Source organism: Ambystoma mexicanum, chromosome 2p (genome assembly GCF_040938575.1).
Source record: "Ambystoma mexicanum isolate Mex_15411 chromosome 2p, UKY_AmexF1_1, whole genome shotgun sequence".
NCBI lineage: Eukaryota > Metazoa > Chordata > Amphibia > Caudata > Ambystomatidae > Ambystoma > Ambystoma mexicanum.
The window spans coordinates 1,255,220,695-1,255,469,727 of NC_090923.1; the positions used below are offsets into that span (position 1 = coordinate 1,255,220,695).

Here is a 249,033-nt window from a genome sequence, read left to right on the forward strand (position 1 = left end):
AGTATTGGAATCATTTTGGTGTGTGACTGGGTGTGGGAAGGGGCGGGGTGTGCTCCTTTTGTGCTGGCCCAGTCTATATTGCCTCCAACTGTGCTGATTGTGTGCACCTGTGGCAGTTGGGAACACTGCACATGGCCGTTTACGGGTGGTCCGCGATGCCGGTATTTGCTCCATGCCGGTAAGGTACTTTTCGGGCTTCAGTAGGGTTTTATTTGCATGTCCGCCTAACTTGTGATGTTCCCCTGTTTACGCCATGCTGGTATTGCCGGCATGAAGGGTCGCGTGCCCGCGCTCCTGCCGCTATTAGCGGCACCGCTAATTACGGTGCCGCTAATAGCGGGTTGGCATGTCATAATCGTGCAGAGCGGTAAGCGATGCCGGTAATCCATTACTGGCATTGTTTTTCACTTACCGCCCGGGTAGTATTGAAGCCCATACACCATTTGGAGGCGGTCCCAGCCACTAAGTGAAGCAATCTCCTAAGATTTCTAAGGTTGCTCCTTAGGGTTTTACCCGGGCTTGCAATAGTTTTATTGTCCCGATTGACACTTGTCGCTTCTGTTTTTGCAGAGTAGCGGATGTCTGCCTCTGGTTATCAACTGCCAAGCAGTAATTTCCTAGGACCACTGAATCTAATTGACGAGGTGTCTCAACTGTCCATAAGGGACTCAGTGCTCGTCGCCTGCATTTGGCTGGAGTGCAGCCATCGGGAACCGCACGCGGCTGAAACCCCAGTGTCAAACTCCTCCCCGGCTAGGATCGCCCTGTAACTCTGCCACACTTTGGGGGTGGCCCTCCATTGCCACTAAAGCCCCCAAAAATATACACGCCTTATCTAACTGCATCTACACTCCCCGTCTCTCGTTAGCACATTCTGCCCATTTTAGAGATGTGAAAACAACCACAAGGAAACATTCGTCATATGCTGTCTGACTGTCAGGTCAGTCATTCCCATAACCTTTGTATGGCTCACTCATCGTTCTTGTGAGAACGGCCCACCTCTGTTGTCTGCTCACCAGGTCAGTGCTCCCTCAACACTGGCCCCACTGTTTTGGGCCAATATACTCACCATCCCTTCTTTGGGTTGTCACTTCCACATGGTGCAAAGCACCTGAAAACGATTATTTGGTCATAACATGTTTCTGCTTTTGGTCTATGTACCTTCCAGGCTTTTGTTTTGTTATTTTAATATCCTTATGACTGTATGCGAAGTACTTCACCAAGGCTTCACTCGGTCTAATTGTAATTCATACTTCTAGTTGTAAGCTTTCTCTGCAATATTTGGATTACTCTCCAACCTTACCGCCGAGCCTGTAAACCTGTGGGAGTATCCCACACCAAACATCTGGGCCCTTCTGCAGTGCCCATGGCCATACTCTAGATTCAAACCTGAGGCAGTCCTTGTCGTCCTCAGATATCTCCCTTCCTATAACAGCACATAAATATAAACCATTCGTATTCCGATTGCAAGTATCAAGTATGCAGAACAATAAAAACCCTTACATATTAACTCACACTCTTTGTCCTTTGGATAATATTTTTTCAAATTCTTGCCACACTATTTTTCCCACCGGGGAGGGTCCTTTTCGTACCTTGATCTATTGAGTACCTCTGTGTTACCCTCTGCCCCTCCTCTCCCTCTCGGAATTGAAGCATCTTGCAACTGGGTGATTCCTCCCACACTTTGAGCAATGGTGTGCAAATCGGCTCGTTGCGCCCCAACTGTTCGACCCCTTGTTAAATGATCTGCAGATCTGTCCAGAACCAAAACCCTGTGTGCCTAATCATTTTACCTCAGTGCTGAGGGGCCTTGATGAAAGGGCTACCCGTTAGTATTATGTTTGAGCTTATCCTTACCGTACCACGGCTTCTGGTTCCCCTTTGACACCTCTACAGTTGCCTGTCTGGCCCTGTCCTTACCACCCAGAATTGAAACCCAGCCCTCCATGTCCTTCTGGTCCCATGTCAGATCTGGCACCATCGATATCTTGGATCTAAAATCCCTGTCGTAATCTTTTCACCCTGTGGAGCCATACTTCCTTTGCTCATTCACAATAGTGTCTCTGTACTTCCATAAAGCTGGCCCCTGCTCTGGGTACTTCTCCATGAATACTGCTGCTAACAAAGAGAATGCCTTGTTCCAGTTTACTATGTTCTCCTCAGGCCCATTTCTTTTTGGCCTCTTCTTGCCCTCATCTTTGCTAACCGTAATATCCGGCCGTGCTGTCTCCACCGATAATAATGACAATATGGCGAAATATTCCCTTTCCCAAATCCGCTCTTTCACTTGTCTAGGAATATGCCATGCCAAGGTGGATCTGCCAGACAGTAAAGGTGCAATACTTACTAAGTGGGTACCCCGCACCTCCTCTAAAGCCAATGATAGGGCTGCTACCCCTCCTTCACCTTATCCCTGTGCAATCAAGTCATCCAGACCTGTGGCCTTTTGCTGCTGCTGAAACCCCCGGTGTGACAGCCGCCCTCTCCGCATCAAGAGAGGTCCAGGCCCTCATAACCCCATAATCGCAGCAGGCCCTGAGGGGCCCTCCCAAACTCTTCTTGGGGTCTCACTTCTGGCCCCTTCCCTAGGCAGCTGCACCACTCCTTGAATGATCTCAGCATTTCTGCTAAAGCCTTCCTAATTTTATCATTCTCTGAATCATTACCTGTCTGCAGCTTACCTACTGCCCCACTATCCAAGTGATTCCCTACTTGTGGGATCCCAGCCCCACCTATCTTTTCTGCCCCGACAACTGCTGGCAGAACTGCCTGCTGCACTTCGACAGAGTGCCCCGCGGGATTAACTGCCACCTGTAACAACAAAGGTTCCTGTGACGTGACCGTTGCAAACTTACCCCTCGGTTTACGCCCTGCTCGTTTCTTTTTGGGTGGTGCCTCGGGATGGACATCCCCCTATAACAACAAAAGTACTTGTGACATGACATTTGCAACCTTACCCTCCGTTCACACACAGGCTGCTTCCTTTTTGGTGATGGTTTGGTAGGCAATTCGCTTGCCAGGGGGGTGTCCAGTGCTGCGGGTGGGAAAATCTGGGCCTGAACACCCTGCTGGTGTGTAGGCACCTCTTGCTCGTCCTCCAACATCTTTTTTGCCCAGTCTCTCCCTTTCCTGCACCATTTTTTCTTGGAAAATGCAACCATTTTGGCATACTCCTCAAACTCGTCACCACTGGGACTGTTGAAGCTAACGTCGATGTTGCCCACAATGTCTTGTTACCCTGTTCCCGTCATTGCTAAGCGTACTAATTTGATGGGAACAAAATCTACTTGTTATTCTGCGTATCCTCTGTATTCCCCTGCAGTCCCCTCAGTGAAGCTAAGATGCGATCTGTTTATACAGCGCCTGTACCTAGGTGTTTCTGGGCGCGACAAAACAAAGGGGGAAGTGGATAGGGCGAGAAGAAAACAGAGGACAAGAAAAAGGATCACACTAGACCTTGTGTGTCCAGCAAAGCCTCTCTTAACCTGCTTTATGCACGGCCAACCTTACCAATAATTTCTAGCTCCTCACTTGTACCGTGACCGACCTGCAAATAATCCTTTATCCTCTTAAGATATCCTTGACCTGTGTTTGGCACATAAAACCATCCGTTATCCAACAAAGTCACATAATAAAGCATTCTCATCATCCCCACTTTGGACTCCTAAACCTTGTCTAGCACCCTTTTGTACAGGTGGCTTACCCCATCGTAAGTTATCATGTACATTTTATATATAGCGCTAGAGTACGGTGCTTTACATATGACATATGTATCTGCATTACTATTACTACCCAATTGAAATTGGTACTTTAATTATCGACCCCAGGAAACAGGCCTTTGCCGGGATTCGTACCTGTGACCTGCAGTTCAAGCACAGATCACTGCAATTGCTCCTGCCTTGGAGCACTTTAATGTTTAGCAGTTGACAAGACAAGCTCCATGGATGTATCCAAAGTCAGTGCAGTTTTTTTTTTCCTGCGCTTAGCCCAAAAACATTTGCAGCGATCCTACTGCCACCTAGCCACTCAATGCACATTTAATTCCTGTCTAAACCTCATAGTGCTAGTTAAATCTCGTGGGATACTTAATCCACTGTGTTGCTTAAGCGCTGCATTTTACTTTCCCCACAATGCAAAGTTATTGCCCAATAATATTGAAGAGATCAAGGACACTGCAGCGCCTCACGGGGGGCGGTTTAAACAAAACACGTGAAAAACAAAAGAGGGTGTGGGATGCTGGTCAAAACAAAACCATGTTACCCCACATGCTTTCATTATATTTCACAGTATCCACTCAAATAAATCTTCCCTGTGTGTTGTGCTTGGGCAACAACATTGTACATGCTTTTACAATACCCCTTCAAGTATGCCCAATGCGTTGTGGTTGCCCAACAACATTGCAGTATGCTAGCTGCCTTGCACCTGCATCTAGCAATATGCTTGCGAAAATCAGGGGAAGGCTGCAACCAAGTGAATGAGTACAGCAGCCCCCTCCCCCCTTATATCTGCTCCACCAAGCACAAAGCTGGATGTGGCAGGGACTGCAGAAGCACCCTTCCACCTCCGGAGGAGGGAAGGTGGTAGATACCCCTGGGGGGTGGCCAGAGGAGAAACACGATATGCAGGCTGTCCCTCTAGCGCCCCCTCCTGGGGCTGGCCAGCCCCTTATCAGGTGTATTTGTAAAGCGCAAGTTCACCCCCAGAGGGGCATCTTGGCTGTTACTGACAGATTACAGATGTTTAATGGTACTCATTTTATCGATTTTGGAAGGCTAAAGGGCTGAGCAGACCTGCTGAGATTCGCACCTGTGTCCACGAGGTCAAACACAGGCCCCTGCAGTGGGTGCATTAATCCACTGAGCCACAGGCCAGGCCTCTCCACAGTAAGTGCTTAACATGCTGAATTCTGTTCACGGCTGTGTCCCGAATGTGAAACCCACCCATTAAGTGCCCGTGTATGCATCCCTGTCTCTCCTGGGCTCCTTCCCACCCCCTGCGGATCCCCCATGACACAGCAGTGCAGTGGGCAGAGATGCGACGTGTGACAGGATCATAGCGTACTGTAATTTGTAATCAAAAATACCTGCTGTAATGCGGCCCTCCCCAACGCTGACCCTAATGCCACAAAAATACCTGCCTTATTGATTTATACCGCACACCACTACCACCCAAGGGCAGTGCCAACTATCCTTATCTCTGTCTTATTGTTGCCTAGCCCACTTGTTTCCTGCCGCATTCTCACAGCTCTTGTGGGACCCCCTCACCCCCCGCCGCCCTCCGGGTACACCACAGAATCATATTTTCCTCCAGAAAAGCGGTATAATTTAGGCGAGAGAATCTAAAATTAATGTCAGAAAGGTCTCATTTTTTTAAAGAAAAATACGTGCTTCTTTTTTCCGCATTGTGGATGCCTGCACCCGGTGGGCGCTTTCTCTGGTATTCACTTCTAGCAGCGTGACTTTGGTGACTACGGACGACTGTCTCAACCTTGTCTTATTCCATTGACTTTAACGACTTCGCACACCTGGACATTTCAAAACGTTTTCGTTAAACATTAACCTTTGGCCAAATCAATGAATTACCTCTTTCCGGTCTGCGCCTTCCCCCTAGACTGTCGGATCAAGTGTAAGAATCTATTTTATTTATTTTTTCATTTCCGGGTGGACCATTTTAACAATGCCAGATTGATGGGTGGGTGAGATGACCTGTGCAGCGGAGACCCCCGGGTGTTCAGGAAGAACTCCCACCACCCCCGGGGTTCGAGGCGCCTCGGGGAAGGTTGGGCCCCGGGGACGCGCAGGGCGGCCCTTGTGTCAGTGGGCCGTCTGCAGGCCCCGCCGCCCACACAAGGAAGTGGTTATGCTTCTCAGGGAGGAAAGGGGAAGTGCCGGAGAGAAGCGAACTTGCGCGGGCGCCGGGCTGAGTTCGTGTCGACTGCTCAGAGTCCATGAACTGAAGCTTCTCCCGGAATCCCCCCACCCCCCGGGCCAGGTAAGTGCGCCACTCCTGCCCCTAGGTGCAGTCCCTCGCCCCGCAGACCAAGCATTTCCTCATTTCATAGGAGCGGGGAGGTGTCCGCGGCACCTTTCTGAGGCGGGCAGGTTTATATGGGGCTTTCTGTCCCGAGAACGCAAGGGCTGCCGGTTTGGGGCGAGCAAGTGACTGATGGCGAGTGGCACCTGGCTGCCACTGACTGACTGTTGCAGAGAATTACTGAGGGGCTGTTAGGGCAGAGTCCGTGAATGACTGTTCGGGCGGAGTCGTCCACTAGTTTTTCGGGCCAAACACTGATGGTTGCCGGACAGCAGTAGCCGGGGTCGCTCGCACTTCCGCAAAGCTTCTGAGTCCAGGGCGGGAGCTTGTACAGGGGGTTAGGGGGTGGTGGGAGACACAGAGAAGGCTTTTCACCAACAGAGAGCTGGGTTGCCGCCAGGCGGTAAAATCCTCCGCCGGTGACGCAGGGGCGACTTTAGTTGACAAGAGGCTGCACTCACGGGGGGGAAGCCGCCGCGCCAGGCAGTCTGGGCACTTCCTCATTTCAGCGTGATGCCCGCTGCCTCGTGTTAAACTACGTCCACACCCACGAAGCAAAGGGGGGAAGGGGGGGCGCGCTCGCTCAGCCTGTGGTGCGGGCGCTGGAGGTAATGCCTCCTTTACTGGACAAATGCGGCTTTAACAAACAGAGTGTTGGTGTCGGGCGCCCAGTCAAATTGATGTCCTTCGAACCGGGTGATGTTTCAGAGCAGGGCCGCTTAAGGGTGTGTCGGTGGACTGGGGGGGGGGGGGGGCATTTCAACGTGATGTTTGAGCCCCCCTGCCTTACAGCTGGGGAAAAGCAATACCCGGCACCGGTGCTTAAATTATAATAAAATCAAAAGAATGCAGTGAGGTGGTTAATAGCTGCAGAAGTGGAAATGGAAAAAATGTACAGAAGGGCTAGGCTGGAGTTTGGAGTTAGGGGTGGGGTGCCCAGGAGGCTGAGCTGGCAGTTGGACTCCACTCAACAGAAATGTTAAAAATAATGTTTTAAAAATTGTGCAATTTCTTTCAGGCTGCTTCTTTCCAAACTCCACACTGTACATCAATTCCACTTTAAATCACTTCCACGGCAGTGATGCACTCAAAATACTGTTGGTAATGGAGTGCTTTTTAGTACATTAAGGAATCCATAGACGCGCTCTACAGTAGAAGGCTCCCAGGGTAGCTCAGCAGGTTGAGAGACCGTTGCTGAGATGTTATATATTCAAAACTGGTCTTAATCATATGACTTTTTGCAAGTCCAAAGTGCTATAAAATGTGTCTGGCAAGGGGGTGGGTGGGGCTGGTCGCGTACTTATATTCAGGGCGGAGGTATTTTAGCCCCTGTAGTGAAAATCAAAAGTTGGCACACATGAACCCACAGTTTAACTTCCTAAAAACTGCTGTCAGCGCAACAGAAGCATGTATTTGTGATTAATCCACTAACAATTCCACCCCTCTGCATACACCTCTCAAACACAACCACAAGCCTACAACACAACAATCTGCACAAACTTCACTACACTGCAACAACAAAACAAACCACACATAGACTTGCACAACAGCACACAAGGACTACCGATCGTAAAACACCCAAAGCCCAGCCAATGGACTACCGGGCGGAGGCTGCCAACAGCACATCACTGCTCTCTTGCACTTTTCCAGCTTATTCCCACTAACTCACCCCCACCCCTCCCTTTTCAGAGCACCAGGGGACCACTCCGGTGGTGATAGTGCACGGTACAAATATCCTTTAACATTAACCAGTTTGACAAGCATATGACATCTTTATAAATATAACCTGTGATAAAACGCAAAGGAGCACACAAATTATAGAGTATGTGTGGTAGGTGGACAAAAAAAATGTCAAAGAAAAGTAGTGAATGCAAGCAGCATTTTTCAGTTTGGAAATTACTTTTGTTTTTCTATGGAAGTGTGAAACGCACATTTGGAAAGCAATAGTGTGCCCAGCATGTAGAAAGCCAGCTTTCAACAGTGATGCCCCACCCAGTTATATTCACGTCCCATTGATTCCCGGGAGGATAGCTCAGAGACAATGTGCTCGCCTTCGAAACAAGACGACACAAAGCAACATCCCTGGGTCCACGCTTAAAAAAAAAAGTAAAAAAAACTCTGGGTATTAAGTGCGTTATAAATACGCAACTAAGAGACATATTCCTGTACAGCACCTCGATGCCCCCGGGCTGTGTGAGTGCTTTAAAAATGCAAATTAAATAAATAAATTAAAAGAAAATTCCTGTGGTGTCCCTTTCAGGCCGGTAGAAAGAAAACAGGCTGAGCTAATAGAGCCCGCAGACGTGGGAATTACGTCCAGTGAAAGGAGCCCAGCACAAATTAGATCACCGAGCTCCCTGCTTCCCTCAGCGAAGCTGGCGGCTCGGTATAGCCTGAGCAGGGCTGAGGTTGGCTGGGTCGGGAGATCTGGGCAGACATTTGATGCCGGATCTCCGACCTGGCAAGAGCCGGCCCATTGACCAGCACTGAATAGCTGCAGATTACTGCAGACAGGCAATCTGCAAGGAGCTGTAACACCAAATACCTGTTAAAAAGCCATACCACGCTCTTTGAAAGTAGGGTGCTCATGCCAGGAAACCAAAATAAAAGGCAGCCAGGTATGAGCATGTTACTGGATTCTGCATGGGCGAGGTGACAGACCTGAGGGCGCCAGCCAAGGCAGCCTGTAACGTGTGCGCAGCACGCCTTCAATGGCCGAATTAAAGAAGTACGTTTCTGTGTCCTAAGTCTGCGAACGTGGAGCAGCTGTTGGGGCCCACTGAGTCCCGTGCGCCATTTTAACTGATAAAGTGGAAATGCCCTTACACCAGGCCCGGGGAGCAGTACATAAGGGGTACTAAAGAATAGGGGAGAGCACCGGGAACATCGGGATACCGGGCTGAACTTGTCCAAGTGGTAAGGATACGTTAGGCTGCCAGTTGCTAGAATCAGTTGGGGCAGTGCTCATATGCCCCAAGTGAGGGAGCAAAGAACTGTTTCTGGATTCCAGCGATATCAGCGCTGCATACACGGTTTGTCACAATTTCTATTGTTTACGAACAAAGCTTGATTTCAAGATGTAAGTAAAGAGCACTCTTGCTCTAAAGTTATGACATTGGGTCTTTTATTATGACACATGTTTCGACCACACAAAGGTCTTTATCAAGGCAAATTCTAGTATTTGAGAAAGAAATGAATGGTGAAAGGTGCACTGATAAGTGCTTCTCCTGAAGCCGGAGCCTCGGCTGCAAAAAGTCTCCTCCGGTTGGTGATCCTCCACCATTTTTTCCTGCTCAGTTACTGCCACTGTTGTTTCAGGTGATGCAGTCCAACACTGGTAGAAAGGGAGAATATGTGATCCCGTGCTTAATCGCCTCCTTGCATTTGAAGAAGGGATTACAGACTTGTTTAGCACTCTTGTGTTCAAGTCATCTTTTCTAAAAAACAAATTCAGCTCAAACCACAAACCCATATCTTGATAAAGCACGGGTGTGGCTCTATTACTGAACGAAACTAGGAACATATCCTGACATAGCGTGGCATAACATACCTTGACGTGGCATGAGATGGCATATGCCTGCAAAACATTTATATATCGTTAAACCAATATGCGACAACATGCCCTAACATAGCATTCCATATCGTAACCTAACTCGACATCGCCTGTCCTAGCAGCACATGCCATAGAATAACCCGGCATAGTATGACATAACACGTGATATTGTATCATCACAAAGCTCATGCTGAGGCTTGCATGTCACATGGTATCACCACCGTGATATTTACATATTGTGACCCAACATGACATAACATATCCTGAGATAGCAATACATATCCCAAATAACCAAACACCTATAGGCTGTGTGTCCCTCCTCATTTGCCATTACTCCCTAACTGCACTCTAATGCAATAGTTATGGCTTGTAGGTGTTGCAAGTGCCACCTAATAGCCCAAAACTAAATAAAGGTCACTCTCCCCTTCCCTTTCAGCAGGGGGTAGGGAGTTCTGGGCCGTTACCCCCAGTTCGAGCCCTTGGAACCGGGGCTTAACGCCATTAGCACCCCAGGTTCCCAAAGCAGTAACCTGAGGTGCTGGTATTTTCAGTCATTGAACAGGAAGCCTCGTTCAATGACTGAAAATACTCTGCTAAAATGGCCACCATGGAAAGGGAAGGTGGGGCTCCTCTTCCTTTACCATAGCCACTGGAGAAGCTGGGAAGCTGCGGCAGCGCAGGCCGCCGCAGCAAAGAGGTAAGTGGGGTTGGGATCAGTAAAAAAAAAAAATAAGGGGACGGAGGGTGGGGGGAAGATGGTGGATGGGGGAACCAGCCGTCAGGCATCTTGGAACAGGGGCTGAGATTTAGGGGAGCCAGGGATTTCATGGGTAGGGCTGAGCCTGGGGGTCCTGGCTCTAGGAGCCCACCACGGGCCAAGCCCATGAAATCCTTGGCTCCCCAGAAAAAGGGAAAACTTTAACACAGCCCTGGCGAGCCATCGTCATATTTGGGCATTTCTTCCCATTTTGCCCGTGCCGCGCAGGCAAAATGGAAAGAAATGCCAATTTTGTTTTCACTGTGCACTGGGCAACCATGGTGGGGCCCCGTCACCGGCCTGTGGCCTCCGGTTGTACTGGCCCGAAAGGAGGGTCGGGCTGGAGCCCCCATTGGAGCCCGGGCCTCACCAGGCTCGCCCACCTCTACTGAGATTGTAGGTTTCGGCCTGTGTTTCTAGCCACCGGATTGGCTGGTTCCCCTGTGCCAGGTGCTAATATTTGTTAAGAGTGAGGAATAAAATACCAGAAGCTGTGGAGAAGGGGTTGGGGTGCATAGGAGAGAGAGAGGGTAAGAGGAGCAGAAAACCAGGAGCACAAAATAGGTCCATGGTGTAGAGGCGCACTGTCAAATCTCCAGAGTTCCCTGTAGGCCAGGCCACCAATGCCCTTCAGCGCTTTGAAGCAGCGTTTGTAAGATGTTGGGTGCTGCACATGAAGCTTACATAATAAAACCCAGCTGCTTGCAAAGGGTCACTCTTATCTGGAGACGGTGCCTCTTTCCCTGTGCCGCTTGACTACTGACTCAATGCCAGGCACTGTTTCCTTTCACCATCGCCGCCAACCCATCACCACCAATCCTGGCTCTCTTCTCCTTCAGCGCTTTTGTGAGGTTTTCATAAAAAATGTATACATTTTTACTCGGAGACACAAAATATATTCTCTGTATATAATGGTTATCACAGCCTTGTATACAAGAAAATTATTTCAACAAATATAACTATTATTTATGGAAGCATATTAGTAACAATTAGCACATTTTAATTTCTGCCAGCTCAAACCTTGCATCTTGTCTCACCTTCAACTCCTGGCAAATACGCTGCAGGATGTTGCCGTCCATATCATAATAGTAAAACAATTTTACAACTCATCAATTATTTTTGTGGTTTTGTCATGACAGGGTTTTTTTGGTTGGGGGTGTTTGATCGTCAGAGAATTTATTGCGGCAAACTGTTCGAAAAAAAAACCAGCCTGCATGCGATCAATTATCAAAGGCGCTCACACCAACCAACCCCCCACCACACCCCTTCCCTACATACCTCTTTGCTCACCGCTTGGTCCGCTTCAGCCCTGCGGCGTCAGATCCGGTTCTCCAACGCAGGTCAGATCCGACGCTGCCGGGTCCCTTTTTTCTTTTTTTTCCGGTCCGCCGCCTCCAATATTGAGGAAGCAGAGGACACCCCGCACTCCCCAAGCCTAATACATACCGAACGTAGGGAGCGGGGGACACCCCACAACCCCCGCTCCACATGTTCTATATGTATTAGCCTAATTGTTCGTTTTTATTTGATCGAATGTTACTGGCCAAACATTTGGTCAAATAAAAATGAACAAATATGGTAATACTGTTTTTTTTTCGTTGCAGAGTTCTATGTCGCTGATTTTTAATTTGGACGGGTTCCTCCCATCCCTTCTTCCCAGTTTACTACCTATTGCCCACACCCCCACCCCTTATATACCTTTACCCCCAACCCCAATATTTTTCTATGTGTTTTTTCAGCTGAAAATCGACAGCAAAAAAACTCCTTTTTACCATTTTTCCCATGATGCACCACATCATAAAAGATGTGTGACTGCCCCCTAAGTCCGTGTGAAAAGAGCCTGGGTGGGGTTCAGTGCTCACTGCAGAGACGCATGCTCAACCTGCAGGTCACAGGGGCCGCTCGCGAGGGGCCTTGCATTGAGAGAGAGGTGGGTTCCATTGAGTTAGCTGAGAATAGTATTATACGAATATCACATATTTATATAGAGCTTCAAGCCAACATTCCCGCTCTACTAGGCACTGTTCTACTAGGCATGATTACCCAATGTAATGGTCGGCCATCCCAAATTTGAACCCCGATATTCAGGCCGAACACTGAGTGTGGAGTGACAACTTAACTCCCAGAACTATCCTGGGTCACATGCAGACCCCAAGGAATAGTTTGTAGTATACGCTGGCATAATGGCTCAGCGGGTTGAGCGCTCGCTGCTGTGATCTGTGTTTGATCTGCAGGTTCAAATCCCAGGCTAGACCAACTCAGCCTTTCATCTTCCGAGGTCAATGAATGAGTACCAATTTCGATTGGGTAAATATGTTAATTTATATATACAAAAAAATATTATTTTGAGTTGCTTTACAATGCTTTTGTTTAAAGGCCTTTTTGTGGCCCAGCACGGTGTTAAGCGTTCTCGCAAGATTTCGTCTTGTGCAGGTGATCATCTGAATTGCTATAGTTCAAAATTGTCCAGTACTGCAGAGGAGTGTATATGATTGTCGTCCTATCTTAATAACCCTGACAAGATCACTGATGCCCGGATGTAATGGCAGCTCACAAAGTTTGGCTGGCGTTGCACATCACAAGAGGTGGTGGGAAAGTTGTGGGATACAGTACAGTCCCAAGGATGCGGTCACTTTGCCCTGGGCAGGAGAATAAATGCTGCTCGTTGCACTCCAGACCCTATGAAGCTAGCCCTACTGTGACAAGTCCACACAGACCAACAAGAATCCTAACCCACGACTACACACTCAACCCGAGAAGATGGAGTAATGAGGCTCAAGCCTCGGTATCCAAAAATCACTGCTGATGGATAAAATCTATCAGCAAGAAGAAGACAGACAGCTAGCGGACTAGGCGGCGGGTTTCCTCTGCTCTATAGCCACACCCGGTAGCGCACACTTCCTGGATCCTGCCAAGAGCCAGCAGTGACTTAGCTTCTGTGCCCAGCAACACAAGCCACCAAGTAGGCAAGAGAAAGCCAGAAGAGAGATAAAGGATACAAAGGCAGGAAATACACGCTGCGGGACGGGTGTTCTCGTGAGCACTTACGCGTTCTCATGGTTGCAGTAGGAACCTTTGTTTGATGCTACATTTCCTAGCTAGGCCTCAATGTTTCCAAGAATTTCAGGTTGTACTACAAATGGGTGCCCCTGATCACTTATAAACCCAGTGCTTTAACTTCAGCAAAGAGTACTTCCTAAGCCACCCCTAGCAGCCTACAGTCCTGGGGGATCCCTCACAAGGAACGCTCACGGACACCTTAGGGCCCTCTGCAGGGGTGGACTGGCCTATTGGGAACTCTGGAGATTTCCTGGTAGGCCTCTGCAGCCTGGACCTCTTTTGTGTGGTATTTCCAATTGTTCCCATAGGAATTATTTTTTATCTCTGCTCGCTGCCAGTACCAAACGCAGAGAAGTGTCTCTGCTCCCATGGCATTGATGGTATCAAGATACTAGTCTCATGATCCTGATTTGTCTAAGCTTCACTGCACCCAGGATCTTCACCAATATAAAGCTTAATTGGAAATGTGGAATGTTGCCAGTTGCAGTGACAGGGGCACTAGAATGGCTGGTATAACATATTCTGTCCCAACATTGCAAAGTCTCTCCTTTGTCCTTCCTTGTTTCAAACAGAACATTCTACCCTCATTGGCTGGAATGCTCTAACACCAATAATGCCCTCTTACTACTGCCGTTAGCATGTTGTAAAGTAGGCCCATGTTAAAGGCTGTTGCTTCGCTTCAGCTATTTACTGGCTCATCGCCTGGTAATGCCCCAGGAATAGGGCATTATTGCTTAAATCTGTTTTATGTTTCGATGCAAGGTTTGTGCAGTATTACTTATGAAAATACATGCAACAAAGGCAAGGAAGTGTTTAGGTCGATTTCCATGTAGGGCTTAATACTGCTGTTTGCTTGTTTCTAAGCAATTGTCAGGTAGGGGCAGTCTCTCATTTCCAGCGCAGGAAATGGGCCAGAGCAAGACGTAGCGGTGCACCAGCAAATCTCGTCTTGCCAGAGCGCTGCCCTGTCCCCACAGGACAGCGTAGGACACTCGCTGATGAGTTCTGAAGCCGAGTTATCACGTGGTGCAACCTAGTCTTCTGAAAGTGGTCTGCTCGTTGAAACGGGTTGGGCAGATCTGTCCCCAGGCACAGGACACTCCCAGCGAGATCTATTCTGAAGCCGAGACTGAATACATAATCGGCCAAAGCAGCACATATGTGTTGCAGTTGTATGAACTGGTATATATATCCTGCAATTTATATTTTTATTTTGTTAGGGTGAGTTGTGTGACCAATCACAACCGCAGAGCCCAACTGTTCAGTTATTAGCTCAAAAGGGTTTCTTACTGAATCACTGTAAGACATGTTTAAAATTGTGGGCATTCTTATGTTCCCATTATGCTCTTTGCGTTTATACAAATTGCCCATAATGGGTTCTATGAAGAGATACTGTGTTGTGTGACCTGGCCTGGATCCACACCCCTCCAGAGAGGAGAGGGTTCTCCCAGTAAATGTTTTCCATTTCCAGCACTGACTATTTCCAAGCCAGCGAGTAAACCTCTGGATCACGTGTCATGGAAACAGAGCTCATCCTGAAGTCACCATGGACGGGTGGGCCTCGCCCTCCGCTGGCTCTGTGCAGGCCCTCGGGAGATCCTGCAACATTGTTGTTTCTTTTGTTTTGGTGTCCGAGCTAACGTTAACACGCTGTCTCGCGGCTGCTCTCCAAGCACTTTGAGACACTGGCGCATGCTGCAAAGGCAAAAATAAATGGCTCAGTTCAAGCAACGGTAACGAGCAGTATTCAGTGCATCATTGGGGTCCTGGTCAGGGGTGTTGCTAGGTCTGGAAAAGATCCGGGGCTACGCTAATGTCGGCACTGTCGGGACTCTGGGCTAGCTAGCCTTTTGGTTGTAGCCCCTGAGCTTCTATCTGGAGGAGCTACAACCAAACGATCTGGGGCTTTAGACCCCTGAGCATCCCTCCCCACTGCCCCCCCAGCAACGCTTCTGCCCCTGGGCCTTAGAACCCAAAGAGGGCTATAGGCTCTTAATCTAGTGTGACCAGATAAACCGTGAAAGACTGCCAACATAAAAAGCAGGACCAAGGCTCAAGTCGAGGGTATATACGGGGGGACTGAGTCCCCCCACTTAATTCAGAGGGTGGACTCAGTCTCCCCCCCCCCCACCCCCCCAGCTAAAAGAGAAACATTGGATGCCCTCTTTGAATTTATGAATTAAAGCAGACCTCTGGGATCAAACTGCAGTCATCAGGTTTGCAGGCCGGATATTTCACCTGACCAGATCAAAAATAACAAACAACTAAAGGTGAAATGTCCCATTTCAGTACTGCATGCCCCAGGGAAACATTTGTATTGGTTCTTGGAGTTTAAAACATGCACACATTTTAATGTTTTCAAAAACAATATTAGAAGAAAATATCCTGTCTTGGTTTTGTGTGTGTGTTGATTTTATGAAAGGCAAATAAATGCCATTCGTCCTGTTCATTATGGGTGGTTATGCAAAGGCAACTTAATGAAATGTGCACATTTCGCATCGATGTGCTAATTCCTGGCAACGTCATACCCCATTGCGTTTGTTGATGAGTCCCCCCTCCTTAAATCTTTAGGACTTGACCCCTGAGCAGGACAGTGGCTACCATGACTACACTTCAGTAGGGGGAAAAGATGAGAAGGGGGTTGGGTGGTTGCAGACACTCCACTGGTTATAAACTGTGCAGATTTGGCTGTCACTTGTGATTGTTATTCCAGACATTACTACGACACATTTTCCAAGCAGCCTCTGTGGCACAGCCTGTGGCCGGTAAGAGAAAGGTTGGGGCTCGTGCCCTCCAAAGTGTTAGTTTAAAATTGCTAAAGTATTATGTCTGTTTGGTTTATAACACTGATGTTCATTTTTTTGTAGACCAGCGTTGTACGTGACACTGCATGGTCCTACAGGCCTGGGATTCTGCTAGTGGCAACTCGCCCGCACCCAGAACCCACAGCAGAATTTTAAATTAAAAAGACCTCTCTATACAGCAGGCAGAGGGACTAATTTTGGGACATCTGATCATCGTAGCTCAGTCCCCCTATTGTTTAGCGGGCTGGTAGCCCCGAGCACACTCTGGAGTGATTTGGATTCAATTTGTAAATTCCCAACTGAGTTCTATGCCCTGCTGCAGGTCTGACTTCAGATCCAGATAAAAGGGGAATACATTTATGGAGGTGGGGCACACCTCTTGCAACCTGCACACCCTTGTAGCTTCGGAATGCATGCAAGTGTCAGCCCGCTCATCTACCAGGCAAGCCTGTTCCAGCAAGGGCCTTGGCCCCCGGAAGCCTCTGCACCGGGTCATCTGTGGTTGGGTGTCATTGTTGGGGAGGTACTTGCACACACGATGAAGCGTTCTGAGAATGTTTGATTAGAGCGCAGTTAAGAGGTGCTTGTCTTGATGCAGTGTGTGTGGGCTTCTGCCCACCCTCTCAGATAAGATGGAGTAGCGGGCCCCCTATAGCGGCCTCGGGCCTCACTATTGAGGGCACGTTTTTCTTTATCTGCAACCCATGACCTCAACACAGTAGAGACAGTTGCACTTTTAATTCGTTCTTGGCTCGTTCAACCAACGAACAGTTACATCCAGTCAGATGGTCGTTGGGCTTCCCCCAAGGTTGGCTTTACTATGCGGCCGGACGACTAGTCTCTCTCTCACGCACTCGCACTCACACTCTCTCTCTCACTCTCTCTCACTCTCTCTCACTCTCTCTCTCTCTCTCTCTCACTCTCTCTCACTCTCTCTCACTCACTCTCTCTCTCTCTCTCTCTCTCTCTCTCTTGTTAAGCTGTTTTTTTGCTGGTCGCTATCATATAACCTGTACAACTCTCCCACTGTGACTCGGAGGACAAGGACTTGGTGGAATGAAGTTCACCATTAAGTAATCGGGCCTTCATTCATTTGGTGATTAGGGTAAAAGTAGGCGGTATTTTAAATCGTGGCCGTTTTCTGAGTATATTTGTTTACAGGATGGGATGTTGAGGTTTGTCGGGTTGTTGGTGGTAGGTGTGTGTGGTTTTGTGTACTGTCTTTCGGGGGTTGCATACTTTTTGAGATTTGCTTTGTTTATATGTTTGCTTTTGATGTATAAATGATTCAAGCTTTATGTAATTGCTTGTTCTGTTTACGGAAAAAATGTGAAATGAACATGACGAGAAAAGAACCACTGCCGTTTTCACTCTCCACTGTCATAACAAGTTGGGATTGTGTAGGATAGGTTCCACAAGAAGTCATTTGAAAACCCTGCCTTTGGTAACCAGCCCATTTTTACAAGTTGGAATACCTGGACATCTGTGGATTTGCTTCATTATTATACATCTACCCTAATGGTAGAGGTACAATTATTTGTTTAATTTGAAACTGTTAGGTGGTTCTCAAATTTTTTTTAACGCAGGTGATGGGATGCTCAAGTAAATTCCCATCACTTTTGTGAAAATATGTTGCAGCCTAGTCCTTGTTTCACGCTTGCGTGCAATTGTGCAAATGCTCATGAGGGTGGGGAATTTCCAGGCTTCATCACGCACACCATGCATTTACTAGCATCACCTGCATCGCAATGCCTGCAAAAAGCTGAGCATTTCCCTGTGGCTTTTTAGAACAGGCGCAGGGGAACGCGCAATGGACAGAAGAGCATCACTGGCTGTATCTGGGGAAAAGTAGCGCTGTTATCCGCGGCCGTACCACACACACAATTATATTTGTTCAGTAGGGATGTGAATGCAGTTTTAAATTGAACTCTGATGCCTTATGAAAGATTGCACAGGGAAGCACACTCTTCAAAGGGACATGGGGAGTCGCTCATCAGTGCGCTTTTCCTTTTATTATATATTTATTACAAATCGGGGTTCATCCCTGGAATCCACTTCCTCCTCTAAATCCTCCTTTAGCTTTTCTCCAAAGCTTTTAAACATACACAACAGGTATATTTTGGACTGCTTTGTCTCAGGCTGCTTCTCTGGACCTTTTGAGGGACACCGTCTAGCCAAGCATAGACTCGGTCAATCGTGCTTTTCATTATACTTAGGATAGCCCAGGCCTCATGAATACATACAATACATCCACATGTCGTTATTGACATAATTCCCATCCACGTGTTCACAGATTTCAAACTTCCTTCAATATTTCTCTCTTCCTGTCCTTTCTCTCCCATCGTCCTTTCCTTATTCTCATTTCCCTCCAGCAGACTAAGGTCTGGTGATCCTGGGGAGGCGGAACAATACACGCTAACGCTTGGGCAAGGACGTGTGCTTTTCGATCACTACCATGGTGATTCAGCGTAATATACATTATTTAATCCTACTCCACGCACGTACGGCTAATGCCAGTTATCTAGCGTTTGAATGTCATAAAGGTCTGGTTGTTCTCAAATACAGCCCAACAAGTGGACATGCACTGACTGCATCTTTGGCACATGTGCATGCAATTCATTCTTCAAGTGTTCTGCATGTAGCAGAGCCCTCGACTGTAGGCAGTTGCCATAGGGGTTGCTAGACTGATTTATACTAACCATTGTCACGCTTATTAGTGATGTGCCCTGTGGTATACGGCGTAGTCCATGAAAGATTCTGCCCAGCTGCCACGCAGTCACTGACGGCTGCGTCTCAACACTCTTCATACTGCAGCTATCACAATGTCACTACACTAGTCCTCTCTGCTAATAATTGAGCAGTCTCTTGAAATTACAAATGCTACATGAAATGGATACATCTTTGATTTCATGTCTGTTTAGACTAGGACCTGCCAAAGGGCCATTCACCCCAAAGCGACCATTTGCAAAGTCAATGGCAATAGGTTTTAAGGATAACTCAGCTAGATGAGCAATGAGCCATGCTCTCTTTTGCGGGAGTGCTACAGTGCATTGTCATAATCCAAGGGTTGATTGATACTATGGGCCCGATTCATGGAATAATTTGCGTTAAAACTGGGATTTGGGTGCTGTTCTGCCTGCAAATCCCTGTTTGACGAATGAGGATTTGCGCAAATCCCCGTTTTAAATGCAAATAATTCCATGAATCAGGGCCTATATGTATGCCCTGGGCCCTGCACTTGAAAAGGAAATGACTCATAAAGAGTTGAGTGTGTTGCATGGCAATCAATGGCACCGGAAACCATTGTACATGGAATTCGGCATTGCGACTTTTGAATTCATGTGCTAAATTAAAGTAAAAACATATAAAGCCAAGTTAAGAAACGTAGAGACCCAGAAGCATGTATCCTTCATATGTTTTTGGAAAAGGGGTTTGGGAAAAGAGGAAGGAAGAAAAGGAAAATTGAGGAATCCAGTTGTCGTGCTAATGAACGCGTTATACTTAGCACAAAAATGGATTCCATACGTCATCAAAAAACAACCTTTGTTTCTCTGAAGGTGTAAGTGATATGTTGCATGGTAGCAAGATAAACCTTATCCTGAGGCCCTTGAGTTATATGCAGAGCCGGAGCATGGATTTATGTTGCCTTAAGCAAAGTTTCATCTCAGCCCTTGGTGATGTCATGGTTTTTAAGGACAATAGGGGGCTCCCTGCTATTAGTACTCCATACCTTTCCCAGAGGTGCCTCAATGTGGAACCAGCTCTGTGTAGGCGACTTTTTTAATCTATATAGCAATCCTTTACTTCATAACCCACATGTTCCATGTGCTAAGTCGCCCACTGACTCAACTGTGCTCCACCTAGCCTTTTCCTCTCTGGCAGCCATCTTCTTCCCCCCTCCCTTGGTCATCACATGTCTGTCTCATTTTGTACACATAGTCAGGATGTACCTCTTTTCAGACCTACCTCTTTTCAGACCTACCCCAGAGGTGTCGCCTTGCATGGAAGGAAGTCCGTTATCTCCCTGCTCTTAGAGGCCAGCACCATCTTCCGCTGCACCGTAACGCTACAGCAGTAAACTGGGAAGGAACTAGGCCCGGCTCTCTCATCTGCTGGGCTTTGTGCCCATGGCGTGTTGCCATCTGAGTTCCACAGACCATCTTCCGCTGCACCGTAAGTCTACTGCAGTAAACGGGGAAGGAACTAGGCCCGGTTCTCTCATCTGCTGGGCTTCGTGCCCGTGGTGTGTTGCCATCTGAGCTCCACAGACCATCTTCCGCTGCACCGTAACGCTACAGCAGTAAACGGGGAAGGAACTAGGCCCGGTTCTTGCATCTGTTTGGCATCGTGCCCGTGGTGTGTTGCCATCTGAGCACTTCTTCCCTTTACGAGCTTGCTATAGGCTATATAGCGTAGGGCCTCATTTAAAGGAAATAACAGCCAAACTCAAATGCCGCAACTGGAAGGGTCTGCATGATTTAGCCATGTGGACCCCTCAGTTATTCTCTATTGTGGATGTAGCCCCACTGGACTCCAATGAGATGGCATGGTACTACTGCATGTGGTATTTGCCGTTGGTGGCAATAGGTTTGTGTGGGGAAAATGTCCTTAACGCAAAACCAGGTGGTTCTTACCGAGTTTCAATGGGAAACTCGAAATTTGGCAGTGCAGTAAAAGTGGTGGCAGTCCTGCTGGCACCACCTTTTTACCACACTGCTAAATTTACACTGCAAAAGTACTGTTTGCACCATGAATTAGCGTGCTCCAAAGAGTACTTTTGCACTGCAATAATACCCTGTGCACTGCTCTGTGAATCAGGGCCAATCCAAGGTGTTTATTGGCAGTGCAAAGTCACTTTACACCGTGCTAAAATTTCCATGAACTATGCCCTTAATGTATTTTTTTTTTTTTTTAATTTGGTGCGGTTGAAACGTTACCTCCTGTGAAACCATCTTTTTTTCCTTGCTTATGAGTATAATTCCAGCTTAAGCATTCTCAAAATGTACGGTCTTGAGAAGGAAGGCCCACTGTGGTGACAGGTGGGACATCCCAGTGCTTTACGCTAGAAGGTTCTATGCAGGGAATTTCTTCTTCCCTATGCAAAGGCATATCTCGCTCGTTCCTAGGGTAACTCGGTGCTCCCGTCCTTACTGGCCACCACATTGGCTGCCTAGTTTTGCATTACCCTTGAATACACCCTGTCTGCAACATAACTTCTGGAAGGACGGCCTGCAAAGAGAGCAAGCGCATGGGCCACCATTTTGTATAGGCTTTGCTGCAGCAGACGGAAACAACTGAAGTTGGGGTCTTCCTCCAAGTACCAGGCTGGAGACCCCAGGTACGTTACTTGTATGTTTACACGGTCCTGATGTACACTGGTATCTTCAATGTAAAACCTACAGACACTGGGCAATCCACACACCAAGCCAGCTTCCACCAACTGTCCCACACAGAACACTCACTCAACCAGCACATAGCAATCCATAGCACATGCACACTCCAGCGACAACATGACCTAGCTTGCAGCGAGCACATTACTACACAGACCTAACACCGACTTGATGGCGAGGACCTCACAGTCGGCTCTCCCTTATATCTCTAGAATGGCTCTGCCACTGATTGGCTAATCTGGTTGGGTGAGTTTAAGTTGTATTCATTTGGCTGGTTGATCAAACACTTCTACCAGAGTTGCCTCGCAAAGAGCAACAGTCCAGATGGAGGAGGCAATCCCTTTTCAGGGTGCCTTTGCAAAATGTCAATGCTTATCTTCGTGCAGGTGGACCGGGTAGTGTAGGGGCCGGGGGAAGTGTTGGTTCATAAGAAAGTGGACAGTGGGCCTCATTACACGGATGGCGGAGAACCATGGCACTGTTAGAATACCGGCATCGCCTTGGCGGAAAGGGGAATTACCGCCCCATTCCAAGGTTGGCGGGGCGGTAATTTCCCCCTTCCCCCATTGCCCTTCCCCATTCCCATTTTTGCCCCAGAGGGCTTAATGGGAATGGGGAAGGCGCTAATTACGGTACCGCAAATTGCGGTACCGTAATTAGCTCCCTGGGTCCCTTTTGCGGGTTGGTTTTTAACGCCTGCAAAAATCAGGCGTTAACTCCGTCAACCCGCAAAGGGACCTCGTAGTAAAGCGGTAAGGATTTACCAGTACCGGTATTTTACCGGTACCAGTAAATCCTTACCGCCATCCGTGTAATGAGGCCCAATGTATGTCAGTTTGACTTACTTAAGATATAGGCTGTGGGCCAATATCTTCAATAAAAACAATGTCCACATATACTCGAGCATCTTTACTGTTTCCAGGGAGTTTTGCTGCATTTTCTTTTTTCGGTGGCATCCCATGGTCCTGCCCCTGGAGATTTCGCCTATTGCTTTCCCATGTGGCCGTTGCTGTCTCCCCTTTTTTCTCTGCCCCTGCTCTTGCTATGGATTGGATGCCAGAGACCTACAGATGTATTGTTTTATTTAGACTTCAGAGTGGGGGACAGAACAAGGAAGTGAAATGAGGGAGCCTCAAGAAGGCGACATTCTCCGCTTCCCCTTCGCAGACTTCTGCATGATCCACCTACAATGAGTTCCCTGTGCTCGAGGAGAAGCGGTGAACCGACCGGTTACCGCTCCACCCAGTCACACGTTCCGTCTCAAAGCAAGAAGGGGCCCGAGCCAATAGGCTTCGGGGTGTCATGGATCCAGTGGAGCCTTATGCCCCGATGCATGTCAAGCTCTGGCTCTGACTAAAGGCCAGCAATAAAGTTCACGCCACCCAAAGGGATAACAACTATTAAAGTAATTCAAACAAAACGGGCACACATTTCAAACGAAACAAATGGAGCAAAACAAGCACTGTTCTGTCAAGTTGCAGACATCCGGGACTCATTGCATTAACTTGTAAACAGAAGCAGCTAATTGCAATAAAAATATGCACCAAACGTTCACCTTTCACAAAATCGCAATGTCAGAAACATACAAAAGGAGGGTAAAATGACACATCGCTATGGAAGATGTTAATTCATAAACATGTGTTTCTGCCACTTTCCTGCCAATAGTTTTGCTCCACTAAGTTTTGCTAAAGTTTTTTTCGGAAAAAGCTCAAAACAACGCTCTTTAACACATCTTCCCTCACTCTTCTTGTAACTAAGTATGTACTGTGCCTTCTTCTGTAACTCAGTGATTTTCCACGTTTAATGTAAGATGTCTGTAACAGGGCCACGATGCCCCGGGCTGCTGTGCGCTTTAAAAATGTTCATAAATAAATAACATCTATGGCACAAAACCGAAAAAGGGAAACATCTTCTACAGCACATCATATGTACAAATTCAGAATTCAAAGACTATCAACGTTATGATTGCTTCTGGGGCAGGATCTTTCTGACATGGTTGCAATTGTTGTTGCTCTAATGTGTAAAACAAAATGGTAGGATTCTCCCAGGGTAGTGTGCAATGGAGAAAAACATGCTTCCCACAATGCACTGCATCCCCTGTCCACTGCAGACAGCAAGGCCTTATTGGGAGACTTCACGGTAGAATCATATCGGCGGGTACTGGCGTGCATGCATCATTCCACTGAGGAGCGCTGCATGGCTTAGCTTCAAATTGTGTCTAGAAAAATACATGAATAATTTAATAACCTAATAGCAGTGGGTTCAAAGGGGTCCAACTTGCGCTGTTGCAAACAGCCTCACAGCCTCACTTTGACCCAGTGTTGCTGCTCGTGGTCTACCTCTAGGCTCAAATTGCATGTGTCACTTCCGCCAGCCTGTTAATTTTTCCAAAACAGAGCCTCTGTTGAAAACATTTGAACATTGGTGTTGAGGGGTGTTGTGGTGCAATTCAACGTACTGTAACTGCTATTTTGGTGTCCTCGTGGTCCCTGCTTCAGGAATAAAGAGGGGAGGGGAGAGAGGATTAGTAGCGATAGAGGGAAAGGCAGGCGCGAAACCGGAGGTGTTGATAGATGCAGGCCAGAAATAGCCGAGCTTTGTGTGCGGCATGATTCTACGTGTTTTGTGGGTGGTGACCAGAGCGGAGAACCCAAGGTCTATTAGCTGCCAGCGCTGGGACATAGGGAGAGTCAGTCGCTGGTCTGAGGGGAAAGTGGGGATTGTGAGGCGGCTAAAGATGTTGTGGGGCGTGGGTGGAGCTCTAAGTGATGGCCATGGTGCCAGTAGGCATACGGCTTCAGTGTGTTTGAGGTGTGTTTAAGTAGGGTACCAGTGATGGCAGATTGAAAGGCAACCAGGTTAGTTGTGGTAAAGTAGGCTCTTGAGAAGTCCTATTGTTTGAAACGTAAGGCTAGGCCAAGGCAGTTGGATTCTAGCTTGCCACTGGTTTGAGAGGGAAAAGTCCTTTAGTGTTGGGATCTGTCAGGATGGCAGGTTCTTGCACATCCTTGTTCCGTTAAAATTGTTTTTTGGAGAGGTGTTGCGGTGCTTTGTCAAATGAGGAGAAGTTGGAGAGACTGACCAGATTGAGTCAAAACGAGTGTTCTTGATTTAAATGTTGTGCAACGGTCTATTTGCACGCGTGGACGAGACTGGCCTACTAGTGTGCAGTCTCAAGTGCGTTCATGTTTGTGAGGTCAGTGCTACAGTGGGGGTCTTTTAATCCAAGTCTGTGATGAAGAGTAAGTTGCAGTGATCCGATTTGGTCTGGTCTTTAGAAGTTGTGTATCTGAATTAATGTGTCTCTGGTGTACCAGTGGGTATTTGGCTCCGGATCCGAGATGGCTAGTCCATTGTAAAATGGTTTGTAAATCATTGTGGGCAATGACCCATTTCTACTGTACATCGCTACACCTTCCCATATCCACCAAAATGTGTCTCTCTTAAAATGGAAATCAGTGTTCGCGTTTGTTGAGTTTCCCAATTGTTTCTTGCTACTCATTGTATGAATTAACCACTTAGATTAAAAGAAAATAGCCAACTGGCAACCGCTATTGGTTATATATAACAAGTCAATTTTCTGGAACAAAGAGCCTAAATTTGGGCTAATTCTGTACCCACAATGCCTTGCTGATGTGGCTCTGAACTGGAGTGAACGTCCAGAGATAGTTGTCAGGTGGCGTTGTGCCATGTGTGACTTGGCACAAATGAATTATTCTTCTTTCACATTTCAGGAGAAAGTGCTTTTTCCAAGCCTTTTTAAATCGACCATAACTCTGCAAGCAAATATTCAAGTAGACAACAAGCCCAGAGTATTTTGGAGCTATCTAAATGTTTTTCTAGTACCCACAGAATCAAACTCATGCCGACCGCCAATGGTATACATGAAAGCAATGAAGCTTTTATCAATTCTTTGAAATAATCACTGCTAGTACCCTTTGATTCCTGTCAAAAGTTGGTATTTTTCCTATTGAAAACCTTATATGTATCCCTCAAGTGTCCATCAGTGATGAGTTGGAGACTCTCACATGCACATTTTCATGTCTTAGTGCATAAAGGGTGCCAGTGAATTAAAATGAAAGTTTACACGTTGGGCTTCTGCTCCCCAGTTGTGCCACCCGCCCACCTGCTCTGAAATCAGATCTAAGCCTGCACGACCCCTAGGAGAAGAAAAACCTGCGTTGTCCCATAGTCCTAGACAGTGCTCTGAGGTTAGTACCTCTTTCCTGCAGGACCTGACCATTCTCACTGGAACTCCACAAACAAGAACAGCCTTCCAGCAGATCCTTGACATCCATGGTGTGAACACCAAACGTTCCCAACATCTAAGCACTCTCATTGACACTTGGTACACCAACGTCTGGGCTCCTACAGTAAGAGTTATTGCCCGATAGCTAGACTATCCCCCACAAAACTGGGAACTCTCATAGGAGAAGTGGTGTGACTCTAATCTTCTCAGATTCCATGGCTTGTAAAGAACTGGCATGCCCTGCTTCAAATCCTTTTATGCCTTCTAGTATTGTCCAACTCCAGCTTGACTTTATCTGTGGTACACAGTGGAATGTATTTCCCCTGGCACCAACCTCAGGAAGATCCTTGCTTTCTTCACTGCAGACTTCTGTGACCTGTTGCAAGATGGTTACAGTCGTAAACCTACCACTTTTGCTTGGAGAAATGAACATTTAGGCCTTCAAGCCCATCTCCTACACCCAACGATCCATTCAAGATGTGGACATCATTAGCTTTTCTGCCCACCCACTTGGCAACAAATGTACCAATAAGGCTACCCACACATTGATGTCCAGTGAAGCACCTCGGACTTTCATTCCTTCTACACTAGGAACTAGGTCCTCCTCTTCAGCGTCCTAATAGAAAAGTGTTGTCCACAGCCATCTTCGCTGTCAGGTAGTGTCCTTGAACATTTCAGAAATGTGTAATGAGCCTCCAAGGGCAACTTCCTCTCAACTCACCCCGGGACTGAATCCTCAACAGACATTTTACCACTATTATAGGAAGATCTTGCTGGAGCGCTTAGCAGTGTAGCCCCTTTTGTAATCTGGAGCCTCAAAATAGGGCAAACCTGTCCCATGTGACAGTGGAAACACTATAGCAGAGGATTGAAAACACCTCAGTGAGGACTTCACTACTGTCAAAGCTCTTTAGTTGCTGTGGAAACGATTGCATATTGGGACGCATATGCCATTATGCTAGACCGGTATCTTCAGCGCCCGTCTCTCCCGATTCCTTTTATTCATCAGAGAATGCCGGCACACTGTGTTGCAATGCTTTTGCTCTCTTTGGGTAAGACTCAAGTTGCTCTCTTTCTTGCCCTCCTTTGCCCATTTGTCCTCTGCTGCAGAACCACCCTTTGCCTTTTGTTTGGACCTCCCTCTTTACTTGCTACATTCCTCTTCTGTTGTTTACACTCTTGCCTCTTGTTTTGCTGCTGCCAATTCCAGTCCTCGCCTTCCAGTTCTCCTTTGTATTTTGCCTTTGGGGATCGGCTACCTTTTTGGAACTCTTCTGACCAGACTCCACCATCCATCTCTTCTGCTCTTCTGAGGGTTTTTTTTGCCAATCTGGCCTTTTTCTCTTTGCGGCCTGTTCCTCGTGGCCACCTCAGTTGTCCTTTCCCTAATGTGATGCTGGAAATGCCTTTTTGAGGGACAGGGCTTCATAGTACTTTTTGTACCACTTCTCTCTATGTATTTTCTGCCTGTGAGGTCCAGTCTGAACCACTGGCAATACAGCTCTTCCTTTTTCCTTTTGGTGAACAACACCCATGGGATACCCATATGGCACCCATGGGTGGAGGTACATTCTTGTACTCCTTATTTGTGTTTATGGGCACCTGTGTGTTGCCCACAGAGCAGGGTATGGGCTGGTGGCAGCTATATGCTGACTTGACAGTGGCTCTGAGTGCCTTCCATTTTTGGGACACCCAGGCCCTGCCATAGTAGTCAGTGGATTCCTGAACAAAGGCAAGATGGCCACTGGAGCCTCTTGGTTTCTATTGCCTTTACACCTTGTTTCCCAAAGTCCTGGGAAGCCCTGACCCTGTCCCTTCTGCCTGACTGGCTGCTGGGTGGAAGAAACTATATGGCTCTGGGGCTGCCTCCTGTCAGACTAACTGGAGCCTTCCCAGGGACTGTGTATTTATTTATATTACATTTGTATAGCGCACAAACAGCCCTAGGGCATCGAGGTGCTGTTACATGTGGGGAGCTAAGTTACAGGGGAGGTGCAGGTGGGTAATGCATTTGCATGTTGTACATTAATACATTTGAGTACATGTTATAAATACATCTTGCAGTTTAACGGGGGATGCTTTCAGCAATCACAGGCGGTGGGTGTGGCGTACATCAAGCAAAAAGTGTACCTTGCCTCGAAGAGTAGGAGGTACGGCATTCCAGTGAGAAGATCCAAGGTAGGGGAAGCTGGTGCCACCTCCTCTTACTCTTTTTACCATGGGCACGCTGAGCATGTTGATGTAAGGTGTTCTAGTTGTCCTTGTGGTGGTAGAGGGTGGATTCTTTGCGATAGGTAGTCAGGTGCGGAGTGGTTGATGCACTTATGGGTCAGTGTCAGTGCTTTGAATATGATCCTTTCTTTTATTGGGAGCCAGTGGGCTGATTTTCTGGCAGCCGTGATATGTTCTCTTTTGGCGATACCTTGGGCTGCATGAAGCGCGTTGTTTTGGATAACTTGCAGTCGATCCAGGTTTTTAGTGGAGGTCCCCAAGAAAAGTACATTACAGTAGTCTATCCGTGAACCTGTGATGGCTCTTGCTATGTTAGTACAGTTCTCCTTGGAGAGAAAGGGCCTAGCTGCGTTAATGAGTTTAGCATGGTACGCAGCTGAGGAAGCGATTGCTTTGACTTGTCTATTCATGGAAAGGTTAGAATCCAGATAGACTCTAAGGGTTTTCACTGTGTTGGATACTGGGATTTTGATAGTCAATGGTGAAGTGGCTATGCTGGGTGTCAGGGTTTTTAAGTGTGTCAGAGGATCCTACTTGTAGGAGTTCTGTCTTGTCAGAGTTGAGGCATAGTCCGTTCGCTGCCATCTATGTCTGGATGGTGTTGTAGATGTTGTTAAGTGTCGTGGAGTCTGTGTCGTAGTTGCCAGAGAGAGTGAGGAGGATCTGGATATCGTCCGCGTAGTTAGTGTAAGAGATACCCAGTGCGTCAAGGATAAGGAAGATAAGGAAGAGACCGCGTGTAAAGATATTGTAGAGAGTGGGAGAGAGGCAGGATCCTTGTGGCACCCCACATAGCATGATGCGGAGGCTGAGTCAGAGAATACTTGCATGGTCCTGCCTTGCAAGAAGGTGGTGATCCAGGCAGTGGCATCAGGGGAGAATTTAGCTGTGGAGGTGAGATGGTGGCATAGGATGTTGTGGTCTATGAGGTCGAATGCTGCAGAGGTCGAGAAGTAGGAGTAGGGCTGGTTTGCCTAGGTCTCTAGCATCGTCCATCTGTTTTTTTAGGTCCAGTAGGGTGGTTTCTGTCCCATGCCTTGGGGGCAAGCCGGATTTACATAACCCTAGGAGCTTGTTTTCTTCGATGAAGTGTTGCACCTGCAGGTAGCCTGCTTTTTCCAATATCTTGAGTAAGAATGGGATGGTGGTGATGGGCCTGTAGTTGTTTGGGGAGGTTGGGTCAAGCATTGTTTTTTTTTTTTTTTTAACACGGAGCGGGTCCAGGCTTCCTTGAGGCAGGAGGGGACTTTCGCTGTGGCAAAGGAGGTGTTGACGAAAGCTGTCAGGAAGGGTGCAAGGGTATAAGCACAGTCCTTGATAATTGTGGCAGGGCAGGAGTCACCCTTACAGTTGGGTGGGTTTATGGTTCTCATAATGTTGATCATATCCTGCTCCTGTATGGCCTTTGTGTGTTGTAGGTACACCCTTCGGGTGGGACCTGTATGAATGGAGTCTGAGGTCAACTCACATTCTGTGTTTTGGGTGTCTGGTTTTGGTATGTGTGACACAATGCCTAGGACAGCCCTGAATGAAACTGGATTGAATGCAGTGTAGTGTTCTGAAAGGCTGGGTGCTTACTGCAATACACATTTCGTTTTATGGGTGTCTTGTTTGGGTGAAGGGCCTGAATGCTTGTGAGCCTGAGTGGCTGGCTACATGAATGCACCAGTGAATGACTGGCTCTCTGAGCATGACTCAGCCTGAGTGAATGGGGAAACAATGTGTATATCTAGGGACCCCTCATTCACCAAATTGTTCTGAAGCTAAATCTTGAAACTGAAGGTGAAGCTGAAACCTGAAGCTTGAATCCTGGGTCCAGTCGGAGGAAGGAGTCTGCAGCTGCATTTCTTCAAGGAACACTGCTGAACTGACCCAAGGACAGATCCAAGGAAGGACATGGATAGGAGACCTCTTCCCGAGCTACGAGGGACTATCGTGCACCTACTACTCTTCATCAGAAGTATCCTGGAAGCCAGTCCTCTGTGCCTGCCGTCCGTAGAAGGGGTCTTCGTGAGTCCAGAAGAGGAGTGCTTGGACATCTTGAGTCGAAGAAGTCCAGTTGTGTTGCCCAGGGTCCGGAAGAGTGTTCATGAGCACTGGAAGCCAGATTGCTGTCTACTGCCCAGAAAAGGGGGTACCCTGGCATAGTGGTGCTTGACACCCAGAGCTGCGAAAGTTCCACCAGATCTAAGAATCCTTCAAGGAACATCCCTGACATGACATCTGACCACTTTTTCCCACCAAAGAAGATTCCAGTTCGCTGTATGCAGAGGGGTGTCCACCGTTGGGAGTCCCACCACCAGAATCCCACAAAGATGTCCCAAGGGTCCAGACTTCATAAGGACCCATGGTCCAGTGTAGTGGCCGAGTCCAGGTTGCTATAAGCCATCAAGAGGTCTGTGCTACGGCTGCAGTACCGAAGATCCAAAAGACGGTGAACCACGAAATCCTGAAACCTACTTCAGGCACGGCACTCATCACCACTGAAAGTCATCCATGGTCCCCAATGGTCTTATCTTCATCAACCAGTCATTTTCGGAGTCCACAGCCAGTTTCACCTTCCTAGGATTTCCACGGCCAGAGTAACAACCGTCCAACTGAGACCACTGCGAAGACCGAACCTGCTGCCTTTCCAAAGGCACTTGGTTCCTTCTTTTCTCTTGGATTCGACATCCCTGTGACTCCTTCCTGCAAAAGGGGTCCATCCTTCAGGGGTCCAGGCGAGTAAAGCCAAGAATCTCTGCCACTTCGCCTGCCAAGTCCCAAAGGTACTGTGACGAGGAAGAGTGTCTTCCAGCCTCAAGAGTCGTCCAAGGGTCCCAGAGAATCATCTTGGATCCGGTTCTACTGCGGCATCTCAGGTACATTTGGGTGAAAGAACCTGCTGAACAAAAGTAGAGCATTATTGAACATTTTTGGGCTGGGCTGTAAAAGAGAAGATGAGGTACTCCCTAACTTTTCCATTACAGGTTGCCCAGGTGGAGGGATCCTCACACAGTATTACTATTTGAGTTTCACTAAAGTACTCTACACATGTTCTGAAACCAACCTGCCTTTCTTCCTTGATCTATGAAAGTACACCTTACTTAAGAATGCAGCTGCCTTTTTTAAACTGGTCTCTGTTGATTCATTATTGCTGAATTTATGTCTAATGTGGTAACACACAGAGTGTATATATTGTGGCCATTTTTGAATAGTGTTGCCAAAGTAAAAAGTGTGTTATTTATCTGTTTATGCTTGTTAGCAACCTTATTTATTATAAAGAAGATGTGTTATCACCTAAAATAATGTGTGGCTATTTCTTTTGGGGGCTTGGGAAAACACTGTACTTAAGAACCAGCCTGCATCACCGCCTGAAAGCTTATGCCTGGCTGCTTGTCCGTTAACAAATTGAGAGCCTTGGCTGGCGTGCTATGTGCCTTTGTCACAACCATATTGAGGACAGAAGTACGGATACCCCCCCCTGCAGACTTTACACCTGTCTTTTCAGGCGACACTCTGGTGGCAGGTGTGGAAAGGGCTTATATATACAACGAACGCTTTGGAAAAAGGCTTAAAGACACCAAGAAGAAATAAAGGGAACACTCGACAGACAACGTCTCCAATACACAATGTTAGCACTCTGAGAACTACTTTATTCAATGATAAGACCACCATCCTCCAATGCAACATCACCCCAGTGTCTAACTACAGGGGTCGTCCCCGCCACACCTCTTAAAACTTTGCTCACCACTGCTTCCAATACCTAGATAATCGAGGTACATGCATCTGTGAAACGATCCTGTCTGACAATGTACATTTGTAATGCTGACAGTATAAACTTAGAAAGGCCTTCTTTCACTCTCCTAGTCGCACGGTTCAAAAATGCCTCCCTCAAGGAAGAGTGATCCACAGTGCCTAAAACATGGCACCATATCAAGTGGCACAGCGAGTAGAGCGCTCGCTTTGACATCAGTGCAGAGCCTGCGAATGCAGGTTCGAATCCCGGCAGCGCCAAACTCAGCGTTTCATCCTTCCGAGGTCGATAAATGAGCACCACACACCGTGGGTGGTAATAAGCAGCGCTCAGATACCTGAGGGTTCGTAGCGCTATATAGATCCCAAATTATTATTATTATTATTATTATAGCCCTCCTCCAGACAAAAGAAAATGCTCCTCCAAGAATTCTAGGCCTTTGTGGCAAAGCAAAAACACTTCAATCCGTCCCTGTCCAACTCAGGCCCTACGTGAAACATTATGCTCTTCTCCACGAGCACCAGTTCAGCTTACCCACATGGAACAGGACCCGCCCCTTGATCATAGAGACTCATGGTTTGACACTAGGGGCCAAAGCCAAGAGAGGGCCCTGGTCCTCCTCGACCTCTCTGCAACCTTCGATACTGTCAACCCCAAATTCTCTTTCCCTGCATGCAAGCAGGAATGACAGACAAGGCCCAATTCTAAATGGGATCAAACCATTCTCCTCATCCCATGCCCGTCAGGCCAACTCTCCAACTTTCTCCCAACTGTCACTGTGGTTGTATTGGACCATATGGAGTGGCTTAGGAAAAAATAAGTAGACCATGCCACCATTCTTTCCTTATGGCGAGTTACTGCGTCATACATTTGAAGGATTACATTGTGTACTGTAGGCCGCATTGGTTAGTCGCTGCATGTGTATATCCTATCTACGTGTCTATGATACATTTAGACACCATTCCTCTGACTGTGCTAGCCCTGTGTGCACATTTCAATGCTCCCTGGAAGGGCGCTGGCCAATCACAATGCTCAGAAAGCGGGCTGTATTGTGTGGTACAAGCCTGCTCTCCGAGCAGCCTGGGTAGCCAGTGCCCCCTTCCTTTCCCTGCTTCCCCTTCACCTCTTAGCACCCGTTTAATTCACAGATATATTATTTAATGTAAAAAAGAAGCGTACCTTTGTTGCCTGGCGCTGCACTGTGCTGTCCCTGAACTCCATTTTCACTCGCCAACATTGAAAACAGACTTCATGGTACAGCACCGCGTGGTGCTGGGCTGCGCAGCAAAGGTACTTTTCTTTTTTTTTTTTTTAACACCATTAACACCCATGTAGGGAACTACACATGTGCTAACAGAAAAATACCCTGAGGTGGTGGGCCGACCCTGTCAGTGACAGCACTGCACCCTCATGAAGGGACCATCGCTTTGCTCGGGCCCTTAAATTGGACGGCTGGCTGTTACCGACAGAGCATATCGCCTCATTGTAACATTGGAACGGTACTGTGGCCATTGTAAGCAATTAGTCAGCAGAGGGTCTTAACCTCTGCTACAAAGTTTGAGGTTTCTCTCCCAGCGTTCCGCCTCAATGATCACGTCCCACTTGGACAACATTCAACCTGGACAATGCTCGCTGCAAGGTTCTGAGCACCTTTGCTAACTGTTTCAAACCTTGTGATTTTGACATATTATAATGGCTATAGCAGCCCTGTTGGCGAGAGCTATAACGGGTGTTATCGCCCCTTACCATCATTATGCACCACGTGTCTTGGCTTGATCCCACAACTTGAGCCAATAACACCTTCTGCAGCACCCTCCATCAGGGCTGCAAGGCCTCAGTAGTAGATATGATCTGATAGTTTATTTATATAGCGCCTATACACAGGGTGTTTCCAAGGGCTTCAATATAACCTTCAAATGACCTAATTGGAACCCCCAGCATACAGTGACAATGATTTCACTTTGTGGCACAAAAGGGAAATATTTTGGTACACATATATGCATTTTTAGTCATTTATACCTGATTAAAATAGTAGTAGGTGGCTACTAAAATTACTGGCTGATCACGTGTGCCTGCTGTCTGATGTACCAGAATTCTTACATAAGGGAGTGCCTTCATTTAAATGATGTTTGGCTTGGGAACTCCAGCCCTGTGGGCATCGGATGCCACAAACCGACCTTCCTTTCACCTTCAAATTAATTTAATGGAGCAGCGGATCGGTAAACCCGAAAGGTGTGGGCGTATTTCTTTAAAGAGACGATTCAGAAAACGTTGCTGCACTCTATAAAATGGTAAATGTTTGCTTTTTAAAAAATGCATTTTTGTTGAGAGCGCAGATGGATGAACGCTATAGCTGGGGCCCAGTGGTGCTCAGCCCCACATGCAAGTGCTCCCACTAGCGCATGCCGAGTTTAATATCCCAACGAGGCTTCTTTAGAACCTCGCTTTGCGTGCATTGAATGCAATGACGAAGAGCAATGGAGGAGGCGCCCCGATAATATGGGCAGGGTCCTCCTCCTCCCTCCCCCCGGCTAAGGGGGAGGGTTGATGCAAGCGCGACAAAGCGCGAGGAAAGCCTGCGAAGGGCAACAAAGGATGGGGGCGTGACACGCCCCACATAAGCCGGCAGGCGTCCTGCTGCAGGGGCATCTAGCCCCAAGCAGAGACGCCTGCCGCACATAAGAACAAAATCTTTGTTTTCCACCCACCCACCCTGCATAAGGAATAGCGGTACGGCAAGGGCTGGCCGTTGACATCACGGGAGGGCGAGGCAGTGTTTTGGCGACCAGTGACAAGAGACAGACTCCGAATGAGCCATGGGAAAGCCAGAAGGGTCTTTGCTCTTCTCGGGACCAGCCCCTCTTGGGAGCCTAAGCGGCAGGGGCATCTGGTGGTAGCAATGAGGGCTCAGCTTCCCCCGAATAAACGGCGCTCTCCCAGCCCAGGAACACCTGCAGGGGCAGGCGGGGCTCAGGCACAAGGGGTTGGGGGAGTTGTGCCTACTGTGGACGTTGCTGGGTGTGGAGGGGAAGGAGGAAGCAGGTTTTGGACACGGAGCAGTCGCTGCACCTTCGGAACTATTTTCACAAAATTGTGTGTAGTGTTTTGGATTTATCATGTTGTGAAAATAAATCTGCAGGCTTTTTATGCCAAAAAGTGTCTCATTCTGCACCATTCTGCGTGGGAGAGGAAGGGGCAAAGAGGAATGAGCAAGTATGATGTATGATGGTACAAAGATGGACAAATGCCCAGGTTATGACTTTGCTCGCTTTGCCACTGCAACTGAGAGAAAAACGAAAGGTTGCCTCTTTGGGTTTCATAAACTCTAGAATTAGCCAGAAGTGAGCTAAGCGGACGGAAGGCATTAGTCATTGTTTGTGCTGGATTTAGAAACAGGCTGCTTTTCTTATAAATGCACGCTGCCCGCTGCTGTGCACGCAGCTGAGGAAACCGCTAGACCACAAGAGACAGGACATTTTGAAATCGGTTCAACGTGCTCGATTTTCAACTGCAATTTAGCAGCAAAAATTTCACAAGCAACCAGAAAAAGCTTTTACATTTACTGAACAGCTTCTCCTTAGATGTACAGGAAATAGTGCTATTCAACCGTTGTTATACTGTGCCCCCCTTCAGTAAAAGAAATAGTTTCTACCCTCCCACCCCCACAAGCTATAACTGCTTATCATGGCTGGCCTAGAGGCAGCAGCACCCTGGGCGAATTGGCGCCCCCTCCCTGCGCAGGGGGATAATCGCTGTAATAGGACACTCATGCATGCTAATGCATCATGAGCGTCCTATTCCAATAAAAATCTCCTCGCTCCCGCGTCGGAGCAGGGAGGTAATCCGCATCAGCACCCTATTGTTATTAAATGTGCCCCACTGCCGCGGGGGCATTTAATAACAAAAGGGTGCCTGCCGCACCTTTTCTTACTACGCCAGCTTGGGGGAGCACTTAATAGACTCCCCCGACCTGGCGTGGTGGGCTGTTGGTGTCCTGGGGCGGGGGCATGGCCCCCCGGGCGGTCGCCCGGCCCGGGCCCCCCTAAGGCCGGCTCTGCTGCTTATATTTGATATTTAAAGCATTCATTGTAACCCCTCTTGAAAAGACCTGAAAGATTCTTGCGTCCTCAGTGGGCATCCTTCGCCCCCTGCCCCCCACAGTTTGAAGGCCTTAAAGAAACTCCTGCCTCTGAGAGATAACATTAATGAAAAGCTGAGGGAAGATCAGTCTGTATTGCTAGTGAGCAGGCAGGTACATCTGTGGGGTGCAGGGCTCTGTCGTGCAGCCTGGCGGGCTCCCTTGCGAAGGTCCAAGCAGGCGGATGGCATCTGGTCCAGTGTTTTCTTTTGCTGTGCTTCGTGGCAGATTCCTCTCTCATCTTAGCGCTATCATAGCAGGCGCTGGTCTTGCTCAGTGTTACCCCGTTGTTGGTACCCAACGTAAAGGTTTATCGACCTCGAAAGCATAGCGGGCTGAGTCGGCCCTGCCATGGGATTCAAACAGGTGAAGTGCAGGCCGGCCCCACTAGTGAACTATATACACCCAAAAGATAGGACGCCCAATGATGATGGGCAGCTCATTAACCAACCCCACCCTCTATTAAGCCATGGCCAAAGCCAATAATGGTAATCTTGACCTCAATATGAAAAGAAACACTATCTCTGGCATCAAACCTTCATCTTTTTTATGCGAAACCCATAAATGCCTTTTCCGGTGATAGAGTTTGGTAAACGATGCATTGAAATCACCAGATTGGTTCACTATTGAATGTACTTGAGTTCTATATAGGTCCACACACCACTTCCAGACACTAGAAACTTAACATTGCTGTAATTTGGAATAAAGCCCATTTTAGTGTTGGCATGGAGAGCGCCCTTTCCGATTCACGTGGGCGTGCCCTTGCTAAAGTGGATGGTGGTCAGCATTCTGTGCCAATCAAGGATTCTCGGCTGAGGGGTCTGTGGAGCTGAAGAATCCTGTTGACTCCAGCTAGCCTGGAGATATTTATATTTTTTTTTTGGTGTACTTCATTTAGAGCACAACCCCATCTTCTGGGAGCTGTGGAGCGCTGCACCCCAGTAGGGATGACAGGGGAGAACAGTCCATTCAACATAGCATGTATTACCGGTCAAACATTTTGGTTTGAAAGTTAACATGTACAGTAAGGTGGGAACATGTAACAGTGCTGGGAGGAGGGGCGAGGGGTGGAGCTGGGAGGTGGGCTGTAGAAGATGTCCACCAAGAGGCACACTGGATGGGTAGGTTCAGTGTAGAGCATCATGGTGGGTATGAAGAAGGTATTCCCTCAAGAGGAGGGTCTTGGTGTCTTTTCTGAATTGCCTCGGGGGTGAGGGCGGGTCCGATGCTGATGGAGATGAGGCTTCTCAGTCGAGAGGCGGTGGGCAAGACCAAGAACGCCCGTTCCCTGGTGCAGTCTTTTCTGCATTTCTTCTGATGCTCTTGTCTGGCCATGCTGTGCCTTCCGGTGATTTGACGACCATTGTAGAGGTCAACTTTTCTTTCAAGTTGGTGGATGTTTGCGAATGGAGATCGCTTTGTACTGTACTGCGAGGCGTTTGTGCACCAAAACAAGTTTATGCAGCGCAAAGTACTGCAGAGAAAATGTTTGGGAACAAGTCCAGAGCAAAAATGGGGCTACTTAACTGAATGGCGAGCTTTGATTTCAGAGAATTGTTGCAGGGATCAGCATAGACTGAGGGAGGGATTATGGTGCTTTGCATGGACTAGGCCGGCATCAACTTTTCTCCACTTCACCAAGATCATCTGCCATGTTGTTCCCCCAGGCTGGCCAGACTGAATGTGCATCTTCCCTTCCAGGGTCCAGTAATTCGTGAATCGTGGTCTGTGATGGGTTCATGTTTTAATACTTTCATACTCTGCTGGAATCAAAGGCAGTGTGCACTACTTGGCTCCCTGATGAATGTACTACATTGATGAAGCCAGAAACATGTTGTCAGTGGAGTGCCAGAGTCGTATGCACCCAAGACCGTGCATAGGATGGATGTCTTAACCAAAAATGGTTCACTCACTTTGCATACCCTTTGCCTTACACCAATGTAATCCATCTTTAAAGTGTCCAAGAGATATCAGATAATGGATTCCCTCGTGAAAGGCACTGTACTCACTCTCGTCCACAGGGGGGGTTCCATCATCAAATATGCCAAACTCTACCGGTTTAAGGCAGTCCACGTGGCAAGCCCGAGTGAGGCTGATGTGGGCACTGGTGTCCTTGTATATGCTAGTGCATTGATAGTGATGTTCGTACCTAAGGGCTCCCACATTCCAAGCCTAAGAGCCCAGTTCTGTTCCCCCCTATTTTTATTGTATAGGTACAGTATAGTACACGGAAGTCTCCGCTTTAATGTCTGTCGAGAATACAGGCACAGCCTTTTTGTTATTTCTGAATGATCCCTCTTCTTTATGTGTTACCAACCTGCACGATGGACCACTTTTCACTCTGAGATGCTGTTAAGATGACTATGGGCACAGATCAGATTCACTACCTGTTAAACGCGCATCGACTACCTTACTAAAGCTTTATTGGGCAAACGTGCCTTGCTTCTAGCAAAAACTCCTTCCGCCCTCCTTCATCTAGAAATAGCATGTGTAAGAGGCCTCAAAATGGCCGCCATGTCTTGGAAACGCCCGCCTTCTCATTCAGTTGCCCACGGTTTTCTGATGTTGCTTTTTCTCTGCAGGAAAAAAGTTTAACCTGATCAGGTCCTAGTCCACTAAGGGACGCCATTTCAGGCATCGTGCACGAAACTGGACAGTAGACCCCTTTACAAACGTAGCCCCCCATTATATCATCCCCAGTTCATCCCCTATATTATCATGTTCGGAAGGCTAGGCTTCCTAGAGCCCGTGTGTGTTTGTTCAAGCCTCTTCTTTTTTTGTCACTCCCTTGCCCCCGCTTTATCTCCTCTTGCTCACTTCCCTCACCCCTGCAGCAGGTTGGCCGCGTCACCTCCGGGTTATGACGTCTCCACTCTCTCCAACCATCTACGCATCAGCCACTGTTTGGGGATTGGCCTATTTGCTAGAAAGGTATTGAATGTAGGCTGTTCTCACTGTCTTCCCAGGACCTGCCGAGGTATAAGCACTTCCCAAATTACGAGGCACGGGGCCCCTTTCATTTGCAACACAAATAAAGCAAATTCTGACTGAAAAACCAGCTAGACAAATACGCATAGAATGTAGTAAATTGGTTCCCATAGATTTCAGGCGTTTCCCAAACTCGGCGACGAGGAACATGCGATGAACAGTCGTTCCCGCCAAAGCCCAACCCATCTGAAGGGCGCCCTTGCCTCTCCCTGGGGGGCTGATTGAGACATGCTGCGACACGCATCCTCCATCCGTCAAGTACATGTTGGTGCAACCCGTCCAGCCTCATCCCATGAGTCACTCGCCTAGAATGTCTTCCTTGTACAAAGGCTGCATGCATGCCTCGTGTGATCCATACATGTCGTATGCATGTCAAATGTGCTGTCAAGTTTCTCCTCTTATAGGATATGAATGAATGAAATCCGCGAGAATGGGTGTCTTGCGCTTTTCGAACAAACTCCGATAGCTATTATGCATAGGATTGTAGATTGGCAGCTATGTTGCATGGATAGGTTCCCAGTGACATCTGATTGACAACCAGTGTACACATCAAGTTCTTTCTTATGCCACTCGGAACCCCAACGCAAAAAGAACCCCATTATTGATGGGGGAGGGGGGTGGGAGGGCAATCACCAGTCTCCCACCTTGCTATGCCAGCTCCCTCAAGTGCCACCCTGCTTCACTCCTCACACAACCGGAGACCTTCTGAAATGAAAGAACATGTCTCCATATTCCACTGGCCTGATGCCCTAGTAGGAGTTTCCATCCCTTATTTTGCACCCTGGAGAGATGTGCCCGCCAATCACGAGGTCGGAACGCAGGCAGAATCAGCCAATCACCACCCGCGTCCTCAGGCGCCTACAAGCCACTCCCCCACACTGTCCATTTTTTTAAGGCAGTACCACAGGACAGGACCCTGCCCACTTTGCTCTGCCCCCGTGCACTCGCCACAGGTGTGTGCCTCTGGACAATACCCGGGTTTGCAAAAGGCGATCACCCCTGCGTCCGGGGGCAGACAGGGGTGGTGAACGTACATTATTACATTGTCTTTCTGTTGCAGTGCCGCAGCTCTGTTTTCCGATTTTGCCACTTATATTTTAAAGGCGCACTGAGAAATGCCAATTAAATAATCAGCTGGGATTGTCTTGGACTCTGGTTTGTGTTGCCCACTTCGTCGCTTCCCCACTGATATGATGGCTGCTAGTCACGCGCTGGCCGATCAAGAAAACTGAGAGCTAAGCAACCCCAATGATACCGCCCCTTGCGCTCCCTCAGAATCCAGGCTACAGCCACGAGGCGGCAACGGCAAACCTTGACTCCTAGCTTTCCTGAGTTCACCCTTCGTGTCAGAAGGTGGGCAAGAAGGCCTAGCTCTGGGAGGGGCTGGGAAAATATGAGATCCGGCCAGTGTAATATGACATTAAGGTGGTCCAGTCAGAAAGATTTACTTTGGAAAGTGCAAACAAGAGGTTTGGCACTGTGTTCCCCCTAATTTTAAAATCCCACAAGAGAAAGGTTTTGACATCTTTTACATTATGTGGAAATGGTGGAACGACGCATTAGCTTTCAAAATCCTATAGAGTTCTTTGTCAAATGGCGAAGAGTAAAAAGAAACTTGTCTACTTATCCATATTGTGCACTGTGACTATTTCATCTATGTACCGTAACCAGCGCCCAGATACCGTTCGGTGCACTCTACGAATGGCAATAAATAAATAAACATGGTGCACAAAGAAGAAATCCCTCCTTAGAAAAATGCATAGACAAATACTGGTCAAAAGGTCAACATTGGGTCCCTCTAGTACTAACGGCTTACAACATACAGGAACGAATAATCAAAGACCTCTTTCTTCAGCCCTGTAATGTGTTCTTCAAGAGGTTGAAACTTCAATGAAGGTAGTTGTTTACGTTTCAAAACCATGGGGTTCTGCTTGCGGCCTAAAACATCTCTCCAAAGTTTCAATTTGTTCTGGATCTACGGTTGCCGAAGCGTTTCACAGCTGCCTCTTAGTCTAGTGCTGTGAGGCTCTTTGGCTCCGGAAATAGCATCTAGTGGGCCCTGGATGTAGCAAACACTCCAGGTGTGGCTCCCATGCTTTCCAGTAGCCGTTTCAGAGGCAGAGCCGGCCTTAGCGGTGGCAACGCCCCGGACAGCAAAACAGAAATGTGCCCCCCATGCACCCTTGTCATGCGGGGGCGCCACATTTTTCAATAAGCGCCTATACGAAAGCATAGGGCGCATATCATTTCAATCGGGTGCCTGCTGCGCCTTCTCCTACCACACCAGCTCAGGGGAGGCCTTGAAAGGCTCCCCCGAGCTGGTGTGGCGGAGAGTGAATGGACGCCGGGCAGTCGCCCGATCGGCCCTGCCCTAAGGCCGGCCCTGTTCAGAGGAACTCTAATGAATGCCAGTTAACAGTAGTCTTCAGGCACAGGATCCAGACAAGAGATCCTCTGAACAGCAGCCCAAAGATTGGATGCTCCATAGTGGGCTTCCTTGTGCTCCAACAATGGTGGCTTAATCTCCCACAAGGCACAGTAGAGTGAATCAAATTGCACCTTTCCGCCTTCATACATATTCTGCGGCCTCTTAGCAGGCACGGGCAAAAGACGGCTGCGGAATAAAGGGGCACTGGGTGGGTGATGAAGAAGCGATGACGAAATGTCCATGCCGCGCTTGCCACTGCCTTGGACATCAACTGCAGATAGAGATGGCCACAGCATTCAAGGATTTCGAAGCCGACCAGCCCTGCTGCCTAGTACGGGAAGCTGAATCACTATAGTCCAACCCACAAATTAAGGCCGCAGCTGCTGCTGAGTAGAAGTGTGGGTGCAAGAGAATTCATGGGGTAGAGCCGGGCAAAAGCAGAACCATTTGGTCTGACTTGGCACTTAGAGCCAAATACGAGCCAAGCCGGAACAATAATGACGGTGTAAATACTGGAATGGAAAAAGCATAGGCTTAGCAAGCTTTTGGTACTCTTTCGCTACAGTACTTCCGACTAGACCCTTGCCTGGTGTAGGGCCTACTCAACCCTACTGCCTGGTCTCCCACTTTGCATCTCCTCTACACAAGAGGCCTACCTATTACCCTGCCTCCCCAAAACACGAGCCCTCTGCTTGGTGTCCTCTCTGTCCATCCCCACAGTGAAAGACCGCCTATCTGACATCCTGCCGCCCCACAATAAAAGACTCCCACCTGTCCCCCAACAGCATAGACTGTCTACCTGCCATCCTCCATTCCACCCCAATGACCCCACCTGGCATCCAGTCCCCCGAACAAAAAGACCATTATTCGGCAACTGCTTCCCCCCCCCTCAACACCCCCCAACCCGGTTTCCTGATTCACCCCAGCAAAAATAAAATCCCTGCTTGGCATGCTCCGCCCCTGCCACGTGTCCTGCCTCCACACGTAATGACAGTGACAAAGGAGATGGGGATATCAGCCGTGCTGCCAAAGTTGCAGCGCAGTGTGATTTTCTTTTTTACGTAGTATGCAGAGATTAAGGGGCGATGGGGTGAATGGTAGGGATATAGGGGGGTGTGGGGGGGGAGAAATATGAGGGCTATGAAAATACCAACCATAGCAGTGTCGTTTTTTTCTTGAAGGGGAGGTGGCAATGTAGATGCTCACTGCAATGGCATTGCTACAAACAGGGAGTGTTTGGGGTTCCTCCGATTCAGGTACCAGCAGTCCTCAGTCGCCACCCATCAAAGTAAAGCGCAATCAGTAGTTGTCTCGCTGCCGCCCCAAAGCCAAGCTGGAGTGAGGGGAAAGACTGGACATCTGTTAGGGTAACACAACCGACCCACAGCCAGGCAACATGTTTTGGTTCTTCTCACAAACACCCCTAAGTCCCTACAAAAGTGTATTCTTGTGAGCAGGCAAGCCAGGCACTTACTCAAAACTCAAGTCGAGCTCCAGCCAGCCATGTGGCTCGGCCAGACCAGAGCCTCGACGGGCTCATCACGCTCTACTGCTCAGGATGTAGAATGATGCTGGCTCCAGAGCACTGGCCCTCACCCTGCGTAATATATGAATGCAAGGGCACTTGAAGCATCACTAGTTCACTAATCAAGACAGTTAATCTTGCAGTCAAACTTCCTGATGTCTGGAGACTTCCCAAGAGGCAGTGTATATGTTCTCTTTATTCTATATTTACATTCAATTTTAAAACAAGTTAAAACCTTACACAAATTCATCAAATACAACATTTCACAAAATTCATCAAGATTCATAGAAATGAACAAGAAACATAACAATTTAACCACATTCTAAAAGCATCTAATTTCAGAATAATAGGAAAGGAAAGTAAGCACCATGTATCAATTAAAACCAAGGCTTTGTTAACCTAAGTACTTAAAATCCGCTTTGTTTCCTTTAAATTCATTTCGACTTTACTCCACCAATTTAATCAATGATAAAAATTGGTACAAAGGTTTAACGAAATAACAAGGGAGCTTAGACCAACACAAGTTCCATAAAACCATTCTTGTATTGCATCCACAGACTTTTATGATTTTTTTTAAAGCAAGTTGCTCGTTGTGTGGTCAATGCTTCACCATATAGGAGTAGGTGTTGAATAGTTTCCCTAGTAGCGAAGCAGTATCTACAACTGGTGGACAGGCATCCTTCTTTTTTCCATTTAACATTATTTGCCAAAGTGGGCAAAATATCCAGCCTGAATTTAAACAGTATATAACCAATATTCCATGAGGTGTCTTTACAAAGATATGGTGCACAAGCTCCTAACTTTTTATGGCCTAGGCTTACATTTTGATATCGTTCGGTTCTACACCCATCCGCGTGCCACACTGTGTTTATTCATTTCCAGTGGGGCGTTGAGAAGATCTCCATCCAAACTCCACTCTTGCAGTTTACATGCTGTGCTTTCCAGTAGGCTATGATTGAATGACGCCACCACATTGTTAAAATCAGTAAACAGCGTAGCTCTTGAGGGTTTTGAAATGTGTATCATAGTAAGATTATTTTCCAAACTATGTGTGCTTCTAATGATAGAAGACCTAATTCGTGTCTGATAATGCTGATTGGTATTGCCTGTGGTAGCCTAAGGACCTTCTTCCATAGAAGGCCCTCTAGATGACAAAAATCCTCATGTAACAAGCTGTGATGTATTTCCGCCCCATAGGTTAACATTGGAACAATTTTCACTGTATAGAATTTCACGAGAAAGATAATTGAGAATTGCCTGAACTTAAAATTGAAATTTCTCATCCATGCGACTGCCACCACTGCTTTATTATGAAAACCTTCCATTAACAATTCTTTTTAGGGGTACCCAAGATGTCCTATCCCAAATATTGCAGGCGGTTTACTTCGACTATCTTTTCTCCTCCCAACCACAGGGATTTATTCTTTGCTTGTTTCCCCTCTGTAAATGTAATTAATTGTGTTTTCTGAGTATTTATAATTACATTGTTTTCTGTACAATACATTTCTAATTTAGTCAAGAGTCTTTGGATACCCACCTTCGTGCAATTTAGGAGAATAATGTCCTGTGCATAGGTTACCCAATGGATACTAGTACCCAGAACCTTGTGGGCAATAAAAGATGCTGGCTTAAGGTATGCTCCGAAATCTGCTAAATAAACATTAAATAAAAAGGGCACCAAGATACATACCTGTCTTGCGCAACTGTTGGTCTTAATTTCAGATGACAACAAACCCTCCCCATTCAACCCCACTCTATGTTTGGATTGCTCATGTTGGTGGATGAGGGGTGCCGATAGTCCCTTTGAGATCCCCCAATTCAAGAGCTTCCTCCATAATTTGGTCACGTTTACCCTATCGAAAGCTAGGGATAGGTCCACTGATACTACAAATACTTCCTTAGAAACCCTCTCCCAGGCTAGACGTTGACTTGAGCATAGTTTAGGAACTAGCCCACAAAGTTAGTACCCACATACGCCCTGAAGACCAATTGATTTGGTTTAAGAATGTCATAACTGCTAGCCCATTCTTCAAGAGAGGAAAACAAGACCGACCCAAAAATCTTAGCATCGGCATCAAGTAATGCAATTGGTCTACAGTGTTCAGGGGCGTCTCTTGCTTCTTTTTTGAATATAGGGACAATTTGAGCCTCCTTTCAAGATGACAAGGTTTCCTTCGATGTCATAATCAACAGAAAATATTTTTACAAAATACCAGCCCATAGTTCTGCATATTCTTTAATGAGCTTATTGTAAAGTCCATTTGTACTTGGAACCCTTGAATTACTTGGACTACCTATAATATTTTCTATTTATTTGCTTTACAGAGAGTGGAATTTTCTATTTTTCAAGTTTCAAACTACCCCAATTGGCTAGCGGGTCCTCTGGCTGATCATACAGTTGGGTAAAGTATAACATATGTTTGTTCTAATGTTGGATTAGATTGCACTATACTTTCATAGTTTTTATTTTGTTTAATTCATTTCCATCATTTATGTCCTTCTCCCAGATGAGCGAGATCATTTTTTCACTTGCCTTTTGAGGAGCCAGTGCTTTAATCAATTTAGTTCTGTTTTCATTTTTTCAGATCTCCGTCTCGCTGAGGAAGAGGCACTCCGAATCTGGTGAGCTTTTTGACAACTTTTCTGTACTCTGTTTTGATTTACTGCATGAGTGGGTTATAGTCTGGCCTGTTGTTCTAGGCTATAAAATCCCTCGGATTTAAGGAATTTTCTACAAAAATTGAAAAGAAGACGTCTGTCCCAAACATGCATTGATTTCTCCCTGGTCGCTTAGGAATTCCGTCTCTAATTTTCCATTAAATTCCCTTATGTACACCTCTGCCTAAATTAGTGTTTATTTTCCAGTAGAGACAGATGCCACCCATTTGCTTTTCTGGAGGGCCAGCTTGGTTTAAGGCGGAGAAGAGCACTATAAGTCTGGAATGGTCACTTGGGACGCCATTGCTGACATTGTATATATAGTCTATTATATCTAAGGCCTCACATACAAATATAAAGTCAATCATCGATGATGTAGTATAATTTCTCCAAGTGCCCGGAGAGCCTTGATCCTGCATCTGCTTAGAAGTCAGAACTGCTAGGTTCCAACCGTCGGAGAACTCCCACCATTTCTTTCCCTTTAGTATCCTGCAGAATTGCCTCTATAAAATGTACCTAGGATTGGGAATATGTTGTTGGGTCTGAGCAATTTACATTGAAATCACCAGCAATTATTATCTGTCCTAGAGGATGATCTTTCCGCCATCCCGACAAGATCCCATAGATGTATTAAATCATTACCTTTTGAGATATTTCCACATAGCTACAATATATATTTATCACTGACATATGGACCAATCCACCCTTCATGATAGCATGAGCCGCCAAAACACCATACATTTAATCGTCAATAATTACCAAGCTCGAGATGAGGTCATTTTCAAAGCCAATAAAAAGACCTCAATTAGGGTGCCTTGCCTTCCCTTTAACTGCCCTTTGTTGGCAAAATGAGTATCCATCCATAATTACTTTCTTGGACAGAAAGGTTTCTTGCAAATTCACCAAGGTGTATTTACTTAGAAAATTACAGGATTCACTGGAATTGAACAGATTTTGGAAGCGACGTGTGTTCCAAGAGCAGATGGTATAAAATCCTCCCCGGACTCTTTCACACACCTCAAACAAGAAACCTGAGGATGAAGGAGCCAAAACCAATCGCTTTGCCTTTTGTTCTTATCCTTCTCTTACCGTCCCTTCTCGGCCACCGCAGTCTATCACTATTTATTGTACATTGGATAATAGGGGGCTGAGAGACATGCTGCCCCCTTTCTCCAAGATAGCTATCACAGGGAAGAGAGGGAGGCTGATCCTCTTTGTCGGATTTCATCGATGGAAGATGAAATTCCCTCTCTGATTAGCTGTGAGTTAACTGTTAACCTCACCACATCCCATTGTTCCCAGTCAAAATATTCAGTACGGTCAATATCTCTGGACTCAATCTTCTTTAAACCAGGGGTGTCGTGAAGGATTGCCATGACCCTGCCTCTATTTAAATGCTTTAGGTCTGAATAAAAAATGCTTCCAAGATAAAACTCTCTGAAAGATCATTCACAGCCGTTCTACCTTTAGATGGCAGACTACTGCCATTTTCTATGTATTTTCTTTTTGATGAAATTGATTTCCTGGCGTGAAGGCTTTTTAGGGGGGAGGCATTCCTCAATCCCATAGTTAAGTCAATTTCAGCCACAGGCTCAAGTTCAAGTGGAAGGGCAGCTAATAATTCAGCCAAACTAATCCCAGTTCTCTTTTGTAGACAGCGGGTTTCCAGCATACTTCTGATTCCTTCTATGTTACGACTGGCTGTTTTGCAATCCTTAATGTATGTGAAGCCCTGAGCCATCCAGTTGCTATCAGACCATTCAGTTGTTTGAATATCCTGCATAGACTTCTGGTTTGGCAGATCCCCATTGCCTTGTAACAAGGAAGGGTCTACATAGCCCAACCTGGTGCTCCTATCTGCTGGCTCAGTGAGTGCCTTTTTTTTAACATGGAAGACATATCTTTACTTTCACAGTATTTGTGAAGGACATTCCCTAATTGTTCTTGCACCCCAGAACACGTAAAGAAAGGTTGTGATGTGTGAAGTTCATAGACTGTTAGGTTACTTGTAGAGGGCACTTATTTGTCTTCATACGAAGAAATGCCTTTTCCTTAAATATCGTTCAAGGAATATTGTGATACACTTTAGTTCCAGCAATTAGACTTCTTTTGGACACCTTGTTTCAAAATTATTGGGCTAACATCACCCCTTTTTTGTCTTTGGACTATTCTTAGAATGATTTGGTTGAGTCTGTACATTAAGTGATTTTACAAAGCCCCTACATGAACTGCTCTTTATTTTCTTTGCTTTTTGGTTTTTAGTTTCCTTTTCCGAGGGGACAGCCATCTTCTTAACATTTTTTTTCCTTACTTTTTTGGGCCTCTTGGCTCTTTCTACCCCCTTGGGTAGGGATATTTGTGGTGGGAGGGATCCATCATAATTCTCGATTGATCAAGAGCATCCTCCATTTCTCCCAGTCGCAAGAATTCTTCAATCACAGCCGCATCAGGACATCCAGGAATGCTGAAATATCAATCCCCGCCTCCTCTGCAGGGAAATTTCCACCGTTACCAATGTACACAAAATTAGACTGAGTTGGATTTTTCACTCCGATCTGTTCCCACTCTGGAGAAAGAGCTTCATTAGGATGTTTAAAATCTAAAATCATCCTGGTCGTTCCCGTGGATCTTAAATGGTTTTTAACTTAGCTAAATTCTGTCGCAGTCTCGGGTATATTTTTTTTTCATGAAAAGGCAATGAGGTAGTACCAGTAAATTATGAAGTCGGGTTAAAAGGACGGTTTGACGCCAAGATGAAACACTCAAGGAAACGCCTGTAATAATTCATGACCCCTATCCATCGACGTGAGTAGACAGGTCACTACCGGAAATCAGAACACATCCAAAACTTCCTCTTTAGGAGAACATTACATTTTTGTCTTCTGTAGGAAATTATGCAGCACCGTTTGATCCGAATGGTGTTGTTTTCATGTGGACATCCGTATACATTGGGGGTAGTTATGTACCCCCTCTCTGAGTTGGAGAAATGGTTTCTCTTGCACGCAGTGGGAGCCACTTGAATAGGAGTTCCAAAAAGTTACACCCTTTCCCTATTGTTCCCCACCATAGAATCCACTTACTCAGGGTCCAAAGATAAGCGTACTCTTTTTGCTAATTCGAGGGCAATAGTTGGGAGCAAGCACAGATACATCCGTAAATAGGTCTTCGTGAGGGCAATTGATCAAGTCTTTAACTTCAAGATGTCCCAAGGAGCAGGACGGGTCACTGGGCAGCTCCGCCACCAAAAACCCATTTCTATGATCTGTGGTTGGCAACTTGGGGTCGATTGACGGGGTCCGAAAATAGTGAGGAGTACAGAGGCCCTTCAATCACTGTCCCCTTAATATGTGTAACATCCACAGTCGATGCCCCATTTGGAACCTTATCGCATGTTTTAATAGTGAGAAAGTGATGACCCCTAGATTTGTCACACCATCATCAAGGTTCAGAGTCGGAGGTTTGGATACGGAGTCCAAAACTGAGTTGACGTCAGTGACTCAGAGGGGCATTTGGGGGGCATACCCGACTTTAGCGTATAGGCCATAGTAAAAACTTTATATAATAATAAGGGTTGGGGTGGGGTATGGAGTTTGCCTTTCCACCATGCCATATAATTGGCACTGGGAACTGTGAAATTTCAAGAGAATGAAAACATTGATGCATGAAAAAAAACGTCTGGTGACTGTCGGCAAGTCAGCTAATTGGTTATGCAGGGAGTCCTGCAACACTAAAGGCTATTGTGAAGACATCAGGGGAGCGTTCCCCGAAAGCCAAACTCAGCCCATCGCCCATAGTGGCAAATTACCTATTCGTTCCGTTTCTGGCCGATCGTCAGTTTTAGCATGAAAACAAATCTCTATTTTTTTCTTACAAGGGGACACAAGCATTGACGCAGTCAATCCACTTTCTTTTTCGGTCGGCATTTCCTGCCACGTTTCTCTGGCAACATCTGCTGTGCACTAATTCTCTGACCGATTTTGTAAATTTGACCTTGTGGCAGCTTCCCTGATGCCATCTAGGAGAACACGAATCAGAGGCGTAGCCAGGATTGTTTAACACGGGGGGCCTGAAGCTCATGTATTTGGGTCCACGCTAAGGGGAGCCTACAGAGGGAAGGGGTCTTGTTCTCAGCTGAATATGTGGGAGCGGCCAAGGTTAGTGAGAGAGCACAAACCAAACACGGTGAGTTTGGGTGGTTCTCCTCTCAAGATAATTGTTTAAATAATGGGCTAAAATATTGCATTTTACAGCAGAGTTTATGTGAAACATTGAGTAAAAAGCCACACAGTTTTGTAGGCTAAGACACGAAAAAATGAATTCAAATACAAGTCACCAACAGTGCGCAGGGGCTTTTTCGCGATTTTTTGCCCACTATATGCCACAGGAGTGGGTCATTTTCTAAAAATCTTCTTGTCCATGAGGCAATATGTTCAAGAGACCTACTTGTCCTGTAAACACATCTACTTGTCCCTACGAGCTTCCATAATCCTTGAAACATAGCACACATACACATGAAACGCATGTTTTGATCAAGCTACATAACTAGCCAACATGATTTGAACATAGATTCTCAACTGTGATAGAACTTGTTTTTTTTCCTGAACCATGTGGCTTTATCATTTATTTCTTTAAAAAAAATGAAGGCAAAAAGCGTGGTTTAAATTGTCACGAATGTGTCCAAAGACAAAGCTGAATGTATGCCCCAGTGCAGCGACACACTAAAGTGCAAGGGGGGGGGGGTGGGTGGGGAATTCTATCGCAACATGCAGCCAAAGAGGGCAGCAAATGGCTGATGGCTGGTATAAGTCTACCCTCCCAACGTTCCATTGTTTCTTTATCTTTTGTTGTTTTGAAAAGAGCATTCTACCCCCACTGTGTAAAATTATGCAATAATTCCCCACTCCTTGGGCCATTATAAGCAATTAAACATTGGTGACATCCCATGGCCCAGGTTTGCTTGGGCCTATTGCCATGGGTGAGAGCCATCTAGTTATTAAGCAAATGTTTAATTCTTGATATTGACAAATATGAGATTGGGCCAAATGTCCCTCCTATCAGGTAGCAGCACCCAGTGAGCCCAGTGACCTCTGGGCAAGGACACCGCATGCTGCAAACCTAACTTCAGTCTCAGACTGTGGAAGTGCCCCAGCCACATTGCACCAAATTCATTTTAGCGCAGTGTCACTAGCCCGCAGTCAATGGCTGGGCCTGCTAGGCGACCGCGTGCTCTTCGGCGAGGTGAACGTAGAGAAAGCCAGCACAGCTCGTTAGTATGCACAACCTGGGCAGGGATAAAATTTACTGTTTTTTAAATTTGCATATTGGAATTTTACAAACATTTTAGAAATCATGAACAAAACCTACATTTTTCATTTTATAAAAACTCTAAAGCAAATATATCATTATCACATACAAATTATTTGTGTGTTTTGCCGGCGTCAGCGCCTCCTGTGCGCCCTGTCTTTCCAGCACGGCTACTGCCTGTCCCTAATTCGGTGGGCTATAGTGTTTGGAGAGTGAAGGAAGAACGCTCCCATGCTGCACACAGGCTGCAAGACTTCCACACTGCCTCGCTGTCAGTGCCCCAGAATCCGCATCTTTGCTGTTTTCCAACCCTGAGCTGCTGCTGTCTGATTAGCCTATTGCCTTTAGCAATGCATTTCAAGTGGCAGGGGAAGGCTATAGTGAGGTTTTCTGTGCCACGTGTCCCCCTGCATCCCAAATAGTACAAGACAATCCTGGCTTTAGGGTGTATTTTCCTCATGCTAAGAGGAACTTGAGCATGATGTTTGCAGCCTCTTCCGCTTCTTTGAGGTGCAGTTTGGGGCTAGGGCGCAGTTCAGATCCGCTGTCCAAGCCTTGGTCCTCTCTCGGACCTGGATGGTGGCAATGCATTTTTGGAAGGCCTTCTGGCGACTACCCTGGCACCTCTGAAAATTCTACCACATCACCTCAACCCTCATCGAACTGCACTGGCTCCCACTGCAAGCCTGTATTCTCTTGAAATCCTGTTGCATCGTCTACAAGTCTGTCCTCCTGAAGTCCCCAGGCTACCTCACTGAGATACTCGGCATCTCCGGAGGCCTGCGATCCACCAGAAGTAAGGAAGTGTGCAGACAAGAATTACCAGAAGACAAGCCTTCTCTGTCTACATTCCAAGACTCTGGAGCCTCCTCCCCATCAACATCAGACTTGCCCCATCACTTCTACAGTTCAGGAAAGATCTCAAGGTCTTCCTCTTCAAGGAATGGCTCTTCCTTAACACCTAGGTCCACACACCCTGCACTCTCCTTTGTACTTGAGACTGGGTGATCGGCTCCCCACTCTCCCCCCCCCCATGCTGCCAATTGCCCACCCTCCCCTGTTGGCTCCTTTTCCCTCTGCTTCCCTCACTGTGTTCTTCCCCCTATGATTCTAGAGCACTCCGTTGCTTCCCAAAAACCAGGCCTACCATACCGGGCATGCTGGCTTAGGAAGCTGAAATCCAGCAAAACCCAGCACTAAATTGCAAGTAAATGTATTTTTTAAGGGTCAAAGGACAGCTGGTTTTACAGAAAAAGAACATACTAATTGCACTTTGTACGTGTTTCATCATATTTCTATGAGGTGTCACATGTGTGCAGTGAAAAGCTGTACAGGATGTTATTGCATTCAAATATATATATATATATAGGCCTATATAATTCCATTTTCAGAGTTTGCTGAGTCGTTTGGTGTGCACTTAACAAAGTTAGGATTGTGCTGTTTTGCTAAAGACAAAGGCGTCCTTCGGGCCTCTATTTCCATGCTATTGGCATTACTTTAAAGAAACTGCATAAATACAAGCTTTGTACATTTCTTTAACTTTCTTTCTAACAGACACTTGGAGTCTGCTGCAGAAAGAGACCTGGAGGTTTTGATTGTATAATATTAACTTACTTCTCAGTTGCATGTGCGTATCTCACTCACCTCGCAGGTGGGACAAATAAAAACACCTCATTAGGAGCCCGTATTTATGATGCACTCTGCAGAGGGAAACATTTCGGCCTTGCTGCTGAAGCGGATTCATAGTTTGATCATCAATGTTGATGTATACAAATATCTTGCTGCAGTGACTTCAACGGGAAGACACACGAATGTGTATGTATGTATGTATGTATTTATTTTTTGTGTAGCGCCGATAGCCCGTGGGCATCAGGGAGCTTAGGCAAACAACGAAAAACAAAACGATACAATAGGAACGTCTGCGCTAAGCCATGAGGTGGTCATAATCCCCCGTATCCCAGTTCATCATCTGAAAAGATGAGTCTTCAACCCTTTCCTAAAAACAGTAAGGTTGGTAACGGTTCTGAGTGTTTCTGGAACACTGTTCCACAAGCTGGGGGCCTGCATCAAAAAGGAACTGCCCAGACCAGATTTCAATTTAAACTTGGGGACGATCAACAGACATTTACCCTTTGAACGAAGATTCCTACTGGGGGTATGAAGCACTAAGCCCTTTTTCAGATACTCGGGAGCAGAGCCGTACAGGCATTTATGCACCAGGCAGAGAGCTTTGAATTTAATACGCTCCTCCACTCTGAGCCAATGCAAGGCTATTCTCTCTGCAGTAACATGATCTCTTTTCTTCAGATTTTTTACCAGCCTAACCGCGTTGTTCTGAAGCACCTGACAACTAGAAACATCCTTAGAGGAGGCCCCTAATAACATGGCATTGCCATAGTCAAGCCTTGATAGTATAATGGCCCTGGCTACGGTGGCCATATTACCCTCATTAAAAAACGGCCTAATGGCTTTCATGAGCCTTAAGTAATATGCCGTATTTTTTTGTAGGTAGCTAGTCTGGGCATGAGAATCCACCTGTGAGTTGACCATTATTCCCAGGGTCTTCACTTTCTGGACCACCTGGATAGTGGCATTCTTGATTTTAAACGATTTATACTCAGCCCCCAAGTTCGCTAGCTGATTACTTGATCCAAACAGCATCAGCTCGGTTTTAGAGTCGTTCAGACACATCCAGTTTGTCTGCATCCAATCGTCAATTATCTTATAAACCCTGGCTATTATTTCACTGTCTGAATCATAGTGGCTGCCACCAGTTCCAGAATGAGTTTGGATTTGTCTGCGTAATTAGTAAACGACACCCCCGCATTCACCAGTAGACTGAACAATGTGCGCATTTATATGTTAAACAACATGGGGGACAGACTGGCCCCTTGTGGGACTCCGAATAAGATGTCATGCGGATCGGAAAAACTACTGCCCCAATGTACTCTTGCTTTGCGATCCGAGAGGAAAGACAAGAGCCAATCAATGGCTCCTTCCGAGCAACCCACATTCTCTCTAAGCGCCTTGATAAGAAGGCGATGATCCACCAGATCGAATGCGGCACTTAGATCCAAAAGCATAAGTACTCCCAACTTGCTTTTATCCATTAAGCTGAGCATCTGGTTCTGCAGGTCCAGCATGGCAGTTTCCGTACTATGGGATGCTCTAAATCCAGATTGTTGTTGATGCAGGATCTCCTCATTCTCAACAAACTGCTGCAGTTGTTGTGTAGCTACCTTGTCCAATAACTTAAGAACAAAGTTCGAATTAGTTATTGGACGGAGATTCCCAGGGTCTTTGGGATCCAGACCTGCTTTTTTAACTAGAGGGGTAATAGTAACTTTCTTAAGATCTGTAATCTTGTGCCTGTCCTCTTGGCTTCGAACTGTTACTGGGCAGTGCCTGAACTTGAAGATATGGTTAGATATGCTGGTCACAGCGGAAATTCAGCTTGGGTTGTCCCACAACCTTTCCTAAAGATTTCTTGTGAAAGATTCGCCAATCCCACCATATAGTTCTGAAGTGTGCCATGTGCACACATGCTTTACAATGTAAAATTGTAACTGGTGTGCACAAGATGCATCTGCAGCCAACCAAAAGTGTTGCAGTGCACAAATGTTGGACACTTTCTTTGGTGCACAAGCCTATTGTTTGGTCCCAATCCGACCCTGGCATTATGTAAAATAACTAAGAAGTGTTGCAAAACCCAAAGGAAGTTTAAGATGATAGTGCTTTTTATGCTGGTACTTGTAGGTTTGAATTTAGAATGGGGGGAAAACATATCATGCTCGTTTTGTTGAACATGAGGACTCTTTATTTATCAGGTCGATTTATAATGTGATTTGTGTACTTTTCACGAAATCTCTTATGCCATATACTAACACCACATATTTGTTACCTTGACGGGGTGGGGGGGTATGTGTTCAACTGTCTAAAGTAGAAACTGGGATCAAATACCAGCTTAACGTCTTAACTAAATGGTGTGATTCTGGGCAAATTAATATTACTTGGATTTATCTCCCAAACTGTGAGGCAAGGTATGGGCTCAATGTTGTGGAATTATGTGGAGGCGAGACGCAAGGCACGGGTTTTCTGTTGTGGAATGGGGGTAGTAGGCGGGATGCAGGTATTGAAAATGTACTTTCAATGTCCACTTTTTCTAAGATTTTCTGGGGAGAACGCTCTCCTTCTGGCTTTAGAGAGGTAAGGCTAGTTCACTATGCACCCTTGGTACGATGTGGAGCCACTTAGAAAAAATGACAGCGGTGTGCTAATCCCACAAAGCATGTACATGACAACAGTTGGCAATTTTAGTGGCCGTGCCACCAATCAGACAAATGTAAATCTGGATTCTGGACAAAATGTGACTGCATTTATACTTAAAATGCTGCTAAAATATGCTCCCTCTAGAGTACAGTTAGAATGGTTATCTCTACCGGACAATAAAAGAGTAATCGGACACTAGACGCTGTACTTCCCATTAAAAGTACTAAACTCTGCTTGAACGACTCCGTATTGATCATGATCGGGCTCGCAGCAACTTCCGTGAGAACATCGATGCTCCACATAAACATAATTGACCAGAATACACATTTCTCATCCGTGTGCAGAAGTATAAATCTAGAAATGGTCACTGCAAAGTTCAAAATGAATGGTATAGTATATACAAACAGTTCAAATGTGCGTGTTCAATGAGAAAAACCTTTAGAAATTCAAACCTTATAAACCTTTCAGATCCATTTCTAAACTTTTTGATAATAATATGCTTGGTTTGTAGCCTCTAACATGTCTGATGAAGGTCTACCGGCCGAAACACGTCAAGTGATGAGGATCCACATTTGTTTACCTCAGAAGGCTACTGATTTGTTTTCGGAATTGCATTTTAACTAAACCAAAGTCTGATTAGCTCTGACTTTGTTGGTTAATTTTGTAAATGTGTGCTCATTGACCAAGTACATTGGCACCATTTGAATGTACTATAATTTTTCTTTTGAAACTTGCAGTGACTTTTTCTCGATTTTATATTATCTGCATTCATGAGAAATTAGTATACTGCTCAATTATAGTTATGTTGAGCATCGATGGTCTCACGGAAGTTACTGCAAGCCCGATCCTGATAATTTGATGCATGCAGCCCTTGACAATCTGTTTTCACATCGATGGTTCCTACTGAATATTTCAATACCTATTGACCATCTACTCTTTATATTTACGAGATCCACGTGTGCAGTCCATTCCCGACTCATTAGCACCGGGCACGGGGTACCAGCTAATCGGGTGGATACAAACGCAGGCTGAAACCTACAATCTCAGCCCTCGTTCGAAGCGGCCTGACGTCTGGTTCCCCCGGCCACCATCTTCCTCCCAGCCTCTGTCCCCTCTACTGCTTTTGGTAACCCGGGTTGTTAAAGGCCTTAATCCCCTGTTCCAAGGGCTGGAATGGGGGGTGACTGCCCGGCAGCCCAAGTTAACGGCCCAAGGGAAAGAGATGATGAAATCATCATAGGAACTCTCTGTAGCGCTGGACTCCTATCAATATGCACAATCACTTTACAAAAGAGTATTGAACAGAGAGGAAAGGGGGCTGGAAAGAGTTGAAAGGCATATAGTCCTTGGCGGATCCTTGTTCCTCTTTGTTTGCTTGTTTCCATTGAGACTTTGTGAGCCTAGAGGAGTCTGATTTCTCCAAGGCACTATATATTTATTTGTTCAAACTCCCTGAATGCATCCATATGCCTGATCTCTGCAGTCATGCTTGGAGATTGCTTCTTCGGGCTCCTCGCATCTTTGGGTTGAAGGGCTGTTTGCATGAATTGCCGCAGTTTTGATGATTCAGCTGCATGATGGAAACCAGATGTATGGGGTTCTCTAGGTGATGAGGGTCCTTCGCTGGGCAGGTACCTTAACCCTACTGCAAATTCGGGTATCATTTTGATACCTCTTAGTAATGTGTTCTGCCCTAAGAGGTCGGGCATCATATCATGGGCTGTATTCAGGGTCGGACTGGGCCATAAAATTGTCACGGGCACCAATGAAAAAGTGACCCACAGTTGCAAATGGCTATTCATCCCTTTTGTGGCACTGTTCGAATAGTAGCCAAGGGGACGTTTTTTGATAAAGTGTGATGCAAACTGTGCATTTTAAAGAATATTTATTCACCAACACTGATCAAAACTACTAGCCACAGAGTGAATTAACTCATCAAACTGGCCAAAATTGGCAAATAAAGTGGCCCACTTTGACCCAAAAAACTGGCCCACACCAGCATTTTGTGTTTTTGGTTCGGCCCTGTGCCTATTGCCCTATAGGCCAGCCCGAGCCTGCTTGCATTTTTGTCAGCCTGATACCTTGATGAGCCTCCATGTTGTTCTGGTCCTTGTTGGCCTGGAGGCCGGGTAAAGTAGTATTAGGAGGATGAGAGGGTGTGCTGGTGGCTTCATCGCTTTGGTACAAAATCTTGCCTGATTTCACTTTCTGGGAGGTGAGTTACAAGGCTGTACTGCTAAAATGAAGTGGCAATAACTCCTACATTTCAAAGGGCAATTGACTGAAAACCCTGACTAGACTACACAGTAATGATAGGACATGTTTTCCTTATCCAGTGTAACTTAACTGGGACTGCAAAGCTGCACTTTCCTGAATTCGAAACACAGCACTGCCTTGTGGTGGGGGTGAGGGCTGGGGGGGTCTCCTGTTTTATAGAATCCTGGGATGTATGGAGTCCACAGTGGGAGATTTGAGGCTGAGAAACGATGCCTGAATCTCGTGCTGACATGCGTTAGGATTAAAGAAAACAGCATGTTTAGAGGGAGGCAGCAGGGTCAGCATCTGCGGCTCCAAGTGCCGAGCCACAGGTCTGATTCATCCTGTAAGACCCTTGTGAGAAATGCCCGGCCAGCTCCCACCGCACGCAACCGCTGAGAGGAAAGAAATGGGCCCGGACGTGCTTTTTCCTAACTCTCTCAGTTGTTTGTGGTAAGCAAAAATAAATTATAATAAAGCGCCACCGCAGCAAAACTTGACCAAAAAGAGACACACATTTGCGCCTTTTTGATGAAGTAGGCAAACATATTGGAGAGCGCCATAACTGCCTTGCATAGTGGTCGAAGTGTACGAAAAGAAGAAGTGGAGCTATGTCCCCCCCCCCTGGCCTGCCCCACTCTCCACAAACCCCATCCCAGCGCCCCCTCGGACGCACAATCCAAACTCCCAAACAAACACACCTGCTGTTTAAGGGAACGTTCAGTGCACTGAAGTGAAAGATTCCACTTCTTCCTACACTTTTATTTTAAAACTAAATCATTCCGGTCCAGAACTTTTAAAATAAAAGTATAGGAACAGTAAAACTTAAAAACAAAAAGTAGAGGAGCACGCTCCCGCCCACTTCGACAACTGGCCTTGAGCTGTAGAGGCAGGCTGAAAGCTGATTGCTCATTGGCACAGAGTTGTTTGTGCAGGAAATGGTCCTTTCCAGGTTTACGTCATAGGTAATTCAGTTATTTCTTTGTGCGCGCGCGCCCATAGAATGGACAAGTTGGCTACTCCAAAAGTCGGGAGGAAAATCTAGAAAGCTCAAATTGTCGCACTTGAAAATCGCGAACAAAGTGGATCCACCTTGTAAGTAAACTGGAGTAGGGTGCCAGAAGAGGGTGCAGTGCTGAGGCTGCCATGAGAAGTGTGCCTGACTAAAAGGTTTGAAGGCAAGGAGTCGGGATGGGCGTTTAAGATCCTCTGTTTTTGCCCTTAGTTTAAAAAGCGTATTTATAGAATAAAATTATAAAAAACAGTCATAAGTAAAGTCAAAGTTGGTGTACCAATTTGTGTTTATAAAACCAATTGCGTGCCAGTCTATTTTCCGTTTGCTAAACCATTAGTTTTAACATTTTCGATTTTATTGTACTTAGAATTCCTATGTATTACATTATATCATTTGAAATACGATGTTTCCCCCAATTCAGATTGTCACTATATTACGTCTGTAACACTGAAGATGTTCACATAGAACTCTAAGTATTGTTTGTTGCGTTCTATTCACTGTGTCAAAATATTTCAATCGCAGCAACCAGTCCAACGATGGCTGCGTTGCTTTGTACACCTGAGTGGATACTTTGCACTCCTTTTGGCTAGATTCTCAAAAACTAGCGTAAATAAAAATGCGCAGAGGAGGCACATCAGCCAACTGGTGCTAGTTTGAGAAACGTGCTGGTCACCTTCTTCACAAAGATGAGCTGCATGTATCAAGAGGGCTGTACGGCAGCGCGACAAATGCGCTGGCCAGCTCTCTTGCATTCATTAGTGTTAGGAGTGTGCTTCCAAAACTAGCGTATGGCTGGCTCTCAGCAGCCACGTGGGTGCTGGGAGTGCATTTCACAGTGAGCGGCCCGAAAATGCAAGGCAAAAAAGCATTTCTATCCCTGTTAGAGGGATAGAAATAGAGTTTGTACTTTAGTGCTTCACACCATTGCTAATGTTTGGGAGGGTTAGCAATTACATTCAAAATGCAGTAACCCGCACACCATTTTAAACGGGTACAGGTGAGAGCATTTTGAAAATCATCCCATTTGTGAAAACAAGATTCACTGTAAAGATGTGCAGGAACACCCTTCATTTGCGCTAAAGGGGCAAAGGGGTATTTGAGCGCATATCCAAATGCCATGTGTGCATTGGGCGCATCATTTCTGTCGCAAATTATGAGTTGCACTGGTGCAGCTCATCACTTTTGCCAAAACAAGGTTTGAGAATCTGGCCCCTTGAGTCCATGGCATTGCGAATCACAGGATTGCAGTAACTTGCAGAAAGCAGGAAAGGACTTCTCAGCAGCCGAGCTACTGTGTTCTGCAACTGGAGCTTCAGCACTTCTCCCAAGTATAATATAATTGTCTGGGGTTTATTAGAATCCAGATACAGCTGCCGGGTTCGACATTGAGGGGAGCTAGGGCTATTTAATTCCTGCATAGGGCCCAGAAGTGCTTGGTTGCCTGATATCAACAGCTTCCAGGAGCTACTTCTAGCTTCTCAGGCCAACTGATACCAAACAGAAAATCCAGGTGAATTTAACTATGTCCATTTTGGACAAACTATAAATAAACATTCAAAAACATCTGTAAGAAATTTAAAGAATAAGGGATCATGAATAATGGACAAAAGGATATGTTTGCATCTTATGTGGAAGTTAGGTTTGTGGAAGTCTATGTACTAGTTCCTTGCTCCCCAGTGGTAGCCCCTGGCCACGGGTTACTGCTGGATACCCAGGAGCTGCTTCTAGTTCCTGCTTATCCAATCTTAATTTCGATCCCTGCTGTTATCAACAGGTAATTCCAGGTCAAGAGTGAGAAGAGAGGAGGTTAAAACAAACAATGACTCAAGCGTAAGTGCCATCTGAGGACAACACATTCAAGCTCTGCTTGAAAGTATGCATCAGTCTGTGCACTTCAGCACTTAAAAAAACATAATTGTTCTCAACAATTTCTAGGTCAACAAGACCAACTAGTCCTGTAAACAGAAAGATCCCTTCCAATCTTTGGCTACGCAGTAATATTGTTCTTCAGAAAAGCCTGATGGAGGAGCTTCCATTTTGTTTCTCTTGCTGTTGGAGGTCAAATGAAGGTCGACCTCTTCTCTAATGGCACATTCAAGCTTTCAAACAATGGCAAATCCTAACCTGACGGATTCCCAGAGGTTAAGAAGCATTCGCTCAAGAGTTTCAAATACATCTGCTCCTCTCATTAGTTGCAGCGGCACAGTCCTGGGCACGTTTTCTTTTGTTGCGCATTGTAAAATTGGCAGTGCTCACCTAAACTGAGTGCTCTGATTGCGTTGTTTGTCAAGGCTGCAAGAAGCCGTACATCCCCTGCTCGTCACTTTTGCTGTGCAATTAATCCTTCTTTGAAACACATAGAATGGGCGTGCTGATGGAGATCTGCAAATAGCCTTTCAAAAATGAAACTCCCAGCTCCAGAATTAGTGGAAACTAAAAACAAGAATGGAAAAAACCAAGTTTTGTCTTTTGTGTAGGTTTTTAATGATGGTACTTTAAGACCATATTCTAGCTTCTTCCGGTCCTTATGTAGATGACATCATCATCCACAGTAAGACCTGGGTCGAACGCATGCACCATTTATTTATTTATTTATTTATTTATTTATTCACATTTGTTGAGCGTGCAGCAGACCGGAGGCATCGTGGCGCTTGTTACAGTGATTCTTAGACTTAGTTACATACAGATTGGTGCCCGTGGTTACATTGGCCATACATTGTACTTTAATGACTTGCATGTTTTGATCATCTAGATCAGAATGGTAAGTTAGTTGAAGAGGGCAGTTTTGAGTTGTTTGCGGAAGGAGAGGAGAGATGTTCGGCTCTGAGGTGGGTGGGCAGCGCGTTCCAGAGCTTAGGTGCGAGGTGTGGGAAGCCTATACCTCCAGCCTTGGTTCTATTGATGCGTGGAATGGTAAGTAGGTTGGTGTAGATAGATCTGATAGGCCTGGTGGATTGAGATCTGTGCAGTGTGTCGGATAGGTAGGAAGGTGCTGTATGGTTGATGCATTTATGGGTGGTTGTGAGAATTTTGAAGGCGATCCGTTCCTTGACTGGGAGCCAGTGGACTGCCTTTCTCGCTTGGGTGATGTGATCTCTTTTAGGTATGCTGAGGGCTGCTCCAAGCGCGTTGTTTTGAGTGGTTTAGAGCCTGGATAGGTTGTTCTTAGAGGTGCCGGCTAGGAGAGCATTACAGTAGTCCAGTTTGGCTCCTATAGTGGCTCTGGCGATGGATAGACAGTTATCTTTAGTTAGGAAGGGTTTTATTGCGTTAATGAGTTTGGTACTCAGTGCAGGCGCCGATACTATGGAGCTAACTTGTTTGTCCATGGATAGGGTGGCATCTAAGTGCACTCCTAGCGTTTTGACTGAGGATAAGACTGGGATGATGCAGTTGTCTATGTTGAAGTTGATGTATAGCGGGTTTAGGTTGGACAGGGTGGGTTTCTGACCTAGGATGAGGATTTCGGTCTTGTCCCCATTCAAACAAAGGCCGTTGGTAGCCATCCAAGCTTGTATGGTGGAGTATATTAGTTGTAGGGTGGTGCAGTCTTGGTGATAGTTCCCTGTCAGAGGAAGGAGAATCTGCGTGCCGTCGGCGTAGTTGGTGTAGGTGATCCCCCATAGCGTCTAGTTTGTCAAATAGGGGCTTGGTGAAAAGGTTATATAGAGTGGGGGCTGTACAAGAACCTTGTGGGACCCCACAGTGTATGATGGTGGGTGTTGCGTGAGCTGTGTTGAAGAACACTTTCATAGCTCTGCCTTGTAGGAAGGGGGTTACCCAAGAAGCTGCGTCCTTGGAGAGGTGTGCTGCATGAGTTAGGTGACTGGTGAGAGTGGTGTGATCTACCAAGATGCAAGAGCCCTCCGGAGAGCGGGCTTAACAGCCAACTCAAAGAAATGCCACCTGGACAAATAAGCAATAAAGTACCTGGATTATTTTGTGGGAAACGGACTGGTTAAACCCCAGACAGAAAAAGGCAAAGCAGGGCAAGCAACACCTGGACCCAAAACCAAAAGAGACCTTCGTGCTTCCCTTGGATTGACAGGCTATTACAGAAGATGTATACCAAATTATTCAACCATGGCCGTCAATCTGACTGACAAGCTTAAAAATTCCCATCCTTTAAAACTTGTCTGGGAAAGTAAAGACTGAAGAAGCTTTGAAGGCCTCAAAAAAATCATATGCTAAGGATGCCTGATTTCAATCGAGAATTAATTCTTGAGACAGATGCTTCTAAGGTCGGACTGGGTGCTGTGTTGTCACAAGGGCATGGTGGCTTGGAACACCCAGTCTTATATTTGGCCATAAAGTGCTGCAGGACTAGTTATTTGGTTCACCCCCCAAAAAAAGGACTCGCCCCAAGGATCTCTACACTGTCCAGCCCTCTGTCTGCACCACCCTGCAATCTCCACGCAATGCAAAGAAGAGCTACTCCCACGTGAAAAGATTTGTCTTTGTAGTTGAGGAGAATTCTCAAGAATGGCTAATTTCCCTTACCTAATGAGTCCCTCAGCAGCTTTGCTGGATATCTAGGATTTTTTTATCACCTGGTAAGAGTGTGAGCCCTTTTTCCCACTCTTACATGTATTTTGCTGTGTGGGTTTAACATTTTTTGTGTTCATAGACTGTGGAGCCTCACCTACTCCACAGGCATCATCTTTTTACTGTGTGTTACACAGCATCTTCAGTGCAGTGACACAGGGTTGTCTTTTAGACTTCCCAACTCTGACTCAATTTTTTGGTACTGACTACTGTCTCCCAGAACATGTAAAGTTGCCATTGACTTTATTAGTCTTTAAATCCACAGACTCAGTACAAACCATCTTACATGGCTTACTGGAAAGGGTTAATACTTATCCCTTTTTGTCTGTTTCTCTTGGAGCATTGGTTTGCTCCCTTTTCATCAAGAGTTGGCTGGTGGCAGTGGTAACTACCCTATTTTTCCTACTGCGGTTATCTTGAATAACCTTGTTATTGTTTTAGGCTATCTTGGTGGCCTCGAAATAAACCTGCTAGACCATACGGTTCCGGCTGGGTTTATTCGCCATTTGTTTTTGAAAATGTCTTTCTCGTGTTTTTCTCTGCTTGCCAAACCAGGTTTGGTTCCTTTGTTCACTGTCTCTTCGCAGACTTCTACACAGAAGCCCTCCTTGGGTGCCTGAAAGTATGGGTAGGCAGGATCTGAGGGAGGAGTTTTAGGACCCCTACCATGGGTTCCCTTGGTAACCCAAGTAGCACTCCTGTTTGATTGGCTAGGTGACTGTCCGGCCAGGACAGCCACCCTGCTGTGTGATTGACAGCCAGGCTGTGTGAATGGGGGAAAACTGCATAAAAAGCAGGTCTCTGGGTCTGGAAAGTCAGAGTTGCCACTGGAACGAAAGAACCGACGAGGAGCTGATGGAAGAGGACCCCTAGCACGACTGAACAGCCCGTTAAAGCCCTGCTGCAGGTCCGAATCCTCGAACTCCAACGACAGAGAAGATCCTCCCGGAATCTTCTTCCCCTGAGCTTGTGGGACCAACCAGTTCGCCCAAACTACAAGCTAGGACTCCCTCCTCTGGTCGAATTTGCTGTACAGAGCTACAGTGGGCCGGATAGCCAGGAAGGTCAGACCCTGCTTGGGTTTTAAGGAGCACACCTTTTATTTCGTTGCTTTGCTCTGCTGCTGGTTTCTTCCCTGGGCAGTGCAGGACCCTTTAGTCTTCCTACTTCATGTCAGTCCGACAGTCGCTTACCGTGAGCCTGCAGGAACTGCCAGGAACGTCCGCCTCAGCTACAGCTTCTCCATTTAAAGACACTGTACAAATCCGTTTGTTCGTTTTGTTCAGCCGCGGTGAAAGTGTGTGAAAAATTTCTCCAATGTGAGGGCTTGTCCTTCTCTACTCTTTAAACTAACATTTATGCTGACCAACTTCGTCCAGAACTCTTGGCAATGACTTAACCGTGAACTACCCTGAACTGTGTGATCTTGAGCAAAAGACTTTTGTCCTATTGACTTTGGCCCTAAGCCTTTTTGATTTGGTTCCATCACTGTAGTTCCTCTTTCTAGATGGCCTTGCTTACTTACCTGTTGGTGCTGCTCAATTTCTGCCTAACTTTGTCTTTCCCTCCCTTTTTAAATTACTAGAGTGCTATTTTGCTCCCACTTCATTTTGTGATCTTAACTTGTCTGGAAACTATTGGGAGTGGTGTGGTGTATTAAGAGTGTGATTTTTAAACTGCTTTACTTTAGTGAAATGTTATACAACTGATGTGTAAATAAATGTATATTCTTTTACTCAGAAACCTTGAGTCAATTTTTGTTTGAATCATAGTAATTGCTGTCCTTTGTGTAACTATTGGTACTGCTCACTTGCTCTTGAGATAAGCCTGGCTGCTCAGTCATCGCTACCAATTTTACTTTGTAGTACAGGTTTGTACCAAAGGTGAATTTGTACTGTCACTTGTAGTCTTAATTGTGTGTGGTGTTACCAAAGGGTACTGCATATAATTCTGCCTAACAATTGTAAGCCAACCTATTTTTTTTTCACTCTTCAAAATCCTGTGTTTTGTTAAATTCCAGTGGTGCATCATTACATGGCTCCGCAGGAATTAGTTCGGAGCACCGGCACTTATTGTCTCAGACTCAGTTCAGTTCTGACATGGTGTTTTGGCAACTTTATTTTTTTAATTGTCAATCAGTCTTAGTCACATAACAAGCCACAACAGAGTGAGCCAAACCTGGACTCCTGTGCTAGTTCTACAGTTTCATGAGGAACAGTGCGCCAGAAGATCATAGCGCTGGCAGCACATGCTGTACATGCCAGTGCATTTCCTTAGTAGGCTCACTACTGTAATTGCTAGCAACACTGCCACAGCAGGTTGTGTGGTGCAGGCAGAAGCTATGCAGTCACGGGACGTGAGCATCTCGCTAGTTTGGTTCGCACGCACAAGCGTATGTTCCGATTACGGTTTGGGGTCGGATTTGCTGCAGGTGGGGAGCACTCAGTGGGCACATGCAGTGCCTCGTTAAGTTGGGTACTTCCCCTTTTCCTTCTGGAATGCAGTCGGCTTGAGAGGTAAAATATGCAATAGCATGCCAACCTGCTAACTTAGTAAGTCTTAAACACACACAGGAACATGACTGTGATCAGTGCCATACAATCGCCAGTGCCGTTAGTTAGGTAGAGGGGGCCCCCCCAGCACAAAGAGCACAACAGAACAGCCAGCAGCACCACCACAGTGGCAAGTCCTCGGAAAAGGGCACTGCCAAGGAGGAGTCCCTGTGCGTAGTGCCGACCTATAGAAAAAGATCTTGCTGCTGTGTTTGACAGGCAAGTTGATCAGTTTAGTAATAATTTTGTCTGCATTTGTTCATCACTTTATTATAAGAAGGAATGAAACATTTTGTGCCTCATTTTAGGACCCCAATGCTATGCTTTGCTATGTTAACTTGATTAATATTTGTAAATCGCACAACTGCCATCGCTCATTGCTGCCAGTGAGCCTGTGGGAGTTGCAGCTCCATCGGCAATTATGTTGACATTGGGCTTCATGACGAGTTGGGCGGTAGCCTTTAAATCCGGCGGTAACGGTATTAGTGCCGCTAATACCGCTCCGCCGGATCACGACTGCCATCCAGCCGGCGCTATTCCAGCCAGGCACTATTACAGCAAGCTGTAATAGAGCCGGCTGTAATCACGCCAACGACGCAACGCGCTATCACAGACCTATCACAAGTAGAGTATCGGCACTATTAGCGCCAGAAAACCGGAGCTAATAGTGCTGAAAATACCCCTGGCCAAATGCTGCCGGTAAAAGAACACAGGTGAGAGTAACAAAGCCACTGGTGGAAACAATGCACACAAGAGGCCTACAAAAGACCCACCTAGGACCGAAACAAACTACCCAACGCCATGTTGCCATTAGGAGCAGGGAGGTGAGAGTAATAAAGCCACAGGTGCAAACAATGCACACAGACCCACCCAGGCCCCAAACACACTTCCCAACACCATGTTGACATTTGGAGCCAGGATCCTTGACATGGACCTCTACAGGCTGCAACAGGAGCTACAGAGGCCTGACAACCAGCAGAGGGCAGAGGGAGCGGTTCCATGTAATAATGTCGCCACAAAAATCTCGCCATGCAAAAATATCGCCGTAAAATTGCCGTTTTTTGTGGCGACATTATTGCATGGAACATGCGGGGGCCCCTGTCCCCATATATATGGTCACCCATATAATATCGCCACAACCTTTTGTTTGTTTTATTCACTTTTTATGCGCGCCAGACCCAGGGGTAACAGGGCGCAGTGGCAAGGAAATACGAAACTTACAGGTTACATCATGGCAAAAAGTACATTAAAATTACATTGGGTTAGACAGATCAGGCATACAGTAATTACAGCAAGTATACAAGTTCAAGGGGGTCAAGATGTTCGTAGGAAGTAGGAGCCCCCGGTCAGCAAAGGTCAGTCGAGGTGAGGAGTTGAATAACTTTTTTCCTGAAGCAACGGTAGGGCATGTCTGCTCTCAGGTCTTGTGGTAGAGAATTCCAAGTTTTAGCCGCCTTTACTGGGAAACTGTTTCCTCCGATAGTGTTCAGTCTAAAGTTCGGTATTGTCAAACAGTTGAAGTTACCAGCTCTGATGGGTCTCGAAGATGTTCTCCTATGGAGTTTGTCAGACAAGTAACTAGGGGCAGAGTTATTGAGGGCTTTGTGGGTCAAGGATAGCATCTTGAGTTTTATTTTGTTCTCTGTAGACAGCCAGTTGTGATGTCGTCTGGTGGACGAGATATGGGACTGTTTGTTAATGCCTAGTGCCGCTCTCAAGGCATTATTTTGTAATGTTTGTAGTCTCTGGGTTATTTTTTTATTAGCTCCAGAGTATAGGGCATTACAATAATCTACTCTGGAAAGAATTAAGGCTCTGGCCAGGATTAGACAACTCTTGTTGGAGAGGAAAGGTTTACTGGCTCTAATCAGTTTGCACGTGTAGGCCGTGGAGGAGGCAAGGGATTTTAGCTGTTTGTCAAAAGATAGGGTAGAATCAAGATAGAATCCCAGGGTTTTAACATCCTTGGATACTTGGATGATGTTCCCGTCTATGTTGAAGGAGGCAAATTCCTGTCCTAGTTTTTTGATATTGGCTCGGGTACCTAAGATGATCAACTCTGTCTTATCATCGTTTAGACAAAGGCCGTGAGTGGCCATCCATGCCTGGATGATAAGGTATACCTTGTTCACCAATTCCGTGTCCTTCGCATGATCCCCAGAAAGCGGGAGGAGGATCTGTGTATCATCTGCGTAGTTAGTATAGGTGATACCAAGATGATCCAGATCGTCGAACAATGGCTTGGTGAAAATGTTGTATAGAGTTGGGGATACGCAGGAGCCCTGAGGGACACCACACGAGATCGGGGTGGGATCTGCCTCCGCGGAGGGAGAGAAGACTCGCATCGTTCTCTCGCTCAGGAAGGACTTGATCCATCCAATAGCTTCTGCCGAGAAATGAGCGGCGGAGTCCAGGTGGCTACAGAGGACTCTGTGATCCACCAAATCAAAGGCCGCTGAGAGGTCCAGGAGTAGTAGGAGTACTGTTCTCCCTTTGTCTCTTAGCTCATCGATTTGGGACTTCAAGTCTATAAGGGCAGTTTCTGTTCCGTGTAGGGGTCGGAAGCCCGATTGTCTTTCTCCTAATAGGTTGTGTAGTTCCAGGTGCCTTTGAATTTGGATATAGGCAGCTTTATCCAGAATCTTAAGGAGAAACGGTACCGTCGTGATAGGGCGGTAGTTAGTAGGGATGAGAGGGTCTAATTTTCCCAGCGATATTATTTACGGCGACCATATATATGGGGATAATATTACCTGATACCGAGGGAGCACAGTGGGGGCAGGGTGGGGGGTGATGATGAGGAGACCAGCACCAGCAAGGTGGGCAGCCATCCCCACGGCCAGGCCAGCACCCTGAGCCCTGACTGATGGTCAGTTGGTAGCCTATTGCAGGCTGGAGAGGGCTGCCATTACCCATTTGCTGGACACTTCAAGGTGACATTGGTAGCAGGATTGCCATCAGCACCGCTGTGCCGCCTCTCGTGAAGCTGGTGTCAGTCCTGCAATACCTTGGGACGGCCAGCTTCCAGCACACAGTTGCCATGATGCATGGCATGGCCCAGTCCACATTCAGTGCAGTCCTGGGCCAGGTGCTGGATGACCTGCTGCGCCATGTGAACGAACACATTGCATTGCCCACCACCCAGGCACAGGTGAATGAACTCAAGGCACAGTTCTATGTGATTTCCCAGGTGCCCAACGTCATTATAGCCCTAGACTGCACACATGTTGCACTGGTTGCACCCCAGGACCATGAGGCAGCCTATGGAATCAGAAGCATTTCCATTCCTTGAATGTGCAGATGACCTGTAACCCAGACCTGACCATCAGCCACTGCTGCGCTTCCTACCCTGGATCCACCCACGACTCCATGGTGCTTCGCAACAGCACACTGCCAGCCTACATGGAGAGGCACAGAGGCCAACGCACATGGATAGTGGGTGAGTACAAACCCTGCCTGAAATTCATGCCAAAGTACAACAAATGTAGGGGGGAAAAGCCACAGGAAGCCTTGCATGCCACCAGGAGCCACAGCCAGCACCATCACAGCACCAGTACCATAAACGTGTGGCACACAAGGTCACCTGCACACGGCACCACACCTGGACCCACCCAAGGTGATGGCCACACACTTCTCAAAACACCATAACACGTGACCACAACAACCAGAATGCACCCTGTCTGTGTTGCAGTGCTGCTTTACACCCTGACACACAAGAGTAACCTCACCCAGTGCATCACACAGGAATGCAAAGTGAGAGGAATGCAATAACCATCTTCTAAACCACTGTAGATGATTGGATCAAACCTGAACATGAACATCCCTCAGAGAGTGACCCATGAATGCACATTTATATGCACGTGAAACAAAACAAAAACTAAAGCTCCACCATCCACTGAGACAGCCACAACCAAATACAAATCACCACTGGCCCTGAACAGCCAGTCATGATGAGAGCCTTATCCTGACAGTATGGATGCCCCAAGTGCCAATCAAACCCAGGGAGTGGTGCATGTAGAAACTGGACTACAAGGGACATGGCGCACATTGCAGAGCAAACCCGTAGAACATGAATATACCATATTCAAAGGACAAGTGGTTACATGGCGGTACTTGTTGAGCATGAGTGTCGCACGCAATCCCATACACATAGGTCATCATCCACCGAACCCAGTAATCCCATGTGCAGGCAAATGTAATCTGCCACAGGACAGCCCACTCAATCTCACAGGGTGCATGTACGTGTCAGATGATGCATGGCCTGAAAGATGATGGATGCATAGCAATCAGCAAATCACCCTGTTGCACACAAAGATGACCACAGTGCATAGTGTATTGGTGCTTAGTCCTTGCACACTCATTGAACGGTCCTAGGCCTCATGTACACGTTTCATCCCATGCAGGTTATTCAGGATACCCACAGCTCAGCTGGCTGATGACACGTGTGTGGAATCCACAAACTCCGGGCAGAGCTGGCATACAACAATGCCCACAGTAGGACCTGCATATGTGTAGAAAGGACATTTGGTTTGTTGAAGGCACAGTTCCAGTGCCTGGACCGTACTGGAGGGACACAGATGTATGTGCCAGAAAAAGTTGGAAAGATTGTACTCACTTGGGTCATGCTGCATAACATCTGCTTCCGTAGCAATGTGCCACTACCCCCCTGATGCAGACGGGCAACACCCAGGGGATGGGAGTGGCGAGGACCATGTGCCCGTTGCAGGGGCTATTGCACACACACGGATCAGGTGAGGGAGGGGAGGTTGGCCAGACAGGCGGTGATTGAGAATTGTTTCTAAAATGGTGGATGGGCACATGTCACGAAGAGCCCTTGTAAAATAAATAACACCTGTACACAATCATGAATGTCCTTGCTTTATGTCATGTTTGAACAGATTTAATAGAGTGGAACTGACCCCCTCTCCCCACCAAATCTCCAGCACCCATACCTCTCTCCCCCCACAAACTCCCCAGCACCCATCTCCCCATCCACCAACTCCCCTGCACCCATACCCCCTTTACTTCACAAACTCCCCAGCACACATACCCCTCTCCCCCAACCCAGTGCATATAGGTCCATGTGCCCGGCTCTCAGGCCAACAGTGCATTGTCCATCTAACATGGACGTAGTCGCTTCCCACGTGCACCGCCTTCAGGTGAGCGGCTTTGCAAATGACGCAGTGACCTATGCCTGGGTGACCCATCTAGGGAGCCCTCTGTGGGGGTGGTTGAGGTGGATGGCACCGATGCAGCCAACTGCAGATGCTGGCGGAGGGGACTGATTGCCTAACGCATCTGTTCTGCATGCGCAGAATGCCCCTCGCATAATTCATGTACTCACTGGCCAAACCCTGTGAGGGACGCAGTGCATGCCTCTACAACCTTATGTGGGCGTGTATTGTCACGCGCCATGGTTTTGGCTGCCCCCTAATTGCACTGATGATGGCCTTTATGTGGCGGTTGTGTTTGCTGCCCATGCCCTCGATCCTCATCTGGCGTGCCTCCATCACATCCAGGCATGCCATGACAGCATTGACGGAAACTGTTCCTGTGTCCCGTGCAGAGCTGCTATACGGGGAAGGTCTACGCGGTGTTGTAGGGCTGCTGTGCCTGGCAGGTCTATGCATTGTTCTAGGGTTGTTGTGCCTGGCAGGGCTGCGCAGTGTTGTGGGGCTGCTGTCGCTTGAGGTGCTGGGCTGTCTGGTGGGGCTGTCATGGATGGAGGTGCTGCCAGCAGATGACCCGTATGAGATTTGTCCTCATCCGCCACTGGTGTGTGTGAGCGGCGGTGGCAGGCACCGACATGTGGACTGTGGATGGGAGTCTCCACATGCTCAGGGGTGCCTTCAGGTGTGCCCATTTGCTGCAATGAACTATGTGTGACAGGTACAGCATGCTGCCCTTCACCAGATAAGGTACCGTCCTCTGGGGTGGTTGCACACGTGGCAACTTCAACATCCTGTGAACCACTGGTGGCTTGGGACGGGCTTGGTGAGGCGACCCTCGTGGCTTTTGTGCGCTGAGGTGGTGAGCCCTTGCTGCCTTATGTGCACTGAGATGGTGAGCCCCTGGTGGCTTGTGTGCGCCGAGACGGTGTGTCACTTCTGCGGTGGGGTGGGTCCTCCGCCTTGGTGTGTCCTACCACGCCCTTCGCGGGGTGGTGGTGCTGGTGGAGGCGTATCTGGGCAGACGTTGGGATGGTCCTGCTTCCTCGTTATTTACGTTGCACTTGGGGGATGCTTGTGTGCCTGTAGGGGACATAGGGTATGGCATGAGGACAAGGCACCTCAAACTATTTTCAATCATTTCAGTGCTTATAGGGGGTGGAGGGTTGTACAGGACAGTTTCAATCATGCTTGGGCCTGACCTGTTTTGTATTCACGGTGTTGGTATTCCTGGGGCATACCACATGAGGGGGCGGGGACACAGTTTGGATTTGTTGGCATAGCCTTTTCCTGCATATGATGCACATGCACAGCTGGCATTCCACAGTCAGTGATGGGGTTTGGTACTACACACGCCCACCTGATGTTGCTGTGCCCCCACCATGGATGTGTTTGCGCCATGGTGCTTGCATGTGTCCATTGGCTGCCCTACTCACGTCTCTGATCGCAGGGGTCGACTAGGTGCACTGGTACAAGGGTGCTGTCGTCGCTCACACGCACTGCCCCCACTCACAGTGCCCGGCTGTCGGGCATTCACATGGGGGATGAAGTGGTAGCCTATTTAAGTAAGAAAAGGATTGGGAACAGGTTACTCAAATGCACCAACCTAATTCCTATAATGTTCAAAGGTGAGCCATCCAGTTAGTACTGTATAGTTGAAATGAAGTCCAATTTCAGATTTTGAACATAAATGACCAATTCAATGTTGATGATGTTCTTGAAATCCTCTTTTATTCTTGTAATATAATAAGAACGTAACAAAAAACTGATTTACTATTTGAACAAAAAGGACCTTAATAAGAAAAGAACAAAAAACGGATTTACTGTCCGGTGTTGGTTTCACACCTTATAACTTGCAAGTCTGTTTAATATACACAAATCCTTATTGTCACCCAGTGTTAGATTCACACCTTAATCTATTGTATATCTGTGTAGCAGCCAGACAGCCCTTGGGAAGTACTCGTGCTGACAACCTTATGTGTTTTTCAGAAAACTACCTAAAATTTTGTTCGTTCTTAAACTAGTAATAGCAGTCGCCAAGGGAGTGCTTTGTTGGCCGCAACCTTTTTCATATTTCATTTTGGTAGCCTATTTACAATGCAATTTGCAAGGGCATGCCTCTGCTCCTCCCACTCTCTCAATGGATGCCATGTCAATGAGGGTGGTGCACTGCTCCTCCCATGGTGCCAGCTCTGATGGTGGTAGTGGTGGCCCTCCAGTAGTCGGCATGGTCTGACTCCTGTGCTGTACCAGGAGGCCCCGGACACAGGCCCTGCAGGTCATTAAATCGCTTGCGGCAGTCCTCTCCATCCCTGTGGACACGGCTCGCTGCAGTGACCTTCTGGCTGATGTCTGACCAGATGTGATTACGCCACTGTGAGTCTGTCTTTTTCTGTTGGGGACCATACAGTTCATCCTGGTGGGAAAAAACCTCCTCCACCAGTATTGTGAGTTTTGTGTCTGAGAACCTAGGTTTGCGCACCCTGTCCAGGGCAGATTTGCGCCTCACACGCTCTTGGGATATTTTCTGAGATTTGTTGGAGTGGATGGCTTCCAGGGGCTCCAATTTTAGGTGGATTGTGATTTCCAAAATGGCTGCCACTTCGTTTCCCGTTCTGGCGGTGACGCATTTCCTGCGGCGCTATAATAACACCAGACGCCGGTAGTAACGCAATGTTCGCAGAGTTTTCTGGTTTTCAGCCACTATTAGTGCCGAACGCTATTTGCGTTAATGCCAGGGCCATGTGCGCGTGTCCACCAACTCGTGATTGGGGCGTTGTTTGTGCCACAACTCATGGCTATTACAGGAGGAGTACCGGGAGCTGCTCTTGTTCTGTCGCTCTGGTGCATCAATTTCACGGCTCCCACTTCCGGTGGGCTCCACACTTCACATTGTCCAATTCTTGCGAGATCTCAGCATTCCGAGTCTCGTGAGTGGCTCTACATACCGCCCCTAATAACCACAACAAATGTTTTACCCCATCATATAGTCATTATACGTCACTGGTTTTGTACGCTCTCTCTTCAGCCGGTCTTCCTTCTTACCCTCACCAGCCGGCATGTTGGTTGCTTATATTCCGCAGCTCGGTCCCGGTCTTGCTTTCTCTCAGGGGTGTCATCTGTAAACCCAACTCTGGTTCCCCTGCTGCCTCATGGTCATAGTCTTCTTGGGTGCTTGTCTACTCTCGTACTTTCTTTGTTGACTGATGCCTCTCAAACATTGCCACTCGTTCCATGTGCGGCCATCTTGGGTGTGTACGTGGTTGGTTCCTCTGTGTACCACCTTGATAGGCCTGCTGATTTTGGATCCGTCAATTGATCTTTCAGCAGCAACCAGATTTTGATCCAATCACCCTATCTGACTCTTCGACTTTGGGTTGCAATTAGCTGATTGCTCCATTTCTTCATCTGTACCTTGCTGTTAGTTATCCTCCATATTGCTCAGCTCCTCAGACTGTGGCTCAACTCTCGCCCCATTTTTGACAGCTTTTATTAATGCCTCTTTCCAGTCTGGCCTGGTCCCTACTGACCTTAAAGAGGCCTGGGTACGACCACTCCTCAAAAAACCTTCTCTTGACCCATCAGCACCAGGGAACTACAGACCCATCACTACCGTCCCCTTCTTGCTTAAAATTCTGGACAAAGCAGCTTACCTGCAGGTCCAAAAATTCATAGAGGACCACCACCTTCTTGGCCTTCGGCAGTCTGGCTTCAGACCATGAAACGGGACCGAAACTGCCCTTCTCGACCTAAAAAATCAGATGGATAACATTAGAGATGCCGGCAAACCAGCGCTCCTGCTGCTCCTAGATTTATCGGCCGCCTTTGACCTTGTGGACCATAATACCCTATGCAACCACCTTTCCATTGCAGCCAATTTCTCTCCCAAAGCTTGTGAATGGATTACCTCCTTTCTGCAGGAAAGGGCCATGAAAGTATTCTCCGACTCAGCTTGTGCCTCACCAAGTCATATCACTTGCGGAGTGCCGCAGGGATCCTGCATCGCCCCCACACTCTATAACCTCTTCATGAGACCCCTCTTCATCCTTCTTGACTCACTGGTCATCTCATACACCAATTATGCTGATGACACCCAGGGGCTCATTCCACTCGCGGGCGACTACGAAGCAGACAAGACCACACTTAATTCCATCTATAGCACCATCCAAGCTTGGATGGCAGAAAACTGGCTCTGTCTCAACAGCAATAAAACTGAGCTTCTGCTGTTCGGTTCACCCGCCATCCTGGGTAACCTTGACAATAAATACTGCTCATTCATCATCGACAATATACCCATAGCGGTGTCCCACACAGCTAAAACCCTGCGAGTCTACTTAGACTCTAATCTCAACCTGAACAGGCAGGTCAACACCATTGCTTCATCATCCACCTATTACGCTAAACTGCTCAATGCAGCAAGACCGTACTGAACTACACAGAACTGCCTCACCATTGCCAGGGCTATTATCGGCTCGAGGATTGACTACTCCAATGCTCTCCTTGGAGGGACTTCAGGTAAAAACATTGCTAAACTACAACTTGTTCAGAACAATGCCCTTAGGGCCGCTACAGGATTCCCCAGAAGGGATCACATTTCAGACCTGAGGAGACAAGTCCACTGGCTTCCCGTAAAACAAAGAATCATATTCAAAATCTTTTCCCTCACACACAAATGCCTCCATGATCTGGCCCCCACATACTTGGCTCAGCGGGTTACCATGCCCACCTCCGCAAGGCCATCCAGACTTGCCTATACCAACATGATCACCAAACCCATAACACGCAGAGTACGCGCAGGCGGCTCTAGCTTCCCCGGTATTGCAGCTACCCACTGGAATGCCCTACCAATGCACATCAGGGGAATTGACTCCCACTTATCGTTCTGCAAAGCCATCAAAACAACGCTATTTGTCTAAACTGTTACTTGTCTGTAACCTGCCAATATGCTGTAACTAAGTAACCACTGCCTCCTATGCAATCTTGTTTACGTACACCTTCTTGTAATAAGCGCCTCAATGCCTTTGGGCTGCAGTGCGCTATACAAATGTAAAAATAAAATAAAAAATAAAATATTACTACTTTCATATTCACCTCTTCATCCCCAATTACGCTGGCAAACCAAGGAGTTACCAGCGTGGACGCCGCTGTTCTACCCCTCAGCGTGTGGAAGGGTGACACTTGGGTGACACCATTGGGGGGTCAAGCGGTGAGCCGCTACGGCTTCTTTGACTGTCTTAAATGGATCCATTCCGTATGCCGTGGCCAGCTATATTGCCCCTTTGCTAAACCAGTTTGCTCATTCCACCAGCCCATTGGCCCGGGGGTGGTACAGCGGAGCATTATTCTGTCATATGTTGGTCTTTTCCATGAATGTCTCAATTTCTTGCGATGCTAATTGGACTACATTGTCAGTAACAATGTTGTAGGGTAACCCTTCCCTCTGAAACACGGATGTTAATACCTCAATGACGATCGAGGTGGTGATATTTGGCACAAATTCGGCTTTCACCCACTGTGATAAACAGTCAATCGTGACCACTCCATATTGATGTTTGGGAGACAGAACTTCAGTAGGTATGGGGGGCACCAGTCTTGTCTTTAACCTCTTATGACTGTTCAGACACTCATGACATCTGTCAATCATCGTGCAAATGTCCTGATCCATGGCTGACCTCCGGTAGGCCTCTCTCACGCGACGTCGCATCATGTTATCTCCTAAATGTCCTGAGTGGGCCCTACAAAGGATGACCTATGTCGTAAACAGGGTCTCCCATTGAGGACATGGAATCGTGGGCCTCTCTGGAGTTTGTAGGAATGGTGGGGGTAGTGTTGCACCTTGCATAATGGGTCGCAGGGCTTCCATTGATCCTCGTCGCCAATTAAACCGGTCAATCTACTGTGACAATACAAATGTCTTAACGATTCCTAGAGAGAGAGAAAGCTGCCTGCTCTAAGAGGCATATGCTGTACAAACGGTGTGTAGTTTTACATGAAAACCGTTGATACAGTTTCTTTAAAATATGTGGCGTTCCTCTTTTTACTATAGATATATATACATATATATATATACAATATAATCATTTAAGCATGACTCTTTTCGGAGGCATTCTCCCCTTGCGTGCGATTGACCCATAGTCTGTGTGTATCTTGTCACACTTTTCTCGCTCAGAATGACGCAGCATGTAATTTCTTGGGGGCCAAGTCTAGGCCAGTGGTCTTCAAACTTTTTTGGCCTGCGCCCCCCGTGAGCAAAATTTGGGCAGGCCGCCCCCTCCCCCCCCAAAAATGCCAAAAGGACACTATGTAAAAATCGCTATGAACTATTGCACGCCGTTACTGCACCCTACTCCCAGTGTAGTCCCTGGGCTGCCCCACCTGCTCCCATTACAGTCGCTGGGCTCCCTCATCCCACTTCTACTCAGTACCTGGGCTCTCCCCATCCCATCCCATCACAGACCTTGGGCTCTCCCCACCCTGCTCCCACCACTATCCCATTGCTCCCGCCCATCCTGCTCCCACCACAGTCCCTGTGCTCCTCACACCCCATTCCCAACACAGTCCGAGGGCCAGCAGCGGCTGGCAAATTTATTAAGTGGAGGGGCATAAATATTTCCCCCAAAAATGCCATGACGACCGGGGGGGGAGGGGGATTCCTCCCGTGATATTTTTTAAAATAATGGGTTAAAATGTTGCATTGTAGCGCATCCCTGTCCCCTGGGCCCCGCTGGGCCTAAGACAATTAACATGATGGTCTGTGTATGCAAGGCACTGGGGTACCAAGTGGGAAAGCATGGTATTTTTAACTGGACATCTATGATAGATATCCAGTAAGAAAATGCCATCCCTGTCCCCTGGGCTCCACAGCGCCTCAGAAGGAGAGCTGATTTTGGCAGGTAGGTGGGTAGGGGGATTGTGCAACAAAGGCATTTTTAGAATGCCTTTGTTGTACAACCCTCCTTGCCCTCACCTACCTCCCACTCACTAAAATCAGCTCAACGGATCAAAATAAGCACACACATTCACACAGCAATCATTCTGTCATTCACACGAGCACCCATCACCATACACTCACTCATAACACAAGCATACACGCATCCATACACATATTTAAATAAAAAATAAATTAACATAAACGTACCTTCTGCAGGGGCCTGCGTGTGGGTGCTGAAACTCCCCGCTCCAGGCTGCTCTGTCTGTATGTGCTAGGAGGCGCATGAACTCCCCCTCACACATACAGACATGTAGTGCCCCAGCCAGCATTTCCAATGAGCTATACAATGCTGGCGAAGCAAAACTGGCTCAGTGAGCATGTGCGGTTGAGGAACTGAACTGTCAAAGGTTTCCCTTTGACAGGACAGTTCAGCCAGCCCAGGAGCACTCCCTCAGCTGGAAAAAGCAGCTGAGGGAGTACTCAGTGTTTCACAGGGTTGGCTCCCTAGCTCCTCCATAATGGGTGAGGGGGCCACTGGGTGAACGCCCCATCGCCATTATGGATAACCCGCCAGGCTCGGACTGGGCTATAGGGCAATAGGGCAATGCCAATACCAAAAATGCTAGTATGGACCAGTCGAAATGGGCCACTTTTTTGGCCAATGTGGGCCAGTTTGATGAGTTACTTCACTATGCAGCTAGTAATGTTGGCCATTGTTGCTGAATACAGATTCTTTAAATATCACAATTTGCTTACATTTTAACAAAAAACACCCCCTTGGGTACTATTAAAACAGTCAGTGACTAAAGGAATAAATATCCATTTGCAACTGCGGGCCACTTTTTCATTAGTGCCTGAGACAGTTTCATGCTTCAGCCCGACCATGTGAGCTGCCACTGCCCATTTCCTCCAATCTAAAAAAATAATGTTTTTTTACATTTCATGCTGGACTCTCGCGCCCCACAGTTTGAAGACCACTGGTCTAGACTAACGAAAGCATTAGGTTAAAAAGTAGGTCGTGAAGAATATAGCACCATTCCTTGGAAAACATGTGCAGCTTGATTTCGATTGACAGATAATTTGAGGGTGACCGTTAATTTAGTGCTGTATTTGAAGGCAGTGGAACATTTTCGGAAAAATGTTCACATACCGCACGACTCCCTATTTAGAAGCCTCGAAATAGCTCAGAGGAGCGGAAACCGACGAAGAAAACACGTTTTGGGTGAGGGGAGGGAGCGTGTTTTACATCTGGAACCATTTTCCGAAGAATGAGTGAGTCCGTGAAGTAGCCTGAGATACAGGTCTTTCTGGCTGGTTCCAGCATGTGCGCATGCACGTTCCTCGTGCTCCCAGTGTAGAGACCCTGGATTTTTCCTGGGGGCCTGTACTCCCCACACGGCTGCGGAATGTTACACTGCTGATCACGTTGCCTTGGCAGCTAATATTTGAAAATCAATCCACGCAGTGCTAAAGCAACATGGATTCCTGCAATCTGTGCACACGTTGCCTTAAACTGCTGCGCTCACTTTTTGGTCATGTCTGGCTGTTCTTTCATAACGGTCAGTAGGGCGTACAAACTTAGACGACAATAGGACATAACATAAAAAGAAATTCCACATATTAAAATAATTATGTCGAATGTTTTATAATTGCATTCTTGCCTCATGATGTTTTTTTTTTTTAATATGTATTTCTGTTAAGGCTTATTGTAAGTTGTTTAGAAAGTGATTGGCTATTCCTCTTTTTTATCAATGCAATTATGCATTTTTAAGAGGGTAAAATGCGTAAATGCATTGGACTGGAGCAACTTTTCACATTCTGACAGCAAGACATTATCTCGTATCTTTGGTTGATAAGAGGCTCTATCAATCGGCCTTTTTTTTTTTTAGAAGCCCCGAATAAAACTCCTTAACATGACCAGGGGAGTTGCTAGGTTTGGAAAAGACCCGGGGCTAAGCTGATGTCAGAACTGTTGGGACTGGGGGCTAGCTAGTCTTTTGGCTGTAGCTCCTGAGATTCTATCCGGGGCTAGAACCAAAAGATCAGGGGTTATAGCCACCTTAGCCCCCCCCCAGCAACACCCCTGAACATGACTTTACAAAGAACAACATCACGCAGCATAGCATAGCATGGTTGTGTAAAGATTTCAAGTTGCAAGCTAATAGCCAGTCTTAAAAATGCACTCGTGCCCCTCGGGTCTCGACATGTAAATTCTTACTCGCCGGGAACTATCACTTGCCAATGGCTTGGTTTGAGTGCAAATTTTGTGCCCCATAGAAAAGCATAAGGCAACACAACTTAGGGTATACTAGAAAAGCACACTAGAGTACAGGAAAGCACAAACAGCAAATTAGAACATAGCACAGAATAGCATACCACAACAAAGCACAACATAATACAGCACATGCAAAACAGGATAGCATAGCAAGACATGGCACAGGATGCGATCTGAGGTTAAAGCAAAACATATCACAGTGTACCATACCATAGCACAACAAAACAGCAGGTAGGAAAACTGAGCTTTTATACTCTTTAGGCCAGGCATTTGTAAACTTTGGCTGTTAGAGTATTTTAGACTACAACTCCCATCAGCCCTGGCCAATATTCAATGATGGAGCAAGGGAGTCGGAACTCCTGCATTAGGCCCTTCCATTACTCACCAGAGTAAGTAGCGTTGGTAGCCTATGTGATGAGCCGGCATCTTTACAGGATCTGGACTCTCAGAACCACCTCGTCCACCTATTTTAGCATGCTATGTAGTGACTAAAAAAGGAAACACCATTTTCAGAAATCCCCACAACTCATTACACAGGAGGACACACGAGTTTCATAGAAATGCAAAGAAAATTGAAGATGACTAGCGTGCATGCACTTCAGAATGAGTAGTCAAAAAGAGCAATATTTAAATCCCCTTTAAAAAGCTAAATCATTTCCATATCCAGGCTGGGAAGTGAGATCCTGCAAGAGAAATGACTTGTGGCACATCTTGGTCCATGTTGTTTCCCGGATTCGTATATGACCTGAGGCGATGTACCATTCATGAACTTATAAGCCTTCCTAATTACAGGAAAGCTATCGTTGTATCTCTTCCAAGTTTCTAAAGTTCAAAGAGCAGTATTCCACAAGGAATGTTCCTAGGTATGGTCTTTGGCCCTGCCCCAGACGCAGTGACTCTTATCTCTAGTGTCCACCTGACATAGCCATCACCCATGCCAAAGGCTCTTCACACTTCACATCTATGCACAATGTTTTGCTTAAACCCACAGCGTGTGAACGAGCAGTGCAGGTTTGTGTGGTGAGAAACCGTGCCGCACAAACCCCGCCCCCCGCTCGACGCCATCACCACTTTATGCATCTTTAAAGGTGCCAGACAGGAAAGCCGGGGAAGTGTTACAATTTATCACGTGCAAATTAATTAACAAGTGGGACGAATTAAGGGGCTTGCTGGCTTTTCCTGAACTCTAAACATGGACTAAACGGGCAGGATTGCATTGCTGTGGCACCCCTGCACGCAAACACACCTGCCTGGGGCCACTTTGACTTGACTTACCTTACTTAGTTGGCTGAGTAAGTGTGAGGCCTCTCCTCAGGACTCCAGTCTCCAGGAGGTCGGCAGAGTCACACTTCTCTCACGCTAGTCAGGAGCATGTGTCGCTGCCTGGCTAGTGACTTCTGAAGCTGAGGCTGCGCTTTTGCAGGGGCACGTGCAGTATGCCGGCCTGGGCATGTGATGCTCCAAATGCGCAGGCGCGGGGGGAGGGGAAGGGGGAACGCACCAGCGAGCTGCACAGCAGAGTTAAGAATCTTGTTTACCATTACCAATACCCAGGCCGTGGCGCTGCTGCTGACTGTCTGAACTGCGTGAAAACTTCAGAGTCTGACGTTTGCACGCATCACTGCACAGGGACATGCTACAGACACACAAACTGGTGCAGCAGAGAGACAAACAAACTGGGGGAAACTGGGGGGATAAATGCCATTGTATCCCCCCACTTAAAATTGTGGAGGGATTTGTCCTCCCTATGCCCCCCATGTCCTACGCCCATGCTTCTGCTGCCATAGGCAAGCAAGGATCTTCTTTCTCCCACTGCCGACCGTCTTCCTTTGACATGGGAAATTGGAGCAAACACCCTCTGGGCAAAACAATATTGCCATGGTAGAGGCTTCCTGTCATCTTCTCTTTCCATTGCATCATCGAAAGAGAAGAAATATTTCATTGAATTGCAACACTAAGACTGATTAGCAGTCCAGTGTTTGTGATGCTAAAACCGTGGATGTAACATACCACAAATGGGCACAAAAGATAACCATGTGTGCACTGTCAATACATGCCACAGCCCACATAGTCTACATAGCAACGGCTTCACCTTCTTATGGGCGCTGCATATGACACCATCAAGAGTAACTGCCTCTTTTTTAAATGTTAAATGTTGCACTTTGATTCCCTGACACCTGGAACCTTATTCCAGTCCTCGGTTTGGCTTTTATTTTATTTTTAATTTAGCTCATTTTATTTGAAAGAAGTTACCCAACATTAGTACTCCAAGAACGCACTGGAGGAGAAAAGAAAGCCCAGAACTGGGATCTGGTGTCGTTAGATAATATAGGAGCTCGTTTTCAAAGAGCTTGTAATTTGGCGTCTGGAAGCCATTACCTGTAGAGATACGCGTAGGCGCCACCGCGCCACCACATTTTTGTCATTTGCATGGCAGAGGGCAAATGTGTAGGGCAAAAGTCAGCGTACACCGCTGTGCAAATGAGTAAACGCTGCCTATCATGCTCGCATTGCAGGTAGAGTTTATTGTGAATTGTGCCTGCTTTATGCTGGAGAAAAAAGCCAGCAGACACCACAGGGATCCCTAGAATTCACGCTGGCATGAAAATGTTTGCTGGCGCAAATGCTGGGGCATTTGTATGGAGGAGTGGAAGGGAGGAAGCGGAAACCCAAGTTGCGTTCTGCCCCTCCTCTCTGCCATACAAATGAATGACAATGTGGCGTGGTGTGAATGGTAGGCGTAAAAGCCGTACTCGTGGCTTCAACACCTTCCATTCACCTTTCGCCCTGAGAAACTTTCGCTCCATCAGCTAACTGCTCTATGAAGCGGCAAGAGAGACGGGCTGGACAATGTGTTGAATGGCCCTCATATGCAGTTGTGTCATACACAATGTAAGAGATTTCGATCAAATCAAATTTCAGTCTTCATAATTTTTATTCTGTATTGATATATTTGACAACAAAAGAACCAGATAAAAGTTACCATCCAAGAATGACCTTGTGATGCACCCTTTAAAATACACTTCATATTTCTAAATAGATCCACCTGCAATGCTAATTTCTAGCTAATCGTGTGTGCGGGTTTCATGGGCAAGAGCTCGCCCCGGGAGTTAGTTAAATTCGGGGTGCAGTAGAAAGTCCGAGCAAATTAGTGGTAGGGCTTGAGGCCTGCCAGTTATTCCATGTATAAGACAGTCAGATGTTTTCCAGTAAATGGTGGTTTTAAGTCCTCATCTGAGTGTGCAGACTTACTTTCCCCAAGAGTCCTGAACCCCATGCATGTCCACTGATGGCCTGGCCGCCGTCTTTTGCAGCATTTGTGTATGGCAAGGCGCATTTGGCAATTTGTTTGCAAGCTTGTTATTTCTTCTGCGCGCAAGTGAATCAAATAAATAAGACGGATTTAGTGTCCTTATTCTTTTTCCTTTTTGCTGTGACCTTCTTACGAGCTACAATAGTAATTCTCAATAGTTGCCATAAAAGAGCTTCATTCGATAAATCACATTTTTTTGCTAAAATAATATTTCCCTTAAGTACAACAGTAAATCTACTTGGCTAATTTTACATATCACTGGGCAAACATTATCCCAAAATGAACAGTATATAGTCACTAGTGCGTTGAAGGCCATGCTTGATATTTTACTTTTGGCTTTTTGGTTGTACTTTAGCACCACCTATAAACCATTGCATTTCAGTCCAGATAAGAGGGGGTGGGATAGGAGGAGGGGGCATACAGCTTGAACATATTGTTTGGTTATTTACCCAGCCATTTTCTTGTCATGGCCATGCTAATCTATATATCCGTATACCACCCACTTCTTGCCCCTACCCGCCCCAAAATACATCTCATGGGATCTCTTTGAGCTAGCTCTAACAAACAGTAACATCAAATGTTGTGCTGTTTAGGGCCTGTTATTGTTATTTTTAAGCATTCTTATGGGAGTTAGTAGGTTCATTACTGTTCCAAAGGTGCTCCAGGTGTAATAAAAATATTTTAACCAACTGTGTCTCAGCCACTTGATTCATACACAATATGCATGTCCTCACATCTGTTCCTTGCACTGAAGCCCTGATAAAAACAAGCATTATCAAAGCCAACAATTTTAGCTTGTACATAGGTAAAGGATAGGCATTTGCCAGGCACTGACATTGTATACTGAGGTACTCGTCGTATGGCAAGGAAGTACCGTTATGGCAGTACCTGGCAAGCACCTTCCTCATGCCTGCACAAAAGCCAGAAGTGGTGGCCATGTCAGTGCTTGTTTTGATTGGTGTAAGCCAGACATATTCATTTGTTCCAGGTAGCACATCATCACCGATCTGTAAAGTGGAGGCTTTCAACTACATTTAAGAATATACTGCGGCTTGGCAGGGGTGATGTTGTTTTCCTGATTCACTCTGTAAGGAGTGTGTTTTATGGCGTCTGCGTAGGAGTTGCATGCATCAGGTAAATGCTTGGTACTTTGTGATACATTTGGGGCTGTTTCCGTTCACACATTCATCCATTGCAGCATGCGAATAAAGGTCCGGATGTGAGTTATAGTTTGGGTGTTGGAACAGTGGTCAGGGTGCCTGAGCTTCAATTCAGGTTTCATCTGTGTTATCTTGGACTATGCCAAGTTCCCTGAACACTTACCACAAGGTCTTCTATTAGTACAGTGATCTTGGCCTGAAGTGCTGTCTTGTTTTAGGAATTTTAATTGAAAAGGCCCTTTTAATCACCTTCCCGCTTGTCATTGTGCACTTTGATAGCCAGACGGATCAAGTTCCGGCCAGCAAATGCCTGCTATCCAGGTCCTAGTGCAGGATTTCTTGCAGGGCCTGGGATAATATGAACCTGCACTTTTTATGACGACATCCCCACGTTGCCGGAAGTACTTGCAAAAATTGATGAGCAATGAATGTCCCTAATTCATTTGAATCGTGCCCTTTTCGAATGGTCATCTCGTGCTGTACGCCTGTTTCTTTGCCGGTGGTGACTACGGCACCTCCACCTCCGAGCGCTGCTAATTCCTGGAAGAATTCAAGCATAACTACAATCTCATATTGGAGATACTGGATTTTTGACGGGGATTGCAAGCCTCCTTTTGACTGTTGGGGGTGTAGGGGTGCATGGGTAATAGGAAAGAATGGCGCCAGAAACTCCTTAGAACCCCCATTAAAAGGCCCACATTGTTTCTCTCTTTTTGATCTTGCCAATAGCGACACGCTTTTGGAAAGAGAGCAAAGACCTGAGAATCCAGGCCCATCTACCTTTGTTTACCTGAAGCATCCCTGAGAGAGATCGAACGTGATTGTTCACACCTTTGTTCTTTTCCTGGAGTAGGGGCACGCGGTAGGTTCGATTTATCCAGGCCAGGCCCCGATAAATGAGTCCCGCCGCATATAGGTTTGCTTCAAAAGAAAGCATCCTTTGAAATAGCTCTCGATGGGGAACATCTGCTGTGTATCTGTTCACAGGGCAGGCGTGCAAGACTCCTTGCCAAAAGGGCAAGAAGAAGGAAAATCCGCCTGGTTTACAATTGAAGCCTGGGTACAGCTCCCAGAAGATCCATGCTCACCAGAGGAAACTATGTTTCAGTCCATTGGCATGTAGTGTTCAAGCCCAGTTAGAGCCGCTTCCTTCTCTTTAGATAATCCGAAAGTGCAGAATCCAATTCTATCGACCTTTGCTGCAAATGTTTTTGCCTAATGTATTTTTGCCGAACTGTGCACTTTTTTGCGGCAAAATGCAGGCGGAGGGTTGACCCCCGCACCCTCCCTTACTATCCCCACCCCCATATACAACTTATCCCCACTTACCAAATGCATTTTGCTGCAAAACTGCGTGCAAAAACCTGGCCAAAATGCATTTGGCGAAAAGTGGGCTAGACCCAGAATCCAGGCTGTAAACACAGTAGAAGCCAACATTCTCCTCTTGGCCTTTGTTCTTCTCCCAGCTTGCACATCTCTAGCCAATCAGCAAGCTCGGAACGGAGGCTCTAGCCACCTGTAATGGCTGCATTCCAAGCTTCCCTTTGTGATGTGTACACACACTGGGCACTGGTCAAGGAGACGCAGACAAGCTGTGTTACTGGAAGCACCAGGTGAGGCTGCACTTTTCTTACCATGCACAAGCTCTCGTCACATTCGAGCTCTTTCCATCCGGCAGTATTGTGTATTAGATGCCCTATGGCTCAGGACCAGCAGGTAAAGTCGTGGCCACACAGGCCCTCTGAGCCTAAGCCCTCATGTAGGAGCCAGTAATTCATTAGAGTATGGGCACCAGAGCGCTTTCCCTAACTGTGCCAAGAGCCCAATGGTAGACAGAGCTCTGACTATGCTGCGTGCACACAAGTGTGGTGGCGCCCTTGTATCCCCACAAACATTTCCGAGAAAGCACAACAAATGTGTGTGCCTATCGCGCAGTCTCACTATAATAGAAATTAGGTACACCAAATAAGTAGGATGCTATCTACCCATGAATAGTTCACATCTACCAAGGATTTGAATCATCGTAGCAATTGAGTGACTATCCGTGAGGAGGAGTGCCACACAAGCATCCTCCAGCATCCAACTTTTAAGGACATTTGTCATGGGTCAAAATACTTCAAAGCAAAGTTCTAACCCACCCCCTGAAGTTTCTGAAAAAGACATGAGGAGAAAAACCTCTTCTTCTACAATATAACTGCAGTGGTTCAAGTCGGCGGCATCGGTGCTCCTCTACATTTCTTTTTTTTAAGTGTTACTGTTCCTATACTTTTATTTTATACAGAAACCGGAATGGTTTCGTTGTAGGGAGCAGTTGAAACCTGCACTTCCGTGCAGTGCACTGAACACTCCCTTAAATAGCAGGTGTGTTTCAGGGTTTGGATTGCACGTGGGATGGGGTTTGTGGGGAGTGGGTGCAGGCCAGCAGGGAGCATGGTTCCACTACTTCTTTTCATGCACGGTCTTCGACCACTATGTATCTGGAGGCAACCTTTTATTTTGAACTGACCAAAGTAAACAATAAAATATATGCAAAGAAGGCCACATGTTTTCTGATGCACAGAGTAAGCACCAACTCACTGACATAGGATATAATGTTTCTGTTGTTATAGCAGTGTTTCAGGTAATCCTCACTTTTGCCTAATTATCATTTTGCAGAATGACACTGCCACATGTTTTACCACAAAAAGATGGGGGTGGGCTTGGGTTAGGAATATAGAAAGGGGGAATGGAAGAGATGAGGGGGTTCTGCAGGAGGTCTCCCATGCTTTTTGCAATTTAAAAAAAAAGCAAACAGAGTAAGCAATTCTGCTAAAAGTGATTTGAGGCTAAAATATTAGAAGAAACCTTCTTAATTGATGTGTGATGCTAACCAATCGCCAACAGCTGGGTGGCTGCTGCAAGATCATAACCCACTGTTTGACTGGAACAGTAATACTGGAACAAGCGCTGCTCGCCCTTGCTTTTTATTTTACTGGTAGAGGTTGAGCTAAACATTAATGTTGTTTTGCTAGTAGAAAACTGGGGACTATTTTTCAGTCAGTAATCTGTCAGTTTAAACAAGCTGGTTTTCTGGGGTGTTTCTCTGGGAACCTGAGAGGGTTGCACTCTGATTGCAGGCAAGGCAAGCCTAAAATAGCTTCTGCACATAAATACGATGGGACCCGTGTGGAAACAACCCCCCTCCGCGTGATATTGCGGGCAGTCGTGCAGCGGTGGTGCTTTTACATGCATTTCCTTTGTCACGGTGGGAACATGTATGCGCTGCCCGATTAAGCTGCTTATCTCTCGTGCTTCTTCTCTTTCAGAGCCATGAGCTATTACAGCTTCCAGTTGGAGCCTATCAGCTGCCACGCCTGGAACAAGGACAGAACACGTGAGTCTGGGAGGGGCGGGGGGGAGTCAAAGTGCAGGGCAAGAGGAGGGGGGAGGAGGTGATGCTGAATCAGTTGAGGATGGGTCATGTGGGGCTGAATGACTGTCTGCATCGAGTGGGGAAGCATGAGTCGAGGGACTGTGCAGTGTTTGGGGTGCCTGAGACTGTGGGACATTTTTTGCTTAGGTGTGAGAGATGTTGTGGAGAGAGAATTGATGAGCGTTCGGTTGTCTGCGCTGGATGTGGCTGAGATGAGTGGGAAGGCTTTGCTGGGAGGTGACTTGTTGGATTTTGTGAGACAGACGGGGCGCGATGGGAGGAGTTGTGATTTTATGTGGGCTATGTGTTGATTGGTGGGTTGGTGCACATCATCCTATTGAATGGGGAAGTGCCTGTGTGGGTCCGCCCACGCATTCGGTAATTAAGAAGAAGAAGAAAGTTCAGATTGATATGGGAGCCAGAAGGGTAAGGCGATTTGAGTAGCTATAGCATTCTTTCTGCGCCAGGTCAACTTTCAGAGCGTGGCCTCACTTTCTGCACAAGGTCATCCCTGTGGGAGTGGCTTATGTCAGCGGTTATTGTAAGTCATTGCTACCTTGCCCACAAGAACATGCATCATAAGTTGCGTAGTCTCAGGCTGTTTCCCTTGGAGCGGGTGCCCTACCCCTTTGCTCAGCGAGCGAGGTGCCCTGCTGCTTCAAGATTCAACAAGAACAGATTACTCAGCATGAACCATTATATGAAGATCATGTCTGTTACTATAGAACAACATTTAAAGGCGAAAAAGCTTGAGTGGATATAAAATTTGGAAATTCTTTCCAAACCAGAAAACGCATAAACAAGGCCAAGAAGTCAAAGAAATACGGATACAGTCCCTGAAGGAGGTCTGGAATAGACCAAAATGCATTGGACAACATAATCTTTGCAACAGGCCTACTAGGAAGTGAAATTGAATAATAAATATAAACTTCATTTGAACCAATCATGTTTTCGAAGAATCTTTAATGAATATACAATGAAATGAACTGAAGAAATAATTAGTGGCGTTTTCCATGCAGGTCCTTCCAGCGGACTGGAATAACCAATCCAGTCATTTGTTTACCATTAATTCATACCACCCCTCGCAAACAGGGAGGCAACTGGCGACAGGACCAAATAACTTCTCTTTCTAACTTTCACAATACATATTAAAGTAAGAAAAACAGCTGTGCCCATTCATTCCTTCCTCTACCCCTTTGCTCACACAAGATCTTTCATCATAACTTGCCACTAGTGAGCCCAGTGCGTGACCACGCAGAGCAATCAGACACCACATTTTTGCATAGGCAGATGGATTAAAAAGAGGGTGGAAATGCCCACACTACCAATTGCTCACTGAAAGGTTTCCGAGCCTGTGTCTGTATCTCACTCCCAGAGGGCTGAGTGTTTGGCCTAGTGTTCTAGTTTAAGGGTACGATCACCTCGTTAAACAGGAATGGCTCCCATCTTTCCTGGTTTGATCCTGACACGTTGGTTTTCAGTTCTGTGCTCGGGTCAAAGGAAACACCATCCACATTGTGACCTGTGTTATTTCATAATATTTTTGCATCAGTGGAACTGCCTTTTTCTCTTCCTGCGATTTTGATGTTACTGTAATGTAACTGGGCCTTGCAACGCCTGCCATTTTGGTGGGCTTTTGCCACTTGAGTGTTGGAGCCGAGGGAAAGACAAGATGAGAAACAAGGGGTTGAGGCATGCAGATCCTAGGTACGCTTTCTGTTTGCCCGTAAGATTCTAGTTGAGTTGGGCATAGTCAATGGTTAGGGAAGATTCTAGGTGGGTTGGACATAGTCAATGGTTGGGGAAGAATCTAGGTGAGTTGGGCAAAGTCAATGGTTGGGGAAGATTCTAGGTGGGTTGGACATAGTCAATGGTTGGGGAAGAATCTAGGTGAGTTGGGCAAAGTCAATGGTTGGGGAAGAATCTAGGTGAGTTGGGCAAAGTCAATGGTTGGGGAAGATTCTAGGTGAGTTGGGCAAAGTCAATGGTTGGGGAAGATTCTAGGTGGGTTGGGCATAGTGAATGGTTAAGGAAGATTCTAGGTGAGTTGGGCAAAGTCAATGGTTGGGGAAGATTCTAGGTGAGTTGGGCATAGTCAATGGTTAGGGATCATAGTCGCCGCCCCAAACAGCTGGAGGGCTACAGCTTGCATACCCCTGGGTTTGAGCATGTGTTTGTATTGGCATAGTCATGCCCTATGTGTCCTCATGTCCTGATGAGTACACGCGAGATTCACCCTGTGGATTGTGCAGTTTGGGGTAGTGAGCAAAAAAGAAGAGTGGTGGGTGTGTGAAAGGGCATAGCTTGGGTGGGAGAGAGAGAGAGAGAGAGAGAGAGAGAGAGAGGGAGGCGGAGAGGGAGGGAGAGGGAGGCAGGGAGCGTTAGAGGGAGGGAGGGGGAGAGGGAGAGAGAGGGAGAGAGATGTTGATTGTGATTGTCATTGTCCATGTCCATCAGCATTGTGCAGGTATCACATGAGTCGTATTCTAGAATGTTTGGTAATGCAGAGGGATCTGTCTAACTGCGCATAAGCTGTCACCGAGAAGGGTCTCTTACATGTTCTCTGTGATTTCAGAGAGGATCCGGAGCATGACCGGTTTCAGCTGTGGATGTGTTTAGGGATGATATCCTGGTGCAAGGAGATGTGTGTTGTGGCTGGTCCGGTTCAAATTGGCAGACCCAACAGGCCATTTTTCTATGTTTTAAGTGACTGAGACTTAAAAGAATTTAGTGAGATCAGGCGAGCAACTGGCGTGTGTCCTGTTGCAGAATTGTCCTAGTTGAAGGATGTTTATCTAGGCACGAATGTGATTTTTTTTTTATTATTTTTTTTTTTTGCAGCGCCAGATGAGTAAGCAATATAACAAGGAATTCTCGCTTGTTTTTAGTTTATTGTGTGTCTGAGGTCTCTGATTTCACTGGGACGGAATGGGACGTCCAGGGTATGTCCTGTAGTTGGGCCGTCCATTAATGAGGTGTGTTATTCGTTCTACGTAGTGATGTTCGTCGTCAACAGATTTGTTGTTGCAGGGTTGGGCTGTTTCAGAAGTTTGAGTTAGTTCCGGGACTCGCATGAATTAACTATAATGGAATGATTTTTTTCCTATAGCCTGCTAAAGAAAATGTTTTCATTTCTGAAAGGTCAGCTGGTACTTCTCTATGCTAAGCGGTGTGGCAGGGGCTTTCCAGACCACTAGTGTCCACACCGGAAAATAAGGCCTCTCCTGGGTGTTTGTTTTCGCACTGGGTGACTGAGACACGCGCTGCTTTGGTGGAATGCCCAGGACACACACAGTGAATGTCTTCAGTGTCACCAATGCAGTGGAAGACTGTGTGGGGGCAATGAAGAGTGTTTTAATTGTCTCCTGAATTTGACTGAAAGCCAGTGAAGGTCCATAATGCTGGGGTGATGTGTTCCCACCTTTTCGGTCTCAGCCGAGGCCTAGCTGCAGTATTTTGTACTTTCTTCAGGTGGTTCAAAAGGTAGTCCTGGAAGCCCTTGCAGAGTATAAGAGTGATGACCTCAAGGCTTCTGGGTGGGAAAAACTACAAATATGGCATTATCCATTGGATAAACCTTAGTGGAGAATCCAATTTCTGATCACTGCTTTGGGTTGTGGTATCAGAGACTTACAACATGTCTGCCTTAATACCTTTCGTGTCTGTGGAGACTGATGCCAGATCCTCCCTAAACCTACTCCACTCAGCTCCAGAAAAGTCTAGATTCCAGTAAATACCATAGGAAATTAAGGGGAAGAGGGGCACATGTAAGCCTTCGCGCCATGTTTAGATTTCTGTATTTACTTATATACAGGAAGGACAATGCTCATTTGATCACAAAAGAACATACAAGCGATAAGAAATCCGATTTGACGGGAAAGAGTGAGCTTCATACAATGGGGTGAGTTTGAGGGACATTCTGACCAGGTTGTGGAGGGGGGTAAATGGAACAGTCACCGGGGACACTACATAAGTGAACATACCTAGATTAAGGACAACCAACATTGGACATTTAAGTGCAGGTATGTGGTATGGCCAGCTCTACTCAGGATGTGACCATGATGGGTGAAGTGCTGTAGTGGAGGCAGAGGAAGTGAGAGACCTAGGCAGGTTAGACACAAGGAACATTTTTTAGCTATCAGGCAGATGAGAGGTAAGTTAAGATGGCAAGATGCAAGCGAGAATGTATGCTTTTAGTTTGGTTTTGAACAAATCAATGTGGTCTGTTTCTCGGTTGCCTGGGGAAGATAATTGCATGCAAGTGGAACAAAAAGAGACAAAGGGCATAGCGAGAGGAAGCACAGGGAGGTTGAGAACCCACAAGGGTAGTTGAGGAGGCAGAGCACAGATTACGAGAAGACTTGTAGAGTTGGATAGAGGAGGATAGATACAGTGGGGCCTGTAAGTAAACTGAGGGCGTGCTCACTTCTTTTCCTCCTATATTTTCCACTCGGGTGACCAGGGAAAGGCCATTGCTCTTTGATCCTGACCCTGGGGGCGGATATGCGAGGGAGGATCACTTGGGTGGAGGAGACTTGGGGAGAGGACGTCCTTAGGTGAGACATGGTATCCCCCATTGCCTTTTCATAACAAACTCTCTATCCCTCAAGCCTTTGTAAGCTATTGCCGACCCTTTCCTTGTTCTTCCCTTACAACATTCACCAAGAGTTTATGCAGCAGGAAGCAGAGCTGAAGGACTCTGGAAGCTGGTGACAGACTGCAAGATGGAGACTGGTGTGGCCGAGTGCAGCGGTCGTAAGAGTCCTGCACTGCAGGAGGAGCATCGCTGAGTGAGCGGAGCCATGGAGAGCCGCTAGGAGAAAGAGTGAGGTGCTGCACGGGAAGAAGAGAACTCATGGTGGCTGAGGCCCTCGCAAAGAAGCCCTAAGCTCACACCGGTGATTGTACCAAGAAGGGGGGACACTGGCTTGGCAGGCGAATGTGCAACGCAGGCAATGAACATTGATTTGAATACCAAACGAAATTAAAGCAAGTATAAGTACTTTTGAAAACCGAATAAAGTGAAAGCAAATATAAGCACTTTTGAATACTGAATGAAGGGAACGTAAAAACAGGTGCTTTTGAATACTGAACGGAATGAGAGCACGTTTTGAGCACTCATGAATATTGAGCAGAGTGAAAGAAAGTTTTGAATCTGTCAAATACAAAGAACTGCATTATATGAGAAATCAAACTTTGGCAAAGCCAAGAGAATTCAAGGAACTGTATCTCATGAGGAAACATGCATTGGCAAGAGCCAGAAGAGTGCAAGCAAGTGTAATACATGCATAGTTGCCAAACAAGCCATGGTACAGTGTCAGCAGAGTGTGACACAGGTGAATATATCAAGCATCACTGTCAAGCAGAAACAGTGGTACAGTGCTGATGGAAAGTAGCCAAGATGGGGTATCGGTTAAGTGACCTGTAATGGGAGGACCATATGGCTGAAAACTGCGCCTAGACTGAGTGCACCCCTGTATGGAAAAAACACTGAAAGCACCCATCAAGAAGCTTGTGTTTTACAAGAACCTACATATGGTTTTGAAGTCAAGAGACTGAACTGCCTATGTGAACTAGTGGAAAGTAATTATATTATAAGAGCTGGGAAGTGTCCCAAGGAATTGTTGTTTTGAAAAGCTAGAAGATTTGAACTTGTGGGGAAGGAAACCCCTATGCCTTCTAAACTATTTTGAACTTGGAGAAGCGGAATCTGATTACGAGCCAAGAGCTGGAAGAAGCTCTCAACTTTACTTTGAACACTATTTGTTTTGATGCTGACATCCCTACACATTGTATACAGTTAGACGTGAGGACCAGTATAGGTTTTGGAAACAGACAGACCTTTGCTTTAGTTTTCGTTAGGTAGGGAAATCCCACCTTAGCATAGGGCAAGTTAGGCCTTACTACATTCTGATTTTAAAGTTAAAACGTTTTGGACCAAACCTTGAACCTGTTGTCTGTGTCTGCTTCATGATGCCTTCACAGGCCTTACCGTGGATAGATTTGTGAACCAGTAAAAGAAATGTAAATCTGACCCTGTATTGAATCATCAGCCATCCAGCCTGGTGATGATGCAGGGAAGTAGGTGTGAAGTGAGGGAGTTCAAAGAGTCCTAGTAGCAAAGTTAATGATCATCTTGTTGAAGGGACAGAAAGCATTGCTGGGGAGACCAGAGGATGCTGGCACAGGCACCCAGTTAGAGAACTCCAGAGTGGTTAAGAGATGCTTGGTGGTGTTGAAAGGAAGGAGGTGCCTGTTTTCCTTATATTTAGGAGGTTGAGGCGAGCCGCTGTTCCAATTTTGGAGATGAAAGTAGAGAAGGTGTGAGAAGGGTCATAGATGATGCCAAGGTTTCTAGCTGAAGTAGGGGAGAGTCTCAGGTGGGAACTGGATAAGTGGATGAACAGATGGGAGAGAGATTCTGGCAGGGAACAAGATCACCTCTGTTTTGGTATAGTCTAACATCAGAGAGTGAAAAGCCATCCAATATTTAAAGGAAGAGAGGCAGTTAAAAATGTGTTAGCACGATCAGATGAGAGTTCAGGAAAGGAGAAGATGTGAGTTCAGAAAATGAGAAGATGTGGTGTCGTCCGCGAAGAGTTGGTACAAGAACCCAAAGGAGGAGATTAGTGCTCCAAGAGCAGAGGTGTAGAGTGTAAAGAGGAGCAGACCCAAGACAGAGCATTGTTGATCACCAACAGTTAGAGGAGTGAGTGGAGAGGTATTGTTGCTCCAGGAGACAGAGAATTGGTGAGATAGGATTCAATCCAGGCAGGGGCTCGATCGCGAATCCCAAGAAGATTGGGAGTATTAATGAGATCAAAGCGATAAACAGTGTCAAAGACAGCAGACAGGTCAAGGAGAATTAGGATAGAGGATACGTTGGAGTGCTTGGCATAGGCAATGAAGTTGAACACATTCATGAGAGCAGTTTCCTTCGAGTGACAGGAGAGGAAACATGCTTGTAGGGGGTCACAAAGGTTGTGGATGGCTAAGAAATTGGTAAGACAGTTGAACCAACCCTTTAAAGCACTTCAGCGTAGTGCAGAAAGGAGAGAGACAGGGAGAAAGTTAGCTGGTAGGTTCAAGTCAGCCCCATGCTTTTTTAGGAGAGGGATGACTGTGGCTGTCTTGAAAACAGAGGGAAAGCAAGCAGAGTGGAAGGACAGGTTAAAGAGTTCAGCGCGCGGAGAGGCTACTAAAGGGGAAATAGGCGTGACTAGCTGAGGAGCAAGAGGGTTTGATTGGGCACAAGAGGGCTTAGCCCTCATCAGTAGACCTAGGACTTTTCTCAGGATTAGTGTGACTAAAGTGGGAGATGGAGGCAGAGGGTGATAGTAGAGTGTTAAATGTAGGAGGAAGGAGTGTGAGGAAGGTCAGGCTAGAGTCTCTAATTCTGGAAATGTTTGCAGCAAAGTATTCAGCTAGGCCATTAGCTGTGAGATTGGCGTTGATCGTCATGGACTTAGAAGGAGGGAGTTTAGGGTGCCCTGCAGCTGGTGAAGATGGTTGGAATGAGAGTCAATGAGGGTTCGGTAGAATTCCCTTATCGCTCTATCAAGAGTGTACTTGAAAGAGTTCACGGCAGAGAGGTAGAGTTGCAGGTCCTCATGCGAGTGGGTACAACTCCACTTGCGCAGGAGCCGAAGCATGTCTGGGCACAAATGCATATGAATGGGGTGACCCATGGCTGAGGATGCTGAGACTTGAGGGTGAAAGTTAGCAATGGGAAGTGAGAGGAGACTGAGTCATATAGTAAGGATTGGAAGCTGGAGAAGGCAGTGTTGGCAGAAGAGGCATTGGGTGTGAAGGAAAGTGAGAACTGTAGGTCAGAGAGATAGGGAGTAATGGGGGAATATTTACATTTCCTTTTAGTATTGGGTGAAGCAAGTGGTGAGGAAAGGTCAGAGGGTAGAAAGGAGACAGTGGTGGAAACAATTGAGCGATCAGATATGGATGGTGTGACTGTAGTATTAGTTGCTGTGAGAGAGGTGGAGATGAATAGGAGGTCCAAAGAGTTACCCCCTGTGTGAGTAGGTAGGTTATGGATAGAGTGGAAATTGTGGTCCCTAAGAAAGGATTGAGTGGCTCACTTCACAAATCTCTACAAAAAGGAGAGAAATAAAGACATTTTGCATCCGTCTTGACAGTCAAATGATTGAGAGGTCCAGATGTGTCCAGTGAACCTAGGACAGTACGCAACACCTCGTCCCAGGTTTTATCACAAGCAAGTGCACATAAGAACTGTTGCTGAAATGTAGAATTAGAAAGCTGAGAGTGAGTTCAAATATTCGTTTTGTTTTAAAAAAAAAAAAGCAATTCTCTTCGAACATTTGTACTGTTGAGAACTCATCCTGTAGACTGTCCGGTCAGTACAATTGTAGCTGCTAACAAAAAACTTGTTTGTTCTACAGAAATTGCCTTCTGCCCGAACACCCATGATGTCCACATCTACAAGAAGGACGGTGCCAAGTGGACCAAGGTTCATGAACTGAAGGAGCATAATGGGGAGGTGACAGGTGAGAGCACTCGAGGGAAACACTGATCATCTCTGCGTTTCAGTTAAGGAACAGAAAGAAACAGGGCTGTTCAGCAGGTCTGTTCCCACGATAAACCCATGTAGCTGTCCATGACCTTTAAAGGCTGCCAGGGTAGTGTCACTGGAGCAGGCAAGTCAGCAGGACGCAGACACGTCCTGTTGAAGACCAATGCATGCAATTGTGCAGCTATGGTAAGCGGCCATTTTTCCAAGGGCGTGGCCTTAGCCCTCCTGTCCTCCACCCCCGAAATTCCCTCTGAAATCACCATAGCTGGTACTGGCCAAACTCGGTGTACAACACCTTCAGGCTTGCCAACCGCACCACATCTTGATGGGTAGGAACTGCAATGTCAATCAACCATGTCAATCATGAAATTACTGCATCAATAACATATGCCAGCAATAGTGCAACTATTAGTTCTAATTAAAAATATTAGGATTTGGGACCTTTTACATTGATTTGTTGGACACTCTTTTAAATATGTTTGCAGAATGCAACACACTATCTCAAATAACACATGATTGTGAAACATCTGGTGGAAAAGGTGTAGGGGGTCGGTGAGGATGCAGTATTGCTATGCCTAACCTCATACATGCTCACGATGACAGGGGTCTTAAAACTACATCCAGCAGCTCCTACCAACCCCAAGAAATGTGCATCTAATGCAGTGCTCAGGTCTTAATCAGGACACAGATAAAGTCTCTCAGTTTATTCAATTCATTCTGTAATCTTAGAATGTGTGACTCGGGGATCTGGTATGTTTGGCAAGAAGAGGACCATCCAAGGAATAGATTCAGCTACATTGTGAGCTAGTCTTCCAGTTCTCATTTAAACACCAACACTTGTGAAATGGTGACATATTAAGAGTCATGGGGCATAGATTAGTAATCCCTGATGATTCTCTGTGTTTGAGCAGGCGCCGGGATTCTTTGATAGAAAGGTGTTGTCACTCACAGGGTTTTGGTGCAGAATCCGTTGCCAGTTGCCTGAAGGCCATTCCCTGGGCCTCTCGAAGCCACCTTAAGCAGCCACTGACTGTGGTCTGTGTCCAGTTTGCAGCCCAATGCGGCCAATGGCTCTGGTCATTGGCCACTTTACCCGGGGCATGGTATTCAGTAATGCCCCAGACACTGGCAAACCGAAGAAAGTGGCTTCTGGGCCTGTCCCACTTTGACCCTATTGGCGATCTGCAGGAGACCAGGTGGGTTTTGGCAGACCACTGGGGATAAGAGTGGATGTAGCCCGCTGGCGCTGAGGCCAATGCAACCATTTTATGCAGTTGTGGGGGGCATATACCTCTTTATGGCCTGGGACAGACAACTCGAGCGGCACAATAGGCCAATTTGTCTGCCTTTTTATGCACAGGGTCTGGCCAGACCCTGCTGAAAAATCCATAGGCTGTAATGGTCTCCCTCTAAAAAATGGTCCCCCCTGAAAGCCAACCAGAACAGCTCTTTCAGTAGCCAGCCTATTGCTCCCTGCTTGGTCTACTATCCGGGTGTACACTTGCAGGTGAGTCTGGGTCCGCTGAACCAGGTAGCCAATGAAATGGTTACAAATTGGCAAGTGGATCCACAGAGTGTTCCAATTGAACCCAGATATCACTGACTGGTAATTGGCAAGTTTTGGAACATTTAAAATAAACCACTACGTGAATTTGTGCAAAATTTCAAAAGCATGTTTTTTTGGACCAGACCCCTGGGTTTCACAAAGGCTTGGTTAGAATCTGTCCATCGGTTTGAGCTGTAGTGAGAGCAAACTATCTTCTATGAGAAATAAATGGGAAAATGCACGACCCTGTTAATAACGTTGCAGCCCCATGAAACTTTCAAAAAAATGTCGAGTTGGGCGTATACTTTTGGGAATGTTTGTAAAGACTGCTCGAATTGCACCAACGTTATAAGCCTCTGAAAAAAGCTCTGCCTATAAGGAGTCCACCATAGCCAAAACTATGGGGTCGCTAAAGTCGACTGCATGATATATATCTACTAGCTGTTCCCGACGTGACATACGCCGTTCTAGCATATCTTAAGGGTCAATATTGGTCAGTAATCCATATGGTCACTTCAGTCCCCCTTCTTAAATATCGGAATTATCACTGATAGGTTCCAGGAAGGGGGGCGTAGCCCCAGTGACTTATTAATGGTAATTGAAAATGCTAAACCTATAGGAAACTGTCTTCGTTTGAATTTGAAAGGCATATTTGTATCAGATGGAATGGGAGGTATGTGCGTTGTAAGAACAGTATCTAAGTTCAATCCATCGATTACACGGGCCACTATGATGTGTCTTTGTAGATGCGTAATTCTCAACCTTGTTTCATTGCAGAATCCCTGTGATGGCTTAAGATTGTGGAGTAGCATAATTGAAGCACCTACTTTCAGTTTTAGCTCATGAGGAGGTGTTCGTCCTACAGTGTTTTGCTCTTTAGATGCTGAAACGTTGAGCCGGTAATTAACATTAGAACCACTGTGCCCTGTGTGAAGAGAAGTGGGGGAGGACAGAAGTAACTTGAAATTATATTTGCGATAGTGGAAAGTGAACGAGATCTCATAGAACCGTGCTCATCCTGTTTATTAATATGATAGTTGAAGTGGAAGGGCACACAGAGGTGCACTTTGCCATTTGGACTGCAGGGGGCAACATAACACTGATAAATTGCATCAGTTGAGTACGAAACATACCTAAGTGTATGATGTTTATATTTAAATAGGTATTATAGGATGGCTGTTATTGTACTAGTTAAAGTGAAACCAATGAACCAATAACTTTTGCAAACTTTCTATTCAGACATATGTGGTTGAAATGTGTCCAACAATTTGCTCGCCTTTGGCACCCCAGATTGCAAAATGTAGAGCAAATTCTTCCAACAGTTGAAAAGTTATAAATATGGGGAAAATGCTGTTTCAGGACTGAGCCCATTCCTTTTTCCTTGCAGGGGTGGCGGGGGGACGTTTATCCTGTAAGCATGCGCACATTTAAAACCGCCAGGACACATTTGTGCCAAACAACCTACAAGTTGGACACAAAGTCGTGCAGACATTCCTTTTGCTGGTTTAGTGTATATCCATCCAGAAATGGTGTGAAAAATTTGACAAAGGAGTGTCCCCGGTTCAAAGAACATTTATATATTTTTCTTGATGCATAGCAGTCCCGAGGCTGTTTAGAAAATTAGTTAAGGTGGTCGTCACTTCTGTTACCTGCCGAATTTCATGAGTTGTGTTGTGATACAATGTTTTGCCTTAACTGTTATACAAAATGTATCCAGGATCCTGTTCATCTCATTCCCCCTGCATATATGGAGAGTGCATTCCGCCATAAGTCGCTTGTGTCGAAGTGCTCATGGGTGTACCTTGACGGGAAGCATACAGACCACACGTGCAGGCCACCAGGCATGATTTGCCCTCTGTAAACTGTTCGAGAAATGGCGGTTTGCTCTGTTCCACAGAGGAAATGACTCGCTCGCGCATGGCTCGTTTCTTTGTCAGGAAGAAGACTACGTTTGCCCTAGAGCGCGGGCCAAGGAAGTACAGTCATTACAAAGGCATTTCAAACTTTAAGTTTCAGACCACTTTTCCTTCAGAAAATGTCCAAACTTCTTCAATGTTTTATTTTTCAGCACATTAATTCCCTATTGGATGAAACAAGCAAATACCGAACATTCTGACATTTTGTGTTCGTATAACGGCCAGCTGTTAGGAAATAAGTCGGTGATATTTTTCTCGCTGAGCGCACCCTTCAGCCATGTTGAGCAAACGGCTAAAAATGTGGAATTTGTCATCTGGAAATGTGCTACAAAATGTCAGATATATTACAATGTAAAAAAACTCCTGAGCATTTCACCATCATCAACGTGGTACTGGTACTCCTTTGGATTCAGCAAAAGATTAAAATCGTGACAACTTTGGATGTCTCGGCCGACAGCACTAGTTAGTGTCTCTTGGACACTCTCCTAATCCGATGCAGTACGTACGTCACGTTGTTGGCACCACCTTCCAGTGCTCAAAATGTGAAATACACGTTGTTCATACATTTACCACAAATAGTGCTTAGAACTGCTAGAAAATGAACACAACTCAAATATGCCATAGCTCTGCTCGCGTACCAGCCTGAAGATTTAAACATTGCCATGCTAACTTCCACATCGGCAATCCATGATCAAATTGTCCCTGTTACTCACACATTCCCATGCTAGTTCTCCCAGTCCCATCCTAGGTTTCCACCAGTTAAGCAGATGTCATGGTTCTATAATGTGCCCATAGAATTGCTGTATCCACTTCAAGAGTCACGTGCCAGTGTTGCTGAGTGGCACATTGTCATGCCACTTTCCACACTGCAATTATAAAAATGTAAATGCCAAATTCACACAGCCACAGTTACTTCCGTAAACAATGGCATCAGTTTTGCCCCAACTGAGCACATGTTCACGCTGGTGTTTAAAATTGCCATCCTAGTTTTTCCCCTGTCAAGCACATGGTCGTGCTTGTTTTTACATTAACCCCCAGAAAATGGTCGTGCCTCTTTAAAGATGCATTGGAATATTATCAGCTGCCATTTTGACATTGCCACATGCTACTTTGCCCCAATGCCATTTTCATATTGGCGGCTTTGGAGAAATGCTCCATATCAGGGTCACATTGCTGCCAGAAAATCATCATGCCAGTTTTGGGTTTCCGGGTACCATCTTCAAGACAAAAATCCACTCCATGTTTTCAGGATACACACTAAATACATTTGAACATGGTGAAACAAAATTGGGCTTATTTAAATAGTCACGGGTTATCCTAAAAATCCGTGGTGGATGTGGTGCCTCTGGACTGAACTTGACCTTTCTAGGTCAATCTGCCAGACCAGTCTGCAGTAGTACTTCCCATGCCATGACCTAGTGAGTACTACTGTCGCCTGGCACGGGGGTTGGGCCTAGTCTAATTTCACTACACCCCTGTAATACTACCCCATGCCACACTTGCGTCATACTATCATTGTCACGCAGGAAGATATCGGTTAGGCCAGAGGCTCAATCCACCAGGCCAGCACAGGGAAGGGGTTGGCCCTACACTCAAACCCTAATCTGCCAGACAATTCCAGTACAGCCTGCGGGTAGGCAGGGGGAATGGGCTTAGGTCTCCAGCCTACATTACCAGACAGCCCTATATGTGGCCTAACTGACATGTGTGCACCAATTGTTTGTTGGGGCTGTGTAGAGTAGGGATTCAAGGTTTAACGGTGGCCAGGATTAGGCAAGTCACACTTTTCCCTGGGTCTGGCCTGCATCTGCCTCTGTTCCTTCTGTTTTGGGAGTTGAACTCGAGCTGGGTAGGTAGCAGGGTAAATGCCAGGCAGATGGGTCATGGGTGGGGTACGGCTGCTCTGGCGCAATGCATTGTTGCCTGCAGGCAGCCAGCTACAGCTGCACTCTGGCTCCAGTCCCAGCCTATACCCCACCTTACCCTGTGATCCGGCTAAGGCATTGCTTGACCCCCGACACTCTGCAGACCAAAGAGTGGGGTCAGCAAACCACTGACTCCAAAACAACATTTAAGATGCAAGGATAACGGGTGGGTAACGGATCCTTCTCAGTGTTCCCCCACTCTCTGTGACCCAGGCATCCGTCGGGTGCTTGCCTTGGAGCACCTGAAAACGACCTTCACCCTGCAATACCTGCCCATCTGTGGTGGAAGGTGCTGGAAAGAGTGCTCGGCTCAATCCACGAGGAGTGCAAAGCAACCATATTCCCAGCAGGTCCTGCGAGACCCGTCCACAATTCCCCGTCAGGTCTGTGAACGATTGAGGGAAGCTTACCCAGATACCAGCCATGGGACCCACCCCAATCGATCACCCAACCTTGGTTATTTATACCAGTGGGCAGTGCAATATGTGCCTGTTCTCGGTTTATGATTCTGCGGAGGCGTGAGTGGCGGGCACATCAAAGGGATGCCACTTAAGATCGCATTCCGTCTTCTCTAAGAAATAAGCTAACTTTTTGCTACTGTGTATAAAATCAGGAAAAGATTGCCCATGCACCCACCGAATAGATGTATTTCACCATTTTCTCTCAAACAATGGTTGGGGGGTGGGGGGCATCAGCACCATTTTGGCTACTGAAAGTCTGACAATGCTTATTTGAATTACCTTGGAAAATGCATGACTGTACCGTACAAGGCCCTCCATATACTGGGGCCTGGCCCTTCAAGGATCAGCTCCATTTTGTACGAGGCCCAGGCTGCTACATAGTCTTTGCAACTTCAAGTGGCGTAGCCTGAAAGCCATGGCTGCAGTGGTATCCTTAACTATTTCAGAGGCATCATTAACCCTTGTTTTTAAGGCTTCCTGCTGCCTCAGCATCTCATCTAGAGCAACGCTGGTTAGCGGCTGCAGTTATGATAGCATTTTGAGACTTGTGACAAACACCTCAGGTGGGGTTTATCCTTCTCCGCACCTTGCTGTTGCGGTTTTCTTACGAGGATGTCTTTGAACGCCCAAGTGCTGAAGGCATGGAAAGTCCTGTCCCTTTGTTCTCCTTCCAGACTTTCTGCAGAAGCTTTAAAGGTTCACACAGTTTCCCTATATAACAACTCCTGCGGTCTTGAGTGGAGGGTCTCGGTGAACCCACCTGAGGGCAATGCAACTTCCGAGCCATGACCCTCTACTCGTCTAACAATGCAAGTGATTTGGATCCAACAGTGAGTGGTGCATATGCCTTTTGAACGTGCAATATGTCATGTATTGCCACTGAGTGAATCCCAAGGTACAAAGCAGATAAATGATGGACAGCTGTATTATTAGATGCTTCATTTTCTGTTGGTTCTCTCTTGTCGTGCCCCGTGTGGTGACTCTCCACTGAAAATGCTGCACTCTCGTAACACAGGGGTCTGTAACCCATGATTTTCAGATGTTTTGGACTTTGACTGCCATGATCCCTTATCATTGCCGGCGAGACCTGATGGGAGTTGTAGTCCTAGACATCTGAAGAGCCAAAGGTTGCAGACCCATGCCACAACCGCACATTGCCTCAAAGTCTGGCGAGTGTATGCTAATAGACTGTGGCTCCTTTGCTTCTAATCCAGGCATTGACTGGGCTCCCGACAGCAACCGCATTGTGACCTGCGGTACTGACCGCAACGCCTACGTCTGGACTCTAAAGGGGAACGCCTGGAAACCCACCCTGGTCATTCTGAGGATCAACCGTGCAGCCCGCTGTGTGAAGTGGTCGCCGAAGGAGAACAAATTTGCTGTGGGCAGTGGGTCGAGGGTCATCTCTATCTGCTACTTCGAACAGGAGAATGACTGGTGAGCCTCCCCAGGGGTTTTCTGCTTAAAATGCTGGTGAAGTAGCACCACAGATTGCATGCATGTTGGGAATGTTTGTATCCGATTAAGATTAGTGTGGTGCTAAAATCGTATCCCGAAAAATGTGTTGGGGGAAATCACAGAACAAAAACGGAGTACCCAAGCGTGGTTTGCGAGATCCAATCAACGGGGGGGGGGGGGGAATCTACAACGTGAACATCAATTACGTGTTAGCTGTTAAGTAAACGTGAAGCTGTTTGGTTTCCCTGTGTAAATTGTTAACCCTATGACTCGGTGCTTAAAACTGCACCGTTGAGGATTTCTAAGCCCTATACATTTTTGGTATGGAAAGGATCTGGATCCTGCAAAGACGGTGATTTCCCTAAAATGGTGTGACTCTGTCCAGTGTAGCAATTGAGATTAGAATTTGGGCGCCAAAGGAGAAAGTGGAGTCTTGAGTCAAAGAGTTTCTCTGAAGCAAATTGACAGTTGCACAGAGAAACTCGGGTGTTCACCTGCAATCTTATACCAAGTTCACCAAGGCTTTGATCAGCATAGCTCTGAAGACTGTAAGTAAAAAGGAGGAGGACAACTGTTTTGAAAAAAGTAGGAAATAGGTTTTTATTTATTTATTTATTTATTGGTATTTATAATGCGCCTATACAGCAAATGGTGTTTCAAGGTGCAACAAGACAAAGAGGGGGGTGTGATGGATGTGGATGAAGAATAACAAAAACGGTCCTACTCGGCCTTGTGTCATTCGGATCGTGCCGGTGCAGTAACATGAAGTGCAAGGGAGTGGGGGGGTGGAGGGGGGAGTGCCGGTCAGAGCGGAACATGCTAATGCTAAGGAAGGAAAGGAAGTGCAGGTCGGAGTGCAGAGCATGCAGATGCTGAGGGGGATGAGGAGAGGAGAGACCCTGGGCTAGGCCAGTGCTTAGGTGGGCCAGGTGGACAAGTGCCATGGTAATGGAGGGAATGCAGGGAATGAAGGTCCATATGCTAAGTGTGAGGGCAGGGCTGGATGGTCTCAGTAGGGGTGCAGGCCCCGCTAGTGGATCAAAGGGAGGAGGGAGCCCAGTAGGGCAAGTGCTGATTTGGGGGTCAGGGTAGACCGAGGTACTGGGGTAGACTGGGCGAGCAGGGCCTGGTGCCCTATAGGAATCAGAAGGAACCAGGCAGCCAGTCAAATGAGGCAGAGAGGGACATTAGCAGGGGGGGGATGAGGAAGGATGAAGAGAAAAGAAATGTCTTGAGAAGCTTCTAGAATTTAAGAAGATCCAGCTCAGGCCTGATGGGGGCAGGGAGGCCATTCCAGAGGGAAGCACCTGCGTAAGAGAGAGATCTACCCCCACTCTCTGCTTGGAAAAGCGCCTGATCTGCAGAGAGCTTGAGCAAGAAAACCAAAAGGCTCTAGCAAGGGCGAGAGAGTTGGATGTTGCAGGGTCCCAATCCCCAGAAAGCCTTGTGGATGATGCAGAGGCTCTTGAACTTGATTCTCGCAGCAACCGGGAGCCAGTGGAGAGATTTTAATGCTAGAGAGATACAGTCCCTGGGCTTCAGGTCAAGGATAAGTCTTGCAGTTCTATTCTGGATTAGTTGAAGGGGGCAAAGGGAGGATTTAGGCAGCTTGAGGAAGAGGCTGTTGCAATAGTCCAGCCTAGAGAGGACCAGAGCTCTGGAGACCTTGAGTTTCTGTGGGACGGTGAGGAAAGGGAGAATGCCTCGGAGGAGATGCAGCTGAAAGTGGACCTTCTTGGCAAGGTCCACAATGTGAGGAGAGGAAGAGAGAGAGAGAGGAGTCAAAGATGACACCAATGCGTTTTGCCTCACAACAGGGTTAGCGAAGGCGGCATATGGGGGTAGCCAGAGAGTAGGAGGGAAGGAGGCAGCAGGGGTCCCAATGAGGAGGACCTGAGTCTTACTGGCATTAAGGCAGAGATTGTTAGCTGCACACCATGCCTGAATAGCAGTCAGACAGTCAGGGATTAGAGAGGAAGAAGAGGAGGCAGGGGTGGGAAGATTGAAGGTGAGCTACATGCCTTCCGCATTACACTGGAAGTGAGGGTAGAAGGCGGTGATCAAATGGGCTAGAGGGGCAAGGTAGATATTGAAGAGCCACAGGGAGAGGATAGAGCCCTGAGGGACACCACAGGTGGAGAGTTTGATGGGGGGAAAGAAAAGGGCCCAGTTGAACCTTGGATGGTCAATCAGAGAGGAAGGAGGTCAACCAGTCCAGTGCCAGGTCCGTGATGCCAAGAGTATCATGGAGCTGATTTACAAGGGTGGCATGATTGACCGTATCAAAGCAGAGAAAATTCAAAAAGGATGAGAACGGAAGGAGAGTTGGAATCAAGATTTTAGTGCAAGTCTTCAAGGGTGTTCAGGAGTGCAGTTTCTGTGCCGATGGCTGCTCTGAAGCGAGACTGGTCGTCATTGAGACAACCAACAGATTCAGTGTGGTGGATCAGCTGGGAAATGACCAGCTTCTCCAAGAGTTTACCCAGGAAGGGGGTGATGGAGATAGAGCAGTAGTGAGCCCGGCAGGAGGGGTCGGCAGAAGGCTTTTTGAGGATAGGATGCACAAGGGAGTGCTTGAGGGGGAGCAGGAAGGTGCCAGTGGCAACAGAGTGATTGCAGAAATCAGCCAAGGCTAGAGCCAGGGAGGAAAGGTGGTCCTTGATAGTTCTGGAGGGGCAGGGGAGCACCTGTTTGGAGGAGACTTTCATAGAGAGGGCTTGTCTAGAGACATCATCCGGTGGTATGGGGGAGAAAGTGGAGAGTAGGAGGAGAAGGGGGGCCAAGGTAGGCCTGAGAGCGGGTGATGGAGGAGAAAGGGGTGTAGAGGAGAGTGAGGACAGAATGTCCTGAGTTTTGGTTATGAATTGAGAGGCAAGTGCAGTGCAGAGGGTCTGAGATGGCAGAGGAGAAGTGGAGACTACAGTAGGATTGGCGAGTTCCTTGCAGATTTTGAACAGTTCAGCCGTGGTGTTAGTGGCCCCAGAGATGCAGGTGTGGATATAGGCCTTCTTCTTCGAGAGGATGGAGTCTATATTGCCTTTGGAGCAGGGGGCAGGCCAATCTGTCAGAGGATGTGCTCAAAGCCTGCAACTTCCTTTCAGCAACTCTGCACTTGTAGTTCAGAGAGGCTAGGTTGGAATTATACCCAGTGTTGCGCTTGGAGGCAGGCTTCATGCGGATCCTCATGACAGGGACGAAGATGTCCAGAGTGTTGGAGATGGGGAGTTGAAGGTTAGCAAGGGCTGTGTCAGTGCGAGAGTCAGTGGACGGAGTGCAAGGGAGAATGAAAGTGGCAGCAAAAGCAGCAACCGACACTCGATTCATTGGTCGAATGATGGAGAAGGAGACTGGCAGTGCGGGCAGAGGCTTAGCTGCGGGACCCAAGAGATCCAGGTGAGAGGACAGGAGAGTATGGTCAGACCAGGAGACGGGTGTAGTGAGAGAGTTGGAGATGGGGATGTCTGCTGAGATGAGAGCATCCAAGGTGTGTCCGGCTGGGTGCGTCGGACCGGAGGGAAGAATGGTGAGGGAGAGTCTCAGGGGCTGCAGAAGAGTCCAGAGGCCGCATCAGCAGAGTCAATGTGAATATTGAAGTCTCTGAGGTCAAACTCCTCCGAAAGGAAGAGGAAGACCGGACCGGGGTGCTGTAGATGGTGGCAAGAGTCAGCGAGAGGATTGAAGAGACCCCAACCCCGCAGACGAGGCATTTGAAGGAAGAGTAGGTCTGAATGGGCATTATAGTAGCAGGGACCCATTCAGGGAAGAGCAGGGCCACTCTGCCCCCAGACTAGTTAGGCCTGGGCTTAGAGAGGAGGAGCCCTCTGGGAGGACTGTGTCAAAAATAGTGACAGAGCTGGCAGTGAATCACGTCTCGGTGAGAGGGAGGATGTAAAGGTCAAAGTCTTCAAGTAGGTGGCAGATGTCAGAGGAGTGTTAAACGGCAGAGTGTGAGTTAAGGTTAGCTAAGTGGAGCTGGTTGCCACCTTTTGAAGGTCTTCCAAGGAGGGGTACAGGAATGTGGGATGCCCGGCGGTGGTGGCAAAGGAGCCAGAGGGGTGACAGATGGAGGAGTGGCAGGAGAAGGCAGGAAGTTGATGAGAGATGGAAGCCACCTATCAAGGAGGAGGAGGTTGGGCTGAGACCTGGAACATGACAGTGCCATTCTGGTAGTTATTAATGATACCCCTAGAGGATGGGAAGAATGCCATGAGTACTTCCCATCGGGTTCCACCATTAATGAGTGAAGAAGAGAAAGGGGAGAGGACTGAGATCATATGGGGAATCCAAAGGTCCAGAGAGGGAATGACAAAGAGGATGTTAGTGACAGTCTGCCTGGAAGAAGCGCTGATGTAGGTGTCAGCGATGGGCAGGCCGGAGACCAGGAGATCCCTCTTGAACTTTTTCCTTCCAGGCTTTAGGATAGGTGATAGAGTAGCAGTTAAAGTAGATAGGGGGGCAATGGAAAGCAGAATGGAGGGAGAGAGCAGAGAGATGGAAGGGGGAGAAAGAGAGGGACAGAGAAACTGCACAATGCACAACAAACTCAACAGGCGGCCTACCAGCAACATAGCCACAGACGAATCGGGTACACGAGAATGAAAATCCAGACCATTGAAGAGTGTCCTGCGGCAGGTAGAGGGCAAGCTCGACAAAGAGGCTAAGAGATTTTGCTCACTTGATCAACTTGATGAACACTTTATCGATCTGCCTCTCAATCTTCTTCCATGTGTTGAACGGTGTCTGTATCACTCACTACTTTCCAGATTGGTACTGCAGTCTCGCTCCTGCTCCCTCAAACGTTCACCACACTTTCTGCACTGAAGGTCGAACAGCTCTTTATTCCATTACTTCAACAAGGAGCTCGGATATAGAGTCTGATGAAGGGCACAATTCCAACTCTACAACCTCATTCAATATTTTGGAGGGAACTCGACCCCAAGGGAGTTATTATTTTTAGATCTTTTTTTTAGATCAAATTCGCAGGTATCAGAAGGGTACTTCACAAAATGTAAAACCGTAAAGGTTTCAGGACCCATTACCATGAAATACTTTAACAAAGAATGCCACACCAGGGGCAGGAGGGGGGACATCGGGGTGGCATCGGGAGGAGGTGCAGGAGGAAGCTTTGCAGAGCTGAGCGGGTGTGAGCGGTCGCCGCTAGCCCAGATTGCCGTCTACAGCCCAGCACGGTCCCCGGGCCTCCAGTGAGTGATTGTGACTTATTATTTTTTTTTCAAACTCCGGGCTCTGAGAGTGTTGTGCCTCCCCCCTCCACCCTCTCCCTGCAGCCACTTCCTGGTCCTCCACTCCCTCCCGCCTACCCCCCCCTCTGATTGGTGGCTTCTGGTGTCCCTCCTGGACTAGTCGACGGCTGCTCTCCCCGCTCGCTTCTTTGCAGAGCTGAGCGGGTTTGAGCGGTCGCTGCTAGCCCAGATTGCTGTCTACAGCCCAGCACGGTCCCCAGGCCTCCAGTGAGTGATTGTGACTTATTTTTATTTTTTTTCAAACTCTACGCTCTGAGCGCGTTGTTTCTCCCCCTCCCACCTACCTGCCTGCCCACCCCCATCCCCTTCCTCCCCTCCTATTTGGTGCTTTTTCTGGTTTAAACTGACCCTCCTGGGCAGACCCCCTGCCTGGCAGCCCCCTCGGCTAAGGGCCCCTAGGCTAAGAGCGGCTCCCTAACAGGCGGCTCCTGGTGGTGTCTGCAGGTGTCCGCAGGGGACGCCTGTTGCCAGTTGCCACCCTGCTCAATGGTCTGTTCCCCCTGTCCACTCTGTCCACCTGGTTTGACCCACTAACTCAGCTGTGATCTCACTTGTTTCAACTATGCACTGTCACCGTATTTAAAGTTGCTGTGTGAAACCTAGGCCTTTTTCTCCCTCTTTAGGATTCTCAAATTTAGATTTGTCTTCTTTCCTGTCTTAGAATGTGCTGTCCCTGTCTTGCACTCGCCTCCTAAGTGCCATCATCCTGTGCCACTCTCCTGCGCACTTGCCTCTCGCTGTCTTGTCTGTCTACACCTTGAACCCCCTCCTCTCCCACCTACTCTATAGTGCTCTCTGTCTCCCCTATCTTTTCAAACTGTTTCACTATTGACAATCCTGCTCTCCTCACTAAGGGCCTCATCACGAGTTGGGCGGTAACGCCGGCACTATTGGCGCCAGCGTTAATAGCCCTACCGCCAAACCCCCCGGGGCTAATAGCGCCGGATCACGGGTTTGGCGGAAAGGGTATTGCCCATTCCCCACTGAGCCCATTCGGGAATTCCCCATTGGGCTCAATGGGGAATTTTCATGCTCTTACCGCCAGCGGATTTCCCGCCGGCGGAAAGAGCGCGAAATTTAAGCAGATTTGCCCCCAGCTCAGAGCTGGGGGGAAATCTGCCAAACCCGTGATTTGGCGGACCCTTAAATGCGGCGGTTATTGCGCTACCGCCGCATTTAAGTGTTAGTGCCAAACTCGTGATGAGGCCCTAAATCTGGTAGGAAAAAGTTTAAAAGGACATCCTGGTCTCCAACCCAGGCCTCCCTATCACAGACACCTACATCCGTGCCTCCTCCATGGAAACTCTCACCGACATCCTCTTTGTCGTTCCTTCTCCAGATCTATAGACCCCGCATATGGTCTCTGTTCTCTCTCCTTTCTCCTCTTCTCCCATTAATGGTGGTACCCGTTGGGAAGCCCTCCTGTCCTCCTTCCTATCCTCTAAGGTCATCATTAATGTCTACTCTAATGGGACCATCTTGTTCCAAGGCCCTCAGGCCAACCTTCATCTCTTTGATAGACGCTTTCCACGCCTCATCAACTTCTTTTCTTCTCCTGTTGTCCCCTCCCCCTTTCCTTGGCTACCTTGCCTTCCCCCTCCCACTCTGCCCCCTCTCAAGCGCTTTCTACACTTCCGCAGGGTGTACCTCTGATCTGTACCCCTCCCCGGAAGTCCTTCAAGGAGGGCAACCTTCTCCACATTGCCACTCTTAACTCCCGCTGTCAAACACTCCTCTGATATCTTCCGCCTTCTTGAAGAACTTGACCTCAATATCCTCTGTCTCACTGAGACATGGTTTACGGCCAGCTCTGTCACCAGCTTTGACATGCTCCTACCTGATGGCTACAAGATCCTCTCTGCGCCCAGGCCCAACCGATCTGGTGGGGGCGTAGCCCTTATCTTCCCTCAGTGGATTCCTGCCTCTGTCATTCCTACGCAGGCCTACTCCTCTTTTGAATGCCTCATCTGCAGGCTCTCTCTCTTGCCTAGCCATTCCCTTACTGTGGCTACTATCTATCGGCCACCTGGTCAGGTTTCTTCCTTCCTCTCAGAGTGGGCCGACCTCTCCTCACTCCTGGCCTCAACCACTCAACTCCTCCTTCATGGAGACTTCAACATCCACCTGGATGCCTCCTATCCCCCCTCTGAACTCTTTCACGACCTCTGCGACTCTCTCACTCACAATTCTCCCCTCTGACCCGACTCACTCTGCAGGGCACACTCTCGATGTTCTGATCTCTTCAGACCTCCCCCTCTCTGTCCCTCTCTCCACTCCTCTCTCCTGGAGTGACCACTTTCTCCTATCCTCCCACCTCACCCTCCCTACCCCGCAGGCCAATCCACCTCTGTCACTGCCACCAACCTTCTCGGTCACCTGACCCATGAAGTGCGTGTCAGTTGAGGCTTTCGCTGCCACCTTCTCACCCCTTTCTCCCCCTCTGGCTGACTCTCTCACCCTGACACAGCCCTCTCCACGCTCCACTCTGCTATATCTGATACTCTTGATATCCTTGCCCCTGTCATGAGAATCTGCCTGAAGCCCAAAGCCAAGTGCAACTCCTGGTATGACTCAGACCTCGTCACCCTAAAACGCAAGTGTAGGGTTGCCGAGAGGAAATGGCGTGCTTCAGGTTCATCCTCTGACAAACTGGCCTGCCGCCTGCTGCAAAGGCAATACCGGCTCTCCGTCCTCACCAAGAAGAGAGCTCATATCCAAGCCCGCATCTCTGCGGCATCTAACAACTCGGCTGAACTCTTTAAAATCTGCAAGGAACTGGCCAATCCTGCCGCAGTCTCTACCTCTCCTGTCCCTTCCCAGGTTCTCTGCACGGCACTGGCTTCTCACTTCATTTCTAAAACTCAGGACATCCTGTCCTCAATCTCCTCCTCTCATCCCCCTCCCGCTATTCCCTGCTCTTCCTCTGGCCCTTCGGAAGCCACCCCTCCTTCTCTACCTTTCTCCTTTTCTCTCCAGACGAGGTTTCTAGACAAGTCCGATCTATGAAAGTCTGGTCGAAACAGGTTCACCCCTGTTCCTCCAAAACTATCAAGGATCATATCGACTCCCTGGCTCCTGCCCTGGCGGATTTCTGCAATCACTCCTTCGCCACCGGAGTCTTCCCTTCCCCCCTGAAGCACTCCCTTGTAGACCCTCTTCTTGCGAAACCCTCTGCCAACCCCTCCTGCCCGGCTAACTGTCCCCAATCTCCATAACTCCCTTCCTGGGCAAGCTCCTGGAGAAACTGGCCATCTCCCAGCTAAATCTCCACACTGAATCTTTTGGTTGTCTTCATGACCATCAGTCTGGCTTCAGAGCTGCCAGAAGCACGGCAACTGCTCTCCTGAACATCCGCGAAGACCTGCTCTCCAACCTCGACTCAAACACCCCTTGCATTCTTATGCTGCTTGATCTCTCTTCTGCCTTTGACACTGTCAACCATGCCATCCTGCTCAACCGTCTCCGTGATAACCTGAGTATCACTGGTCAGGCTCTGGCGTGGCTGACTTCTTTCCTCTCCGACCGACCCTCCCAGGTCCAACTTGTGTCCTTCCTCTGCAACATCTTTTTCTCTACCTGTGGTGTCCCCCAGGGATCTAACCTCTCTCCCTGGCTGTTCAACCAATACCTGGCACTCCTTGCCCACCGCATCACTGCTCTCTGTCCCAACTTTCAGCGCTATGCGGACGATACCCAGGTCATTGTCAGGCTACCCTACCCTCGGCCTCCTCCTCCTCCTCCTCTCCTTCATCTCTGACTGTCTGTCTGCCATCCAGGAATGGTGTGCCGCCAACGACCACTGCCTTAATGCCAGTAAGACTGAGATTCTACTCATCGGCACACCCACTCCCTCCTTCCCTGCAGCTCTCTGTCCGGCCTCTCTTGGCCCTCCTCCCACTCCCACCTGCAAGGCTAAAAACCTCAGAGTCATCTTCGACTCTGCACTCTTCTCCCCTCACATCTCTGACGTCTCTAAGAAGTCACACTATCAGCTGCACCTCCTTAGAGGTATTCTTCCTTTCCTCTCCTTCCCCCAGAAGCTGACTGTCTCCAGAGCCCTGGTCTTCTCCAAGCTGGACTACTGTAACAGCCTCTATCTAAATCTTCCTGCCTCCACTCTCCGCCCTCTGCAAATTATCCAGAACAGGACTGCAAGACTTGTCCTTGGCCTCAAGACCAGGGATCGTATCTCTCCAAGACTGAAATCTCTGCACTGGCTCCAAGTGGCTGTGAGGATTACATTCAAAACACTCTGCATTGTACACAAGGCCTTCTGGGGTTTCGGGCCGCAATACCTTCAACTCTCTCTTCCTAAATATCTTCCTTCCCGAGCTCCTCGCTCATCTGCCCCCAACTCCCTCAGGGTCAGTCGCTTCTCGAAGCAACGAGTTGGTGGCAGATCACTCTCTTCGGCAGAGGCCTCTCTCTGGAACAGCCTTCCTGCCTCCCTGAAACTCGAGGAGAACCATCTCTGGTTCCGGAAACCTCAAAACCTTCCTCTTTGCTTCTGCTTTCTCTCCTCCCCTCCCTTGCTGAATTCCTAACTGAAATTGCACTGGTTACCTGGCCACCCTTTTCTGATCTCTGGCCCAGGCCCGTCGACTGCCTCCCTGGCGACCCCTGCACTTGGGGACTGTTTTTTCTGTATCCCTACAGTCCCCCTTCCAGCACTTATGTCTGCACTTGCTTGCACTTGCCACCAGCTGGCTGTTTTATGTGTTTTATTTATCTTATTTATTCCACATTCCCATGTACTGCACTTTCCCCTCTCCCTTCCCCCCGTGCACTTTTCCTTTCCCCCCTTCCAATGCACACGCACGATCTGAATGACACCTGGCCTAATAGGATCGTTGTCTGTCCTCCCTTTGTCCCCCCCCTTGCCTTGTCGCGCCTTGAAACACTTGTGTATAGGCGCGTTATAAATGCCATATCATATCATATATATCAAGGACATGGGGCCATCAGGAATTTTTCGCCAAGGGCAGGGTCCAGGAAGCACCTTGGGAAATGAGTATTAGCTTGGTGATCAATTTATCCAATGACACACTTAATGAATCCGAGGTGGCAGTTCTGACCAAAGGGTTATCATTTGCTCCCACAATTGGTACTTATTCTTTTGTGTATTTCTGCCTATGCCCCTCTCAATGGCATGATCCTGGTATGTGACAAACCTAGTATTATTTATTTGATTTTACAATATTGTTTAGGATTTTGATACCAATGTTGTAGTTTCATGGGAGATGCTATCTAAATAATTTTGTCTTCACAACTTGTAAATATGAATTCAATGTTATGTTATTACTTTTACATTGACTCAGCCTTGAGAAGGTTGAAACGCGTGTCCCGCACTGTCTATCTGACGTTTCATCTGTATTGGATTGTATTGGTCAGCACGCAGACCTGCAGTACTTGCCATTCTTACAGTTACTTGGTGGCAGTTCGGGTTCTACCACCTACTGCTCTGCAGCCAGCCTCTGGAGGAGATTTAAAGGCACCAGCGCCCCCAAACATATGGCCTCATCACGCCCGGTTTCGAGCCCTTGTTTTTTTTTTTAAGGAAGCCATGTTGTCCTACGGCGTTCAGCAACACAGCTGGCTATTTCCCTGTGCTGGTAGCTCCCCGGGGCCGCATAACAGCAACTTTATGGGCCGGTGGTAAGAGCGGGACAGTGTCGCGCATCCTACTGCTTCGCCAACCCGAGGCTTGTCTTCTAAGAAGGAAATTGAGATCACATACTTGTAATACATAATGGGAACCCAATTGGATATTGTTATAGACCATATTTGTAGCACGCCTTGCAAATTCTTTAAAATCCCATGAGATCTGCAGGTCGAGTAACTTAGTTTACCTACTCGACCTAAGAGAAATGCACTTGACGCATGGCAACAGATGACACAGAATTTACCAGCGCTTTCTTTAAGATGGAGCAAGGTGTGCACTTCATGTTTGGCACATTTCTGCCACCCAGAGGCATCAGTGCACCAAACAAAGTTTGTTTTCAGTAAATATCAAATAAAAGTTCCAAACCTTCATTGTACTCTCCAGCAAGATTGAGTACCATGGAAATGGTATGTGACCATCATAAAAACTCCTCGAGTATGCTTGCATGTTTGAGTAGGTTTTGTGATCCCTGAGGTCATTCCTAAATCAAATGTTTGACTTTTTATCTTTTAGTAGGATGTTTCTTATGTTTTTCAAGTTTAGCTTTTTTCCTAATGCATTATTGGCACCAGAAACCACTATTTGTAAAACATGTATGCTTATTTAGCACCCAAGACCATACAAAAGTGAATGAGTCACAGACGCACAATGGGATATCCTTATCAAAGCAATACATTTCATTAGTGTGCTGTGGGATGTATTCTAGCCTAAGACAAACACAAATTGTGCATGTACTGCAGCACATTCAGGTATTGGGGTTTCAGATGATTTATTGTGTACTGTACTGTACATGCGCGGTGTTCTCCCATCTATATTTTGCTATCCTAGTCACTGCTCCCACACTGTGGAACTCCCTCCCTCCAACATCCAAGATGAACCCTCTTACACTCTCTTCAGGAAACGTCTGAAAACCTGGATGTTCAATAAATATGACTAAGACTATGATCAGTACTCTTATTACCACCGCACTGTCTGCACTTGACTATGACTTAATAGTTTACTATATTACCCACTCTGCACTAGCTCCCAGTGGCTGCGAGGATTAAGTTCAAATCCCTCTGCATTGTCCACAAGGCCTTCTGGGGCCTGGGGCCATAATACCATCAACTCTCTCATCCTAAATATCTTCCTTCTCGAGCTCCTCGTTCATCTGCCTCCAACTCCATCAGGGTCAGTCGCTTCTCCAAGCAAGGAGTTGGTGGTAGATCTTTCTTCGGCTGGGGCCTCCCTTTGGAACAGCCTCCCTGATTTCTTGAAACTTGAGGAGAGCCATCTCCGGTTCCGAAAGCACCTCAAAACCTTCCTCTTTGCTTCTGCTTTCTCTCCTCCTCCTCCCCTGCTGAACCTCTGGCTGAAACTGCACGTAACTGCACTGGTTACCTGGCCACCATCTGATCTTGGGCTCAGGTCCCCCCCCCCCACCAGTTGCACACCAGCACTGCCTCTCTGGCAACCCCCGGACTCAGTGACTGTTTTCTGTATCCATACAGTTCCCTACCAGCACTTGACACCTGATCTCTGCACTTACCCTGGGACTTGCCACCAGCTTGCCGTACTTTTACTTATTGCTTTATTCTATTTATTATTTTTTATTTATTCTATTTATCCCATGTACTGCACTGTCCCCTCCGATTGTACAATGTTCGTATTGTGTACCAGAAATCCCTCCCGATTTTGTGGCACCTGTGCAACCTGAGTCGCTTGCTGGATTGGTTGTGCCCTTTCCTCGCATCAGAGGAAAGCCCAGAAGGAATTCATGAAACACGTGTTTTTTCTCTTCTTTACTTGTGTAGTCCCTGTTCACAAGTATTGTGTCTCCCCTTAGAGGCATTGCCCTCTTTCATTTGTTAACTATAGGCTATATACTGTTATTGAAGTCTCTGAATGTTGTGTAGCTGAGTGGCCGCTTTTTATTCTGGCGTTTAAGTTCCTATTTTCTTGTTTCACTTTGAATGATGCTATGTTAGACAAAGAGTATTCCAAAATAGAAATATGCATAGGGGCTAACTTGATTTGGAAGCATAATGCTGGGTTCCGCCCAATATACCTCATGGATAGTTATAGGACAGCTATGATATATAGAAACTGATTTAAAATAAATGACTTTGCATGTTATTTGACATAAAGATGAGTTCTCTTAAAGATCACCTATTTTTACCCAATTCTCTTTTGCTTATTGCCGATAGCAACATATTGAAAAAGCTTGTACTTTTTGCGACCTACTGTTCAATTTTACTGAATCATTTAACCCTGTAATATGGCTCTGTTCTCTTAATATCTCATAGTCTAGTTTTCATACGGGTACTGGATCATTTGGTGTACTGTACATGAGATGTGCTTTTATTTGTGTGATGAAATACTCAGTAATGCCTTACCATGGAAGCTGCAAGAAGACAACTTGAGCCCACTGTTCAATGGTTCTAGTTTTAATTGCCATTTTGACTTTCCCAATGTACACTTTATGATGGGTACATTGTGTTGAAAATATCATCATTGCTGTGTTGAAATTCAAAAAGAGAATTTTTCCACCTATGACTGAGCCCAATATCGATTTCTACATGAATGGTCACACATAGACGTTTCAACTAGAAGGAATCTCATGATTGTTCGCATCCCCCACAGTTGTGTTATCCTATTTTCCATACTGGGAATATTATGTTTTTAAAATCCACTCCAGAAAATATTGTTCTTAATATTTCTGTTTCTTTTGAAGATACAAAGTGATTATTCAAGTTTAGTATCTTCACAGTTAAGCATGTGCCAGTGCTTTGTTATGATCAGTTAGATTTTGTAGGATTTCTCTATAAGCGTAGGACTTTTGCCAATTTTTCAGTCTTCTTTTGTGTTTGCCCTCTAGTATGGCACCCCTATTATTGTTTCATGCCCTGGTCTTCACTTTTTGAATGAGTTATTAGGGGCATCCTTTCTCTCTGATACTCCTAGGTCCAGTCCCCTTTCTTCCATTCTCATTGGATGTCCCTCAGAGTGATGGAAGGGTCTGGAGCATGTTACTAAGTAGTCTTGTGGAATCTTTGCATGTGGCGCGCCCTGACACGCCCTGCACCGTACCTCATTGGCACACCGCTCCCAACCGTTAGTCCCTTTCTCCGCATTGGGCGGGAGGGAGCATTGCATTTGCAGCTGCACCACATTGCCCATAAATCTATGAAGACCTCCTTAATACTGTGAGAAACCAGAAGGTGTCTCACCCACTGGTCCCCGGGGATCTGTCATCCAGGTGGCCAGGACAAAGCCATTGCTTTTGGATCCAGTTACTGGGGGTGGACCAGTGCGGGAGGATCACCTGGGTGAAGGGTGTTCGGGGAGGGGGAGTGGAACACTGGATAGAGAGACGCGGTATCCCCTTCCCTGTAACACCTTTACCCCATCCTAATCTGTAGGATATTTAAGATCTCTAACCCCACCCCACCCTTTTACAACATGAACACTTTCACATGGACATCCCGCGACGAGGGAAAACAGACTAACACCCGAGCTGTATACCTGATATGTCCCAATACGAGGCGAGGTCAGGCAATTCCTGACCATCACACACACCCGATTTCCATTAAGCTTCCCCATATGGCTAAAAGGTAGAGCACGAGAGCAAACTCTGAGTGATGCACAGCACACGTGGAAACAGCAGTTCTGAAATGGCAGTTTAATGATAGAAAATAGACCGTAAAGCAGAAGGTAATCACAAGCAGGGAAGTTCCCTTGACCTTTTTGACAAGGAACCATTACTTTCTTGAAACCTTGAGAATAGAAAGTGTAAGACCAGGAAAAAAGGCTGAAGAATTCTGCATTGTGTCTCAATAATCAAGGCGGGGATAAGGGGCAGCCGCCATGATACTGTCCTTGGTTCCAAAAACAAAGCAGCGTCAGTGAAATCAACACAGCCTGTGAGCTGGGGAGACCGATACAGAGTGGTCTGTGTTGAAGCCAAGATTGCAAGCAGCAACATTGTATGGCGAGTGCTGGAACGAACATTGTTAAAACAAGTGTGATTGTGCCTAGAAACACTTGTGTACAGGCACGTTATACATGCCATGCCATATCATATCAAAGGATGCAAGTAAAGTTGAACTGCTGATGAGTGATTGAACTTTTAAAACAAGATACAATACCCTTGACAGAGTGGTCCGGGCATCGCTTGGGTGCTCAGTAGAAAGTCTCTGTAGGGTATCCAGCGGAGAATTGGCAAAGTGAAAGTGAGAAAGAGAGCATATCAAGAAGAGAGCGAATAATTGTGAATCGAAGTGGTCCTGCAAGGAGTTGAGCAAAATCCCACGCACAATGGAAAGTCTTCGATTTCTGCAGTAAAAAAAGCGTAGAAAAGTACAGAAAAGTTGGTCCGAGCCAGATGGAGGAAGATCAATTGAAAGATTTGTGTTAAAGTTGGTCTGAGCCCACCAGAGGGGGGTCTGGGGTGAACAGTGAATCACCCAAGAAGGTTTTGTGTTAAAGTGGTTCTGAGCCCAGCAGAGGGGGACCTGGGGTGAACAGTAAAGCACCCGAGAAATTGTGCATGTGAAATCCTGAGACGAAAGGAACTTTGAATGTTTCTTTGTCGCATCAGGCCCTCTAGAAAAAGAGACTTTGAATGGCAAAGAGACTTTGGCACAGGAGGCCCTGATACTGAGGTTTTGAACTGCATCCTTGTGCTAGAGAAGCCACAGTGTGTGATAAGCTTGAGTGTGCTAATCTCGCGTGTGCCACTTTGTCCCGTTCCAAAAACCGAGAAGCCAATGGCTTGATTATCCTGACCTATCATTTCTTGAACACTTTTCTTTTGCATAACATTGTTTGCCACACTATTTGTATTTAGAAGTAAGGTTTGGCAAGAGGTTTATTAGTATAGGCCCTTTTATTTTGACAGACAACGATGGTCGTAGCTTGCTCCCAACTTTAGATTTAGGATTAGATAGGTGTTTTTCAAATCCAATTGAAGTTCAATAAACACCCTTGAACTGTGATCACTTTTGTCTGCATTACTGTTTGATACCATGCATTCCTTGCAGTACATACCCACAGGCTCTGCCGTTGCAGCGGGTGCCAGAGAAGCTTCTCCTCCACAAACCCACGTGTTTTTTGTTTAAATTGTTTGGGGGGCACATGTGACACTCTTGCAACGTGTCTCTCGCGCGCGGCGGGCCCTTAAAAACAGTCATACCCTGTGAGAAGCAGCTTTTGGACAACTGTGCGTCGTATGCCGAGGATTTCGTCGAACGAAGTGAACGAAGACTACAGGCAAGTAAATCCTGGCAGTTGGCCAGGGGGCGCGCAAAGGAGGTACTATGCAGATCGTGGCAGGGTGTGCCGTGTGCAAAGATTCCACAAGACTGCTTTGAAGCATGTAGTGTTAACCTGGCATTCTATTCCTATGGTTTTATTTGATGTGACATATGGAAAATTATTGCATAAGTATTTGTGATAAAACAAATTATATTGTAATAAGGAGTTTCTATTTGCAAAATTGCCCATTGCCATTCAATATGGTAAGATCTTATTTTTTGTGGAGAAGATGAGGTATGGATTGGCTTCCAATTCCCTGCAATTGGGTAGATTATGGTTTCCCTAAAAATGTTCTACGCAGTGGTTTTTGCTTTGGGGACAAACATAGCCTCCATTGCAGTACCTTCTGTCTCAGGTTGGCCCCTGCACTCTTATATCATGACTTAAACAAGTATAAACATAGTGATGCCTGTACAATGATGAGCTGAACTCCTACAAATAGTGTTCAAAGACTGTTGCCAAAGTGCTTGTAAAGTATGCTCCAGGCATCTCTAGATTTGGTTGAGTTTAAATCTTTGTAATGATGGTGTACAGGGACAGCTGCACGTTTGAGGTGCTCTGGGCATTCCCTGATTTGCCCCAATGTAAACCTTTGTGAATCTGGATCTTTTGCTACTAAACCCCATCTCGTGAATGGTATGCTCTGTGCAGTAACCGTCTGATACCCCATAAGTGTGTAGATGAGCTGTTCCTAGAATGCTCACATTGAGAAAGTGTTGTTTGTATGGTTGTATACGAATTGTTTGTTTTACAACTGTTCGAATGACAATTGACCTTTTCACAATTGACCGAATTGTGAAGGTCAATTGTACCATAGATGTGGGGGGGAAACCCCCCGCAACCCCCTGCCCAACGCCAACCCCCCAACACATATATATATATATATATATATATATATATATATATATATATATATATATAATATATTCGGTCAATTGTGACCCTTTAAATTCGGTCAATTGTTCATTCGAACAATTGTAAACGAAGAATTTGGGTAATACCGTTTGTATGCTGCTTAAGTGAATGGCCCTCTTGGAAGCTAGGTTCAATTTCTACATGTCTATTTCACACCTCTTCTCTGTATCCTTGTGCAGGTGGGTATGCAAGCACATCAAGAAGCCAATCCGGTCCACTGTGCTGAGTCTGGACTGGCACCCCAACAATATCCTGCTGGCGGCTGGGTCCTGCGACTTCAAGAGCAGGTGATTGTACAAACAGAGGGGGTGATGTTATTCAGACAAGTCTAATTTGTTTCAGGAATTTGTAGTTCCAATTTCGATGAATCCTGTGGGGGAGTTTTTATCATGCCTCTCTCTGGTGCTCCATTCCTCTGGGGAACCAGTGAGGGGGTGTATAGACCCATACACTGGAAGGTGGGGTTTTTGCTCTGAGGGCAACAAGTCAGATGTTGGAATCCTAATGGACCAGCTGAGCCGGGCAACCTTTCGAGGTCAGATGCACAAGTGCAATGTATGCACTGAGTAATAGAAACACATTTTATCTTTAGTGTTGTGAAGACATAGGACTGTTGCAGTAAGCACTATATAAAAACAAATGATAATATTACATTTGTGAAAGCACTTGAATGGGAGGCAGTTGGGTTAGAGAATTTGATTTGAATAGTTTGCAAGCATTTCAGCTACTGATCACCTATCAGACTCGGTGGTAGCAAGGGTTAATTGTAGCAAAGGAAAGTGGAGCAAGGATGCTGGTGAAGGGAAAGAGGGACAGAGGGGTAGACTGCATTCATGCTGGGATTCTCGGGAGGATCAGTGAGTCAGGCAAAGGGTGAAAAATGGTTCCCCCCCTGGGACAGCGAGGCGCACAACCACCCGTACTGTGATGAAGGAGCACAATGTGCCTGTTACTGGCAGCAGGGATATCTAAGCTCATGCAGGGGCATTCTGATGGCAGCAGCAGCGGGGATGTCCTGTAGTACTCTACTGCACTCTACTGTACTCCCACAAAGACCAGTGAGAGCCAGAGCGGTTGATGCTGGGAGGAGAAGGAAGTCGTGACATTTGGAGAGAATTATATGACACTGGGTCGCGGCACCCTCAACAATAAGCTTGCAACCCCAGACTGAGACCTGCCAAGCACTGTTTAACTCACAGAGAACAATTTATCACCATGATTAACTGTGGTCCTGAGATCCCGAGGACCCTGGGTGCTAGGTTCTGGAAACCAGGTACTTGGCAACAGGCATGGAGAATGTGAAGAGGGGGCTAAGAACGGAGGAAAAGGCAAACTGTTGAGGTGGAAGAGGGTAGCAGAAACTAGCGTGAAAGCCTGAAGGTTCCCATGCATAGGAGCTGGTGCCCCAGTCTGTGGTTTCCGACTAGGTCACCCTTGTCTGTAGTCTCCCCAACTCATCTGTCGGCTGTTTGTCTTGTACTATCCCCTAGGCCTGAGATTCCCTTTCCGCCCCACCGATACCCCACCTCCACTTCACTGAGAAACCATATCATAGGTGCCTGCATTCCTAAACCCTGCTTAGGTGCGAGGATAGAGGTATTACCCAAATTGACCTTTCACAATTGACCTTTTGTCCTAATTGACCTAATAATAGTGGTCCTAATTGAACTTCTGCACAATTGACCTTTACCTTTATTTTTGTTTTTTTATATATGTTGGGGTGGGTTTGGGATAATAAATAATAAGGGGATTGGGTAGGGGGTTTGCAGGTTTTTTTGCATTGGGTGGGGGGTTGCCACAGGGTTTCCCCGATGCATATATATACTAATTGACCTTTTAAATTCGGTCAATTCTCCCACGATCAATTATGCAAAGGGCAATAGGATAGACAAATGGGAGCCCTGTGAATGAAGGGTTTTAAAGCTCAGATTCTGTTAAGAGGCAGTTAATGGACCTACAGTTATTGACACTACCTACCTGGTTATCAAACCACTTTCCAAAAGCAAACCTACCCTCCCAAATTGACATCTGAAATGTGGTTTTAAGCCCATGGATCATGCCTCTAAGCCCTAATGGTAAAGTCCAGAAGATCTTCAGTGACCTACAGAAATTCTGAAGACCATAACAGTCCCAACAATGTTGAAGGAGTATCCGTCTATATCCTCAGGAGACATCCATTGCCCTTGAAAGATTCCTCCTTCTTTGTCCACCATACCGCATTTCCCTGCTGTGCAGCATTACCCTCCCAGCCCATACGACCAGTTACCCATTCTGCCACTTATTTCCGCCCCATGACTAAGCTTCATCACACATCCCCTGAAATTGCACCGTAATCTTGTATCCTGATATCCTATCCCTCTTGCTCGCCTTAACCCCACATCTTTGGGACGTCCTGCCATTGCGTTTCATGCAATCGCATCAGTGATGCTTACTCATGCTGGTATATCTCCTTTAACATTATGCTGTCATCCTATGCTTACCAGCTATACTCAAACCCACCCACTGCATCTCCACTGAATGCATGCAAATTAAAGAGGAATGGAAAAGGGGAGCCCCTGCTTAGTGTTGAACGAGAAATTGGGCGATCGCTCTCCCGCTGAGACAACTTTGAGAAGACAGCATAACCCTACATCGACCCAATGGAATGCAACTCCTACACACATGGAATACTGCACTGAAGGTCTCCACCCAAGCTTCTGCAAGGCTTGGCCAATCAACCCTAATTCCTAATACCGAACCAGCCAAAAAGGGGAGTTAAGTGGTGTTCTACTACCCAACACTCACAGCAGCCCTAACTAAATCTGTTGTGTCTAAGTATGCTTCATTATTGTGCATGTCCCTTTCCTTGAATTGTCAGTGTGATGTCCTACCCCTTTCTAATATTGTCACACCTTCCATTTACCCGCGCTCGCAAAAGCCATTGGCCTAATGGAAATACAAAGACTGAAAGCCCTGTCTACAGTCATATTGTAATTGCATCAAAGTTTTTAATAGTTCTGTAAATTGATAAGACCATCCCGTTTTATAGCCCTCTTCAATGACGAATACCTCATGCTTCTAACCGCTGTAATAATGCGTGTTATTATTGCCAAATAAATGGATCGACCTCAGGAGGATGAAGGTTTCAGTGACCCCTCCTTGATATCTTTTGGGAATCTGGAGGCTGCACACAGATGTCGGATGCATGCACTTGAGCTGTCTTTGCTCAGCACTTTCCACTTCCCCCCTTCCCTCTACCCTTGCACTTGTGCGTTCTCAATGTCACTGGGCCTAGTAAGATCGTTGTTTTTGTCCTCCCTTGATCCCCCTCCCTTGCCTCGTCGCACTCTGAAACACTTGTGTATGAGCGCGAGATACAAATAAATTATCATATCATTAATGGTCAAACACACAAACAAAACTATCCCTTCCAATAAGTCATGCTCCGTCCAAAGCCTTCTAGAGCCAACCCAAATGGAAATGAGTTACATGAACATCTGGGGTAGCCCTATACATTCAGAAGTGATTCTATGGAAATAATGTGATCGAGGTAGCCAAAGGGGCATGGCTACACATGCCCCTATGGACGTTCAGTTTGATGTGCGTTCCCTGAGGGCTAGGTTCTGGGATCACTGGTACCTATAGTACCTTGTGCATCCCCAGCAGGTTCTGGCCACAGAGCGCTCTGTACAGCGTCTACATCATTAGCCCTCATAGCCACCTTATCGGTTTGTGTGGCTCACTGACAACATGACACATTGAACCTTAAGTTTATTTTGCACAGCTATTTTCTTTTGATGATATCTCTACAATAAATCACAAATTAATTTCGCCTGTGCTTTACAATCAAACACTTTTTACAGTTTGCGACACTTCTCTCTTGTCAATAGTGAAACTAAGGTATTCAGAGGGCACACTCTAGCCAGATTGCCTGGACATTCAACCTTACTGTGCACGTGGCACTGTCACCCCCAGAGTATTTTTATGGTGATTGCGCTGCTGGTTTGGTGAAGTAATTGATTGTCGAAATTCTTGTTATCCACAGTAAATAATTAAAACATTGCCCTGTTAACTTGACATATACAGCTTATGATTGTTTCAGACATAAACCCATAACTCTTTATTGAGACAGTGCATTTCTGAATCCTAAGCAGTAATATTGTCCTCCTGGAATGCACATCAAAATGGAAGACACATTATTTGTTAGCATGATTTTCTAAATATTCTGACAGCATTAGCTGCTGGAGAGGAGTCGGGAGCTATGATATGATAGGTTATTTGTAACACGCTTAATACCCAGAGGTTTCTAAGCACGGACCCAGGGCTCGAACCTGTGCTGCTCCGTGTCGTCTTGCTTCCAAGGCGAGCACGTTGCCCTTGAACTATTCTCCCGAGACTATCACCCAATCGTTGTTGGGACTAGGATCCTCCCAACGACTGTGACAGCAAACCAGAAATCGTATCATAGTAACTCCTATTAGCAAATGGAATATACTGTAAATGGGATCAAGGAGATGTCTGGGACCTGGGTCCGGCCAATTGCCAGCTGTCAGGATGCAAAGTTATATAGATAGTAAACGCAAAAGAGTCTTCTTCCAGACGAGGTGCCTGCCAATTCAGGAAGCAGCAGAGTGCTCAGCTAGGTGCCACCTAAAACAATGGAGTAGCTCCACTGTAGCCAGTGAACAAACTGAGCTTAGAGTATGCCCAAACATGTTTAGTATTTTGGGCATATTCCACTCAGCATACTTCATTCAGCAACAGCACGCCAGTACCCCAACCACTGCGCTTTTCTTGGTTACAGAGTGCCCATCAAAGCATATCTACAACTGGTGTCCAGGATCTCGGACGCCTTCCTCAACACGTAGCCATTAGTTGGGCAAGAATGTCATCTCATTTACCTTAACTCAAGACTTCTATTGCTCGACTGTACCTATAACATCTTGTGTGTCAGCCTGAATGCTACCATTACCTAACACTCCTGCCTCCCCGCCCCTACACCCTCTGGAAGCTCCACTCGCAACACAAACGTTTGGAGAGGCAACAGATATCACTCTTCCACCACTCACACATAAAAAAAGCAGGGACTCTCAAGCAGATCAAGTAGGTGCAATACTGGAGACCACTTGCACAGGCCACAACCTCCAGCCTTTTTCCTACTCTGGATTTATTTATTTATTAGTGAATTGAATGGTGCAGAATGTGGACACAGGGAAAGGGATGGTTTCTGTCTCATCCCTTCCAGCATCCCATAGCACAGTGATCCCCCCAAGGATTTGCTTGCAGCACCCTAAAAGGTTGCCATCAGTTGCTCTGGGCTATTGCGTGGAGGCCAAGAAGAAGGAGGTGCTGAAGAGATGCAAGAAGAATGGTAGTGTAGGATGAGCCAAGAAAGTGAGGAAAATCTAGTTGACCAGCCTGCTCTGGCAGATAGACCTTACATATTACTTGTTGTGGATGCATCATTGCAGTAGGCGGAAGGGCTGGGGTTGAGTGGCCACATGCATCTGCGCAGCAGAGGGAGCCTGGTAAGGCAGCTAATTACGTGAATATTGAGGCTGTAGATTAGGGAGGTCTCATGAAGATCTAACTATTTAAATCAGAAGAAGTAACCACGCCCTGCTGCACCCACACTGCTTGGGCCGTGTGGGAGTGCATTCTACATTGACCCAATGAGGTTGCCATTCAGGAGGACCTTGGGTCTAAAAACTAGACCAACCTGGCAAGCACAGGGAATAACCATGTTACTGCTGCTGTAATCCTCAGTAAAACAGTCCTTCGGACCCACATTTGCAAGGCCAGCCTACCTTAGCAACACTCCAGAATCACTACACCACTTGAGCAGGAGCACTGGCTTGAGCAGGTACTTGATTTGTCCAGAAAGCACTGTAACTAACTGGACCTTACCTTTCTCTAACCCGGTGGGGTGAAATAGGGATGCTAGCAGAAGCTTGGCAGCTACATAATGGACATATGAGTAATATGATATAATATGGCATTTATAACGCGCCTATACACAATTGTTTCAAGGCGCGACGAGGCAAGGGAGGGGGAACAAAAGGAAGACAGGCAACGATCCTACTAGGCCAGCTGTCATTCAGATCGCTCAAGTGCATGAGAAGGTTGAAAGGGAAAAGTGCAAGGGGGAAGGGCGAGGGGAAAGTGAAGTACATGGGATAGTAGAATAAATAAGATAAATAAAACGGGCAGCTGGTGGCAAGTGCAAGGTAAGTGCAGACATAAGTGCTGGTAGGGGGAGTGTAGGGATACAAAACCAGTCCCCAGGTGCAGGGGTTGCCAGGGAGCTAGTGCAGGTGAGCAGCTGGCGGGGCCTGGGCACAAGATCAGAAAGGGTGGCCAGGTAACCAGTGCAGTTTCAGCAAGGAATTCAGCAGGGGAGAGGGGGAGAGAAAGCAGAAGCAACGAGGAAGGTTTTGAGGTGCTTCCGGAACCGGAGATGGTTCTTCTCAAGTTTCAGGGAGGCAGGAAGGCTGTTCCAGAGGGAGACCCCTGCCGAAGAGAGAGTTCTACCACCAACTGTTGCTTGGAGAAGTGACTGACCCTGAGGGAGTTGGAGGCGGATGAGCAAAGAGCTAGAGAAGGAAGATATTTAGGAAGAGAGAGTTGAAGGCATTGCGGCCCCAGGCCCCAGAAGGCCTTGTGGACAATGCAGAAGGTTTTGAACTTAATCCTCGCAGCCACTGGGAGCCAGTGCAGAGATTTCAGTCCTGGAGAGATACGATCCCTGGGTTTGAGGCCAAGGACAAGTATTGCAGTCCTGTTCTGGATAAGTTGCAGAGGGCGGAGAGTAGAGGCAGGCAGATTTAGATAGAGGCTGTTACAATAGTCCAGCCTAGAGAGAACCAGGGCTCTGGAGACTGTGAGCTTCTGGGGGAAGGAGAGGAAAGGAAGAATACCTCCGAGGAGGTGCAACTTCTTAGAGATGTCAGATGTGAGGAGAGAAGGAGAGTGTGGAGTCGAAGATGACCCTGAGGTTTTTAACCTTGCAGGTGGGAGCAGGAAGAGAGCCAAGAGAGGCCGGCCAAAGAGCTGCAGGGAAGGAGGGAGTGGGTGTGCCGATGAGTAGAATCTTAGTCTTACTGGCATTAAGGCAGAGGTCATTGGTGGCACACCGCTCCTGGATAGCAGACAGACAGTCGGAGATGAGGGAAGGAGAGGAGGAGGCCGAGGGTAGCCTGAAAATGAGCTTGATATTGTCCGTATAGCACTGAAAATTGTGGCAGAGAGCAGCGATGCGGTGGGCAAGGAGTGCCAGGTATTGGTTGAAAAGCATGGGAGAGAGGTTAGATCCCTGGGGGACACTACAGGTAGAGAAAAAGATATCGGAGAGGAAGGACCCAAGTTGGACCTGGGAGGGTCGATCAGAAAGGAAAGAAGTCTGCCACGCCAGACCCTGACCGGTGATACCGAGGTTATCACAGAGACAGTTGAGCAGGATGGCAAGGTTGACAGTGTCCAAGGCAGAAGACCCAACTGTCCTCAATTACACAAGTTCCTGTTGGTATTTCTGAACATGCAAGATTTGTTTGTATCCACCATTCAGATCATTTGTTAGAAAGATTCCATAATCAAATGGTATGATCTTGTGGTTGGATGATATTTGTTTTTTATACAGCGCAGTGTGCACTTTGCAAAGGTATCTTGGTGCTGTAAAATAAACTCAAGTTAGATACATGTACAAATCAAATTACCATAGAAATAGAAGTGTTTTGATATTATGAGGAAAGTCTGGTTAGAGATATGGAAGATGTGAGTGGGTAGATGTTTCAACATATTGTCTGCTTATACTGAAAAGGACCGGCCACCCCATTTTACATTTCTGGCATTTGGTACAGTCGGCAAACCACCTGCTGCTGAATGGAGTGCTCTGGTTGGGCAAAATAAGTGGCCCACATCTCCATGTTTGTGCCCATAGGAGAAATGGTCTTGTTCTGTTCCTAGGAATAGTTAAACATTTGGATCATTGACCAGCGTACCAGGAGGCTAAGCCCCAGACATGTGGTGGGACATGCTCCGAGCACAGCAAATCGACCAAATGGCTTGAATCACAACTCATCTGCAAAGAGAGGGCCTGCAAACAGTCCTTCTCTTGTCACCCACCCATCCTGTGGAGCACGATTCCAGTACCAGCTCTGAATGCCCCCATAATTCTCCAGTTTTCATAATCTCTCAAAGCAAGGCTTTTTCAACACCTGACCATAGAGTAATCCCAATGGACGCACATACTGATGCACAGACTTCAACTCAAAGATCTGCACTATTGTTAAAAGATGCCATCCCAAACGCTGACTACCCACAATCAGATAATCTGTCCAGCACTTCGCTGCTCTCGGGCTAGGTCTGCTGTTTAAACAATACAATAAAATAACAAACTAAATAGGTTGCATTCATGTACAACTTTCCCTCTTCAAATTATTTACCTGTGCCTAATTTGTACAAGCAAGATGTGTTTGCTGAAATCGCGTACGTTTATTTATCAAAAATGCTCCATTGTCATTGCCAGTGGCGGCTTTTCACTATGGATGGTGGTCGCTGCATCAAGGGTAAAGCAAACATTAGTGTTATTACATGGCTTGACTGGCTTACTTTTGTGCAGCCTGCATATACTTTCTTACTACGGTATGGCATTTTTCACTGTGATCAAGGGTAAAGCAAACATAAGATACTACGTGGCTCGACCTAAGTTGGTGGTGCAAGTCTGCAGATCCCTTTTCAGTGTGATATGGCACTTTTATACTGGGCATCATTGGTAAAAGCAAGCATAAATGTGAGTAAAAAGCTAGACTGGCCTACTATCAGGCTCGGGCTGTAATGGTTCCAATTCCTGATCCCCCTGCTCCCAATCCTCCTCCTCACCTGGTTTGGATTCCGGGTTTGCTCCGAACCTCTTCCTCCACAGTGTTTTTTCTTTGCTGTGCCGATAAGGCCGGCCGCGAGAGGAAGCCACCCTGAACCCGTTATTAGGAGGTCCAGGAGGGGCCCTCCTTCCGCAGCAGGCCGGTCCGGGGAAAAAGCCTTACGGCATAAAAAACCCCTGTCTTGTTGGATGGTAGAGGAGAACTGCAGGAATCCGAGGGTTCCGGTGGAGTAGTTCCTTGGTCGTTCCAGCGGACGTGCACTGGGCGGTATAAGGTACGTTGAAGTCATACAGCATGTAAATGTGGAGATCAGATGGGGGAGCAGACAGAAGAAGAGAGGGGAGCACTAGAGCAGCATTAGCAAGGCGGAAAGCAGGAAGGGTGGAAGGGAAGCAAGAGCTAGAGGAAAAACAGCGTGTTAACCCGAAAGCCTAAACGCGAAGGGTTGCAACGCGTCGGCTTCCGGGTTGAACGCAAAGAAATGGACTTGCAACGGCGTACTCCGAAAAAACTAGACCGTCACAGTACGGTGGATGGGAACGTGGCGGCAATATCAATGGCGGCTCATGCGCCAACGGGGCCACAACCGCCAGCTTCCTCGGTTCGTGACAGTATACCCCCCTCCCAAACCTATACCACCAGGTTTACCCGGATGGAGTCTATGGAAGCGTCGGGTGAGTATAGGGGCATGAATGTGGGAGACAGGCTCCCAGGAATCCTCAGAACGAGGATAACCTTTCCAAGACACCAAATACTCCAGTCGGCCCTTTCTGTATCTGGAATCTATTATGGCCGATACCTCATACTCTTCTGGGGAGGATGGCACTAAATCCGGTATCCCTTTCTGTGTAATGGAAGGGGTGTCCGGATCTACCGGACGAAGGAGGGAGGAATGAAATACTGGGTGTATGCGATGCATACTTTTGGGAAGCAGCAGTTTAAATGACACGGGGTTAACCCTCTTAGCAATCTTGAAAGGTCCCAAATACCTAGGAGATAATTTGGATGGGTGGAGCCACCGAGGGAGGAACTTAGTAGATAGCCATACTCTATCCCCTTCCTTCCAATCGGGACAGGGGGTACGAGAACGATCCGCCTGTCCCTTGTATCTCCTTCGAGATAGAAGTAAATTCTGTTGAGCCACCTTGTGGGCTAAGGTTATGTCAGCCAAAATGGATTCTATAGTTGGAATGGTGGAAGGGGGATTATGAACAGGAAGTATGCCTCGAGGATGTAATCCATAAGTGCAGAAAAAAGGGCTAAGGCCTGTGGCAGTATGTATGGCATTATTATAAGCGAATTCTGCTGTTGATAATAAGGCAACCCAGTTATCCTGCAAGCTATTAGTATAACACCTGAGATATTGTTCCAGAGAGGCATTGAGTCTTTCGGTTTGGCCATTCGTTTGAGGGTGGAAACCAGAGGAGAGGGCCCGCTCAATACCTAATCGCTGACATAAGGCCCCCCAGAAACGAGAAGTAAACTGGCTCCCCCGATCAGATATTATCTTGTCTGGCAGCCCGTGTAACCTAAATATCTCCTTGAGAAACACTTCTGCCATCACCGATGCAGATGGGACTCCTGGAAGCGGAGTGAAGTGAGCCAGTTTCGAGAAAAAATCCACCGTAACCATCAAACAAGAGAACCCCTGGGACGAAGGTAAGTCGACTATGAAGTCTGTTGAAACCTGAGACCATGGACGAACAGGCGCCTCTGATTGCACTAGCAAGCCGTAAGGTTTGTGAGTGGAATATTTACTCTTGGCACAAACCTGACAGGTACGGCAATATTTCTTAACGTCTTGAGTGAGAGAGGGCCAAAAGAAAGAACGGGATATCAGGTCAATGGTACCTCGTATGCCTCTGTGCCCAGAAATAGCATGGTCATGACCCCATTTCAGGATCTTTTGTTGGAAAGGCTTTGAAGGGATGCATAATCTTCGGTCAATGAATAAAAGACCCTCAGACCATCTAGCAAGCCTCCGCAGGTTGAGAGGCACCCTATTTTCCAGCTCCGGGGTAGTAATCGCTTTGACATCCTGGAGGAAGGAGGTAATGATTCCCACCAACCGGTTACGGGGAAACATGTACTCCAACGGTGGAGCCAACTGAGTGGCAGGTGAGTCTCTTCTGGACAGGGCGTCTGCTAGACTGTTTTGGGTGCCAGGAATATATGTGATGGAGAAGTCATATTGGCTAAAAAAGTGGGCCCAGCGTGCCTGTCTGGAATTGACACATTCCATGTTCCTGAGCACCTGTAAGTTCTTATGGTCGGTGCGCAGTATAACCCGATGGGCACTTCCTTGTAACAGATGTCTCCATTCTTCACACGCTGTCTTAAGGGCCAACAATTCCTTTTCTATTACTGAGTAATTTCTTTGGCTTGCTGACAGGGTCTTTGAGAGATAGGCCACAGGGTGTTCTTCTCCATCCTTGGATTGTAAAAGTACGGCTCCCAAAGCATTTGCAGAGGCATCAGCTTCTACTATAAAAGGTTGAGTCTGGTCTGGCTGAAGCAAGACAGGGGCAGTACAGAACATCTTCTTCAATCTCTGGAAAGCTAGGTTGGCTTGGTCGGTCCATGCAAAGTTTCTGGCCTCTTTCTTGAGCAGAGCTGTGATTGGTAGAACAACTTGGGAAAATTTACCGATAAACTTCCTGTAAAAATTTGCCAGACCCAAAAACCTTTGTACATCCTTCTGGGAGGATGGAGCGGGCCATTCTAATATGGCCGTCACCTTCCTGGGATCCATCGATATGCCTTCTTGGGAGAGGATGTAACCTAAGTAAGGGACAGAGGAGGTCTTGAATACACACTTCTCGGGTTTGACCAGGAGGTGTTGGGATTGAAGACGTAGAAGGACCATCTTCAAATGCTGGGCATGTTCTTGGGGAGACGGTGAAAATACCAAGATGTCATCGAGGTAAACTATTGTGTTCACATACAACAGATCGGAAAACAGGCGGTCCATAAACCGTTGAAAAATTGCCGGGGCATTGACCAACCCAAAAGGCATGACCTTGTACTCAAATAAACCAAAGGGTGTTCTGAAAGCGGTCTTCCATTCATCCCCTGTTCTTATGCGTAGAAGATGGTAGGCACTCCGTAGATCTAATTTCGAAAAGATGGTGGCTCCTTGAACGGCCTCCAAAATGTCGGAAATTAAGGGCATGGGATAGCGGTCACGAACGGTGACCCTATTAAGGCCCCTATAATCTATACAAGGCCGTAGCTCAGCTGAATCCCTTTTCGGTATGAAAAAAAGAGGGGCACCGGCTGGGGATTTCGAAGGCTGGATGAGCCCATTGGTAAGATGAGAATCCAGGTAGGTGCGTAGGACCTTCTTTTCTGTGATGGATAAAGAAAACATGCGGCCGAAGGGCACCAATGCATCTGGTACCAACTCTATGGCACAATCCTCCGGACGATGTGGGGGTAATTCCAAAACCGGATTGTTACTGAATACTTCCCGGAATTCAGCCAACTCAGTGGGTATAGTACAAATGTCACATACTTCCTTGCGTTCGGAAGTCAAAATCTGCACCGTCTCTTTTGGAATACGTGACAAACAACTCTGTCTACAGTATTCCGACTCAAAGGCCATGGTGTTTCGGGTCCAATCGATGGCTGGATTGTGTTTCCTAAGCCAGGGTATCCCCAGAATGATGGGGAAATGGGCGGCCCGAATGAGATCGAACTGTAATTGTTCCATGTGTTGGAGTATAAGTACCTTGAGAAGTTCAGTAGAGTGGGTTATGGGACCAGAAGACAAGGGTGATCCGTCCACACTTTCCACTTTTTGTATGCCTTCACGTTTCTGTAGGGTGAGTCCTTGTTGGTGTGCCCACTGGGTGTCCATGAACATGCCTGCGGCACCGCTATCCAAAAGGGCCATGGTATGAAGTACTGAGGTGGGAGTTTCCAGTTGGATGGCCACTACCATGAGACGCGAGTCCATGGTGTCTGGGGGTGAAGAGATGGTTACCGTGACATAGGGACTTGGGGTTAGACCTCGGAGACTCGTCCCCATTAGTTCCGAGGTAGGTCGTTTCCCGTCTTCCTAGGGGGTACATCCGGTCAGCTACGAAGCAGGTGTGTATTTGAACCACAATACATACAGAGGCCCGACTCTCTTCGTCTTCTTCTCTCATCTGAAGTTAAGGGCGCTCGAGCCGCCCCTATCTGCATTGGTTCTTCCCTTTGACTTCGGGATGGCAACATAGGCAGGGAGGAGGCACCAGGAGTGTGGGGCACGGGAGGCTTATGCTTTCTTCGTTCCACCCTTCGTTCATTCAGCCTGTAATCAATCTGGAGCACAAGAGACATCAGATCCGACAGGGTGGTAGGTCGGACTATGCGGGCTAGTTCGTCCTTGATCTCCTCCTTGAGACCACGACGAAATATGGTATATTGAGCCCGTTCTGGCCAACCTGCTTCAGTAGCAAGTCTCTTGAAAGTTGAAATGTACGTAAGTAGATCACTAGAGCCTTGTTGAACGTCTAGTAGTTCTTCTGCGGCTACATGCGTGATCTCGGTCTGCTCAAAGGTTTGTCTAAGCCGATTCAAGAAAGCCCCATAATCATGTGTGACGGGATCATTGTTTAAGACTTGCGGGGTTGCCCAGGCTAGGGCATTTCCAGTCATGTTGGATACCATAAATCCGACTTTGGTATGATCTGAAGAAAAGGTCTGGGGGCGGAATGCAAAATAAATGGAGCATGCTTCCATAAATTCTTTTAACTTCTTGGGGTTCCCGTCATATTTGCCTGAAGACAGGATCATAGGGGATAAGTCCATCTCACGCGTCTCTCGTGTAGCGATCATCTGTCTTAAGGCAGTGTTGTCAGCTTTAACATTCTGTAGTTCAACATTCATAGCCTGAACCGCATTAATGAGTTCTTGGATCTGTTCGGGAGTGGCCATTGCTACACTTAGGCGTTGCAAACTATCAGGCTCGGGCTGTAATGGTTCCAATTCCTGATCCCCCTGCTCCCAATCCTCCTCCTCACCTGGTTTGGATTCCGGGTTTGCTCCGAACCTCTTCCTCCACAGTGTTTTTTCTTTGCTGTGCCGATAAGGCCGGCCGCGAGAGGAAGCCACCCTGAACCCGTTATTAGGAGGTCCAGGAGGGGCCCTCCTTCCGCAGCAGGCCGGTCCGGGGAAAAAGCCTTACGGCATAAAAAACCCCTGTCTTGTTGGATGGTAGAGGAGAACTGCAGGAATCCGAGGGTTCCGGTGGAGTAGTTCCTTGGTCGTTCCAGCGGACGTGCACTGGGCGGTATAAGGTACGTTGAAGTCATACAGCATGTAAATGTGGAGATCAGATGGGGGAGCAGACAGAAGAAGAGAGGGGAGCACTAGAGCAGCATTAGCAAGGCGGAAAGCAGGAAGGGTGGAAGGGAAGCAAGAGCTAGAGGAAAAACAGCGTGTTAACCCGAAAGCCTAAACGCGAAGGGTTGCAACGCGTCGGCTTCCGGGTTGAACGCAAAGAAATGGACTTGCAACGGCGTACTCCGAAAAAACTAGACCGTCACAGTACGGTGGATGGGAACGTGGCGGCAATATCAATGGCGGCTCATGCGCCAACGGGGCCACAACCGCCAGCTTCCTCGGTTCGTGACACCTACATTGGTACATTCAGTCTGGATATGCTTTCTTTCTGTGGCATGTAATCTTTTACTATCTGGAAGTTCTTATATGGTAATACTGGCATATATTGGTGCAGCATGTATGGGTACTGCCAGTACGAAAATGTTTTTATAGTGGCATACATTGTGGGCAGAGGCATCATTAAATCGCATTGAAAAATGCTCTTGTGCACTGCAACTATTGATTTTTTAAAACCAATTGCACGTTCTGTGGCCTTTTTATCAATTTTCCACTGGAAAGTGTGCTGTAAAATGCACCATTGTATCCCATTATTTTAAATGTTTTGTGGAGCGGACAGCCTCCCACCCCCAACTCCTTTGTTTAGTTGGGGCTCCCTCGCCCGGTTGTTCACACTTTTGAGGCAACATTTACACCCCTCCAATTTAAAATACACCAGCCAACGTTACTCATTGCCGTGCATCTGATACTTTACCTATCTGGCATTTGAATAATGTTCAACTAAGCAAGATGCTTACCAAATTGTCCACGAATTAATACATTGCATATGCAAATTAACTTCTTGTTAATAATCTCTAATTAAAATGCCAATGCATTCCTCCAAATATCAAAGGTAGAACGACTAAGCCACTCTGTACAGTGGCCTTTGAATTCTGCACTATGTGACCAATATAACTAGCCCAACGTGCTTACAAATGCATAATTTGCTACGGTTTCCCAAATAATTCCTTGGACAATAAAACACCACTAAAGTGCACTTTAAATTTTATGGACCTCATGTACAAAAGCATTTTACAATGGCGCTGTCCCATTGGAAAACACTTTGTAAATCAGGCCCTATATGTTTTGATGGGTGTTAATGGACTTGTGTGAATACAAATGCCCCATTTACCAGTTGCATTCCTTGTAAGCACCAACTTAATCTCAAATTCAGTTCAAAACTATTGCAAATTTTTTTGCCTAGATTTTCACCTCGATTTACTCTTCAATTGCTGCATATTAACATGTTCCATTTGTAAAATTCAATTTACTACCGTTATAATTTGGGTTGCATATCATTTTGCCACCACCTGAAAGACAATATGTTCCATTGAGTTTTGGCTATTGCTCAACATTTCCTTTGATAAGTATCTGTTGCTCATTACCCACAAAATGTTGAGGATCCCTGCCATAGCATACAAACTCATAAAACGCTACCAGGCATGTTTCTACAGACTTTTTCTCCCTGAAAATGTGTTTCTTTAACTCTGACATATCTCTTCAATAGGTAAGTATCAAGGGTGTCAAGGTCTTGGGGTGTTGGCAAACATTTCTCTATCTAGGGATACACTTTTTCAAGGGCCAAAGATTGGTCCATCAAAAAATCTAGTGGGTCCTATTCAACTGTGCAACCGGGGGATGTTATTTCTAATCCCAACGGTACTTGACCAAATTATCTTGAATGCCGTCAAAAAACGTATTCTCGTGTGCCTCTGTGCCTTTTAATGCCCTTAATTGACAACACTTGGAGTGCATAAAAATAGTGGAAGCAACAGAATTAAGTATGATATTAAAAAAACACATATCCTGAAAATCTAGCATACACTAAATGACAGAAAAGATAGTCTTTTAACCCATGCCTGTCCCATGGTGAGTGAAAATACTGGCGCCTAGAGTTGAGTCTACCCTGGGCAACAATTTTCTACTCCAGTTTTAAATCAATCATTCATTGTTTGGGCCAGTGATTTACATTCACTCACCGCTGTGCAATAAGGGAGAAGCCACAAAGTTACTTAACTACCTATTGTGTTACACCGTTCTGGCCTTTTACAGGCCTTCTGCCTTATGAGCTTTGGAATTGTGTTATTTTGTCCGCACAAGCGTAGTGCTTGGTACACTCACACCACTTTGAATTATAAAACAGTGAATTAAACATTTACATGGTACCTTTGATTTCCTGCAAATAACCTGGACAGTGTCTTTCTCAGAATTTTCTCAGCCTACATTAAGGAAGTGGAGGAGAGGCCCTCGCCCACACCCTGGGGTTCCAAGATGCCCTTTGGAGAGCTGATGTTCGAGTCGAGCAGTAGCTGCGGCTGGGTCCACAGCGTGTGCTTCTCGGAGAGCGGCACCCGTATGGCCTGGGTCAGCCATGACAGCACCGTCTGCATCGCCGATGCCAACAAGAAAATGGCGTAAGGGCTTTTGTTTTTATGTGGGTTTAGAGGGAATGGAATAGAAATTAATGTTACACTACCTTTTGTTCCATACAATTAAGTATCCTGCACACTGGCCAACTCTCTTTTTTTAATGTAATCTTTGTATTTGTTTTCAAACAGTACAACCAATAAGGAATAGTAAGACATATAATCGGCATTCTTTTGATATAATATTGTCTACACTTCGCTTCCCATCCGTAGTCCCATTCTTTTTCTGTTCTGTGAAAGGAACTCATGGTGGCAACTGTAAAGACAGACACAAGTGATCACAGTTCAAGGGTGTTTCTTAAACTGAATAATGGGTGAGAAAAACACCTAATCTAAACCTAAATCTAAGATGGGAGCAAGCTACGGCCATCAAATAATAAGGCAGTCCTAGTGGCGTCTTGTTAGGGCCTATACTAAAAAACATATTGCCAATCCTTACAACTAAGCTACAACGTAGTGTGGGATAATGTTCACAAGAAAAGAAAGAAGTGTTCACCAAATGATAAGTCAGGATGGTATAGCTGGGGTCTCGCTTCACCATGTTTTTGGCACGGGACAAGGCAGGACCTTAGAGCACAGCACACTCCTGGTCCTCGCCAGCATGAGGTTACAGTTCCTTTCAACGATGCCAGGACATTCTGGGTCCAAGTATCCTTCCTGCAAAGTCTCTTGCCTTAGAAGGCCTGCTGTACCATAAACAATAAACAAACAAAAGTTCTGTTGGTAAACTTTCATGTTGTGTGATTGCTCTTCGCCCCTTTGTATCCCCCTCAGCCGGGCTCTGATCCCTCTTGCAATGTTGGCCTCCCCCAATCGGGTTCACTATGGCCTTTCACTCAAAAACGTCTCAAAGGCTTTTTAAACAGCTATCCATTGTGGACATCCCTCAGCCAGATTCACACTTGTCATCACAATGTTCACGGGTACATCACTGTTTCCCCTCAATTCGCAGACATCCCTCTGTCGGGTTCACATTTGCCAGTTTCACAGTTCAATCAGTTTTCTCCAATGTCTCAAAAATATTTGAGTGTACGAGGGGTTTTGTTTAACCCTCGTAGGACCATGTGAACACTTCACACTGGCCTGTTTTAAGGCCTCTTGTTTTTCATAGTTTCAACAAAACAACAAGGCTCAAAAAAGGCTTCAGTCAGAGTCCTTCGAATGAGTGTCCTGTGACGCCGCACCACTCTGCTTCTGAACCCTTTACTAGGGTTTCTTTACAGTTCAATTACACAGGTTCTGTTCAACAAGGTTGTCACCTGCAACCTTGGACCCTGCACAGTTTGGTTTTACTATCTGTCTTCTCCGACTCATCAGCTGTGCTGAACTCTCAGAGTTTCTTGTCTCGGGAGTCGAGGGCGGCACCACAGCGACAATCGCTTCTCCCCGCTTTGGCTATCAGCGCGGGAGGGCCCAGTTTGCCGTTGACACCTGTCACACCAGTTCCCAGTCTTATGGTTTCCCTTCTCCTCGGTTTGAACTGCTGGTCCGTTGTAGCCATTTCCTCGTGCATTCAGCCTTGCTCAAAGTGTGCTCACGTGCTCTGCCTTTTATCCCTGTGGGGGAGGGAAAGAGCCGTCAGGTGTGCGTAGTTATTGTCAATTGCCTGACTCTGCCTGACCCTTGTGTCAGGTAAACGGCTCTGGCGTTAGTCCATTGTCTTTCACAGTGTAGGAAAGTGTGTTGGAAAGGGGCGGGGGGCGGTAGAGCTTCTAAATATCCTACAGGATCGGGAAAAGGGGTTAGAAGGAAGGAGGTGCAGCGTCTTGCCCATGGGTGTCCAATTTCCACTCCCTGAAGACCTCCCATCCGGGTGATCCTCCCACAGGAACTGGATCCAAAAGCGATGGCTGTGTCCTGGCCACCTGGATGACAGCTCTTCGGCAAGTAGCGGGTGAGACACCTTCAGGTTTCTCACATCTGTTGGGAGGTGTTATGTTATGTTAACATAACATATTGCATAACATAACACCCCCCAACAGAACAGAAAAAGAATAAAGAACATATGGCACATGAACCATTCCTATCTGGATAGGGAATAGCCACCTATAGGTATAAGAATGCTTATGATTCACCACTCCATTGACATTGCATACATAGTTATGGGTTTATAAGTGGGTATTCCCGCACCTTACAATACACATCTCATAATACACGGTCAGTTCAATGTTTACTCTATTCTATATACTAGATCAGTTCCATGGATCATGGAGCCACCCACTGTTCCCACTAGATGAGCATTAAGTATAGGACAGTCTGTACATCTTCCTGCATCCCCCCATTATGAGAATCCATTGAAAAGTTATTTGAGCAATGCTTCACACACAGTGCATTATATGTACCTATCAAATAAGTGCCAGAGTTTATATGATTGGGGAGGTCTCATTATTATCTTAAATCCACATCTTTTCAATTCACACATCTCTTAGAGCAGGGCTGCCCATATGGTATGATCCAGAGGGGTCTCCCTCTTCCAATTAATTATACCTTGTGGGCTACAAACTACAGTGTATACACTTTCTCACTATGGCATCTTCATGCCACTCTTCTATATCTAAACCAAACAAAACCTTTATGGGCGAGTTTGAGGTGGTAGACCCCTTAATGAGGGATTCATTCCATAATACCATGTCCAATAGGGTTTAATCCTATGGGTCCATAGTAGGAGTCCCATTGTGGCTAGTTGCCCAATTTTACTCCAACAAGTCGATGATTGGAATAGTAGCATGACACCTAGTTGGAGTAAAGTAGACACATTGCATGATTTTATATTGAATCTCTCTTTGCTGAAGGTTGTAGGAGGCTTCCTTGAGTGTTGTGAAAGAGACATAACTAGCCACAGTGTCAACAGTCATTCCCAAATCTTCAGTCTACATGCCAGCTAGAGTCATGCCTCTATCGAAATTGTTTGGTGAACACAGCGCGTAAAATGTTTACATTTTTGGGAAGTCAGTGATATCTCTGGCAAATGTAGTTTCTCACACCAATGGATCTCTGCTCCGTGAGGTAGTGGAAGCGTGCGAGTTCACTACTGACATCGGTACCCTATGCTGCAACCATTCGTTGCATGTGAAGCCTAACATATCTCAAATTTCCTGGAAGGGTAATGGAGTGTTCTGGTCATATAGATCCATGATCTGAATATTGTGCCATTGTGCCTTCTGTCTAAAGTGTGCCATTCTCTCCGGCAATATTAAAGGAGTGCTCTGACGCTGAGCCATGGTAGAGCAGAACTTGTGTCAGTTCCCGTTATTTTAAGCGTCTAATGCCATTGTCTAAGTGTCGGGCCAAGAATGCAATGCATTTCAATGGACCCAGATATCCTTGCGGGAGGAATCGCCAGTATTTCCAGTGTGGTAAAAGGATGCATTGCGTCCAGTTTCAGTGAGCGCCAACTGGTGGTATCTTCTCCAGCATGGGGTCTGGCATGGATTCACATGCTCATGAATATTCCCCGTCGTCAGGCTGGGAATCCTCGGTAAAGAAAAAACCAGTATCAGTTTCGTTTCTGATCTGTCTTTCGTAGTAATAACCAATCACTGGTCTCTGCGTCATACTGACCACAGCCAATGACTGCCCTCTACCTAAGCACCGCCTCTGGCAGCCATCTTCAGATTTTTACCGCACGTTCATGTGTTGGGATCCTCGTGCTATTGCTCTCGAGCGTTAGTGCTATTTTTTCGCGCTTTTTCACAAAAACTTCGATTCTTTCGGTCAAAAGAGCCTCAAGCTCCACCGATCCTACATCCGATCAACGGGGACCCGTGTCGGATTCATCTGTGCCCCTCAAGGGTGAAGATTTCGTCGAGCTACACTTCGGAGGACTCCAGAAGCTTCTCAGGCCCGGTCTCGGAGATGGCCCAGGAGAAGGGAAGCTCGACGCCCGGAAAGCTGTTCAGGGCCTGCCCTGGATGCCAGCTGCAGAACGTCTTCAAGGAGGACGAACACTCTTTCTGCCTTTACTGCCTTCATGGGGACAAGACGCACGTGGAGAAGGACTGTGCGTTTTGCGGCAACATGTCGGAACGGACCATGAAGGACCGCCATCAACGTCTCGCCAGCTGGCTGGAGGGTAAGAGCCCGTCTGGCGAGAAGAAGAAGAAATCTGAGCGGTCTTCTAAGACCTTTGAGGGCGCCCCGGCGACGGGGGCCCAACATAAGGCCAAGCACCGCGAGTCCGCTGGCACCGGGAGCGCCGAACGGTCGGGCTCTACGGGCGCCAGGCAGGGCGCACCCTCCCCGGCACCATCAACCACGAGCCAACGCTCTGGGTCGGGTAAGAGGAAGGCCGAGCACCCAGCGAAGCTCCTGGAGAGACCCCGGTCGAGCTCTAAGGCAGAGGAGGAGCGTGGCAGTGCCCCCTCCCTCAAGGATAAGGCGGTGAGCGCACCTAAGGTGGTGAAGGCCTTGATCCATTCGACCAAGCCCTCTATCGAAACGGTCGCGGCGGCCCTGGCCCAGCCTGTGGAGGCTGCACCAGTGGTGGCGGCCTCGGGGCCCAGAATCTCCCTGCCTCCTCGGAGGGAGTCTTCTTTTGTGCCCATCGATAGGACCCCCGTGAAACCCTCCGTGGGGAAGAAGGGGGGGCAGGGCGTCGTCGTCGATTCGGCCTCAACCTCAGAAGAGGAACTGATCGAGGTCTTAAGCCACGGCCTAGGCGTGGAACAAGACCAGCCCGTCGGAATGGGCCCCGACGCAGGTGACGACGACGACATCGTCGAGGATACCGACGGGGCCCCTGCTCGCCCGTCGGATTCCCCTCTGCCAGCGCCGCAAGACAACTCAGCGGCCATTTTGTTGGCTATACAGTCCTTATGCTCCGAGATAAGGACGAGACTGCCGTTACCGACGGAGGAACCTCTCCCGTCGGGGGATCCAGAACCGGGACCTTCTGGTGTTCCCCCTACCAAGAAAAGAAGGATCCATCCACCGCCTCCTTTTCAACCGTCGCGCCCCGTCCAGCCCTCCTCCCCGTCCACCCGAGGGGATGATACGGGGACTGACACGGCAGCGACGGGTACGGACGACGAGGCATACGACGAGGATTTTCCGTCGTCGCCTCCCACCAGGGCTTCTCCGCCCGACGAGATTGGATCGTTCCACTCAATGATCGCCAGGGCATCCGAGCTTTTCCAACTCTGCCCTGAGGAGAAGAAAAAGGAAGGCTTCCTTTACCAACGGCGCGAGGCCAAGAGGAAGACGGTCCTCGCAGTGCCTCTGTTAGACGACATTTGGGATGAGGGCCTTTCCCTCCTCAAGAACCCTTCCACGACGCCAGCGAAAAGAGACCGGTACGAGAAAAAGTACCGGGTCCCGGACTCGGCCCCCCTATGCCTCCGGGCCCAGCCTACCCCGGACTCCGTCGTCTCCGCGGCAGCCAGGAAGAAAGCGGGGGGGGGTGCGGCCTCCACGTCGACTTCCCCGCCGGACGGCGAGGGAAAGAAATTGGATGCCATGGGACGCAGAGTCATCTCGTCGGCGGCGACGACGATTAAAGCGGCCAACGCCTTGGCTATCGTGGCCCGCTACGACAGGGAACTCTGGTACAAGATAGCTCCCCTGCTGGATTTTCTGCCGGACGACAAGAGGGCGGAGGCCCTTGAGATCCTGCAGGAAGGTGAGGTGGCCTCGGACCACGCCATCACCGTGGCGACGGACATCGCCGACACTGGGTTCCGCCAGATGGGCAACGGCGTTTGCCTTCGACGTCGCGGATGGCTCAAGGCGACGGACTTTCGGAAGGACGTCCAGACCAGGGTCCTGGACATGCCCTTCGACGGGAACAACCTGTTTGGGAAGACAGTGGACGATTCCCTTCAGGCCATCAAGGCGGATACTGAGACGGCCCGGGCCCTTGGAGTACTGCAGCAACGGCGGACGCCCTTTCGGAGCGGCGGAGGCAAGGGCGCCTCCAAAGGTTCCGGCGGCGGTTTCGCTTCCTACCGTCAAGCGGCCCGCTCGTCGTCGCAAGAGGCCTACAGAGGACGAGGCAAGTCTGGCGGACCCCGCCGTCGTCGCCAAGGAGGCCAAGGTGGCAAGGCCGCGTCCAAGCAGGATTGAACCGGCCGTGGGGTCGGGCCCCCACCGAAGCACCCCGGTGGGAGGCCGGCTGGCGGGCTTCGTCAGCGTGTGGGAGTCCATCTCCACCGACCGTTGGGTGCTGGACGCCCTGGCCCGGGGCCACGCGCTCGAGTTTCAAAGAAGGTGCCCGCGCGTCCCCCCCGTGGCCAGGAAAGAACTTCACGTCCCTCAACTTCTCCTGGAGGTAAAGGCGATGCTCAGAAAGGGCGCCATCGAACTCGTCCCAAAGAGGCTTCGGGGCTCCGGAGTCTACTCGCGTTACTTCCTCGTGAAGAAGAAGACGGGAGGATGGCGCCCCATCCTGGACCTGCGACGCCTGAACAAGTTCAAAGCCCTTCCCTTCGGACTACGGTCGGCACCCAGGGTTTTCACCAAGTGCCTCGCACCGGTGGCGGCGCAGCTGCGCCGCGAGGGGATTCACGTCTACCCCTACCTGGACGACTGGCTCATCCGCGCCAAGACGAGGGAGCTCGCCGTGGTCCACACGGCAAGGACCGTCCAACTCCTCACGGACCTGGGATTCTCCGTGAACTACGCCAAATCCCACCTGGTGCCCGCGCAAGTCGCACTGTTTCTGGGAGCGAGGCTCGACACAGTGTCCCTTCTGGCCTCCCCGTCGGAGGAGAGGACCAGGACCATCTTGGGCAAGGTGCAACGGATGTTGGTGGCCGACGCGGCCAAGGTGAGGGCCATCAAGTCCCTCCTCGGGATGATGTCTTCCTGCATCTACCTCATTCCCATGTGCAGGCTCCGGATGCGCCCGTTGCAAGAGTTCCTGGATGCGCGCTGGATCCAGACGACGGGCAGCTTCGAGGAAAGGATCGAGCTCGACGAGAGTTTCCGACGAGCGATACGGTGGTGGGGCACCCGCGCGCATCTGACGGCGGGCATGGACTTCCAGACCCCAGCCCACCAGGTGACTGTGACCACGGATGCCTCCCTAGAAGGGTGGGGAGCGCACACCGAAAATCTGCACGCAAGGGGACTCTGGCTCCCGACGGAGAAGTCCCTGCATATCAACGTCCTGGAGCTCCGTGCAGTGTTTTGGGCCCTCAGGTCCTTCCTTCCGTCCCTCAAGGGCAAGGTGGTGAGGATCTTCACCGACAACACCACCACCATGTTTTACATCAGGAAACAGGGCGGAACCAGGTCCCCAGCGCTGTCCAAGGAGGCGCAGGACCTGTGGCATTGGGCCGTCGCCCAGGGGATTCTTCTGGTGCCGTTTCATCTGGCAGGGATAAAAAACACCATCGCCGACTCACTCAGCAGGGAGCTGCGCTCGTGCCACGAGTGGGAACTACGGCAGGATCTGGTGGATCGCCTCTTCCGACGGTGGGGCACACCCCAGATCGACCTGTTCGCGACGGCGACGAACACCAAGTGCCGGAGGTTCGCCAGCAGGTTTCCCCAGACGAGGAGCATGGGCGATGCTTTCTCGTTCCCCTGGGAGGGCCTGTTCCTCTACGCGTTCCCTCCCTTGCCTCTGCTGATCCGGCTCGTCAACCAGCTCAAGAGGTCACGGTGCAGGATGATCCTCGTCGCACCTGCGTGGCCGAGGCAGATATGGTTCCCGGACCTTCTGGACTTGTCGGCGTCCCCGCCAATCAAGCTGCCGGCGGACGCGGATCTACTCTCCAGGGAAGGAGGCGCCATCCTCCACCACGACCCGAAGTCGCTGAACTTGCAGGCCTGGCTCCTGCAGCGCTAGAGTTTGGAGGATACGACATACCGGCCGATTGCAGAGAGGTTCTTGCAAAGGCCAGGGCGTCCTCGACTCTTAAATGCTACGGACACAAATGGAAGAGGTTCTCTGTCTGGTGCCACGCACAGAAGATTAACCCTCTACGGATTACGGCTCCCCAAGTGCTGCCGTACCTGCTGACGCTGGCCAAAGCTGGTCTGGCACACGCGTCCATCAAGATTCATCTTGCTGCGATCTCCCGATACACCAGAACCACGGGCCGGACGTCCTTGTGGTCTCATCGTCTGGTGAAAGAGTTCATGAAGGGACTGTTCAGATCGTTCCCGCCGGTGAAGGCTCCGGCCCCGGCGTGGGAGCTCAACGTGGTGCTGACCAAACTCATGGGACCTCCGTTCGAGCCTCTGCACTCGGCCCCGTTGAAGTTTCTATCGTGGAAAACAGCTTTTCTCGTGGCCATCACCTCCGCACGACGAGTGGGAGAGATCCAGGCCCTTTCCTGCAAGGCCCCGTACTTGACTTTCCACGACACGAGGGTAGTGCTCAGGACGCACCCACCCTTCATGCCCAAGGTACCGTCGGACTTTCATCTCAACGAACCCTTGGTGTTACCTGTGTTCTTCCCGTCGCCTTCGTCGCCGGCTGAGAGGACTTTGCACTCGCTGGATGTAGCTAGAGCGCTGAAGTTCTACGTGGACCGCACGAAAGGTTTTCGGAAGACGTCACAACTCTTTGTGAACTTTGGACCTGTCAATCAGGGGAAGGCTCTCTCGAAGGCTTCCATCTCCAGATGGCTCTCCGGCTGTATCATGTACTGTCACCGGTTGGCAAACCGACCGCTGCCTGGCCGTCCGAGAGCCCATTCCACCAGAGCGATCGCAGCTACCACGGCGTTCCTATCTGGTGTGCCCCTGCTGGACATATGCAGGGCTGCTACGTGGAGGTCGACGCACACCTTCACGAAATTCTACTGCGTCGACCGGGATTCCAGGGAGGAGTCCAGGGTCGGCCAAGCAGTGCTGCGCAACCTGTTCGCCTGAGGTGAGCCTGGTGAGGAGGTAAGATGCTTAATGTTGAGTTGATGTGATGCTTAATGTTGAGCCTTTGCCACCTCCCGTGGTTGTGCATGTGTGTACTGCTATGTATTCTTTATTCATGAGCATGTGAATCCATGCCAGACCCCATGCTGGAGAAGGAACAAGTTACTTACCTGTAACTGTTGTTCTCCAGCATGGGTCTGGCATGGATTCACATGCGAACCCTCCCGCCTACCCCTCTGCGGCTCTTCACTTGGTCATACTGCCACTTCACGTGCTTCCAAATCTGAAGATGGCTGCCAGAGGCGGTGCTTAGGTAGAGGGCAGTCATTGGCTGTGGTCAGTATGACGCAGAGACCAGTGATTGGTTATTACTACGAAAGACAGATCAGAAACGAAACTGATACTGGTTTTTTCTTTACCGAGGATTCCCAGCCTGACGACGGGGAATATTCATGAGCATGTGAATCCATGCCAGACCCATGCTGGAGAACAACAGTTACAGGTAAGTAACTTGTTCCTTACCCATTCACCCATCTTTTGGCTCAGCATATTTGTGCTGCCAGATAATATAACCTCCAGGACAGTAGTGCTAACCCTCGGTCCGCTTTAGTGGCTTGTAAAATGTTGGTTTTCAATCGTGCTTTCTTATTGCGCCATATAAATGTTCCCACCAGTCTGACAACATCCCCGAACATAGAGTTTGTCGGGGGTGACAGGATCATACATGCTAAATAGATCAGTTTAAGCTTCAAGTTCATTTTTATTGCGTTAACTCTCCTTGTAAGTGAGACAGGAAGTATATTTCACCTAATCATGTCACGTTCAATCCTGGTTATTATAGTGGGATAATTCAACGTAGCCAGTTCTTTCTTTATCCCAAAATACTTAATGGACTGCAATTGCCGGCTAAAAGGGGGTTACTCCCCCGGATCCCACAGTATGTCCGGTCGCGATGGCATCACCTCGGATGTGTCCAAATGAACACTATACCCTGCAATCGGTCCGTATTCTTGCAGAATCTCATATTGCGGGGGAGGTATGTCACGCAACCACCTATATATAATGGAATGTCATCGTCCTATAGGGAGACTCGATGTTCCTAACCCCCTTTAATAATGCTCTTTATTTTGCTGTGCATGCGAAATGCCGAGGCCAACGGTTCTATAACCAATGCATATAAAAGAGGCAGCAGCGGACATCCTTGGAGTCTTCCTGTATATAACGGGAATGCCTCAGCAGCGAAACCACTCATAACCACCATCGTACATGGGCCATTATATAGTAACGCAACCATTTTAGTAAAATGCCCTACTATACCAAATAATGGCAAACATGTAATCCCTTCACACCTTATCGAATGCTTTTTGAGCATCCAGGGAAATAATAACATCCTACTTGTCTGACCCCTGGAGATGATGACATGTAGCAGAGGTCTCATATTATCAGAGTAATGGTGATTTACAATAAACCCCTTTTTGTCTTGGTGTATAAGTGTAGGTAGTAGTTTCTCCAGTCGTCCAGCCAGACACTTGGCTAATATCTTAGCATCTGAATTGATCAGTGATATTGGGTGGTATGATCTACACTCATCTAGGTCCCTACCCGGTTTGTGAAAACAACAAAATCCGCCCTGATCATGGAGCTCGGGAGGCTGCCCACCTCGCTTGACTCTGTGAATAACGCCGTAAATCGGGGCGCCAGTGCTTTTCCGGGGGCCATACCAATGATGGCCTTGGTCACCTCAGCCTTTGTAATTGGAGAGTTCAGGTATGCAAGATCTGTGTGAGAGATGGTGGGAAGCCGCACTTGTTGTAAAAAGGTGTATATATATATTTTGTATCACTATATGGCAGAGCGGTATATAGTTCCCTATAGTATTCTGCAAACCAAGAGTTTATATTCCCATCGCCCATTGGTATCGCCCCCTGTTTGTTTTGGATTCTTTCGATTATTCCTGCACGTTGTTGCCCTTTGAGCGCCAATGCCATTATACGAATAGACCTGTTCCCCTCCTCAAAGAAAGTCTAGGACCATTAAGAAAGGGATTTTTGCACCTGGATCGTAGAGATGTGCTTAATTTCCGCACTAAGAGTAACCATGCAAGTCAATACAGTGGGGTCCCCTGTACTTTTGTGTGTGTGTTCTGCAGTACGTAATTCACATGTCAATTGTGCATCCCGAGCTGTCCATGTTCTGAGTTTATGGGCCAAGCTAGAAATACAATGCCACCTGATGAACGATTTGTACGCATCCCAGCATCTAAGGGAATTATATTCAGGAGTCAAATTCAACTCCCAAAGCTGTCGGTAGCCTCTGCCAGATGTTCTATAAAGTCTTGGTGGTGTAGTGTTGCTAGGTTTAGCCATCGAGACGGAGACCCCTTGGATTCATCTGGAAAGGTACACTTACGTAGGACTGGGACATGGTCGGATAAGGTCATAGGGATTATATCACATTGATCAATCGTGTGCAATATTAGATGGGATCAGCCAATAATCTAGCCTGGCATAACTGTGATGGGCATTCAAATAAAATGTAACATTTCTCTGTGACGCATGTAGTGTCCTCCATATATCTATTATATGGAGTTCATCAAAGTGAGGAGGGTCCCCAGCTTGCGCGGCGTGTGGTGTGGAGTAGAGACTATGGTTTGCGAGAGGCTAACATTAAAATCTCCACCAAACAGTGTCAATTGGCCTATGAACAATGCACACGCCGCAAAGGCATACGTGAAGAAACCAGGAGCATCATCCGTTGGATTATATATTTATATAATAATAATAATAAATACTTTATTGTGATACAATCCAGAAATTGGATTTTACACAACTCATACATATCACATATACATCTTAAACAGAAACAAAATATATATATGCAATAAATTCGGTTAGATGCAAAATACATCATATCCCAACAAACACGAACATAAAAGATAAATTATAATATAAACTGCAATATAAAATATAAAATGTAAGAGCAATATAATGCTATCGTTACAAACGTTAGACCGACCATAAAATTCACACAGTCCCAAATCAACAGTATATGGAATTCCCAATAAATTAAATTAAACTTTACTACTGGAGTAAGGGCTTTATATGGGTCCAAACCCAAAAGAGAGCTAGCTGAAGGCTTAAGGAGACTGTATTCAGACAGCCATACCAAAAGACGTCATCTTTTATCGCCTCATAATTGTGGACCCATTTTTCGTATGCGCACATATATGTCGAACCAAGTTTTGGGCAGAGTGTTAGGACGTGTCGGGCAGATTCAAGTGCTCCTGTTCCCTGGCAGATTCGACAAATCCTGGCTCTCGATGAATTTTCAACCTTGACCCAATAATAGTAAGGACCGGTAGTTGGTTAGTTCTTAATTGCAACAAGAAGCGTCTGACTTCAGGTGCCGGCGATAGCAATAAGTACACCTGATTTTTTAAATATCTGTGGGTGACATGAGAGACTGCCTCATATCCGCTGAGCGAAGTTAAGTGGTCTGTGTTCATACACCAGTCCTACTTATTTAGTTTATCTTGAAATGCTTTTTTCTGGTGGATATATGGTACATGTTTTAGCTTTTCATAAGGCCAGTCAATCTCCACAAATAATGATTCATTCAAATCTTTATATGACCCACCCCTGGGGTGTTTTTCAGAATAATAGCTTTGCCCTGCCAACCTGAGCAATTTACAACGGGGATTTGCTCGGGCTTTCAAGTAGAAGGAACCTCGCGCCCGCAGTGCCATCCCTCTCAGTATGGCATTTATATATATATATATATATATATATATATATATATATATATATATATATATATATATATATATATATATATATATATATATATATATATATATATATATATATATATATATATATATATATATATATATATATATGAGTAATGCGTTGTTGGTACAGCAACCCATGTAGCATAACCGTCCCTTCTTATCAGTCACTGTATTGAGAAACTTAATGGGAACCCTCTTATGAACCAAAATGGAACCCCCCCTTTCTTAAATAAGCTGCATGAACCGCCTGACCCACCTGTCCCCTGCAGAGTTTCAATGACTCTGTTGTATCCAGGTGAATTTCTTGCAGGAAAATGATGTCTCCTGGTGTATCGCTCATATAGTTTCCCAATCTGTGCCTCTTAATCGGGTCTCCAAATCCCTGTATATTAAGCGTGATGCATGTAAGTTGTAGAGGAGCAGGTGTACACATCATCACTGGTTCCTGCCCCCTCACCTTGTCATACTGGAATAGCAGTAAGAGGCACTATGTATGACACCAGTCATTGTCCCAATACTTCATTGAAGATACGAAAGACGTTATGAACTCAGACAACCATATCGAATGTACCCTCACACTGATGTGGTGGAAGGATGCCTACATACATCCTCGGACATTGAGGATCTGCAATTGAAATTAGACGAGGGCAGAGTGATGTCATGAAGAAAAGATATAAGGAAGTACTGAAGAGATATGCGAATACTTAAAGAATAAAGATATAATTGAAGTAGTTAGAGAAACATGTAACTGCATATGAAGAAATCATGTGCACCAAAGAAATAAGAGAGAAGAGACAAAGTGAATGTACATACGTAGAAACATAAGGTAGATAAGACATATAGGGCCTTATCAGGAGTCTGGTGGTATCCCAGCGGTAATATTGGTGGGATACCACCAGCGCAAATAGCATTACCGCTACCGCTACTCGGTCCAGCGCTATTCATGCCGGATCATGAGTAGCGGTACAACAGTAACTTCCTATACCCCATTTGGTCCATTAAACCCAATGGGGTTGGGGGCGCTATTACCCCTGGCGGTAATTGTGCCAAAAACAGCCAAAACTAGGTGGTAAGGGGACAATTTTACCTCCAGCAAAAATCTGGAGGTAAAACTTACCGCCCGACTCATGATTTGACCAACCCTTAAATGTGGCCATAATAGCGTTACCGCCGCATTTAAGGTCAATGGCCCAACTCATGATGAGGCCCATAGAAGCTTGGCCTGTCCTGCCTGGCCTATCCTGCCCCCATTCAGTCTCCAGGGATTTTGCAGAATGTTTCTTACTAGATAACGTGCAACACATCCTCTTTGCAATACATGGCGGGGGTATCACCCCATTATTTCACTGCTGCAAATCCCAAATTTCGACCTATGCATTTATATCTGGGGCTGGGGTAGGGTAATACATATTGTAAGTAGAGTATGGGGCGAGGGGGGCGACCCCCACATTTTAAATGCATTGAAATGTGCAGGGATTTTTTTGGGGTATTTTCGACCATCGGATTTCTTTTTCTCGGAAAGAATCCCATAGATCCCATGGTGGGCATCGCCTTAATTACCAAACTCAGTGTATTTCAGTTTGCAGCGATTTGCCAGCCAAAGGGTAATCTATTGTCCTTTGCCAAATTCCTCAATACAAATTGGGGATTGTCAAGATCCACTTTGTTTTAAGTGCTTGGGTTACACTTCGACATTGGTTGCCATCTTGATGTTGATGTTGAGGATGGGTGGTCAGTGGTTTTGCTCATGAGGAATTCCGTATGAAAGTGGATTTTCAAGGGCTTATTACTGGTCTGCATCATGCAATGTGCGGGCCGGTCTGAGATATTCAGGATCGGATTAGGATGTCCTCACCAAGCACTCATTAGCCAAATGTTTGTTCTCAAAAGCCTTAGGGGTAATCTAATATTCGGGACCCTATGTGATGTCATATATGCCTGACCTTGGCCTTAACACAAGCAGACAGAAGTCCTGTTAGAGTACCCTTGTGTCACTGCCCTCTGTCCCAGTGAAACAGGGGAACCTGATCCTGTGGTTCCTTATCGCTCTTAAGCTCGTCCACCACCCCACTCTTAATTGTTGCCACGATTATAAATTTAGCACCCTTTACAAACCGGGGCGTTTTGGGTTACTGGCCACAAACCGGTCTTACTGCACACACTGGAGTTACAGTACACACAAAGGTGTTGCATCAAGAGCAGTTTTTGTAACCCACACACGTCTCCATAAATGTATTGTGCTGATTGGCATCAGTATGTTTTACAGACAGTATTGTTCTTTTTGTCAATTGTTTTTCTGTACACACTTGTGTTTCTGTTCACATGTTTGTCAGACCATTTTGGTGGTTGTGTTTGTTACTGTGTGCTTGCCCTTTGTATGGTACATGCAAGTGCATTAATTTACACATCACCGTTGTAGAGTCTGCACGTGTGTATGTTATAGTGCGCACAATTGTGCTTATAATTGTAGTATTGTGCATACCATTATGTTGTGGTATACTAAAAGCTTGTATGCAGATTTGTGTTGTTCCTGTACGGGGCTACAAGTGATACTTGAAGGGGGTACAAATCCTGCCCATGCTGTTGGTGCTCATAGCAACAACTGCAAGTCTTGAACTCCCCTAAAAACGGCCAGTTGTACACACGCATTTATGAACACAATCCAAGCATTAAACATTCCCTTTAAAAAAAAAACACACATTTTTTATAAATCCCCTTCTTGGTCCTCACCCGGGAGCTGGTTGTAGCAGTGCCTGGACAGCGGGGGTAGCCAAGGTTCTGGGTGGGAACCCAAACTAACACATTCTAACGGCTTCGTTTGACTCCTAGGGTCGCCTCCCTGAACACTGAGATTCTGCCTCTGCTGACGTTGACCTTCATCACCGAGAACAGCTTTGTGGCCGCAGTAAGTATCCAGGGAGCTTTCTACTTTCTTGCAAGTTGACGATGCACAACTTTGGCATGGGTATTGTGAAGAAGGAAAAACACCCCAACCTTCTTCCAACGCCTCTTAAGGGTCTCGCTTCCTTTTCTTTTTGTCTCTACCTATCTCTATAAATCATATAGTTGCGTTTATGAAAAAAGATGTTCTAAAGAAGGCAACCTAAAGACTGTTTCTGGGTCCGTGCTGGGCTGTTATTTTTTTCAGCCAGTCACCACCCTGGACGCTGCCTGGGCCCTTGAAACTGCTGAGCTCGTGTCCCCAGACGGGCCGACACCCGCCATGGCCCCGGAGCGGCTGAGCTGCCACTGCTTCGCTGTTATTTTTTTAGCTCTCTTTTTTCAACTGTTTACTTTTCAAATCCTCACTGGATTCTTTTCCTCTCCTGCCCAGGACATTGCATCCAGCCCCATGGTGGGCTGAATGGTTTAACCCATGTAACCCCTGTGTGGGGGGGGGTGGTTGATGAAAGGATTCCCGTCGCGTGAAGCCGTGCAGGGGATCCCGAAATAAAAAAATAAAAAATCTGACCCCAGCGCGGGAGCTACGCCGGGAAACAGTGAGTGGGAGAGAACTTAAGAGTAAGGAACTCTCGTATGTGCACACGTGAGTGTCCCATTGCTCTAAAAGAAAAATACGGTTACCAGCTCGGTAGACGTGGCACAGGTGTCAAAAGTCCTAGGGTGCCCCACAGGCCCCAAATGCAGCAACTGAGTGCTGGGCTTCATCTTGTCAAGCAGCCCAGCCCAAGTAAGACTTTGGGGCCTCCATCCTTATTGTTGCTGCTGCTGCAACAAGAGCCACCACCAAAGAGCACAGAAAGAAATAAGAACCTGATAGCAGCAGCAAGGACCTTGAGACAACCCTGGCCAGGTTGTCGTGCAAGTAAGGTCATAAATAGTTTTTTTAATACAGTGCACTGTATAGACGTTGTATATATTTTTAAAGACACATATTTTTAAAGGACTCTTTTTATATTTTAGTGTCTTGTGTTGTGCCCCTTTTTTGTAAAAAAAAAACCTCACAAAAACTTACTGGAAGAGGAAAAGTAAGCTTTAAACAACTGAAGAATTGTACTCCAGCATTTATTTTGTTCGCTTTTCCTTTTGTGCTCCAGTTACTCCAACCTTGTGTTTTCTCCTTAGGGGTATTTGGGGAGCAAGATGCAGCCCAGTACACAGTTGCAGCGTTTGGGGGGGATGGGGACCCCAGGACTTTCACACCTGGCCCACGTCTGCCAGTGTGGCCCAGGCCTCAGTGAGCCACCTAACAAGGGGGAGGAGGCCCCTTTCTGCCAATTCATCCGCAGGAGGGCTAAAACACATTGAGCGCTCCCCAGCTGCAGCGAGTGCAGGTGAGGTAAATTATGCCCCGGGTCATGGCAGTGATAAAATGCCACCTGGGGTTGGCTCTTCAAACTGATAATCAGGGGAGCACCAGCATGAAAGACCGGGCTGAAGTGATGACTGGCTCTTAGCGGGTGCCTCTAACCCTCTTGAAGGGTTTTTCAACTGTCAACAGTGCTCCGCTTTCGCTGGTGACCGCTTCTTTTCTTTTTAAGCAATCAGACCCTCGGGTGTGCATGTGCAAGGGTCCCTTACTCTAAACCTCTTTCCCATTGACGGGTCCCCGGTGCAGTTCTCGCGCCGGGGATCAGATTTTCTTTTTTTTATTATTATCAGAATCCCTGGCCCAGCTTCACGCTCCGGGGATCCTTTCCTCAATCCACCGACCCGGTGGTTACACCAACTCGCATACACAGCACACACATAAATAAAACGCACTACACATTAAATAAAATGTTTTTATTACTGTAGTGTCTGCTTTTTTTATTTCCAGGTGTTCCCTTAGGGGGAAAGTATGTATCCCCTGCTAGCCAGGCCACAGGCTAAACTTCACTTATCTCTGACCTTCACACAAGTACCTCAAGCTCCAAGTTTACCAGATGTCAGCCCTAGAAGGCTAACCACTGTCTTTGATGTAATTCTGATGAGATTTGATAAATAACCAAGCAGAACTTCTAGTAATGTTGTCCTTTCAGGGATAGATTTAGATAGAAAGCAGTTATAGAACCCTTCCATGGATTCTAATCACCTAGGCTGCTGACATCACTATTCCTTTTGCCCTCTGAACCTGTCCTCCACCTTAAGAAGGGGAAGACCCAGCCTCCAGAAACGGAAATTCAGTCAAGGACAATACCTTGTTTGTTGGTCGTCACTCATTCAATCCACAACCCAACAACACTCAGTATTTTCTAGCAATCTTTTGTGTGTGAAATACCCCCTGGTCTCATGTGCAACCACTATCTTCCTGCCACCTCAAACCCCTCCCCCCCTTAAAACCTGACAACCCCTTAGTCCTCCTAATCTATGGCGAAATGTCCCGCCCACATCTGCAGCAATCTTCAACAACAGCGGGCTGCACATGGCAGACACAGACGTGCCTTGCCTCGAGACCACTGCTACATTACTTTGCCAAGCCACTTCCTCTAGCACATACATTCTCATCAAAGGCTACGACCAATCCAAGCCACAATCTCACCGTACTGGCGGTTGGGTTGCCTTAATCTTCTCAGAATGGGTTCCCTCCTCCATCCTATGCACACAGCTCTACTCTTCCTTTGAGAGCCTGGTTTGCAAATTGGTTCTCTCCCTCCTCCACCCTGACCATTGCCACCATTTACCAGCCTCCATGCGCTATTTCCCTGTTCCTCTCTAATGGGCTGATTTCTGCTCTGCCTTGCTTTCTACCTCTTCCAACCTGCTTCCCGTGAGTGACTTTAACATCCAATTGGACTACCCTGGCACAGCACCTACTCTTTTCATTGACCTCTGCATCTCTCTATCTTGCTCCATTCTCCCTTCTGTTCCAACCCACTCTGCTGGACACACTCTGGACGCTATCATCCACTCCTCCTCACACCTATCCCATTCCCCCTCCCTTCTGCACTTGCACGCTCTGAACACTCACAAGGCATGTGGTTTGCCCCCCCACCCACTGTATTTAATATTTCTTATGTATATTTTATTGTTTATTTTCACATCCCCCTGGCAAACAATAAATAAATAAATCGGCATATAAGGCGGATATTTAAAAAAAAAAATGCAATATTGCCACCTACTGGTCAAAAGCAAGAACATTTTTTTGTTTTTTAAACTACACAGATTTGTCTTTATCTGTGTTATTTTAAACATGGGTGCACTAACAGCCTGATAGACCATGCCCTCGGGCAGTGCAGGCAGTTATGGGCCCGAACCACTCTTGCTGCGCTTTGGCCTTTAACTCTGCTTTCAAGGTCCATAACTCCCATTAGCACCCTGGTAGGGGGCCCTGTCCAATCAGGATGATCGGATCGCAGGCTGTATTCTCCAGTACAAGCCTGGTGAGGCAGCGGCCCACACAAGGTAGGTACGTTTCTTTTCTTTAAAATGTATTTTTATTTTTAAAAGACACCATTAGCACACAAGTGCTAATGACGATATGCCCCTCGAGAGCTGCCAACCCTTTCAGTAACGGCACTGCCACCCTCGTTGTGCTCGGGCCCTTAACTTGGGCAGTGAGCCATTACCTGCAGGGTCGGCCTACTGCCTCAGTACTACCCTCGGGCTTGGTCTATAAGGCTTAATTCTGAGTTACTCCTCGGAATGTCCATAGGACATGCTTCATGAACCTGTGAAGTACACCGATTGATCAATTTGGCACTCACCTCATGCGCATTCAGTTTCCATTCCCAACCATTCCTCTAGGTGCTCTATCTTACAATGCTGCTTGCTTGCTCCTCTCTTCAGACCCATCTTTCCCCCCCTCGGCACACCTCAATGTGACACAAACCCCTTTCTTTACAGCGGGCATTAGGCCCAACGGACAAAATAGTTTGAATACACAAAACAACCGTGCTACCTATTTATAATTGGAACATTTCTGCCATTTCTTTCCTCCATTTATAGTTTTTGGTCCATTTTCTATGTCTTCTTTTTGGCTTTGTAATAACTTTATGAAACCAGGCCTCTGGCCTTACCTGGTGTGTTATGGGCCCGTAAAGATTGTTAAAATGGCTTAATTGTGTTCAGACCTTTTACTCTATCTTTAGGGTCCATAACACCCAGTATGGCCCTTGGACCAAGTCTATTAAGTTTAATTAGCATATGGAGGACATTATTCTCATGTCAGCAAATCAGAATGCCATCAAAAGACTACATTCCAAACATCCTGACTTCAGAAGCACACAGGGAAACAGAACGCATTTCTCTGCATTCAACAAACAGCAGTGGAAGATATATTTTACTGCACCTTTACTGTGTCGGGCAACATCCAACAACATAACGCACCAAAGTGACAGGTATAACGTGGAATACTGCTTTTCCTTTTGCATAGAGGAACAGTTCACGCACTCTCCATTTGACCTAATGTACGCTCATTGTGAACCTTCGCAGTTTAACCAAGTATACAATTCAAATGTTTACCTTATAAAGTCAACTTTACTTCTTCATTACTACAAAATAAAACTACATTTAATTTACAAACCCATTTTCGGTCTTTACTTTCTATTAAATTAAGGTATTTTGACTGCAGGGATTTTGCTTGTGACCTTTCCTCCACTGATGGCCCTTGGCTGCAGCTTGCGTGGGGCTCTATGTATGTGGTATCGGTCTTCCATTTGTGGAGTCCTATTGCTTAGACCGATCAGTGTGTGATGTCTTGGAGAGTCCTGTTTGGGTTCTGGGACTTAACTGATGAGTGTGGCAGCCTTTTGCAATCTTGAGGAGTCCCGTGTCTCGTTTTCATAGGCATAACCGACCAGTGTGGCATCGGCCTACCTTCTTGGGGAGTGCCGTTGTGTGGAATGTATGAGCACAGCAATGCTGCTGCAGTGTTAGCCTCTCTTGACTGTGGCATAGCACAAACCTGGGGTGCCCCCTGCGATCCAGGCCGAGTCCCCCTCCCTCAAGCTCCTCAACAAAGCATGGCACGCACCACACTCGGGCTGGCTTGGCCCACCATGTGTGCCCAATGTCCATGGTGATCATGCTGCTACTTGTTGGGGGGGCGTACATATTTGCCACAAGTATGCAAGAGCAACAAAGTGTAGCGAGGGACCCCAAACTAACTAAATGGGTGTCTGTGAGGAGCAGCTCCCCTAATCCCAGACCATTGTTGAACAATGGGTTAAAATAGTGCATTATAATGCACACTCTTTGTGAAAAGTTGGGTAAAAGGCATGCAGTTGGATTAACTGGGTAACGCATGAAGACACCCAATAGATGCAAGTCACCAACAGTGCACGGGAACATTTCCCAATGCATGTAATGCCTTCCCCCATAACACATGCCAGTATAAAAAACATTTTCACACTCGCTATGCCCATATATTTCCGTGGTCAACTGACTGGTGGGATATCAGTGCGCCATCCTGAGGAGTGCTGTTGTTATAACCATTTTGGTCTGGTCTGTGAGGGTTTAGATCTGTACTAATGGCAGTTTCACAAATAGCCAGGTTTTGAGGGTTTTTCTAAAGCCTAGGTGGTCGTCCTCTTTGCAGAATTGCCGGGGCATGGCGTTCCATAGATTTGTTGGCAGAAATTATGGTGCTTCTAGTTGAAGTGGCACTGCTATTGAGACTTCATTGCTGGCTCAAAGCCTTGTTATTGAGTAATGGGTAAATGTTTTCTCCATAGATTCTGTACTTCTGCTGTGCAGGGCATGGTGGGTGATGGAGGGTTTTGAAATGCATCCTCCACACTTGGTAGTGAGCCAGTGCAGTGTTCTCAGAGCCAAAATGATGTGTTCCCATCTTTACAGTCTAATGAGAAGCCTAGTTGCAGTGGTTGCTGTATTTTGAGCACTTTGTAGGTGGTTAATAAACATTCTAAGAGGCCTAGGTAGAGGCCGTTGGATAATCTTATCTGGATAGTGGTTCTGCACGGGGAGGTTACTGTTGTATGAGGAGGAGGGGGGATCTGATTTGAAAGAAGCAACTTAGTACTAGCTTTAACTTGTGGTTTCATTGTGAGGGCACTATCCACGAGGAAATCACGTTTTTTTGATGGTTGCTTCCTATTGGCGTAAGCTCCCATTTCGTCAGACCACGGAATGGTTGTGTGGTGGATTGATTTGGTGATGCATATCATGAAATAGAAATATAAATAATGGAGAAATTCTAGATCCTCTCCACATGTGATTCTGCAGGATGGGGTTGACTTGAAGGGGGACATTTAGGAGGGTTATGTGCTGTTTGCTAGGAAGCATGTCATCCAGGTTAGAGGGGTTCTAATACAATGTCAGCAAGTCCTGTTTTAGCAGGATTTCATGGCCGACTCTTGAGGACCATCAAGAAAAATTAGTGCAGTTGGAATTTTGGAGTTAGTGTTAGATTGTATGTAGTAACCTTGTGGGAGATTACACTAGCCTTGTCCTCTTGGCAACAGGGAACCCAACTTTTGGTATAGGCCTGTACTACACAAGTTGGTAGTGTGACTGAGCAGCCAGGCTTATCTCAAGATGGGTCAATGTGAGCTGTGGGGTTGCAACATAGAGTTTTACAGTGACAAGTATTCAAATAACACTTGTACTCAAGGTTTCTTGATTAAAATATTATTTATTAATTTAAGTCCGTTTTTAAAATAAGCCTTCTTTAGAAGGGAGCAATTGGCATTAATAAAAATAGACTTCAAAATACACTCCTTCAGTTCGATAAAGTAAGTAGAAACCCTTTTGGGATGACATACAGATATTCCTACACCCAGAGGTGGCTTCAATTTCTAGGACACTGTGGACATTTATATATCACTTTTCACATTTAAATGGTAGGTGTGGCAAAAAGGAAAAGGTCAGGGAAAGAAACAATGGTTAACACGTTTCTCAAACAGATAAGCACTTTTGAACTTCCCGATGCAATGTAGATTAACCCTTTCCCAGATAGACAAGTAAAGTATGTATGACATTTTGGAGGGATAGTTACACAGTCAGAGGTTAGAGTCTTTCAGGGAGCCAGGACAGCCAATGTCACTTGAGAAAAGTCTAGGGGAGCTGGATCACTCCTTGAAGGTAGGTAAATGTCGTGCACAATGTTAAGAGAGTTTTTTGAAAAAGAAATCACTGTTGGGCCACAAGCTGGGAAGCCTGTGGTGGGCAAAGCTGCAAGCAACTCTGCAAAAGGCAACCAATGCAAGTCTCAACTGAGAGCAAGCAAGCTACACAACAAGAGGCAAGTACCCCTTAGTTCACAGTACCTTAGGTCTGAAGAAATGGTTCCAGCTGGCTTCTATTCCTGTTGTAGTTCCTGCAAATCCTGTTGTTCCTGGGCCTCCGTCGTGGGGACAAGAGGGAGGACGTCTGGGGACTCCTGCACTACTATTCGAAGGTCGGCGGCAGCAATGGGCAAAGTTCAGATCAGTGGCACTTTGTGGTTTCAGCTTCTCCCGAATAGCACCACTGCGGTTCTTGGACACATTGTAGACTTTCCTTGCTTCTGGGGTCCAGCACTCTGGTCAGCCCTGCTTCGAGGGAGTCAGGAGGATCTTCCTGGAACTCTAGTCCGGCTGAAAAATGATGCACTCAATTCTGGTGTTCCTGTCTCCTGGCACTCAGTTCCTGCAGCAGCAAATGGAAGTACATCAAGGAGAGGGAGGGGTTTCAGTTAAGTTCATCGTGGGGTCGATTTGTCCCACCAACCCAAGGGGAGAAGTCGTCCTTTGCAGGATATCTCTAGTCGAGTGGAATTCAGAGCTTCAGCACTGCAGCAGGCCTTCACCGGGCAAACCAATGGTCCAGGAGTTGCAGCAAGCTTCTCTTCCAAGTTCTTCTTCGGATTCCTTCATCCAGTGGTCGATTCTGCCTTCCTTGCAAAAGACCTTGCCTTTTATGCAAGTCTCTCCTATTCATTTGCAGCCTAGCTGTCACTCACACACCAGGGTGGCTGTCCTGCAAGGACAGCCAGCTGGCTAATCACCTTTGGGTGCATTCCTGTAACCAAGGAGACTAAGCACAGGCAGTTTTGGGCACCTCCCTTGCTTCCTGCCCTGCAAGACATGCTGGAGCCAGAGGCAGGCTTCACCAGTGAATCCCGCCAAAGACAAAATGAACAAAGGGACCAAACCTGGTTTGGCACACAGAGTAAATCCCAAGAAGGACCTTCCCATCAAGAAATTGTGAAAAAAGACCAGGGCCATTTTGACAAAATAGGCACCCATGGGTGCTATACTGCAGCTGTGAACGGAGCCCGTGGTAAAAACACATTATGGTAGGAAAAAGTAAACCACTGCTGATTAACTGTAGAAATGGTAACATAAAAATGTTACACGAGAAGTTAGACAAAGGGGATACTAAGTTAGCCCTCCAGCACCCTATTGTGAGATAGTGTGTGCTGGGTCTATAAAGAGGAAAATGTAAGTAAAGTCAATTTCACTTTATTACTCTTGGAAACAGTAGTTATCCAAGAGAAGGTAGTTAAACCTTAGCAGAGATTCAAAGGATTTCTCGGTGACGCTGCTCTGGGGGTGATGTGTGTCACAATGTAAAAAGATGATGCCGATGGAGTTTGTCAGTCTCCAAAACCAAAAGAAACACAGTGTTTTAATCAAAGAAAAATGCGTGAGAGAGTGGGAAAAAGGTCTCGCTCTCTCCAGGACAAAAATTAAAAGTCCCGAAGTCTAGCAAAAGAGCTGGGAGTCCCTAAGGTGGAAGGGAATTAGCAAATTTCTGAGAATTCTCCCTAACAGTTTGCATCAGCCTTATGTTTTTGGGTGTGCATACAAATGAGGGTTTATTCTGCTCCCCTCATGGTTTTGATTCATTGATGATTTTGTCAGTTTCCAGGTGGTCCTCAAGCTGTTGGTGCATTCATTATTCATTTCTTGAGGAATTTTGAAGTTTGGGCAAGCGCCCAGATGCCCATGGGCCTGGTGCGCTATATAAGCAACAACATAAATAAATAAATATGGTGTTAAAGGCTGCTGTGCTTTGGTAGCATTTCATTCTGGGGTCATTTTGCAGACTCCATGCAGGCGTTTTTGCCCTGCAAATCTGGACCTGCTGGTGACAAGCAATTGTCTTTTTTCTAGGCAGCTTTTCCTCCAGATTTGCTCCAGCCTTCGGTTTTCTTTCTTGGTTGAGGTTTATGGTGAAACATCTAGTAGCTTGCTTCATTTAGAAACATTTGAAGGGCTTTTCGGGGCGAGTAGGGCGAGGGTTTTTGAGATTCAACACAAACAGGATGATGACCCAATGTCAAATAATATATTTTATCTGGTTTATAGTCATAAGGTAGAAATAAAAATGTCGACTTACAAAAATGTCGAAAAAAATGTAGAAAACAATAATGTCGAAAACCTATACATATAATGAAAATAGTCAATTTTTAGAAAAGAAAATGTCAAAAAAAAATGTCAATTAGCACTATCAATAAATACATAAACAAGAAGAATATAATTTACTAGGGGGGTCCCCCCCCAACTCCCCTCACCCAACACCCCCCGGCCACCCCCCACCACCCTCTCACCCCTCATACTCAACATATATATATATATATATATATATATATATATATATAATTTTTATTTATTTTTTTTGAAAAATTCGAAAAAATGTAGAAAGAATTCAACATTATTGGTTTTCGACATTGTTTTCTGATTTTTTTTTTTTTCTTTTCGACATTTTGACTTTCGACATTATTGCATTCTACATTATGACTGACCACCATTTTATCTATCTGCCTATCGCTCACTATGGCACCTTCACGGAAAAACAATCTCTTGTTCGATGTCTCTCCCTAGAGAGCGCTGAGGAGCCACCTATCTAGAACCAGGGATAGAAAGAGAGGCTGACCCGAATTCTTCATTATAACCTCCAAATATACTCCTGGATGTAGAGTTTAACTTTATTATTATCTGAAGCACACCCAAAACACAAAAATGCGCAATGTTAAAACAGCCTCAACATTGAGTCTAGAGCTGTCACGTGGGTGGGGGGTTGTTATGCCACAGATGTATTACTCGCGCTCATCTACCAATTAAAAAGGCCAAGGCGAGTGGGCCTATTTGCCTAAAAACGGGAATGTTTACTTTGTTCATAAAGGTATCCAATTTGATATTGGATATCGAGGTCTAGAACTGATCCACCGTCAGCAGTCTTTATTTATTTTTTTATTTTTTCTATTGCACCGCATGCCCATGGGCCTCGGGTGCACAATTAACAAAGACAAGACATACACACAGGTAACCAGGTCTGGAGGGCAGTGGGGCACTAAGCAGAGCATCACATGTTTAGCCTGGATTCCAATTGAAAAGATACGTTTTGACGGCCCCTTTGAACACTGACAGGGAGTTAGAGGCAATGATTGTTAATGGAAGAGCATTACATTCTTTGGGGGCCTGCATTGGAAAGCTAACACCTCCAAACTTAGGCAGCCTGAAGCAAGGTTGCTTAAATTTGTAGTTCTTGCTGGACCGAAGATGACGCGATGGATGACCGTAAGCCGCTCTGAGAGATAGGCGGGGGCGATCGAGTTCCAGCCTTTATAGGAAGGCTAAGATCTTTTGAAAAATCCACTGCTGAACGGGCAGCCAGTCCAGTGCCCTCCTTCATTCAGCAATGTGATCCTGTTTAAGGAGGCCAGAGACTGCTTGTGCCGCATTGTTCTGTGTAGTCTGGAGAGCTGCATGGTTAGCTTGTGTTGTCCCACGCAAGACTATTATAATAATTGATTATTAAGTTGACAAAGGCTGATGCCAAGATAAATCTGTTACGTGAGATGTAAGGCCTGATTTGATTAAGTAGCCTCACCATGTAACCACATGATGAGCACGTCTGTGACACATGAGTCTTCATGTTCAGTTCTGCATCTAAATGGATGCCTCGGGTTTTGACACAATCAGTAAACCTAATCTGATTTTTAGCAATATTGAAGCACTTAGAGGATGCATCGAGTTTCTTGAGTCGCTGCCCAGTAGCCACAATAAACTCTGTCTTATTGTCATTCAAGGCTAAAGAGTTGGAGACCATCCATGTCTTTACTGCGGTGTAGACACTGTTCAGAGTTTCGGAATCCTTGTCATAGTTTCCTGCAAGTTCAAATACCACCTGGGTGTCCTCGGTGTAGTTGGTATATTGAACACCCATGCAGTCCAGTAGGTCGAGTAGTGGCCTTATGTAGATATTACACCAAGATTGTGATGCGGGACTCCCACATTAAAAACATCTAGGGATGATTGAACGTTATCCACTGCCACTCTTGATACCCGAGGGCCAATCTACTCTATTCTTTCACATGCCCCTTTCTTCAGGACCCCACTATCAAACAATGTTGTATTCAGAGTCACAGGCTGCCACATTAGCCTCTTCAAACAAGTTCATGAGATAAGTTATCCACTTTTCGGACTGCCGCATGTTTCCTGCATAGGGAAAATAACACAATAATGTTTCTCTAGTAATCCATTGGAAGCACCTATTCTATGTGTAGGATTATCAAAGGGTTAACTCGGTTTACTCACAAAATGGATTTCTCATCTTGCCCAACTTCAGGCGTGGCTGCAGGGCGTAGGGTTTCCACTGCACCTGATGAGACCCTTGAACATATAGTGACTTGCCCGGATCACACTTCAACGCTTCCCATCTGTCTTACGGATTACTTGTGGTGCGGTCAGACCTCCATTTTTTAGATACATTTGTTGGGGAAGTGGCATGGTTTGTCTTAAGAGGGGTTGTTTAAAGTCCATATGTCAGCCAACGGGTGAGGCTGGAGCTAGTAGAACTTATGTTGTCATTGTAATTTGAGCCAGATGACCAAGGCTGTAAGATACTGTTAGAGGTAAGGGACTCTGCACATCTGGCAACCTCGTTTGACCCATCACCAGAGACTTCAGTAGTACTGCAGGTCTGGGGCAGTGCACTTGTACTTTAACACCACAACAGTGGAAGTATGATGTGATTGTGGGTTGGAAGAGTTTTAACCATATCCCTGCACGCTGACTGCGACAACAGGGACATTATTGGAAATGATTCGTCCAATATCTATAAACCATTCGATCATATGATGTATGGCAACATGGTTTCACAGTGGTAAGATCATGCCAGGCCAGACAAATGGGCTAACATAAATGATGGATGCAGTGTGTTTGGGCTTTAGTAATGTTACACAGTTGTACTAACACCACTCAAGGGCTTGGTTAAAATAAGTCTACAACTTGCTAAGTGTCGGGAAGCAATGTGTTCTCCCTTTAGGTACAGAGGAGTGCCCAGTAAAAATGTCACAAGGATCCTTACCATGTCCCACCATTTCCAATGCCTCATCTGCTGAAGTGTATTCTCTTTGATGTTAAGCTAATTTTGCAGTAAAGGTTATCCGTAGAAAGAGGTAGAAAAACTAAGGCTGATTTAAAGAAACACTTGAATGGTTAGTGGGCGGCCAGTTATCTTTCAAATCACCCAAGTACAGCTTCAAGCATTTGGCGGGAAGAAATTAGGGGGAAAGGGAAGAGAAAGTAGGACGAGGCTACCCTAGTTGGTGGCTACCCTAGTTGGTGGCTACCCTAGTTGGTGGCTATGTTTCCAAACAACGTGATAGGGCATTGGGCAGAGCACTGTTGTCATGTATAGGAAGGATTACCAGCTGGAAACATGTGAAGTTGTGTTATCACTCTTTACATCATTGCTGATGCCTCACCCACAGTACTGTGTTCAGTTCAGAAAGCCGCATTTCCAGTAGGATAAAGATAGATTAGAGACAGCCTGGGGGAGATCTACAAAGAGGGCCATGGTCTGAACCATAAATCACATGAAAGGTGTTGCAATGATTTAGTTGTTTATCATGTGGGTGAGGGTTGCCAACTGCTGGGGGTTAGCGACTATTTTAGGGTTTACAGAAAGGGTGGCAAATGCATGGTTGTCAAGCGGAACTCATGTGGGCACACACATTCTTGTTACAGTCATTGAGCCATGGGATAATGAAGGCGCTTGTGGCGGAAGCGCAGAAATGGGCCAATTGTATTCAGCAGGCATTCCTTATCTGCTGTCAATATATACACAGTGCACGTACAGCTCTTGTGTATTTTGGCGCATATCCTCTCATTGGAGTACCTCCAAGAAACTCAAAATGGATAAAGACTACTTGCATCTCCATCTTGATACCTCTTATCTAGTGAATGCTTCCCATGGCCACTTTCTGATCTTCCAAACAAATACAAATTAACTTTCAACTTTCTTTATCTTCCAGGGCCATGACTGCTATCCTATCCTGTACAGCTATGATGAGGGCAAGGGCTCCTTGACCTTGGGAGGCAGACTTGATGTCCCCAAGCTTAATGCTCAGCGGGGTTTAACAGCCCGGGAGCGCTTCCAGAACCTGGATAAGAAAGCTAGCTCTGACACCGACAATGGAACTCTGGACTCCTTACACAAAAATAGCATCAGGTGAGCACTGGGTTTTATAGTGGACATGCATGCATGAGCAGTGAGGAAGGATGGGGAACAAGTGTCGTGGCTTTGGCCGTGGTATGATCTGGCTTGCTGAACAGATATTTTCAATTTTTTCAAAACCTTCAACATTAGAAAAGGTAGCCCAAATAGTAAAACTATAACAACATTGAGTCAAACACATTGACTGCAAACATTTCTGAAATGTACGTTATAAAAAAAGCCAGTGAAATATGTTAAAAAAAAACAAAAGTTTAAGTACAATTTAGTGATTAATCAAGTCTGACACCTATGACTTGGACACTCCTTTAACCTCCCTTTGACAAAAACACTGACCATCCAAAATAAAATCTAAAGCTTTTGACACAAAGTTACACCTGATGGATTCTTTCCTGCCACGGATCCCTCATCTATGATATCCCTATCCCAGCACAGCTGCTCTCCAGAAGGTGAAGGACCCATTGGCCTTGACCACGGATTCACTTGCCAAATGGCACTCTGTGGAAAATGCACCCCAGGTGCGCCAGGCCCATCATGGACTTGGGAGTGGATCCCCAATGAGAATGACTTGGTAGTAAATAAATGCACACATACTAACTGTACGGCTCTGCATGTATACACCAACTGTGAGACTACAAGTGGATTACTGAAACGCCTTTGCACCGCGGACTGATCCCGAGATGGCAGACCCTTTCTTTGAGACTGCTGCCCATGAATCGGCCCAATAACTGAACAGAAGTGATAACCGGAGACTGGTAATTGGGGAGCAGCTGGACCCATTAGCCATGCCCCCAGTCTAAAACTAATAGGGAAACAGACTTACCAGTCAGAGCCATCATTGGAACTATCGAGGCCCATGTCAAACTATATAGAAATGCAGAGGCTGCCAGATGGAGGGAAGTAGGAAGGCATTGCAGAGTTTTTGTTTGATTATCTCCAGCAAGTAATCAGCATGACAAATGGACATAGATATTTGATATTATACATTCTACTAAGTAAGACCATCGATGAAGCTAGAACCAAAATATGTAGGTTGTGATCAGTTTTATAGTTGGATTTTCTTTTTTAAGCCACGCAATTAATTGGTGAACAATATCATGGAGGGTTGTTGGAAGCTGGCGCCTATAAGATTTTAAACAAAACATTTATTAGAAAGAATATTAGAACAGAAAAGGGCCCTGCACACAGAATGAAAGGGTTATAATGATCCGTGAAGTCACTTCTCACTCTTCCATTCTATAATGATGACTCACAAGGGCAATTAATCGGCAGTATACTAATTGACCTTTTCACAATTGACCTCGGGAGAATTGACCTCGGGATAATTGACCTAATTTAGGTCAATTAGGACATATATATAGGTCAGCTCTATTGTGACTGATGGCAGCTTAGGTACAAAGAGCTGCTCACACTGGGTTGCATTTTAAATTTTAGGTTACTGATTGCTATGAGACGAAGATCCAAAGAATAGCAGAGTGCTTTACAGAGACAATTCATTATGGCTCGACCACCTCAAACATGAGGCACTCTACATAGAATAGTATTGAATGTGGTGTCTGACATCAGGCCACAGACACCGAATCGGACTACACAGGGAAGGGTGGGGAGGGGCTTGCTGCAGGTCCAGGTCATTGGGACAGCACTAGACAGAAGGCTGTACAGTTGGTTTTTACATATGTACGTTAGGCCCGTTTCAAATTTGAATCGCTGGGAAATCTTCCCAACATTTGTGATTCAGGTGCTAAAGCCATAATCGGGAGCCAGGCCTCCAGGATTAGAGGCATGCAACATAGCCAGTAGACCACATCTAAAGCAGAGGACTGCGGGATCCTTGAACACGGTACATTTGAACAGGAAGATACCAAACATAAAGCAAATTAAGCATCCATCCTAACCAGTCTGCTGTTGTGAATTGACGAGTTTGTTTTTTGCTTCTCGCTCTTTTCTCCTCCAGTCAAATATCTGTTCTCGATGGTGGGAAGGCTAAGTGCTCCCGTTTCTGCACTACCGGCATCGATGGAGGCATGTGCATCTGGGACGTCAAAGTAAGTGTTTCCGGTTCTATGGCCCTCAGAATGGGCACTGGAGATCAGTAGGGGAAGGCGTTGCATAGCTCAAGGGAACGTAGAAGGGAATACACTTTATTAAATCTTCTTGTTCCCCAAGTTCAATGTTTTTGGACGTAGGATAGCAATGATGATTATAATAACTAATAAGAGCAAAGATGAAGTAGTAAATGTTTTAAGGGTCATAGTGCCAATGTGCGGTGGCTGTTGTATTGCAGTGGTCCATCATTTTTTAGAGCCATTGTTGATGATGCATTGCAATTTTCCTCCACGCAACATTACTTGCAACTAATGCATTGCCAGGATTCTCAGTGCATCATCTACTCCAGCTTTTCGGGTCAGTGCATTGCACATGTGTCCGATGCACCATTCCGTGCAGCTTTTGTAGGTGGCCTTCTTGCACCATCTCCTGACGCTGTTGCTTGAGATGCATAGAAAGGTGCCCCAAACATCCCTTGAATCTATTGTGTTAGACTGTAAATATCCTCAATGTACCTTTCCTTGGAGCTGCTGGAGTTGATGAATTGCTAGTGTCATCAGTGCAACCCCTTTAGTTGTTAGCAATGTTGTGTTAACCTCCTCAATGTGCCTTCACCACTCAGCTGTGGCTGATGGTGCTTTAATGGGCCCCTCAACAATGTCGTTCAGCTTGTTCTTGATGATTCATTGAAATCCCTGCAATACACCATCTCCTGTTGATGCCTGCGATGGAACATAATCTTCTTCAGCTAATATTAATGAGGCATTCATTAATAACAATGGGTCATCATGTGCAACTGTTGGAAATGGTGTTTTGCAAGAGTCCGCTACACGCCATGTACGGTGGATGTTGGATTGCAACAGTATATCGTTTCGTGCAGCTGTTGTTGATGCTGCATTGTAGGAGTCCTCAACGCATCATTGCTTGCAGTTTAAGAAGTCGAGGACCTTTGATGCACCATCTCCTATAGCAGTTAACGATGCTGTCTTGTGCGCGTCATCAAAGTACAATTTGTCACAGCTGGTGGCACATGCATCGTGGCCCACTATTGGATGCTAGTCACATTCTTAAAGAAACTCCTCCTACAATGAGGATTCTACTCGGCTACAAGCTGATACTTAGTCAAGTGAGTTTAGAAGTTGCACTCCCTGCAAGATCATTAGGGTCTTTGTAGTTTCCACCTAATGCCCAAAGTCACAGCACTCTTTTATTAAGGGTAACAAAGCACTAGATATAAAAAAGAATAACCACACATGTTTTCCAAGTGAATGTTAAAAGGTTCCTAATGGATTCTTAGATGTTTCCTACAGGAAGGCTCAGGCAGCCCTAATGAAGAGTGGGGACGACTTGTGATAGGATTCCTATGGGACAGCACCATAATATAACCTTTCTAGTGCTCATGTATGAAATGTTCAGTTGCCTGACTCCGTGTTTACCCTTCCATGGACAATATATGGAGTACCATTGAATTTGGTAGCAGAAACATGTCATTCACTGCACTGCGAAATCACAAGATCTTCTATCGCAAGTGCTATTAAAACAAAAGCTCTTGTTATTGCTCTGAACATGTTTTCTGTAGGAAATACTAGATCCTATGGGTTTCACACTTGAACCTCTGATATGATTTCTACTCGCTTGTCCACAGGAAACCCATAGTATGATTTCGTACAGGCAATTATCCGAATGGTTCTAACCCATTTTAGACCACAAACCATAAAGAGTTTGCACCCTATATTCCCTTGCAAAGGGGTGCTCTTTGGAACTCGGAGAATAAGGGTTTCCCACACTGATCTTCTTGCAAGTTCCTGGATGCTGGATTTTTTTCCCTCTCTCCCTCTCTCGCTCTCTCACCCCAATCTCCTTTGGTCTCAGACCCAGGCTTTTCCGCACTCTTTTACTCTTGTTTTTTTCAGACCCTTCTTCTTTGTTCTTTATCCCAGATTCAAAGGGGTTCTTTTGTGGCTTTACCTGAAGCTCTTCTTCCATTATTCCCAAGGATTCCTTCTCCTATGTCTCACTTGGCTATTAAGGTCTGAAGCTTTTTCCTCCCTTGAGTTCCAAGCGCACACCAACCTCTTCTGCCGGATCCTACTCTAAAGACCCACAGAGGCTGACTGAGAAGCTGCACTTATTTAGCCCTGTAAATCTTCCCCTGGGTTGGGTCTTCCTGTGATGGTTTGCACCTGTCGGGGTAACTGAGTGAGGTTAAGTGACTGGCTATTCCCGCCTGTCTCAGCTAAATCCTTCTAAGAGGAAGCCTCCATTTTAGATTCGAATCTTCCCTTCTGCATATCCCAGTTCATATCCTACTTTTTCCCCTTACGGGTAGTTGGCTTGGGCTCCTGGATTGTCTCCAGTAACGGTAGCCTGCTGATGTTTTCACCTGAGTGTAGTGGCTGTGATGATAATGAAGACAGCATCTTTTGCTCCAACCAGGTCACCACGCGAACACTGCCACAACATGGAACATGGCTTTGTTGTCTGTATTTGCTAGTCTAGCAAGCAGCACGGAACTCTCTGCTTTGTTCCTTTGTGTTACATTGGCTGTCTGTTGGTAGTGCAGGAATATTATTTTTGTTTTATGCAGGTTCTTCAAACCCGTCACAAATAGAAAAACACAGAGTTTCGTGCCTGCACAAACTACCCATGCAGGTTGCAGAGACATTTTCAAACCGTCTCTTGATGTTCAAATGGAGTTCCAGTGTCAGTATCTGAGAAAGATCCGCACACTTATTATGACATTGTATAGCTATGCTCCCTTAAAGGCACAAAATCAGTAACAATATACAATTCCTGAACACTGGAACGACTGCTGGCATTCCAGCTAATGATTCCCTGTGCAGGAGCTGGGTCTGTTGAAGAGATGGTTTCATCACTTCTCTTCATGTGACAGGGGTTGGCCCTGTGTGGGGGACTAGGGAATCCTCCTCATATCATTTCCAGGCAAATCATCCTCTAGCTCAGGAAGAACCCAGCCATCATGGTCACTTTACTGGCGGTCTCCAGAACGTAGCAAAGTTACATTGATCTTTGAGTAAACTCACAACTATGGAGCGAGAGGTGTGGCACATTACAAGACTAAATTGTTGTAATGTACTCCAATGGTGCGCCAACCACTCCAAAAATAGTCACTGAGACTTAAATAAAGATGGACATTTAATTGTATCAAAGATGCCCATTTACAAATGCCCATTGTTGACACATATTTTGGTCTCAATAAGGCCTTTTTCAAAACTGGGCTATAGATTTCAAACAAATCAACAGAAAAATAGAATATTACATCAATTACAGGACAAGGCTGCGGTGTAGAGAGGGGCATGTGCACAGGACACGCTGCCTGATTATACGTAGCATGCATCGCTATGTCATTGCTTCCTTGTCTATAAGAACCGAGGTTCAGACCTTCTGCGGCAAAGCAAAGACCTGTTGCAGGACAAGGCAACAGTGTTAAGCGACATAGGTGCGCAGGAGACGCTGCCAGATTATATGTAGCACACATCGCTACATCCACACTTCCGTGCCTATAAGAACCGAGGTTTGGATCCTTTGCGGCAAAGCACTCGCAGGACAAGGCCGCAGCGCTGAGCCGCTGAGGTGTTTGGCAGCAATGGGGTAGCAGCACAGACTGAGAGCGGACGACCTAACCCTCCTGCCTGTGGCTGCAAGGTAAGAAGTTGCGGCGAGTGTTAGCTTCCCTACACTCCACGCAACCCCCCTTGACATGTGCCCCTGCTCTCTCTTGCGTACGTGTTGCTCCCCCTGCAACCGGTCCTTGCACCCCCCCCCCACGAGCTCACACCCCCCTGCATACCTGCGCTGCCTTGCAATCTCGGGCTGCATGCAATCCCTCACAATCTCAGGCCGCATGCACTCCCTTGCAATCTCAGGCCACATGCGCTCCCTCGCAATCTCGGGCTGTGTGCGCTCCCTTGCAATTTCAGTCCGTGTGTACTCCCATGCAACCTCAGGCTGCGTCTGCTCCCCTGCAACTCGGGCTGCGTAAGTTCCCTTGCGACTAAGCCCACGTGCACCCAGTTTCTCTTGCCACGGACACTCCCTCACATTTTAGGCCCCGCGTCCTGTTCCAATCCCGCGCACCCCCGTGTTCCCACCTTCCTCTCGCATCTCCGCCCCTTCCCTTCTTTGATCTATTGTGTACTATATTGACATTGTGTTGTGCTCCACGGTTTTTGGAATTACATTGCATTGCCTGCATTCTTTACTCGTAGGTTTCTGTTGTTTTTTGCCTTGTTGATGGTATTGACTGTGTTCTCAACGGTTTTGACATTGGGTTGTTCTCTACGGTTTTGGCATTACATTACATTGCCTGCATTCTTCACTTCTAGGGTCACTGTTGTGCTCTGTGCTTTGCTGTTGGTTCTGTATTGCATCTGATTTTGCAGGTCCGTTCTTGTTCTTTGTTGTTCTACCCCTTTCATGTCCCCCCTGAGCATCCCTCCTGTTGCCCCCCCCCCCCATCGCTACCCTCCGCCCTCTTTTCCTGACTCACCCATCTTCTCGAATTGCTTTTCTATCGACTATCCTATCCCTCTCACTATCGCTGGCAGGAGGAAGCTCTAAAGGGACATCCTGTTCTCCAACCTAGGCCTCCCTATCGCTGATACCTACACCAGTGCTTCCTCCAGACAGACACTTATCGACATCCTCTTTGTCGTTCCCTCTCCAGGACTATGGGCCCCACCCATGGTCTCTGTTCTCTCTCATTTTCCTCTGAACCCATTAATGGTGGCACCCGGTGGGAGCCCCTCCTGGCCCCCTTCCACTCCTACAAGACCATCATTAAGGTCTACTTGTATGGCACCATCATCTACCAGGGCCCTCAGGCCAACCTCCTCCTTTTTGATCGATGCTTGCAGCGCCTCATCAACTTCCTTCACACTCCTGCTATCCTTCTTATCCCTCTCTCGCTTCTCTGCCGCCTCCTTCCTTAGCCACCTCTCTGGCACCCCCTGCTGCTTCTCTGGCCACTATGTTGTTTCCTTCCTCTGCCACCCCTCTGGCAGCCTCTTCTTCCTTTCAGACTACCCTGCCTTCTCATCCTTCCTCCTCTGCCCACTCTCGGGCACCTCCAACACTTCCACAGGGTATGTTGCCTTCTTCCACTGGCACCACTCTGGCACTCTCATCTTCCTCTCTGATTACCCTGCCTTCCCTTCCTTCCTCTTCTGCCCACCCTCAGGCACCTCCAACACATCCACAGGGTGTACCTCTGGCCTGTACCGCTCCACGGAAGTCCTTCAAAAGTGGCAATCTGCTACACATTGCTACTCTTAACTCTCGCACATTTCTACTCTTAACTCTCGCTTAGCTGATAACATTCCTTTGACATCTGCCGTCTCCTGGAAGAGCTTGATTTGAATGTACTCTGACTCACCAAGACTTGCTTCATGGCCAGATCTGTGGTGAGTTTTGACACACTCCATCCCGATGGCTGCAAGATCCTCTCCGAACCTAGAACCAACCATCCCAGTGGGGATGCAGCCTTGATTTTCCCCAGAGTGAATCCCTGCTTCTATAATTCCAGTGCAGGACTACTCCTCCTTGGATAGCCTGCAGACCAGGCATTCAATCTCTCCTCGCTTCTCTCACAGTGGCCACTATCTACATGCCACCTGGCTAGGTCGCCCTCTTCCTCTCTGAGTGGGCTGACCTCTCCTCACTCCTTGCCGCTACCTCTCAACTCCTCCTCCTCGGTGAGCTGAACATCCAGCTGGAGGCTACTAGCCCTTCTTTGGGACGCTTTCGCAACCTCCTCGACACTCTCTCTCTTTATTCTTCCCTCTGGCCCGACTCACTCTGCAGGGCACACCCTGGATGTTCTGATCGCCTCAGACCTCCCCTTCTCTAACCCTCTCACCACTCCTCTCTCTTGGAGAGACCACTTTCACCTTTCCTCCCACCTCTCTCTCTCTCTCTTCCCCTCAGGTCAAGCCGACTCCAGCACTGCCACCTACTTTCTCGGTCATCCGACCCATGAAGCGTGTCAGTTGAGGCTTTCGCAGCCACTTTCTCTCCTCCTCCTGCACCTTTGACTGATTCAAACCCTGCCACAGGCCTCTCTGATCTTCATCTCTAACACTCTGGATGTCCTTGCCCCTGTCGTGGAGATCCACCCGAAGACCAGATCCAAGTGCAACTCTTGGTATGACCTTGCCACCCTTAAGCGCAAGTGGCTGAGAGGAAGCGGAGGGCATCGGGTGCACCCCCTGACAAACTGGCCTGCCTGCTCCAAAGGCAGTACAGACTCTGTCCTCACCAAGAAGAGAGCCTACATCCAAGCCCGCGTCTCAGTGGGATCTAATAACTCAGCTGAACTTTTCAAAATCTGCAAAGAGCTGGCCAATACTGCTGTAGTCTCTACACCTTGTTCCCTCCCAGGCCCTCTGCATGGCCATGGCATCTCATTTCACCACTACATCTCAGGACATCCTGTCCATCCTCTCTTTCTCCTCCTCTACCACTCCTGTCCCATCTGTGGCTGTCTCTCCTCCTCCTTTCCCTTGTTCACCCCTGACTATTTTTCTAGTGAAGTCCAATCTATGAAAGTCTTGGCAAAACAGGTTCTCCCCTACTCACCCAGAACCATCAAGCTGATCATCGACACCCTTGATCCAGCCTTGGCCGATTTCTGCAATCACTCCTTTGCCACTGGAACCTTCCCTCTTCCCCCCAAGAACTCCCTTGTGCACGCCCTTCTTAAGAAGCCCTCTGCCGATCTTTCCTCTCCAGCCAACTATCGCCGGAACTCCATCACTCCTTTCCTGGGCAAACTCCTGGAAAAGCTGGCCTTCTCCCAGCTTAATCTACATATTAATCTGTTGTTTACCTCCACGACCACCAGCCTGGCTTCCGAGCTGCCAGAAGCACGGAAACTTCTCTCCTGAACACCAGTAAAGACCTGCTCTCTAATCGTCACTCTAATCTTCCTTCTATCCTCATTCTCCTTGATCTATCCTCTGCTTTTGACATGGTCAACCATGCCATCCTGCTCAATCACCTTCGTGGGAGCCTGGGTACCACTGATCTGGCCTGGCTGACCTCCTTTCTCACTGACTGACCCTCTCAGGTCCAACTTGGCTCTTTCCTCTCTTCTATCTCCCTCTCTACTTGTGGTGTTTCCTCGGGGTCTAACCTGGCACCTCTTGCCCACTGCATCGCTACTTTCTGCTCTGATTTTCAGTGTTCTTCAGATGACACCCAGCTCTCTTTCAGGCTCCCCTCAGCCACCTCTGTTCATTCTCTCATACCAGACTGTATGGCCGCAATTCAAGAATGGTATGCCACCAATGATCTCTGCCTTAATGCCAGTAAGACTGCGATCCTCCTCATCGGGACACCTGCTCCCTCCTTTCCTCTCTCTGGGCCCTCTTCCTGCAGGGCTAAGAACCTTGGTGTCATATTCAACTCCACCCTCTCCATCTCTCCAATGTCTTTAAGAAGTCAAACTATCAGCTGCACCGCCTCTGAGGTATTCTTCCTTTTCTCACTTTCCCCCAGAAGCTCACTGTCTCCAGAGCTCTAGTCCACTCTAGGCTGGACTACTGCAACAGCCTCTTTCTAAATCTGCCTGCCTCTACTCTTCGACCTTCACAACTAATCCAGAACAGGACTGCAAGACTTGTCCTTGGCCTCAAGCCCAGGGATCATAGGTTTTCAGCTCTGGAATCTCTTCAATGGCTCTATGTGGCTGCAAGGATCACGTTCAAGACCCTTTGCATCGTCAACAAGGGTTTCTGGGGCCTGGGATCGCACTACCTCCATCTTCTTTCTCGAGCTCTCCGCTCATCCACCTCAAACTCTCTGGGGGTCAGCCGCTTCTCCAAGCAGAGAGTGGGGAGTGGAGTAGGCAGATCTCTCTCCTCGGCTGGGGCTTCCATCTGGAACAGCCTTCCCTGCCTCTCTCAAACTTGAGCAGAACCACCTCCAGTTCTGGAAGCAACTCAAGTCCTTCCTTTTTGCTTCTGCTCGCCCTCTCCCCTGCTGATGTCCCTGACTGCTCCGTGCACTGGTCACCTGGCTACCCTCTGAACTCCGGCCCAGGCTCCTGCATGTCCAGCTGCACATGCACTGCCTCTGGGCTCCCCCTGCACTTAAGGGTCTGTACCTGCAACCCTACAGTCCCTTCGCTATGCCCTTATGAACCACCCACTGGCTGCACGTATTGAGTTACCTGCACTTCTCCCCTCCCTTATTCCCACACTTGTGCTATCTGAATGACACAAGGCCTCTAGTAAGATCGTTGTTTAGTCCTCCCTTTGTTTCCCCCTCCTTGTCTTATCGCACCTAGAAACACTTGTGTACAAGCGCGTTATAAATGTCATAACATAATAGCCACCCATATCAGTATACAAGATGGAAAAATATCAAATAAGAAAAAATAAAAATCATACGTATAAAATTATAACAAATACATAAGAAAACACACAGATATCATAGGGTTGGCAAAGAGAGGATTGTTAGGGAGAGGGAAATAATAGCAGATGAGTCAAATATTATTACACAGAGTTACATCACACTTATAAGCTTGCCATTGCCTTTGGTGACAATCAGTGTATCGGTGCAGTATCCCATGCATATCTATATCATGCTTTATAGTGCATAGGTACCTAAATTTGAGTTCTCCTGTGTCATGCGTATAGCATTATTATTTAGCATCCATAATTGTCTGTTGATACAAGTTAGTGCCTCTTAAGTGCTTAAATTGTGCCATCTACCCACCTTAGGGCTGGCCAGGTTCATTCATCAAATATATTGATCCCATATGCATACTCACCTTGTTATCCTATTGTTCCTAGATCAGGTGAAAGTGAAATCATTCCCTTGACACTGTATAAAACATCCGACTTGTGTGATATATAAAATGTTGCACACCTATGCATTCGTAGTCTGGTTAGAACCATTTATTTATTACTGCTCTCGTGCATCTGTCCCATTGTATTAAAAAAAGTAGAGTGACCCACCTATCTGGGGCTATATTAAAGTCCTTCTGTCCAGTGTGTCTACCACCACCTAAATAATTATCATTGTGCAAATAACTTCAACACCACATATCTAGTGTTAAAAGCAAAAGCCCCCCAAGTACTTCTTTTTGAATAAGGATCTGTATTTAGAAAGCACTCTGATTTTTCAGCACGGGTGCCCTTTGAAACATGTATTTATTTGGTAAACAAAAGTTGATGTCACGTGGTGTGCCCGTGATGTCAGACATCCAGTGGTCATTTTTGGAGAACCATAACAGGTTTGGACTCCCGTCCTTAATTATCTGACCACATGTATGTCATCACTTAAACCAAGATGTACATTAATGAATAGTACCACATAATGTACCAACAAGCCTAAGAGTTGACCTCATATAGCCTTTGTCATATAGTTGGATTCAAAAGCAGTCTACATATCATACCAGATTTCCGGTATGAGTTTCTGGTCCTGAATCTCAGAAACCCCATAAAGCTACGGTATCTCTACTATTCCTCAACAAATGTTGTAATGTCCTTTTTTACCATTTTGATCAGTAATTAATACTTATTTCTAATCTTTAAGTCCGACTTCTCTGTACTGAGATCCCTTGTGTTCCAAATAGCTCCATTCCTGTAGGGGTACTAATACAACCCAACTAACAGAAAATAAGAATGTTGTGTCAAAGATCATATTTCAAGTAGGATACAAGTGTGTCAATAGTAAATGCTTTTCATTGTATGGTGTGGGTTTGACTATATTGAAAGCATTTAATTTTTTGTGTTTATTTTATCACATAAATACTATACATGTTTAATCCAGTATAAAATGGCCCATTCCCATCAACTACTTGATAGACTTTAGTTATTGCTGATTCGATTTGGTCACATAACAAATAAAGGTGTTCACAATGTTCAATACCCCTTTTAAAAGAGTGAGAATGTCTATTTGTTATCACAGGAAAGACCCCATATCATGATCAGTGTTCAATCCGTATTCAGTTGCTCACATCAACATATTATCCTGAATTCCATTTGTCTGAGTTTCCGTTGTTTGTCAATTCCCTTCCATCCCCCCAAACCCCTGAAGATTTTTTATTTTCAGACAGACCAATAAACTGCAAATCTTTTTTATTTGCTAATTGATGTGCTGTCTGCCAGTGTAAGGCCGAAGTAAATTTGGAATCCTGACTCCCAATCATTGCTGTGCTCTTAAATCCTGATTCTCAATTCACATATTGTGCTACCAATGGATATTTTTTGACAAACACATAGATTATAACCCCTGATAGATGGGTCACGCTATTATTTTTAATACAATGGGACAGATACATGAGTGCAGTAATAAGTGGTTCTAACTAGACTACGAATGCATGGGTGTGCAACATTTTATCAATAGAACGCAAGTCTGATACATGGCTCTCATGGAGGGTTTATGTACTAATGTACCAATAGAGAGCCAGATTGAACATGGTAGTTTTTGCATATGTATATCTTACAGGGTCAAGGATGATTCCATATATTGTCAATGGAACAATTTCACTTTCAACTGATCTAGGAAACAATAGGATAATAAGGTGAGTATCCATGTGGGATCAATATCCCAACCAAAGCAAGAACAGCTAATGATATTTGATGCATGACCCAGACTAGCCCTAAGGTGGGCAAATGCCACCATTTAAGAACTTAATAGGCACTATTATCACCTGACAATTATGGATGATAAATAATGATGCTAAACTCGTGACACAGGAGAATTCAGATTTAGTTAACCAGTCACTATAAAGCATGCAATAGGTATGCATGGGATACTGCACAGATACACTGAATGTCACCAAAGGCAATGGCAAGCCTATAAGTGATATGTAACTGTGTGTAATGTTTGATTGTGATGTGCTATTGTTTCCCTCTCCCTAACAATCCTCCCTTTGCCAACCGTATGGTGTGTTTTCTAATGTATTTGTTATAATTTTCTACACAATCCTTATTATTTTGTATATTTTTCGTTATTTGAAATGTTTTCATCGTGTATATTGATATGGGTGACTATTATGTTGATGTAATGTTCTAATTTTCTGTTGATTTAGTTGAAATGTATAGCCCAGTTTTGAAAAAGGCCTTAGTGAGGCCGAAACACGTGTCACATATGGGCATTTTTGATACAATAAAACATCCATCTGTATTTAAATCGTGGTGACTATTTTTGGAGTGTCTGGCGCACCATTAGAGTACATTACAATGATTTGGATTATTTCTAAGGATTGGGTGTACCTTAAAATACCCACAAGGAGTGGCAGGTAACTTGAATAAATTAAGGGTTTTGTGTCAGAGTGAGACAGGTCATACCCAGGGTTTCTCAGAACACTACATTCCAACAGTAAGTGGCTCCTTCCCACTTCAAATAGGGTCCAAATGCTACTGATAACCACTTCCTTCTTGTGGAAACCAGAGGAATAAGCAACTAATGTGGCTAAGACTATCTCTAGTTTCCGCTTACTTAAAGTTTCCAGCTAACAGCATTTCAACTGGCAGACGATGCCCCAGTCCTATGCTTTTCTTTCTCCAGCAATTGCGCTCTGGGAGTTACAATCTTCGATCACTCCAGGTGAACGAAATAAGCTTAAAACAAGCAAAGCCTGGGGCTGGAATAGGGTAGCCCCAGAGTCATCTGTTAACCTTACATGAGAACCCAATCGCTGTGTTTGGCAAGGATTCCTGTGGCATTATAAAAAAAATAATAATGTGTGCTCTTGTTTTTATTGCAGAGCCTGGAATCTAGTCTGAAAGATCTGAAGATCAAGTGAATGTGGCCTGCCCGAGCTCACTGCCTTCAAACGTCAACCACAACGCCAGTTCTGCTTGCCACCACATTTCTTTTAATTGCAAAACGCAGAGGAAAAAATGATTGTAGTACGAAAAAAATAAAAAGATAGCTTTATGGGTGTAAATCAGCATTTACAAGTGGTGGCATCTCCAAGAGTAAATGTACAGTTTTCTCAGGAGTCTGCTGAACCCTAGGAAAAAAATATGCCGGTCATATGTTGCTTGAAGATACTCTGGCAGAAAATAAAGCGAAGGAGATATTTTCATTTAAAGCACCCGCTTCCAGTATGTTTGTAAGACACTTTTGATGCACTTGCGTGCACCCAACAAAGTTGAATATTGCAGGTGGGAATTCAAAATATATGGTTCTAAATTAACATAATGGTCAACATCTGAAAACCATACGATGGGAATGCTTGGGCAAAGAAAATTGGAATGATTGTATTCTTACATTGGTGTGGATTATATCAAGGGAACATGTTGGAGGTAGAACCAAAGACCCTAGAGGATATGTGGCTGTTGGGCATTGGTTTAGTGTTATGCTATGACACTATGCCTTATTGCACTAGTGTGTTTTTTTTTGTGTCCGTTCCACCAACACTACTCACTGAAAGACCAAGAATATGCACACCAGTTCAATCACGAAAATGCATTTTTACAGCTTAGTAAGCCAACACACTCACTGTCTCAAGCACAGAGCAATCTAAGAAGGGCGTACTAGCCGCAGTTGAACATCCACAGCAGTACAAAACCCACAATTAAAGTGAGTGGTGATACAACGCAGACATCCACGTCCTTCGAAATGCATAGTACTTGCAGAGGATATGGACAGCTACATCATCTACTCGGTCTGCCTCAAATGCTCAGCCGTGCTTTGGCTAATCCCTACATTCCTGACCCTGTCACTCTGTGCCCTGTCCCAGCTGCGAAGCCATCCTTTCCTGCTCCATGTTCCCTACCTGCTCTCCTTGGCCCTCAGTGCCAAGGTGCCACCATCTTAGCCCCACTCATGCATTTTTTGTGCCTTACCTTGGGGGTTTTAGTGGTTGCAGGTGGGATCCATGTGTGCTCTTTGGGTCAAGCTACCATGGATGCCCCAACGTGAGCTTCCCGACTGGGGGGTATTGGCTCAGTCCCTCGTCATAGTAGGGTTTGGTGTGGCCTCTTGTGGTGATACAGAAGATGCAGGTCTGGCAGTGGAGCTACCTTTCACCCACAATTGCATGTTTACACAAATTCCTACATTACTGTGTAAACGGCTTTCTTTGAGAAATATAAAAAAAATTGAAAATGAATGGAGAAAGTGGATGTTGATAAGCATTATAGAGGAGAGCAACGTTTGCCTTTCTGTGGTAACACGCACCGTAAATATATATATAGAGTATGTTTTTTTTCCAGTGGTCACAGACATCACCAGAAGGGTGTGCCCTCACCTGGGCTTTTTTAAAAAATGTTAAATGAAATTGAATGATGGTAGCTCAACCTCTGGAAAGTGTGTGTGGGGCTAATCCACAGACATTTTCTTATGCTCACTGCCCAACATACACATAGACCTGTGTACTCTGGGTGGACAGAGAATACAGGCGCAGTCTCCCCCTGTTCTATTTAGTTGAGATACGAGAGCCAGGATTACACCATGTCATCTCAGAAGGTCAAAACCTTCCCCCTGCCATGGCCAGCCTAATTAACTAACAAAGGCTTCATGGATCTGCCCTGTCCTTTTGTTTAGGTGTTGGCAGTGTTGCATACTAAATCAGGGTTTAATTCAAACAGGCCCACATGGGGCCTGGCTGCAGAGGATAACAACGGAGACAGGAAAACCCCAACACCCTTTCATATGCCCTGTGTCACCTGATGCCAGCTCCCACCTTCAGTAGCCATTGACAATGAAATGTTGTATCTGAGACTGCATGTTTACAGTAGTTATCCCTGCAGGGGGATTGCATTCAGAAGGTACGAGTATGTGGATTGAGGGACACAAAGTCTGGTCTTGCCACAGCTACAATGGAGATCTGCCACTTTAATTGGGAACCACAGTGAGCTCCATTGCCCAGAGCAGACCCTTTGATCCACTGACAGGAAGATAGGTGGGACCTAGTATTACATGTTTTCACCCCTTTAGCTTTTCTGTTGCAAACCACTCGGGTTATGACTACATGCATATAGGAGGTTGTTGGTGGGGACCCAGGATTGGTTCATTAAGGTCGGCTTAGCCCACACACCAATCCCTGTGATCCAATTAGCTTTAAAAGAGGGCAGAGTACCTCTTTTGGGCAGATCATCTGAAGACTTCCAAAGGAGTAGCAAGAAGAACTCTGCATTGGACCCTTTCTGAAGGGACAAGGAGACAAGGAGGTTCATGAATGTTTTTATTTGAATTTTGAAACATTTATAAATGCGCACACGGCAAACTAAATCATATCGTGGTGCAGATGGAACTAATTCAATGAAAAGGGAGCGGGCAAGCCCATCTGGGTCATATTAGAGCAAACAAACTGAGCAGTGATCCAAAATCTTAGATTTACTTAAAAAGATAGGTTTTGAGACCTGCTCTAAAACTCATCTGCGAGTAAGCTTGTCTCAGATTTAGTGGGAGACTATTCCACAGTCTGAGTCCGGTCACTGAAAAGCACCGTTCTCCTCTTGATCTACACTTCATCCTAGGAATTACAATCATAATTTGCCTGTGTTTCCAATCTGTTCGGATCCATTCTGGTGTACTAGAGGTGTGGGGCGGATTGATGGTTTAGACACCGATAGTCATCCCTGGACCACAGGTGCCCCGATAGTTGATTTGTCAGTGTTTGCTCCAGTTTGTGCCACTAGAGGCGAGGACATTAACTCGCCATTGTGTGACTACCTTACCAAAAGGTGGCCCTGGCAAACAAGGATGGGTCACAGTGATGAGGGAGCTGAAATGTAAGCGCTGCTGTCAAAAACACACTTCTAACACATCACTGAGATGCAGAGTGGGCTGAATGATGATTCATCATGAAAAGGTGGAGTAGTCACCAACTCATTAACTGCTGGCTTGCAAAGTAGATTTGGTGTTAACAAAGAAGCCGGTGACCAATGTATTCACGCCAATCATTTAAAAACATGTGGAGCATTGGGAATCTATTTTGATGTAGGACATAAAGCTCCTTACTGCCTCCACTGTTCGAGGGTCTAGAACCTGCTCTGCCAAGCACACATGACATTCACTAGATTGGCGTCATACAATGAGATGCTCATGGAAAGCAGGAGCTAAGTGGACCGAGTGGCTGATGCCTTTGTTCTAGATTAAGTATTCAAATGTAAAAGTTATAAGATTGATGTTGTTTACCCAAAGCGAGCCAGGTCCCCAATATATGAAATCACTGGTCGGAAAGAGGGGGGAAAACCTGGTCATATACATTTTGAAAATATATTTTTTCACTGCAATGAACTACTTCTAATCATCTGAAATGATGGCAGCAATTTTTCCAATGTTTGCGCGCACATGTTCGCTTAAATTATTGCGCGTGTGTTGTACAAAACTAGATTGATTAAATACCTGCAGTGAGCTGTCAATTTATGCTTAAAAGTACGTATTACAATTTGTATCAGCTGCACCTACATTGCAGAAATTCAGTCCAGAGTAACCAAAATGCAGATCTTTAGGTGCATTTTAGCATAGTCCCTAAAAACAAAATTCCCCCCAATGTATATCTTTTTGCGTGTAAGCTCAAAGGTGAAACTAGGGTTCGAATTGACTTGGAACCGAGAGCTATGTAGCTCCTGCTTTCACTCTGAGACCTTGGTTCGCTTAAAACTAAGTTACCAGGCGCTACTTCTGGCTTCCCAGGCCAAGTGGTGACTTAAAAACATGCATATGTGACAGCATCCTTCATTGTTTTAGAATGTAAATACAGAAGAAATATGACACATATAAATATAATGGATCATCCATAAGGGGCATGCATCACATGTGAAAGTTAGATGTGCAGTGTGTGGAGTACTTGCTCCTGGTTCCCTGGCAGTAGCTCCCACCTTCTGTGTGATGCCTGACCCGCATGAGCTGGTTTTAGCTCTTGGTCGTTGAATCTGAATGTCGAGCCCTGCCAACTATGGTCTACAGTGAGTTAGGAACCATGCACTGACATAATGCCCAACCTCTGCCCCCGCAGCACCTGCAGGTGAGGCTGCCCCACGGGCTGTCCCCAAGCCCGTCCCCGCCCCCCCCTAACCTCCTGAGCACTGGCGCAGAAAAAGGGCAAGCTCTGCACTAACTCGTCACCCCATACACAATGTCACATTACAATCGGTCGTTATGCAACCAAGAACCCACCTACAACTGCTGCCCAATTTCAACACGTTGCTGATGCTGCCATTTCCCAGCCTAGAGCCGGAGGCCAGGAAGCAGCAGTGTGTTGAACCCTATACCACATGGCATCACCAAGGCAAAACGAAAAAATGTTTGCTTGCAAGAATGCGTGCATGCACGTGTTCTGCACCTGCGCATTTGTAAAGATGTGTCTGCAAGTGCGGCATTTGTGCCAATGAATAAAGAAGAAGAAGAAAGCTTCCCATTTTCAGGTTGTGTTCAGCCCACTTTAAACATGTTGCCCACGAGGAGATTCGAACCAAGGTCATCCCGATTAGGGAGTAAGTCTCTTAAACAGAAGACCACATTAAGGTCTGTTCATTAAAATGGCAAAATCTCTCATTAGGATTTTGAACTTTTTTTGTACTTTGGCAGCAACCGATCAAAAAAGGTGCAGGGATACTGCAGCACTATCGAGTATGTTTCTACCCTCGTGTACCTGTTGAATCTGAAACATGAAAGTGATTAAAAGCTGCTACCACGCAGCCAAGCGGGCATGTGTACGCCATGACGACATTAGCCAAAGATCACTGTGCCCAGTGCAACCCTAGGGGCCTCTGTATACCCCTACGTCCAACACTTTGCAGGGAAAACTGGGAATTTGTTTTAAAAAAAATGGGAACATATTTTGAATAAGAAATGAGAGGCACAGCTCTACATCACTAGGCCCAACAAGGCTGAAACACGTGTATGGGGTTGCTGTTGATACTCTTGTTCAGAAGAGAATTGCCATAGCATTTCGGTGTTGCACTGCCCATGTGGGCAGGACAAAGACTGATATGCAAATGGATATTTCCCTTCTGTGAAAGGTACAGTGAGCTAAATTGTGGCTGCGGGCTCTTGAGTGGGTACCATCCCAAAGAACAGGTCAATTAGCCATGTTTGTTCTCAAAGATGGGCGCCTATGGACTATTTTTTGATAAGTGCTCCCTAGACCGTATCTTATTAACTGTTCAAGAACTCTCAATCCAGCTAAACAACGTATCTACAGAAATAGACAAATCAAACTAGAATTAGCCAGCACATTAGGGGGGAGAAGAATTAACAAATCTATTAGAAGATATTAACTCCAAATTGGCAGGGTACAAATCTGAATTAGAACAGAAAAAAATGAGGAATTTCAAACGTGACTCCTATGATTATCACAACGATGCAGTCAACACATTTATTTTATTTTCATTGTGCATTTGTAAAGCGCTTATACATCAAGTTAATTGTGTTTCAAAGTGCCCACAGGGCAAGTGGGAGGGGAAATGGGAGTGAAGAACAAATACCACAAAGAAAGATAGAGCCGTACCTACTAGGCCTTGTTAGCATTGAGAAAGTGCATGGATGAACCAATATAGAGAGCAGAGAAATCCATCCAACAGGAGCAGTTCCAACAAACCATCTAGTTCAGATTCAGACATCTCAGCGAAAGATACCGCCAGAGAACCTTCCACGCAACGAGATCAGACCATTAGAGGCAGGCAGTACACCAAACAACAGGTAAACAGTCAATGGCATTTTTTTTTAGCCCCAGCCGCAAGACCAAAAGAACCCAGAGGGGCAGGAGGAAGAGGAAAACCGTCTCTAGTCCAACAGCGATACCCATTGGGGAAGACTTGGTCATTAATCTATCAAGGAGAATCTTAAGCGCAAACGTAAAACCCATTTTACAAATAGGACTGAGTTTTGTACCCACGTATAGTGCTAACTTATTTGATACCAAAATTCAATTAGTCACGTTCACACACAAACGTAAACTCAAGACATTGTTCTGCCAACCTAGACGATGAGAGACACTTCCCACGAGTCGGATAGTTGCAAATGCCTGATACTTAAACCGGGGAGCAACTTCATGCCCCCGCTTCTGCACGGAACTATAGACATCTATCATGAAGTAGGGCTGATATTTAAAGAGATTGAAATTTAAAGACACCCAAGTTCAGAAATCTAAGCAAAAGTGATCTCAACACAGTAAGGATGCTATATGAAGATGAATCTATAACCATACACCCAGCAGCCAAAGGAGGGGCCTTAGTAATCCTTAACATGGATCAGGAATGTAGCAACAAACTCAATGACCACAACACGTAGGCTGTTCTCGACCAAGACCCGACTAGTATCATTATGGAGAACCTAAAAAAAAAACACTTGGATCAAGTAAAGAGTTTTGATTGGATTAATGATGTGTGGGACTTTACAAGACTTATCTCCTGGTATTAGGTAACCCACCTTTTAATATAGGCCTGTACTGCACAAGTTGATACAGTGACTGAGCAGCCATGCTTACCTTAAGAGAGGGTAATGTGAGCTGTACAACGAATTGTAAATACAGGTATGCATGTCAACTTACACACAAAGTTACAGTATACATATTTATTTAGGATAATTAGACTATCTTTATAAAGCAGCAACTAATAGTAACTTGAAATCAAAAGTTAGGATTCAGTTCAACAAGAGTAATAAAGCCAGTGAGTAAACATTTATTATGCTAAACATGTTCCAGCACACCGAGTGACATCATTGGAGGGCAGTATTAGCACTTATTTGGATTCACCATTACAATTGAGTTCCAAGGAGGAAACTGTTAGTCAGATCAGAACATACTAGGTAAGTAATAAAACAGTTTGATTCTCCCAGAGGGATGTAGGCAGTGTTTTATCCCAGCAATAACATTCTTCAACAATTAAAACCTGTGAGGGAGCAAGCAATGCCAAAACCGATAGGTTCAAACAGGGAGCCTTTAGGGAGCCATGATAGCCACAGTCAATTGGCCAGTTCAAAGTTCTGATGCTCTCTTCTTAGAAAATGATTTAAAATAGTCAGTAGTTCAGTAGGAAAATCACAGAAGCTCAAGAGGAGCCACTTTTAATAAGCACAACCTGGGAGGCCAGTGCAGGTGAGTTGAGGCCAACTAAAAAAGGGTTTCAAATAGTACTCCCCAAGCTAGGAAGCACTACAAATGGTAAAAGATAGATGTACCCCAACCTCCACAGTACATGAGAATTGAAGAATTGGCTCCAGCTGCATGCCTGCCTGTAGCAGTTTAGCAGACCCTTGTTCCTGGTCCTTGGTTGTGGGGACGAAATGAAGGGCGTCTGGCAGGCTACTGTGGCAGCACTCGAGAAAGGGACTGCAGCAATTAATTCTCCTGGATTCAGGTGCCTTTTGTGGTTTCTGGCGCCTTTTTCTTGGCACCAAGGAAGAACAAACAGCTCTGATTGGAAGTTACTTGATCCCTCCTCTGTCCTGGACTCTGGTGAGTGGACTGTGGATGAAGATGTCCTGCTTCCGTAGGGTCCTCTAGATGCCCACGAAGGTTTGGCCAGATTCGCACTTCCAAAGACAATGCACTCTATGATGGTCAGGGGTCCCCAGGCATTGTGATTCTGCAGCCTTGGAAAGTCCCAGCAAGTCGGGGGCTGCGTCAAAATGAAGCTTGTCTCAAGGCTAGTTGGTCCAACCAGCCCAAGGGAGGAAGTCATCCCTTGCGGGTCTTCCTAGTCTAAACAAACAGGGTCAGCACAGCTGCAGGGCTTCACTGGGCACTTTGCATTCTAGGAGAGTGCTGCTGGCCTTTCTTAACCTCTTCTTCATCGGATGTTGTCCTCCAGTGGTCGACTCTGCCTCTAGTCCCAACAACCCTGTCTTTTAAGCAAATTCCCATTCATTCACAGCCCTAGGGCTGTCAATAGCCCTGCAAGGTGGCTGTCCTCCTGGACAGCCAGCCAATCAGAACTGGTTTCACTCGGGCACACCTAGAGACAAAGGACAGGGAATCTTCGGGACCCTCCCTCACTTCCTTCCTTTCTAGAAACACAGGAGCCTGGGTGGGCTTCAGGGCTGAAGCACGCAAAGCCCAGAGGGAACTCATTGATATGAAATTGAGAAACAAGAAGACAGGGGCCATTTTGGAAAAATTGGCCCCTCTTGGGTGCTGTACATGGCACAAAGGTAGTAAAGAAACCACTGCCACCAGCCATCAAGTTAGTTAGTGTAACAAAATGTTACATGAGAAGTGGGACAAGGAGTTACTATGTAACCCTCCCCCCTAAACCCCCAGCACTCCACATAGTGTGCTGGCCCCACAAAAGAAAAGGTAAGTAAGACAAAAACCATGTTACTATACTTGGGAACAGTAGTTCACACAAGAAAATGTATTTAAACAGTGGCACTGCACAAAAGGTGCTGTGTCACCATGCAAAAAGCAGATGCCTATGGAGCTGACCAGACTACGTTAAACAATAAGAAACCAACAATCCTTGCTTCAGAAATTGTTTTTCATAGGGTCGAGCGTCGTCGAGTCTTGGTCCTCGATGGCCTCCATAGCGTCCCTCGTGTCGTTGATGCTGGTATATGAAGCACACGCGCTGACAGTTACCTCAGCTGTTCGTTTTTTCCCCTCCTTTAACTTGCATGCTGTGTCATAGGAGGAGATAAGCTTGATGTTGGGAGAAAAGGAAGGTGTAAGACAAACATTCTAGGCAGGCAAGAGGGGATGGGTGGGCGATTAGGAACATCCAGTTGAAAGAACGTTACCAAGGGTAAGTAACTTGTTCTTCAAATGGATTGTGTCCTCCCACATATTCCTCATCTTTGATAGACACACTAAGCATTTTGAGTTAGGCAGTGAGTGCCAAGAACTTTCTTATTTGTTAATATTATGGAGGACAGCCTTAGCAAATGTGGCTTCCTCTACTGAAAAAGAATCTACACAGTTACATTTACTGAAAGTGTGAAGGGACGACCAGGTTGCTGCTCTACAAATGTCTCTCAGCGGCACATCACTTTCCAGAGCTGAAGAAGCAGCCACCCCTCTAGTGGAATGCGCCCTCAAACCGACAGACGATTCTTTGCCTGTTAACGAGTAACACTCTGTTATGCACATTACAATCCATCTAGAGATTTTTTGTTTTATGACTGCCATGCCTAGTCTTTGGCCAGCATAACTGATGACCAGCTGATCATCTTGGTGAATACTTGCCGTCCTTGTAATGCAGTAGTTTAGTGCCCTTTTTCAGGTCTAGATGATGTAATCTCTCCTCCTCTTTAGATGGATGAAAAAGGGGGTAAAAAGATGGCAGAACAATACGTTGTGCTAAATGAAACTGACACAACTTTTGGAAGGAAAATTACCTTATCCTTGGAAAAGGACGTAAAATGTTGCACTTGCAACCCAGAATGGGTCATCTGGAGCAAGAAAGACAAAATATGGGGAAGTTTACACGTGAACGGATCTAGTTTATTTTCCCTGCACCAGCTGTGAAACCTATTCCAACAGCAGCGGTACAGGGATTTAGTTGCTGGTCTCCTTGCCGAAAGCAACATTTCCATTACGTCTTCCGGAAGGTCCCAATCCTTCTATCTTACCCTTTCAAACATCAGGCGTGAAGATTGAGAGTCCTGATATCTGGGTGAAGAATGAGACTTCCCTCCTGCGAGAGTAGGTGCTCTCTTTGGGAAGACGAATTGGAGGGCAGATGGCCATTTCCAGAAGGTCATGATACCACATTCTCCTGGCCCAATCCAGAGCAATCAGGATCATGGTTTTCCTGAACTTCCTCAACCTCCTGATGACATGAGGAATGATGGACTGGCAGAAATGCGTACAGCAGTGGAAACTCACAGTCCACCACAAACGTGTCACCTGGAGCTCCTCTTTGGGGAAATTCCATGGAACAGAACAGCTTGCACTTCCGGTTGACACTGGTCGCAAAAAGATCCACTTGCGGGCTTCCCAAAGGGCAAAGACCTCCAGAAGGACTTCCTGAGCTAGTTCCCACTTGTGGGACACAGCATCCGCCGCTGTATTCTTTTCTCCAGCTAAATGAACTACCAGAAGAGTGATTCCTTCTCTTAGTGCCCAGAACCAGAGCTGCATTGCCTCTGCACAGGGGCACTGGCCCCCTACTCCCCCTCTCTTGTTGAGGTAGTGCATGGCCACTGTGTTGTCCGTCGTTATCAGGACACTGTTCCCCGTTATTGAGTGCAGGAAGACCATCAGCGCTAGTCTGATTGCCCTTAGCTCCAAAACGTTGATATGGGGTCTGGACTTCAACTGAGACTAGTGTCCGCTTATTGAAAGATCTCTCATGTGTGCTCCCCATCCTGTGAGGGAGGCATCTGTCAAAACTGTTGTCTCCTGCCATGGTTGCCAAAAGGGTTCTTCTTTCATCACATTCTCTCGGCTAGCCCACCACAGGAGATCATGGACGACCTTTGTCGGGACCTGGAGAAGGTCTGTCATTCTGCTGGAGAATTGAGACCACTGATACCTGAGAGTCCATTGAAGGGATCTCATTCTCAGACAGGCTTCTGGCACCAGAAGAATGCAGGATCCCATGAGGCCAAGCAACCTTAGGAAGTCGTAAACCAGAAGACATTGGGCACTCTGGAATTTATGGACCATCTGCAAGAGATGTTGAGCCTGTAACTCAGGTGGCAAAGCTTTTCCCAAACCTGAATCCAGGTCTGCTCCATTAAATTGAAGCGTCTGTGAAGGTGTCAAGTGGGACTTCTTGAAGTTCAGGGAGAAGCCCAGTTCATGGAGGAAGTGGCAGGTGCGACTGAGATGATTGAGAGACTGTTCCCGAGAAACATCCCTGATCAACCACTCGTCTAGGTTGGGGTACATGTGAATCCCTTCCCTTCTTAGACATGCTGCCACTACTGCTATAAGCTTGGTGAAGACCCTCAGGGTTGAGGTGAGCCCAATGAACCCAAAACTTATAATGAGAACCGCCAACTGCGAACCTCAGGCACTTTCTATGCTTCTGATGTATTGGCACATGAAAGTAAGCATCCTCAAGGTCCAATGACATCAACCAATCCTGGAGTCGAAGGATCTGCAAAAGAGTTCCCATCTTGAACTTGTCCTTCCTTAGAGACTTGTTCAAGCATCTCAAGTCCAAGATGGGTCGCACTCCATCCTTCTTGGGTATCAGAAAGTAGAGAAGAGTACCAACCCTGGTTTCTTACTGCTGCAGGTACCAATTCTATTGCACCTTTCTCCAACAGGATGAGAATCTCCTGTTGGAGCGGATATGGAATCAAATTTGATCTGGATTTTGAGGAGCAATCAGGAGTTTTATTTAGCAATGGAAGACAGTAACCAGCTGCTACGGTTTGCAGCACCCATACATACTTTGCCAACTCCGGACATGATATGACAGTTTGCCTCCTACCACAGACTTGTGGGTGAGGGAGTAATTTTGCTGTACCACCTGCAGCTGAGGGTAACTCTGCGGGTGTTGAGCAGGGATTTCTTGCTCCTCTATGAGGGACTCTTCTTTGGCCCATTTGTGAGAATTGACCTCTTCCTCTAGAGACAGAGGAATACAAATGAAAAGTACTTGCTTTCCATCCTTTATTTGAAGGTTGAGGTTGTCGGATTGCCGCCCCTAATGATTTTTCTCAAGCTCGAGACGCTTGCAGCTTTTTCAAGCTACTGACCAAATGGGGAAGGCCCGTCAAATGGCATGTCAAGCAAACGTGCCTGGACGTCTGCAGAAAATCCTGATTTCCTTAGCCAAGATATGCGCCTAAGCACTGTACTGGCAGCTATGGACCAGTTTACTGAATCCACTGTATGCACGCTGGACTGCAAAGATTACCTCGTGGCATCTTTTCCATCCTGTATTAGGCTTAAGAAACCTTCTCCTCCTTCTCTCTCTGGAATGTGTTCTGCTGCAAGAGCGCTACACCCCAAAGGGTGTGCGTGCACTTTGCTAAGGCACTGGTAGCATTAGCTGATTTTAACGCCATGCTCCCTGCACTAAATACTCGTGTTCCTAAATATCTTCCTTATCTGCCGGGGCAGAAGGGTAAACTGCAGCTATTGCTACTTGAAAAACCAGGCTCTCTGGTGTGGGGTGCTTGTTAAAAAAAAGGAGGGTCCACAGAAGCAGTTCTGTATTTCATTAACAATTTGTTAACCAGTGTAACAGAATCTGGTTTTGGACAGTTTTCCATAACTCTTAAGGACGCATGGAATGGTAACACAGCCTCCCTAACTGGAGCACGATCTAAAATATCAGTGAGGTCATCAGTCTTCATAGCAGCTGTGGGTGTGCACCACACCAGATACTCAGCAACTTTACAAATTACAGCTCTGTATGAGGCATCAGCCTGACCAGCCATCTCTGGGTTATCAAACTGTCTCTGGTGATGTTTCCCATCTACCCGTCTCCTTTAGAGTTTCAACAAGATTTTGCATCTTGGAGTCTTCCGGTATTAACTATTCTGGGACATTTGGTGTCCCAAATTCGTATCCAAAAGGGGGTTCATCTTCCTCGAAGATTGATCCCATTTGCCTGAAGAAATCAGGTAGAGGAATGGGTTTAAAACACTTAGATATATCAGCCATAGAGTTAACAGTCTTCAAGAGCACTGGATGCTCCAACGAAGTTGAAGGGGTTGAAGGCTTCAACGACTTCCTCGAAGCAGGCAGTGAATGAGCCGACAATTTAGTATGCTTCGGTGGCTGTAGATGGATTACATGCATCGAAGGTTCAGGCGATCTAACGGCTTTGATACCATCGAAGAAGGCTTCAATACCGAAGATGAATGCTTCGAGGGGCCAGACACAGGTTCTTTCTTGTGGGTAGAGAAAGACTCCTTCGACTTGTGTCAAGGAGTCTCTCTTGCCAGGCCTTGAGGTGTGCGACAAGGAGACACACGAGACTACCTACTGGTCTTAATAGATGCAGAGGAATGGCTTCTTTTCTGACTCCTTCAGAGGGGCACTCTGAGGAGCTTGCCTCTGGAAACCTTGAAGCGTTTTCAAACTGAAGTTTTCTAATTCCGCCGGAGTAGAGTTTTTTTTGTTTGTTTTGGAAACAAAACTTTTACAGGAGAGGAAGACAACAACAAGGATCTGTGACACTGTTTAGTGTCATGAACCAGACCTCGAATGTCTTCAGTGTTTAGGACGCTTTCTAACGGAGAAATATCTCTCAATTCGGAAGGCTGATTTTATTTTAGATGGGGTAACAGCTGGGGATTTGGGAGAGGGCTTACCTGCATTGAGTTTCCCCTTTCTTTCCCACAAGGCCTTGAGTCATGGATTGACATGCGCCACAGTCATCGACTTTGTGATCTGACCCCAAGCACCACAGACAGATGCGGTGAGGGTCTGTGATAGACATCTTGGCTCAACAGTCTGAACACCGCTTGAAGCCTGTCTTCGATGTCGAGGACATATTCGAGGAACAATCGTAATCAAAATTCACTGAGGCGAATAGCTCCAAAGCACGCAGCAACGTGGAAAAAACTGAACTGAGCTAATGGTCAGCGTGCGTGCTTCATATACCAGCGTCGACGTCGCGAGGGACGCAATGGAGGCCATCGAGGACCAAGACTCGATGCTGCATGCCACTTGACATTATGAAAAAACTATTCTGAAGCGGGGTGCAAGCCGAATGGAATATCAAAGCTGAGGAGGACACAATCCATTCAAAATGAAAATTCTCGCTAACACTCGTCCCCCCATACTAGGGGACGGAGGGATTTAATCCACTCCTGGATGAATCTCTTGTTTCAGTTGTTTATACTTTCTGGAGAGACATCAGCATTTTGGTGATTGCATCCAGACTTATGCTAATGGTAAAACCAAACCCTTGGAGGCTGATAGACCATAGTCTGTTTGATGAATGGTGAAAGTAAAACCATACAAGTAAGGCCTAAACTTCAACAACCATACCATGGCAAAGCACTCGTGCTCTATGGTTGCTCGCCTTGTTTCACAGTCCTTCAGTGTTCTACTGATGAAGCAAATAGGGAGTTCCCTGCCTTGCTCATCCAGTTGGCCTAAAACTGTACCTATTCCTGTTTTTGAGGCATCTGTCTATACAATAAAGGATTGGGTACAATCAGGAGCTCTTAAGGCTGGAGCTTTGCAGAGGGCCTTTTTCAGCCCTTCAAATGCCTTGGCACACTCTTCATTCCATCTGGCCGCCTTAGGAATTTTGGAGAGGAGATGACATTTAGGGGAGAAGCGATGCTCCCATACTTTTTAATGAAACTCTGGTAGTACCCAGTGAGTCCTAGAAAGGCTCTCACCTGTGTTTGAATAGTGGGGGTGGTCCAGTTCTGTATAGCTTGTACTTTACCAGGCAAGGGCCTAATCTCACCTCCTCCTACATCATGTCCAAGGTAGTCCACTTTGCTCTGACCAATTTGACACGTACTTGCCTTTATGGTCCAATGGGCCTGTTCAAGAACCTGCAATAAATATCCTAGGTGGTGAAGATGGTCTTCCCAAGTGGGGCTGAACAGTGCAATCTCATCCAAGTATGCCATGCAGATGTCCTTCAACTCATCATTCAGAACCTGGTGCACCATCCTTTGGAATGTAGCAGGTACATGTTTTAGTCCAAAAGGCACAACTCTAAACTGGTATAAGCCTCCTGGGGTAGAAAATGCAATTTTCTCCTTGGCATGGTCGGTCAGTACTATTTGCCAATAGCCTGGGATCAAGTCAAATGTACTGAGGAACTTGGCAGCTCCAAGTTTATCCACCAGTTTATCTGTCCTGGGTGGGATGACTATCGGCCTTTGTGACTGCCTTCAGAGCCCTATTGCCCACACAGAACCTTAACTCACTGGTTCCTGCTTTGGGCACTAGCACAGCTGGACTAGCCCAGGGACTGTTAGATGGCTCTATAACCCCAAGGTCAAGCATCTTATTCACCTCTTCCTTTATGCGAGTTCTGACGTGAACAGACATTCTGTAGTCCTCGCTTTTGACAGGGAGACTGTCACCAGTGAGTATATCACGCTGGCCTCAAGGGGTCAAGCCTGGTGTCAGTGAAAACAGGGAGGCAAACTGAGTCAACAGAGCTTTGCACTCCTCCTGTTGCTGCAAAATCAGATCCTTCAATGGTTGCATCTGAAGGATGTCCCCTGAGGAGTTCAGGGAAAGGCTCACTCTCCTCCACTTGATCAGAAGCTAAAAGCAAAGCTTCTAGTTCTGGTCTAGAGACGTAGGCCTTCAGATGATTAGTGTGAAAGACCCTAAGGGCCTCCTTGAAGCTGCCCAAGTCCACTAAATAATTAACCTCTCCAGGTTTGCCTACAGCTTTGAAGGGCCCAATCCATTTGTCCTGTAAGGCTCTCTGCCTTGTAGGAACCATAACTAGTACTAAATGATGGGGAGTAAACTCCACCATGTTGGCCTGCTGGTCATGCCAATGTTTGACCAGAGCCTGGCCAGCTCTCAAGTGTTCAGATGCTTCAGTCATCAAGAGTATCATCCTCCCCCTGAGGCCTAGCAGTCAGTGACACAGACTGGCTTTAGGGATGGAGCACTCTCCAAACCTTCCTTGATCAGAGACAAAGGCCACCGACAGGATGTCCCTAGAGGAGCTCAAAGGGGCTGAAATCCACTCCAGCTTGAGGCACCTCTCTATAAGCAAATATAAAGCATGGCAGTAGAAGGTCCAACTTTCTCCTCAGGGGTTCCTCTAAGGCACCCATCATGCAAGAGCCTACAGAGTCTACCCCAGGGGACTTCCGGTGACTGGTAGTACCCCAGAAGGTTAGTCCCAAGCTTCTACATGAAGACATAGTACAGTTAAACCTCATTACCAGCCCATTTGTTTGTGGGTGGTAGGCAGTTGAGAACTTGTAAGTTACTCCACAGTTTTTCCACATGTCCTGCATGTAGTGGGTCCTAAAATCTGACCCCCTGTCAGAGATAACTACCTTAGGAAACCCAGCCCTGGTAATAAGAATACCAAGCAGGGCCTTAGCCACAGCTTGGGCAGTAACATTTCTCATAGGTATTGCCTCAGGATATCTCATAGCATGGTCTACCTGTCATGATTACGGGCCAGAGGGTCTCCTTCAAACCCTTACCGCCTTTACGGACAAGTTGAGGTAGATGGGGAGATCAGTTAAGGGCCCAGGGGGTAAGAGCCTGGCACTCAAGACACAGTAGCATAGACGCACCTAGTTTCCCGGTTGTTGCATCACTTCCTGCCACTCCAACATGGACATTGAAGAACTTCCTGGCCTCCAGGAAGTTACAGGCAGTCTAGTGTTTGGGCATGGCTACTGGCTATGAAAGTCACGCCAGAGGAGCAACTTGCGCTTTGTGTGCTTTCTGTAAGCTCGAGAGCACATGCTTACCGCCGCCACCCTGGTTTCTCAGTCTTCAGCCTTCCGATTTGTTTCATTTGACGACCGGAGCCAGCACTGCAACGAGAAGAGAGAGAAGGAAAACAGTCATCTTACTGTGAGATACGCGCGCCTGTAAATCACACGCCATGTGCTCAGAAGCAGAACATTTCCCACTCACCTTGAACATTGCTGGCATCAGGAACCACTGTTCTTCAGTCCACGCACTTAAGGCCCGCCTTGGGTATCGTGCAAGAAAGGAGAAAAGACTTTAGTCGCAGCATCAGAAACTTCTGATTTTTGTTACGCACAGCTGAGACCCGTCTTGGGAAACCTGCAAGGAAGGAGAAAAGACAATAGTACTTACCCCCATCTCCGTTACCGCAACAGCTACGGGCCAGTGCTGGGAACTGACTCATAGTGCCGCGGCGGAACGGAAACACCAGAATTGCTCAGTGAGGTAACTGGGCAGTAACAAACATTGAGACTTTTACTTACCTGAACTTACCTGTGAACTTACCTGAACTGGAGGCCCAGTGCAGACACTGGGTAACACGAAATCTTGGAGCTAAGGCAGTGCATTGAGCAGCAGCTTCCAGGAAATAGCGCCCCTGCCAGAGCAGGATGGAGGGCGCACCACATTAAACACTCAGGTGAGGCACGCACCAGGGCACTTGGTCATCCTAGGTGGGTTGGGGAGGTGAAGGAGAGTGGTAATTCCTTTAAGTCCAACCCTAACAATTCACTCTTTTGGCAGGCCAGACTTCCACTATCAGAATGGGGGTGTCGAACAGGTGAAGGACCGAGGAACTCAATTGCTCCTGCAGAGACCCAGGTAAGCGTGACAGAACCCGAAGCCATCCTAAAACTACTCTGCCTGAGCAATGGAGAGTTCGGAGGTGGACCAGTTATCACAACTTTTGGGGGAATTGAGGGCAGAGGGCCATGCGGCCTGCTCTGAGACCAATGCGTTGCGGCATGAGTTGGTAGTAAATAGGGACAAGACCGATGAAATAGGCCGACAGCTGCTACAAACTCAAGCAGGGTTGGCCCCTTTACCAGGTGGAGCTACTTCTGCTCCAATGCCACAGTCCTCCCCTGTTACCTCGGTGCAGGTGGTGATCCCGGGAAACGTTCCACTAGCACCACCAGAGAGGTTCTTAGGAGATCCTAAAAGGTTTGGGACATTTTTGAATCAGTGTCATTTACATTTCTTATGCAAACACGGTTTGTTTCCTATGGATTAGTCAAAGGTGGCCTTTGTATTATCTTATTTAGGGGGTCATGCGGCAGACGCTCGGTTCCTATGGTAAACCGAGACAACCCGTTACTGCGCAACTTTGCAGGATTCCAAGGGGAATTAGAAAAACTCTTCGCTCGTCGCACACAAGGACAAGCGTTAGACGACAAACTCCTATCCCTTAGGCAAGGTAGTCAAGACCTCCGGGCATATGTAGCTACATTCAGTCACCTGGTGGCAGAAGCAAACTGGCCAGAAGAAAAACGAGCCACACTGTTTTATAGAGGTCTGCGAGGGGAGCTTAAAGACATGCTAACACAAGTTGTAAATCCTCCGGATAATTGCGCTGATTGCATAGATTTAGCCATCCAGCTTCATCATCGGCTACAAAACCGTAAGACATATCGTGCCCGCTCGAAAATAGAGCATATTTCGTGCGACCTAAGGAGGCTCTCGCACGCCAACCCACAGACACACATGCTGAACCCATGCAATTGGGAGTAGTCCGGGGTCCCTTGACTAAAGCAGAGAGAGAGCAAAGACGCCAAGAACAACTATGTTTATACTGTAGGCAATCAGGTCCCTTTCTTCGTAGTTGCCCTACCAATCCTCTCAAGAAAACATTTGGAGCCATGGATGGGGGCAGAGAGGAGGCTGTTGAGTCGGAAAACTCCCAACGCCCGACAGATCTAGAGGTCGGTCTGTCGAGCGTGAGAAACCCTAATTTGACCTCACACTTTGCAATACCAGTAGTCATCTGCGGTCCATGAGACCCTTCCAAGATGCATGCAGTTGAAGCCTTCCTAGATAGCAGGGCCATAGGTAACTACATGGACTTGGGAATTGTTGGCAAGATGGGGCTACCTGCATGCACCAAGACCCCTGCGGATAACGTAACCACAGTGGATGGTACACAGCTACTCTCTGGTCCAGTCACCCAACGCACAGCAGAGGTTACGCAGATATGCCAAGATGGTCATCGAGAGGAAATCCCGTTTGATGTCATAACTGCTCCACAATTCCAGTTAATTCTCGGCATGCCCTGGTTAGAAGCACATAACCCATTGATAAACTGGCGCACCAGAATCTTAACCTTCTCAAGTGAATGTAATCGTTGTTATGCTCTGGTACTCCCATTACTTGCATCTCTGACCTTGGTTCCGACACCAATCGAAACAGGTGTTTTGCCTGCTGAATATCAGGAGTTACAAGATATATTTGCCAAGGAACAAGCCAACATGCTACCCCCACATCGTTAATACGACTGTCAAAGTCTTCATGAAATTAGACCTACGAGGAGCCTATCACTTAGTGCGTGTTAAAAAAGAAGATTAATGGAAGACTGCGTTCCGCACCAGATATGGCTTGTACGAATATCAAGTAATGCCGTTCAGACTGTGCAATACCCCCGCGGCATTTCAACATTTTATGAATGATGTATTGCGAGAACTACTCGACGTGTGTGCGATTGTTTACATTGACGATATCCTTATTTACTAGGCAAATATCCAGGAGCATGTGTCACATGTGCGGGCAGTCCTCCGCAAGCTGTGTGAAAACCACCTATACGTTAAGTTGGAAAAATGCTTTTTCCATGTTTCTGAAGTGGAATTTTTGGGGTACATCTTGTTTTCTCAAGGTATAAAAGATGGACAATCAAAAAGTAGATGCTATCCTCAATTGGCCATCTCCTTCATCGCTCAAAGGAGTACAAAGCTTTCTCGGTTTTGAAAACTTTTATCAGCGCTTTATACCTGGGTTTTCGCATCTGGTACATCCGATTACATCTTTACTACGCAAAAACCAAAAGTTTGAATTAACTCTCACAGCCGAAGAAGCATTCTGGGCCTTGAAGGGCAAATTCATCACAGCTCCAGTGCTTCAACATCCTCAACCAGACCTTCCGTACATCGTAGAAACGGATGCCTCAAGTGTAGCCATGGGAGCAGTCTTATCACAGAAAAATCCAAATGCAGGACATTTACATCCAGTGGCCTTTTGGTCGAGAAAATTCTCTCCTGTAGAACTAAACTACGCAATAACAGAAAAGGGAACTACTGGCAATCAAAAATGCTCTCAAAGAGCGGAGACACTACTTGCTGGGGGCCAAGCATACCATCACGATCATAACAGACCATCGAAACCTACAATACCTAAGGTCAGCCAAAGCCCAGTCATCCCGACAACTCCGCTGGGCTCTGTTACTGATGGAATATGACTTTGTAGTGACCTATCGGCCCGGAGTAAAGAACGGTAAAGCTGATGCTCTTTCCCGTATAGGTAAAGGTGAAGAAGCTTTTGAAAAAAACAATCCAGTAGACATCATCCCAGGAAATAAAATCTTGGGACTTTGTGGAAATAACCCTTCTCCAAAGGATACACTCAAAGATGACATTAGACGATAATTGTCCGCAGAAGAGTTGAGAACATGGGACACTAAAGGATCGCAATATTCAATCCAAGGTGGCCTCCCATTCTATCAGAAAAGACTGTACCTTCCGATGCATGCGTTGCAAGAAAAAGTGCTAAACAGCTACCACAATTCACCTGTAGAAGGTCATCCCGGTGTAGCTAAGACACTCAAGAAGGTTGGACGGTTCTATTGGTGGCCCACTTGGCGAAAAGACACCACCACGTTCGTTAATACGTGTGGTAATTGTGCTCAAAACAAAACATCATGGCAGAAACCAGCTGGATTACTTCAACCCTTAGAAATTCCACCAGCTCCATGGCACACTATATCAATGGACTTCGTCACCGACTTACCATCCAGTTCAGGCTATACTACAATTTTAGTAGTGGTTGACCTTTTCTCCAAAATGGCCCATTTTATCGCCTTAAAGGGACTACCTTCAGCTCAACAATTAGCCCAGATCTTCCTAGACCGCATTGTAAAATTCCATGGATTTCCGTCTGTAATTATCTCAGATAGAGGCAGTCAATTTGTATTGCAGTTCTGGAAAAAATGCTGTTCTCTGGCTGGAGTAGAAATCCGTCTATCTACCAGCCATCATCCACAAACAGACGGACAAACAGAATGCACAAACCAAACCATGGAACAATACCTCCGCTGTCTTCTACTCCAAACAGATAGCAACTGAGTGGAGATTTTATGGATGGCGGAATACGCATATAATAACGCAACACACTCTTCCACACAACAAACTCCTTTCTACATGTTGTTTGGATGAAATCCACAGACCTCAGCCTATGACCCACCAGAAGAAATTGAAATGCCTGAAATTAAAACCCTGCATGCACGTATTACGCAAGCCGCTAAGAATGCAGCTAAACACCTACTAGCAGCTAAAGACACACAGAAGAAATATGCTGACTACCATCGTAAACAAGCCCCAAACTATCAAGTAGGGGACTCAGTATGGTTAGCGTCAAAATACTTCTCTTTAAAAGGACCAAAGAAATTTCACCCCAAATATCTAGGTCCATTTACCATAGAGGCCATAATCTCTCCAGTGGCCATGAGGTTAACCTTACCACAACACATGCGAATTCACCCGGTGTTCCATGTGTCATTACTCAAGTTGGTACACCCAGGAACATGGTTACCAAAGGCACCAGATCGATAGCGATAGATAGTGATGAACCAGAATTCAAACTCAAAAGCATACTAGACTCCAAATTAGTAATAAAGGTTCTATACTATCTGCTAGATTGGAAAGGATATGGGCCCCAGGACAGATCATGGGAACCTAGCACAAACATCCATGCTTCCCGGTTGGTGCATACATTTCACCGGGATAATCCTACTAAACCAGGGCCTGAGAGCACATCATTAAGGGGGGGGGCTTTGAGAGGGGGGAACTGTCATGATTACGGACCAGAGGGTCTCCTTCAAACCCTTACCACCTTTAGGGACAAGTGGAGGTAGATGGGGAGATCAGTTAAGGGCCCAGTGGGTAAGAGCCTGGCACTCAAGACACTCACAGCAGTATAGACACACCTAGTTTCCTGGTTGTTGCATCACTTCCTGCCACTCCAACATGGACATTGAAGAACTTCCTGGCATCCAGGAAGTTACAGGCAGTCTAGTGTTTGGGCGTGGCTATTGGCTATAAAAGCCACGCCAGAGGAGCAACTTGTGCTTCGTGTGTTATAATGTCTAGAATCTTCAATCTACGCCAATAGCTGTCCCTTATTTCACTGAATATTCATCAGTAACCACTGCTCATTACTTCTCCACATAGCGGGACGACTGTCATGTGCCTGTGTCACTCGTTAGTCCACAGCCTTCAAATAATAAGGATAAACCTCTTCGTCTTCCCCGTGTGTTTTTTCCATCAGTCGGCGTACTCGCAATCAATCAGTGATGAAAACTCAGTGAAATAAGGGACAGATATTGGAGTAGATTGAAGATCCTGGACATTATAACACACAAAGAAAAAATAGACCCCAGAGTGGGAATTTTTCAATACTATTTTGAGAAAGACTCAAAGGAATTGGAAGAGTCTAACAATTGTAGCTAGGATTCAATCATTACATCTGGACTTCCCCCATAATTATATTTGGAGATGGTGTGGCTCACCTTTGTACATATGAAGGAAAATATATTAGTTTATTTTGTCCTGAAGAAGGTTGCATTAATAAGAGAGCACTATTGTTCATGTTCTATTATAGCAACTGAAACACATGTCGACGTAAAGAGCTGTAGGAACAATAACATACAGACTGTGTCACCTAGAATAAAGAAAGGGCCCCAAATATTATACAAATGTACAAGAATAGAAAATGAGAGATGTTTTACTGTTGTTTCATGTATAAAACCAAGATAGACTGTGTGACAAAAAAAGTATGAATGTGAATGAGTGGAAAAAGAGTGAGCAAAGTTGGGCATCTGCTGTACTGTTTTGATTTGTGTAATTTAACGATAATTTTAGATATATTTTTTTCTAATAGAAGATGATGGAAAGAATGCTTTAAATATAAATTAAGCATGGAACGTTTTGTTGTCGTCCTCCATCCACTGGTCTATGTGTTCTATATCTCTCTGTATTACTACCTGGAGTACTAGGGATTTATTACGGGTAGCCCCTTTTTGTTTTGACAGGTATGGTATTATACACATCTATATTCTGTTGTTCCCACAGACCCAAGGGCACTATAGAAACACTACCTTGAACTCCAATGGGTTCTTCAGCTAGTAGATGAAAGTGAGCACTGTCATTGGAGCTTCATTCTCAAGAACCAAGGATAAGGATACAGTGTGGACCCCTGATGGTTTACCTTTCCATCTGGGATCCCCTTTCACATGGTCAATAGACAAACCACATGTTTACCAAAGCTTTTCTGGAATGAGGGTTTCTGGTAACCTCCCTCTGGTTTAGCCCCCAGAGGTTTCACTAGACCTGCATGGCTTACTTTGATATTAACCCTTATGGTTTTTTGTGGCCCTCTTCTGATGGTGGAGAATTAGAATTTCTTTACTATCTTTCTTCTGCTTCTTCCGCTCATCCTTTTTCTGAGTTGCGCAAGGATCCTAATGAGTGGCCCTGCTGGCTACCCTTAAATCAGCAGCTTGAGCTAGCCTCTTGGGATCAAGTTCCTTTGAGTCAGCCAGGCGCTGCCTCAGCTCAGGGGAGCACACATCCAAAATATTCTCTAGTAAAAATGCATTTCTCATTCCTTCAAAGGAGTTATATTGTTTAACCCTTAACCCAACCACTCTTCCCAAACCTGGCTATAAGAGCCTGTTTCACTAGTTCATAATCTTTTCTGTCATTAGCAGTCAACTCCATAATAGCATCACAACCATTCTGGGGAGCCAGCCTAGACATAATACATGCAATTAAAATCCATTCCCACTAATACTTTGCAAACCATAGGTGAATTCAAATGTACTTAACCAATACAACACATCAAGCTTAGGCTCATGCAGAATTACAACCTCTTTTGGTAGGTGAGGTATTTTGGGACTAATAGACCCAGAAGACCCTGTGAAGGAACCAGTCTCAAGGGACATCTTTTTCATATCATATGATGCATTTCCCCCTCTCTGAGCCTTCTCTCCTTGCCTTTGCCCTCTGCACTTGTCCTTTGTACTGGAAGTTTCTTGAATTCTAGTTTCTCATTCTTTCAAGAGAGAGATATTCTGGGCTTACATTGTGACCCATGGGGTTTGTGATAGGAGGTTGTCGAGGTACAGGAGAAGGCTGTGGAGGGGGGTTGCTCACCCCTTGAGAATCCTACCCACTTTCCGACCCATTTGGCAGATTGGAGCTAAGCTCTAAACTATCACTCATCAGTTTCCTCCATATCAAGGTTGGGAGTAGGGGTTATGGGCCTACTGCCAGGATTCTGGTGATTTAACTTTGTAATCAACTCATTTGTTCTTCCTTTTAAACCCAGTGCCCTTGTTCTACATAAATCTTTCAATTGTTCCAGTCTAAGTGCAGTAAGGGTCTTTTCATTAAAACTATCCATATCAGTCATTTTTGGCTTTTTGGTGGAGCTAGCCTTGTGGATGGTTTATTTGGGCACACGTACAACCAATAGTCACTGTAATCCACTCTAAACAATCCCACCGCCTGCTACCAGTATTAGGTAAGTATTTGTAGAGTCTAACGGGTGTGGGACTTTACAAGACATCTGTTGGTATTAGCTAACCCACCCTTTAATATAGGCCTATACTACACAAGTTGGTAGAGTGACTGAGAAGCCAGGCTTATCGTAAGAGGGGTAATGTGAGCTGTACAGCTGTACAATGAAATTAGTAAATACATGTATCCAAGTAAACTCTTACACACTTAAAGTTACAGTATAAATATTTATTTGTAGATACACAAGGATAATTGGACAATCTTTAAAAAGAAGCAACTAATAGTAACGTTAAATCAAAAGTTAGGATTCAGTTCAACAAGAGCAATAAAGCAGGTGAGTAAACATTTCTTATGCTAAACATGTTCCAGCACACTGGGTGACGTCATTTGAGGTCAGTATTAGCACTTATTTGTGATCACCATTACAATAGAGTTTAAAGGAGGGAAAAGTTAAAATCAGATCAGAACATACTTGGTAAGTAATAAAACAGATTCTCCCATAGGGATGTAGGCAGTCTTTTATCCCAGCAATAACAGTGTTCAACAATTAAAACCTCTGAGGGCACAAGCACTGCCAAAGCCAATAGGTTCAGAAGGGGAGCTTTTAGGGAGCCAGGATAGCCAAAGTCTGATGTTCTGATGTTCTCGTATTAGAAAATGTTTCAAAATAGTCCGAAGTGCAGTAGGAAAAGAAAATAATCACAGAAGCTCAAGAGGAGCTACTTTGAATAAGCACAAGCTGGGAATCCAGTGCAGGCAAGTTGAGGCCTACTCAAAAGGGTTTCAAATAGTACTCTCCAAGCTAGGAACCACTACAAATGGCAAAAGGTAGATGTATCCAAAACCCCACAGTACATGAGAATTGAAGAATTGGTTCCAGCTGGATGCCTACCTGTTGCAGTGTAGCAGACCCTTGTTTCTGGTCCTAGGTCGTGGGGACGAAAGAGAAGACATCTGGCGGGCTACTGCGGCAGCACTCGAGAGAGGGACTTTGCAGCAATGGATTCTCCTGGATTCCACTGCCTTTTGTGTTTTTTGTGCCTTTTTCTTGGTGCCAAGGAAAAACAAACCGCTCCGGTGGGAAGTTACTTGATCCTTCGGTCCTGGACTCTGGTGAGGGGACTCTGGATGAAGATGTCCTACTTCTGTAGGGTCCTCTGGATGCCTACAAAGTTTTGACCGGATTCGCACTTCCAAAGACATGGCACCCGATGATAGTCAGGGGTCCTCAGGCATTAGTATTCTGCAGAAATGGAAAGTCCCAGCAAGTCGAGGGATGCGCCATAATGAAGCTTGTCTCAGGGCTAGTTGGTCACAGCAGCCCACCGGAGTAAGTCATCATTCGCGGGTCTTCCCAGTCAAAACGAAAACCGGGTCAGCACAGCTGCAGGGCTTCACAGGCACTTCGCAATCCAGGAGCATGCTGCTGGCATCTCTAAATGTCTTCTTCATCAGATGTTGTCCTCCAGTGGTAGAGTCTACCTCTAGTCCCAAAAACGTTGCATTTTAAGCAAGTAGCCATTCATTCACAGCACTAGGACTGTCAATCACACAGCAGGGTGGCTGTCCTCGCGGAAAGCCAGCCGGCCAATCAGAACTGGTTTCACTCAACCACACCTAGAGACAAGGGCAGGGACGTTTCGGGACCCTCCCCCTCAATTCCTGCCTTTCCAGACACACTGGAGCCTGCACAAAGGACTCAAACCTGGTTCAAACAATAGAGTAAAAGCCCAGAAGGAAGTAACCTGAGAGGAAATGGTGAAAAATTGAAAATGGTGGCCATTTTGAAATAATTGCCACCCTTGGGTGCTGTACTGGGGCAGAGAAACCAGCCTGCAGATACATGGCACAAAGGTTGTAAAAAAGAAACCACTGCCACCAGCCATTCAAGTTAGTTAGTATAACATAATGTTACATGAGAAGTGGGATAAGTATCTACTATGTAACCCCCCCCCCCCAGCACGACACATAGGGTGGTCTGTGCTGGAACCACAAAAGAAAAGGCAAGTAAGACCAAATCCATCTTACTATTCTTGGGAACAGTAGTACCCCCAAGAAAATCTATTTAAACTTTTAGAGTTGTCCAAGGGACTTCACAGTGGCACTGCACAAAAGGTGCTATGTGTCACCATGCAAAAAGCAGATGCCTATGGAGTTTACCAGACTCCATTAAACAGTAAGAAACCAAAACTCCTAGTCAGAAAAACACATGAGGGAGTGGGGGGAAAAAGTCCCACTCACTCGGGAGTAAAAATTAAAAAGCACCAAGTCCAGCTAAAGTGGTGGGGGTCTCTAAGGTTAAAGGGAATTGGCATAGAAATGAAAATTCTCCCTAACAACGACAAGACTAAAATCTTTCTATTTAACACACTTCCAAAAATACCTCATTTTTACCCTTTACCCAAAATCCACAAGACTCTAGACAAGCCACCTGGCCGTCTAATAGTATCGGCCACCGTTGCATCGTACAACTTTTGGGCACATTTGTTGACACCATTTTACAATCTCTCATACAGAAATACGACACACACAAAAGACACTACCAACTTTCTCAACATTTTAAGCAGATTGACAACCAATACAGAGGACACACTAGTGAGAATAGATGTCAAGAGTCTCTATACCTCAATTCCGCATGACCCATGCCAGGCAGCGGTCAAATGGATATTATTAAGAGAAGAAGTGGGAGAATCCAAGGAATTTATAATTTGTCTGCTGGAGTTTATGTCGCAAAACTCTTTTCAGACACAAATTCACTTTCTATTTACAAACATCTGGCATGGACATGGGTCCCAGCATGGCACCAGCATCCGCTAATACATTTATGCTCAAATTCTAACACGACCATGTCATCCAACACCTAATTCGGCACAACCACATAAAATACTGGGGTTGTTATAGATTACTGTTTTTATATGGAAAGGTAGCCAGGAAGATCAAGAATTTATTTCAATACCGCAACATGATAGACAATAGAATTCAGATACGAGACAGGCAATCCAAGCCTACACTTCCTAGATGTCTTAATGCCACAGACACTGAACTTTTTGACCAAAGTCTATCACAAACCAACAGACAGCAATAATCTGCTTCACAGGCCCTCGGGTGCACGCCAGTCACTGGAGACAGCATCCTGAGAAGGAAAGCTTCCATTGCTTTCGCTTCCAGGTGCGCAGCCTCTGCAGTACAGGTCTTCAGAGGGCAAGCTTCCTGCTGTGCGGCCTCTGCCCTTCAGGTTTTTAGAAGACACAGACCCTCTCTGGATCGGCAGCTGATATCTGCTTTAACGGTTATCCCTGCATCTTCTCTCTCCTCCAGCTTCTGCCTGGGATGCCTGCACAATCCATGCTGCTTCCGCTTCTTGCTTCCACTCCTCTTCTCTTCTTACTCTATGGCAGCGTTATTCAAACTGTGGGGCGCGGCCCTCTGGTGGGTTGCAGCCTCATGCCCAGGGGGCCGCGCATCCACAGCTTGAAAGTGTACATCACCATCCATTACAAAAGGATCGGGCTGTTGCTTCATCAACGAGCAACAGCCCGATCCACGGCCCCTGCCACACATGCTTAGTGCAACAGGGACCGGGCTTTGTCAGGTCTCAGGCTCACATTAGAAGCCTATTTAGGAAGACAAAAAAAGCACACACTTTGTTTGCTGTGATGACAAGTCATCGCGGCAAAAGAAGGTGTGTACTTTTTTCTTTTGTCTTCATGAATAGGCTCCTACTGGAGCCTGAGGCCCCACAAAGGCCTGGCCCCTGTCACACTAAGGACAGGGACCTGGCTTTTGTGCGGCCCTGCAGGCTCCATTAGGAGCCTATTCATGAAAAAAGGTAAAGCTCACACCTTGATTTGCAGGGATGACCAGCCCCTCCCATATGAATGCAGAGCAGGAAACCACTAATGATGGCTCATTAGTGACATACTTTCAGATGGGAGGGGTGGTAGGGAGATTGGGCCAATCCATGGCAGCCAGCTTCTCTAAACTTGCATTTGGCAAGGGCCTCAAGCTGTGCTGCTGGCTCAATCTGGCTGACTGACAGCCAATGAGGATGGAAGGCGCCACTTCTTCCAACAATAAATAGTACTCACCTGCAGCTTCAGTAATCCTGCTTCAGATTGCGTCCATCAACTCCGGAGATGCATGCTGCCACGAGGTTCCTGCTTTTCTATTCTTTTACTTTCAAAAGGTAAGTGGTATTTAAATACATGACCAATAAATAAATAAAGTGCCCAGAAACACAAGGAAAATCGAGGCGTTGGGGCCTCTGTTCTAGTTGATAGAACAGAGGTCCCCACTGTCCTTATTTCTCCTGCAGCAGCAGTGGCCAGGGACAGTGAAAGGGATAAAACGCCCTGGCGAATTGGAGGCGCCAGGGCATTTCAAACTTTTCAATGAGAGGGGCCTTCACAGAGTCTTGGGGGTAGGGGTAGCAACTGCCCCCATGTTGCCAGTCCGAATTCATTTAGCTCAGTGACGTATTCAGTTCTGTTTTTTTTTCTTCTGCTGGTGCTTAAAATGGTCGCTTGGCATTCATTACAAGCTCTATACCGCAGACTGGTTCCACTCTAAGCGGGGGAGAAAAGAGGTCTGTGGGGACTCATACAAGTGAATAGAACAAAGACCCCATGGTCCTCATGTCTCCTGCAGCAGCAGTGGCCAGGGAAGGCGCCAGGGCATTTAATCCTTTTCAAATTAGAGGCGCCAGGGCATTTCAAACTTTTAACATGGGAGGGGCCTTTACTGAGTCTTCGGGGAGGGAGAGCAACTGCCCCCATGTTGGCAGTAAGAATTAATTTAGCTCAGTGATGTATTCAGTTCTCTATTTTTTTTGTGCTGCTGCTTAATATGTGCGCTTTGCATTACAAGCTCTGTGCCGCAGACTGGTTCCACTCTAAGTGGGGGAGAAATGAGGTCTCTGCACAAGTGAATAGTGAATTGTGAAGGGATGGGTGAAGCGGCTATGGTTGTCTGAAGACTTATTGGAGGCAAAGGTAGAATTTCTTTCTTAGAGGACTACCACATAACGCCCCAATGGTTTGTGGCTAGCACAAGCAGTTACCACTGTCCCTTGCCTTTCTTTGGATTCTGCAAACTAACCAGATCTTCAAACCGGGATTCATAGGACATGTAGAACACCACAACACATGTGGTGCACTATTGGAGGACCATGTTTTTTTCATCCTCTCATTTTTGCTCTAAAGCATTCGTGTGCATATGTGATTTTGTCACAGCTACATGTTGTGCATTTTTGTCTTTGAATTATTGTTTTCAAATCCTACTGTACCTCATTTGGTACGTAAAGGAAGTTATCAACAAAGCATATGAAAAGGCATTAATTTGGGGGTTTACATTTTTTCATAGGTGAGGAATCCATTTTTAAATGGAACACTTCTTTTTGGCCAAAAACGGTAGTGTGAAAAGGAAGGCAAACACAGACATTGACACAGGAAAAAACCTGCAAAAGCTAGGAAGTATGATGGCACAAATTTAGACCTTGGATTTACTTTGGTTGTGATCAGAGGTGAAACGAGGCCTCAGTGTGTGGTGTGCGGAGCAACTTTAGCCAATGATAGCATGAAACCAGCCAAATTAAGATGCCACTTGGAAACAAAACATGGAGATCTCATTGGCAAGAGCAGAGACTTCTTTGCTTGCAAGTTACAAGTCATCATTGCAAAATATTGCTTCTACTCCAGCCAGTGCACTGAAGGCATCTTATGTTGTTGCCTAACTACTTGCCAAAAATAAAAAAAAACATTCACCGATGCTGATGAAGTCGTTCTTCCAGCAGCCATCGCAATGTGCAGGAGAATGGGTGCTGAAAGTGTAGCGAACAAGCTAAAAAGGATTCCTCTGTCAGACACCATCATCAGCCGACGTGTGTCTGAGATGGCAGAAAATATCACTGTTCAATTAATCACACAGCTGCAAACAAGTCTCTTTGCCTTACTGTTGGATGAGGCAACCGATATATCCAGAGAGGCTCATTTAATAGCCTATGTAAGGTACTGTGGGGCAACCACAATATTGGAAGACTTTTTGTTTTGTAAGGCCATTAAAACCAGGGCAACAACATCAGAACTGTTTGACATTTTAAATGATTTTACGAGCAGCCACTGTTTGAGATGGGAAGCCTGCGTAGGAATCTGCACAGGTTGCATGGACACACTGCATAATTCACTGTGAAGCGCTTGTTGCTCGGAATATGGACAATGAACTTTCTGATGTACTCCGTTCAGCTGTACAAATAGTGCATGCCATCAAAGCACAGCCAACAAGAGCGCATCTCTTTGCAATTCGGTGTGCAGAAATGGGGTCAGAACATGGTTTGCTCTCTCACACAGAAGTCAGATGGCTGTCCAGGGGAAGAGTGCTGCAACGTGTGTTTGAACTCCGAAATGAAGTGTAGCAATTCCTTTTGGATGTGGACACTGGCAAACCATCTGGTTGATCCCTGCTGGCTTGTGCTCTTGGCATACCTTGCTGATATTTCCGATAAGCTAAATACCCTCAATATGTCTTTGCAAGGAGCCAATGCCAATTCCTTTACAATGAATAAAAAAGTATTAGCCTTCAAGAGGAAGCTAGACCTCTGGAAACGAACAATTGGAGCAGGGGTAGCAGTTCAGTTCCCATTGCTTGCCGAAGCAATTGAGGAAACCAGGTACAACCTGCTGCATGTCCTAGAACCAATCACAAATCACCTAACAACATTAAAGTCCATCTTTGATAAATACTTCCCTGAAGAAAATGCTGGCATTAATGACTGGGTGATGCAGCCTTTCCTGGCAGAGGAGGTGGTGCATCTTCCATTTGATGCCCAGGAGGAGCTGATTGAGGTTCAGTCGGACACTATTCTGCAATCTGAATTTAGGAACATTGTAGTGGGTGACTTTTGGCTGAAGGCAATCCTGGAGTATCCTACATTGGCAAGGTCTGCTATACAGCCTCTCTTACCCTTTGGGTCTTCCTACTTGTTCAGCATTGGCTGCACTGAAAACTAAATACCGCACAAGGCTGGCAGTGGCGGACAATCTCAGAGTGGCGGTCTCAAGTCAAAAATAAAGCCACACATTGACACACTTTCTGCAGAGAGACAGGCCCACACTTCCCATTGGTGCTTGCTCTGTAAAATCAAATTGCCTTCTGCTGAATATACTAATAGGAATGTATTTTGAGAAAATAAAAGCCCTACTGGAGAATTTTGTGTTTACTTGCACAGTTTCTATGTTTGGATTGGGTGCGATTGTCCTAGTGTCTTGCAATGTCTCCCCAACAGCATATCCTGTCATAATTATGGCACCACACATTCTGCAGCCCTCTCTATATAAAAACAAAAATAACACCAACACAGAGGGGCAGGGCAAGGTGGTCCCAAACAATTTATTTTCTGCTCCGGGGGAGGGCGGGGGCCATGGCATAAAAAGTTTGAAGACCACTGCTCTATGGCCTACACCCGAGGTGGGCCTTTTAAGCATCGGACTCCCTCAGGTGTGGGTCATCTGAATTAACAAGCTGACCACTCCTGCAACAGTGTACCTTTTTAATGCTCTTTTTCGTCCCAGTACTTAGGAAATTATGGGACGTTTTTCGAGTTTTACTTTTACATTTAAACCCATGACTGTTCTTTATAATATTATTTAAAGGAACATCATAAAGAGTAGTCACCAAACTTGAATGAAAAGAGAACGGCAGTTCTTTTAAGCCGTTATTTACATCTTTCCTTTCACTGTACCTTTGGGCCTAGGAGTTTGTGATTGTTTTCACACCTAGTTACATGCTAATGTTCAAATGTATTTGTACCGCGCACAGTCACCAACGGAATTGGTCCCCAGATGCTCTGGCGGATCAGCAAACAAGGAGGGGTGGGGGTTAGTAGGGTGAAGAGAGAGTAGGAAAGTGAGAAAGGTGGTGTCCTGTTGGGAGCTTCAGTTCAGTTTTCGAGCTTGGTTGTGGATATCGGATCAATGAGAGTTCTTGTGTGCGAGTTATGTTTTGTTTGTTGGTTGTTGCAGTGTGGTAAAGTGGGTGCGGTTTGCTGTGTGAGGAGGTGGTTGTGTGGATTTTTTTGAGAGATATGCATGCATACATTTGAGCTTTTGGGTTAGTGGGTTTTATGTCTCTTAGTCCTTCTATTTCTTGCTCTACATATCAAATTGTCCCATGGAGTTGGCATTTTTTGTCTGTCTAATTGTTAGTAGTGATCGAATGGCCAGTTTCCAACTGTGTTGTTTTGACCTTTGTGTACCAGGTTGACGCATGCATTGTCCCCCACTCTGGGATTGGTGCTGTATTTTTACAGTCATCTGCACCATTCCTATCTATTTCTTGTCTGTGATCCATTGCTGCCTGTGTTTTCCTTACCCTTCCCTCTTGATCTCGGCGTGATCGTTCTTTAGTATGATTCTAGCTCATCTATCTTTCAATTGGTAAGGTGATATGCCGTAGATTGTTCTTCCCTTCCCTCAGTTTAGGGGAGCTAGCTTAGGGAGATGGGGAAGATAGTTTTCCTCTCCGAGTGTTGTTTCAGCTGCGTACATACCCCCATAGGCATTCCTTCTAGTTATGGGGTGAAGAGCCAAGATTTGAGGAGTTTTCTAAATAGAAGGGAATATCTTGTGTAACGCATGTTCTTTGGTAGCTTGTTCCAGGTTTGTGGGGCTATTTGAGAGAAAGAGGATCCTCTGAATTTTCTTTTGTTGTATGGTTTTGGTTCCAAGCTGATGTTGCTGCTAGATCAGAGTGGTCTTTTTGGGTGGTAGAGGTTTACTTTCTCTTATGAACTCTGCGCCTTGTCCGTGGATTACTCTGTGCATTATGCACATTGATTTGAACTTTATTTGCTGTTTTATTGGTAGCCAATGTAGCATTTTCAGAGCTGGTGTGATGTGTTCTCTTCACAGTAGTTTGAGGTGCAGTCTGTCCGCCTCATTTTGTATGCATTGGAGTTGCTTTAAGTCATTCTAGCATGCCCAGATATAGGCTGTTGGCATAGTCTTGAGTGTATTGTTGGCGAATGCGAGGAATGGTAGGATCCTTTTTACTGCTCACAGGAGAAAGAAGCATTTCTTGATTAGAGCATTTACTTGTGGCTCTAGAGTAAGCTAGTTGTCCATCAGGACTTCCAGGTTTTTAGAGTCGTCGATGGGCTGGGGCTCTACCAAGTTCTGTTGGCCAGGGGATGTAGTGATTGTTTTCTTCGTTTTTAGAGCGGATCATTATTTCCATTTTGCCTGGGTTGAGTTTGAGGTAGTTAGTTCACCCAGCTGTAGATTTCATGAAGGCAGCTCTCTAATGACGTGTTTTCTTCTTGTGTGTCTTGTATTTTGTAGACTATTTGTGTGTTGTCAGCATAGTTGTAACAAGTGAGGCCATGGGCCTCATTACGAGTCCGGCGGTAACCGAGGCGGTAAAACCGCCTCGGTTACCGCCGGACTCGTATTACCATTCCGCCTCCGTGATTCCTGGAATTGCTGGGGCATTACAACCCCGGTTTCCCGGGAATCACGGAGGCGGAATGGTGTTAATCCCCATTCCCATTGAGTCCTATGGGACTCAATGGGAATGGGGATCATGGAAACACCGGCAGCATCTCGTAATGCTGCCGGTGTTTCCTCGGCCGCCTGCAGGCGGGCGGTGTTAAACCCGCCAGGTCAAACCTGGCGGGACCATCACCTCCCGTCTGCAGGAGTCGGGATCAGGCGGTCCGGAAACAACGGTGGCGGCGGATTTACGGCCACCGTTATTTCGGGACCGCCTGATTTGTAATGAGGCCCCATGTCTTTTAATGATCTTGATTAGTTCTGCCAGGTAAATGTTGAATAACTGGGAAGACGACGATCCTTGTGGTACTCTCCATGAGTATTCTCTTGGGTTGGGTTTTAAAGGTTTGATCCATATGGCTTCTCTTCCGTTTGTTAGGAAGGATTTGATCCATAGTAAGGCACAGTCAGTGATTCCAATTTCTTCCAATCTCCTGATGAATGCCGTGCAGAGATCTAGAAGTATGAGAGCAGTACTATTGTCCGAGTCTGCGTTTGCCTTTAGATCATCCCAGATTGAGAGAGGTGCTATTTCCGTTCTACTCATTGGTCTAAAAACCTACTTGTGCCTAGTCCAATAGGCAGTGTTCTTCTATGAATTTTTGGGTTATTCTATAGATGTATGTTTCAAGTAGTTTCACTCGGTACGGGATGTTGGAGGTAGGTCTGTAATTGGAGTGGTCCTCCACGTTTGCTGCTGTGTCCTTGAGAAGCAGCTTGATGTATGCTGATTTGAATAATTGTATATGTCTGGGGGGGCGGGGAGCCTGTTTTGTTGCTTTTGTTTACCAGTTTGACAAATGTTTGCGCTGATATTTGGGGAAAGCTTCAGAGTTTGTTTGGGCATTCCTCGTACGAATGGGTTGCAAATTGCGGTCGCATGGTCTGCTTTGTATGGTCTGTTGGATGGTGATTATTTTGTTTTTGAAATGGTCTGCAAGGTCATTGCATAGTTTCTTCAAATGGTATTGGAGTGTGATTTTTTATTTCATTCAAGATTTTAAAGAGTCCTTTTTGGTTGTTTGGTGCTTTGATGATTCTACTGTCGTAGTATTTTCTTTTTGCTATTGGTATTTCCTTTTTGTATGAGTGGATATGTTGTTGGAATTTCAATTTCTTTGCATGGTCATTCAAGTTTATGGTTTTTCCTTTTTATGGCGCTGAGTAGCGGGGTAAACAATTTTGCTGTTGCGCTTTTGCATGATGGAGTAAAAGGTGTTTCTGTCATGATCTCTGCTTCCAAAAGATCAGGACCTGCCCGACTCTCTTGGAAGCAGACCCATAACCCCGGTTCCGAGTGCCAGCCAGTCCCAATTGGGACCTTTTGGACCCTGTCCTGGCGCCAGTGGCACCAGGCTCATAAAGATGCCCAGTCCCAGCGCTGGAAGCGCCGGGCTCATAATGCTTGGGTGGACTTACCTGCAGCAGACCATGCTGCTTACTTACCTGCCAGTTGAACCCCTGATCCTCTTCTGTTTGGGACTACTTTTCCTGTTGGGTGGGGCAGGAGCCACTCCCTAGGTTCAGAACACTGGAACTCTTCTGGAAAGCAGGAACTCTTTTCTTACCTAGGCGTGGCTGTGGAAGGAGACACCTAAGCACTACAGGAGGCTATTTAAACCACACCCGATGGATGAATCTTGCTTTGTGTTATTCTGCATTCTCTGCAGCAGAACGCTCATCGTGTCTTCTGCTTCTGATCCTGGGCCTAAGGGAACAAAGGCTTACCATCCTGGAATCCAGTCTTCAGCAGCACCTGTAAAGACAAAGAAAGAACAGGTTAGCACTACGGTCTTCAGTGGCAGCGCATCTCTTACCTGGTCCATCGGCTGTCACCAACGCCTCGCGCTGCATTCCGGCATCTGAAAGACAAAGGCTTACCTACTCTTCGCATGCTCCGGAGGTCTTCGCACTGCATTCCGGCATCTGAAAGACAAAAGCTTACCAGCTCTTCGCACGCTCCGGAGGCCTTCGGCGCTGCATCCCGCATCTGAAAGACAAAAGAAGGTGCGTTTAAAGACATTGGGCAACTTTATTACTCACGTGCCATTACTCCTTCCCACGCCGAATCCAGTGGGTATTCCAGCACCCTTCAGCTTCTCTAAAGCTCCGAACTTGTACCTGCAAGATAAAAGGGACAGTTAGTGCGCATCGTGAAGCAGGCTACAAGCGCTTACTTACGTGCTTCCAGGCGCTTCTATTCCTCACGCGGGTTCGATCCTCAACTCTCATCAGCCCGCCATCCGCCATCTCCGGAACCCTGCAAAACAAGAGATATCATTACAAAAGACTTTTAAGACATTTGAAGTGCCCAGAACTTACCGTTCGTGCAGTTAACGACGGACAGCAGTCCTCTGAGGTCAAGAGGCCTGCACCCTTATCCAGTGAAGAAACTGGTTACGGCACCCTGCCCCGAGGCAGATGGAGAGCTCGGCGTTCACTTACCTAAGGTGAGGGCGTTAACCTTTGGGGTTCTACAGGAGAAGAGAAAGGGAAGAGGAGAGAGGCACCCAATAACCCCAGTTCATTAATCCCATATTTTCTATCTGCAGACATCTTACTCTTCGAGTCAGACATACAGTGCACAGAGGTCCAGCCCAAAGAGCCAACCGTGTGTTACACATCACCTTTGAAGATACGGCATTCACCCAGTCAAGACCGGCGCCTCTGCGGGAATCAGGTGAGCGTTACAGTTTCTTTGGCGATCTAGTCCATTGTTGTCCAGTTGTGAAGAAGTACTATTTTTTTGTCGAGGTCAGCTTCATCCATAGTTGTGGCTTGTAGTTTGCCAATTTCCAGAAGTTCAGTTAAGTTGCAGTTTTTGATGGTTCTCCAGTTTCTTTTCCTGATGGTCGACGGCTTGTCCAGTTGCTTGATTATTGGTGTGGCCAGCGTGATGAGAAAGGGAATGAGGAAGTGGTTGCTCCAGAGGATCTGAATTGGTGGTGCCATGGTAATGAGATTTTTGTTGGTGAAGATTGCGTCTACTGTATGTCCTGCCGTGTGGGTTTCTCCTTTGACTAGTTGATTTAATTTCATTGTTTCTAGTTGGTTGGCTAGTGATTTTTGTGTGATTGTAGTTTCTTCATCAAACCAAATGTTGAAGTCACAGAGGATAATCAGGTGATTTTGCTCGATGGGTAGGTTAGGGATTGCTTCCATGAAGGCGTTTCCAAAGGTCGCATCATAAATTGGCGGTCTGTATACCAGTATAAATTTCAGGTATGTTTTGTGGTTTGTTGATAAGCGAAGGATTAGAGATTTGCAGTTTTTTATCTTTAGTGGGTCTTCGAGTTTAATTTACAAGTGTTCATTGTGGACTATTGCCAGTCCGCCACCTCTTGTTTTTCCAGTTTGCTTGGATGCACTTGAAGTAATCAGGCAGGCAGTTGAGTGATTTTGTAGTTGTCATCTAGCCATGTTTCAGTTACGAATAATATGTCGATACCGCCGTCACATTGGAATTCGTAGATTTTGGTGGCATGTTTGGACATTGACCAAGCGTTGATTGGATGGCAGTGGATCTTTTTGGTGTATTTCGGTTTCTTGTTGTTCCCAGTTTTGATTTCTGGATGTTCAGTTGAAGTGCGTCTGTGTCGACGCTGGTTGGTTGAGGTTCTGTGAATGTTGCTTCGTCGTTGAATCGGTCTGTTAGATTGATAGTTGGGTTGTTGAATTCTACAGCTTCTTCATCTCTTGTGGTTTGATGTGGTTGTCGGAAGTGCTCTTCTGTTCTTGTGACATATGGAGTGAGGGGGTGGGCATCATCCCTTTCTCTTTTTTGGTCCTCGTGTCTTTTCCCCCCCCGTTTTTTGGGGAGACTCTTTGCCTGTCTGGAGATGCCAGAGTCGTTGAGTGTCAATGTTCTGTAGTTGTTGCAAGGTACAATGCGAGGTATAGGGATTTTTCTCTTAGAATGTTTTTTCTGTTGATTGTTTTATTTTCTGGGGTGCTTTCTGTATTCCAGACCGCTTCTACTGGAGGTGGGTCAGTTTGTATATTCGTAGTTGTTAGTCCATGTTCCAGGTCTCTTTGTCGGCATCCAATTCTGCGGAAGGGAATTTTGTGTCCTCTGTAGTAGGAGTTCTGGGTATTGAGTTTACAGTGGCAGTTGCCCACCTGTCATGCCTTGTGCTTGGATAATATTGTGATTTATCCTCTTATGTTGCGATACCTGGATGCTCTCCGAGGGTGTCTGTCTGCTCAGTCGGGTGGGTTTGGGTGTTCCTCTTTCTATGGGTGGACTGTCACAGAGTACTAAGCGTTGGAAGGGTGGCGCGGTGGTTATGAGGGGGCGGGGGGGGGGACTATGGGTTCCTGGTTAACTGAGGTAGTGATTCTGGTTGTAATTACTAGCTTTCAGTGGTTGCTGGGTGTTCTTGGGTATCGGGAGGGGCCTAGGATTCAATGATGGCAGGTACTGGTAGAATACCCTGAGGTTTCAGATAATGGGATAAAGTGGTTTACAGTGAGATAATCCTCTTAAAATGTGGGATCTTAAAGAGGGATCTAGGTTTCAGCGAATGTCAAGCGATATGATAGGTTATTTATATAGCGCCTATACAGAATGTGTTTCAAAGCGCTTCAAGGCAAGGGAGGGAACAAGGCAAAATACAATGACATTCTTACAGGCCATGAACAGTAAGGATGTGAAATTAACTATCGTACTCGGCCTGACGACATTTGAGATAGATAAGGAAGGGAAGTTGAGAGTGGGATGGAATGGAAACAGACAGGCGACTACTGTACTAGGCCTGACGACATTTCTGGTAGAGCCGAAGAAAAACAAAAGAGTGGTGCAGAAAAGGGGGGGGGGAACAAAACAAGTGACTATCATACTAGGTCTGACAACATTTCAGATAGTGCTGGGGGGAGACAGACGAGGTTGCTATCATACTAGGTCCAGGGACAATTCTGAGTAAGTACATAGAACAAAGTAAGGGGAGGAGATAGGCAGTAGTTAAAGCACCTAGATTTGCGACACCTAGGTAACTGAAGAAAAGCCTAGGTTTCACAGAATGACTAGCAGTAATTAAGCCACCTAGAATTGGGACACCTAGATAACTGGGGAAAGGCCCTGGTTCCACAGAATGGCAGGCAGTGAATTAGGATACAAGGATTTGACACACCTAGATAACGGGAGAAAGGCCTAGCTTTCACAGAATGTCAGGCAGTAAATAAGAAATCCTGTATAGTGGGACAGGGACCTAGGTTTCACAAAACGATAGTTTATTAATAGTTTGTCTTCAGAGCAGATTTCCTCGTGCTGTTGATGGGTGCGAGTGGTTGGTGCACTTCTTTCCGGTGGTAGTGTTGTATGGTGGAGTGAGTGCTAAAGTGGTAGTTCATACCCGTGTGATTGTGCGAGAATTGCGCCTACCTTATTCGTTGGTGCTGGTTGACAGCAGTCTCTTCCTCGTCTGACGCCTCTGGGTACTGCAGCCGGTTGCTACGGCTTGTTCGTGGGTGGAATTATGCCTTTGCAGCCACCTCATTGAATGCGGTTTCAACTGGGAAGTCTTAGCTATTGTTATAGGGGACGGTAGGAGTTTGACACTGGAACTCGGGTTGGAGCACTGCTGGTCCTTTCCCCTTGAGCTCAGTGTGGGGAATGAGCTAGGTGATGGGAACTGAGCAAATGAGGGTTAGGTGGTAGTTTGGGCTTGGTTTATGTTAGTGGGTGGCTGCTTCCCCTACACACCAGCCTGGGCCAGCTTCTTTAGGGGCTGCCCCTTGCCTTGTGGCCCTTAGCCACAGGGGATGCCGGACAGGGGGGGGCTGCCCTGGTAGAGTTGTCATATATGGGACCAATCCGGACGCCTGTGAGGCAGGTTTCAGGAAGCGTGCAGGGGAGAGGGGACAAATGAGCACATTGTACTGCTCTTAGTAATTTCACTTGCAAAATTGCAAGTATCAGCAGACTATGTGGGTTGGGGGCCTTACCAGAACTCACCTCAGCCTTATATGTACATCTTGTGTAACAAAAAGATGGTTATTACAACACGCAATTATATATTTTGACTTTGCAGAGCCATCCTCCGTAGAAGACAAATACTGCGTCTCATCCCAGAGAGTCCACTCATCCCTTGGGCCTTCTTCCCTCCCAGGTGATCCTCCTGCAGAACACCACCCCCACGGTCAGGACCAGAAAGCATCTGCCTTTCCCTAGCCACCCAGGAGGAGACTTTAGGCAGGGAATTAGTGAGGAGACAGTTAGTGTGCAACTTTAATTCCTAAAACAGAATAAGTTACAAAGTGTTCATAGGTTCTTACTTACCTTTGAATTGCTGAGTGCCATTCTGAAAAGTATAATCGGTTATTTACTTACTTTTTAGAAGAGAGGACACACTTCAAAGTTAACATTGGTGTACCTACATATTCCTGTGACACAATAGGTGGAAGAGTCTACTACCAATCGGTTTAACTCACCTTGAATAGCTGCCGCCATTCTAAATGTGCAATATTAGGATCTTACCTTGAACTGCTTACTGCCTTACTGAAAAGTCCGATAGAGTTCTTACTTATCTTAGAATTGTGTTGAACTCTTCTGCAAAGTAACATTGGTATGACTATTCCTGTAATAGGATAAGTGTAAGGGTTTATTACCAATAGGTTTTTACTCACTTTGAATAGCTTTTTGCCATTCTAAAAGCGTATGCAGAGTTCTTACTGAGCCATGAAGTGCATATTGCCCCTTTGAAAACTAATTCACAAGTTATTGCTTAACTTTGAAGTCTGTTCTGAAATGTAATCAGAGTGTAATGCATCATTCCTGAAAGAAGAATACGTTATGTGTTGCAAGGTACTTACTTGTAACAGGGTTGGTATAACTACAGCATTCCTAAAACAGAATAACTAACATTGCCTATTACCAAGAGGGTCTGCTTACCTTGAGGTACATATGGTCCTTCTAAAAGTCAACTAATGTGGTTTAACTCCCCATTAATAGCTTACTGCCATTCTAAATGTGCATCACTATTTTTACTCACCTTGAACTACATACTGCTATTTTAAATAAGGTTTATATTTTGATTTGCATACCATAAGTATTGTGCTGTTTTTTAGAATGGAGTTCATGAATGCTAATAGTACTTACCCTTCTAAAGAATTATCTTTCCTGTGTGTATATATACAATAAACCATTCTTTTAAAAAATACATCAGTGTTTCTTTGAACCATACATATGCTACAGTTTTTTGTACCCATCTACAGCCTGCTCTCCCTCCTAAAATAAGCCTGACTGCTCTGTCCACGCTACCCAAGTATGCAGTACAAGTCTATACTAAGAGCTGGCGTTTACTGTATTGACTGTAGGATAGTTTCATAGAGCCGCTTGAGGACTTTTGAAAAACTGCCCTAACAATCTCACAATATAAAATGTAGAGAGAATAAAAAAAGTATCCCTCTATCTTTCAGAGCATTAGTTCACACAAGGAAAACATTGAAAACAAAAAGGGAACCCCAAAGGATTGCACAGAAAGTGCTGTGTGCTGCAAAAGGAAATTAGAAATACCAAGGAAGTTCTAGGAAAGTATGACTCCAAAAATAAAATCTGGAGAGACACCAAAATGACTCCCATAGTTGAGAGCAAAAGAAAGGGTGAATGGGGGAAAAGGGTTTCCACTCACTCAAACAGACACAAAATCCCCAAGTCAACAAAAAGTGCTGGGGGTCTCATGGGTGAAGGTGATGTGGCATACATATGAACTTCTAGCCTAACAATAACACATGCATTACTCACCGTATTAGCATTTCTGATGATTGTATCTGCTTAGATTCATATGCTGTGCATAGTCTGACATCTAGTGGTCATCGCAGAGTATTGCATCTTTCTTTCGAAGATCAAAAGGGTACTTTGACATGGGCATGACTGTAACACTATCCCTAATGTGACGTGTACTGTACCCACCATCCCTCACACGTCGAGGTCCCTCCGATTGTGTTTTGTCTGCAGTGAGGGAGCCTTATAGTCAGCATGAGTGAGTACAGAAGAGAGAAGGTGCAAGATGTCTATGTTCCTTCTACTCCATGAAGGGAGTAAGGGTGGGCGCATGTGAATCGAAGCAGATACAATCATCAGAAATGCTATTACGGTGAGTAATGCATGTCTTCTGATGCTTGTTAATTTGCGTTGAATCACATGCTGTGCATAGACTAGCGAGCAGTACCCAGAGATGGTGGTGGTATGTGTGTAGGAACAGTAGCAAAGAGATGTATTGGCACTGCTTGTCCCACCTGGAATCAGACCTGTGTATCTAGGCAATAGTGTTATGTAAAGGTGTGTACAGAACTCCAGGTTGCTGCTTTACAAAAGGACTCAAGAGGAACATTTGCAATGAACCCTACGGTAGCCCCTGTGCCCAGAGTAGCGCGTGCTCTAGGCATAAAGGGAAGATCTCTCTTGGCAAGAGTGTAGCACTGTGGTGATGTAGTTTACAATCCACTTTCAAATAACTGATTCAGAGACAGGGTCCCCTTTTCTGCCAGCTGCCACTGAAACTAAAAACTTTTTTCTTAATTTTGTCTTTTTCAGATAATAGATAACCGTTCTCCTCCCATCCAGTTATGGAGGCTTCTTTCTGCCACGTTAGTGGGGTTCTGGAAAAAGGTGGGTAGTTCTATTGATTGGTTTACATGGAACTCTGAAATAAATGTAGGCGCAAATCGTGGGCGAGTGCGCAGGACCACCTTAATCTTTGTGAATCATGACAAATGGGTCTTGGACTGAAAAGGGCCTGCAGTTCACCAACTCTCCTCATCGATGAGATTGCCACCAAGAAGGCAGTCTTGTAGGAGAGTGCTTTAAGGATAGCCTTGTGCATTGGTTCAAAGGGAGGTCCATTAGCCAGGTAATTACAACGTTCAGGTCCCACCCGGGAGCTGGGTTGGAAATGGGGGTATGACGTCTCATTCCCCTTTCATATATGCTTTAATTACTGGAATTTTCCACCACAAAACCTTTTTCTGGGATACAGTGTAAGCTGAAAGCACAGCTAAGTGGACCTTTTGGGAATTGAAAACCAGACCTGAATCTAACAGGCAGGTTAGGTACAGGACAATACATGTTGGAAAGCATTCAATAGGATTGATGCCTTTGCCATTACACCAGATGACAAAGCGTTTCCATTTGCTGGAGTAGCAATGCCGGTTGAGTTTCCGTGCTTCCCAGAGTATGACCATACATCTTTGAGGGAGTTGGAGGTGCCCGAACTATGACCTCAGGAGCCAGGCTGCCAAGTTGAGAGTTTAAGGGAATGGATGTAGTGTCTCCCCCTGGTCTTGCGACAGCCTGTTGTAAGGGCATGGCAGCTTCCTGGGAGGGGAGACGGACATTGCCACGAGATGGGAGAACCAAGGTTGGCAGGCCCACATCGGGGCTACCAGAATCATCCCAACAGGCTCTTGGTGCATCTTGCGCACTATCCTGTTGCGCCGGGGAATCGGGAGGGGGGGAGGGGGAATGTCAACAAATTTCCTCAACCAGGTTATCCAGAGACCGTTCCCCTTCAAGAGGTTCTGAGGGTACCTGGAGGTGTAATCTGGGCATTGTGCGTTCTCCAGAGTTGCGAACAAGTTGATCTCTGGGAAGCCCCAGTTTGCGAAGACGTTGAATACAGTGTCTTTGTGTAGTTGGCACTCGTGCTCTATGGGTGGGGTGGGGGGGGGAGTCTCTGCTGAGTATGTCCACTAGAAGACTGAGTTCCCCTGAAATGTGCTGCGACAGGAGGAACATCTTGTGTTTGAGAGCCCATTTCCTCATGTTCTGGGAAAGTCTGGACAGCCCTAGAGAGTCAGTGCCGCCGTGTTTGTTTAAGTACTACATGGACGTAGTACTGTCCGTGAGGACTAGAAATGTCTTCCCCTGGAGGTGAGTTTGGAAAGTCTTCAGGGCCTTGAACACTGCTAGCAGCTTCAACAAGTTTATGTGTTTGGATGCTATTGCTGGGGACCATGTGCCGTCTGATGAAGCAGGTGAGGGCCCCACTCCATCAGAGACGAGTCTGTGGCGAGAGTGGCTTCCTTGCAGGAGTGTGTCCCTTGACCACTGTTGAGGAGAATTCTCAGAAATGTGCTCATTCCCTTCACCTTAGAGACCCCCCAGCAACTTTGCTGGATTTTGAGGATTGGATTTTTTTTAACCTGGAGAGAGAGACCCTTTTTCACACACATGTATTTTAAAGTGATTTTGAACTCTATTTCTTTTGGTTGTGGAGTCTGACAAACTCCATAGGCATCATCTTTTACATTGCATCACACAGCACCTTCAGTGCAGTGGCACAGGGAAGTCTTTCAGATTTCCCAAAGGTTTAAATACCTTCTCTGGGATAAACTACTGTTTCACATAGTAGTAAAGTGAAATTGACTTTACTTACATTTGTAACTTTATAGACCCAGCACACACTATCTTACAATAGGGTGCTGAAGGGGCTTTCCCAGTATCCCCTTTGTCTAGCTTCTCATGTAACAATTATAGGTTACCCTTTTCTCACTGAATGGCTGGTGGCAGTGGTTTCGTTTTAACTACCGTAGTGTGCATTTACCGCGGGCTGCATTCGCAGCTGCAGTAAAGCATCCAAGGGTGGCATTTTTGTCAAAATGGCCCAGTCTTCTTTTTTCGCCATTCCGTTGTGGAAAGGTCCTTGAGATTTACTCTGCGTGCCAAACCAGGTTTGGTCTTATTGTTCACTTTGTCTTTGGTGGGTTTAACGAGTGGAGCCCGCCTCTGGCTCCAGGGTGTCTGGGGTGGGCGGAAGTGAGGGAGGTGCCGAACCTCCCTGTGCTTAATCTCCTAGGAGACCCAAATGCACTCTGTAGCTATTGGCCGGCTGACTGACCGGCAAGAACAGCCACCCTGCTGGGTGACTGACAGCTGGGCTGGAATTAATGGGGAAAAAGTGAATAAAAGGCAAGGCTTTTGGCTTGGAAGGCAGAGTCAACCACTGGACGAAGGAGCCGAAGAACTACTTGAAGAGGACGCCTGCTGCTGTGCTGAAACTCAGAATTTGTATCGACAGAGAAGCCCCTGCAAGGACGACTTCTCTCCTTGAGTTGGTGGGACCAATCAACTCCAAAGTAAACCACCTGGACATCCTTCTCGGAGCTGGCTGAATTTCCACAGAGTTGCTGCTGGAAACTGTATAGCCAGGGAGAGGATTACCAGATTATGTGCGTTGCCTTTAAGCTGGCCAAGAGCTCCAGGAAGATCCTCTGGACTCCCAGGAAGCAGGACTGCCTGAGCCCCCTCAACAGAGTGCGGGATCCCAGAAGCAAGGAAAGTCCATCTCGACAGCCAGGAACCACAGTGTTGCTATTTGCGGTAGCCGCGAGGAGCTGAAACACTGGAGTGCCACTTGCAGGAAAGATTGCTGGTTGCGAGCGGAGACCGTCCCATTGCAGTGCAGGAGTCCCCAGAAGTCCTCCCTCTTGTGCCCCGACTGAGGCCCAGGAACAGAGAGATCTGCAGAGCTGCACAGGAACAGAAGCCATCTGCTGCACTTTTTCTTCAATACAAAAGGTACTGTAAAGTCTGAGAGAACTTCCCTCTTATTGTAGAGTTGCTTGCATCTTTTACTACTCAAGTCTAATCAGCTTGTGGCCCTACATTTGATTCTTCGTTTCTTCAAAGACTTCTAAAACATTGTGCAAAGACCTTTCTACTTACCTACCAGAAGTGCTTCATCCTATATAAGACTTTTGCCCATTGACTTTGGCTTAGCCTACTATATACTGAATGACTCTGCGTAGGGGATCCAAAAGTATTTGCCTGCTTAAGAATATTTGTGGTCTCTTGTTGCTCTAATAACCTTTTCCCTTTTACCAACTTCTAACAGTATTCTAAATGCAAAAAGTAAGATCTGAATGTCCCCAGCACACTAGCTATTGAAGTCACCTGATGGTGTAGGTGGTGTCCGTGGGTCATCCCAAAAGGGTCTTTTCTGATTTAGAAACTAAGAGTGAATAGTATTGAAGTGTGTTTGTGTGGTACTTTTTATATTGCTCCCTTCTGATGTAGGCTTACTCTGACTGATAAATTAATAATTGTTTATTCAAGAAACCTTGTGTGTAAGAGTTTATTTGAATACTTGTCACTGTGAATCTCTGTGTAACTCCCCTACAGCTCACATTGACCCCTCTTGAGATAAGCCTTGCTGCTCAACACGCTCTCAAAACTGTGTAGTACAAGCTTATACCAAAGGTTGGGTTTCCTATACATGTAGTCAGTTGTAGTGCACCCAAAGGGTACTGCATACAAACTTTGCCTAACAACCACCACTGCAGAGACTCAACGAGGGCTGTCGAGACAACCACTAGATCGTCCCATTGTCCCTTGGCCTGACACCATTGGCTCGAGAGCCACTCTTGCATGGGGCGCATTCGCAGACATGGTTGTGGAACTAGGCAGGTGCAGGAGGCCATCATCTCCAACAGTTGCATGGCTTTGCGTAGGGTCACCTCGTGACTGGGTACATAGTGAGGGATCTGGAACAGCACATTTTGAACCCTCTCAGAGGGAAAGGAGAGGCCGTCTTTGGTCTGAATTAGAGCCCCCAGAAACTGTTTGACTTGGCTGGGGTCTAGGCTGGATTTTTTCTCATTGATCAAGAACCGTAGACTGAAGGAGATCTACCGGCTTCTTGGTATTTCATAGGCATGTTCCATACAAATCCCCCGTTATTAGCCAGTCGTCGAGGCAACAATAGACTGCGAAGGAAAGCCTGCGCAGGTGAGCAGCTACTACCGCCAGTACCTTCATGAACACCCATGGAGCTGAGGCAATGCCGAAGGGAAGAACCCTGAACTGATAGTGGGTGTCATCTATCATGAACCTTAGGTACTTTCTGTGCGCTGGCAACATTGAAATATGAAAGTATGCATATTCCATATCCAATGTGGCCATTTAATCCCCCTGCAGCAGCAACAGGATTACCTCCTGCAGTGTCGTCATTCTGAATTTTTGCAGTATGACGTACTTGTGCGCTGGGGGCAAGTGTAATACAGGGCGCATGATGAGATCCTTTTTGGGTATAAGGAAGTACACTGAATAAATACCCTCTTTTATCTGGTGAATGGGGACGACTTCTAGGGTGCCCTTTTCCAGAAGGATCTTCACTTTACTTTGAAAAAATGTATATTGCACAGACCATGGACCTGTGGGCTTAAGGGTGCGACAACATAAAAGGATAAAAAAACAAGACAAGAACAGTTAGAGAGGAAGTCAGCTATTGGGTTTAGGCAAATAGTTACGTTTTTTTTCATAAAAGATTTGGTTGACTTCAAGCTTCTAAATTGCAGTGGAAGACCATTCCAGGCTCTTGGGACTGCATACTGAAATGCTCCCTTGGTGGCTTTGTTAGTCCTACATTTTGGAAGGTCAAACAAGTCAGTATTACTGGATCTAAGGGTTCTCCCATCACTTTTTTCCTCAACTAATTCCTGGAGGTAAAGTGGCATCTTACCCAAGCGACACTTCTGAACAATTACCAGGATTTGAAAGAGAAACCTAGGCTCCACTGGGAGCCAGTGCAGACCAAGTCTGACCTCTGTGCCATGGTCCCTCCGCGCAATGCCCACCAGCATTCACACTGCACTGTTCTGAATTACTTGCAGTCGGCTACTCTCCGTTTTGTTAATGACATTAAGTAAACTGCAAGAAGAATACATTTTTGCACCAACAATTGCCCTTGTGATGGTCTCAGCATTAGCCTGAGTGATGAAGGGACAAAGATGGGCCAAAAGCTTAATGTAACACGCTGACCGTGACACCAAGCTGCCCACAAAGGCTTAAAGATTTAAATGTTGGTCAAAGTAAGACGCCCAAAGTCTTGACCTTTTGGGTGACTATTCTAGTATCCTCTATTGGAAAATTCTCATACTGTAGGCCCAATATCCGAATCATGTTAGGAGAACAAACGACCATGAGCTCTGTCTTACCTCTGTTTAGAGCCAGGCCGTTATGAACCATCCAGCTTTCGATAAGGGAATAAACCTCATTCAGAAGCAATTAATCCGCGTTATGTATGCCAGTGATAACACACTGAGTATAATGAGCATAATTTGTAAACATAACCACCCTCTGCTATAGGAGCGCAAAGAAGGGTACTGTGAAGATGTTGTATAAGCAGGGCAATATAGATGAACCCGGAGGGACGCCAAATTTCATGATGAAAGGCATTGCCTCTGCCTCCTCACAATAGACTCTGCAGTCCCGATTGCTCAGGAATGAAGAGATCCACTGCGATGCTGCACTGGAAAAGTTAGCAACTTCCCCCAACCTGGTGACCATAATAGAATGCTCCACCAGGTCGAAGGCAGCCGACAAATCCAACAGCATTAGAATAGAAGCATTTCCCAAGTCCATACGTTCAAGCAATCTGGATTTTAGTTTCAGCTGCGCAGTTTCTATACCAAAACCCGGATTGATTATTATTAAGAATTGGGTACTTAAGATGTGCGGAAATGTGGATGTATGCCACCCGATCCAAGATTTTAAGCAGGAATGGGATGCTTGCAATTGGTCTGTAATTAAGTGGCTTATCCTCGGGTAGACCTGTTCTTTTTAAGAATGGGGTTATCTAACCCATTTTTAACTCTTGAGGCACTAGGTTTTCTCTGAAGGAGGCGTTAATAAATTTACAGACAGAGTACAGCAGGATGGGTGAGCAGGCTTTTATAATGCTAGCCGAGCAAGGATGACCCTTGCATCTAGTAGTTTTTAATTGTTCCAAAATGCTAGCGAGCTCTGAATCCATAATATCAGAGAAACTGAACTGTGGAATGCAAGGGCTCCTGGCAAAGTCTGTTTTTCTACATCTACGTGTTCCTTAACTTGACCCTCTTTCTTACAGAACATATCTGCCTTGATCTTGCTCAATTTGCCCTGCATAGCTTCCTGGATCGATAAGCACCAGTTAGCTCCGATTCCTGCTATTAAAGAATTTTAAAGAGCTCCTTAACATCGGATTGAGCACTTTGAATTCTCCTGTTAAAGGCGTTTCTTTTCGCCTCAACAATGGCTAATTTGTAGGCTTTGGCCACTACTTTATGAGCTGCCAGAGTCTGAGGGGAGTTATCATATTTCCATGCACAAAAATATTTAAGCATGGATGCTTTAAGAATCAAACTCCGGGGAGAAACAGGAATTGCTATTTCGATTTTTTCTTCCAGTGTGTCTTTTTTTTAAATTGTGTTTTTTTTATTGTGTCAGTGTGTTAGTAATATTGGCAAAATAAGATGAGAGAAAGTTCATCAACGGATTCTATATTTTGGGTAGAGCCAATAACCGGATTTAAGTGAGGTTCAATACGCTCCAGAGTTAAATTCTTAGTATTTCTAGATGAGCACACTTGAGAATGAATCACTTTCTTTTTGATAGGAAAATCTGCCTTTCCCCTGAAAACGCACACAACAATGGTCTGACCAAGGACAGGCCAAGACTGAGAAATGTTTTGCAACAATGTTAAGTGTTGAAACCCAATCAAGGGAGTGCCCCTTATGTGTAGGCAAAAGGACCTTCTGTTCAAATCCAAGATTGGACAAAGCCATCTCCAAATTTGTCGTTGAAATATCAGCATCCTGCCCCAGCCAGAGATTAAAATTCCCCATAATAAGAAAGCTTGCATTTGGTTTCAAGAATGGGATAAGACAATAGCAAAATCCTCTAATGCTGCTGGGGGTGGGGGGGGGGTCTTTAAATCAGGAGCACACCAATGGTAGCTTCCCCATGTAATCCTACTTTAACCAGTTTACACTCTGTTCCTTCAACCGGTTGACTTAACTTCCCATACAGCAAGAGGAGCTTGAAATACCCCCCCCCCCACCCTTCCTACTGTCATATCGTAACATGTTAACCCACTGGAATAGCTACGCTAAGAGAGGGGCCAGCTGCCTCATGGCCCCAAGTCTCAGTGATGGCACAGACATCAATATCCTTTTCTTCAATATAAGTTGCTAATTCCACCACATGTTTAACCAGCAACCTGGTATTCAGCAGCAGTAGCTTAAGATCAAGTACTGGACTGCTCTTACTTCTACGCAGGAGATTCCTAGATTTCAACTCCAGTGCGGACCCACCCCTCCCCCGAGCAATAACTGACTCACATGGAAGGAAAGGCTCCATCTGATGTTGAGCAACCTTGAAGAATTTGTGGAGAAGCACAATAGCTGCTAAGAATAACATCAGGCTCCTCCATTGTCAGCAAAGGGGAGGGGAATGTAGTCTGTATTTAAGAGTTAACACCCACCTAAACTATGTCAGCCGCTGCTACCTGTATACAACCAGGAGACGGCGTAGAAGCAATGTAATCCTGAACATAACGTGGCTTAGCATCAGCCAAGAGACTAACATTGTTTTCTGGGCCCGACCTCAAATCGGGACGATCAAAGAATGTTCTGGCTGCTGCGACAGCAGTCAATACTTCCGCTAACCCAATAGGGAATATGAGCAAAGACCTCAGATACTTCCTGTCTTTTCCGGTCCTTCACGGACCGCCACAGACCGCTTGGTGGTCTTGCGCCGGCGCTCTTGTGCCTGTAATGCAAAGAAATACAGCACAAGAACCACCAGGCGGTCTGGGAGATGTAGATTCGGCTGCCCGTGTGCCTAAAACCGGCACCTCTGTTTTAACACCCAGTAGCGGGATGCAAACATTAGCTCTGCCTGAAAGCTAAGCTAATGAAACACACAACAAATGCGAGTAGCTCACGGTAGAGTACCAAGCAGGATAGGAGCAATGCACTATGCACACAAGGGTAAATAAAAACTACAAAACACTAATGTTGCAAATATTAAAAATAGATTGAAAATGAGCAGAGTAATATACACAGAAGAATATTAAAGGAAATACAAAGAACACAAATTATGCAAGAATAAAAAGTAAATGCTAAGAAGCATGTACTGCGAGAGGGATCTATTTATATCTGCCACAGACTGCTTGGTGCTCTCGCGTCTGGAATGCAAAAAAATACGGCGCGAGAACCACTAGGTTGGTCTAGGAGATGTAGTTTCGGCTGCCTATGTGCCCAAATCCAACCTGCACGTCTACTTCAACACCCGGTAGCGGGATGCAAACACTAGCTCTGCATCTGCATTGTCGCGCCTTGAAACACTGTATAGGCGCGTTATAAATGCCATTTCATATCATCCTCTTCTGGTGATGGGTGTCTGCTCTTTGGTAGGTGCTATCGAGGTGGAACTCGATTATGCAGTAACCGTGGGTGACAGTATAACACCCACTGGTCTCTGATGTGATCCCCTCCCATGCGCAGATGAATGACAAGCATCCCCCGCACGGGGAGGCATGGGAGGGGACCCATACCAGCGAGTCACTTTGCAGTGGAGGCCGGGGAGCCGCTTGGTGTAGAGTTCCTGCCTCTACGTTGAACTCTGTTGGTTGCTGGTATTTGCTGTTTCCAGACGAGCCTTGGCCGGAAGACTGTGGGGTACTTCCAGGGCCACAGTGACTATGAGGAGACCGGGAGAAAGATTGCCTGCAGAAGGAAAAGTGAGAATTTGAGCCTCCTCGCTGGTGGAAGTTCTTGCCCATAATTTGGCTGAGTGACTTCAGCATCTCATGCTCTTTCTTAGCAGTCTCCAAGGCTTCATCGACAGCCTTGCCAAATAAGTAGGAGTCTTCAACCGGTTTGTTAATCAGAGGCCCGAGTCTCTGGTTTGACGCCTGAGTTCTTGAGCCAGGCATGTCTCTTAATAAGAGTTCACTGGGCTATAGTATGTCCAGCAGTCTCAGCGGTGTCTAGTGTTCTTTAATATGTTATGGGTCACCTACCTGCCCTCAGTCACGACCACCAGCAGGCGTGATTGCGTGGGCTCTGGGACCTCTTAAAGGCCTTCCTGGAGCAGGCCCCATTGGACATCGCTATAACTAGCGAGAAGAGTCGTATTGTTAGCTATTATGGTAGACTAGGCAGCAGAAGTAGTAGGGCATAATGTTTTTTCAATATTTATCGGCTGAGCTTCTGCTGTCGATAGTGGAACCCGTGCCCTCTTTCTGGTGGTTGCAACAACCAGGTAGTCCGGTGTGGCATGACCTTGTATATACATAGGGTCAGATGAAGCGGGCGGAACAATTTCTCAACCAGAGAGTTGACTGCCCTTGTGAGGGAGGGTGACAAAGAAGGCGCTAGGAGTTTCTTTATTGAATTGAGTAGCGGAATAGCCCGACTAGAGGGAGGTTTTCCCTTGAGAATATTTCCATCAGGGGCTGTCTCCTGTGTAGCGATCTCAAAATGATCTGCGGCTCTTTTTAGGATGGCATTAAACAGTATTTGATCATCCACAGGCAATGCCTGTCTTTGTTGAGGTGAAGAGGGTGGATCTAGACAAATAATGTCCGGATCAGGGGTGTGTGGGTGAAAGCCAAGGCCCCTGATCTGCTGGCTGATCCTGCTCCCAGTCCGCTGTGGCCTGATCAAAAGGTGTCCTTGTAAGTATCCTCCTGTTCTGAATAATCAAAGACCTCCTCTTGGTGGACTTGTGTAGGAATGGGTCAGGAGTCTTCCTCCCTAGGTCTCTTCAGAGTTACATATTTATCAGAGAAAATCAATGGATTGGGCCATCCTGTCCATAGAATTCTCAAATCTCTGCCTGGCCCACAGGGAAGATGCATAGGGGTCTGGAGGTGGGAAATGCTGTTCAGAAGGGGGGGGGGGGTTTCCTGACAAAGCCATTGAGAGAGGCTGGGGGGGCTTCTGAATACTTCTCTGAGGGAGGTGGCCCTTTGTTCTCCGGCCACCGAAATAATAGCAGCGAGACTCTCGCGTATTATCGGCGGCTGAATACTAGGCTTCGAAGAGCCTTACGGCGCCGCCGCGGTTCACCACTCAACTGACGCCTTGGGTGCTTGCGTGCCCTTGACGGCGTGTCGGCTACTGTGAGCTTGCAGGACTTACAAGAATGCTTGTCGTGGTCACGAGGTAGACACCTAATGCAACGGAGGGAACAAGTTACTTACCTGTAACTGTTGTTCTCCAGCATGGGTAAGGCATGGATTCACATGCTCATGAATATTCCCCGTCGTCAGGCTGGGAATCCTCGGTAAAGAAAAAACCAGTATCAGTTTAGTTTCTGATCCATCTTTCTTAGTAGTAACCAATCACTGGTCTCTGGGTCATACTGCCCCCAGCCAATGACTGCCCTCTCCCTAAGCCCCGCCCCTGACAGCCATCCTCAGATTTGGTAGCACGTAAAGTGGCAGTACGACCAAGTGAAGAGCCGCAGATGGGAAGAAGGGAGGGTTCGCATGTGAATCCATGCCAGACCCATGCTGGAGAACAACAGTTACACGTAAATAACTTGTTCCTTCCCCAGCATGGGATCTGGCATGGATTTACATGCTCATGACTATAAGAATACATAGCAGTACACACATGCACAACCACGGGAGGTGGCATGGCTCAACATTAAGCATTACATAAAACTCAACATTAAGCATCTCTTACCTCCTCACCAGGTTCATCTTAAGCGAACAGGTTGAGCAGCACTGCCTGGCCGACTCTGGACTCCTCCCTGGAATCCTGGTCGACGCAGTAGAATCTCGTGAAGGTGTGCGTCAACCTCCACGTAGCAGCCCTGCAGATGTCCAGCAGGGGCACACCAGACAAGAACGCCGTGGTAGCAGCAATCGCTCTGGTCAAATGGGCTCTCAGACGGCCAGGCAACGGTCGGTTTGCCAACCGGTGATAATGCATGATGCAGCCGGAGAGCCATCTGGAAATCGAAGCCTTCGAGATAGCCTTCCCTTGGTTCACAGGTCCAAAGTTCACAAACAGCTGGGATGTCTTCCGAAAACTCTTCGTTCGGTCCACGTAGAACTTCAGCACTCTAGCTACATCCAGTGAGTGCAAAGTCGTCTCGGCCGGCGACGGGAAAAAGACTGGTAACAAGGGCTCGTTGAGATGGAAGTCCGACGGCACCTTGGGCACGAAGGTGGGGGTGCGTCCTCAGCACCACCCTCATCTCGTGGAAATTCAAGTATGGAGGCTTGCAGGAAAGGGCCTGAATCTCTCCAACGCGTTGAGCAGAGGTGATGGCCGCAAGGAACGCGGTCTTCCACGACAGAAACTTCAACAGAGCCGAATGCAAGGGCTCGAATGGCGGGCCCATGAGCCTGGTCAGCACCACCTTGAGTTCCCACGCTGGAGCCTTCACCCGCGGGAACGATCGGAACAGTCCCTTCATAAACTCCTTCACCAGGTGATGAGACCACAGGGACGACCGTCCTACAGTTCTGGTGTATCGGGAAATCGCTGCCATATGTATCTTGATGGAAGCGTGAGCTAGTCCACTTTTGAGCAGCAACAGTAAGTATGGTAGCACTTGAGGGGCTATAATCTGTACAGGGTTAATCTTCTGTGCACGGCACCAGACAGAGAACCTCTTCCACTCATGTCCGTAGAGAGTTGAGGACGTCCTGGCCTTTGCAAGAACCTCTCTGCAGTTAGCCGGGATATTGTACCCTCCAAACTCTAGTGCTGCAGGAGCCAGGCCTACAAGTTCAGCGACTCCGGGTCGTGATGAAGAATGGCACCCCCTTATCTGGAAAGAAGATCTGCGTCTTTCAACAGTTTGACTGGTGGGGACGCTGACAAGTCCAGAAGGTCCGGGAACCATATCTGTCTCGGCCACCTGGGTGCGACGAGGATCATCCTGCACTGGGAACTCTTGAGTTGATGAGCCTGAGCAGCAATGGCAACGGCGGGAACGCATACAGGAACAGGCTGTCCCAGGGGAACGAGAAAGCATCACCCATGCTCCCTGGCTGGGGGAACCTGCTGGCTAACATCTGCCACTTTGAGTTCATCCCCGTCGCGAACAGGTCGATTTGGGGTTTGCCCCATCGCCGGAAGAGTTGATCCACTTGATCCTGGCGTAGTTCGCACTTGTGACAAGAGCGCAGTTCCTTGCTGAGCGAGTCGGTGATGGTGTTTTTTTAATCCCTGCTAGATGAAAAGGCACCAGAAACATCCCCTGGGCAACGGCCCAGTGCCACAGATCCTGGGCCTCCTTGGATAGGGCTGGGGATCTGGTTCCTCCCTGCTTCTGGATGTAGAACATTGTGGTGGTGTTGTCAGTGAAGATCCTCACCACCTTGCCCTTTAGGGACAGGAGGAAAGACTTGAGGGCCCAGAACACTGCTCGGAGCTCCAGTACGTTGATGTGGAGCAGCCTCTCCTCCAGGAGCCACAGGCCTCTCACGTGAAGATCTCCGGTGTGCGCTCCCCACCCCTCCAGGGAGGCATCCGTTGTCACTGTCACCTGGTATGCTAGGGTCTGAAAGTCCGTGCCCGCAGCGAGATGCGCGTGGGTGCCCCACCATCGAATTGCCTGGCAGAATACTTCGTTGAGCGAGATCTTGTCCTCGAAGCTGTCCGTCGCTTGTGTCCAACGGGCATCGAGGAACTACTGCAGAGAACGCATCCGAAGCCTGCACAGGCGCACCAGGTAGATGCAAGAGGACATCATCCCGAGAAGAGACTTGATGGACCTCACTCTGGCCACGTCCGTGGCCAGCAGACGCTGCTTGCCCAGGATGGCCTGCGTTCTTTCCTCCGACGGCGAGGCCAACTGCGCTACTGTATCGAGCTTGGCTCCCAGAAACAGCGTGACCTGCGACGGAACCAGGTGGGATTTGGGGAAGTTGATGGAGAATCCCAGGTCCGTGAGCAGCCGGACGGTCTTTGCCGTGTGTTCGACGGCGAGTTCCCTTGTCCCTGCTCGGATGAGCCAGTCGTCCAGGCAGGGGTAGACGTGGATCCCCTGCAGGCGCAGCCGCGCCGCCACTGGTGCTAGGCACTTGAACATCCTGGGCGCCGACTTCAATCCGAATGGGAGGGCCTTGAACTGGTAGTGCAGCCCTTGGACTACGAACCTGAGAAACTTTCAGTGTCCTTTTAAGATGGGGCTGTGAAAGTACGCATCCTCCAGATCCAACGACTCTAGGAAGTCGCCTTCCTCCAGCTGTCCCAGCACATGTTGGAGGGTGACCATCCGGAACTTCTGTGCCTTGATGTATTTGTTTAGCTGACGCAAGTCCAGGATGGGACGCCAACCTCCTGTCTTCTTCCTGACGAGGAAGTGTCTTAAGTATACTCCGGAGCCCCTTTGGGGTGAGCTCGATGGCTCCTTTCTTGAGCATCGCCCTTACCTCTAACAGCAGTAGAGGGACGTGGTTTTCCTTCCTGGCCACTAGAGGAATTTGGGGGCACTTCTTTATTAATTCCAGAGTGTGCCCGTGGGCCAGGCCATCCAGTACCCAACGGTCAGTGGAGATGGACTCCCACACGCTGATGAACTTCGCCAGCCGGCCTCCCACCGGGGTGCTTCGGTGGGGGCCCGATGCCACGGCCCTTTCAGTCTTGTTTGGAAGCAGTCTTGCCTCCTTGGCCTGACTGGCGACGACGGCGAGGTCCACCTGACTTGCCTCGTCCCCTGTAGGCTTCTTGTGACGAGGAACAGGCGGCCTGACGGTAGGTAGAGGAGCCGCCGCCGAATCCTTTGGAGGCACCTTGCTTGCCTCCGGAGTTCCGAAAGGGCGGCCGCCGTTGCTGCAGAACTCCCAAGGCCCGAGCTGTCTCCATGTCGGTCTTTATGGCCTGCAGCAACACATCCACTGTCTTTCCAAACAGATTGCTCCCGTCGAAGGGCATGTCCAAAACCTTGGCTTGCACGTCCTGGCGGAAATCCGTCGCCTTGAGCCACCCCCGCTGTCAAAGGCAAACGCTGTTGCCCCAACTGACGGAAACCGGTGTCGGCAATGTCTGTGGCCACAGTTATGGCGTGGTCCGATGCCACTTTCCTCCTGTGGGATCGCCAGGGCCTCTGCCCTCTTGTCCGGGAGGAAGTCCAACAGGGGGACGATCTTGTACCACAATTCCCTGTCGTAGCGGGCCACAATTGCTGGGGCGTTGGCCACCTTAATCGTCGTCGCCGACAAGATGACTCGTCGTCCCATGGCGTCCAGCTTCTTTCCCTCGCCGTCCAGTGGGGAAGTTGAAGATGAGGCCGATGCCGCCCCCCCCGCTTTCTTCTTGCCCGCTGCAGAGACGACCGAATCCGGGGTCGGCTGTGCCCTAAGGCACAACGGTGCGGCATCGGGGACCCAGTACTTCTTCTCGTACCGGTCCCTCTTGGCGTGTCATGGACAGGTTCTTGAGAAGGGCAAGTCCCTCGTCCCAGATATCATCCAGCAATGGCACCGCGAGGCCTTGCGCCGTTGGTAGAGGAAGCCTTCCTTCTCTTCGGGGCAGAGCTGAAAAAGCTTGGATGCCCTGGCAATCATGGCATGGAAGGAGCCAATCTCGTCGGGCGGGGACACCCGAGGGATCGGAGACGGAAGGTCAGTCCCGTCGTCACCGCCGTCGTCGTCCTCGTCATCCGTCCCCGTCATGGCCGTGTCTGTTCCCGTGTCGTCCCTCGGGATCGGGGAAGGCAACAAAGGCTGAGAAGGCCGCGAGGGCTGAAGGGGCACTGGATGAATTCTCCTCCTCTTGTTTGGAGGGCTTCCCGACAGACCCGGATCAGCCGGGTCGTCCGTCGGGGGTAGGGGCAGTCTCGTCCTTCACTCTGTGCATAAGGCTTGGATTGCCGTCAAAATGGCTGCCGAGTTGTCCTGCGGCTCGGGTTGCGGCGGTTGCTCCTCATCCACGGGAACCTAGTCGTCGTTGCCACCCTCGCTCTCGTCGCCCCCCTTGTCGGGATTCCTCCCGTGGGGCCGGGCCGCTTCCAAATTCTCAGTCAGTTCCTCCTCAGAGGTTGTGTCTGTGTCCGTAATGGCCACCGCCCCCTCCCCCCCTCTTTTTCCACCGGTGTCTTCACGGCTGGGGGGTCTTCTCGATGGGCTTAAAAGAGGATTCCCTCCGCGAAGGCAGGGAAACTCTAGACCCCGAGGTCGCCTCCACTGGGATAGCCTCCACAGGCTTCGCCAGGGCCGCAGCGACTCCCTCGATAGAGGCCTTAGCCGGGTGGATCAAGGCCTTCGCCGCTTTAGGCACGCTTGAGGCCTGCACCTTAGGGGGGAGGGTCACCGTCTTGCTCCCCCTCGGCCGGTTCCTCCGAGATCAACCGGGGCCTCTCCAGAAGCTTAGCCGGGTTCTTGGATTGCCTCTTCCCCGAGCCAGAGCGTTGGCTCGTGGTTGACGGCGTCGGTGAAGGCGCGCCCTACCTGCCAGCCGAGGAGCCCGACCGTTCGGCACGCCTGGTGCCCGCAGACTCGCGGTGCTTTGCCTTCTGTTGGGCCCCCGTCGCCAGGGCGCCCTCACAGGACTTAGAAGACCGCTCGGACTTCTTCTTCTCACCTGCTGGGCTCTTGCCTTCCAGCCAGTTGGAAAGACGGGTCCGGCGATCCCTCATCGTCTGATCCGTCATGTTAAAGCAAAAGGCACAGTCCTTCTCCACGTGCGTTTTGTCCTCGTGGAGGCAGTAAAGGCATTTGGAATGCTCGTCCTCCTTGGACACCTTTTGTAGGTTGCATCCAGGGCAGATACTGAACAGTTTGCCGGGAGTCGAGCTTCCCTTCTCCTGGGCCATGTTCTTCTCGTCCACAAGGTAGGCCTCTGAAACTTCTGGAATCCTCCAAGAAGCGTAACTCGACAAAAACTTCACCCTTGAGGGGCGTAGGTAAATCCGAAACGGGTCCCCGTTGATCCAAAGTAGAAACGGTGGAGCTTGAGGCTCGATTAACCGAAAAAATTAGATAAATCTCTTTGAAAAAGCGCAAAACGCAGTAAAAGCTCGAGAGCTATACACTTGAGCGTGCAGTAAAAATCTGAGGATGGCTGCCAGGGGCGGGGCTTAGGGAGAGGGCAGTCATTGGCTGGGGGCAGTATGACCCAGAGACCAGTGATTGGTTACTACTAAGAAAGAGATCCGAAACGAAACTGATACTGATTTTTTCTTTACCGAGGATTCCCAGCCTGTCGACAGGGAATATTCATGAGCATGTGAATCCATGCCAGACCCCATGCTGGAGAAATGGTGTTCTTCCAGAGGAATTTGCTGGCACACAATTGACAAAATTCAAAGGGCGTCCTCTCCATAGTAGTGGTAGACAGCAGCCAGACAAAATAGGGAAAGAGGAGGGAAAGGAAATGCATTCTTTTAAAAGAATAAACCCAGCGCCCCACTCTCCCTACTGTAAGGGCCTGGCCGGACAGCCGAGGTCAGGCGGTCAACAGGTATCAATCAGTACACCAGTCGCCAAGCAATAGTGGAGGTCTTTGGCAGCAAGAAGTCCACGAAGCAGTCGTTGAAAAGAAGTAGTCGGGAGACTAGACGACCATAGGTCGTGGGACACAGTAAGGAACAAGTTACTTACCTGTAACTGTTGTTCTCCAGCATGGGTCTGGCATGGATTCACATGCTCATGAATATTCCCGTCGTCAGGCTGGGAATCCTCGGTAAAGAAAAAACCAGTATCAGTTTCGTTTCTGATCTGACTTTTGTAGTAATAACCAATCACTGGTCTCTGCGTCATACTGACCACAGCCAATGACTGCCCTCTACCTAAGCCCCACCTCTGGCAGCCATCTTCAGATTTGGAAGCACGTGAAGTGGCAGTATGACCAAGTGAAGAGCCGCAGAGGGGTAGGCGGGAGGGTTCGCATGTGAATCCATGCCAGACCCATGCTGGAGAACAACAGTTACAGGTAAGTAACTTGTTCCTTCTCCAGCATGGGGTCTGGCATGGATTCACATGCTCATGAATAAAGAATACATAGCAGTACACACATGCACAACCACGGGAGGTGGCAAAGGCTCAATATTAAGCATCACATCAAACTCAACATTAAGCATCTTACCTCCTCACCAGGCTCACCTCAGGCGAACAGGTTGCGCAGCACTGCTTGGCCGACCCTGGACTCCTCCCTGGAATCCCGGTCGACCCAGTAGAATTTCGTGAAGGTGTGCGTCGACCTCCACGTAGCAGCCCTGCATATGTCCAGCAGGGGCACACCAGATAGGAACGCCGTGGTAGCTGCGATCGCTCTGGTGGAATGGGCTTTCGGACGGCCAGGCAGCGGTCGGTTTGCCAACCGATGACAGTACATGATACAGCCGGAGAGCCATCTGGAAATGGAAGCCTTCGAGAGAGCCTTCCCCTGATTGACAGGTCCAAAGTTCACAAAGAGTTGTGACGTCTTCCGAAAACACTTCGTGCGGTCCACGTAGAACTTCAGCGCTCTAGCCACATCCAGCAAGTGCAAAGTCCTCTCAGCCGGCGGCGAAGGCGACGGGAAGAACACAGGCAACACCAAGGGTTCGTTGAGATGGAAGTCCGACGGTACCTTGGGCATGAAGGAGGGGTGCGTCCTGAGCACTACCCTCGTGTCGTGAAAAGTCAAGTACGGGGCCTTGCAGGAAAGGGCCTGGATCTCTCCCACTCGTCGTGTGGAGGTGATGGCCACAAGAAACGCCGTTTTCCACGACAGAAATTTCAACGGAGCTGAGTGCAGAGGCTCGAACGGAGGTCCCATGAGCTTGGTCAGCACCACGTTGAGCTCCCACGCCGGGGCCGGAGCCTTCACCGGCGGGAACGATCTGAACAGTCCCTTCATGAACTCTTTCACCAGACGATGAGACCACAAGGACGTCCGCCCCGTGGTTCTGGTGTATCGGGAGATCGCAGCAAGATGAATCTTGATGGACGCGTGTGCCAGACCAACTTTGGCCAGCGTCAGCAGGTACGGCAGTACTTGGGGGGCCGTAATCCGTAGAGGGTTAATCTTCTGTGCGTGGCACCAGACAGAGAACCTCTTCCATTTGTGTCCGTAGCATTTAAGAGTCGAGGACGCCCTGGCCTTTGCAAGAACCTCTCTGCAGTCGGCCGGTATGTCGTATCCTCCAAACTCTAGCGCTGCAGGAGCCAGGCCTGCAGGTTCAGCGATTTCGGGTCGTGGTGGAGGATGGCGCCTCCTTCTCTGGAGAGTAGATCCGCGTCCACCGGCAGCTTGATTGGCGGGGACGCCGACAAGTCCAGAAGGTCCGGGAACCATATCTGCCTCGGCCACGCAGGTGCGACGAGGATCATCCTGCACCGTGACCTCTTGAGCTGGTTGACAAGCCGGATCAGCAGTGGCAAAGGAGGGAACGCGTAGAGGAACAGGCCCTCCCAGGGGAACGAGAAAGCATCGCCCATGCTCCTCGCCTGGGGAAACCTGCTGGCGAACCTCCGGCACTTGGAGTTCGTCGCCGTCGCGAACAGGTCGATCTGGGGTGTGCCCCACCGTCGGAAGAGGCGATCCACTAGATCCTGCCTTAGCTCCCACTCGTGGCACGAGCGCAGCTCCCTGCTGAGTGAGTCGGCGATGGTGTTTTTTATCCCTGCCAGATGAAACGGCACCAGAAATATCCTTTGGGCGATGGCCCAATGCCACAGGTCCTGCGCCTCCTTGGACAGTGCTGGGGACCTGGTTCCGCCCTGTTTCCTGATGTAAAACATGGTGGTGGTGTTGTCGGTGAAGATCCTCACCACCTTGCCCTTGAGGGACGGAAGGAAGGACCTGAGGGCCCAAAACACTGCACGGAGCTCCAGGACGTTGATATGTAGGGATTTCTCCGTCGGGAGCCAAAGGCCTCTTGCGTGCAGATTTTCAGTGTGCGCTCCCCACCCTTCCAGGGAGGCATCCGTGGTCACTGTCTCCTGGTGGGCTGGGGTCTGGAAGTCCAAGCCCGCCGTCAGATGCGCGCGGGTGCCCCACCACCGGATCGCTCGTCGGAAACTCTCGTCGAGTGTGATCCTTTCCTCGAAGCTGCCCGTCGTTTGGATCCAGCGCGCGTCCAGGAACTCCTGCAACGGGCGCATCCGGATCCTGCACATGGGAATGAGGTAGATGCAGGAAGACATCATTCCGAGGAGGGACTTGATGGACCTCACCTTGGCCGCGTCGGCCACCAACATCCGCTGCACCTTGCCCAGGATGGTCCTGGTCCTCTCCTCCGACGGGGAGGCCAGAAGGGACACTGTGTTGAGCCTCGCTCCCAGAAACAGAGCGTCTTGCGTGGGTACCAGGTGGGATTTGGCGTAGTTCACGGAGAATCCCAGGTCCGTGAGAAGTTGGACGGTCCTTGCCATGTGAACCACGGCGAGCTCCCTCGTCTTGGCTCGGATGAGCCAGTCGTCCAGGTAGGGGTAGACGTGGACCCCCTCGCGGCGCAGCTGCGCCGCCACCGGTGCGAGGCACTTGGTGAATACCCTGGGTGCCGACCGTAGTCCGAAGGGGAGGGCTTTGAACTGGTAATGACGCCCTTGGACCACAAACCTGAGGAATTTTCGGTGCCCCTTTAGGATGGGAATATGGAAGTAGGCATCCTCCAAATCCAACGACGACAGGAAGTCTCCTTCCTCCAGCTGACCCAGGACGTGCTGGAGGGTGACCATCCGGAACTTCTGCGCCTTGATGAACTTGTTCAGACGTCGCAGGTCCAGGATGGGGCGCCATCCCCCCGTCTTCTTCTTCACGAGGAAGTATCTCGAGTAGACTCCGGAGCCCCGAAGCCTCTTTGGGACGAGTTCGATGGCGCCCTTCCTGAGCATCGCTTTTACCTCCAGGAGAAGTTGAGGGACGTGAAGTTCTTTCCTGGCCACGGGGGGGGGGGACGCGCGGGCACCTTCTTTGGAACTCGAGCGCATGGCCCCGGGCCAAGGCGTCCAGCACCCAACGGTCGGTGGAGATGGACTCCCACACGCTGACGAAGCTCGCCAGCCGGCCTCCCACCGGGGTGCTTCGGTGGGGGCCCGACCCCACGGCCGGTTCAATCCTGCGTCGACGAGGCTTTGCCGCCTTGACCTCCTTGGCGACGACGGCGGGGTCCGCCAGACTTGCCTCGTCCTCTATAGGCCTCCTGAGACGACGAGCGGGCCGCTTGACGGTAGGTGGAGAAACCGCCGCCGGAACCTTTGGAGGCACCCTTGCCTCCGCTGCTCCGAAAGGGCGTCCGTCGTTGTTGCAGAACTCCCAGGGCCCGGGCCGTCTCAGTGTCCGCTTTAATGGCCTGAAGGGAATCGTCCACTGTTTTGCCAAACAGGTTGTTCCCATCGAAGGGCATGTCCAGGACTCTGGTCTGAACGTCTTGACGGAAGTCCGTAGCCTTGAGCCATCCACGCCGCCTAAGGCAAACGCCGTTGCCCAACTGGCGGAACCCAGTGTCGGCGATGTCCGTCGCAACGGTAATGGCGTGGTCCGAAGCCACCTCACCTTCCTGCAGGATCTCCAGGGCCTCTGTACTCTTGTCGTCCGGCAGGAAGTCCAGCAGGGGAGCCAGTTTGTACCAGAGCTCCCTGTCGTAGCGGGCCACGATAGCCAAGGCGTTGGCCGCTTTAATCGTCGTCGCTGCCGACGAGATGACTCTGCGTCCCATAGCGTCCAATTTCTTTCCCTCACCGTCCGGTGGGGAAGTCGATGTGGAGGCCGCACCCCCCCCCGCTTTCTTCCTGGCCGCCGCGGAGACGACGGAGTCCGGGGTAGGCTGCGCCCGGAGGCACAGGGGGGCCGTGTCCGGGACCCGGTACTTCTTCTCGTACCGGTCTCTTCTAGCTGGCGTCGTGGAAGGGTTCTTGAGGAGGGTGAGGCCCTCATCCCAAATGTCGTCCAATAGAGGCACTGAGAGGACCGTCTTCCTCTTGGCCTTGCGCCGCTGATAAAGGAAACCTTCCTTCTTCTTCTCCTCAGGGCAGAGTTGAAAAAGCTCGGATGCCCTGGTGATCATGGAGTGGAACGATCCAATCTCGTCGGGCGGAGAAGCCCTGGTGGGAGGCGACGACGGTACATCCTCGTCGTCCGTACCCGTCGCTGCCGTGTCAGTCCCCGTATCATCCCCTCGGGTGGACGGGGAGGAGGGCTGGACGGGGCGCGACGGCTGAAAAGGAGGTGGAGGGTGGATCCTTCTTTTCTTAGTAGGGGGAACACCAGAAGTTCCCGGTTCTGGGTCCCCCGACGGGAGAGGTTCCTCCGTCGGCAACGGTAGTCTCGTCCTTATCTCTGAGCATAAGGACTGTATAGCCAACAAAATGGCCGCCGAGTTGTCTTGCGGTGCTGGCAGAGGGGAATCCGACGGGCGATCAGGGGCCCCGTCGGTACCCTTGACGATGTCGTCGTCACCTGCGTCGGGATCCATCCCGACGGGCCGGTCTTCTTCCACGCCGAGGCCGTGGCTTAAGACCTCGACCAGTTCCTCCTCCGAGGTTGAAGCCGAATCTACGACGACGCCCTGCCCCCCCTTTCTCTTCCCCTCGGGGGATTTCACGGGGGTCCTATCGATGGGCACAAAAGAGGACTCCCTCCGAGGTGGCAGGGAGACTCTGAGCCCCGACGTCGCCACCACTGGTGTAGCCTGCACAGGCTGAGCCAGGGCCGCCGCGACAGTTTCGATAGAGGGCTTGGCCGGATGGATTAAGGCCTTCACCACCTTAGGTACGCTCACCGCCTTATCCTTGAGGGGGAGGGACACCGCCTCGCTCCCCCTCCGATGGGGCCTTCGAGCTCGACCAGGGCCTCTCCAGGAGCTTCGCCGGGTGCTCGGCCTTCCTCTTACCCGACCCAGAGCGTTGGCTCGTGGTTGATGGTGCCGGGGAGGGAGCGCCCTGCCTGGCGCCCGTAGAGCCCGACCGTTCGGCGCTCCCGGTGCCAGCGGACTCGCGGTGCTTGGCCTTATGTTGGACCCCCGTCGCCGGGGCGTCCTCAAAGGTCTTAGAAGACCGCTCAGATTTCTTCTTCTTCTTCTCGCCGGACGGGCTCTTCCCTTCTAGCCAGTTGGCGAGACGTTGATGGCGGTCCTTCATGGTCCGCTCCGACATGTTGCCGCAAAACGCACAGTCCTTCTCCACGTGCGTCTTGTCCTCATGTAGGCAGTAGAGACAAAAAGAGTGTTCGTCCTCCTTGAAGACGTTCTGCAGCTGGCATCCAGGGCAGACCCTGAACAGCTTTCCGGGCGTCGAGCTCGCCTTCTCCTGGGCCATGACCGGGCCTGAGAAACTTCTGGAGTCCTCCAAAAGCGTAGCTCGACGAAATCTTCACCCTTGAGGGGCGCAGACGAATCCAACACGGGTCCCCGTTGATCGGATAGAGAGTCGGTGGAGCTTGAGGCTCTTTTGACCGAAAAAACGAAGTTTTTGAGAAAAAACGTGAAAAAATAGCACTAACGCTCGAGAGCAATAGCACGAGGATCCCAACACATGAACGTGCGGTAAAAATCTGAAGATGGCTGCCAGAGGTGGGGCTTAGGTAGAGGGCAGTCATTGGCTGTGGTCAGTATGACGCAGAGACCAGTGATTGGTTATTACTACGAAAGTCAGATCAGAAACGAAACTGATACTGGTTTTTTCTTTACCGAGGATTCCCAGCCTGACGATGGGGAATATTCATGAGCATGTGAATCCATGCCAGACCCCATGCTGGAGAACAATATTGATCAATATAAACTCTTGCAGGCTCCGCATAAGGCGACCAAAAAGTTGGCCGGAAAAAAATTATTTGAGGGACCTCGACGCGTGAGGGATTTTGGGTACACTACACGTCACGTTAGGGATAGTGTTACAGTCATGCCCATGTCGATGTCCCCTTTCGATCTTCAAAAGAAAGGGGCAAAATTCTGCAATTACCACTAGATATCAGACTATGCACAGCATGTGATTCTAAGCAGATTAACAAGCATCAGAACATGGATTCCCATTTCATTGGCAATAATCATATTGCTGAATGTGAAATTGGCTGCAAGTTCAAAGTAGTTTACAGTCCTCAAAGGCGTAGATCGTGTCTGCAGTTTCATGAAAGCAATTTACAGGAACCTAGATATATTGGGGCAGAAGCTTCATGAAATGCTAGCATATGTTGTGGACACATGCATTACAAAATATTGTAAATTACTCCCATATACTGTTTGGCAAATGCCATCTACTGAATTTGTTTCGTGTACTGCCCTCGAGAATCAATTGTACATTTTATCGCCTTTTAGTCCACCGTTCTAAAAAAAAAAAGTTGCTATAAAATGGCCCACTTAAAACGTTATTCATGACCTCTTTCATTACCTATAGCTCCCTCGCTACACATTTTCATTGGCATTAATTTGTGGCAGATGTAATGCCGCTCCTGTAAATGTATTCACCTACCACCACTCACGTTGGATAGTTTTAAAATGCCATTGCGCCGCCCCCCCACCCAAAAGCAGCCCATCTTTCCAGCACCAAAAGATTCCTCTGTGCACATAATAGGACTGGACACGTACAGGAGTGGCTGGTACAGTTGTATGCCAGGCGCCCCGCCCCTCTTGTTCCTATGCTAGGATGCCTCCCGGCAGCAACACGGTCATCAGAGGCATTTCTCACCCAGGAGTTTGTGGCCCAGGCTGTGCTTTTCTGAGGAGGTTTGAGGTGGGGGGGTGGGAGGGACGGCATGATGGGGGAGGTGTCTCCCTCAGCACAGCTCTCACAATGCCCCCTGGCCCCCGAGTGGTACCCCGCCATCAACTGCAATGGCTTTTCCAGATTCACTAATTTGGTTGTCTGCCCAAAGTTACCTTTTGAAAAAACACACGCCCCCAGGTGGGACCTTCACTTAAGCTACCCTTGAAAAAAAATATGAAAAGCATCTACTTGCTTAGCAAATATTTTGCACCACCCGCCACTAAAAAGTACAAAAATCGCTGACTGCATTCATAATTTGCAACGTCAAACTGGAACCCCATGAGCACAATGTGGATCGTTTCTGAAACTGTCGTCAGTTCACCACATTAACGTAGTATATAATTCTGTTAACCGCCCACCATCTTTTGAAATTTCAATTTGGCAAGCTCAACCTAAAATTCGCCTGTAAAATTTGCAGTTGCATTTTTGGTAGCAAATTATTTGTTCCCATTCAATCCCCTCCCTAGAGACAAAGGTGGGAAAATAACTTTTTTGTCATTTTTTTTGGGCAGAAATCTACAGCTTGCTTTTATCGCAACAGCCTCTGTCTAAATCTGCCTGCTTCTACTCTCTGCCCTCTGCAATATTCAGAACAGGACTGCGAGACTTGTCCTTGGCCTCAAACCCAGGGATCGTATCTCTCCAGGACTAAAATCTCTGCACTGGCTCCCAGTGGCTGCAAGGATCAAGTTCAAAACCCTCCGCATCGTCCACAAGGCCTTCTGGGGCCTCAATACCTTCAACACTCTCTCCCTAAATAGCTTCCTTCTCGAGCTCTCCGCTCATCCGCCCCCAACTCCCTCGAGGCCAGTCGATTCTCCAAGCAGCGAGTTGGTGGTAGATCTTTCTTCGGCTGGTGCCTCCCTCTGGAACAGCCTCCCTTAAACTTGAGAACCATCTCCGGTTCCGGACGCACCTCAAAACCTCTCTTTGCTTCTGCTTTTTCTCATCCGCTGACCTCCTGGCTGTTACCGGAACGGCACTGGCTACCTGGACACCCTCTAATCTCGGGTCCAGGCCCCCCCCTCCCCCACCCGCCAGCGTCACACACCTGCACTACCCTCCCGGCAACCCCCTCACTTGGTGACTGTTGCTGTATCCCTACAGTCCCCCCCTACCAACCCTTGACACCCGATGTCTGCACTTACCCTTGCCACATGTTGCCCGTTACCTACAGTTTATCTATTCCCAGGTACTGCACTGTCCCCTCCCCCTTGCACTTTCCCACTTCCCATGCACTTGCGCAATCTGAATGACACCTGGCCTAGTAGGATCGTTGTCTGTCCTCCCTCCGTTCCCCTCCCTTGCAGCGTCGCGCCTTGAAACACTCGTGTATAGGCGCGTTATAAATGCCATATCATATCTACAAGAGTCTTTAAACAACCATTTTCCATTTAGAAAAAGAAGTCTTAAATAAACTAAATTACCAACTTAAAGCTATGGAAATGTGTTCCAACAATTGTTTTAACGGTTAATAAAGTTGTATCTTTGTTTTACATGACAAAATGCGGAAGCCCCCACAAAGGTATGAGCCTCCGTTTGCCTGGAAAGCTGGGGGGGAAAACAATGACAGAAATGAACTTTTTTTCCATCAGTTACAAAAAAAAGGAAAAGTGACAAAAATGTGAATATATTGAATCTGAACCATAAAGATATGCATTTCTCCAATTTGTGAGTTTACATTTTGAACATCCTGAACACTTCTTGGTTTCCCGAGACCATGAACAATTCGATTTATTTGCAGTGTTTCATATAGCACCACCTGACAACACAAGCGCTCTTTGGAGCGCTGAAGGGCATTAGTCCAAGAACAGTTAATGTGGTACGGGCTGTGTGTACATAAAGGAGCCGAGGCTGGTAAAACGGATGTGCTGCAAATACTTCAACATGAATCCCTTAATTGCACAGAATACTCGTGTGTCACCGAATGGGCCTAATGACATGCGGGGCAAATTATTTCAAACATATCAGAAAAATCATAATGAGAAGCACAGACAAATATAACATTTTAAAATAACAGAAAGTAAAGCTTGCACAGTGAGCCGTTTGTTCACGTGCAATGCTAAGGCAGTTTGACTAACTGCCCTTTCCTGGACAGGCTGAGGGTGAGAACAGTCCAATGGATCATGCCAGCACCAAAGGGAGTCTGCTGGAAACTCCAGGTGCATGGACATCACCAAACACACAAGCAAGCTTCACTGGAAAGGAACGAGAGCAACAGGGTGACCACCAGTGGATGGCAGCAGGCGCTCTAACTCACGCCACATGAAGAAGATGGTGTCCCACTGGAAACAGGGCAAGGTCACTTCTCCAACCACCAACAGCTCCATCAGTGCGAGGTGCTTACTGATTGCCATGCGTGCGGAAGAGTTTTCTATGGATAACCAGGTACAGACAAGAAAAAAGCTTACATTTGAGACAGCAAAGTGTCAGAGGAGGGCAGGGATCCCAGTAGATGAAAAGTGCACAGATATCCTACGTTGACACTGGTATTATAGTTGGAACAACCTGTGTAGACTCCCATGTCAAGGCCACTTCCATTCGAGCGATTACAGCTTCTGTCTCATGAAAGGTTCCGGCAGCGTTTACGCAGGGAAGGGACATCAACCTTGTGCTGGTCAATATTCACCAGACGCACTGCTTCAGTCA

The 249,033-nt window shown here is 47.1% G+C and overlaps 1 protein-coding gene across 2 annotated transcripts; it reads left to right on the plus strand.

Annotated features, from left to right (window-relative positions):
• Positions 1-5,664: 5,664 nt before the first annotated feature.
• Positions 5,665-180,462, plus strand: ARPC1B (actin related protein 2/3 complex subunit 1B). 2 transcript variants are annotated; one of them, XM_069645562.1, is made up of 12 exons: positions 5,665-5,991; positions 45,219-45,295; positions 45,479-45,515; positions 87,645-87,712; positions 96,166-96,270; positions 103,359-103,581; positions 120,918-121,025; positions 137,171-137,377; positions 152,829-152,904; positions 166,147-166,343; positions 168,301-168,391; positions 180,133-180,462. In XM_069645562.1, exons 4-12 carry the CDS (start codon positions 87,649-87,651, stop codon positions 180,169-180,171), a joined length of 1,110 nt encoding a protein of 369 aa, XP_069501663.1. In that variant the 5' UTR covers positions 5,665-5,991; positions 45,219-45,295; positions 45,479-45,515; positions 87,645-87,648; the 3' UTR covers positions 180,172-180,462. The 2 variants fall into 2 exon arrangements, with proteins under 2 accessions (XP_069501663.1, XP_069501664.1); XM_069645563.1 differs by having other exon boundaries at positions 5,852-5,991; positions 45,219-45,290.
• Positions 180,463-249,033: the final 68,571 nt, after the last annotated feature.

Excerpts from the sequence above, each read along its gene's own strand:
- ARPC1B (XM_069645562.1), top strand. The coding sequence starts at position 87,649 with ATGAGCTATTACAGCTTCCAGTTGGAGCCTATCAGCTGCCACGCCTGG. Across the intron at positions 87,713-96,165 it reads CTGGAACAAGGACAGAACAC|AAATTGCCTTCTGCCCGAAC; the intron begins GTGAGTCTGGGA and ends TTTGTTCTACAG. Across the intron at positions 152,905-166,146 it reads AGAACAGCTTTGTGGCCGCA|GGCCATGACTGCTATCCTAT; the intron begins GTAAGTATCCAG and ends TTTATCTTCCAG.